At 38.7% G+C, this 288358-nt stretch overlaps 10 protein-coding genes across 16 annotated transcripts in view; 5 read left to right on the forward strand and 5 right to left on the reverse strand.

Moving 5' to 3' along the window:
• The window catches only part of nudt4b (nudix (nucleoside diphosphate linked moiety X)-type motif 4b), a 16479-nt gene extending 14260 nt beyond the window's left edge, over positions 1 to 2219 (forward strand). The window contains exon 5 of the mRNA XM_066668408.1: positions 1500 to 2219. Within this exon, the coding sequence (XP_066524505.1) occupies positions 1500 to 1693 (194 nt within the window). The 3' untranslated portion in view covers positions 1694 to 2219. The remainder of the gene's footprint in view (positions 1 to 1499) is intronic.
• A 10827-nt stretch (positions 2220 to 13046) lies between these two features.
• dnajc2 (DnaJ (Hsp40) homolog, subfamily C, member 2) lies at positions 13047 to 27022 on the forward strand. Its single transcript, XM_066669440.1, has 17 exons — positions 13047 to 13274; positions 14316 to 14506; positions 15252 to 15327; positions 15488 to 15586; positions 15693 to 15834; positions 15922 to 16002; positions 17560 to 17625; positions 18430 to 18521; positions 18619 to 18740; positions 20273 to 20422; positions 20525 to 20613; positions 21409 to 21478; positions 22971 to 23149; positions 23234 to 23334; positions 23436 to 23546; positions 26425 to 26585; positions 26750 to 27022. Exons 1-17 carry the CDS (start codon positions 13211 to 13213, stop codon positions 26816 to 26818), a joined length of 1863 nt encoding a protein of 620 aa, XP_066525537.1. The 5' UTR covers positions 13047 to 13210; the 3' UTR covers positions 26819 to 27022.
• On the reverse strand, positions 26913 to 35471 carry pmpcb (peptidase, mitochondrial processing subunit beta). Its single transcript, XM_066669441.1, has 13 exons — positions 35342 to 35471; positions 32381 to 32506; positions 32201 to 32287; positions 30928 to 31057; positions 30638 to 30836; positions 30275 to 30354; positions 30085 to 30197; positions 29493 to 29636; positions 29240 to 29400; positions 28195 to 28280; positions 27953 to 28041; positions 27763 to 27838; positions 26913 to 27044 (listed from the first exon to the last, which is right to left on the reverse strand). Exons 1-13 carry the CDS (start codon positions 35420 to 35422, stop codon positions 26980 to 26982), a joined length of 1437 nt encoding a protein of 478 aa, XP_066525538.1. The 5' UTR covers positions 35423 to 35471; the 3' UTR covers positions 26913 to 26979.
• Positions 35472 to 37064: 1593 nt separating this feature from the next.
• Positions 37065 to 40016, reverse strand: med21 (mediator complex subunit 21). Its single transcript, XM_066669264.1, has 4 exons — positions 39941 to 40016; positions 39399 to 39513; positions 39121 to 39221; positions 37065 to 38262 (listed from the first exon to the last, which is right to left on the reverse strand). Exons 1-4 carry the CDS (start codon positions 39980 to 39982, stop codon positions 38083 to 38085), a joined length of 438 nt encoding a protein of 145 aa, XP_066525361.1. The 5' UTR covers positions 39983 to 40016; the 3' UTR covers positions 37065 to 38082.
• A 687-nt stretch (positions 40017 to 40703) lies between these two features.
• tm7sf3 (transmembrane 7 superfamily member 3) lies at positions 40704 to 58160 on the forward strand. The gene is made up of 12 exons (XM_066669887.1): positions 40704 to 40989; positions 44235 to 44389; positions 45541 to 45691; positions 45931 to 46051; positions 46275 to 46446; positions 46665 to 46842; positions 47321 to 47407; positions 47957 to 48037; positions 51086 to 51238; positions 53851 to 53948; positions 54156 to 54318; positions 57162 to 58160. Exons 1-12 carry the CDS (start codon positions 40887 to 40889, stop codon positions 57413 to 57415), a joined length of 1716 nt encoding a protein of 571 aa, XP_066525984.1. The 5' UTR covers positions 40704 to 40886; the 3' UTR covers positions 57416 to 58160.
• Positions 58161 to 60258: 2098 nt separating this feature from the next.
• On the reverse strand, positions 60259 to 72670 carry fgfr1op2 (FGFR1 oncogene partner 2). 5 transcript variants are annotated; one of them, XM_066668445.1, is made up of 6 exons: positions 72438 to 72670; positions 66521 to 66657; positions 63845 to 63962; positions 63576 to 63718; positions 62916 to 63029; positions 60259 to 62573 (listed from the first exon to the last, which is right to left on the reverse strand). In XM_066668445.1, the coding sequence occupies exons 1-6, from the start codon at positions 72493 to 72495 to the stop codon at positions 62436 to 62438; spliced, it is 708 nt and encodes a 235-aa protein (XP_066524542.1). In that variant the 5' UTR covers positions 72496 to 72670; the 3' UTR covers positions 60259 to 62435. The 5 variants fall into 5 exon arrangements, with proteins under 5 accessions (XP_066524542.1, XP_066524545.1, XP_066524543.1 ...); XM_066668448.1 differs by lacking the exon at positions 72438 to 72670 and adding an exon at positions 71711 to 71854; XM_066668446.1 differs by lacking the exon at positions 72438 to 72670 and adding an exon at positions 66989 to 67118.
• gas2l3 (growth arrest-specific 2 like 3) lies at positions 72097 to 108384 on the forward strand. Of its 2 annotated transcripts, XM_066668443.1 has the most exons (9): positions 72097 to 72237; positions 80249 to 80312; positions 92169 to 92346; positions 94884 to 95002; positions 95108 to 95246; positions 99668 to 99731; positions 100498 to 100636; positions 104385 to 104492; positions 105842 to 108384. In XM_066668443.1, the coding sequence occupies exons 2-9, from the start codon at positions 80289 to 80291 to the stop codon at positions 107075 to 107077; spliced, it is 2007 nt and encodes a 668-aa protein (XP_066524540.1). In that variant the 5' UTR covers positions 72097 to 72237; positions 80249 to 80288; the 3' UTR covers positions 107078 to 108384. The 2 variants fall into 2 exon arrangements, with proteins under 2 accessions (XP_066524540.1, XP_066524541.1); XM_066668444.1 differs by lacking the exon at positions 80249 to 80312.
• A 16535-nt stretch (positions 108385 to 124919) lies between these two features.
• Positions 124920 to 156380, forward strand: arid2 (AT-rich interactive domain 2). Of its 2 annotated transcripts, none has more exons than XM_066668213.1 (21): positions 124920 to 125657; positions 125819 to 125912; positions 126838 to 126935; positions 133215 to 133348; positions 140368 to 140586; positions 140796 to 140863; positions 141537 to 141606; positions 141698 to 141948; positions 142784 to 142880; positions 143042 to 143251; positions 143485 to 143649; positions 144196 to 144271; positions 145628 to 145762; positions 145876 to 146069; positions 146175 to 148696; positions 151002 to 151165; positions 151339 to 151477; positions 151720 to 151802; positions 153471 to 153597; positions 153959 to 154050; positions 154771 to 156380. In XM_066668213.1, exons 1-21 carry the CDS (start codon positions 125566 to 125568, stop codon positions 154880 to 154882), a joined length of 5142 nt encoding a protein of 1713 aa, XP_066524310.1. In that variant the 5' UTR covers positions 124920 to 125565; the 3' UTR covers positions 154883 to 156380. The 2 variants fall into 2 exon arrangements, with proteins under 2 accessions (XP_066524310.1, XP_066524311.1); XM_066668214.1 differs by having other exon boundaries at positions 151005 to 151165.
• A 9209-nt stretch (positions 156381 to 165589) lies between these two features.
• Positions 165590 to 195937, reverse strand: scaf11 (SR-related CTD-associated factor 11). Its single transcript, XM_066667939.1, has 15 exons — positions 195767 to 195937; positions 191714 to 191775; positions 183317 to 183462; positions 181722 to 181799; positions 181558 to 181631; positions 181366 to 181433; positions 181158 to 181189; positions 180938 to 181038; positions 180656 to 180781; positions 180449 to 180546; positions 177972 to 180299; positions 174903 to 175219; positions 173845 to 174009; positions 173627 to 173746; positions 165590 to 167798 (listed from the first exon to the last, which is right to left on the reverse strand). The coding sequence occupies exons 2-15, from the start codon at positions 191733 to 191735 to the stop codon at positions 167688 to 167690; spliced, it is 3786 nt and encodes a 1261-aa protein (XP_066524036.1). The 5' UTR covers positions 191736 to 191775; positions 195767 to 195937; the 3' UTR covers positions 165590 to 167687.
• Positions 195938 to 281596: 85659 nt separating this feature from the next.
• LOC136695033 (piggyBac transposable element-derived protein 4-like) lies at positions 281597 to 287399 on the reverse strand. The gene is made up of 6 exons (XM_066668849.1): positions 287087 to 287399; positions 284272 to 284287; positions 283979 to 284011; positions 283721 to 283825; positions 283456 to 283560; positions 281597 to 283298 (listed from the first exon to the last, which is right to left on the reverse strand). The coding sequence occupies exons 1-6, from the start codon at positions 287397 to 287399 to the stop codon at positions 281753 to 281755; spliced, it is 2118 nt and encodes a 705-aa protein (XP_066524946.1). The 3' UTR covers positions 281597 to 281752.
• Positions 287400 to 288358: the final 959 nt, after the last annotated feature.

Here is a 288358-nt window from a genome sequence, read left to right on the forward strand (position 1 = left end):
AAAGAAGTGTTATGGCATAAAATGTGAGGAACCTATGTTCCCTCTGTCAAGTTCCTGTTTATTCTGCAAAGTTTTAAACCAACTGTCTTATTCACATTTGTAAGTGATTCAGTAAAAGGATTGAGCAGCCCAAGTGAGAAATAACAAAAGCTTCAGTCAACTTGGCTTTTGCTTTATGCACTCTCTCTAAAATGAAAGAAAAGCCATAGCGACAAAGCACTGTTCGTGGTCGACCCTAAATGGGCCCCTACTGCTCTTACAGCATGGGTCACCTGATTTCTTCAGTGCCCTTCAGAATGCCAGAATAGTTCCCATCTACACACAGATGTGCAAGCAAATACTCACTGAGGCCAGTGCTCTATCGTTCTTCGTCGGCTGAAAATGGAACTTGTCATGGTGCTTTTCATGCATCAAGCTGCAATGTGATACAGACAATCAGTTTATTCTAATTTTACAGTGGTTTCTTTGTAACAAGTGTCCTGATGCAGATTAAAATTAATATTTAGATTTATTATAAGTGTACATACAGAAGAACATCTTTTTCTATTGTGCCATTTTGAACAAGAATTACTAATTTTGATAGTAAATGAATGAGATATATTTTATGGGATGCACCAGTGAGCTGAAAAAATATATAAGCCTGCCTCAATAATTATATTATGGATTTATCTTATAATATATGGATATTTCCTTAATCGTGTTAACTTGCATTTGTTTACGTAAAAATAAATGTCCCCAATATTTTAGCCAGTTGCACTTTTTTGAAAAGTTTTGTTCTCTGATTTTCTCTGGCCATTCTATTCTGGAGCCAATATGTGGATTTGTTTGAAAAAAAAGTGGTTATATTTTTTTGTCTTTTATTTATTTAGGATATTTACTTTTTTATATTCCAATTGCAATGTCTGAATATTCTTAATATATAATAAATATTAAGGCTTTGCTGAAAGGTCACTCCTCCTTAAAGGGGTGTAATCACATTATTATTATATCAGTAGCATAAAATACTTTTAAAATGACATTAATTTTGTTTAGTGCAATTATTTTTAGGACAATTTATCAACCACTATTGAACTTGAGAACTGATATACACACATTGGCATTACTGAGAAACATATTTGTAAAAAGCAACAAATGCAGTAAAATAAATAACATTCATTTTAGCGTAGTAGCCCAGCATATTCTAAACATCCTACATTTTATAAAGTAATACATATGAAATCAGTTCATGTTTTGTTCTAATATTTTATTGTTTTAAGATTTCATCTTTTTGGTATTGTTCCAGGCTTTCTTACATTGTGCATGCCGCATAACATACTGTGTGTAATCTCTGTTTGTAGTACATTGGGCTATTTGTTGACGTTCACCTCTCTTTTTCTTGTTTAACTTGTAGTAAAATGGATACAGCTCCTTTAGTCTTCTTTTAATGACGCTGCCAGTTAGAGTTTATAATAAATGAGTTCAGTGTGACATTCTAAACAGCTCTCTGTCTCCCTCTACAGGTCGTAAGCGAGAGTGGTTCCCAGTGGAAGAAGCCATTAAAATTCTACAAAGCCACAAGCCAGTCCACGCTGAATACTTGAGACGACTTCAGCTGTGTTCTCCAACAAATAACGGCAACATCCTTCTCCCTTCCCCACCCCCAAACGACAACACACCTCGCTACAGCATGACTCCAGTTGCCCCTCGCAGATAGGACTGCTTTCTCTCTGATGCACACACACACTCCCTCTAGGGCCTGATCCTGGGTCTTGAAACACACACACACACACCCACAGGCATGGACGTTTGCCTGGATTTCTGAATCGTCAAGGAGATGACTGTTTCACCTCTTATTGTTTTTTTGGAAAAGTGCTTTTGCTTGGGAATAAATAGGGCTGTACAATATAGGGACTATAATGCTACATATTCATATAGCTGAAATGTATTAAATGTGGCGTTCATGTTTTTAACCAAAATACACTTTTATTTAAATACATTTCAGAAGATGTTTCCTCACAATTTGCTAGCTCTCTAATCTGTGTGCTCAAAAGTGTTACATTGTTTTTACAAAGCCCTAGTGTCTGTAAAAGAATGAAAAAAAAAAAACAAAAAAAAAAAAACAAAGTGCTGTTGTCTGGTATGCTCCAAACGTTCAAAAAGCATGAACCCAGATAAGGATATTGCCCTATTCTTGATTAATATGTGGGTAATACTGATTTTTATTTTATTTTATTTTATTTTATTTTATTTTATTTTATTTTGTTTTGCTGTAGATAGAACCGATTCACAATTTTGGAGAGTGCTAACTGCATGAACGTGAACAACAAAACTAAACTAGATCTGCAAATGAGAAATCTGTGGTATTTCAAACAGTGGATAAAAACTTACAGAAGTTAAGAAGTTTAAGAAGTTAAACTTCAGCCACAAACAAACAAGACTGAGGGTCGTTTTTTCCTTCAAACACACTGTTCCACCTTAAAAGAAGCGGAGAACTGAACATGAACAAAACAGAGAACAACATTTCTTTTCAGCAATTATGGGGATCTGCAGTCTTTTGGTTTGTTTACATTCAGAAGCTCCAGGTCTTTTAAGGGGAAACAGTATATTTGAGGGAAACAATACGACTGTTGTATGCATGTAGTTGAAGTTGAGCTTGTCTGGGTTTTTATTCACTGTTTGAAGTACCACAGAAACTCATATGGGTTATTTAGTTTTGTAGCACTTTCAGTCGGTGTTTACTTTCATGCATATGGCGGTCAGAGTGGTCATAATTACGTTCAGTGATATAATTATTGCTGGTTGTCTATGTGATGTGATTGAGACTTAAGACATAACATTATGTCACTGTGGAGTGTGTCGAATGCTGATGACACATTCATTAAAACCCAACAGAGTGCCACATCTTTCAGGCCAATCAATTACACCACTGTTTTAAAATGTCTGCTATCAAGATGACTCCAAGAAATAGAGTGTCTAAGGCAAGTGCAATCTTAAACAGCAAAAATAAGTAAATATTACCCACATATGAAGCAGGAATAAAGCAATGTTCTCATATCTATTCATGATTTTCAACATTTGAATGTTTCTCTGCCATGAACAGAGAGAGAGGAAGCCTAGCATGTCTGACTGAGACACTTTGTGTTTTTACTTGTTTACTGACACCGGGGCTTTGTAAACTTGTTAGACCAGTTTAAGGAGCATAAAAAGAATGGAGAGCTAGCAAATGTAGATGAAACATCTTCTGAATTTCATAAAAAGTGTTTTTGATTACAATCATAGATGTTGCCTTTAAGACATATCAGTGATTTTTTTTTATGTTTATAGGCCTGCATTATTCAAATCAGTATTGCAGAGGCCAATTTTGTGATAACAATTAACAATGTATTGTGCACCCCTAGACATAACCCAGGCTATGACGATTTGGTTTAAGTATGCCTTAAATATTATTTGGGGATTGTTTTTTAAATGTTTGATCTGTTACTGATCAAACTGATTTGCTGGATTTCGTATAAGATCAATATATTATTTCGATCACCTTGCTCTCATTATGTACAGTTGTACATGAGCGCTTCACAGACTGAATGGATATCAGAATTCAAGTTACCTCAAAGTCCCCGGATTAGCTCTGTAGATTATAAGGTTTAGTGGGACTGTTTAAAAGCTTGCTGCCTATTCCCATCTCATATGGGAGGTGAATGGAAAAGTGATCCGTTACATATGTGTAACGTATGTGCAGTCATGTATGTGGAACCGCACTGTACTGTACCCTTAACTTCACCAGTCCCAGTTTAGGACTGTTCCCTGCTTGACTCTTTTATTTGCACTGTTTCCCTGAACAGAAAATGAACAGAAAGCTCCCTTTAACATTCATATACCCTGTCCAAACCATCCCTTTAATCGCTGCCCCTTTAACACTGCTCATGAGTGTGCCATCAAATATTTTGACTGGCAGGAACATCCACTGTACAGAATCACGTAATCTGAGGGAGGGTTATACCATACATAGGAGTTATCCTCAAGGCTAGTCGCCACTTATGCTAAAACTAAACCATGTTTTGTAAATATTCTGAAGAACTGAAGATAAATTGTGTCAAGGTTTTTAAGTGAAAAGCAACTGTATTAACTTCTGCTGAGATCTTTTCTATTATCTTTTTTCTATACCTATGAATACAACAGAAATAAACTGTGATTAAAAACAGGTTTTGCCAGTATAATCTTAAAAATAAAGGCTCTGAAGTGGTTCTTGGATGTTCAGAATAAAACTTGATGTAGAACCTTTAAATTACGTGGAGACTCTTTTGGTTTTAGTTTTTTTTTTCTTAGTCTGTTTTATTGCTCCAAAGAACCCTTCTTAGCACCTTTATGGTTAAGAGATTTTTGAATCAAGTGTCCAGTACAAATTTCTTAGCTTCCCAGACTCAAATCTTCTGTCATCTCTGAGGAAGTGAGGATGTGTTTGAATGTGAATATGAACAAACTTTTCAGATCAAGATCATGATATACAAGGTCAGTTTGTGGTACTGAAGCTGTGGTAGATAAAATATTTGGCTAGTTTGGGTGTTCCTCCCCAGAATGGGAGCCTAATTCCATGTTTGGGGCAGGAGGCTACTAGGAAGATCCAAAGCAGAACTACACACAGCTAATGAATGCTGCTAAAAAGCAAATTCCACTTGATGAACTGGACACTTGAGCTTTTAAAATGAACATTAAAAATACACTCACATGGACATTTGTATGGGATTTAATTGCTGGGCGCCTAAAGGCCTTCACTGTGCGTCTGTTTGAATGTGTTTGTATGCGTCACATGTATCTACACGGAGAGTAGGAGAGACAGTCTCTCCAGTGCCAAACTTTCAGGGATATGAGAGGTTGGACGTGCAATGCAGAATGACAGAATTATCCACTGGATCAACTGAAGGTATTTAATGGCCTTATGGGTTTCAAATGCCATTTTAAGTATGATCAAATTTTCCAGTCTCTAAATATCCTTCATGTTCTTACACCACAGAAGAATATGTTTTCCAAGCTTGTGTAGTTTGCTGAAAAAGGAACCACCTTCATAAACCGTACTGCTGCACAGCGTTAGTCATCTTCTTTACTCTTCAAAACTACGCTGCTTTCTGATAATACCCATGGTTGTATTTCTTTTCTTAAACCTGTAAAATAAATATCTTACCATATTTTGGTTTTCTTTAAGAACTGGAGTCAGTCAAATGAACAGTCAGCAGTCTGTGTTGCTGTAAATGTTGTTCTGATGGATCTTCTGGTTTACGTTAAAATTATTCTTGTTTCTGATGTGAATATTATTAGGATGTACTGAAGCCCAGGCTATGGCTGAGCAGTCACTCATCTGTTTATTAATGCAGACTGGTTAACAATTTGTTTGTTTAATGCTATTATGTACTGTTAATAAGAGATATTTAAATCTGTCTACAGATTGTATTGTATTCCAAAAGAACTTTCATTAAAAAGGGAAAGAACTCAAATAAAGGACAAAAATGTTTGACCTGAATTTATTCTGTGTCCTGTTCCAATGCACTTAAAAGTTCAATAGTAAATGTAAAACGTTGACTTTTCCATTTAATTTCCAGCTAAAAAGGGCCACAAAATGTGAAATTCACAATTGTAATCAAAAAAACACTTTTTATGAAATGCAGAAGATGTTTCCACATCATTTGCCAGCTCTCCAGTCTGTTTAGATGCTTGAAACCAGTCTAATGAAGCCCCAGTGTCTCTAAGTGGGAAGGAAAATTAAACTGATACGCTAGTTTCTCTCTCTCTCTCTCTCTCTCTCTCTCTCTCTCTCTCTCTCTCTCTCTCTGTCTCTCTCTCTCTCTCTCTCTCTCTCTCATAGGAAAATGAAGATTGCTCTATTCCTGCTTCATAGATGGGTAATATTGACATATTATTTCGCTGTTTCGGATCAGTTAAGGTGGAAAGTCTCCAACACAGGAGACAGCTAACTGCATTAACCAAGTCAAGTTACAGATCAGTTTCTGTGCTAATTTAAACAGTGAATAAAAACTTACAGACAAGTTCAACTTCATCCACGTACAAACAACTAGTTTTTCCCCCTTAAACACATCGTTCCACGTTAAAAAAGTTATAGTTTAGAACTGCATTTTCCCACAATCTCTAATTATTCCAAATATATTTCTATAATAATCCTTATAATAAATAAGCCTTAAAAGCAAAGTATAGCAATATACTTATATTATTTTGTGTGTCTACTCCACCTCCTTGTTTCTATATTCATTGTTCATTCTCTCAGCTCCAATGACCAGACAGGAGCAATTTGTCCGTTCTACAATCACAGACTGTAATCCATCTGTTGCTCTGCATACATTGTTTCCCTCCTTTCAACCTGTTCCACCACAGTACCACCACAGAACAGGTATTATTTGGGTGATGGATCATTCTTAGCGCTGCAGTGACGCTGACGTGGTGGTGGTGTGTTAATGTGCGTTGAACTCGTACATGAATCAGACACAGCAGTCAGTGGATCAGACACAAGATGCCAAACTTCCTCAGCCTTCTCAGGAAGACGTGCTACCCCTTTATTGGAAATGTGGTTCAGACAACATTTCAAACTGCAAGAACACACTGCACCTGGAAAAACAAAGGTGAGGGTGGGTATGTTTCCACCAACAGGATATGGTACATCCCAGTAAACATTTAGACGTTGATTCAACGTTGAAATAACGTAATGACTGCCGTCTAATCAACGTTCTCTTAAGGTTGAAAATGAAAGTTGAAAAGACGTCCAAACACAGACATTGAAAAGACAACTATTAGACGTATTATGGACGTCCATTGACGTTATTAATTGGTCCCTAAATAAATTATTTGTATAAAACGCATTTTGGATGTCCACAGACGTTATCGATTGGTCATCACTTATTAAACTAATAAGTCACAACTAACTTATTAAAATGGATTTTGGACGTCCATCGACGTTTAAAATATGTCCTTGACGGACAGACTACTTTTAGACCTATTTTGAATGTCCAGGGACGTTCCTTGTTTACTGGGATGGAAGTCAGTGGCGATTGCTCTAAGACTGCCAGGGAAGCTCAGCTTCCCCTAAAAAGTCAAAAAATAAATGATAAAATATATCCTGTTTGTGTGTACATGTCATTGAATAAATATGCACTACAACGCGCTCAACTTTTGTTCAGAATCAGCTTCTTATCGCTGGTAAAGATGCGGCTTTCCTCTCAATCATTCCCGCAGTGATTTAAGAGTTTAATAGCAAAGCAGCGAAGTGCAGCGAAACGAGACGAGTCATTGGATAAATGCTGGGCTTTGTCCCGCCCATCGGACGCTCAGCGTCTCTGGGGTCTATGGGGCAGTGGGCTGTCCTCGGCTGGCCCGGACGCTCAGCTTCTGCATGATGATTGGATGATCTGTCTGAGGCTGAATCCCTTTTTGATTGACAGCGAAATGAGCGAATCAGTGATCCTCTGGTGTAGAGATCCGTGAGAGCATTACATTTTCATTCTGTTCTGAGTTGAACCGGAGACTTTCTTAAACCTCTTAGCGGCATTTTCTTTGTTAAAATCGACTAGTGACAAATCGAGCTCCTATTTCTGGTGGGTTTTTTGTAGCTGCTTGTGTTTGGAGACTGACTTCTATCACTCTTTCTGACTTCTATCGCAGTTTCTGTCCAGCGCGTGCTGCTGAGCCCCTCCACCGTCACAAAGCACTCACAGGCGGACACACTTCACATGGGCCAAGGCCGTTTAAGCAGCCTAGTAGTGATGGGAATTTCGGCTCTTTCGGCTCCTAAATGGCTCTTTGTTTTACCACTTATTTCCACTGGTACAGAACAATATTACCTACATTTTACATGACTATATGGACAAAATATTATTGGTTAATATTAAAAACAAATAGTGTTGCAGTGGCAATTGCAATTGCAATTGTTTTTATGGCTGTCACTGATGCACTCACACATTCAATTGTATAAATAACAACTTTAAATTATAAATAACTTTAGATTTTTATTTAAACACCTTAATAAAAAATCACTTGTAAACTCTGAAATATAGCCAATGAAACCCAAAAGGTAGGTATTACAAAATAGCTTATTAGATTAAATAATCGTCCATTTCTGGGTAATAAAATAAACAAATAATCTGCAAAGTGCAAAACAGCAACATTCAACGGTAGTGATTAAAACAACCACAATTGTCAAGAAACATTTAACTGATTTAACATATTCTTAATCTATTTTTTTGGAAGGCAGAAGTGTCCAAGTGTCTCAGCTTGGAGGGTTGGAGCTTGCTTGTTGTTCTCTGATTGGTTGAATGACAAGCCTTCGAAAAAAATGGCTCGGTCTTAGACGGGAACCGGTGTTGTGCCGAATTCAGCACCCCCGCCGCGAGATGCATCCCCGGTATATTTAGTCCTAAGGGAGGTTAATCGGCGTTTTATGACAAAACGGGCAAAATATAATGTTCCTTCAAACATAAAAATAAATCGCCTTTTCCCCAGTAGAAACACTCTAGATGTTGAGATGTTAAAAAAGAAAATGTCACTTGTAAATAATAAAATGATATAATCTAGATGCAACACTGCTTTTTCTCTTTGAACCGGTTCGTTCGCGACCGACACATCACTACAGCCTAGCTCTGCTGGCCATTGAGAGTCCCTGGAAAAGACGCTTTGTTGGTACGACAGGGTCACAGATCATTTTCTTGAAAAGGAACGGAGGGTAGAATTTACATATAAATAAACCGACACATTTTATGGTGTAGGCCGAAATTGAGCTTCCCCTCCTTGAAAGACCAGCATCCGCCACTGATGGAAGTTCAGTAGAACTGTTGTTTGTAAAGTGCAGGTCTTTTTATTTACCAAGAGAAGTAATCATGGCTAGTTATATAGTGTTTATGGTAGCAAATCAATTAAGCCAACACATTTTCAGGACTGTTCTACCCATATTATATGTGGAATTTCCCACAAGGTGTAACAGACTGCGGTTAAGCCAGCCGCCGTTTGAGAAAACCCGGTTAAACTAGCCACACGTCAGATTTTAGTGCGCGTATACTAGTGACAAACCGGTAATACTCAATGCGCGTGAAGACCTGAGCTTATGCCCTTCATTTTAAAGAAAGTAACAGCATTTAACCGGTTTATATATTGGTCATTTCTAGTAAGTAGTCCAAACAATCAACAGATATCAGTTCAGGGTTTACTACACTATGTATCTATGAAATATGAAGTGATTTTACTTTATAGTTTTTGAGTAAATGATATTCAAAATCACAATAATTCTCCATTGTTTTTAATGACGACTCAAGTTTACTGCTTTATAAAATGATCGTTTCTAATAAGTAGTCCACACAAACAACAGATATCAGTTCAGGGTTTACTACACTATGTATCTATGAAGTATGAAGTGATTTTACTGTATAGTTTTTATGTAAATGACATTCAAAATCCCTATAATTGTCCATTGTTTTTAATGTTAACTCAAGTTTGATGTTTTATAAAATTGTAATTTTGAATAAGTAGTCCATACAACCAACAGATATCAGTTCTGTGTTTACTATACTATGTGTCTATGAAATATGAAGTGATTTTACTGTATACTTTTTGAGTAAATGACATTCAAAATAATAATTGTCCAATATTTTTTTTAACCTGAGTCAAGTTCACTGCTTTATAATATGGTTATTTCTAATAAGTAGTCCATACAACCAACAGATATCAGTTCAGGGTGTACCACACTATGTACCTAAAAAATATGAAGTGATTTTACTGTATACTTTTTGAGTAAATGACATTCAAAATAATAATTGTCCAATATTTTTTTTAACCTGAGTCAAGTTCACTGCTTTATAATATGGTTATTTCTAATAAGTAGTCCATACAACCAACAGATATCAGTTCAGGGTGTACCACACTATGTACCTAAAAAATATGAAGTGATTTTACTGTATACTTTGTGAGTAAATGATATTCAAAATCACAATAATTCTCCATTGTTTTTAATGATGACTCAAGTTCACTTCTTTATAATATGGTTATTTCTAATAAGTAGTCCGTACAACCAACAGATATCAGTTCAGGGTGTACCACACTATGTACCTATAAAATATGAAGTGATTTTACTGTATAGTTTTTGAGTAAATGATATTCAAAATCACAATAATTCTCCATTGTTTTTAATGATGACTCAAGTTCACTTCTTTATAATATGGTTATTTCTAATAAGTAGTCCGTACAACCAACAGATATCAGTTCAGGGTGTACCACACTATGTACCTATAAAATATGAAGTGATTTTACTGTATACTTTTTGTGTAAATGATATTCAAAATCACAATAATTCTCCATTGTTTTTAATGACGACTCAAGTTCACTGCTTTATAATATGGTTATTTCTAATAAGTAGTCCATACAACCAACAGATATCAGTTCAGGGTGTACCACACTATGTACCTAAAAAATATGAAGTGATTTTACTGTATACTTTTTGAGTAAATGATATTAAAAATCCCCATAATTGTCCATTGTTTTTAATGATAATTAAAATTCACTGCTTTATAATATAGTCATTTCTAATAAGTAGTCCACACAACCAACAGATATCAGTTCAGAGTGTAAAACATTATGTACCTATTAAATATGAAGTGATTTTACTGTATAGTTTTTGAGTAAATGACATTCAAAATTCCCATAGTTGTCCATTGTTTTGAACATGTGTCAAGTTCACTGCTTTATAAAATGGTCATTTCTAATAAGTAGTCCATACAATCAACAGACATCAGTTCAGGGTGTACCACACTATATACCTATGAAATATGAAGTGATTTTCTAGCATATTTCTTGAGTAAATGATATTCAAAATCCCCATAATCCCCATAATTTTCCATTGTTTTTAATGATGACTCAAGTTTACTGCTTTATAATATGGTCATTTCTAATAAGTAGTATATAAAACCAACAGATATCAGTTCTGTGTCTGCCGTACTATGTACCTGTAAAATGTGAAGTAATTTTACTGTATGGTTTTTGAGCAGATGACATTCAAATTCCCCATAATTGTCCATTGTTTTTAATGACTCAAGTGTACTGCTTTATAATATGGTCATTTCTAATATGTAGTCCATAAAACCAACAGATATCAGTTCAGTGTGTACCACACTATGTACCTATAAATTGTGAAGTGATTTTACTGTATAGTTTTTGAGTAAATGACATTCAAAATTCCCATAATTGTCCATTGTTTTTAACATGAGTCAAGTCCACTGCTTTATATCATCATTAAAAACAATGGAGAATTATTGTGATTTTGAATGTCATTCACTCAAAAACTATACAGTAAAATCACTTCATATGTCATAGGTACATAGTGTGGTACACACTGAACTGATGTCTGTTGGTTTTATGGACTACTTATTAGAAATAACCATATTATAAAGCAGTAAACTTGACTCATGTTAAAAAACAATGGACAATAATAGGGATTTTGAATGTCATTTACTCAAAAACTATACAGTAAAATCACTTCATATTTCATAGGTACATAGTGTGGTACACACTGAACTGATATCTGTTGGTTGTGTGGACTACTTATTAGAAATGACCATTTTATAAAGCAGTAAACTTGAGTCGTCATTAAAAACAATGGAGAATTATTGTGATTTTGAATATAATTTACTCAAAAAGTATACAGTAAAATCACTTCATATTTTATAGGTACATAGTGTGGTACACCCTGAACTGATATCTGTTGGTTGTACGGACTACTTATTAGAAATAACCATATTATAAAGAAGTGAACTTGAGTCATCATTAAAAACAATGGAGAATTATTGTGATTTTGAAAGTCATTTACTCAAAAAGTATACAGTAAAATCACTTCATATTTTATAGGTACACAGTGTGGTATACCCTGAACTGATATATGTTGATTGTATGGACTACTTATTAGAAATGACCATATTATAAAGCAGTAAACTTGACTCATGTTAAAAAACAATGGACAATAATAGGGATTTTGAATATCATTTACTCAAAAACTATACAGTAAAATCACTTCATATTTCATAGGTACATAGTGTGGTACACACAGAACTGATATCTGTTGGTTGTATGGACTACTTATTAGAAATAACCATATTATAAAGCAGTGAACCTGACTCAGGTAAAAAAAAAAACAATGGACAATTATAGGGATTTTGAATGTCACTTACATAAAAACTATACAGTAAAATCATCTCATACTTCATAGATAGATAGTGTAGTAAACCCTGAACTGATATCTGTTGATTGTATGGACTGCTTACTAGAAATATAACCGGTTAAATGCCGTTACTTTTGCTTTAAAATGAAGGGCATAAGCTCAAGTCTTCACGCTCCTTGAGTATTACCGGTTTGTCACTAGTATACGCGCACTAAAATTTGACGTGCGGCTAGTTTAACCGTGTTTTCTCAAACGGCGGCTGGCTTAACCGCAGTTAGAACAGAACTCTAGAAAATGTTTACACCAGTGTTCAGGTTGTTTACGAGGCTGTGCCACACCCTAGTAGGCACAAAATGCCTACTACTGCAGGACTGATATGTAAAATGCCCACTCTAGGGTGTGTTCCTGTGATTCCAGGTAGGCTCCACACCCACTGTGACCCTGAATTGGATAAGCGGGTTCAGACAATGAATTAATTTATAAATGACAGAATGACATGTAATATATATATCCCATTACCACTTACTATGTTTCATGACACTGAAGTGCATGTATCAGATATTAAGTTACTGTAAACATGTCCACACCCTAATTGGTGTCTCATACATAAAAACTGCACTTTACAAAAGCAAGTCAAAATAATACATATTCACTTTCATAAATATAATTGCTGCTTTTTGGAGCTACAATGACTGCTTAGCAGTTCATGGTGGAATTTCTTTTTTCCTTTACATGTAGGTGAATAAGTAGCCGAACTGTTTTATATTTCAAACTAAGCATTTGGTGTACTTATTCACGCCCTTTCATTTTAGTCAACTATTAGCGCTTATTTATGCATGTCCATAAACTACACTGACAGCGTGTGATAGGAAGACTGTGATTCCGTTCTCTCGGAGGAACCACAGTGCTAAACAGTGCTGCCCTCCGGACGGTAAAAGCGCAGGGTTGTGTGTTTGTGTGTCTGTAACGAGTGTGTGCGAGAGCGGCTTGGAGGCCCATGTGGACACAGAGCGGCTGTGGGAGAGAGGGAGAGAGTGAATGAGCAGCATGCTGAAGGAAGCTATAGAGGACCACAACACCGTGGTGTTCACCACCACCAACGGTGAGACAAGCGTGGATAAAATATTTGTACAGCCCCTCCACACTTAAACCTCTCTCTCTCTCTCTCTCTCTCTCTCTCTCTCTCTCTCTCTCACACACACACACACTAGCCTGTTAGCTCAGCCGAAGAGTTGCTTTCTATTCGCCTGTTTCTATTTGCCTTTTTACATTCCACCTTAAGAGCAGCAGCAGTGACATAGCGGCACCGAGTGCATGCTAGAGTTCAGAATTTAAGGTGGAATGGCTGTCTCACATAAGGAGCCGGTTTTAAACTGGTGGTACTTCTAAAACTTGCCCTTTTCGAGTCTGAAAAAAATCTCTTATAATTCACGAGGCGCTCCATCTCCTGTAGGAATGTCCTTTCCGTGTATAAACCAGTATTATTTATGTAAATTTACGTTCTCTTGGTAGCTGCCTACATTTAATTGCTTCCTACGAGGCCAGTGACATTAAAATCACGTCAAAGCAAGTCTTTCAAGGTAACTGCCAAAATGTAATGTATACATACATATAAAGCAGAGCAATCAAAGAAGCTGCTTTTGTGCTGTCCTCCACAGCTATTTAGGAATTCCACATATTTGTCAGAAGTGTCATATTATACAAAGGATGTATTTTAAAAATTAGGCCTAAAATATATTAGTAAAAGCTAGTCATAACGGAGAAATGTGTACAGGTTGAGACAAGAACACTTACAATTATTTTACTCTTATCAGACTATTATTAACTCTTTAAAATTATTTGATTTCAAACTAATTTATTATGCTGACATTTTGGCTCAGTGGGATGGCTTTCTATAGCTCACTTCTAGGTTGTATCATTTTAACTGCTGTGAGATTAATTATTATTATTAATTTTCTTTGGTAGTAATTAATTTGCAGTGTGCTTGCAGTTTCTTACTTATTTTTCATATATGGATTTGTGTTAATATCCTTCACCCTGTCTTTTGTCTTAGAATTCAAGCAACAAAGCAATCTTACAAGCCAAACTTTTTTTGGAAAGCTCATTCATTTTCACTTTTTGTTGTCTCTCCTGTCCATGTCAGAGTCAGTACAATTTCAGGTGGAGCCAGTTGGCAGATGGTTCGAGGCGTTTCTTAAGCGAAGGGTTAGAAATGTGTCCGCCTCGTTCCAGGAGCTGGAGGAGGAAGAGGAGTTGTCAGAAGAGGAGGAAGATGAGGAACTGCAGCTGGAGGAATATCCCATGCTGAAAACACTGGATCCCAAAGACTGGAAGGTGCTGCCAGTAGTGCCTGACAGATAGTATATTGGGGGCAAATATTTCAACATCTTGGTGAAAGTTTATATTTTGGAGATTTAGATTTGACTGTGATTGTTGACTGAGCCCACGTGAAGATGCATGCCATGTACAAATTAGCCCTTTATTCATGATACCTTTCACAGTGTCTTGTGAGCATCTTTACCCATCACAGCAAAGGATCAGTGTTTCTCTGACTGTTTCAATTAATCAGTGTAGAATTTGAAGATTACAACATGAGATGCAATTGCTCGATTTGAAACCATTTTTACTCTTCAGTTCTAAAACACATTTCCTTTAGCTTTGCTCTCACAGGTGAAAACAAAACAAAGGGTTTGAACACACTGTTAGAATTCATGTAGGGTGTGCATTACATAGGTGCCAACATTTTTTAGTTGTTTATATTGTGTTTAAATATGTCCAAATTATTCCACTTCTGTATTAAGTCTAGTTACCTGAGGACTAGAATTTATTAATACTCAATGTACAATAGCTCTTCAAAATTCTGTACTTACCTAAATAGTCTGCTGAACTGTTATTAATTAAACAGAGCTGAGTTAGAGAATTGGCCTCAGATCAGATTCCTTAATGTATATGCAGATTTTGTGGCAGTGAACAATTCAAGATCAGCACTTATGCTTTTTGTATTGTTGGTGAATGTAAACATGTTAAGAATCAGAAGACCGTTCTGTAATATGTTAACGTTTCTCTCTCTCATTTTCAGAATCAGGATCACTATGCTGTCTTGGGTTTAGCTCATATGAGGTACAAGGCAACCCAGAAACAAATCAAAGCTGCCCGTAAGTGCTCCAGTATTGTTCAGACTGAAAAGCCTTGTTTATCTTTGTTTATGTTCTGTAGGGTCCATTATTATTTTGTGGATCATCTTGAAACTAATTTTAGCCGCATAAATGATGTTTGACTCTGTCATACTTTTTAATATGTCTTGCTTCTTGGCAGATAAAGCAATGGTGCTGAAACATCATCCAGATAAAAGGAAAGCAGCAGGCGAGCAGATTGTTAAAGGAGACAACGATTATTTCACATGCATTACTAAAGGTCAGGATTACACAAGCTTGATCATAAGTGATTTGGTGTTATGTTTGACAAGCATGCTCTACATTGTCAGTTTTGATTTGTGAAAGTTTCTTGTTATGTATTTTAGCAATAGAGATTCTGTCAGATCCTGTGAAGCGGAGAGCATTTGACAGTGTGGACCCCACCTTTGATAACACAGTGCCCTCTAAAGCAGAAGGCAAAGAAAATTTCTTTGAAGTATTTGCCCCTGTATTCCAGCGGAATGCAAGGTAGGGGCTGGTCCCATTACTTTTGAGAACAGTTTACAGAAAGAGCGCAGGCTAACTGCAGAACTAATTATTCTGGGCTTCTTACAGATGGTCCACTAAAAAACACATCCCCACCCTTGGATCCATGGGGTCATCATTTGAGGAGGTGGATAATTTCTATTCTTTTTGGTGAGTAACCTATGACTGACTTAAAAAATTTGACTAAAAGTAAATGTAGTTTGTGATTTAAATCATAAAAATTAAGCTGTTAGATAAATAATGTTGAATAATGAATTGTGAAATATTTTGGTATATCATAATTTATAACTTGCATTATGATCAGTGCCATATTTTGTACATTAAAATAGCCTTATAATTATAGCATAATTTTATGTAGTTAACAGCTGAATGTCGAATCAAATTACACTATCAATTACATTTCAATAAATTTATAGTTATAAGATTTATAATTATGTAATTATACATAACAAATATTCTAAATAAAATGTCTTTTTCTGTTTTCAAATTAAATGTACAAATAAAAAAAATGATTTTGAATAAACAAAACTGATTTGCTCTTTATGCTGAAGGGTGGGACTTTATTTGTAAACAGAATCCATGTACAGTGTTATGAAAACAACACATTTGTTCCGAAAGTGTCCCAAAACAGCTTTTTTTATTGGCCCCAGGAGAGCGGTGTCTGGAGGCCTGCCCTGTGTGTGTCACTCATTTGAGTCACAGCACTCATCATAATGCACAGATCTTATTGGCTCATGTGTGATATACAGAAACACCTGCAATTAGTCAGTGAGTTTCCTGGAGTGCTAAACCTGAACCATAATGAGTAGAAGAGTCACACCACTTAAAACAAACACTCTGTTCAAAATGTAACAGCTTGTAATAGTTTATCAGTTACAGGTCCATGTCTGGATAGGACAGTCTGGAATTGGACCATGGTCTGCCTATACATGACCCCTGCTCTAGTACTTTAGACATGTACACTGTACATATAATGTAGATGACATTACACCCAAATACCCCATAAAGAGTATATAAACTATAGTATGCACTTTCTAATCATTTTAACATACAATACACAGTAAACAAACAACCCAAATAAATGACATATATAAGTGTATTTGTGTATGGGAATATATTGTTGTCTGGAGTGGGAGTGCAGGACAATATTATCTATCTAAGGCCCAACAGACTGGAGAGCTAACAAACGTTGAGGAAATATCCTCAGAGTTTTATAGAAATTATATTTTGAACATTGCTTTTAAGAATATCCCCTAAGCCTTTACCCTCAGAATAATTGTGAATCACCAGTTCTCTTTATGTTTTGGCTGGTTAACATACAAAGCTGAGCTGTTAGAATTTTTTTTCCTAGTGTGTTAAGGCTGTGTTTTCTGTGGTGACACACAGAAATATGTGGTCTATAGCTATTCTCAGATATGAACTCTAGAAATTGCCTGTAGAAACACTGGATATTTCCCGAAGTGCTCTTCGTACAGCCAGCGTATAGCCTGAGATTTTCCATTGCAGATGTGTTCTCACTACTTGAAATGAAAATGCATATATTAAATTGTGTGGGTGCATGATCGGTGTAAGGAACAGGGCATGTGGCCATGGGTGGTTGGATTTGTCATAAAGTCATATAAGCTGTCTCATAACAGATCTCAGTAATATGTCGCTATTATTTACTGGTGTATTAGCTATTTATTAACACCTTTATTCATCTACAAGGTACAACTTTGACTCATGGAGGGAATTTTCATACTTGGATGAAGAGGAGAAAGAAAAAGCAGAATGGTAATTGCTTAAAATGTATCGTCTTATTATCTCTGTCTCTCTCTCTCTCTCTGTCTGTCTGTCTGTCTCTCTGTTTTTTTGGAAATATTCACTCATTTTAAATTTGAGGCCTGCAACAAATTCCAAATGAGTTGGGACAGGGGCAAGAAAAGACTGGGAAAGTTGAGGAATGCTCAAAAAACACCTGCTTGGAACATTCCACAGGTGAATTGGAAACAGGTGAGTGTCATGATTGGGTATAAAGGGAGCATCCCCGGAGTCATTCACAAGCAAGGATGGGACAAGATTCACCACTTTGTGAACAACTGCATGAACAAATCGTCCAAAAGTTTAAGAACTTGCACATCTGTGAAGGCATTATTAATGCTGAAAGGTACATACAGGTTTTGGAGCAACATATGCTGCCATCCAAGCAGTGTCTTTTTCAGGGACATCCCTGCTTTTTTCAGCAAGAAAATGCCAAGCCACATTCTGCTCGTGTTACAACAGTGTGTTGTAATTATAAGAAATGTTATTGAGTGTTATTAAAAGTAACACAGTTGTAAACGTGTCCCTGTCCCAACTTTTTTGGAACATGTTGCAGACCTCAAATTCAAAATGAGTGGATATTAGCAAAAAAACAATATAGTTTATCTGTTTGAACATTAAACATATTGTCTTTGTAGTGTATTCAGTTGAAAAGGGTTTGCAAATCATCATATTCTGTTTTTATTTATGTTTTACACAACGTCCCAACTTCATTGGAATTGAGGTTGTATAATAGGTTAACTTTATTTTCTCTGCTGCTTATATTTTCTTAACCAGTCGAGATGAGAGAAGATGGATTGAGAAGCAGAACCGAGCATCTCGAGCCCAGAGGAAGAAGGAGGAGATGAATAGGATACGAACACTTGTGGGTACGAACTCTTCAGCAGTCTGCCTTAACAGCGTAGGTGCTGAAACTGTAATGGGGATTCTAATACTTAAGACCAACTCCCTCCTGATGTGTTGCAGACACAGCTTACAGCTGCGACCCAAGGATAAAGAAATTCAAAGAGGAGGAAAAAGCAAGGAAGGAATCTGAGAAGAAAGCCAGAGCCGAGGCCAGGAAGAAGGAGCAAGAGGAAAAAGATCGGGTGAGTTACACTTGGATACATGAGCTGTGCCTATGCAGATCTTTCTCTTTAGAGTGTTGGACAGGATTTTTAGAAGGCAAAAGGTTCCGTTCACTAGTGGCATTGTTTAGGCACTAATGTTCTGTATTAGTGAAAAGGCTGAGCAGACATATGTGTCTAATATTAACATTCATATCATGACTGTTAATTAGGCATAGATTTAGTTGCTGGTTTGGCCTGGTATTTTTGAAATATTATTACAAATTAAAAAATTTATATTAGTAATAATATTTAAAAAATTAAGTAACTTTGCTTTAGAGTATTCTCATTCTTTCCCAATATTTTCAGAAACAGAATCAATATGTTGTTGCTGTCCAAAGAAAAACATCTCAGAAATGATAACTTTCCATCTGTCAATGGAAGTCATTGTAAAAAGGTTTTGTTCCAAGAAATTTTGGAGCATATTTATTGGTCCACACACACATTGGTCCAATATACAGAATTGTGCAAAAAATCTGAGACACCAAAGATTATTATTATATACAATACCCATCAAAAGATTGGACACATCTCCTCATTAGTCATTGGTGGAAAAGGGCTATTCACGGTATAGAACTGTGTACCAGCCTCTGCACAACCAAAGCTATGGTCTCAAACACACGAAGAAGGCAAGCAGTTCTACTCGTTCTTCTAAATTAACTCTTGATGAGGCCACAGCTATTCACTGAAAACCATTCCTGATGGCAACATCATGGAGCTGATTGAGAGAACGCTGAGTGTGCAAAGCTGTCATCAAAGCAAAAGGTGGCTACTGTGAAGAATCTGTGGCTACTGTTTTGTTTAACTGTTTTTTGGTTACTACATAATTCCATATGTGTTCCTTCATAGTTTTAAAGCCTTCAATATTCATTTACAATGTAGAAACAATGTACTTTTGTACACTGTACGTTAGCAATATGTGGAAAATGGCCCAAAACAAAGGAAACCCTGAGTGAGTGTGTCCAAACCTCTGTGTGTGTGTGTGTGTGTGTGTGTGTGTGTGTGTGTGTGTGTGTGTGTGTGTGTGTGTGTGTGTGTGTGTGTGTGTGTGTGTATATACACACACACACACTATTTTATTTTATATATAAAATAAATAGTATATTATAAAAATAAATACAGTAGTAGATTAGTAGATGTGAGCGAGTGTGAAGAACAAAGTTTTTCCAGAATTTCTCCTTGAGCATATGGATTTGTTACATCAGCAGGAAACTTGATTTAACATAATGACATATTTATTAAACGGTAAAAGTAGATATTGTGTGAAAACAATGAATAAACATGGGCTGCCACAAGTAGAGATTTGAAAAGGTTTAAACCAACACATTCACAAACAGAATATCTGCTTATTGTAATAAAGTTATTTGTTTATAGTCTGATATTAAATTGTTGTAATTTGCAGAGTTTTATATTTGAAATTAGTTAAATAGAAAAACAAACAAAAATGTTATTTAATGGTAAATTATAAAGGTCTGTGGTGAGCATTTGGCGTAATGTGTTTTATTGTGCTACAGGCTAGAAAAGAAGAGCTGGAGGCAGCACGATTGGCTAAAGAGAAGGAGGAAGAAGAGGCCAAACAGGCGGCCCAACTGGCCAAGAAGGAGAAGGAGGCACAAAAGAAAGCCATGAAGAGAGAGAGACAGAAACTCAGGACAATATGCAAAGTAAGAGAGACTTTTTCTATTAGCTGTTAATGCCTGATCCTCAGTGATTTCCCATGAAACATTTAACAACATTTCCTTGGCTTTTTTTCCCCTGTTGTTCAGAACTGTAATTACTTTGTGGACACAGAGGCGGAGAATGTGAAGATGATGGAGGACATTGAGAAGTTGTGTGATCGGTTAGAGCTCATCAGGTATTGAGACAGTAGTTTTTTCTTTTATTGTTTCCGATTCAGATCTTAAGCCCTATTTGAATGGGATTGGTTTTATATAGGGAGCTGGGGTAATGTCATTAAACCAGAGGGCATCAGTAATGTTTATGGTGGATTTGCACTGGATAAGAAATGTTGGTGAAAATAACAGATGGGAGTGGCTGCTTGATTTACGCACTGCAATCACACAGTGTGGATCAGACGCAGCAGTGTTACTGGAATTTTTAGACGGTCACTACTGTTCTGAGAACAGCCCTCCTGACATTAAACTTATAATACTTCACACAGTTATTATAACTGATATTATAAATCGTTTTCTTGGAACTTGATGACTAGGGCACACATTCATAACACATATGTAGCTGCTATTGTGCCCAAAAACTACCTACAGCTTCCAGAAATCTCTCTCCACAGAGTGATCCTTCAGGTCATTTTGTGAATCACTTTGTACTTAAACTGTATATTTCATTATCACTGAACACATTCTCCAGCTCCTCCATTCTTGAGAACACATGCAAAAATTTATTTACCCTGGGATATAACGGAATATTCCCAGATATATCAATTCACACGGGATTAATATGACACAGGGTTATTTTTACTGCTCGTTTTACAGTAGGAAAAAGGCTAAAGAATCTTTTGTGAAACAGGAGCTCAGACTGAAATGGTCTGTTCGGTTATAGTGAGTTGTGAACGGAGAATAAGATCACTGGTGTTTCTATGTTAAAATGGGATGTTTGCATTGTGTGACGAACTTCTTTTTCTTTTTTGTTCTAGCTTACAGAATTTAAATGAGGTTTTAGGATCAGGCACTAAGGAGGAGAGTAGAGCTGCCATAGAAAAGCAGGTAAGCACAAAGCAGTTGGAACAAGTATTGTGTTAGGGCTGTTTTGTTATTTAAGAATACATTTTATAAGCCAGGGGTGCACAACTCTAGTCCTGGAGGGCTGGTATCTGGCAAATTTTGGTGATAACTCTGCTCACACACACCTGATTTAACTAATTTGTTAATTGCCAGGTTTAAGGAGTGTGTTTTAGCAGGGTAATCACCAAAATTTTATGGCCCTCCAGGCCTGGAGTTGTGCACCCCTGTTATAAGCAATCAGCTCTGCTCATGTTTTTGAATAGAGATATAAGGGTCCAGCATATGGTGTAAGCAAACACAATTTTTACACTGTCCGAAAAAATGCTGCACACTCCATTTTATCAAATGTGTTTACCATATACGTACGTGCCCTTTGTAGTTCTACAGTTACAGGCTGAAGCCCATCTGTTGCTCTGCATACAATTTTAAACCCACTTTCACCCTGCTCTTTAATAGTCACATGACACACGACCACCAACGGGCAGGAATGATTTTGTTGGTGGATCATTCTCAACACTACACTGTTGAGAATGATCCACCAACAAAATCATTCCTGCCCGGTGGTGGTCGTGTGTCATGTGACTATTAAAGAGCAGGGTGAAAGTGGGTTTAAAATTGTATGCAGACTATGCACACTGTCCTGGCGGTGTGTTAGTGTGTGTTGTACTGGTCCAAGTGGATCAGACACAGCAGTGCTGCCTATTTTGTTAAAGCCTCAGTGTCACTGCTAGATTGAAAATTGTCTACAAACCATAAATATCCAACCGCGTCCTGTGTCCACTGATGAAGGACTAGAGGACGACCAACACAAACTGCAGTGATGGATGAGCTACTGTCTCTGATTTTACATGTAGAAGGTGGACCAATATAGCAGTTGTGTCTAAAAAAAGGATTATAGAGGAGTGCATGATGTATTTATGAAGCAGATACTTTATTTTGCAAATACAAAAACAAGGAATTCTGATGTTGCCTGAAATTTGTGTAAAGTAAGTCAATGATCGTTCCTTGATATTGTGTGATGCACTATTTAATCATTGTACAAAATGACTAAATATTAAAAATAAGTACTAAAAATGAAAAAATAGATATAATAATGAATGTTATTGGTATAATACACAGGGGGTCTTCTGTTAGTGATTTTTCCACATAGCTCCTGGATCATAGCTCAGGCCACTTTGGTGTGTTCACCCCATGTCTGTGTGGGTTTCCTCCAGGTGCTCTGGTTTCTCCCACAGTTCAAAAACATATTTTCAAAGGTGTGTGTGTGGTGCCCTGTCCAGGGTGTTTTCCTGTCTTTCACCTAGTGATTCCGGGTAGGCTCCGGACACACTGTGACCCTGAACAGGACGAAGTGGTTGCAAATGATGAACGAATGAATTAATGTTTTACCTGATAATTCTAAAACAGAAGATGAATCAGTTCCTTTAGACTGTTATGCGAAATAGCCCTCATGTCCACTACTGTATGTGCACAGGTGCAGGAAGTGAATGAGCAGATGCAGCGCGAGCGAGAGGCCGAAGTGAAGGCCCAGCAAGCGGCTCGCAGTTTAGACCAGAGCAGTGGTGGCTCTGGTGGCAGCAAAGGCTGGAACGAGGAGGAGCTGCAGCTGCTCATCAAAGCAGTCAACCTCTTTCCTGCTGGAACCAACGCCAGGTCAGCACCTTCACACAAACCCCTTCATAGTCCCATAGTCACAGATGCGGACGTTTACAATTTGCTCTGCTCTCTTTCCTGCAGATGGGAAGTGATTGCCAACTACATGAACTTGCACTCAGGCAGTGGCATTAAAAGAACCGCCAAAGACGTTATTAATAAAGCTAAAACTCTACAGAAACTAGGTAAGCTTTGGTCCCATTGTGGTGTGATTCTTTGATGCTTTGCTGCATTGATGACAGTCTGATATAAAAAGAACAATCTGACACTATCCTCCCGGTTGTAGATCCTCACCAAAAGGATGAAGTTAACAAAAAGGCCTTTGAGAAGTTTAAGAAAGAGCACACAGCTGTTCCTTCATCTGTAGACAATGCTGTGCCTTCAGAGCGGTTCGATGGTAAGTCCTTTGAGATCTGTGCAGTCCTTTAGCAAGGCTGCAGATCATAATCTTGCAAACTTGTGCATATTTAAAATCACTGTTTACTCATTTTCATATTTTTCTTTTAACCATTTTTTTGACCAAAGTTTTGGGTATCACTTTAGAATAAGACTACTAAGACTAATAGTTTATAAATGGTTTACAGTCTGTTTAATAATGCTTAAAAATCAAGTTGTAAACTTATTGAAAGTCTTAATAAATAATAAAAAATAATTAGTTATAACACATAGATAGAAAGGGAAACAATAACCTGTAATTTGCCAAATAGTCAACCCACATCCATCTACACCATTAAATGTCAGATCTTGCCAAATACTGACCCAACATCTTCTACATCAGTCGTCATTAACCCTGTCAGCTTCAACATACATTTGTTCTTAAGTTTGCCAACCATTTCACCACCATTTAATCAATAAACCACTGATAGCATGTCTTTTTAGACAATAGCATTCATTCATTCATGGTCTGTAACCACTTATCCAGTTTAGGGTCGCGGTGGGTCCGGAGCCTACCCGGAATCACTGGGCACAAGGCGGGAAACACACCCTGGAGGGGGCGCAAGTCCTTCACAAGGCCACACACACATACATATGGACACTTTTGTGTTGCCAATCCACCTTTGTGTGTTTTTGGACTAGGGTTGGACGATAAGGACAAAAAAATCATATCCTGATATATTTTAGCTGAATGGCGATATATATGCGATACGATATTATATACATTGTGAAAAAATGTTTTATGAACATTTTATAAACAGAACATTCAGTTTTATGTGTTATCTCAACCTCATTTCTCAATATTCAAATGAAAATCAAATGGCCATGTATGTTTAAGACAAAGGTTTTCATTGGGTGTCTTAACTTTTCCCCATAATTGTACACTGAAAAAAATTCAGTTGTAAAGCAAAGCTAAACAAGATGTCAGAAACGTTTTATTTACCAAAGTAAAGACTGGAGAACAGGACAAATGACTTTATTAACTTACAGATCTAAAGAGTCTGTAATAAAGTGCTTTTAAGGACAGTGTAAAGGCTTCGGCTATGTGCTTTCAGTATGGAATTCTGGGAAATAGCTCGTCTGCAGACACGCACTTTTAGTTTCCCAATCTTCAACACTCAAATATGGCTCACAGGTGCGACTTGAGGAAACCGACTTGAGGGAGAACACATCAAACTCCTCACAGACCTTAACATATGAAAAGACTAAATTTTAAATAAACATACTCAGATCATCGCTTATTCTTTACCTCAACATTTTCAGTAAGTTCTCTGACACATTAAGTAATGGACAAAAAAGAGGTCACTGTTGCCCTTTCTGTCTGTGTGTTAAAAATTATTATTAAAGAACTGTAAGGTTTTTACTGTCTAATTATTAAACATGTAATAAGCAGACTTTAAACAATTTATAAACCTTTTGAAATTGTTTTAAAGTGTTACCAAATTTAGCTTAGTTGACATCAAATTTAACAATATGTTTACATCACCTACCTTCCATCTGATTCAGCCTGTACGTCCCTATTGGGATTGGAGTTGTTTAAATGACATTTGGGATGTTTATATTTCAATACCTCTGGGTGCTCTGGTTTCCTCCCATGGTCCAAAAACACATGCTGGTAGGTGAATTGGCTACACAAAAGTGTCCATAGGGGGTGAGTGAAAGTGTGAATCACCCTGTGAAAGCTGACACCCCCTCCATGGTGTGATTCTGCCTTGCGCCCAGGGTCCTCCTGACCAACCCCAATGAATGGATGAATATTGCAATACTTTACATCTCTTACGCCATAAAGCTTTTGTTCCCAGATTGCATTAAAATTACTAGCGAATGTGTGTGTTTCCTGAAGGGGGGACTTTTTAATATAGTTTTTAAATAAAATTAAGCTACACTTTACACTGAACAATCACTGGATTAGGAACATATGCCTTGTATCTTTATTCTCTCTTCATTGTATCAGGAGCACTTTGTAGTTCTACATTTACAGACTGTAGCCCACCTGTTTCTCTACATACTTTTTTATCCCCATTTCACCCTGCTTTTCAGTAGTCAGGACAACCACAGAGCAGGTATGATTTGTGTCATGGATCAATTTCAATGCGTTCAACGCGTTTCATTCAGTGTAAATTCATGTACTGAACACATGAGTAAATGCTTCTGTGGCATGTCTTTTAGAATAACTTCTTATACACTTTTTCAAGCCACTGTCTGATGGTTTTTAATGTCTATTAAGACTCAGGACACAGCTTTTAAAAATGTTTTAATACAGTTTAGCACGTCTTGCTTGATGGTTCAGAATCAGTTCAGCCATTAAATAAAAAAGCTGTGTAGATCTCAGCTTTGGGAATTATGCAAAACTCCAACATTTCAGCTATTTAAACCACCCCTGGGTTGGTTATTTTTCAATACATGCATATGTGGAATTTGGAAAAGAGATCATAATTTTAAGCAAAATCTGATCCTCACAGTAAGGAGAGAAACAGGAAGCTTAGTATATTTCTGAATAGCTACAAATGTATACATTGTGCCTCCACATATGTGACTGATTAAGGAACTTATAATTCATTTTATTTTGTTTTCTCTCTCAGAATTAAATTGGTTGTGACAGATAAAATCTTTTTTAAAGATCATCTGCATCTGTCTGATGCTTTGATTTTGCTGGACACATTTCATGTCAGAAGTGCAACACTGAATAATAATGATCTTTATTTTTGGACTGTTTAATTTTGCTAATAACTGGTATATATTTTGTGTTTAATCCTTTGTTATAGGATTGTTTTTCATTAGTTTGAATAGATCTTTATTATATAATTAGTTCTATAATTCTATTGTTTCCCACACTTCAGGCTCAACAGGTGACTCAAACTCGTCTCCCTGGACGACAGAGGAGCAGAAGCTCCTGGAACAGGCTCTGAAGACCTACCCTGTGAGCACTCCTGAGAGATGGGACAAGATTGCAGCTGTTGTGCCTGGCCGTACAAAGAAAGACTGTATGAAAAGATATAAAGTAAGTGCATCATACCGTTTGGCCTTTAGAACAAGACTGAGGTATTTAAGTTTTATCATTTATCCCCAATTCTGTGATCGTTTTATCAGCACCTGTGACACATGAATCAGTGTGTTGAACTGTGGCCTGTTCTTAAAACTCACGTCTTTGTCTCTGTCCAACAGGAACTTGTGGAGATGATTAAAGCTAAGAAGGCCGCCCAAGAACAAGTTGCTACCAAGAGTAAAAAATGACAGGAATGACAATAAGAAATGAACAATGTGCACACTTGGCTTCATGTTTAATAACATTATTGTGTTGGTCTTTATTTTCTAATAAAATTATGGAAAATGCACAGACTACATAAATATCTTGATGTAAATGTACAGGCAGTGTGAAGTTCCTCTAGACTCTCTCAGGTTCTTAACCAGTACATCCCACTTTTGATCCGGTTGTAGTCTGGAAGATCCTCAATAGGCCCTAAAACAGATTAATTTTGACAGATTACTACAAAATGCTCATGTGATACAAATTTTATTCAGACTGTGACTGTCACTGTTCCACAGTTCTGAAAAGCCCCAAAAATTGTGAGAAGCATCCAGCTTAAACTATTACAGACTGATCCTGATTTCCCCCTGCCCCTCAAATTAAATTAAAAAGGACTAATTATTCTGACATGACTGTTTTCTAATTTTCATAAATCAATGACAAATATTTGGATTCTGAATATATTAATTTGTCAGATTTTATTTTAAATAGGTATCTGAATTCTGTGTTTTTATACTATTTATATAATTAAATATAATTTAAGAATAAACCATTTAAGTTTATCAAATGGCACTAAAACAATTCAAGTCAATATATACAAAATTCAGATTCAAATACTTATTAATTTAGCTCCATAGTTTAATAATTAGGTATATTGAATAGATATATAGGTAATATGTCTATTTGACCATTTTAAATATGATGGTCTTTATATAGTTTTTGAAATTTCATGGGGGGTGGGGGGTGGGGATATTGTTTAAAGTTTTGACTTTTTAAATCCTCATTCATATGAGCTTTTCAGTGACAAAATACATGATCTGTTAAATTAGTACAAATAACTTTATAGTCATAAGTCATATGGACAGCCTTAGCACAATTCTCATCAAGATGCTGCATAAATATGTAGCGGTGAGATTTTGGCAGTACTTACCAACTGCTGCTATTGCTGGAGCTTTGTTGTAGATGTATTTTGCACACACTTCTTTGATGGTATTTGCATTGATGGCCTAGGGGTAGAAGAGTTTGAATATAATTTTGTTCCATTTTCACATTTAGTATTTCTTGACTTGTAAAGCATTACAAGGGAAGGGAACAGTTCAGGGAGGGGAGCTGTCACTCACATCTATTCTGGCCTCCAGCTCATGAAGTGGAATTCTGCGATTGTAGCACAACATCTGCCTCCCAATGTCCTCACAGATTGGGGTGGAACCTAATGAGAGGGCAGGCGTTACTGATAAAACATTTAAATTATTAAAGCACTCTTTAAATGTTCTTCTACCTCACCAATAAAAATAACAATTAGGAGTTTTGCTATTTATACACGAGGGCTGACCTGTATCAGTGAGAATAGTTGCACACTTACCATCCAGGTGAAGTAGCATATTGGTCTTCAGGAGATTCTTGGCTCTTGCCACTTCACTCTCTGTCACACTTGTGCACAGAGACATCCTACAAACACAACACAATTTATTGATATTATTGGCTCAACAACAGCCTAAGATTAAAAAGAAAGTTAGAAAATTTGTTTTTAGACTGTTATAGAACAGTCCATTATAGACATTAAAAAACAATCTCAGTATTTTAATTCTGAAAGAAAGACCCCCTAAGGCCCTGCGACTAACAGAAGCCACACAGTTGTATTGTGTGGCGAATAAGGTCTGGCATTGTCTTGCTGAAATAACCATGACCTTTTTGGCAGCACACCTCTCTAAATTCCCTATACACACACACCATCTGTGGTATTTACAATGACTTATTTATTTTAATTATTTTTTTTTTCTTAAATATAACATCACAAGTATTAATATGTTACTCTCACAATCTGTAACATTGTGAGAGTAACATCATCTTGAAATCATCTAAATCAAAAGTCACAATCTTTTATATACAATATTATCCCCAAGAGCAAAATAAATTGATGCAGGTGCTTTTGATTTTTCACAGATGAAATGAATTATTTTTATTTATTCATTTTTTCCAACTATTTTTTAGGTCCCATGTTAAATAAAATGACAATTGTCATTTTTAATACTATGCAACAGTTACAATTAAAAGACAAATGAGCAGGAGAATGTTTGAATTTTTAATTAAAATTATACATTACGCTTTAAAACTTTTATTTATACACCTAATACAATCAAACTGGTCAGTGAAAACTTTGGAAATATTTCCTTTGTGCATCTGCCAGTTAAAGGTTCAAGAGAACTGGAAAAATTAGATTCTTGCCTTTACTGCATTTAACACTTCCCCAATGTTTATGAAATTAGGTCTTGTTTACTGTATAAATATAATTTATTCACATTTTGAAATGTGAGCCTCATAAAAAAATCCTACAGAATTTTTTATATAAGAAAAAAAAATGTCACTACAGACTGGGACAAAACAAAAATTCTACACGTCTCACTCACCATTCAAGCTGTGTAAAATGCATCATCTCACTGACAGTGCTTGGCTCGCAGACAGTATAAAGCCCCCACAGCCCTGTGTCAGTGTAACAGGTGTTGAAGGACTGGAAGCTGTGGCACAAGTTCCCCTGGCATGCCATCTGAGCTAGTTTACTGGACAGATTCTGAGGGACACAAACCCCACAAGACCATGCTGATACAAAATGATAACTACTGCCTTTTTAAAATCTAAAAAAGCATTGCAACAATGACGTACCACACCGCCGCCCAAGGAGCGATCCCAGTTTCCGATGAGTGTGTTGGCCACCATGAGTGGGATGGTGTCAGGGTGAGACCACCCCACCGCCTCCACGGCAATCGCTATGTGAGCCAGCGGCATCTTGTCATCCCTCACTCGAATCTGAAGATAATCAAACCCAGCAGAATATGGGGTATTTGTTGCATCGTAAATTAGCAAAACAACAATCCTTAAAAAAAAATCCTGATTTCTTTGAGTAAATGACTGGATTCAGCCAAGACATTTGGTGAGGTCAGGTAAAGATGTTAAATGATTAGTTCTGGACCACAAAGCCCACTCCAACTCATTGCAAAGACACTCAGTTACTGAATGGAGGTACACCAGTCCATAGAAAAAAAATTCAAATGTTCCATTGCTCTAAAGCTCTAGCCCATGCTTGGCACTGGACATGGTATCCTTACACTCATATGCAACTGCTCCAGAATGTGCTTTTTAATTTTTTTGCTTTTCTAAGAAAATTATACAAACAGGGTGTCTACAAATAAACCAATCCACAAATAATGCACCTCAAATTTAATCACCTGTATAATGTGTTCATTGCACATTTTACCTCACTTCCCGTGAATCTGCAGGGAGGTAATGCAGGTGCTTCACCCTTGTATCTGGCTGGTAGCTTTCCAAAGTGGTATTTTGCCAGATCAATTAATTCATTATGAGATACACCTGAAATAGAAAATCTTGAATGGGAAAAAAGCACTGCATATCAAAGTAATACTTGGAATAATTGGATAAATCTTTACCTCCAGCTGCAGCGAGCACAATCCTTGGGCCCTTGTAGTGAGTCGTAATATATTCCACCAGATCTGCTCTGTTTATTGTTCTGTACACAAGTTTAATATACATATAAGTCTCCTTGAATCCTTAATACATTGAAACTACATTAAAATAAGACAATACAGTGATTTTGATCATTTTTAAAGGAGAACATACTGACATTTGCGGGTTTCTTTGCTGGTGATTCATAAGGCATTCATAACACTCTGTTTCAAGTGTATCTCTGAAAATTCTTGGTTTCAAATTGTATATAGCCCTAACCCTCTATCTAAAGCACTATTACACTTCTACCCTTTGTGCAGAATATGTCCTATGGCACGCCTACATACCTAATATTCTCTGCAGGCCCAAGTATGGTTCTTCCTAGAGCAGTGTCCTGGTATGCTGTAGCATGCAGGTAGTCAAAAACAACTTCCTGCAGGTTAGTCTCCACTTCCTGCATCTCTCGCAGAATGACTCCGCGCTCACGCTCGATCTCCGCTTCCCCCAGCGTGCTGTTCTGGATTATATCAGCTAGAATCTCCACAGCTGAGAAGACATGGATCAAAGAACGTTTGATGCCTAAATTGTCCTTTTTCTACAAATTCAGAAACATTCTCTATGTACCAAGATCTCATACCTCTGGGGAGGTCTTTTGAAAATGCTTTAGCATAATACACTGTCTGCTCTCTGGATGTATATGCATTCAGGTGGGATCCCATGTTCTCTATCTCCAGTTCTAAGTCCAGCTGAGAACGCTTCTTTGTACCCTGGAAACCACACAAAGAAACAGGCATATTATTGATATTATACATATGAAAAATCTAGTTTTATTTCTTCTGACCACTCACTTCCACAAACCTTTATACCACATCCACTGAAGTCATGTCACTGATATTCTAGAGAACATCTCAATCACAGGATTTCATGCCAGAATATTATGTAATTATTAGATTGATAAAACAAGTCAGTCTACCCAATAGTTTCTAGGTTTAAAAAAAAGACATGATCACAAAAATACTAAATAATAACGGCCATTTCATTTATTTAATGAGAAAATGTAATTACTTTTATACTTCTTCCTTTGTACAGCTTGTGAGGCTTTGTGTGTTTTTTACAAAGTACTACAGAAGTACTCAGTTATCCCATTACAGTTTTAGAACTGCAACTAATAAAAAGTAGTTGATTAGATTTTTTGAAGTAACTACACCAACAATGTTTGTGTGTCTGGAAAAATAATGGAGACTGTTAAAAGACTCAGCATAATATAAATACAAATATTAGGGCTCACTTATAACCAGTGAATTGTCTGAATCTTGCATATTTTCTTCAATGCTTCAAATGATTCAGTTTTTAATTTTGAAAAAGGTTTGACTTCTGATGTTTTATTGCTTGCCATATAAATGTGTCTGTGTAGCACTCTGAGATCAGTTTATTTGCAAAGATATTTTTATAGACATTTCTTTTTCTTGGTGTTTAGAAAAGGTGATCAGTAACAGCTACATAAGCATGAAAATTAGAAGCATGGGGCCTGACGTTATTTAGTGTTATTTTAAATACAGACAACAGATGTTATCATGATGTTTGTGTGAACAATGTACAAATTCCAGAGAATGATTTTAGTCTGTTAAAAGGTCTCATACTGCACAGAGTAAATAATTATATTAGATTATAAAAAGGTAAACATATCTTTATCTCATTTAGTATATAAAATAAGACAGTTCCCAGTTTTGTACATTTATTTCCTTCTTAAGATCATATCTATTATATTTGATTTGAACCCAAGATAAATTTTTCTAAAACTGGATGTTGTAGCTATTTTGATTTCTACTCAAGTTAGGATTTAATTGAAGCAACAAACATTTACTTAAGATGTTTTAGACTGCTCGATCCTCTTCTCATAGTCCTCTTACCTTGAAAGCCATGTGCTCCAGAAAGTGAGCTGTCCCATTGTTCCTTTCGTTCTCATAACGACTCCCAGCATCAATCCACAGACCCACCTGTAAACAGAATGGGATTTACAGACTCATTAGTATTTGCCAATTATATAATAAAAACGAATACGGTCATGTTTCCAAACAGTTGTTTGTTACCGTGCAGGTTGTGAGGCCGGAGTCTTCGGATGCCACTCGAAGCCCATTTGCTAGTGTGGTCACCTTTGTCTCAGGGACATTTAGTGCCACTTCACTTGCTGCTACAGTGGCTCTGTGATGAACAAACTGTGAAAAAGGGTTAGTAAAGGTGTGAAGATGTTGCGTGTATCAATAACTGGCAGAGGTACAGTCACTGCAGAGTAAGTTTATCTTTTTGTTTTATTTGGTGAAATTACCAAAACAAAGAGACAAAAAAAGGAAAAGAAAAAAAAAAAACATCAAAAGAAAACACAAATTTCTTGAGCTATATTGGGTGCAGCCTCTCATCAAGCTGGCCGACTCCAACCCTCCTTTCCTCCTCACACCCCATGCTTAAATACCTTCCCCTCATTAACCCTACCTGGGATATACCATCCATGAAGGTATGGTAAGCCAGGAACATGCAGTTCCTAAAGAAACAACAATCACTTTTTATCACTTTAAAATAACACCAAGCACCCAAATACAACACATTATTCATATTATTGAACTGAGAATTTAAAACATGCACAATGTAAATACCACTGTTACACCCCTCCTTCTAAAACCGACATCTTCCACCCCAGAACCTCCAATAAAGGGCCATTAAGAGCAGCGCGCGTGTTCCAACCCGGTCCCTAATAATGGATGTGGTAGTGGGAAACGCCGGCATCAGTGTGGGTGCAAGTTTTAACAGCGGTATTTTAAAACATGACCATCGTTTAAATGGAGCGTGTGGTAGTGGGTACCTCACTAGCCACACGTCCACCTATCACCATATAGAAAACGGCATTATGAAAAGAAATGGCCACACGCTGAACGGATACCTGATGTTAATGAAAACGCCGATTCATATAACATGGCGAAAACTGAAGCGACCACGAGACCAACGCGCCCCGTGAGGAACAATGTGAGTTTTAGCAGGCACTTACCCAGATATTATTAAACAAAGTGATATTTATATTTGAAATGCGTGTGTGTAAATAGTGTCTCGTCTTTCATAAGCATATGTCCAGGCTCATGGGGCTGTGAGCCAGTGAGAGGGGTTTATTCACCCCTTTCACAAAAGGGGTTACTTTTTTACAGTTTCTTCTCAAAACAGTTACCCAATTCTCTCGCCAATTTAGTCAATGCCAAATTCATTGGCTAAGACCCCATCAGTCATACACAATGCTAACAAACTGGCAGCATTAGACAAAAACATGCTTTCTCCAAGAGGGGTTAAGCCACCCACTGCTTCCTTTTTATCTGCCCATAACACAACAAAACTAGTTTTATGTACTAAGTTCTATGGCAGGAGTCTCCCAGAAAGGGGAGTGGAGAACTCACACTGACACCCATGACCTGCCTCACTGGTGAGGCAACAAGCAAAGGAGAAGTACCCATTGGTTCCCTTCAAAACCTCTGGAAAGTTGGGCTGGTTCTATGGCTAGCACCAAGATTCTAAGAATACTGAATGGAACTAGCTCAGGAACCAGATATCTTTTGCTGGAAAAGTGATAAAGAGAGAGAGGCCATTTCCAATGTAGGAATGCAACCTAAAGCCTCGTTTTTTTTTTATACCAACAAATAAGTACTGGGATGAAACAGGCAGTCCTCTGAAAACCTGATTAGTTTTCTTTAAACCCTTTGTTCATTCTGTGTAAGTGTGCACAGACTGGACACACAATGCAAACACTGCTCCACATTGTAAGAGAGGGAGAAAAGCTGTTAGCTCCAGGTCAGTGCATGTACAAGATCAGCAGTGTAACACTCAAATTGTGTGTGTCAAACTCCAAACAATTGCTTTGTTTGTGCCTATATGACATGCTGAGTCCCTTGAATATAGAAATGTCTTTTCCTCCATCTAGAGGGCTTTGTAAATAGCAAGGAATGTCCAATGATGGCCGAAGAGGATCAGCATTCTTGCCATCAACTTCCTTCCGTCTTGCATATTAATCTCAAAATTTTCCACCTCCCCTACATCACATCCCATCTCAAAAAGCAGCAACACCATAGTGGACTTCCAATGGAGATGTGTCCCCAACTTGGAGATTTCCCCCTGTTGTGAGGTTTTGAGAGACAACTCAGAGGTGACCTTAGCAAACTAGAGTTGTGGGGTGAGGTGGCGGTGACAACACTAAAGCACCTCTCCTCGACAACCACTGGCATTTTATGATTGGTCTGCCATTGATGGTGCCATTAGTGCTTTCAGGGTGGGTGAAACTGAATGAATGTTAAAAGAAAACTGCCCAGATTCCCACATTGGTCAGCATGACTCTGACTGATCTCATCCACCCAGAGAGGATGAGGTCAGTTATGCATTCTCAGAGCCCCACTTTATTACATTTATTATTTATAAATTCCAAAGATAAAAGGTCAAAATAACACATTACAGTTATGAAATGGCAATACCATTGGGACAAATTCTAATATATTAGAAAAAACTTTCAGAAAATGATAAAATGATGTAATGGTTGGTAACAATGGAAGACAGCAGATTTTAAAAAAATAATTATACACACACACACACATACATATATATACACACACATATATATATTTATATACATACTTGAAAGACTTTAATGCAGTTTGACATTTAAAACTAGCTTGGATTGAGAAGCAGAATCGAACGACTCAATATTTGCACTCAAGTAACAACTAAAGTAGATAGTGACATTAATGATTATGGAGTAATCTCCCAAGCTCAACTGTTTTCGAGAAGATATAAAGTCGTATTTCTCTGTAACTTTAGTATAATGTCCCTTTTATATAACCGGAGAATGTTGGGATATAAACTTTAAAATGTACAAGCCTGAAAATAACAATTTATTCTGCTTCTGTGGAGCACGAGTGATTATTTAACGATGACGCAGCTACACTTAAGTTAGAGTGTACACGTGCATGGTCCTAAAAAATGAGTTAATCCAGCTCCTCTCTGCGTGTTTCAGTGTGGTCTACCTTGCTGATGGCTCTCTTTCCCAGTAAACTTTTGATGAAGTGTCCTCCCGCTGCTCCCGCACGGTGCACACACGCCGCCATGTTGTTTACTGATATGTAAACGTCATCGGCCTCCTCGACTCTGATTGGAGCAAACAGAGCAGCTGCGCAGTCACAAGCAGAATGAGTCTATCACGTGATAACTGGGCTCAAGGCAGGAACATACCCTGGAGGGCTTCACACCCACAATCACACCACTGGGTATTCGTACAGCCAGTCTACCTACCAAAATGAAATCATATTAAATGTGTATAACCTTAAAAAAGAGAGGAGAAATCAGAGAGTTGTCAACGTTTCTGCTTGGTAATCTTTAAACATATATAATCACATGTCCAGTGCGAAACGCTGACTAGAGGGATATAAACCCCTAGAGTATTGGGCTGTGGAGCAGCATCTGGAGTGATACACCCAATACCTATGAGTTAGAGCGACATTTGTGATCCAAAACTAATCATTCAATATTAATAACTGTCTGACAAAATGTTTGCAGTTGAATGCAACAATGTTGAGGCAAGTAAGAAAAGTAAATGGCCTGTTATTATTTTAACACTTTATAAAATTCTGAGGATGCTTCCTCACCATTTGCTCACTCTCCAGTCTATTTGTGTGCTGGAACCCCATCTAATGTGTTTACAAATCCCTAGTGAATATAACCAATTAAAAAACAAAGGGTCTCGCCCTGGTATGCTAGGCTTTCTCTCTCTGTACTCACAGCAGAGAAACAGCATCTGGAGTTGTTCAGACAACAGAGAAACTTGAAAAGCATGAAAACAGATGAGGATTATGCTCGTTAGGTGGGTAACATTGACTTATTTTTGTTGTAGTTGCTAATGGTGGAACTGACGCCAAATCCGGGAGACTGCTTACTGCAATAAAGTAAACACAAAAGTGCTACAGAATGAACAACCTGAGTTACAAATGAGATTCTGTGGTAGTTTAAACACCAAATAAAACCTTACAGATAACTTATACTTCAGCCACATACAAACAATTAGTTTTTCCTCACATATACCATAGAGAGATAGAGAGAGAGAGAGAGAGAGAGAGAGAGAGAGAGAGAATTTCATAAAGTTCCATCCATCCATCCATTATCTGTAACCGCTTGTCCAATTTAGGGTCGCGGGGGGTCCAGAGCCTACCTGGAATAATCTGGCGCAAGGCGGGAATACACCCTGGAGGGGACACCAGTCCTTCACAGGGCAACACAGACACACACACATTCACTCACACCTACGGACACTTTCAAGTCGCCAATCCACCTGCAACGTGTGTTTTTGGACTGTGGGAGGAAACCGGAGCACCCGGAGGAAAGCCACGCGGACACGGGGAGAACACACCAACTCCTCACAGACAGTCACCCGGAGCTGGAATCGAACCCACAACCTCCAGGCCCCTGGAGCTGTGTGACTGCGACACTACCTGCCGCAGCAGGTTATACATTGAAAATAAGACTAAATGTCTCCTAAGCACAATGCATAATTATGCTGGGACATAGAGGTACTGGTATAGTAGCAGGAATGTACTATACCTAAGTAATATTTCTCAAAACATTAGAACACATTAGAGCAGCCAAAATAAAATGAATAAACTAGTTGACCCCTAAATAAATATCTGCAAATTCCAAGTACTTTATGATCACAAAATCTTTCTACCACTTGGTTTTCAAAATTAATTTATTGACATATTGAAACATAAAAGCATGATTGACAAAGAAAACAATATTTTCTACCTGCTAAAAAAGTCATCTAAACCATTAAAATATATATTTTTTCAGACCAAATTTAAGGTTACTCTAAACTAAATATATTCCAATGGTTTTCCTGCATTAACACTTCTGTTTAGTAAACAACTTCCTAAACCATGTTACAGAGACCTGCCATAAAGAAAAACACCTATTGTCCATTTAAAACTTGGCTCCATTAGGAGATGCTGCCCTCCATTTAATCATCAGAACTAAAGATCTAACAGATTATGACATAAAGAGTATGACATTTTAAATGCTTGCTAACAGTTTGTACTCAAACCTCAATTTTTTTACATTTAATCTCTTGAGTGTGAAACTCGGCCATAAAATAAATTCAAACAAACATCTTCACATAATTTTGTTTACAAAATGTAAATGTTTTGATCACCTTATTCTAGAATGGGTGTAACCAAAACACAAAACTGATTCCATTTGCGCAGGGGATGAAAAAAATAGTGTTCAACTCTAAATCTGTCTTAAGATCAAAAATAAAGAATATAATAGAGATAAAACAAGTACAGATTTAAATTTTCAAAATCAATGTAACACAAACAAAAAAGGCAGGACTTTTGAAAAATAATAATCTCCAATGATCAGCAATATGTTTGTATTCAGTATATTATAAACAAGTGAACATTAACACTTCAAACTGTAACATGTCTTCCAAGCTGCATAGGAATACGCTATATGGTGAGCATCATAAACAGACAGGACTTTAATTAGCAGATAACCTCTTTAATTGTAGATGTTTTGTAGGCAGGGTGTATTAAGAAAATCCAAGATCCTTTAACATTCAAGTTCCACATGTATTCTTATTGTCTGACACAATTCGCTTGAAGTTGAAGTGTCCATGACTCCTTTCCTCACAGTGGGTAGACTTCATAGATTACATATGAATGAGGGGTATTTAAGTCCCTGTTGTGTCCATGAGTCAATATTTGACCTGAAACAATCAAATTCAGGATTCAGGGGCTGTGGACTGGCTGGCTGTACCACTGCGTGTGCGTAATTGTGATTGGGCAATATCAGCCAGAGCGCTCTGTATCTTCTCTAGTAACAAATCTCCTCTGTACACCACTTCTTCCAGTCGTGCTGCGGCCTCATGGTTCTCCTCTTCCAACTGCCTTAGACTAGCAGCCTGGTTCAATATAGTTAAAAAAAATGTGTTCAGTAATGCACAACAGTATGTATAATACAGGAATTTAGTACTGAAATTGATCATTTTAAGGGTACAGACTGCATTATAGTACTACAGAGTGCCAAATTTTGGTTAAAGCCTAATAAATACTCAGGGCAATGAACTCTTAAGCAGTTTCACTCATGTTTGTGCCCCAACACAGCCACTATCCGCTGTCTCTCAAAAGGGCCCAAATGTCCTGTATGACTAGATACATTTTTTTATGTTAATTGTTGGTCTGAATGTCAGCAATACCCCTACTCCATCATCATTTTTAAGACCTCGACTATTGATGCAAATGGATGATGACATTGAAATTACTGTATTTACAACACAATAACATAACACTGGCCTTGAAAACACCTCTAACAGGAGCAAAATCCTGGTCAAACAAAGTCCCCAGGTGAAAATGTAAGTGAGGAATGTCAGTATCTCCAAGTAATGAAGTTGAGTGTGCATGCCTTCAAAACCCATGTTTTATGTTGCTTTTATGTTACACATTATTCATGTTTACTTAGAACTTTAACACTTTTTGTCTCTCTGAGAAAATCTAATATCGTCATCACTGATTACAAGTGATAATATTCTTTTTATTATTATTACAGAGAGAGAGTAAATTAAACAAGAATGTACAGCTGGGTACTGGTACAAATAGGAATGGTACACAATCCTAATTTATACCATTACACACAATTAATATTTTACATGTGCCCAAACATAACTTCATTAAATTACTAGCTAATTACAGCACTTTGCAAGCATGAATGCTAAATCTGTACTTCTTAATTCTAATCACTATGTAAATTGCAGTAGATGTACCTGTAAAGCAGCCGTAGATTCTTCGCTAGGCAGAGAGTCGATTAACACATCAACATCTTTAGCTGTTCTTGCAATCAGAGCTGCAAAAAGCTGTGCATACTCTGTGGCAAAAAACAAAGAACTAATTAGCTTAAATCCCACGGAGTAACAGCTCCAGTCCTGTAGACTGAACGTTTTCATGCTGATCCTTACTTAACACATAACATTTGTCTGACAGCATGTTAAGCATGTTATACTTAAACTGATCGACAGCTGTGCTATTAAAATAATGGACGTACCTTCTGTGGGGTTTGAGGGCTGATCTTTGTTGATGGCGGTCTGGATGTTGCTGAAGGGCGCAGGCGGTGCACATTGCTGCAGAACTCCAATGGCATTACAGAACTGATCAGCCAACTATATTATATTACAAAAAAATACATTTACAAATGAATTTAAGGTGCTTTGGAGCTGAGAAGAGGAACGAAAAATTATTGTAGCAACTATAGCCACCACCTTTCCTTCTGTCATTTCATATACAAGCACAGGAACACACAACAACATATGTACATCCTTCCACATACAGAATAGCGGATATACAGACAGTGTGAATATGAGCTAGCCATTACTAAAATCTCTAACGTTAGTATCTACTGTTTTGTTTTTAATCAGAAAACACAACAGCGCAAAAGACTGCTGGAGCTCATTATAATACACATAATTACAGTCTTTACATTACTGATAACGCGACTGGCCTTTAGAACTGTTCTAAAAATACAGATCTAATCACAGAACACGACACTTCTAGCAAATAAAATGTTTAAAAACACGAATACTGTCTCACAGAGTTGACTGCGTCCTGAAGCTGTGTGAGTCTGTCCGCCATGATCTCTGAGTGTCGCCCCCACGCCGCCCGGAGGACTGATGGAGCCTCACGTGACACAGCCTTCAGCGAGTCAGAGTAACTGAATCGGCTCAACCAGAAGAGTCGGTTCCAAACTACTCTTAGTTCAGTCGCATTGTTGGTTCACACGATAATTTTTTTTAATGTCATTTAATTATCAATCATTTAATCCCAAGTAAACCACAGTTAAACCAATATACGGATTCACATACCTTCTACATTATCGATTTAAAAAATTGCATCATTATGGTTTATAACAAGTATCAGTTTTATGAAGCACTGCTTTCATGAATCTTTACAATTGAATGCTCGCCCTCTTTTGGAGACTTTTTAGCTTGCAAAATGTAGTTAGTGAGTGGCCAGTGTCATACTTTGCATTAACAGGCAATAAGTCACAGGGAGAATGAATGAATTCATGAATTATTCAAGGGACATCATATGTTTATAAATACTGGCATTAAAATCGGCTCATAAAAGCCTAAAATTAGAAGAATGACCCAAACTTTGTAATACGAAATAAGTCATGGGCCAGATTTTTCAAGACGGATTCAGGAGGGGGCTTGACATTTTTAGCTCCTTAAGATATATAAATATGTCTTCGATCGTGATTTATAGAACAAATTGTTGACCACAGTGCTCACTTAAGAGTCGGTTTGGGAGTCGACTCTTTCGACTCATTAGTGGATTATGTGTGTGTGAATGAGAGAAGAGTGTGAAAATGGGAGTTGGTTTTGTGAGGTGAGGAGTCAGTGGTTGAACCATGCTCCGGAGGAGGCGGGCGTACAGGGAGAGAGCGCGGTCCGAGTTCAGGGCTTGTGTTGTCGTCTGTTAGAGAAGCGGAGCCTCGGGGCCGCGGAGGAGAAGAGAAGGAGAGAGTGGAGGGAAGATGAAGACTCCGAGCAGAGGACAGAGAGGATTAGGAGGAGGAAGAGGTCTACTGTTCGTCGTCGTTTCGTGTTTTCTTCATGTTCTTCAGGCACAGGAGGAGAGTGAGTTTCCTTTTTCTTTTCTCGTCGGTTTTTCACACGTTTAAAAATCTGCGCACACTACCGATTTTTGTCTTTCAACGTTATTTATCATTGTTTAAGGACTGACAATCTGGAGAGACCAGCGTTCAAATGTGGACGACTGTAAATCTGAACAACGCCAAAAAGTGACTGTGCTTTTCTGAGCTGGATTTGCAGCTCTGTTTATTTTGTATATTTTGTCCCTCAATTTTCCTGGTCCCTATGGGCTTATGTTTTTTTTAAAGGGCTTTGAAACCAATTTATACACTTATATAATGACGTGTATATAAAATGAAGTGGTTAAATGTAAAAACGTGATTAAGAATGATTATTAGACTGCGTGATTCCTGAGACAGTGGCTTAAGGTATTTAACGAAAAACTCAGAACCCCCTACAGTAAAACATTTCCCATTTAAAGCACTCAGAACTACTTAGTTTGCATCTATCAGGTGAACAAACAGTGTAGAAGCTGACTGACTGGTATTCAAACATGAAGTCTCACCATTTTGTTTTAAGTGTTAAATACAGGTAGTTTATACATTGTTCCTGATCATGTTAAATGTATTTTATGAAATGTGTTCTGTATCTACTTGTATAGTTTCATTGCACTGTTTTGTGTTTTTCATGTTTTGGTCCATGTCCATATTTGTATGGTCCTCAAGCTTAGTCTCTGTTATGCTGATAGTCTGTGCATATGTATTCTTATATTAAAGTGTTGCATACATTTAAGCTCTACACATATATTTAAGTCTATACAATTTAGTTCTGTGCTGCATGCAGTGCAGTCCTTTTGTTGATGTTGTAAATTGTGTGTAAATATATACTACATCCTGTCTGTGTTATACTAATCTAGGTATGCATGTGTACAAGCATAAACTAAGCTAGAGGAACATAAAATGTAGAGTAGATAACATATAATGAGAATGAATAAATTTAACATTGCAACAAACAAAGGATAAGATCACCTACCTGTCTTTTACATGTAAACAGAGCGTGGTGTGTGTATCATTTAATATTAAATAACACTACTTATATGAACCAGTTCCTAGTGTCAGTGGGTGGGTATTCTAACCCTAAAAAGTCTGGATATCATTTGTTTCGACCTGCCACCCAGTTCAAAATATTTATTGAAATCTTTGGGTTTGACCTTATTAAAACTGGGCTGGTGTTTTCTCACATAAAATGTAACCTGGAAGTATCTGAAAACATGACTGAGGGGAAGGTAATAGCCATATTACAGTGTTCCTGTGGCAGTTTCTACCCCATTTCAATATACAAAAAAACTCATTTATTAATTTATTCCATGTGCAGTCTGATGTATTTCACTTTTATGAAATGTGGAAGTCTTACATTGATTTCGTCAGATGGCCAGTCAGCTATTTTAGTGTTAGGTTTGCCTTATCGTCTTGTACTAGTTTGATATATACATCTATTTACTATGTCCCACTGCATTACTCATTACTTATTACTTATGTTATTATGCTGTCCCTATTTTTGGTATCCCCTTCTTATGTTTGAATTATCTTCATGATCACATGGACTTAAAACTCTCTAGTGTTCTGCACTATAGAGACAGATTGCATAACTGGCAAAGTACAGAGGTGTATGAGGTTTCAGTGTGAACTTCTAACCAGTCACCACACTAGGCTCTATGTAGACTGATCTTCTGCTGACTCTGACAGGAAAGGCACAAGTTCCAATCTGAGACATTCAAACAAGAAACCACAGCACCATTTACTTGTAAATGTTATAAAGTGAAACTCGCTCTGTACGCTTTGCACATTGTCCAGGAGACAACAGTATAGATCTGACTTTCGGCTATGCGTTAAAATTCATATTAGGATTTTCCTCTTTTCATAATGCAAATAGACATAAAAATATATGTATACGTATGTAATGAAAGCACTTGTTATGAATGATGGCAGTTGTTCCATGCTTGAAGAAAAGCAGATCATGTTAAAAGCAGCGTGTTTTTGTGGAGTTGGGAAATAAAGCCTCTATTTACATATAGCTTGCTAACAGAAAGAGAAAGACTGGCAGTCAGCAAATGAAAAACTGTGGAGCATATCCAGATACAAAGAGGAAGTGTAGTATTATTCATTGACCTCTTATGCAGAAGAAAAAGTGAAGACATTTCTAACCGTTATTTTTAAATCTTACCATGCCTCTCTTGTATTTGGCTGTGATGTTATTCCTGTCAGACTGAGAAGATGAAATTTATATGGAAGCAATGTGAGTAGGATTCATTGGCACTGGCATCTTGTTAGATGGCTCTTAATAATTGACCTTTATAAAAGAGTTTTCTCTTTATCCTCTTTTCTCTTTAGTCACAGAAAGGAGTCATGACTTTGGCATTCTCTCTTTTTAAATATTTTGCTATATTTAGAGGAGAAGAGTGCACAGGATGTGTTTTATGTAATCTGGGATATGTTGTCAATGGACAGCTGTCTGTGATAGAGTGAAGTAAAACTCAGGCCTAATATAGTTTAGCTAGTAATATATGTCAGGAATTTTCTATGCCAGCAGAATCATAGTATATGGGAGGAGTGTCTATTAACCCTTTAAATAAAGTGTTCTCATAGTTGTCCTCAGTTTGGGTGGGTTGAACTGTGTATTCTCATAGCAGGCTGTTTCTTGTTTATTTAATTACAGTAAGAATGACTGAATTGTTTTAATCATAACAAACATGCTTCTCTGATCATCTTGTTTATTCTAATATGATTAGATGACATTTCAGTATCATTGTGCATCACTATTGAGCTAGTACTGGCAGAAAATTCTGGAACATATGTATATTTATTTATTTATTATTAGGTTTCTAGTAGGTCATTAGCTGTCACCAATTCCACTCACCTACAACTTCCTAAATCACACAGTGCCACAAACCTGGCAACTAGGAAGGGTGAAGAAAAATTAAATGTGTTGTGTCATTGGACAGCTGTATGTAATTGGAGGAGAACAGGAAGTGGCCAGAGCTGTCATTTCAGCAAACAGTTGCCTGCACTGCACTGAAGAGATTTTTAAAAAATAATATGATTCAACTCTGAAATAGCAGACTCTCGCATTGTGTATTTCTACCTGTGAAAAAACTTAATTAAAATGCCTTTCAAGCTTTTTAAAGGAAGAAAAAATGTCTGATATGAATCAGCTTCTCATTATTGTCCATACTGATATAAAAAAGTCGATGTAAATAATTATAAATATGTATTTCTTTGATTGTGTTCCAGATCATGTGTTTTTCTCTCTGGGAACATTCCAGAACGTGAGTGTACCTGTGAATGTGAGCGTGCAGGTTACCGCATCTCGAATCCCTGCTGAAGTGGCCTTCGTTACGCTGCAGTTTCACACTCAAACCCGCAACGCTACTCTCTCGTACGGAAGTGTAAGGAAACTGAGTCTGTAATTCCAAGACGGATTCTTTTTATTACTCTTTAAAACTGATTTATAACTCACTCTTTTGCCAAAATTTAACATTCTAAAGTTAAATTTAGTTTCTTTGTAACGTGTTTTTGTAAAATGCTATGTGCCATGTTCAGGTTGAAAAAAATATTTTGAAAATATTGTCTTGGCAAGTGATTCGTCTTAAATCTAAGCAAACTAATCTGAAATCTAGAATATGGATATTTACATATCTCTTAACTTATTTCCAGTAATTTTATATTCTGAAATTATCCTGTTTGCAAATCATTTAACTTACTTTTAAGCTTAATGCACATAATTTTGCAGACAATTTCTCGACATGACACAGTTACACAAAACAACTATAAATTCATACACAAATGCTAATAACAGGTACAACTAAGTGTAGAAAAAAGTGAAATGGTCTTGTGATGAAAAAAAGTTCTTTAAGACTATTTATGCCATTTGAACTGAATTTTTTGCACTGGACAAACCTTAAACTGACCATATATATTACAAACACAGATTTTTCATCAGTCATTTACATGCCTCAACACAAATATGTTGCATGTTAGAATATGTTGTAACTTGAATGTCAAAATATGTACATGCACAGAGAGATAAGACATCGGCAGAAACACACATATATATGTATTATATATTATATGTATTACATATGTGTATTTTTTATATATATAATACACACACACCACACACTAACTCAGTGAAGTCACAAACAAGAGTTGTGTGAAGCAACCTGTAGGGTTGTGCACTCGGCCTAGTGTGTCATGTGATGAGTTAATCACAAGGCTTGACTCCAACCCTAGCACAGAACACCCCCCCCCCAACGTGAATTTGTAACAGCCACTGAGCTCAACCCTTTAGGCTCATATTGTAGAACAGCTATTAGATAGAATTCTGTTTAAACTTGTACAGATGGTTTGCAGATGCTTGTGCAAGCCCTGTCAGATAATATCTGATCTCATCTCTTAATTCAGTCATCCAGTCCTTCAGACTCGGGGAGCCATCAGGCATGTTTTAAGATGGCTGTTTTCTGAATAATGGAACTGATATTCATATAGGCTTTTGTGTGTGTGTTTTTGTTTTGTGTGTGCGTGCACGCACCCACTGCAGGTCCCAGTGTATGGTTCCTCACTCACTGCAGTTGATTCTGGACTGCTGTTTCAACTCCTGCCTTCTCAGACGATGCTCTCTGGCTTCCTCCTGGCCCCTGATGCTGATCCTGTTGCCGGCACTGGTGTTTTACTTCCTTACTCAAGCACTGGTATATTAACACATCCTCATTATTTTTCTGCAATATTATACTGTTTTACATTACTGAATGTTAAGAACAAAAATGTAAAAATGTTTACAAATAACATTATAACAATAATATATATATATATATATATATATATATATATATATATATATATATATATATATATACAGGTCTTAAAGTAATTTATGTCTTGGAATGTTGCACATGACATAAGGTCAGAGCTATGTTATTTTTCTGTGCAGATCCTATTCCTGGGGCATGTAACCTAGAGTTCCCACTGGAGAATGATCCAAACATCTACCTGCAATATAACCTTTTTGAAACAATAATTCGCTTTGCTCCTGCTAATATTGGACACGCAAGGTAAATATCTCTGTTAAATTCTGATATTATAAAAAGGGTTGTTGATTAGTATCTGGTATTCTTTCTGAAGATGTACATCGTCTGATTTTAAACAGTTTGGTTTGCTTTGGGCTACGCTGTGGTCAGTGTTGCCTCGCAGCTCACCACTTCCTTCTCAACACTCCCATGTTCTTTCCCTTCTGCTTTTCATTGTATATTTCACTTTCTCCTTCCGTTCATGCAGAGGTGAATCTTCACCAGCCTGTGATGTGGACACCGGCCCTAGCACTCACTGGCGGTTAGAGTATGATGTGTATCAGTACTTCCTTCCTGAGAACGACCTTTCAGACAAGAGTCTGATTAGCGGCATGGAGAGGGTTGCCAGTGTGTCAAGCATGGTGGAAAATGGGAGGCAGGTTAGTAGCATAAAAATTATATATATATATATATATATATATATATATATATATATATATATATATTCTAGCATTTATATATGCTAGAATGACGTCCATGTTAACATTCATTTTTGAGAATATTTAATTTTTATGCTACTAATCTGCCTCCCATTTTTATTTTTTAAATACATGTTTCTGGTACTTGTTACTGATTTTCGCGTCACCTTACCTTCTAGCTCATGACATTATCCTCAAAGGATAAAACGCTAGTGTCCTTTAACTCCATCCCAGGACAGGGAATAATCTACTCCATCATCGTGAGAGACCCCACTACCAACACTTCAGCCTCCTACATTCCGGTTCACACCTATGCTTGCAGCTTTGCTTCTGTTCTGGATGGTTGCAACACTTTGGGTGGGTAGTCATGCAAACATTTTGCAGATTGTCACTGATTTCACATTATTGTTTTCCTGCTGTGAGAGTCAATCTTATTAACTGCTCTGTTTATAACATCAGTTATAGTACCTACTCATAAAATGTTATGACATTAACCCTATCTGCTTTAAAACCTTAAGATAACTTTACAGCAACATTATTTATCTTTGTCTCATTACATAAATCTCTTGTTTTTTAATACATTCTCATTAAGCCTTGTCATTAGTCATGTACCAGAGATGATATAGTTTTATTTAGGGACCTATGTGAAATGTAACTGCAATGACGTTTTTGATTGAGAGGTTTACGTATTTTTCTTCTGGTAATTTTTATGATTAAAAACCTAAAACTAATGGAATCACAAAAGCAAACTCAATGATGGCATGTGAGTGAAATTAAAATTTTGTTGTCTCTGAAGCGTTTGCAAATTCTGAAAGTATTTGTCTTTTTTTCTTAGGGAGAATATCCACCAAAGTCTTTTTCACAATTACAGGGCTTGCAGGGCTCTTTGTATGTTTCTTTGGGCATCGTTTTTTCAAAAGTGGTAGGTGAATCTCTCGAACAATTACTTCTCCTAAACTTCCTTCAGGGCTTCACATATATCTTAACTGAACTGGCAAAGATGAGCAGGGGAGTCCAAAGGTTTTTCTAGGAATGTTGTGTTCTAGTTATTAATAGTGTGGGAATGTCCTTCTTTTTAATAAAAATAGAAACTTAAAGTTACCAACTTCATGACTGGAAAAATAATTAATTAGTTGCAGGATTATTAGGGCATGAGTACAACTAGAGCTATTCAGCAAAATGTTGAACAAATTAAGGGTTATATATATATATATATATATGTGTTATATAATATGATAAATCAGAGCTTTTAACCAAATATGGATTATCAGTTTCCTGTGATTATCAGTTTCCTGTGATTATTTCAACAGAGCTGTTCTGTAGCACATTTATAACTGTTTTTTCCCCTTCCTTTAATACATGAAGCTGTAGAAAATGTGTTTGATGTGGATGGGTTGACTGACCTAGAAAAAGCTCACGTGCTGTTCGCTCATATGTTACTGATGGCTCAAACATCCCTATCTTTCCATAGAACTCTTCTGTATGGGATTTGGCTTTGGAGCATTCTTCTTCTTCGTGCTGATCACAAGAACAACCACACTGGATTATAACAGTAAGTCCAATTTATTGAGTTAGTAACACTGAACCACATTCCACAATCTAGCATACATCTAGCATCATTCAGTTTCCTAATGTGACAGAATTGCTTTCACATTGTATTAGTGAATGAGCCTGTGTTTGGATTAATCAACAAAATAGATAACAGAAGGTCAGTCAAAATTATGTTGAATATCTTGGTCTATGATAAAGGACCAATTGTCAATATCTGGGTTTCCAAATGCATTATACGGCCAACCATTTGAAGACACAAGTCCATCCAATGTTTCTCCTAACGTTATATGAATAGGGAGTTTATCCTTTCTTTGCTCCAGTAAAATCTTCTAGGATTGTTTTACACTAGATGTTGGTGATTTATATATTGAAATATACTCCCTCATTCCATGAACACGGTTCCAATGCTCCATAGTCCAGCACTGCAGGGCATCAAACCTGCAAATAAAAGGCAAATAATTTACAAGTAAAAGGGAAGTTCCCAGAAGATTTCTACCAGATTTCAAAGCGGGCTCTAAAATACAAAAGAATGAATATTGATTATCAACAGTCCCTCTCAGCTAATAAGCATCATTGCTCCCTGCAGAGCTCTGTTTTAAATCCACCTGCAGGGCAAAATCAGCCATTTACATAGGTGAAGATTCCAGTCTTGAAATTAATTAACCAACATTAATTAAATAACAGACTGACCACATGAGATGTATAATAATTTAGTTATAATTTAATTATTTATTATTAAATATGATGTAAATAATTAAATCCATCCATCCATTATCTGTAACCGCTTATCCAATTTAGGGTCGCGGGGGGTCCAGAGCCTACCTGGCATCATTGGGCGCAAGGCGGGAATACACCCTGGAGGGGACGCCAGTCCTTCACAGGGCAACACAGACACACACACACATTCACTCACACACTCACACCTACGGACACTTTCGAGTCGCCAATCCACCTGCAACGTGTGTTTTTGGACTGTGGGAGGAAACCGGAGCACCCGGAGGAAACCCACGCGGACACGGGGAGAACACACCAACTCCTCACAGACATTCACCCGGAGCGGGAATCGAACCCACAACCTCCAGGTTCCTGGAGCTGTGTGACTGCGACACTACCTGCTGCGCCACCGTGCCGCCTTATATATTCATTTTTTAGATAATTTATTTGAATTTAGAATTTATTTTTGTTAAAGTTCAGTCATGTCAAATGACACTTTCAGCATCTTTTGACTTCGCTCACACTTTTATGTGTTTTCAGGGGCAGGTGTAAATCTTGTTCTTACCCATGAATGTTTGGAGACTATGAATTTTTTCATGAATCTGGATATTTTCAAAAAACACGTTTTACGATTTATTTACGTGCAAATTTATTCTGCTCGCGTTTCATGGATAAGGCCCAGTAATTTTCTATGGATAATTTTGTTACACAAACTGGCTGTTCTCACATGTGTTAGTACACTGCACAAATTGTGAAATATCTGTAGGTTAGTCTGGTTATGGAGGATGCTTTTTTTGTTGTCTTTGTTGTAATTCACTCTATTGCATTGCAGTGTCTCGTGCTTCTCTGGTATTCTTTCCTGCTAAGACAGTTAAGCCAGATTTGAAGGTGCATAACAAGTGAGGCCTGCATCACATGGCTGTTTGGGTGATGATAGTGTAGATGGAATGTGGAGCAGCCAGAAATGTTTTGAGTTTCATTTTTTGAGTTGCTGTGGATGATGCAAAATTTCATTTGCTTTTACTGTAGATCTTGAGCAGTGTAAACCTGACAGGAATATGGAGGCTGGGTTTTATGTTGTGGTCTTTTTTAAATAATATGTATGCAGTAAAATTTACATTGAAATGACTATTAAGTTTTACCCTTTTGTTTCTTATGGGTCAACCGGCTGCATGAGTCATGAGTCCGAAGACTCATCTCATAAGGGCAGCTGGGTGGTTTTTGTCATTTGAGAAGACCAAGCCCTGATTTCCTCTCACTCACACCTCACTAAGTTCGTTCGTAGGGCTTACAGTACAGCCCACAGCGTTAGTCTTCGTTTGGTTTATGATGACATTTTTATATACAGGTTGTATTTCAGAAGAGCCAGTGGCTTAAATGATGCTTAGCAAAAATTTGATTTACTTCATTGTAAGACTCTTTAGATTTCTGTAAAGTTCACAGAAGTCTCCAGATTTTCTTGAAGCATTACTTTAATTTACTAACACTGAAATATAGGTTATATTTAATATTCATTCATTCATTCATTCATTCATTAATTTTTTTGTACCCGCTTATCCAGTACAGGGTCACGGTGGGTCCGGAGCCTACTCGGAATCACTAGGCGCAAGGCAGGAACACCCCCTGGAGGGGGCCTCAGTCCTTCACATGGTGACAAACACATACACATTTAGTCACACACTCATACCTATGGACACTTTGAGTCACCATGCCACCTACAAACATGTGCGTTTGGACTGTAGGAGGAAACCGCAGCACCTGGAGGAAACCCACGAAGACACGAGGAGAACACAACAAACTCGTCACAGAAAGCCACCTGGAGCCGGACTCTAAATTAATTAATGTAGGGATGGCACAGTGGTGCAGCAAGTAGTGTCGCAGTCACACAGCTCCAGGGAGCTGGAAGTGGTGGGTTCAAGTCCAGCTCAGAGTGACTGTCTGTGAGGAGTTTGCTGTGTTATACCCGTGTACGCGTGGGTTTCCTCTGGGTGCTTCAATTTGCTCCCACAGTCCAAAAACACACGTTGGTAGGTGGATTGATGACTCAAAGTGTCCAAAGGTATGTGTGAGTGTGTGTCGCTCTGTGAAGGACTGGCACCTTCTGTATTGCCCTGTAAAGAAAAATAAATGAATAATTCATGTAGATGAAATTTGAAGCATTTAATTAAAAATATTTTGATTTGTATGTCTTAATATGAAACGCTTAAAAGAAATTTAAAATCTCACAGATTTTTCACTGCTCCTCTGTCTTCTGCCATATGGCCCCGATCCATAAGAATCACTAACACAGACTGTTGTCTGGTAAATATGATTATTTTCTCTGTTCTCTCTGCAGTTCGACTGACTCTGACAGCAGTAATGGGTGTGGTTTGGGGTGTAATCCTGGTGATGACATGGTGGAGGTTTGGCTCAGTTATGGCCTGTGTTGTAGTTGTTGGACTCATCCTTGGCTTTCTCATCTCATCAATCATTTTTTTCACACCTCTTGGTAAGTTGAGACAAATGAAATCTACCATTGTGATTTAAAGCATGGAGATTTATAAGTTCTTTCAAAGGTAAAATTTAGAATTTTCAAGAAAAAGTCTAAAAATAGTTTCTAAAGATTTCCGCTAGCTGTCAGCAGTTTTTTATGTGTATTAATCTACTGAAATGTAACAAAACGTCAGTACAGATAAAACTGGCACACACTGCCCAAAACAGTAACAACTGGGTTCCAAGACATTTGAATTAAGTATATAATTAGTGGGAAAAACAATGAGTTTGTGCTTTACTCAGCACCACATTGATGCTTTTAATGGTGGGCTTACAGTGGAGTTGATTAGATTATGATTTATTATTATTTAGAATTATGCAACAGCACAAGTGTTTACTTTCTCTTCATGTGCCGCAGCCCCACTTTCTGAAAGCTGCTGACTGTTTGTAGAGCAACTTGTAACTTGTTAATTTCTCTTTATAATGAAATTTCCTAAAAGTTTTTAACAGTTTAATAATTCAACATGTTTTAACTGTATTGAAATTGTGTATTTAAATACAAAATCCAGAGAAGATGGGATATTTTTATTTAAATTCTTTTTAAATTCTCTTAAAATTATTTGTAACAGATGAAAGAAAAAAAATTCCAATGTTTTCGCTGTCCAGTTTGACTGTCTTTTGTAAGTATAAAAAAAATATGTAATCTGATGCCTTCAAGGCACTCCAAAAAAAGCTGACAGAGGCAAAACTAAGTGAAAAGTTTATGGATAATTTATATTTTGAAGGATTACACAATAAGCAGGTTAATGTAAGATCTATAAAATAATAATTCACCAAAGGCTCAATCTTTGCAAGAAGAAAATGCATCTTTGTGTGAAAAGTGATCTTTGTGTTTTCTGTGTGAATGACGAGAAAGGCACCACACAGATCATCATCAACGATAAGTGCAAAAGCCAACACCCTCATATTGGGGGTGAGCATCAGGCTCCAAGGCATGGGTGACTTGCATATGTGAGAAGTTTCCATTAAAAGAGGCCAACGTTGCTCATTTAGAGAGATTTATGCTACCCTCAAGACAGTGTCTTTTCCTGAGAAGACCATTAAGTCAGAAAATTCCAGGCCTCTTTCTGTGTGTGCTACAATAACATGGGTTCATAGACACAGAGTGGGTTTGCTTGGGTTAGGGCATTATGAAAAGGAGAATCAGGTAAAAGAAACTAGAACTGTCTTGTATCAAGCCAGAATGGGCAAAAATCCCACCTCTAAAACGTTAACATTTAATATCCTCAGCTCAAATGATTAAAAAGTGTAAGAGAAGGAAAGGTGATGCAACACAGTGGTAAACATAGCTCTACACCTTTTGTGAAGGTGTTGATTTCTAAATGTGTTTATATTTACAAAATACACAAGTTTTTCAGTGAAAATGTTCCTTTAGCTTTTGTCAGTTAAAAAATGCTTCAAGAAAATGAACTAAACACATGGTTTATAGTGCTTTTTAGAAAATGTCCCAAATCTTTTTAATTTTATCTTTCTTTTAAATTGCAGTACACAGTAGATATAAACTAGAGTTGATGCATCTGTAGAATGTAGATATATATGTGTGGTATGATACATCCCTGTATAATACCAGGCATGTGATGCTAAAAAATTTACTCTCTCACTTATTAATTTCAAGAACACAGTATTGGAACCAAATAAATGTTATCCATCCATCCATCCATTATCTGTAACCGCTTATCCAATTTTAGGGTCGCGGGGGGTCCAGAGCCTACCTGGAATCATTGGGCGCAGGTGGGAATACACCCTGGAGGGGACGCCAGTCCTTCACAGGGCAACACAGACACACACACATTCACTCACACACTCACACCTACGGACACTTTCGAGTCGCCAATCCACCTGCAACGTGTGTTTTTGGCAAATAAATGTTATATTAAAATGAATTAAATTAAGTTTAATATTTTATTTTACTACAAATGTAACCTTTCAAACATTCAGAAGAAGCAACAAAAAGTTTTTAAACAGTAACTTACCAAGATTCTGATTTTGTATAAAAATAAATAATGTAGCATATAAATCTGCCACACAACCAAAGTGTAGAAAATGTAGTGTTCATATAAACCACAATTGTAAACAATTACTTGTTGCTGTGTCTACATGACTGTAAAGAAAGCATGCCATATTAGGAGTAACTGCATGACATCATTATGTACACAAGTGAGAATATCATATCATTCAAAATAATATTGCTACAATGTTTAAAATGATACAAAAAAAAAAAATCAATATTGTGATAAGTTATAGTGTATGTGTGTGTGTATACACACACACACACACACACACACACAGAGAGTATCCCTCAAATGCTGGGACACACTTTCACTCAGGGAGGGTTTCCTTTGGTTTGGGCCATTTTCCACATATTGTGAATGTACAGTACCAGTTAAAATTTTTACCAGTTAAAATCTCATTCAATGGGTTCATGAGCTCGTCACCTGAAATGGTGAACAGCTGTGGTCTGGTCATATATATATAATAATATATATATATATATATATATATATATATATATTTTTTTTTTTTTTTTTCCCGCTCCATTTTAATGTTCTTTTTTGTATTTTCTCTTAGGGGACCTGGCTGTATTCCGTAATGATGTGGTGTTCTGGGTGACGTTCACTTGCATTGTGCTGATTGTGCCTCTCTTCTTCATTCGATGGCCAAGAGAGGTAGTGACTGACTGAGCATAAGTAAAAAGTGTTATTTGAGTAGTTTTATACTGCTGTTAGTTTGGTTTTGTAGAATTGTTTTGCTTTCAAGATGGTCATGTTCTGCAAAAAGGGTTCAGAGGTTATCTTCTTCTGAAAACTAAAATGAAACCTAAGTTCTCAAACAATGAGAAGTCTAATATGTGTGTGTGTCTGTGTGTTTTTCAGGGTAATATAACCACATGTGGAGTAGTGGGGGCATATATGGTCGTGCTGGCAGTTAATGCCTACACCTACACAAGCCTCTCTTACATCACCCTGGATGTCCTTAAACGCCTTCTCAACAGTAACTTCAGCAGAGCCTTTATTTCAGTGCCACTGCAGAACATTGGTGAGATGGGAAACTTTTAACTCTTTAAAAGTTCTCTCTGCTCTAATCTCTAAATGCCATTCCTCGTGGTAATTAAGTTGCAGCCTAATTTAATAGAATTTAAGCCCATCAAATTATATATATATATATATATATGTGTATGTGTGTAGCATAGCATAGCTCTGAATCACATTTTGGAGTAAAAAAAACCGAATCCGTCTGTTTTAGTTAAGGTTCTCTGCATTTGACTGTTCTTGAATTGCAAGCTCTCCTCAAGTGTGCTGAGTCAAAATATATTTTATGTAGTGCTGTCGATCAGTTAAAAAGAAATTACTTACTAATTGCACAATTTTCTGAAATTATCTAAAAAAAAAAAAATCTCATTGTCATTTATTAATACAGAAGCTTTTCATAATGGCTATTTAAATGTAAAATAAAGGGATTAATGTAAGATCAGTGTTCTCCCCATGTCCGTGTGGGTTTCCTCCGGGTGATCCAGTTTCCTCCCACAGTCCAAAAACACACGTTGGTAGGTGGATTGGCGACTCAAAATTGTCCCGTAGGTGTGAGTGAATGTGTGTGTGTGTCTGTGTTGCCCTGTGAAGGAATGGCGCCCCCTCCAGTGTGTATTCCTGCCTTGTGCCCAATAATTCCAGGTAGGCTCTGGACCCACCGCGAACCTGAACTGGATAAGCGGTTACAGATAATGAATGAATGTAAGATCAACACAATTGAATAATATTTTTTAATTATTAATTTTTTAAATATTTTTTAATTATGAAAGACAAATTGGTTTAAGGAAACTGTTTTAACTTTTATAATATTTCAGTGCAGTTTTATTATTACTATATATTAATTTAGAAAGCTTTAATAGATCAAATGTAAGCTACATCGTAGCTCAAACATGGAAATAAGAGCTGTTCACGTGCATGCAAGTGAGAGGGGTGGGGTGGAAGGGCAAGAGAGAGAGAGTTATTTATGAGATTTAATACAGTCATTCATTCATTGTCTGTAACTGCTAATCTAGTTCAGTGTCATAGTGGGTCAGGAGCCTACCCGGAATCACTGGACGCTAGGCGGGAACACACCCTGGAGTGGGCACCATACACAATACAATACACACTCACATATTCACTGACACCTAGGGACACTTTTGAGTCGCCAATCCACCTAACAACGTGTGTTTTTGGACCGTAGGAGGAAACCAGAGCACCCAGAGGAAACCCACGAGAACATGGGGATCAAACTCCTCACAGACAGTTACCCAGAGCGGGACTCAAACTCCAAACCCCAGATCCCTGGCCCTGTGTGACAGCGACACTACCTCGTGCGCCACCGTGCTGAGCGATTTAATACATATTTTGGCATAATAATATGTTAACTACAATCACTAATACATCACTAGACTCTCTAAAAAATTATGGGGGAAGTTGTGGTAAACCGATTAATTTGCATTAAAATAAAATTATGCAAATTATGATAATGCATTAATTTACATTTCCCAAGTCCCAAATTATTAAATATTGGTAATGCTCTTAAACTTAAATAAAATGTACACATTTAAATTTAAAATTGGGCATTGTACGACTTTAAATGGACAGGATTGTGAATTTCATATTTTTCCCCTGGCAGAGTGTCTGTTATAAATTTTCTATTATATCCACCTCTGTTCATCAAGTCCACGGCCCATTCCATTCCCCATAAATGCTGCAGGCAGTGGGCTTTCTAGAGAGTGCAAATCTGCTTGATAATTGTAAGCCCCAACATATCCAATGTGTTTAATATTTTCTTAAAAATGTGTACATTGCCATATTTCCTGTCATTTAGAATGTGAAGAATATTCATGGCGCCACCTGGACAGTTGCCATACATCACAAACATTTTCCTGCACAATAGCCTGCTGCTTTGTGTAGGTGTGTGTTTTGGCATCAAAAAAACTCACTTCACAGCTGAACTTATCAGAACAAAATCACATTTTGGATGCTGGCAGCTGCCAGTTTGGCTAGTGAAACAGTTCATTGTAATATACTGTTAAGATACAGCTCTTGTTCCTGGTCTAAATTAATGGAAGTTGCTCCCAGTAATGCTAGTTTGACAAACATCTTACCAGGGTCTCTGGTTTACTTTTCTCTCACAGCAGCGAGTACAGTAATATGATCAGAGTGACACTAACACGATCGTGACAGCTTGTTAAAGTACGGCAACTTTATTAAATGTGGTGGCACGGTGGCGCAGCAGGTAGTGTCGCAGTCACACAGCTCCAGGGACCTGGAGGTTGTGGGTTCGATTCCCGATCCGAGTGACTGTCTGTGAGGAATTGGTGTGTTCTCCCCGTGTCGGCGTGGGTTTCCTCCCACAGTCCAAAAACACACGCTGGTAGGTGGATTGGCGACTCAAAAGTGTCCATAGGTGTGAATGTGTGTGTGTGTGTGTGTGTGTGTCTGTGTTGCCCTGTGAATGACTGGTGCCCCCTCCAAGGTGTATTCCCGCCTTGCGCCCAATAATTCCAGGTAGGCTCTGGACCCACCACGACACTGAACTGGATAAGCGGTTACAGATAATGAATAAATTAATGAACTTTATTAAATGCATTGATGATATTTTCAAGTGTCCATTATAAATTTTATGTGAATTAAATATTACAGTATACCATATAACGTGGTATACCGCCAGGAACATTTCTGCAGTAATTACAGCTATATTATAATTAATCAACAGTATTTCTAGATGAGTTTTAAAATTCTTCAATTAAATTTGCTTGGTAACAGCAAAAACACCAAACGTATTTCTAGTATAATCGCAAAAATAATTGCAAAGCCAGTTTGTAAAGTAACTGTAAATGTTCTGATGTCTGTCTCATACAGATTTCATCATGATCACTGTGTGGGTGGTCCTGGCGGGCTCGGGCATTGTGGTGCAGCTATATAGGGAGCGCTCAAGGCCCTTCTTCCCTCCTAGTCCATACGTGATGTGGTGTCAAGAGCGTGAGCGGAGGAAAACCAATGTGCTGGACCCAAGCCACCACACTCCTGCTTTCCCTGCACGCCTACTGGCTTGTGTCCGGCAGCTCACACGCCACTCGGAGCCTGCAGGAGAGCGCACACCCCTCCTGCTGTGAACTCCTGACCCTTCACTGATCTCACTGTGGACGGTCTAGAGGCTCCACACATTCTGCTCCTTTTTGAGGATGAACTCAATGTAAAGGGCTGATGACAGGAGCCCTAGAAGGAAGTCCTGCCGGTGTACACATGAAACCTGAGATCACTGGATATGACACATTCAGTGTCTTGCAACAAAGATGATTTTTGACTTGTGCTTTTTCTTGCTAGAGCTCACAACCAAACATCAACAGCAACATTTCCAGGCCATATTTACTCTATGGCTGGTCACCTTGGTATGATTTGGTCAGCGTCTTGGCTGCTACCTCCATGGTGAATCCTGTAGATGTACATGCTGCTTTTACAACAACCCCTGTTGTTTGTGAGCCTGTAAGTGGCAAAGCAGACAAAAGACATCATCTGTAACATACTGACAGACTCTGGAATGGATTATGTTAACATGTAATATGTTGCAAGACTGTGTTGGCTCTAAAAGGAAAGGTTTCTCTAATCTAAATAGACTTTGTATATGTGCTCTATCAAACCACACAGGTGATTTTTTTTTTGCTGATTTTAACCATGTGGAAAAAAAAAGATGCACAGACATGACTAAATATTTAAGAGGCAAAATGATGGTTCTTTTAAAAGCTTGTTTTTTCTCCACTCATTCTAAAAGATTACTATAATCTTTGTGGTCATAGTCTCATCATCCAGTCTTACATTTTAAATATTGTTTCCAGAATAAAAACGACATCTTTTTTGACATTTTAAAGGACATAGTATATTTTTAATTAGAGATGATTCCCAAAAGCACAAAGGTCACTCTAAAAATGTAGAGAATCACCTCAAACACCACATCTTTACATAGTTTAACTTCTTAATTTTTTTTTCATTTGACCCTGCGAATGCTCTTGCTTGAAATATGGATTTTCTTTAAATAAAAAATTAAATAAATTAATAAAGGCAAACAAACCAAAGTCCAGAACCAGTAATATATAGCCTTTCCGAGTGTATATTTAATGTTTTTGATTATGAAACACTGGGCACTAGTCAGATTACCAAACATATGATAATATATATTTTTTTTATATGCCAGATTCACTTTTGCATTTTCAGTACAATTCCTGGAAGGAGATGACCTCAGAGATCCATCAGATAACTGTGTTGGCTGTGGATCTGGGTGGTAAATATTCTTTCAGGACTGGAATGGGTTTAACCCAATCTGTGGTTAAAATCCTTAACCTTTATCATAGTTAAAGGACACTAGGTAGTATTTTTACTTTAAAATTACAGCTTCAAAGTCATTGTGATGCATCCCTGACCTGTAATAGGAATACAACCTGTGTCATTGGTACTCTGGGCTCAGCACTGCAGAAACTGTACTATGCATTTCTAACTTTTGAAGAATGTTAAAAAAACACACACACACACACCCCTATTGATTTCACTACAGTGCTTTAAAAATAATTACACCAGGGGGAGCCCCATATGCAAAAAAAAAAAAAAAAAGCCACCCAAATCTTACTTGGTGCTCCTTTTATAGCAGATTCTACAGTTAACCTATGAATATCCTAATATTTTTCCACGCTTTGCACCTAGCATGGGAGAGGATATTTAACTGTGGACAAAAATGTAGCATATGACTACTGTGTATTTGTAAGTGGGGCTCTTTACGACTGTGGCTGTTGGAATCTGCACCTCCAGGGAGATTCTGGAGATTATCGGCCGCACTATTGATAACACAGTAATTTGCCATAATCCCTATTATGCTTTACTATAAAGCCCCTGCTGAAAGTTTAAAAAGGCACTTGGGGGAGTGCTCAGTGAAGCCTGTGAGAGACTGAAAAGTGGAATTCTAGGAAGTTTAATTATATTTAGTGCTTGTATATTTATTTACAATTGTTTATATGTTCATTTATGGTTTCTCTGTGAAAGTGTCTTAGATTCCACTCAAGCCACATGAGAAGAGTTTAGAGAAGTGGGATTTTAGCACGAAACCCAGAGGGCCAAATCTACATGAGTTTTAAGAGCTTGGGTGCCAAACTCTCCTCATGGTTTTTGCAATAGCACCACTGAATGGTGTGGCCCATTGTCTTCGCTGTCAAACAAACAGTAACTGCAATGTAGCCAATAGAGAATGCTTCAATGCAGTAACCCGACCTGTAAAATGGCATAAAAACAATAGTCATGGTTACATTTTTTTTTAATTTTTTTTGTAAAATATTTAAAAGTATTTTGTAAGATTTGAATGTAATAAAGTTGTTCATGTTTCATAATACTCAAATTATTCCAGTCTGTTCAGCTTGACTTTGTGCACTCTGTACAGGACCAACTGCTAAACATGAATTCAGAGTGATCTAGACCAAATTTCACTATTAAACATTCATTAAAATTCTTTCTTGTCTTAGACAAGAAGGCTTAAATAACTCTGCTTATCCTATTACACTGTCTGAGATATGAACTCTAATCCATCAAAAAATGTTCAGAGATTTAGTATCTTAGATTTTTGCGAAGTTCAAATTATGGGAGATTAAAAAGTAGTAATAATTATTTCAGCTAGTGAACTGCCAAATGAACATATTCCACCAATTGCATTTTACACCTTTTGCATGCCTGAAAACTGTTGCTTGGATAGAAATATTCTCAAATATTTGCACATTGCATCCTCTTAACAAATGCCTGAGTTCAATGAGTTTAAATAATGTGGAACATCTACAACCCTATATAAGTTACCCATTTGTGTCGGATAGATGATTGTACTGCTTGATATTGATAGCATTGGGTATGTTTATTGAGCAGACATGTTATGATTAGTCTCACAGAGTCCATTTGTTGATTAAGAGGATTAGTGTGTACACCAACACCTAAAAAAAATAACTGGTGGTTTTCTACCCAGTCCTTAGAGATTCCCAAACCATATTTGTGGTCCCAAGCCAGAAATACCACTAGTACCCCTAGTCCTGCAAATCTTGATGCTTTTCCTGTTTCCACCACACATATCATGACTAAGCCCTTACTGGGGTGAAGTAGGTATGTTTGAGCAGGAAATTCACTGCACAATTTTTTTTGTATTATCATTTCAAAATACAATTTTAATACATTTCAATAAATCACAGACATTCTCTCATACATAAACACACTCAGAACATCAGAGCATGTGTCAAGGCAGCCCTCTCACAAGCAAAAGTAAAAGTAAATCTGTCCCCTCAATATTTGCCATTTGTCTCCATTTAATCATTAATGAAATATTTACCAAGGTCACACCACGTGATTGTCTATGATAACGAATATAATGAGACTGTGCTAAATACCCCATTTACACCCAATCTACCCCCTCAAATGCCCAAGATAAACACTACCATGGGGTAAGTTCTCAAACTGCTTTTCATTTTTCTACGCCAATTTGTCTGCAAAAATGTCTTGAACAATCCTAAAATATGTGCAATGCAGAATTGCAATTAATCATCTATATTCACTTAAATCATTTCAAGCTCCAACACTAAATGAGAACCAGAATCATCAAGTATCCCTCCTCATACAGTAATATACAAAAATCAGAAACCATACATAAGTATAATAAGTGATGTGAATGGATGAGACACAGCAGCGCTGCTGGAGTTTTTAAAGCCCTCGGTGTCACTGCTGGACTGAGTATAATCCACCTAACAAAAATATCCAACCAACAGCGTCTGGTGTCCACTGATGAAGGGCTAGAGGACGTCCAACAAGTCCACTTTTGTGATCAAAGTGATGAATTTTATTTGGTCATATGTTATTTTCTCTGTCAAACTGGAGTAAGACTGAATGCATTATGAAATTAATTCAGGAGCACGAAGTGTCAAGTCTTTGGAGATGTCTGCTTTCGCAGGAGATGGCCCTTTTATACAGCTACATGACAAAATGAATGCAAATGTTTATCAGAATCTCCTCTGGCAGTGCTGTGTTCATTTCCCAATTAGATGATATTTTATTTACGAGACCACTTCTTTTAATCTGTTAATACTGAATACACTGCCAGCCTAGAGTAATGAAGAATCTCTGGAAGTTGACGAAAGGTGACAAAGCTGTGGCCAAGACACCCACTAGTTAATGAACTGTGAAAGAGAATGCAAGAAATCGAAGCACAGCAGTTTAAGAAACTGATGTCTACTATTTCCATTTAAAGTTATAAAGTTTTTTTTTCCTCCTTCTCCTGTAAAGTTATGGATATACATGTTTTTTTATATATTTATAGAGAGAAAGAACCATCAGATGATGAGTATGTATAGCTAATATTTTTTCTTAAGCTTTAAAAGGGTTTAAGTCCATTATCGTTGAAAAACTGAAAGCAAATCTTCTGAAAACTATGTAAACTGTAAGAGGAGGGTGGGTAACACTTTACAATAAGAGTACATTAATTAACAGTACGCAAGTTTTAACTAATAATTGAAGTCAAAATTAATTATGTACAGACAGAAACAAGAATATATTAGGATTTTATAAAATCCTAGAAGGATGCTAGTTCTTGTTTATTATCATCATTTAATGATTAATTGTGACTTTACCTACCCATTTAGTAAGGCTTATTACTGAATAAAGTGTCATGAATTATGTACTCTTATATTTGAAAATATGCTTCTTTTTTTCCCCTGGCAGTGAAAGATGAACAGCCTGTACGTAATTGCTGTTTTAAATATAGAGATTATATACATGAAGCATAGTCTCTGACTATTGCAAAGCACTGTACATGGTCACACTTTATTGTAATTCCCTGTGTAGTCACATAAGACACTTAAACTGGGCCAGAGTGGCATCATAAATATGATTCTGAAATGGCACCTGCTGCAAAGGCCATGTGACTGATATGTGTGAAAGGACAGGTCCCAGTAAAACACAATAAACCTGCATGAATGCAGGCATGAGGAATTTGGGGTCTCCACTATGCAGAGGAGATTCCAATAGTGCTCTGCAGTGTGTGTGTGTGTGTGTGTGTGTGTACATGTTGCGTTTTGAGTTGACTGAAATCAGTGATATGCAGAGTCTGATGTTTTGCTGAGGACATTAGCTCTTCCTCATGCTCAGGTCAGTGCTTGAAACAAGCGGAGACAGAGAAGTGCTCTCAGATGCCTCTTCTCTCTTTAGCACCAGAAAGGCCTCGCGACTGATCCCCAACAACTCCCTTAGGCCCCTATTCTCCAACTACACAGAGAGAAGAACAGAGAGGGTTAAGTAGGTTTAGGACATGTGTGTATAAAGAAAACATTGGGAACAAAGTCAATGCTTTTGTCGTTGTATTCCACAGTTCCTCACTTTTAAAATGTGTAATCAAATATTTTTCAATTCAAAAGGGGCTCAAATGCACTTTCCCAGCCATGAAGAGCTATATATAAAAATGTATAAAACTGCCACGTAAATATTTTAAAAAGTGCTGTACGTTCTACATGGTAGGACTAAAGTCATCATTAAAATGATGAAGTACAAAAACAAAGATACATATATACATATGTGGTACAATATACAGGACATTTCAACTGCACAAACCTCCAGCTGTTTGATTCGCTCCTCATCTTCGCACACTCTACCTTCGTCCACCTCAATGGCCTTCCTCATTATTGTAGCCATCTCATTTATCTTCTCAATGTGTGCCTGAATCTCCTACAAATCACACACTTAAATGTAACACATAATTTAGAGAAAACACACTTGTTTGAGATTTTTTCTATTTGGTACAATAAATAAATATATATGTTTTGCTAAGGTGTTTAAAAAAAAAAACCCATGAAAAAAAAAATCCAACATATGACACTTCATGTGGTATACATTATTATAAATCAGGTGTGTCAAAACCTTGTTATTTGGGGTCAAAGTGTAATGAACTCGGATTACAAATTGAATTTTTATTCTACAAAATGCAACACTTAAAAATATATATTAATTTATTCATTAATTTTCTGTAATCACTTCATTCTGTATTGGGTCACAGTGTGTCCAGAGCCAACCCGGAATCATTTGGTGCAGGGCAGAAACACATCAAATATATTTTTAAAAGGAAATAAAAATATGGACCATCTGTTGTACAGGGCAGGTCTGTTATTAATATTGCTGTAAATATCCATTATAGGAATGAACAAATAACAATGAATGTTTACAAAAATTCCGTATTTGCCAATAAAATGTGTGTGAAATGTGTGCAGTACTCACGCTAGTGTGCTGTTCTTTGAGCTGTGAGACAATAGTGGGATCATCTCTCTTGCTGGCCATGAGAAGACGGAATACCTGCTCTCTGTATTTACTCATGATCAGCTCCAGAGCAGACTGGTGCTCTTCTAAAGACGTACGTAACTCTGCAAGACAAATTTCCCCCATGTTTTAGTTGCATTTTAAACAGTGTATAGTCAGGTTTAAATTTACAAATATTATTATGTGATTTAGTCCAAACCAGAAGACGTGCGATTTATCCACATGCGCACCTTTGTTTTCCTGCTGAAGTTCCCGGATTTGTCGGTTCTCCTGCTGAATGCTCAGGACTAGAGCTGATCGCGGTCGATGTCTTGCAACTTGGTTCAGTGCTTCAACCTCCTCCTGATACTAGACATAGAAAAACCTCACTCAGATTAGGACAGTGTTTGAACTTCGCTCCTAACTTATAGAGCAGTTTCTTGTTCTTCCTACTTTAACACACTTCAATTAAAAGGGAATTTTACCAATTTATCTAAATAATAACAGATAATTGCTAATGATATTGGCTTGGTACACAATTGTTCCATTACATGAAACATTCACACTACCACAAATTTCCAACAATTTTTGGGAACAAAAATCAGTACTTCTGTGGCATTGCTAAAAGGACTGTGGCGTGCCGCAAGGGAATTAGCATGCGGGGAATTAGCTCTGGCTGACTGGGTGAGCCTTAGTCCAATTTGGGTAGGTCCAGGCCCACCCGTGTCTATTTTGTACTTTTGTTTTGGCATGTTCAGAGCGTCACACAGTAGAATACAATACAGTTGAGCTGATTGCATTTATAGGTGGTTTTTGTTCAATTCTGACACTACTTCAGCATTTTATTCTTTAAATGAAAATTGACATGCATTGTTTTTTTCTGGTAAGAGACAGAGCAATATTAAATCAATGTAATGACTATCTGATTTTCATTTTGGCAAATTTTCTGCACGTCTGTGTTTAAAGGTAATCTCACGTGTACTGCATTACAATAAGATGTTTATTTTTGAAGTACTTTACGATGTAAAACCATGCAGTTGTGTACTGATTACAGGTGACTGTACTCAATTCTGACTCTAATTCAGCATTTAATGTTTAAAAAGCAAAACCTTGCATTGTTTCTCTGTAAAAAAGTCATTCGACGTGAAAATGTAATAGTTGTTTTGCTTTTCATTTTGGCACGTATTCTTCATGTTAGTGTGGAAAAGCAATAACGTGTCAACTGCATTTCAAATCTTCTGCTGTAGTGATTACTTACTCAATCTGGCCCAAATTCCTCTCTATAATTCTGTACATTAAAATACATTACTGTAATACAATGTAGTATACTGTGAGTCTAATAATGTCAATTCAGTGCACAGTAGCATTAGGTTATATTTATCAGTACTCATATTTAGACACTTCACAAAACTCATAATCCAGATTATCCAGTGAGATTCAAGAGAAATTTATATAAAAATGTGGCATATACATGTGCATCTTAATAAATTAGAATACCATTAAAAATTAATTAATTAAAAAAAGTTAAACTTATATTATATAGATCCATTACAAACAGAGTGATCAATTTCAAGAGTTCATTTTTTAAAATGTTGATGATTATGTCTTAGTCTGGTTCAGTAGGCTACACAATCATGGGGAAGACTGCGGATTTTTGACAGATGTCCACAAAGCAGTCACTGACACCCTCCTCCTGTATCCAAGCATGTTAATGGGAAGTTGAGTGGAAGGATACAGTGTGGAAGAAAAAGATGCACAAGCAACAGGGATAACCTCAGCCTTGAAAGGATTGTCAAGAAAAGGCCATTTAAAAAATTTTAGGGGAAATTCACATGGAGTGGATTGCTGCTGGAGTTCAGTGCTTCAGGAACCACCACACACAGACGTGTCCAGGACATGGGCTACAACTGTTGCATTCCTCTCGCGAGCCACTCACCTGGGCCAAGGAGAAAAAGGACTGGACAGTGACTTGGACTTCGCATTTGCATTTCATTTGAAAATCAAGGTCCCAGAGTCTGGAGGAAGAGTGGAGAGGCACACAATCCAGCCTGCTTGAGTCTAATGTTGAGCCTCCACAATCAGTGATGGTTTGGGGAGCCATGTTCAAATCTGCTGGTATTGTTATATCAAGTCCAAAGTGAGTGCAACCATCTACCAGGACATTTTAGAGCACTTCATGCTTCTTTCTGCTAACAAGCTTTATGGAAATGCAGATTTTATTTTTCAGCAGGACTGGGCACTTGTCCACACTGCCAAAAGTACCAGTATCTGGATTAATAACCACAGTATCACTGTGCTTGATTGGCCAGCAAACTCGCCAGATCTAAACCCCATACAGAATCTATGAGTTTCACTTTTTTAATTGAATTACTGAAATAAATTACATTTTTTATGATATTCAAATTTATTTAGATGCACCTGTATATGTCTGCATGACACTACAAAATAATGACAAAAGTTTAGTGGTTTTTAACATCACTGTTTTGCAATGCCTGTCGATTAAACTCATGGGCAGCCCAAATGTCTTATTGCTTTTATATATATACAAAGTTAAGGAGGTAAAATGCGTTTTGATTTCCATTTCAGGTTGACGTTAATGTTGAAAACACATTCTGAAGGAACATATGCGTCTTCTAAATAACATCTTTTTCAGGGACATGTAGCCTAATTATTTTAGCATGATAATGCCAAGGTGTCTTCTGCATAAGTTAAACTGCAATCCAGACCCGTTTCCCACTGAAAACGAATGGCTCTGCTCCAGAAGGCTATTTATAATAGAAAGAAACTGCAAAAACTAAACGCTTCCACATGAAGTTGATCAATGCAATAGATTATCAAAGACTTGTTATGGCACATTATATCGCCGGCCAGTGAATCGTTCATTTCCTCCTGTCTAAAAGTGAGAGAAATCTGGTGGTGGTTCAGACCTGTTTCATAGCTTCCACCCGTTTGTTCAGTAGTGTGGTTTGCTCGATGAGGGTCTCCGCGGCATTGTCGTGGTCCCGGAGCCGCTCCACCAAACACCGAGCGTCCGCCAGTACCTTCTCCAAAGGGCAAGCCATTCCTGAACACACACACACACACACAAACTTTAATAAACACTGAGACTCGCTTAGAACTGATATAATTCTTCAGACATATTCAGAATAACTGACCGCACCAACGGCTTCACACACTATTTATTAACTGCCTTTATTAACGTTCCCCTTCAGCACAGGAGTTGATACTTTTAGACGAGACTGAGAAAGTGAACCAACTAAACAAGTTAGCTAAACACTGCTAGCTCCAGATAAACTGCAGCGAGGTATGTGCTCCACTACAGGACTCTTTAGCCGACACAGACTGTGTACTGTAATACAAAGAACTGGACACCTGTTTATGTCTAAAATACGTACCCTGAATACAGAAATACAGCAATAATTAACGTTGGTTTCTTCTATTTATTTTACACTTCCTGTGACTGCCTCTCTAACATCAGACAGCAAAGAATTCTGGGTTTTGTAGTATGTTTTAATCAGAGGTCCGGTACCACAGTGATCCACATGGGGGAGGTAATGTGTAAATTATCTGTACACTCACAATAGGGCCGAGTCTCAAATGGCTCCACACTTCCTAGTTCACTTTGCAGATCTGAAATGATAGCACCATGCATCTAAAATTTGGATTCTAAACGATCCAACATTACAACACAGAATTCATGCCCGTGTAACTAAACTTAGCACACAAAGAGTAAGGAAATCTGTGTGTGGTAGATTATTTCTTTGTTGTAACAATGCTTCTTGGCAATAAATCTTATATACAGTTGGAAAGCCTGTTATTTCCCCTTTTAAATGGTGCCATATCTGTAAGGAACATGCATTTGTGGAATGAGAAGTTGGGCCTGAGTATGTGGGTTGCGCCCATGAAAAATTTGCCAAATCCTCTCTGCCAATGCCAAAGTTTATTCTGTCATTGACTTGTTTGGTGTGTGGTGGACTGAATGACTGAAGTTTGAAGAAACAAGACATATTGGCAATTTAACAAGTTATTAATTTACCAAACAGGAGCCTCAGTAGCGTGGAAGATCCCTACACAGCCACAACAGCCTGGCACCTCCTCCTCATGCTTGTCACCAGCCTGATCACACACTGCCATGGGCAGTGGCGATTGCTCTAAGACTGCAAGGGAAGCTCAGTTTCCCCAAAAATGTCAAAAAATAAGTGATCAAATATATCCTGTTTGTGTGTACATGTCATTGAATAAATATGCACTACAACGCGCTCAACGTTTGTTCAGAATCAGCTTCTTATCACTGGTAAAGACGCGGCTTTCCTCTCAATCATTAAATCATTAAATCACAGAGTTCAAAAGCGAAGCAGCGAAGTGCAGCGAAACGAGACGAGTCATTGGATAAATGCTGGGCTTTGTCCCGCCCATCGGACGCTCAGCGTCTCTGGGGGTCTATGGGGCAGTGGGCTGTCCTCGGCTGGCCCGGACGCTCAGCTTCTGCATGATGATTGGATGATCTGTCTGAGGCTGAATCCCTTTTTGATTGACAGCGAAATGAGCGAATCAGTGATCCTCTGGTGTAGAGATCCGTGAGAGCATTACATTTTCATTCTGTTCTGAGTTGAACCGGAGACTTTCTTAAACCTCTTAGCGGCATTTTCTTTGTTAAAAACGACTAGCGACAAATCGAGCTCCTATTTCTGGTGGGTTTTTTGTAGCAGCTTGTGTTTGGAGACTGACTTCTATCACTCTTTCTGACTTCTATCGCAGTTTCTGTCCAGCGGGTGCTGCTGAGCCCCTCCACCGTCACAAAGCACTCACAGGCGGACACACTTCACATGGGCCAAGGCCGTTTAAGCAGCCTAGCTCTGCTGGCCATTGAGAGGACACTAGTCAAGTCCCTGGAAAAGACGCCTTGTTGGTACGACAGGGTCACAGGTCATTTTCTTGAAAAGGAACGCAGGGTAGAATTTACGTATAATTAAACCGACATATTTTATGGTGTAAGCCGAAATTGAGCTTCCCCTCCTTGAAAGACCAGCATCCGCCACTGGCCATGGGATGGCATGCCACTCCTCAACTCTTGTCGCAAGTCAGCCAACGTGGTTGTGTTGGTCACAAGTGTTTAATGGGGTTGAGGTCAGGACGCTGGCAGGCCGTTCCATTCTCTCCACTCCCAAATTCTGGAAGTAGTCTCTGATAAACCCCGCTCTATGGGGGCGAGTGTTGTCATCTTGGAGTATAGACTGCATGCAGTCTGTTCTGGATTGTCTGGGCAGAGAGCCGTCAGCCATGTCGTCCTGCAAACATTGACTGCAAATCTGTAGAAGCCAGCATACTGTACCTAAGTGCTGAGAGGGTGAGGTAACGATCTTCCTGGGGTATCGTCTTCTTGGGATGGCAAGTTTATATAACCAATATATAGTACGTTTTACTAGATAGGACATACAACTTTATGGAACAGAGAGGGAAATGGCTCCCCACACCCTATACATAAGACAGTAAAAATGTCTTTTTTTTTATCTGAATGTTTTATTAGAACATGCATACGAGAAATTTAAATACATTTTACACACTAAAAACTCACCTCATTAGAGGGGAGGGGGCCATATACCATTAGCTGCTCTCTACACCCCCACTAATAAACTCTCCACCAGCACACAGGGAGCACATGGGGGGCAGTATGTGGACTGCACTGCACATAGTCCACCGTCCAACATCTGTCCATGACAAACTTCCACCAATGTTCTGGGGCTCATCAGGAATGATCCCACACCGTTGTCTCAGATCTTTCCTTCTCCAAGGCTCCTTTATATACAGACGCACTACTTAAGTAACTCTTCACACTTCACTGAATATTTAGGGTACTGCTATCAGCCCACTCCATCACTTTTGGTCTTCTGTAATCTGTCATAATACTGTGAGTGGCATTGAGCCCCTGGCTGTTGTTATTCATGGAAGGTTACGACTAGCCCCTACGGTCACAAAAAAATATGGCTTCCAAAAGCATAATACATGTTCGGCAGAGAGGCATGCGGCAAATGAAATAATATATTATTTCTTTTTATATTCTTACATGGATGTTGAATCTTTTATTTCTTGACTTATGGACTGCACTATATAAGAGATAGGGAGCATTAGAGATTCAGTATGGTGTCTGTTCAAAATTAGGGCTACTATATTAGTGTGGCCAAAACAATACTCCCTCATTACAAATGCATTAGTTGGCACTCTATGTAAAGTATAAGGAGTTAAACGGAGTTGTAGAAACACAATGTACATTTCTATTACTATGGAAAAAACACTTGTTAAACTTCTCTCCTAAATAACACAATCGACTGCTATAATGAGTTACACAAGGAGAATGCATCACGATTATTCTCCTTCCTTGTCATTTCCTACAATGCTGTAAGGTTTGCTGTTTTTCCACCGCTGTACTCTTCCATCCTTCATCCCTCTTCTGACACCACTGTAATGTATTCAATAAAGGAATTGAGAGACATAGCCATACTGCTCAAGGGTTCTCTGTATTATACCCTCAACAGGGCATAGGGAACAAGGGAACAGGGAAGGAATTTGTACAGTGTGCAGCGAGACCACACACATTCCCATGACACTGAATAAAGCTCACAAACACCACAATGCACACCAAGCACATACTCGCCTCTATTATGTTCAAGGTACTAAGGAGCCCAATACATCATCCCAGTTATGTACATCATTACGGAATATACTTATGTTTACAGTGAAATTTTTTGTGCTTGGGATGTGTGTGACCCTGATCGAGATAAACAAATGCACAAACAAATCCTCACCTAATTATGACACACCTAACCCAGTTAAGTCTCTGTTTTACACTGGGTTACTGTAATCTTCCATTCACTAAGAGGCACAACCATCACCAGAGATACTGGAAGACTCGTGGGATAAACCTACTAGCGGTGCTGATATCATTAAAAAATACGATGATATGATTTCTGTTTCCAGTCATTGTGCATAGTTTGGTATGTAACACTTTACTTGGTGTTATTGGTATTTACTTAAATGGGCCTGTTCCAGAGATTTGGCCAGCTTATGGTATGTGTTAAGCTGCTTTTAATGCACTGCTTTATAGTACGCCACACAATGTACACAGTTCAATTCCTCTAAATGCTTTGAATTAGATGTAGAATCAGAACATTTTTCACCTGAAGGGTGCAGCAACTTCCAGAGAAAGGATGAACTGTTCTGAGGTTCAGTTTTGTGTATCTCTCCTATCTATTATTTTAAACTTTAGACACCCAAGTACTATAGAAACCCAGATGGCTATTAGTGTACTAGCAGTGATTTAATCACTGCAAATAGGTTAAGCAGCTAAAAACATTACAAAGGGCTAAGCAAATATTTCTCCCTCATATTAATCACATGATTTCTTGAGGCCATGATTTCATATCCCAGAGTTAAACTAGGAATATAAGCCCTTTTTAGTTATAATCCCTCAGGTTGTTTATCACTGGATGTTAATTAGGATTTCTACTCTTCAGTCTACATTTCCACAAATAACAAAATCTTTTTGTAGCCACAAGAAAAATATTTATGCCAAAGTATTGTGGGTTTTGTGTGAGTGTGTGTTAAAAGTAACTACGCAAAACTTATGGTAAATTTTAAAAAAAAAAACGTTTCTGGCAAAGTTGCGATATTCATACCACATGCCTAGGTCTTCACATCCATGGCCAAAACCAGCCTTCCAGCTCTTGTCAGCACACTGGTATGACTGTCCAATGTCCCAGGCATTTCTGGGGGCATGGGGCAGTCTTGAGGCCCACCTTGTTAGTCTTGAAATGCTAAAGATAAAGTTGTTTGCATTTCCCATAATGAGATGCTGAATGAATGAGTAAAGTATGCAAGGTAACATAACCCCGGTTCTCTGAATAAGGAAGCGAGGTATCTCACTGTGCAGAAGTGCCCAATTCATGACAACCAACCATGGAAGAGCCTATTCGACAGACCACTTTCTTGATTCGAGAACGCGCATCCCATATATTACCGGGGGCTGCTGTCGTGCCAGTCTTTCCCGAGTATAATCTTCCCCCATGAAATGCGTGGAGATTTTCTGTTTGCACCCCGTTTCCATGACTCCCCGTGTTTACCTTCACACACACCAGTGGTGGTTACTCACTCTCTCCCATGAGCGAGCTCCGCCCACGTGCTCCTCAGTCTGTTGTGTTTTTCCCGCCTGAGCTCCGCCGAGTGATCGAGGCCGGGCTCTGATTGGTCGGTTCGAACAACATCCCCTCTCAACTGAACCTTCTACGCCACGTTATTATTTAAACCCACCTGTATTCCAGAAACCACCGCCTATGTAAGACGCGAATGGCTGTGGTTATCTCGCCGTTTTCGATGACAGCTTGCAATTGGTTTAGATGGATTGACCATTAACCAATCAGAGCGCAGGGGGGGGCGGGATCTGTCAGAAAACAGGTGGTGCGTAAATACAGTTCCTACCCACGGTGGGCTCAGTCAGGATGAGAATTTTTAGGGTTTAAATCAGTGTTGAGCTTATGTTTCCACGCCGAGTTCTCGGAGACACTTTGAAGTGGACATTGCCCGAATTAGGTGGGACTCCGAGTAAATAACTCCACTATACCACTCCCAACCACGTCGATGTTTAACCCTGGTAAGTTCAGCAGTGATTTTATATTACTTCGAGCTGGTTCCGAATCCTAGCTCAGGCACGCTAACTCGGAGAAACCCGAGATCAGGCTATTTTTTTAACAGCGGAGCTCTGATAAACCGTCTTAGATTATTATCCGATTAAATAATGCGAAAAACTAAAAAATGGTTTCCAGGCAAGCATCAGTTCAATGTGATACTTACCCGTGTTGCTGTCTTGCTGCAAACAGGACGTTTGTAAACAGTTCAGCCTCAAAGGCATTTGCTCAGCGAGTAGTTATTTTTTTTTCCACTTGTAGCCTATGCTTAGTTCATTAGCTAACTCGTTTTATTATGTTATACACCCTGTGTGTCCAGTTTCGATTTTTAGATTTGTCTTGATGCGTATCATATGCTGTGTTGCTGCCCTTGGAAGTTCTCCTCAGCATTAAGTTGTGTGCACAGTCCAACACGATTTAAATTATACGGAGCCCTGCGAGTGACACCCCTTTAAAAGAGGAAAGGCGTGGGGAACACTCAATTATGTTGTTCCAACCCATTAAATTTCTAATTCTCATAGAAATAAATCCTCCCACGCCTTAATTTATATTGAAGGTATGTCACCAGCAGAGAAGTTTTCCATCAAATAGTATGGGCTTTTGGATATATATGTGTGTAAATATAATGTATCCAATGTAGACCATAAAGCAGGATTTCTCAAGGTTTCTCAGTGACTTGAGTTTCAAGACACCAAACATCCTAAACACAGGGAATCACAGTGTATTCTACCTTTAATTATCTAAAATGTTCTGCTGTATTTTTCAATTACGTGATTGTTGTTAAGGATATTAAAGCCATCAGTGCTAAGTTTGCAAAAGTAAAGCGGATTAGTTTTTAATAAGTCTTCAGCTTTATACTCCACCTCATTTTTGTAAGTAAAGGTCAGGGCTCCTGAACTCCTGCTTCCTTCTCCACAGCAGGTGTTTCCCTCTACTGGCCCTTCATAGACCTCAGATGAGTTAAAGGTAAAGCATCTGGAATATTTGTAGGCAATGCTGAGAACTCAAGACGTTAAAAAGCACAAACAATGAGGATTGCCCTTCCCCTGCTCTATATGTGTGTAATATTCACTTATTTTTGCTCTTTCGGATCACTTAAGGTGGAAATGTCTCCAAACTGCTTGAGTTTCAAATGAGTTTCTGTGGTATTTCAAACAGTGAATAAATATTTAAAGACATGATTAACTGTGTTACTATAACAAAACAAATAATTGCTATTTTGTCTTGACGTGTTACAATATATTTTTGCCAAATCATACATCCTAATCTAAAACTTAAAACCGTGTTAAAAAGTGACATTTTGGAAAAAATGTATAGATTCATTATAGATTCATGAGTCAGCCTGAGATGTTTGTTCATAAAGCAGCAACAATCTAAAAATTGCCAGCTTAAAGACCATCTGTCAGACAACATCAGACTGTGGACTGGAGAACGTGGGAGAAATGGGGAAAACCCTGATATAAATGAATGAATGGAAGGCTTAAAGTCCTTAAAGCCTCTCCCAGCCATATGTGTAATGATGTCTGCATAGCACACTGGTGGTCATTACCAATCTTGGATTACTGCTTGTTTATTAATGACACACCAGCTGAAGACTTGGCGTGTGGCACTAACAATAGAGACTAAGGAAGTGGTAGTGTATTATATAGGTTATTGTTTTTGGTATAGGCCATTTCTTTTTCATTATGTGACACAAAGCAACAGAGTTTTACCAAGGCAACAGCTACTGTTTGCTTTCTTCCACCATGTGGATTTAGTTCCCAGGTGATAGTGTCCTCCGTTGTCTTTTCTTCTCCGTGATCTGTCTCTGTGGGATTTCACTTGGTAACAGCAACCACAGTATGAGCTCTACTGCCTTCTGCACAACTTCAGCTAAACTATATGCTGTCTTCAATTGACATTGTGCACTTTCATACTGTACCAGATGACACTGTAAAATGTATGCCTTAAAAGTGAAGAAAAACTGTAACCCAGCTAAACCAGTTATTAGCTCCAGGGAATTTTGGGCTCTGGCTCAACCTGGAGCTGTCAGAGAGAGTGTTTTCTGGGGGAGTACTTGTTTTCAGATGGGTTTGTTCTCGCCTCAACCCAGAGCACATTTGTCAATGCTTCTTAAAGGAGCCCTAGGTAGCAATTTCCCCTTAATGTACAGGTTCAAAATCATTGCAGTGTTTGGCTGACATGTAATGGGGAAAATAGAGCCTTTTTTGTTGCTACGTCGGGCTCAGCACTGCAGAAATTGAACTAAATATTTGTGTTTGGACCATTGCTGTCTTTTCTTATATTATCTTTGGTTTCTCTATGCTTTTGTAAAGTATTGTGGGTAATGACATGCTCTTTGAAATGCTCTCCATTAATAAAACCTATGGAAGTCTATCAACAAAAAACACCAAATGCACAAAACATCTTTATGCATGGCTTTTCTGGTCTAAGTAGCTCAGCTGCTGAATATAGATTATCATTACTGAAGGCTCTCTGGGTGGCAGCTGGGTCTTCATCTCTCTAGTCTTAAAGAGGGGCTTCCTTCAGGAAACAGGAGGCAGGGGGGCTACTGAGGGATACTATTGACCATTCTGAGTCTCATGGTCTCTTTTGATTTTGTGTGTGTGTCCGTCTGTGGGGGTAGGGGACCTCCAATGAAAATAACTGACAGGTTAATTAAGCGCACACACAAGATTAATCTATCAACAAAAGAAGACAACAGTGAGAAAGAAGGGGTTTCCCTGCACCGTGGTTAGATGGGGACCCATGTGTGAGCCACTGGTGCATGTACAAACACACACACACACACATATTAACATAGACGCACACGCATGTGCCACGTGCTGGCTCTCGAATGTGGATGATGCGAAGAAGCCCGTCGGGACATGTGTGGGGTGGTGATCCTCTTAGGCGATTACTGAGCCTGCGCTGGACGACCTGCGTGAGGAGCATGTGGACACTTGCCTCCTCTCCTCCCCCTCTATATTTATTCTCCAGGCCACTCACTCGGCTGTCTCCGCATTTAATTAAATCCCAAATGTGGGCAGTAACTCATGCAGACATTCATTATACCAGGATTACAACATTCATGCCCATTGTAGCCCAACTGCCATGTTCTGGGGCCGTGAAAGTCAAGGATGTCTGGCTTTAAAAAATAAAAATTGGGATGCATTATATAAAGTGTACGGTACTATTGCTTTGAGACATGAAAATTTATTGTTGCATTTAGTTGCAATTGTGCTTGTGATGTTAGAGGTGTTTATGAAACTAGACTGTTAAGTATTTCAGGGGTTTGTATTTAGCAGACCAAAACTAAACTGGATTTTCATTAGAGAAAATAAAGTATATTCGGAATTACGATAAAGGTAAACTTTGCCATTTTTGCTACTAGGGTCTCCCTAAAGTGTAATTCACTTTTACAGCGTGGTCCAGAAATCAAAGGCGAGTCAGAGGGGAGGGAGTAATTTTGTAATTTTGATGTTAAAATATTACCTAGTGTTCCTTTTAAAGCTACTTATGATCATTTTGTAGTGGTATGAATGTTAACATTTTCAAGGCAGCTAAGACAAGCCAGTCTAAGTTTATAGACTGTTTAATGTAGTTTAATATAAGAATTGGGAAGAACTTAAAGGTGAGATATTATTTAAAAAAAAAAAAAAACACTTTTCAGTACATGTGCACATTCATTTGGAGACCATACTAACCCACACACTGTGACATAAACAACCGACAGGCTGCCTTATTTAAAAAATGATCAAAAGCTGAGGTATTCAGACTTTGCTATGCTTACTACATCAAGTAGTAACAGTGACTTAAAAATGTTTCTGCCTCCTCGTATCTCCAACCACAGTGCTGAACCCAGAAGGTTAAAAGGAACATAGCAAACAACGGGCACATAGAAACCAGAGTACTGGGCAAAAATGTCTCGCCAAGCAAGCATAGCTGAAAGCAAGCACTTCCATTCACCCATATTAGCTCATTTGCATTTAAATGGGCGGCATAGCTTTTTAAAAATTCCCTTTTTTTTTTTTTTTTTGTGCATTTGTGTGAAATATGAAGTGCAGATAACCAAGTGTACTGATTAAAGGGGACACATTATACCCCTTTAAACAGGTTAGAATATGCCTTTGGGTTATACAGTACATGTTCATGAAGTACTTTGCACAAAATCACTCAGGGTTTCAGTCCCTTTCATGCCCCACACATCCCATGTTTACGCTGAGCATTTAAGGTGGAATAAAAATTTTAAAGAACTCAATATAGCACTTGGAAATAACATTTTTAAAGGTGGTATGAAATAGTAAGCAACTTTTAGACTGTACTTTTAAGTGAAGTTTAAATGAGTAGTAGTTAGCTTCAGAACATCAGTATGTTCACTTTTCAGCTTTAAAGTTTGGTTCATGACACGGTGGCACTTAAGGTAGTGGAGGGCAGCTGCACGCCACATCTACGTATATAAATTCCTGCAGCTGTACTTAGACTATTTAATAACAATCCAACCTCGAGAAGAAAAGTCACAGGTAAACCTCACTGCTGTTTCTGCAGCTCAGTCTTGGGGAGTCTTTTTTCCCCTCTTTTCCTTTCCTGAAGTATAGTTTCTCTTCATCTTCTGATTATACCCAAACTCTCCCTAACTTGAGACGAGGGGGCTTTTTGTTAATGCGGTGCCGAATGCAATGTGCGTAGTGAGCATATAGGGTGGTCCAGCTCTGCCTATACAAACACCTTCATGAATGACAGGGTGGATCTATGCAAATTTCCCTAGTGTTTATGTTATAATAAGGGAGCCACCCAAACAGCTTGTAGAAGCATGTGATTCCTGACACCAAAATCTTCATTCAACTGACTCACAGAAAACAGATGGATGTTATTTTTTTTTTCATGCTTGGAGTGTTTATAGGAGCAGTAGAGACTCAAGTAGAAATACAAAAGCATGCAAAAAGTGAGTCTTAATAGGTGAGGCATAATATGTCACCTTTAAATCTGGCAAAAACAGAGAACAGGGCTGGACAATACATCCATAATTTACATCACAAAATATTTCTTAATTTTATAATTCTGATATTGATATGAACTGTATAAAAATGACTGAAAAACTTCCAAGAACAAATGAGAAACATGACATCACCATAAAACCTCTGGGCTCTGTTAATATAAAAAATTTTAAACTAAATTTTAAATGGATTGCATTGAACTGATGGCTGCGTCCTGTAATGACAGTCAGTCCGTGACAGATGTTGTAAATAATGTATTGAAATATTGAAAATGTTTAAAAATCATATATTTGTCTATAACACTACATATATATGTTGAATTATTGTCTAGCCCTAACAGAGAAAAGAAACCCCTAAAGGTAAATGGCTAAAAGCTACAGCTTTTGCTTCTCACACTTCACTCCTGGGTACTCAGTCTGACCTGAGCTGTGGCTCATTCTCATATTCTCATTTAACAGAACAAACAGGAATTTTTTTCTGTGTTCTGGTGTCCTGACTAGGACTTTTTAAACAGAGGCGAGAATCCAGTGCAAATAATGATCAAAATCATATAAAAACTGAAACATATTGTTACAGTCTTGTAAATCAGTGGGCTATTACCTGCCCTTATTTCTAAGCAGTATTTAGTTCATTGCTCAACTCCTAAAGCTCCTAAAGAAGCAATTTCTAGAGAAACTCCAGGGCCTGTAGATGTCCCGGCTTTAGACGTGGTGAACGGCGCTTGTACAGTGCGTGCAGGAGACTCCGGAATATTACCCGCGCCAGTCTCACATGTGCTGACTCGGATGTTACCCGGACTCGAGGAGGATAAAATCTGGGTAAGATCCGGGACAAATGTTGTGGGTGGTCGAGTTCACACATACAACTTCTCCGGGTAAACACCGGAACATTTTTTGGATTACCGTGCATGTGTGAAAGGGGTATAAATTTGTATTCACTGTCCGAAATACCACATAAACTCATTTGTTACTTTAGATGTTTAGCTTTTGTAGCACTTTTGGTTTGTTTACTTTTATTCAGTTACCCGTCTCCTGGATTTAGAGTCATTTCTACCTTTTAAGTAATCAGAAACAGCAAAAATAAGTCAAGTGCTTACAGACACTAGGGCTTAGTAAAGATATTAGCACGCAAAGGGTGAGGAAATGTCATCTGAATTTTATATATATATTTATATTTATAATTAAAGGCGTAACACGGCCTTTAATGAAAATTTAAATTGGCTTTTTTACCAAAACTCTAATTGTTATGTTCAACAATGTCTCTCTAGTTGTTGAGAAACTGTCTACTGCTCTCAGTGAGAGTTGCCGCATGTAGCAGAAGCTTGTTTTTGGGGTTTTGGCATTTTTCTGTGCTCAAGTCCTGCCCTGCTGACGAGAGAGGAATGCCCTCGCTTTGTATGCAGCAGAGCCCTCTGGAGAATGTGGTCGAGCTCTGCCCAAGCTATCGGGTCATGGCATGGCCTTTACGCTGCCCACTTGGCCATCTGCGACACAGAATGGATTTTTTGTTTTGTCCTCTGCTTTTCCTCTCTCTGCCCCTCCTTTCCTCTGCTTTGTGACATTTAGTGGGCTCAAAACACCAACACAGCAGACTGAAAAGTGGTCTTTGATACATCATTATACTCAACCCCATGCTGTTCTCATAAATCTCTGTCACTCTTGTGCTCTCTCTCTCTCTGCTCTCTCCTTTCTTTTTTCCTTTGTCTATTTTCTTTTTCTTATCACTCCATGTCAAAATATATATTTAATATTTAAAAAAATTTTCCTCTCATTCTGTCTAAGCTCAATTTAACCATTCCTGTGTTGAGGGAAACCCTTTGTCACTGAGACCTCAGGCCCCTGTCTCGTGTGAACCTGCTTGGGGTGTGTGTGTATATGTGTGTTTGTGTGTGTAACAATAGGAGCATTGTAAAAGCCTGGCCCAGACCTGCGGGATTAGGTCCGTGCTCAGCCGAGCCTCTTCATTAGTCAGTCCCCTCTCTCTTTCCCCTCCTTCTCCACGTCCCTCTCTCTTTCTCTCTTCATCCTGTTCACTCTCTGTCCCACTGCGTTTCTCATCCACTCGCTTTGAGGACTGTGACAGGCAGTTGACTTGAAGTTTGAGCTGTTGGCTGAGCTGCTGTCTTTGGACTAAAGCGATATTGATTTACCTCTTAAATAAAAAGTCAGCTGATGTGCTTTTACCTCACTCATTTTTATTTTGAAAATGATCTTTTGTTTGATTCAGCTATTCAGGTGAGCCTCCTTTCAGAATCATTATTATCTTTGCAGAGTTTGCATAGGACAACATAGCATTTAGGCTTCAAAGTGGACTTTGCTTTGAACATTTTTTGGGATTTATTCATTTCCTCTTTATTATAGCACAAGTTGAATGACACGTCTTCCAATAGCCTCTTACTGGTGTGTGTGTATATGTGTGCGCGCACCATGCTTTGTTTCCTCAGCTGTGCTGATGTTGACTGAACTCTCTTAATCCGCAGGGAAGACAACCTCGACTTGTTGTTTTTTGTCTCTGTAATGCCCATGGTTGGTGTCCTGTGAGGTGCTTCAGAGCAAGCCAAGACAATCATAGATGTTTAAGTGTGGATCCGAGTAATTAGCAATTTATTACCACACTTAATCAGCTTGACAATTCATGTCTTCTTGACTTATCTTTTCTTATAGCTTAGTCTGCTTTGATTCCCGGTGGATAAGAGGCATGACATACTTTCAGTAAGACAGGAAACTGGGCTTTGCTTAAACACTGCTGTCTGATTTCTTTGTGTCTGGTGCTGTATGTAAACATATGAAAAAATTTCTGAAAGATAGGGCGCTAAAATCATTGGTCACATACTATTTAGTAAAGACTGTGAAGTATTTATATATGTTTGAGAGAAGCTTACCTGTGGGATGTGAATCCAGAATGTGGTGTGTATGATTTTTTTTTTCTCTCTCTCTCTCACTCTTACTCATATTCTTATTGGCATTTGCTTTTTTTTTTTTTTTTTTTTGCTGTGTCTCAGAATGAATAGTTGAAGAGGCAAAGCTCTCCTAATTGCAGTTATGGCAGTGCAAGCTACACTACAGGTAAGGCACCTTTTACAAGATATTTTGGTGAGTAATATCCAGTCATGGTAATGTGAAAATTAAATATTTAAAGTATTAAAGCAGCACTAGGTAAGATATATGGTATTTTTGCACCTGGACTCCCCCTATAGTTGCAGAGTGTAATTCACTTTTACAGCACTGTCCTGAAATCATGGGAAAGTGGGGAAGGAAGGAGGGGGTTGGTTTCCTACCCTCCTCCAAAAGTTATATAGCACAGTTCCTTTAGTGCTGAGTCTGGAGGAGCAATGACAGAGACTCTGTGCTCCTTGTTACATGTCAGTGAAGCATCACAGTGAGTTTGAAGATGCGATTTTAAGGGAAAATACTACCTAATGTTGCTTTAACAGATACATTTCTGTAAGCGGAAGAGCATTTTGTTTATTTTACTGCATGTGGCAATGACGACGTCAGCCTGGGAAGGGAGAAGCCATAGGCAGGAGACTGTTTTCACTCTGGCCATTTATTAACAAATTTAAAAATAAACCGCTTTTTGGCCTAGACAAATCTTTGTCAGTCTGCCACTGCCTCATCTCCTCAACTCTCTCTTACCCTTTATACCTGCCAGTTAGGGCTCGGTGGTATGACCAAAAACTTATCTCAATATGCCTAAAAGAAATGGCGATATACAATACGATACGATATTATGAAAACCATAACCAAATATAATGTCAAAGTATTAGTGTTTATTTTTAACACCAAATAGAATGTGCTGCATTATCTAACCGTAATTATCAACTGTATGTCTAAGAAATAGTGATGTCCCGGTCAAGTTTTTTTTTTTTTTGTTTGTTTGTTTTTGCTCCTGATTCGAGTCTTTTAATATTGAGTATCTGCCGATACCGAGTCTGAAAAAATTTGATTTTCCTACATAGTATTTTTACACAGTGCACACTTTAAATAATTCAGCCCAGTGTATATGTTTGATACGGAATATCTTGCATTAAGAAACAAACTGCCTGCATTAAGCTACTGCTTAATTTTTTTTTTAATAACAAAGTACACAAATGGTGTCTTCACAAACAGTTCATATAAATAATTTAATCTGATATGAAATGATCTAATGTGATTTTTATGTATAAAGAATTACTTGGATTCTAAAAGTCAATCAGGTTTATTGTCATCACAGAGGTGTTGAGGGAAAAATTAAATGAAGTTTCTTCAAGACACACTTCAAGCAAAGCCACATAACCAACAAACCCCTGTAGGTGGGACTGTGACTCCATTGGATGTAGCACTAAATGATGGACAGCTAAGTCTGGTTGCTGATTGGTTAAATTAAATTGACGACCAATTGCATTATCAGTTTTGGAGCCGTGGAGTATAGTGATCGATCGATATATCGGCCAATATATTAGCGCAAGAGACCGATATTTACACAATGCACATAGGCAATGCTGTGGGCAGCTCCGTCATTCTGCCTGTTAGAGCGCCCCTTGTGTCCATTTTGCCATCTTACAGGCATTATTTTCTCTTCTTCAGCTCTCACTATTTATTATGACTGCTCTCAGAAACGACTGAGTTGATAATTGTAACACTAGAAAGCCAGCGTTATTTAGCCTCTTATTTCACTCATTGGTCAGCGGCGCCTATAAAAAAAAATCACTCATTGTTATATCTGTCAGTATATCTCAAATATTACAAGTCCAAAGTCGACAGTTAATGTACCAAATTAAAGCTTAAAGTCACTGATTTTCATTGATTAAATCATTTTATATATAATCTCATTTGATAAATAAGTATTTTTGCTGTTACTGGAAATTGTTATGAAAAAATATTAGTGACACTACATATTTTTCATGGCGCCATATTTGAGTAATGTGTACATATCATACACCAATCGAACGGTCAGATTCTCAGGATGATGAAGATATACAGTAAAATTTAGGACTAAGGAATTAAAGCCAAAAAAATAATATATTCCAAACTTGCTCATCGATGACAAAACCGCTCCTTCTCGAAGCCTGAAGAGCCCACAAGTGGCTCACACACAAAGATAGCACAGCATCGCTTACCTTAGATAGTCCCCTTCAAAACGAGACTAATCCTCATGTTTGTGTCAAGATTACTGGCCGAAAAAAAAATCCGGAAAAAATAGTACACATTTTCAAAAAATAATTAAAACATGATCCCCGTGGACCCATGTCACACTGCCGCGTAGCTTAGGCGTTCAGCTTTCCAATGTCAATGAAGTCGGTATACCAATCAGGGTCAGAGTTATGACGATGTGCACCCATGGAGGAGGGACAAACAAAAAAAAAAAAAAACATAGAATGTGTAGATATTTGCGATATCCCCCAGCTCTAGCTTGAGTTAAATTCAAGTTCACGCACCTGCATTTGAAAACTCGTGCTTACGTTGCAATAACGCGATATGGCAAAAGTCTTACCGAATCAAAATACATACCGGTTTTATCGTGATCAATATTATATTGCTTACACCTACTGCCAGTGCCGACCCATATTATGGCTTGCTCACTTTGTGCAGCTCGGGGCTTGGTTCTGAACTCCTATGTCTGACCAATGCACTGCAAATAAATGTTACAAATATACTAATCTGAATATTTGGCATCCATCCACACTCTATAAAATATTTTTCATAACAACTGTTTATAAGTTGGGCTAGCACACTTTGATTTAACTAGCTAAACGGCCTAAATAAGAACCTAGGGCATGGATACCAATGTTACAAATTAGTTTATATGTGAAACAAGTGCTGGGCGATATGAGCGCAAATCAATATCATGATTAATTGTACATTTTACCATGATTACGATTAATTAACAATTTTTTTTTATAGTTTTTGGATTTTGACCCTCATAATTCAGGTTTGTACTGGTAATATGCTCCAGTATTAAATATGGGATATATTTCTAATGTTGCTGGGAACTTGTTCCTCTCTTGTTTTGTGAGCACTGTCGTCTTAATTATAGCCAAAACGCAGCACGTCTAAGACGCTTATTCGGGCCTCAGCGTTTAGGTTGCTTCCATGTTGCAGATCGGGGCAGAATCATGTGACTACAGCTTGGTAGCGTGGTTTTAAAGGGACAGTACATGAACACACAATGGGGACATACCAGAATAAAAATAATCGATATAATCTGTATATAGACAAATTATGTCAATTACAAGTTCCGAATGTTGATTAATTTTCAATTAAATGCCCAGCTCTATGTGGAAGGTTACATAGTTAAGGCAGACTTGGTCAAGGTTTTAATGAGTATAGTGATAAGTGATCTGATTGGCTAAAGTGAAAATTAGCAGTGTTTAATCAGTTTAAATAGAAAGTATAGTTAAGTTTAATGACTCTGCAGGCTTTGCAGAGAAAGAATAACAAGGTTTCATCACACTACTGTTATGCCTGGCCCACTCTACAGAAAAATCAGGCCAATTTTGCAACCAATTTCCTTATACCGACAGTCACAAGATGTCTCCCTATTATAGGATGATCGTAAACTATTATTTTCCAAGATTATCCTGTAGTGTGGGGAGTCCAGAATCCAGTCTTTACTCCTCTGATCTTTTCTCAATGCAGTCAGGCCCTGATTGTGAATTGTAAATATGAAGCATGTTCAGTATTTATGACTCAGAATCCTGTAGTGTGGGGTGAACGCAAACTGTCAGGTGTGAAACGTGATGTTAACATCATGCCTGAAAGACCGCAAACCAATAAGAGTCAAATGAGGGTTATGGTTTGTTTACTTCTAGTGTTGTGAGAAAGTCCTGTCTTCTCTCGCGATGTAGCAGTTCAAAAGAAACCTTCATGCAGTTTTGAGGAAAGAAAGTGTCTGGGGGGTGTGGCTTTTTTTAGAGTCGATTGTGTAGTGTGGGGACTTTGATGACCAACAGTAATAAACAAGGGAGGGAATGAATAGTTTATATTTTGTTACATTGATTCATCTCCACGCTAGACACAATGGGCACAATTATCAGAGCCTACAGAAAAGAGTACAACCTTTGGGTTTCTGGGCTTAATTGATCAAATCAAGAAATGACGCTTGATTTGGTTTACATGTGTAAAAGAATGTGAACAGAATAAGGCTTCAGAGGCAAAACATTGAACACTATGGGGAATCAGTTCTTTGACCCATAGCCATCTGAGTGCCACTTCTCTATAGCAGGCAATTTAGCTTTCAAAAAAGAGAGCTTACCTTTGCCCATAACATGGGACATGTTAACATTTTTACTTTGTAATGAAAATGTCTTGTAGAAAGAGGGAGAGTGTGGGTGAGGGTACATGTAATGGGTGGGAGTATTCATGTCTCCAGCACAACCACAGACACTCATCACAATGCAGTTCAACTGCCAAAAACAATACCAAAAAAGGTAAGTGTTAGCTAATACAAAACTTCATTTTGTATATTTTTATTTACAATTTAACCTGCAAACATTTTACATTTAAATCTTTCAATTTGGATCTTCAAATAATCCAAATAATTTGTTCATATTTAATATTTAATTAATAATTAAGCATTCAACCATATTTTTTTTCCAATCACAGCACCCTTTAAACTAAGTTTTAAGTGTCTCCAATCTAAAATGTATTTTCCATATTGCCATTTTTCAAAAAAAGAGTCAATGAACTAAACATCACTGTTCAAACAACTCAATATTCATTTTAGTCTCTGTCATGTCTGTAGGCATATATGGGACGTCATACAAAACGTGTGGCCTGTGCATTATGTAATGTGTACGTGCCGTGTGTGCATGCATGCATATGTAATCACAGTACTGAGAGGATGGGTCTATGAGTCTGCATCTGCCCTGGGCCTCATTTATTTCTGCTGTGTATAAAGGCTTTTAAATTGTTGCATGTAGATGGGAATTTAAAGAGACCTTTTTTTTAATCATTCTGCCTTGCATTTATGAACCTAAACAAGAAATGATTGTTGACAAACAGTCTGTGTTTTACATGGCTAAGCCAAAAGCACTGCTTGGAGATTTATTTATTTTTATGTTATTTTATTTTATTCTTATTTTAAAACTTAGGTTATATATTTAAATAGGTTGTAGTTATTCTGGTTATTTACTTATTTTGAAACTAGTATTATATTATATTTTGAAAATATTACAGTCAGACTTGTGTTGACATTCTGTGTTTGAGTGCGGCTGTTGCACATCTACCAGAATGTGTAGTATAATTTAGCCACAATTCTTAGTGTAAAATAGCCAGTACCCACTTATTTTCAATAAAGCACTTTATTTGATTAATGTTGTTAATAGAGAACTGATTTTTGTCTAATTAAAATTCAACACATTTGGTAGCCCATTAAAGAGCTAATCATTTTATTACTGTCTTTGTTAATAGAAAATACTTAAAATATGCTGTGGTGTTTTATGTGTTTATTAATCTTACACAGTATGGACTTAAAGTGAGATATTAGCCAAAAATGGCCATATGTCATTTTGTTTTCTAAAAAAAATCCTTTGCTGTTGTTTCTAAATCATCATCATAGATTCTACTGTGTGCATTCTTGGTTGATTTGCAACCTCATGTTAAAGCCTGTACTTAAAGACTAATCTCATGTTTTGCCTATAATGACTGCATATATTGTTTATTATAATCAGTGTTCAATCCTAAAGCTCTTCCTGAAACTTTTCCTCAGCAAAAATAATTTTAAAATACAAAGAGATTTTAATAAAGTTAAACAAAAAGAACGGGTTCCTCTAGCCTGTTTGTCATGCAAATCACATATACACATTTATCTCCCTTCCAAAAATACAAGGAAGTTCTAGTATTTTTGTGATTATACATATATTTTTAATTATCAGACAGTACTAATTATATTCCACTTTACTCATCTTGCATTGATTCTTTATTTTACATATAATATATCCATTATTAAAAACATCAGTCTTGCGGCCCGGTCACACTGTGTATTGTCCGCATGTTTTCGTGAGCAAATTTCAATTAATTTCAATGAGATTTGCCACAATGGGCACATTTTGTGTGAGCGACTTCCCAGCGAATACATTTCACCTGCGAATTTCGCGTCGAGTTCAACTATGGTGAACTTTAACCCGCAAATTTGCGTCCCACGACCAATAGCGCTGCTGCTCTGGCTGTGTGACCTGGCTGTGGCCAACATGGAGGAAGCTGATTGTTGCAGTTTCAAAACAGATGCTATGCTAGAGCTGTTCCTCTGTGAAACTGCTGAACCAAAATTAAGGACTATTTACAAAGCTGATTTCTGTCCCCAGCCTTATCCACACATATTTTGTGAGGTGACGCGAAAAGCAAAAACGGTGTGACCAGGCCTTTAGGAATTGTCCATTTAATTAGCTAACATATATATATTTTTTAGTTAGTTTACTGCCCTGATTATTAGGGAATGCAGTTGAAAGGTAAAAGAGACATGACCCTCCACAACACATATCCTTTCTTTTACTTTCTACATTGATGCCTCCTGGCAGGATCCTAACTAGAAGACTCAAATAGAGCAGCTTAATAATAATGTAGACAGGGGCATTGTCAGGTTACAGCCACTCCCTGGTTTTTAGATTTTTTAGAACACAGAGGGAGGGTCTGGGCACAGGGTCTGAATAGGTTTCTTCTCTTTTACAATTGACTGGAGGAAGAAAAAAAAAACAGGTTTTGAGAGTTTCAAGAAAAACTTTTGTTTTGCCTCAATATGTAATAATACTCATTATAATAATACAGTATAATACTGTGGTCTGCACACATACACTTAAACACTTATTGTAGTTAGATTAAAAGAGAATGTGACAAGTGTTGTCTGCATTTTTAGATGTACATTCAGTCCCTGTTCAGGGTGTTCAGGCTACTTGTTTGAGAATTGTTTGGAAGGGATTCTAAGGGAGAGGCTGGATGAACAGTCACATGCATAGTGAGGTTTTTTTTTTTTTTTTTGCCCAGATGTGTAAGATGACTGTTGTGCCTCAGAGTGCTCCGTCTCAAACGTGACTGCAAAATGTGATGGGAAATGGAGCACTTATTCACGTGCTCATGTTAATAATTAAATTTTAGCTTTCCAGTAAAGAGAAACTGCTGAAAGTAGAATATATCAGCCATTCTAATCTTGTTTTGCATGCTGGCTCAGATTAAATTTTGCCAAGTATGTGGCAATGTGAAAAACTAACCCAATTAATGTTCACCTAATGGATCTTTCCTGTGTGTCACCTGCCGATTGATAGTTTTTTCTCTTACACATGAGCCTTAAACAAGCCTTTTCCTTCAAAACTACCAGAGACTGTAGTAGTTTCGAGCAGTGTGCTCATGTTACAGTGAGTGCTCCAGAGCAGATTAGAAGTGGGGGAGTTTAAATGTTCTCTATGAGAATCCATTGTTGGATCAGATGTGAGTTTCCATTGCTGTGTGTTTGTGGTTTACTTTGTTTGAATCTGAAATGCCTGAGCATGAGAGTCTGATTTCTGCTGGACTTTAACAGAATTGTTTGGTATGGGCATGGAGCTGTATCCCATTGTATAAATGTGTGATTTTCTCTAGCAAATTCCAGGTTTATAAGGTTTGTTTGCTACAAGTGATTAATATTAGTCTTAAATTAGATGTCAATGTTGAGGTTAGAGCTTTCTATCTTGATTATGTCCTTAAAGGGAACATCTATGATTGCAGGGAAACAATGTTCTCACTGGTTTGTTTATGTTCAGAAGCTTCTCATCTTTTAAGGTGAAACACTCACTGTTTGAATTGCCCACAAAATTTATTAGGGGTCCAAGCACTGCAAGTGTTGGAGCCCTATTGTTTTTGGTCTGTTTCCTCTTCTTTTTCTCAGATGAAACACAATGGGCAGCTCAAACCCGTCACTGCCTGTATCTCCTACCCTGTGTGGCGTAGAGACGAAATTCAGGTCAGACCCTACAAAAAAGCCTCAAGAACCCATAAGCTCCGCCTACTTAGATTTTGAGCTAATTTGCATAATATGCAAAATTGCACAAATTTTTGAGCACGAACTAGTCCCTGGAAATGTACCCAATATGGACATATGTGGTATCAGCAGAATCCTAAGAACCTGAACTTTAATAATTATCAATGCTCAGCTTCCAGACTCCGCCCAATTACAGAGGTGGAGCTCGCGTTCCAAAAATCAGACAAATACAGCTATAACTCACAAACGCTTTCTTCTAATGTTACGATACTTCACATGCTTGATCCCTATAAGGGCTGGAATACATAAGTACTTGGTTGTACAACTGCAAGCCTAGGGGGCGCTGTAACAACAAAAAATTTGTTACGCTTCACAGGTTTGTCCGATTGACATGCCAATTGGTATTCATGTAGTGGGTGATGTCCTGAATGAGATTCTATGATGATGATGTCATATTTGAAAAAACGTGGGCGCCATCAGTCAATCAAATTTCAGCAGCTGTTTAATGACCTTAACAAGGTCCTATCATCATGAGACTTGCATGGTATGTTCATGGCAGCACTTCCTAAGCCCATAACATTTTTCATAATGATAGCCACTTAGGGGCGCAATTCAAATTTTCAACATGGAAAATATGGAATATCTCAGTGAAAATTAAACATTTTGACAAGCTGTTTGTTTTATTGCATACTCTGCATAGTGTCTTACAACTTTGCAATTACAACTATTGTCAAAAAATGCATAGTTTATGCACAGTAGTCAGGTATGTGAAAATGGAGCTTTTCGAACTCCTCCCTGGAAATTTGTCTTATCAATAAACAACTGGTATTTTTGAAGTCTGTATAGACCGTAGGTAAATAATTATTTTAAAAAGTTTGAACTTTTTACACGCTGTTGCGTCAGTTATTTAACAAATATGCATGGGTGGTGCTTGATGCACTCTTTGAGCTATAACTCAAACAAACTTTGCCCAAATCAAACAAAACTTGGTACACATATGTATGTCATTACTCTGAAGTACTGTGCCAAATGTGACCACATTGCACAGAAGGGGGGCGCTACAATTAGACAGCAACTGGTTGCATAGGTTATTTGATTACACCACCACCTAGAGATGCAGTACCAGCAAGATGAGATTGAAAGGAGCTTGTGCATTTTCATAACTTACGACTAAAGTATTTGTCAGTTACAGCTGTTTATTATGCAATGTTTCAAAGGCAAGCTGCACATCTCTATGTAAGCAGAGGCTGCAGTCACACAGTAATGAAAGTTCCACATTTTTTTGATAATTACTAAAGTTCAGGTTCTTACGATTCTCATGATACCACATATGTCTATATTGGATTTTGATCTAAGGACTAGTTCTTGCTCAAATATATGTCCGTTACATCTCATCTATGCCTGCAGACATGTCTTTGTTATGCAGAATGACCCCTCAGCCCCTCCCTCTCCTCCTCACACACACAGTCACCTCTCCCCCTCCCCTCCCCCCTGCCAGTCAGAGAGGGCCAGAGGGGACACACAATTGAACGCAGATCTAAACAAGTCAACAATAATATTATGACCACCTCCTTATTTTACATTCAGTGTTCATGTTTTCAGCTCCATTGTCCACAGGAGCACTTTGTAGATCTAAAATGACAGAGGGGTCCACCTCTTGCTCTGCATACTTTCATTTCCCCTTTTCACATGTTCTTCAATGGTCAGGACACCCACACAGTAGGTATGCTGAAAATGTATGAGCTATTGCCTCTGCCTTCATTTCTATAATGTGGACCATCAGAGTAGGTGTGTGTAACAGTGTGGACAGTGAGTGGACACAGGTTTTAAAGTCTCCAGCAGCACTGCTGTCTGATCCACTCATAAAAGGACAATACACACTGACTTATCACCACAATGTTAGTGTCAATACAGTGCTGAGAATGTATGAGCAACTGTCTCTGAATTCATATCTATAAGTTGGACCAATAAAATATGTGTATCTGAGTGTGGACAGTGAGTTGACACGTGTTAAAATCTCCATCAGCACTGCTTTGTCTTATCCACTCATAAGAGCGCTACACACACTGCCATATCACCACAATGTCAGTGTCAAATCATATCTGCTTTTTTGGGTCCTGAACATTGGGTCATAATCCAGGGTGAAATTCCAGAAGGAGTTCTGTGCTCTCTGCTGTCTCTGTAACCCAAGCCCAACACTCACCTGTCTGCAGACCAGAAATTCACACACTCATTCACACTCACTCCCTCTTAAAATCCTGCTCTGCTGAGACACCAGAACACCAAGGATCATATTTAAAAGCACTACAAAATCTATCCTAAAGTGTTGCTCCTGTATCAGGAAATGTCATATGCTAACCTTTTAGTCCACAATCAGACACATTCAGCAGACAGTGTCCTGTGTCCACTGATGACGGACTCCAGTACAAGAAACTCCACATCATATCTGCTGTTTGGGGTCCTGAACATTAGGGTGAGAAACCAGGGTGCAACTCCAGAGTGACATCTGTGCTCTATGCTGTCTCTCTCATCCGCTACTCCTCCATCTCATGCTACACCTCCAAAGAGATGCCAGAACAGCATGGAACATCTTACAAACACTACACAAACTTCCCCAAAAGCCCCTACTATCTCAGGACAGCTCATATGCTAGCACATTGTTCTTCTACCAGCGAATACCAGCTTGGACCCCAATAATTGTCGCTTGCGGCTATATTTTGTAATTGGAATTGTTTAGTTACGATCTGTGTTTACTTTCATGCTTGGAACACTCTACTGAATTTGGTGCCAGTTCCAGCTTATGTAATCTAAGGTCAGTATTATGGAGCAGGAATAAAGCAATATCCTCGTCTAAAAATGCTAGATGCTTTTTCTCTGCTGTGAGCAGTAATAGAAAAAGCCTAGTGTACCGGACAGAGACACTTTATTTTTCTATAGCCCTTTATAGATTAGACCAATTTTGAGCACAGAAAACAGACTGGAGAGCTAACAATTAAACATTTAAATAAAATCATGAACGTCGCCTTTAACTGAGTAATAGTATATATATATATATATATATAGGCATAACTGAGCAATTTTACAGAGGCCTTATTAACTAATATTATGAACGGTTTATACTCAGCAGTGAGGGAAATGTGACTCTTTATCATTTAAAGGAGCATGTGTCAAAAACAGCCATTCTGAACATAGCCATTTAGATCTGGTGAAAAGAGTGCTTGTGGCATTTTTTAAAAAAAATATGTCACAGATATGTGGTTTGTAGCTTGTAGAAAAATTGTATAATAAGAAAATAAGATCATTTCTAATTTTGTAAATGTAATAATCAAGTGTAATCAGGTGTTTCTTGCAGCCTTAGTTGAAATATATAAATATGTGAACTTAACTTTCAGGAGAACATTTTGTAGCCCTAGTTTTAAAGAACTCTAAAGCTGAAAAATGGGAAAGCTCTCACTGAAGATAGGGATAGAAAGAGGGTGGTAATTTTCTCTCTGGCTCTTCTTATCAAGTGCTTGGACCAAATGGACATTGACAGGTCATATGGGAAGAGATGTCCCACAGTGCTTAGTCTTGTTCAGCTCTCAGCATCCTGGGAACCCCTGCTTTAAAGCAAAACCTCATACAAACTACGCCAGCCGTTTCCAGCATTCTGTACTCAGAGTCTTTTGGTGGTTTTAGACTAAAAGGAAAATTCAAAACATTTGTAACACACTAACAAAAATACTCCTTATACATAGTGTTACAAAACTATGTAAACAAATGTAAAAAAAAAAATACAAAGCTGTGGGAATTGAGTCATGTGAAGTTTGTTGACTGTTCTAACACTCCTACTAAACCTGACAAAAACTGATGAGTTGAAGCTAATGTTCTAATATAGAATCCCCAAAGTGTGCAAGAATCCAGCTTTCCAGGTTTTCAACCTAGTAGTACAATAATAACAATTATAATAATATATTGATTGTCATTGATTATGTCTGACTTTGTGTCCACAGGCTTGGTTTGGAGAGAAGTTTGAGTCTCCACTGCAAAGCCCTCGCAGCCCCTTGACCCTGCGACATGGCCCTGGCCTGGCAGACGTCTTCCAGTATGACCAGTGGCTTACTGTACGGCATGAAGCTACACTGCTACCCATGCAGGAGGACCTTGCCATCTGGCTCACTGGAATGCTTGGTAAATTTCAACCTCACTGCAATTTTCTTATATTACTATACTTTCAGACAGTTTTTTTAAATGCAGTGTCTAAAATTCTGGAGAACTATTTTTCATCCTCAAATTTTGTTTTATTCATTTCAACATTCATATGTCCATACACACTTGAATTGCCTCCAGATGCTGTCTCTGCCTTGGTCCAGCCAGCAAAGTAGACAGAGAAACCCTGAACCATTTTAGACCAAGACCCTTATACCGAGCTAGGGCTGTGTACAAACACTGGAGTATTTTCCAGCTTTGGATTACATACATCACCTTTAAATGCAGTCCCCAGTTTTACCAGAAACAAAAACACATTACACGGAACATTTTAAATTCTATTTTATCACAGCAAAATCAATGCAGGGGAATATCCGCATTTAGACTGATGAATCAAGACTACTGAATTATTCAAGTCTAGATACTGCCAAGTTAAGAACCTAGTTGGGATTGACAATGTCATTAGTAGCTACTATTATGAATAAAATCTTCTCATTGTGAATTATCTTTCAGTGTTTTTATCAATGTCTATGCTGCTATTCAGGCTTGAACACGTGTAGTGATATATGGTAAAAATTTGCTTGTGTATAAAGTAATTTTAGAATACAGTACACAGCTAATATATCTCTTAAATAACCTAATACTGTAGTGTGGGAACTACACACATCACGCTAAACAATAGGCAAGCAGATCAGATCAGAGCTATCATGGGTAATGTGAGAAAAGTTGAAAATAATAGAGGGAGGTCCTATTTCTGATAATCTCGTTTGCGTGCCTCTCAGCTAATATGCCATACTTTATCAAGGTTAAAACAACCTGTTGCAACTCGATCCCACTGAATGTGAACAGACTTCTGGTTGGAGAATTAGGTCAGATCACATTCTCTCCTGTATTCCTTTTAGTGGATGCTATCACATGAGGTTAATTTCCCTGGCATGAGTCCTAGGATGTAAGGCTCACCTAATTCTACATTGTAATGCTGACTTTTATCCAGTAAAAGCATAAGGCAGGTGATGAAGAAACTGGTGATAAGCAGAACAGCTTATTTGTGAGGTGAAGGGTAAAAAACTGCTGTAAGTATTTAGATTATTGTCGCTCTTTACTTGTAACTTTTTGGAAATGTAATAAAATAGTGATTATGATGTTGATGTGCACTGTTCAGTTTTCTTTAGGAATGTGCATGTCATCAAACTTTTCCTGACTGTTTAGTTTGTCAGGAGCTTGCAAGAGTTAATAGCAAGTTTTTATAGTACCTGAATTTCATATGTGACATTTTCATCTGGTAGTTTGAGGACTGGAGATTATGTCTCATTGCCATACAAGCAGGCCTCAAAACCCAAAAATCGGAATATATAAAGCCAAGACATAACCCAAACATTTAAAGCTGTCATTTAGTATGTTTAAATAAACAGGGCGATCTTAGGAAATAGATCACTGAAGGCAGCAGTATTGATTGAAGTAAGTGTTGTTTTAGTGATAAAGAAAAATATTTGGCCACACTTATAAGACACGCTGTCCAGGATGCGGCGAGATACCATTTTACAATGTAGAACAGCCCCCACCCCCATATTAAATTCCACATAGGATTCCTAGATGAGTTGATTAGCCTGTACTCTACTAGGTTATTTTTGCCACTGGCTAAATTCTGATAAAGTCAGGGTCTGGAAATCTGATTCATGCTCTGATTCATGCCTCACACACACCACACATGTTCTACCTCTCACATCTCATCGCTCTCACTGGCCCTTATTCATTATAGTTATTTTATGGTCAAATTTTATGATATATTGTCAACATTTTTAACTATCGAAAAAATACATTCTTTATGTTGTATACAAGCTGTAAAAATATCTGTATGATTTTTATAATAGCAATAATAAGAAAAAATAAAGCAAAATGTAATAAAGAGTTGTGTAGCTATTCCTTATGTTTAATGACACATTACATTGCTTTTATTTTGTATACTGATACTGTTCCATATATAAATCTACTAGGGCAATTAAATCCACTTAATCTACTACAATAATGCATTGTTTTAATATTTTGTTAAAATAAAACAAAAACCCACCATTCTGCCATCTTAGGCACATCTAAGAAGTTTTGTTTATTTTACACTTTCCACTTATAATTTTAACACTAAGTTTAGTCAGTAGGGGGAACCTTAAACTATGCCTACGATCACAGTAATTTCGCTTACGACCTTCTGAAATTTTTCTTTCTTTGGCTCACTACTGAAACATCTCCATGAAGTACGTTTTTTTCCATGTAAATTTTATGTAAATGAGGCCCTGGCGCTTGATTTCTTGCACTGAAGCTAATTCATTACTCAAATCTCCACTTGTTTGTATATCGTACAACTCGTTACATGAATCCCACTGAGACAGAGTGTGTGTTCCCTCTGAGGACCCTCAACCCCAGATGGCTAACAAGGGAACAAATCTTGCGATGATAAGGCTGATGCTTAGACTTCTTTGATGAATAAACTAATAAATTGTCTCCTCCCCATTTTCCCTCCTTAGGAGAGGATGTAAGAGCTGAACACTTCATGGATGAGCTGGACAATGGGGTAAAGCTATGTCGGCTTGTAGGAATTTTACAAAGCAAAATTCCCCCAGACTGTCTCTCAGACAAGAAACAGGTTAGTTAAAAGCAGAATGATGAGGCTTGAATGTGGAAAGGATACATATCCTATTACTGTATTTATTTTTCTTTTTAATTACTGTTCTCTTTTATTTGACTACAGTTTCCTATGAAGAAAGTGACATTTAAAAAAGTGGCTTCTCCAGGGTCATTTTTTGCACGTGACAACACAGCAAACTTCCTGTCTTGGTGCCGTCAGATTGGAGTAGATGAGACATACATGTTTGAATCAGAGGGCTTGGGTAAGAGATACTTGAAGACTTATGGATAATAAAAAAAATTGCCAACAAAGAGGGGACAAATGGGAGAGTGGAAATGTTTATGTACATAATTGGCTTTTTGCCCAGTTATCTTCTGAGAGTTTTTATTTTTGCCAGTTCCCCCTCGATGACTGGATTCCTGCCCTATTGCACAACTCTGAAACGCATGCTTCTTCTGAGACATGTGAACTGCTACTCATAATACAGCTAAACACCCCGAACAACCATAACATGAGCGCCTCATTGTTTCTACAGTCATTTTCCATTCTCCCAGCCCCATTAACCCTACAGGAGGACTTTGTTGTTCTGCAGGTACAGAATGTAGTCCAGCAGTGGTGCCGTGTTAGTGTGTGTTTTGTTGTTATGAGTGGATCAGACACAGCAGTGCTACTGGATTTTTTAGCAGTGTGTCTACCGATGGACTACAGTTTGTAATTGTAGAACAACAAAGTGCTCCTCTCTGGTCATTTGAGTTGAGAGAATGGACAGTGGGAGTACAAACTAGGAGGTTTTCACGTGTGAGTGAGAGCCCTGTGTCCGAAAGCGGAAATGGACAAGATGCTTACTATTTTACATTCTCTGCTTTGGCTACCTATTTTGGCTATTCACTTCTAAATATTTAGAGTATTTTTGCTGTTCTAGAGCCCCCTAATAAATACAGGATGTTGTTTAATGAGTGTTGATGTCAAACCTAATAGTGTGAGTGACTGATATATAAAGTAGACATGGCCATTACCGTTTGTTTAGAAATAACCCACATATGTACTGTTGCTGTTTGTACCTTGGATTCCCCTTCTTAGCACACTTTTAGTCTAATCTACCGCTGTTTGTGACCCTGTAAGATGGGGCTGTGAACCCATTTCCGCTCTAAAACTAATTCCATTATAGGCTTTTACAAATTATTCTACAACGGTACACATTTTCTTCCCTGTTCATTTACAAAAATGTCAAAAAATCATGGGAAAAAAGACCCTTTTTCCAGATTTCCAGATGATTCTCTCTCCAGTGTGAATGATGAAATAAGACACATCTGGAATATCAATCAGTTGCATAATTATGCAGGTATAATCCAAAACCAACAGAAGAAAGGTTCTTTTTTCCTGTTAAGAATTCCTCACATTCAGTTAGGTTTCACTTAGATTGACTCAGGATTCTGTATGCTATGGTTTTTAATTTCTGGCATCATTTACTACTGGTCAGTACCTGTGAGGTGTTTTGATGTTTTAACTGACTTAAGTACTACATATACAAGTGCATCTCAAAAAATTAAAATAGCACCAAAATTGATTTATTTCAGTAATTAAAATTATGTATAAGACCAATTAAAAAAATTATTTTTAATACAGAAATGTTGGCCTACTGAAAATATGTACAGTATATTCACTCAATACTTGGTCTGGGCTCCTTTTGCAGAAATTACCGCATCAGTGCCGGCGTGACATGGAGATGATCCGCCTGTGGCACTGCTTAGGTGTTGCTTTGATAGTGGCCTTCAGCTTATCTGCGTTGTTGCGTCTGGTGTCTCTCATCTTCCTCTTGATAATACCCCAAAGATACTCTATGGGGTTTAGATCAGGCGAGTCTGCTCTAAAATGTCTTGGTAGACAGCTGCACTGACTTTGGACTTAATATAACACAGTAGATCAACACCAGCAGATGACTTGGCTCCCCAAACCATCACTGATTGTGGAGACTCGACACTATACTCAAACAGCTTGGATTGTGTGCCTCTCCACTCTTCCTCCTACTCGGGCACCTTGATTTCCAAATGAAATGCAAAATTAACTTTCATCTGAAAACAAGACTTTGGACACCAAGCAAGAGTCCAGGCCTTTTTTCTCCTTGGCCCAGGTAAGACACTTCTGGTGTTGTCTCTGGGTCATGAGTGGCTTGACACAAGGAATGTGACAGTTGTGGCCCATGTCCTGGACATGTCTGTGTGTGGTGGCTCCAGAAGCACTGACTCCAGCAGCAGTCCACACCTTGTGAATCTCCCCCAAATTTTGAATGGCCTTTTTTTAACAATCCTTTCAAGGCTGAGGTTATCCCTGTTGCTTGTGCACCGTTTTCTACCACACTTCATCCTTCCACTCAACTTCCCATTAATATGCTTGGATACAGGAGGAGGGTGTCAGTGACTGCTTTCTGGACATCTCTCAAATCAACAGTCTTCCCCATGATTGTGTAGCCTACTGAACCAGACTAAGGAGCCATTTTAAAGGCTTAGGAAACCAGGTGTTTTTTGTTGATTTTTCTAATTTTCTGAGATAATGTCTTTTGGGTTTTCATTGGCTGTAAGCCATAATCATCAACATTTAAAAGAAATAAACTCTTGAAATAGATCACTTTGTTTGTAATGAATCTAGATGAGTTTCACTTTTTGAATGAATGACTGATATAAACTTTCTGATGATATTTTAATTTAAATGTAATGTTATACACAGATAATTCTATTACAGTTGAATATCACTGACCAAAAAAATTCAAATATTAAAGTATTAATTTATGATTAGTATTGGTTTCTCTAAGTATTGAAATGAATTAAATCTTTAAGACACCAATATTACTGCATTATAAATTGGAAATATTAATGAATCATTTATTGCATATATGTGAAAAACATATAAAGGAAATAATTATATATATATATATATATATATATATATATATATATATAATAATTATTATTATTATTATTATTATTTTTAATTATTTATTATTTTTAAACAATGCCCAGTGCCTAATCTACACTGGTTCTGGCTCAGATACAAGTATTGGCCCATTTTCTTTTCTTTCTTTCTTTCTTTCTTTCTCTCTTTCTTTCTCTCTCTCTCTCTCTCTCTCTCTCTCTCTCTTCTTTTACAAGTTAATGGCATGAAGATATGTTTATTTTGAAGCTTATCCGACTGGAACTCCAGAGAGCCAGCACTAAAACCAAAGTAAAAGTCATATTTTAGTATATAATTATGTAAAATGATGTAGAAAAAGGATGTCCTATGCTATATTTGTGGAACTCCTTCAGAAATAAAGGTTTAATATAAGAAAAATGGGAGTGTAAGATTTGGCAGGGTCATTATAGGGTTGGAAATCTAGAAACATTGGAAGGGCTTTTGTTTTGATGGAAGCAAGTTATGTACAGTTAGTTAGTGTGGCCTGAACTGGTTAAAATGTAAATGCATATTTAAAGTCAGACAGATGATTTAATACTTCTGGCAGAATAACAATCACTGCAGGACACACGCCTTCCAGGACCACAATTGAATGCCTCTGTTCTAGCAGTATCTAGAACTCCACCCACATTAATACAGATTATGATTACTGAGGTATTATCTCAAGCCTGTACAGAGATACAAGAACACCGCTGAGCTTTGGTTGTTAGTGAGGGCTATGGTAATTAAATAAGTTGTTTATGTGATATCTTTTTATGTACTATGCATATTGACATCAAAGATGCTGGATATGCATATGCCAGTCAGTACAATTTGGGAGAATAAATCACAGCTATTAAACAGTCTATTATACCAGTTCAATTTGCCTAATGATATCCCACACAATACATTTTTGAAATTTAGATGGGGGGATGTTATTGATCACTGCTATAATTTACAACTGGCTGCTTTTAGTGGTTTAAATCCTCTACAGTTCAACATGAACATATTTTACATAAATCCTAACTGACCTGCTTGCTCTTGTCAGCAGGTTAGACCCTGGACAACATGTCCAGTTAATCACAAACCTCTATCCATTGCCTTTCTTGTCTGAGTAGCCCTGCAATAGATGTGTGTCTCACACTGAGCTCATTATATTGATCTAATGGAAGTAGTAATCGGTTCAAATGGGCAAGGTACATAAGGCTAAGCCCTTGCTCATTTGTGTAAGAGATGGTTACCAACTAAGCCTCCACATGTCCCTAGTACAGTTAAAGCACAGTTCTTAATGACATTGTGGCACATTGTTTATTATTAATTAACCTGAGTATTAAATGGGGTCCAAAACTATGTTGCTGTATTTTAAACAGGCTTCTCTTCTCTGTCAGACTGCAATTATGGATTATGGACTGTAGGTGTCTTGTCCCAGATAGCACGTGATCAAATACTCATTATGTGGATTAGCTAAGGCTGAAATCCATTTCAGATGGATATTAACCCCAGACACAGAACCTGTGTTTTGTAACCTAATGTAATGTAAACTGGGAAATATTTTTGAAAATAGTTTCTAAGTAATAAAAGATCAGTCATGAGATGAAGATATTTTTATGTTTATATATACAATGTAGCATAGTTTATGTAGCTATGTAATAGGTAGCCAAATGTAACTTGTTTATGTACAAGTACAAGACAACAAAATGCTGCAAGCATCAACCAGAATGCATTAACCAGAAAAAAAAATGTTTGTCCTTTCAGTTCTTCACAAGGACCCTCGACAGGTGTGTCTGTGTTTACTGGAGCTTGGACGTATCATCTCTAAGTAAGTCCAAAAAGCTTTAAATAAGTACCATGGTTTAGATGCAGGTAGTTTAAAATATTTGGTTTGGTGAAGCCTGTGGAAATGACCTGGAACTATAGGTCAGTGTTACTTTCATTATGTGATAACTCTTGTGAAACCCATTTTCTGACTGTAAACAAGCCACAACTTTCCTACAGAGTATTCCCTCAGAATTAAATAGGTGTTTTTTATTAAAATTATGAACATCACCTGTGATGCAAATTAAGCTATATTACCCCACTAGAGACTTACAGAATTAAAAATAAGAATAATATACCTGTTTTCAGAGGCAAAAATAGACCCAGATGTTCAACATCATGGACATATCAGGGGCAGCTCTGTTATTTTGCAGTATGTATAAAGGAGGATGTAAAGTCAGTGAATATTTTGAAGCAACCTATGGAGACATAAGTCTATACTGTTACTTGTTCAGTGCATTTGCACATTCATTTGAGGATCTGGAGCACTTAGCAACCCACAAACTGTGAAATGGGTCACCCCAGCTAGTTTTTGTGGTTTGCTTAAGTCAGTAAACATGGGATGATTTGTACTGTGTTTTGATGCTTGTATTTTGAACAAAGCATGTCACAGATGTTTCATTGAGCCACAGGGAGCTGTTTAACTTGTGGAAAAACAGTATAAACTGTCCCCTTCTTTAAAAACAAGTTGAGGAGTAAAATGGATTAAGAGTGTCTTCATACAAATATTTGTTTGTTCATGGTACAATTCTGTGTTGATTTGATATTAGGTATGGCATTGAACCCCCCGTGCTGGTGAAATTGGAGAAGGAGATTGAACTGGAGGAATCCATGCTAATGACCAGTGACCCTGCACCTCCAGTCAAAACCTTCACTGTGTGTTGTCAGCATGGAGGAATCTACCCTACAGTGAGTTCTCCTGTCCCATTGGAGCATGCCACCTAAACCTGTTCTGTCAGAAGACTGGAGAATGTCTCCATATTGTTAACTCTCCATCATGTATACTTAACACAATTTATGTTCATATAATTTAAGACAGGGCGGCACGGTGGTGCAGTAGGTAGTGTCGCAGTCACACAGCTCCAGGGGCCTGGAGGTTGTGGGTTTGAGTCCCGCTCTGGGTGACTGTCTGTGAGGAGTTGATGTGTTCTCCCCGTGTGTGTGTGGGTTTCATCCGGATGCTCCAGGTTTCCTCCCACAGTCCAGAAACACGTTGGTAGGTGGATTGGCGACTCAAAAAAATGTGTGTGCGTGTGTGTTGCCCTGTGAAGGACTGGCGCCCCTCCAGGGTGTGATCTCGCCTTGCGCCCAATGATTCCAGGTAGGCTCTGGACCCACTGCGACCCTGATCTGGATAAGGGTTACAGATAGAATAAATGAATGAATGAATGAATGAATGAATGATTAATTTAAGACACTGATGAGGGGAGGTGCCTACCTGACGACACCTGTGAAGAGCTAGTGAGCTAGTGGGTGGTTTGTGTACTCATGTGATGAGCTCAATGATTAACCTTAGATGTTAAGGGTAGCTGGTTGCTGATCGGATCATAAACAGCCACAGCAATATTAGGGTGGATGTAGGATTGGAACAGTAGAAATTGTGTGGCTGCCGGTAGGAAGAGAGTGTGGTGGGCCCTATATGAAGTTCTAATGGATTAGCATGGGACATTTTACATCTTATCTTGTGTATGATTATAAGAATAATAAAAAGTAACTTTTGGAAATCTTTCATGTTGCAACACAGCAATGAAACAGCAAGAGACCTGGCACACAATTTTTTTGTGCTTGGTCCATTTAAGCTTGTCATATTTGTACTTACTGAGGCCTATCTTAATTTTACAGCAGCATTATGACCCAGTTATTGCATAGCTAAACTGATTTAGTTTGTTTTCATTTCTTGGATAAATAATCCCTCTTTTTTTAAACCGAAACCCCATGTGATGTAGTTTGGTCTTGTGAATGAGAAATACAATGAAAACATTGAGAAACTCTCAGATGCAAACTTAAAAAAGAAAACCACAAAAGATAATATTGCAAATAAAAAAGGTAAAAATAAACAGTACATTGTACATTAGGTACAGCTAGATATTGTATCGAAATGTTGACTCTTTCTGAATGAAAATTTGAGAGCAGTGGGATGGCAGCACAGATGTCTCAGATTAGCACAATTCCCTATGCCCACGAACCCTTAGATCTGCACCTTTTTATCTGAATGGCATATGATGGTGTAAAAAAAATCTAAAAACAAAGCTGATGACTATAATTTGTTTTCCAAAGCTTGGGGGATTTAAATGAAAATTCTCCATGCCCTAAAATACATTTAACAATTCTAAAAAATTTAACACAAAATATATTGTCAGCAAATGTAGATGTTTTATTTTCAATCCCTCCTCATCTAATGCTATGTATAATTGGATCATTAAATGTACCGTTGCCAGAGGTTCTATGACTGTCGTGAGATGAGGCTTGTAATTTTAACAGTCTTGTCTTGTTCCACCCTTTAGATGAAAAAAAAAAATTAAGTTTTCATTTGTAGGTTGTGAAGTTAATGGAGTATAAAAAATATTATCCAGTATATAACTTTATCTCCACATTTTTGCATGGTATAGTTTTAAGCAATAGAAGGACTTTGGGGGAATTACAGCCAGTGGAAAAATAAACAGTTTTATTATTTTAATGTCATGAAGTGTGTCTTTTATAAGTGTGTGAGTTTTATAATTCCCACGAGGTTACTGGGGATGACACTAAGTATTACAGATACAAGCCATCTTCCAGTTAATATAGCAATTATCTTATTATCAGTGTTAAACTTATTTGTAGGATTGGATTTGTAAATGTAGTGGTTTTTAAACAAGACCAGCCAAGCCTTCAACAATGGGAATGTAGCATACAAAATTCTCTGATTAATTTAGCCAAGTTTGAGCTATATTCTAACTTTCTTTATGGCCCACGTAAAATATATACTTTATGTACATGTTTGTCCATCATGTGGACAGACACTGGGGTTTTTAAGGTAAATTTTATTTAATAGTTGGGAGAGCAAGAAGATGGTGAGGTCAGATCCTCTGAATTTTTGAAAATCACCTTTTAATGCACAGAAAATGACTGGTGTTAATATCAGCGAGACTCAGATTAGTTAATATATGTGGAAAGTTAAATCCTGAACATTTTAAAGGACAAACACTGGCATCCTGCAACACTGCTCTTTTCATTAATTCATTTTCTGTAACTTCCTGTTCAGGAATGCGGAGAGTTCAGAGCATAGCCAGAGTCAACAGTGTGCCATTCCATCACAGACTCACTTGGTCACCACCTGCTCACTCACTCATACACACTACAACAACTTTGGACACTTTGAACAGCCAATCCACCTACCGGCATATGTTTCTGGACTGTGGAAGGAAACTAGATCATCCACAGGAAATCCACTCAGACAAAGGGAGGAGTAGATCAAAACAGACTTCTTAAAAATATAAATAAAAAAAAACAATATTCTAGCCAATAGAAAGCATTTGACTTCTCAATGGGGTTTAGGTCTGGCAAGTTGGCTGGCCAGTCAAGCACTGTGATGGCATGGACATCAAACCAGGCTTTGGTGCTTCCGGCGGTATGGGCAGGGGCCAGGACCTGCTGTAAGATGAAATCTGCATCTCCATACAGGTCCTCAGCAGAAGGAATAATGAAGTCCTTTAAAACATTCTGGTAGACTGTTGCGGTGACCTTGGCTTTAAGAAAGCGGAGTTTACCAACACCTGCACCAGACATTGCAATTCAAACCATGACTGACTGTGGATATTTCACACTGGACTTCAAGCAGTTTGGGTTCTCTTCCTCACCTGTCTTCCTCCAAACCCTTGATCTTGATTCCCGAATAAAAGGCACACTACTTTAATAGGAAAAGAGGACATTGGATCTCTGGCCAACAGTCCAGCCCTTCTTCTCCTTTGCCCAGATGAGACTCTTCCTACGTTGGTTCAGAAGTGGCTTGACCCGAGGAACCCTGACAGTTGTAGCCCATCTCCTGGATGCCTCTGAATGTGATGGTTTTTGAAGCTGTGACTTCTGCCTCGTTCCACTCTTTCTGGATTTCTGCCAGATTCTTTAATCTTCCCTTTTTGATAATCTGCTGAAGCCCACGGTCATCTCTTTTTCTGGTGCATCTTCTCCTGCCACATTTTGTCCTTCCACTAGGCTTTCCATTGATATGCTTGGAAACAGCACTATGTGAACAGCCAGCCTCCTTAGCTATGAACTTTTATGGCTTACCCATCCTATGGAGGGTATCAATGATGGTCTTCTGGCCAGTTGTTATGTCTGCAGTCTTCCCCATGTTGAACCAAACTGAAGCAATTTAATGATTTCTCCACAATTCTAATGTTTTGAAATCCTGTTTTGTGGGTTTTATGAGCTGGAAGCCTAAATTATGTGAAAATAAACAAATAAATACTTGAAATCGTTTAAATTGTGGGCCCTGAATTTATAATCTATGAAAGTTTAACTTCTTGAATGGAATTATGGAAATTAATCAATTTTTCCATGATATTCTAATTTTTTGGAATATATATATATATATATATATATATATATATATAATATATATATATATATCATTTCATTATGCATTGTCTTAAATTTTTTTTTAAATATTTTTATACAGGACGAGTCTGACCTGGATGACCCTCCCTGTAACTGCTCACAGAAGTTTTCTATTGAGTATCTGGCAGAAGGAAGATACAGACTGGGGGATAAGATCCTCTTTATTAGGGTGAGTCTTTTTATTAGTCTATTGTGTCTATTTTCTCTTTTGGTTAGAGAGATGCACATTGATGGAAATCAACACCCATCCCTAACATCCCTTTACCTCATCCCCTTTTGTTTTATGACTGCCCTGTTTTTACATACTCCATTATTGTGTGGCTTTAAGTGGTGTGGGAGTGAATAAAAATCCTATAATAAGGTTTTGATGTTGTCTTTTTATTACTGTCTCCATGATATACATAAACACTTTTTACTAATGTCTTTTGGGAAATACGATAAATAGCTTACCTAATGCTGTTTTTACCCTGGGAAAATAATTAAATATCAATATATAATGTGATATAAAATGCTTCAATAATTTTAATATGACTTCTTAAACACATTTCCGATATTTCGATATGCATAATTTACATTGTCACTGACTGATGTTCATTACAGTGCGCTACCATCAGTTGCCATCATGGGAACAGATGTACACTTTGGCAAGTGTGAAATAAAAACAAAAAATGTATATAAGCGACTCAAAGGTGTCTGTCGGTGTGAGTGGGTGGGTGGGTGTGTATGTGTTTGTGTGTGTCGCCCACCTCCAAGGTGTGTTTCTACCTTCTACCTTATGTTGTTGTTTACATGTCACGAATACGTTAATGAGTGTGTGTCAATTTGGTTATGCTTAGAACTTAACTGTATTAAGCACTTAGAGGTCTAGGACCCTATTTTGGCACAAGTATGAATGTATCTTTTCTTGGAACATTGCTGTGTAGATCTCATTCACAACAATTATTCTAATCCAGCGAAGCCTATCTATTTAAGCTCATTTGTTTAAGTGCATTTGCTTAATTTGTCTGAACATGCTTACACACAATGTTAACTAACTACTCAACACGTGTTTTGAGTGTGCATGGGTGATGGGCTGGCTCACATTTTTTTCAGTTCCAATTCGATTCCAATACAGATTCGGATATGAGAGCTTTTTTTTTTTTAACTTAAATATTATTCAAAATATACTTGTCTGTTGTTTTGTTGTTGTTTTTTTTTTGTCCCAAATCATCTTCCCCCACACCAACAGCGTATTTGATATAGGGCGATTATGGCCCTAAAATAATATCACAATATTTCAGGGTATTTTTGCAATAACGATATTCTTGGTGATATGAACACAACATTTAAAAAATACTACTACTACTAAATAATACTAGGAACACACTACTGCAACAAAATAAATGTTATTAATGAGTAATAAATTTTATTAACAATGCTAATAAATGATATTAACAAAATTAATGTCATATTTAAACACTAAACAGAATTTTGATAATGTAATGCTGAATTGACTACTCTCTCCTTTCTGTCCCACAGATGCTACATGGAAAGCATGTGATGGTGCGTGTGGGTGGGGGTTGGGACACACTGAAGGGTTTCTTACTGAAGTATGACCCTGGTCGTGTGCTACAGTTTACCACTCTGGAGCAGAAGATTCTGGCCTATCAGAAGGGCACATCCGTCCCAAGCTCCTCCCTCATCACTCATGTCACCCAGCCACCTCTCATGGACCCTCTATCTGCTGTTAACCTTCTCCCCTCCTCCTCTGCTGCTTCCTCCACTTCTTCTTCTTCTTCTTCTTCTTCTTCTACTTCTTCCTCCTCATCCTCTTCCCTCAGCAATTACAAACCTGGAAATCCTGCCTCTGGCTCTGCCACACCACGAGGCTGTGCACAGTCCCCTATTTGTACCCCTACACTGCCTAGAAAAGCAGCAGCAGCTCTTAAAAAGACGCTTCATATGCCGACCGCATCTCCCAAGTCCTCCCCCCTCTCCTCTCCCACTGCAAAAAGAAGCCCTGTGCCCCAGTCTTTAACAGCAGTCTCTTGTGGACCATCTCAGAGAGCTCCTCTTCCCCCCTCCAGACTAAAGGTGCGACCATGTGAAAATCCTTCACAGCCTCGCAGTCCTGTCTGCCCAGAGCCCACCGGCAAACAACCCAAACCCTCCTCTACGCCATGCCCTTCTGTCCCTCAGAAAGCTCCTCAGAAAGATGGGCGCCTACCTCCTGCCCCTTCACGCTCACGGCTGGCTCAGAGACGACCCCTGTCGCCTGCAGCACGCCACCAGACGGACAACAGAAATACACTGACTGTCTCACCTCGACCAGCAGGCATGACAAAAACCCCCAGCGAACACAAAATGTCACCAGCGCTGGTCAACACTAAAACCCTGATCAGTTCCAAAGCACAGGTCAACTCTAAAGCACAAAGCTCTACGCCCTCATCCAGAGCACCCACACCCTCCTGCAGATCCCCTCATATCTCCAGGAGCAAAGCGGACACAGGGAAGACTGGAGTAGGAATAGGAGCTCCACGCATCGCAACATCTGTATTGAACCCCAGCACCAAATCAGTTCAATCCACAAATACTGAGGACAAGAAACCTCAAAGCAACAATAACGTCCTACTTAAAAAGAACCCTGCTCTGAGTAAAATGGCAAAACCAGGCCCCAGAACTGCAAAGCAGAAACAAGCCCCTCAGCCTGCAGCTTCCAAAACCACAGAGGAGCCCTACTTTGAGATGAACAGTAAGAAGAAACTTAAGGGCTAAAGGTGCTGAGAGTGTTTTTTCTTCTTCCTTCAGTGGGTTTGTTTTCAAATCCTGTGGAAGATTATGGTTTTGACTTGGTGTAGCACTTTTGCTGTTAGGAACAGGAACAAAGCTTCAGTCTCATGCAATGTATGCAGTATGCTTGTAAAATATTGATTTACCAAACAGTCTGTTTGAATTGTACCTGTCTTTTTTTTTTTTTTTTTTTTTTAAATAATTTATTTGTGTTTTTATTTGTGCCATATGAAAAGGGTCAGGGGATAATGTGTCTTTTTATTATAAACATAAACACTAAACAGCCATCTCCTCCCCTGACTGTCCTCTAAAGAACAGCAGAGAGGGGCCTGTATCTTGTTACTCTGTGGGGTTGTTTTTATTTTTTTTGGCAAGCCAGTGTACATTTAAGTAACAATCTCATTGGTGAAGTTAAATTTATACTGTAGGTATTGATTTATGTAGAGTCCGCATTACACTGCTAACATCTTTATAACTGCTTCAGTAAGACAATTAATAATCATTGTATTTTGCTTAATTTATTAATAATAAGAACAGAAATGAATATAGTATTGTCTCATTCTTTTTTTTTTTAATCCATTATTATGCAATAATCATATATGAAACGTGGTTACTTACAGAGTGCATTCAGAGCGACTAACAGATTAACTGTATGATTTACGTAAGCACTATTAATATTCTGTCTCAGCTTGCTAAGTGGCAAATCCCTTTAATGTACAGGACCTGTCTTTGTTTTTCTCTTATGCTGCTATTTTATCCAAAGGCAGATTTTGCCTGGACGTAAAAAGGCAAGGAGCATTCTAGAACCAGAAACATGCATGCTTTATCGGTTTAGTGATGACGTTCAGCATAATTAGTGTTTCTGTGCCTTAACTGTATGAATTAGTAGTTGTTATATTATTTTATTGAAATAGTAAATCCATGTTCTTTATTAACTGAGAGATTTTTGTCATGGTGAGATCTCATTTGATCGAGTGCAGGTTTTGTGGTTAGAAAGCTAGCTGACCATGAAGATAGGACCTACCTCTAGATGCGCACAAAAATTACATTTACTACTGATTGTCCTTTTTGTAATCAACTTTTCTGAGCAATATCAGTATCACAATTATGGTTTTTATTTTCAGTTTTTTTTTTATTTGCAGCTTATGCCAAACTTAAAATCTGTGTTGTTTTTTAAAACTGGCCCTTTATATGGTATTGTGTTGTTGACTATCAAGTTATGAGAAGTAGTTTGATTTATTTTTTTTTTAACAGCACTTTACAAGAATTTGTCTAAATGTAGTCTGTGTCTTCTGAAGTCTTTGTGTTGTGTCAAATAAAACTGTCTGTTTTATTATCTTGATTAAATCATTGGCATTTCCTCCCATTATACCAAAGTAATTTTTTTTGTAATCAATATACAGTGATTATAGTTAAATTTAAATTGCCGTTCAATGTCACATCATGAAATTAATATTCAACTCAGCACCATGTCTTTGTAAGTTGACTGTAATCACAATCAGCCATAGCCTTAAATCCACCTCCTTGTTTCTACCCTTTGAGTCAATTTTGTCAGCTCCACTTCCCATAAAGGTGCACTTTAGTTATACTAAAAAAAACTGATTTATCTGTTGCACTGCACACTTTATTTGTCCCCTGGCACCCTGTGGTAAAGACCACCACAGAACAGGGTTTTTGACTATTTTTAGTGCTGCAATGACGCTGTTGTGGTGGGCATGTGCTGATAGAAGTGAAACAGGCACAGCAGTGCTGTAACAATTACCCTAAACGATATTGTTTGAATGTTTGCTAAAAAAATTATGAGGGGGATACCACATGGGACTGCATGAATGCTACAGTGTTAAATGAAGACAAGGTAGCTGAAATGAGACCTTTTATCTAGTATAATGTTTACTAATTATCTTACTCATAATATTACAACATTAATAACAAGCAAAAAAAATGTATATATTCATATAACATAAACATACAAAAACATATACAAAACCAACTAACCAATTAAACAAACCAAAAGAAAAAACCCATAAACAAATAACTCATCAAAACACAGTCCTTTTATCCTATAGGAGCATGGGCTTAGGTTTGGGTAGATCCTTAATGGAAAAGGAGATAATTAGTCCCACCAATTGAAATGCAGTCCAGAAAGGATAGGGAGCAGGTGGAAGATATAGACTTGAAGGAACTTGAGTACGGCAAAACCTCCAAGCAGTTTCTCAAATCCCAGCCATCCGCACATTAAGAACCTCCTTAATGAGCCTGAAACTTAAAGTTTCTCACAAGGAGGTCTTCCAAGCAGAGAGTACATGTGCCTGTAGGTCAACTCTCTCCTACTCTTACTTGGCTTCCCCTATTTATACCCCTAGACATGTTAACCTCCCTCCTGCCCCCTAGAGGATAGGAGGAGGTATACCATAGTTGGTTACATACCAGGTTGGTTACATACCCCTCCCCCCAAGAGTCGACCCGGCCTGACCATATTACCGCTTGAGGTGTTCTATATGGACGGTGTCGACCTGTTTGGGATTATTAAGGTAAGTTACATGGTAGTTTACTGGATTGAGTTGTTTTACGATTTTGGCTGGACCTTTCCATTTTTCTGCTAGTTTGGCTGAAAACCCAGAACTGGCTCGAGATAAAGGATGGGACCTCACCCAGACCAGATCATCCTCACTGAACTCCTCTTTCTTACGGCGACGGTTGTAATATTTGGCCTGTTTATTCTGAGCTCGTTCCATGTTCGCTCGTACTTGCTGAAACAGTTTTTGTTGCCTTTGGATGACTTTGTAGGCAGCCTGTTCAGGGTCAGGTGGCTGACTCAAAAGTCTTTCCAATGGTCCCTTGAGCTTCCTCCCTAATGCCACCTCAGCTGGAGTGAACCCAGTGCTCTCCTGCCATGCAGTATTAATAGCAAACCGAAACTCAGGGAGCCACTGGTCCCATCGTCGGTGCTTATCCCATACAAAGGATGCGAGCATGGTTTTGAGGGTCTGATTGACTCGCTCAGTCAGGTTGGTTTGGGGGTGATAGGCTGTGGTGAGTTTCTGCACTACACCCCATTGCTGACAGGTGGTATGGAGCAGGTGGGAGGTGAATTGAGCTCCTCGATCGGACACCAGATAGGCAGGTGTACCCCACCGGGTGAAGATCTCATCACTCAAGATTCGGGCGATTTGGGGTGCCTTAGCAACTCGGTTAGGGAACTACTCAACCCATTTGCTACAGTAGTCCACCACAACCAAGAGGTGTTCATTCTGCCGTAGGCTCTTGGGTAGAGGGCCCATGAGATCTACACCCAACATATATCCCGGCTCGACGACAGGAGTGGACTGTAACAATCCGCTAAGCTTGGAGATGCGTGGTTTGTACTTTTGGCAAATCTCGCAACCACAACAATAGGCCCATAACTCCTTCCGAATGGAAGGCCAATATGCTACCTCTAATAGCCGTAGAAGTGTCTTTAGTTGCCCCAAATGTCCACCCAATGGGTTGTCATGGGTGTATTGAAGAAAAGCTCTCCTGAACTTGTTTGGGACCACCACTTGCCAGGTTTGACCCTGATGTTGCTTGGGCACCTCCCTGAATAAAACACCATTCTTAAATACAAAACGGATCCGGTCTTGCCTCCCCTGTGGGTTTTTTGCCTTGTCTCGTAGTGGCTGGAGAGAATCATCTGTTTCTTGTTCCCTAGTGAGGTCTGTCCAATCTACTGGCAAGTCTTCCACCACTGCTCCAGCTACCTGGTAAGTGGCTACCATCCCCTCCACCTGACCAGTGTGGATGCGAGAGAGGGTATCTGGTACCATGTTGCACCTTCCTGTCACGCCTTCGTCCTGTCAGTCTGTTGTCCCCGCCATGTGCTTTATTCGCACATGGCTATGTTTTGTTTATATCCTTGTCTCCGCCCTCGTCCCGCCTCCTCGTCCGTGTCATGTGTCAGCCCGTCCTCGTTATCTGTCCAGGTGTGTCTCGTTTGTGTCTGTATTTAAGCCCTCTTGTGTCACGTCCTGTTTGTCGTACATTTCTCATTTCTCTTTTCTCATGTCTAGTCGGTCGTGTTTTCGAGTCTGTCCGTCTGTCTCTACAGTTTCTCCGTGTCTGTTTCCCTAGTCGTTGTTTCGTGTCGTAGTTTCTTTTCCTCTCTCGTTCCTTCGTTTACTCTTTAGTCTGTCAGTCCCGTTTGCCCTGTTTAGCTTCCCTTGTTTAATTTAGCCTGCCTTGTTTCCCTGTATGTTTTCGTGCTTTGTTTGGTTACCTCCCTTTATTAAAGAACTGTGTTTTAGCGAGTGCGTCCGCCCTCCTTATATCCGCCCCTCGTTCCTGACAGAATGTACGACCCAAAAGAGGACGCAGCTTGCACAGACTTTTCTTTCGAAGAGACGTTCGGGAGAGTCCAGGAGGCGCTAACGGTAAGGGTGGGGGATCAACCTGCTGCCCTGCCGTCCTTTATGGGAGTTCCCTCTGAGTTTGAGGGAACTTCAAACGTTGAGGGTTTCCTGCTGCAGTGCCAATTGTACTTTAATTACCTGACTGTTCCAGCGCCACATGAATTTATTCAGGTAATGTTCATGAGATCCCTTCTTAAAGGGATAGCACTGCAGTGGGCTGATCGCGTGCTGAGAGAAAGAACCCTGCAGATTACAGTAGAGACCTTTAGCGAATTATTGAGAGCCAGGTTTTCCCGATCGGCTCTCGAGGTCAGCTCCGCAGGACCCTCTGCTCCCGAGGACTGTCCCCTCAAGTCCGGGGAAATTTTTGGGGGGGGGTTACGGGTTGGTACTGTTAGCCTTCAGCCTCAGGACGACGGAGGAGAGGCTAACAGTGGCGCACCTCTAGGGGACCTCGAGAGTGCGCCCGTTAAACCCCCTAAGCCCTTTAAAGCCCCAGCGCGAGCCCGGCGAGCAGCAGAGGCTCCCCTCTTCGTGGACGCGGCACAGCCAGCCGCTCCCCTCAGCGTGGACGCGGCACAGCCAGCCGCTCCCCTCAGCGTGGACGCGGCGCAGCCAGCCGCTCCCCTCAGCGTGAAAGCGGCGCAGCCAGCCGCTCCTGTCTTCGTAAGCGCGACACCCGCCTCTCCTGCCTCCGTGGACGACGTCGCTGCAGGTTCCCCTGCCTCCGAGGACGACGTCGCAGGTTCCCCTGCCTCCGAGGAGGACGTCGCAGGTTCCCCTGCCTCCGAGGAGGACGTCGCAGGTTCCCCTGCCTCCGAGGAGGACGTCGCAGGTTCCCCTGCCCCCGTGGACGTTGCTGCGGGGCTTCCTGTGTCGGTGATGGCGGCACCCGCCGCTCCAGTGTCCGTGATGGCGGCACCCGCCGCTCCAGTGTCCGTGATGGCGGCACCCGCCGCTCCAGTCTCCGTGATGGCGGCACCCGCCGCTCCAGTCTCCGTGATGGCGGCACCCGCCGCTCCAGTCTCCGTGATGGCGGCACCCGCCGCTCCAGTCCCCGTGATGGCGGCACCCGCCGCTCCAGTCCCCGTGATGGCGGCGCCCGCCGCTCCAGTGCCCGTGATGGCGGCGCCCGCCGCTCCAGTGCCCGTGATGGCGGCGCCTGCCGCTCCTGTCCCCGTGACTACGGCGGCGCCTGCCGCTCCTGTCCCCGTGACTACGGCGGCGCCTGCCGCTCCTGTCCCCGTGACTACGGCGGCGCCTGCCGCTCCTGTCCCCGTGACTACGGCGGCGCCTGCCGCTCCTGTCCCCGTGACTGTGGCTACGGCCTCTCCTGTCCCCATGACTGTGGCTACGGCCTCCCCTGTCCATGTCCGTAGGTCGGCCCGAAGGACTTCAGGGCCGATCCCCAGAACTGTGCCCAGGCTGGTTCCTCAGACTGCCCCACAGACATTAGCCAGTCCTGGGCACCCCCCTGTTATTTTGGTTCCCTTGTCTGTCCCTGTCATGGTTCCCGTTTCTGTCCTTGTCCCAGTACCCGTGTCAGCCTTTGTCTCTGTCCCTGTACCTGTTACTGTATTCATGTCTGTCCCCGTAAACGTCTTGGTCCCTGTTCCCCTACCAAGTCCAGTCCAGTCTCCTGTCCTGCCTCATGTCCAGTCCCCTGTTAGTCCTGTCCAGTCCCCGTTTCAACCCTCTGTCTTGTCTCATGTCCAGTCCCCTGTCAGCCCTGTCCAGTCTATGTTTCAACCCCTGGTTCAGTCCCCTGTTAGTCATGTCCAGTCTTCGTATCCGTCCAATGTCCAGTCACCCGTCTTGTCTCCGGTCCAGTCTCTGTTTCAAATCCCTGTCCAGTCTCAAGTCCCGTCTCCGGTCCAGTCTCTGTTTCAACCCTCTGTCTTGTCTCCTGTCCAGTCCCCTGTTAGTCCTGTCCAGTCCCCGTTTCAACCCTCTGTCTTGTCTCCTGTCCAGTCCCCTGTTAGTCCTGTCCAGTCCCCGTTTCAACCCTCTGTCTTGTCTCACGTCCAGTTCCCGTATCCGTCCAATGTCCAGTCTCCAGTCCCGTCTCCGTTCCAGTCTAGTGTCATGTCACCTGTCCTGTCTTCTGTCCAGTCACGTACCCCTGTCCAGTCTAACGTTCCTATCCTGTCCAGTGTCTTGTCACCAGTCTCTGCTCCCGTCCAGTCCCAGCACCAAGTCATGTCACCTGTCCTGTCTTCTGTCCAGTCACGTACCCCTGTCCAGTCTAACGTTCCTATCCTGTCCAGTGTCTTGTCACCAGTCTCTGCTCCTGTCCAGTCCCAGCACCAAGTCATGTCACCTGTCCTGTCTTCTGTCCAGTCACGTACCCCTGTCCAGTCTAACATTCCTATCCTGTCCAGTGTCTTGTCACCAGTCTCTGCTCCCGTCCAGTCCCAGCACCAAGTCCTGTCACCTGTCCCGTCTTCTGTCCAGTCCCTGTTTCCATCCAGTGTCATGTCCAATGTCAAAAACCCTGTCAAGTCCCATGTGTCCACTCCTGTCCTGTCCAGTCCGTTCTCGTCTCTTGCTGCCCCCCTTTGTCAGTCTCCTGTCATGTCCCATGTCCCGTCTCGTATATTCGGTCCTGTCGTGTCCCCAGCTCCTGTGTCTGTTCCCGTCCTGTCCTGAGTCCTGTCACCCGTTGGTTTGTTGTCCTGTCTTGTTTTCCGTGCCCTCTCCAGTGCCAGCTCCTGGGGGGTTTAGGAGTACGCGCCCGGGAGTTGCGCGTTCTTGGGGGGGGCATCTGTCACGCCTTCGTCCTGTCAGTCTGTTGTCCCCGCCATGTGCTTTATTCGCACATGGCTATGTTTTGTTTATATCCTTGTCTCCGCCCTCGTCCCGCCTCCTCGTCCGTGTCATGTGTCAGCCCGTCCTCGTTATCTGTCCAGGTGTGTCTCGTTTGTGTCTGTATTTAAGCCCTCTTGTGTCACGTCCTGTTTGTCGTACATTTCTCATTTCTCTTTTCTCATGTTTAGTCGGTCGTGTTTTCGAGTCTGTCCGTCTGTCTCTACAGTTTCTCCGTGTCTGTTTCCCTAGTCGTTGTTTCGTGTCGTAGTTTCTTTTCCTCTCTCGTTCCTTCGTTTACTCTTTAGTCTGTCAGTCCCGTTTGCCCTGTTTAGCTTCCCTTGTTTAATTTAGCCTGCCTTGTTTCCCTGTATGTTTTCGTGCTTTGTTTGGTTACCTCCCTTTATTAAAGAACTGTGTTTTAGCGAGTGCGTCCGCCCTCCTTATATCCGCCCCTCGTTCCTGACACTTCCTTTTCAGTAGCGAACAGTAAAGTCAAAACCTTGCAGACGTATGGCCCACCGGGTCAATCTTGATGATGGTTTAGGGTGGTTAAAAACCCAAGTGAGTGCGGCATGGTCGGTGATCACTTGGAAGTGTCGTCCCTCTAGGTACACCCTCCATTTTTCAACGGCCCACACCACTGCCAGGCATTCCTTCTCTGCAGTGGAGTAATGTCTTTCAGCCCCTCGCAGGAGTCTTGAGGCATAAGCAATGACATGCTCTTGCTCATCTATGTCTTGAGAGAGTACAGCACCAAGTACCTCCTCACTTGCATCCGTCTGAATTTGGAAGGATTTACTGAAGTCTGGGGAGATCAAGACTGGGGCAGTGATCAAGGCTTGCTTGATGTCCTCAAAAGCTCTTGAGCATTCTTCCATCCATATCCAGGTAACATTCTTCTTCTTCAGGGCATTGAGGGCGGCCGCTCTTTCAGCGAAACATGGAATGAACCGGTGGTACCACCCTGCCATCCCCAAAAACCTCTGCACCTCTTTGACAGTTTGAGGTTGGGGAAAATCCTTCACTGCCTCCACCTTGCTGGGTTCTGTACTTATGCCCTCCTTAGAGATCATGTGACCAAGAAAAGTGAGGGAGGTTTGCAGGAGGTTGCACTTCTTCAGGTTTAATGTCAGACCTGCTTGATGGAGACGCTCCAACACTTCTCGAAGATGGTGAAAATGTGCCTTGGTCGAAGAGGAATAGACTACAATATCGTCTATGTAGACAAAACACGTTTTTTCCCCTTCAGGTCTCTTAGAACGATCTCCATCAGGCGTTGAAATGTTGCTGCTGCATTTTTTAGACCAAAGGGAAGAACCAAGAATTCATACAACCCTTCGCATGTGACAAACGCAGATTTCTGGATACTGTCCCTCTCCAGGTTGACCTGCCAGTACCCACTCTTAAGGTCAAGGGTGCTGAAAATGGTTGATCCATGAAGGGACTCCAAAATCTCCAGTACCTGAGACATCGGATAGCCATCAAGGTGGGTTTTGATGTTCAGTCGCCGGTAGTCCACACAGAATCTCGTGCCTCCATCCTTCTTGGGCACAAGGACCACCGGAGCAGCCCATGGGGAAGTGGATGGTCGGATTATGCCTTTTCTTATCATATCTTCTATTTCTCCTTTAATTATCTGTTGTTTCTCCATCGATACTCTGTAAGGCCTTTGGCGGACAGGGAGTTCATCAGTGGTGGTGATACGGTGAAGAACCTCTGACATTCGCCCTAGTTTGGTGGAGCATACTGATGGCCATTGGTGTAACAATTTTTCTAGTTGTTGCTTGAGATCTTCGGAAACGTCAGCCTTCGCTACTAGACTTTCTACTTGCCGTTGTAACTTGGCATCAGGGGCTTCTTTAATGGGCTCAGCGATGTAGAGGTGCCCGCTGGCTATACGTGGTGGTGACATCTGGCTGTCCATGTCTGCCCTGTAGAATCTGGTTGGGAAACCCCCTGGCAAGCAGTACATGGTGTCTTGAAAATTGATGTTGAGGCCGAATGAGTGGAGAAAATCTAAGCCAGCAATAAGTGGAAATGCCAAATCCCCATAACCCATAATGTAAAATGGGTGGTGCTTGCAGTGGGTATGCAACTGACAATCTAATTCTACTAGACCTTTGGCAGCTCTGGCCTGACCATCAGCAAGGAGAAAATTTTTCCCAGTACAAGGTCTCCAAACCTCCTTCTTCTCTTTCAGTACTTCCCACAGAGACTCTTGCATCATAGAATATGTGCTGCCAGTGTCCACTACAGCGGAGAACTCTCAACCTTTGATGAAGAGTGGTAGTGTCAGCATCCCAATGGGAGGTGGAGCAGGTTGGAATACACTCACGTGAGCAGGGTCCGGAGCTGAGCCTTTTCGGCTGGTCTTAGAAGCCTGAAGTCTACTCCCTGCAGTGTCCTGCTGGACCTGATTTCAGTAACTCTTTGCAGCAGACAGGTCCCTCTCCACCAGTGTTCCAATTCTCACTAGATCATCCACCGTCTTGACTGTCCCTCTCAGTAGTGGTGGAGAGGGACCTGTCTGCTGCAAGCCCCTGATGTCCCTCTCAGTAGGCTTGCAAGCCTAGGGTTACAGTTCCTCAGAATAGCCTGGAGTAGGTCCCTCTCAGTCATGTCCTCCCTCCATTTTAAGCATAGAGCTCGGTACTGGAAAGCAAAGTCTCTGATACTCTCATGGGGTCCTTGTCTCCGGTCCCTCAACCGACGCTCCGCCTCTGCTTGATAGTCCTCGGACAAGAATGAGCGAAGAAAGATCGTTTTGAATTGGGTCCAGGTTTTGACCGCCTTCTTTTCTGCCTTCCACCAGTCTTTAGCTGTACCTGATAGAACAGAAGTGAGGGCTGCTAGTATCTCTAGGTCATTCAGGGGTTGGACAGCGAGGAACTCCTCACACTTCTCAATAAAAGCTAATGGGGCTTGCTCTTCATCGAGACCTCCATATCTTGGGAATTCCAGTTTGATGGGGGGGCTCAATGGTGTAGCAGTCAAACTGTCACAAGTGGAGCTTGGTTGGGCCTGTTGATCTCTTATAGTACGTACCCTGTTGTGAGTTGACAGGAAGGGAGTGGAGGTTACAGGCCGTAGAGTTTGAAACCTCTTCTCCAGTTGTTTGTCTCTTCTATTAAAACAGTCCAGCACTGTCTTTCCCAGTTCCATTACTTCAAGGTCTATCACTTCCTTGAGTTTCTCATTTAGTCTCTGCAGTAGGTATGTGAGTCTTTCTTCAATTATTCTGTCATTCTGTTCCAGCTCCTCTTTTACAGTCCTCAGTGCCTCTTTAAGTGTCCTGGCATCACCTAAGCAACTGTGTTGCTCTTGTAGCTTAGTTTCTAGGGAGCAAATCCTCTCCTCCATGATCCGAAGTTGGTCTGCTAGGCTGTCCTCTGGCAGTGGAGGTGGAGGGGGTAGTGGCCAGTCAGGTGCTTCTTCTTGGCCAACTGAACTCCTATCATCTACCTCTTCCTCAGATGCAATGTACAGGTGACTCAAGGTATCAATGATCTCACTGACTGCATCCCGACGTGTGACAAATGGTCCAGCCGTGAAATCTAGTGGGGGTGAGGCTCCAACCTCCATCTCGGTTGGACAGTTGTAACACAAGACACAGTTATGAACACAAATAGCAATAACAGCTAGAATCCTGAAGGTCCCTGTTCGGGCGCCACTATGTAACAATTACCCTAAACGATATTGTTTGAATGTTTGCTACAAAAAATATGAGGGGGATACCACATGGGACTGCATGAATGCTACAGTGTTAAATGAAGACAAGGTAGCTGAAATGAGACCTTTTATCTAGTATAATGTTTACTAATTATCTTACTCATAATATTAGAACATTAATAACAAGCAAAAAAAAATGTATATATTCATATAACATAAACATACAAAAAAACGTATACAAAACCAACTAACCAATTAAACAAACCAAAAGAAAAAACCCATAAACAAATAACTCATCAAAACACAGTCCTTTTATCCTATAGGAGCGTGGGCTTAGGTTTGGGTAGATCCTTAATGGAAAAGGAGATAATTAGTCCCACCAGTTGAAATGCAGTCCAGAAAGGATAGGCAGCAGGTGGAAGATATAGACTTGAAGGAACTTGAGTACGGCAAAACCTCCAAGCAGTTTCTCAATCCCAGCCATCCGCACATTAAGAACCTCCTTAATGAGCCTGAAACTTAAAGTTTCTCACAAGGAGGTCTTCCAAGCAGAGCGTACATGTGCCTGTAGGTCAACTCTCTCCTACTCTTACTTGGCTTCCCCTATTTATACCCCTAGACATGTTAACCTCCCTCCTGCCCCCTAGAGGATAGGAGGAGGTATACCATAGTTAGTGACCAGGTTGGTTACAATGCTGCTGGAGTTTTTAAACACCTCGTTGGTACTACTGCACTGAGAATAGTACTCTAGCACTGTCCTTTGACCACTGATGAAGGCATGTTTTCTCTGACTTTACTAAGTGAACCCACAAAATAAAATGCAATAAAAACAAGCATCTATTAGTTGTTCATTTTCTTGAACCTTTTTAAAGTTAAAGGAACAGTTAAAGGTGTTTTATATGATTAAAATTCAGCAAATGCTTCCTCCTATACTTTGCTAGCTCTCCAGTGTGTCTGCGGTGGAAAATAGCCCAGTGTTTATACCCAGCTCTGGCTCTTCAAATGGGGAAACAAAAACATAATTAAGCTTCTAAAGGAGCACTGCTGACCCCTTTGCAGAGTTCAAACATCAAGAATTATTCCCCCGAATTGTATATAGCACCTTTAACTGACAAAGGTACAAAGAAAAGATTTCTACAGTTTTCACTAGACAACCTGAATTTATTTTTTAATATATAAAGCATTTTGAATATGATACCTGCAATCAACCCCAAAAAGAATTGAATTATGTTGACATCACCTGTCCTCATAATGAAACCTTGATTCTTTAATGATTTAAGGAACAATATAAACACTTGAATCCCAATATACACCTCCATATCAAATGGTACCTTCACACATATGCACCTCCAAAAGTATAACTTTAGACACCTGCTCGTCAAACACTTCAGAAATTAAGTTGATTAACAAACGTTTTTATCATTCATTACTGCAGTAGCATTTTGCTGGTGGGATTTTTTACCTTCTAGCCCATGCTTGACATTGAAAATGGTAAACAAATCTAATTCGTAACTGCTCAGTGAATTGTATTGGTCAGTGGAATTATATTGAGATTGAATTTCCTTCTATCTGATTTCAACAGTTTCCTTATTGGTGTAATGCATAAACAGTTGTTTTTTGAGAACATTTTGATAATTCTACTGAAATATACACATTAACCGATCACTGGATTGGGAACACCTACTTTGTATCTTCATTCCCATGTCTCTTTTATCAGCTCCACCGGCCATACAGGAGCACTTTGTAGTTCTGCAATTACAGACTGCAGTCCTCCTGTTTCTCTGCACACTTTCTTATCCCCATTTCACCCAATTCCTCAAAGGTCAAAACCACCAAAACAGTTATGATTCAGGTGGTGGATCATTCTCAGCGCTGCAGTGTTTGCTAGACCATCAAGGTAGGTGTGTCACACAGTGGACAGTGAGTGATCACAGTGTTTAAAAACTCCAGCATCACTGCGGTGTCTGATCCACTTGTACCAGCTCAATACACACTAACACACCACCACCCTGTCAGCATCACTGCAGTGCTGAGAATGATCCACCACCCAATCCACACCATCCACACCACCACCTGCTCCGTGGTGATCCTCGCTATAAATGGTGTATATATGCAAATACAGTAAAATATTACAAGGAATGAAATATAATTATATATTAATTCCTTATATATAACAAGGAATGAAAAAAAACTAAAGAAAATGAGGCAGACACCTCAGCATCTTGTCTCCAGGCTATGTCATATGACTCCTTAAATATTACTGTGCTAGCCCTGGGCTGTCCCTCATCTGCTCTTTCATACACTTCATTTACAACACAAACATATTTCAACCATAACTTGATGACCACCTCCATGTTTCTACACTCGTTGTCCATTCTTTCAGCTTCATTGTCCCTACAGGATAACTTTGTTGTTCTACAAATAAAAACTGAAGTGCATCTGTTGCTCTGCATATTTGTTTCCCCATTCACCCTGTTTTTTTAAAACAGTGATCCACCATGAAAATCATACCTGCTCTGTGGTGGTTCTCTGGGGCTCATGACCATTAATGAACAGGGTGCAAAGGGGCAAAACAAGGTATGCAAAGAAATAGATGGAATAGTCTGTAAATGTAGAATTACAAAGTGCTCCTCTCTGATCAGTGGAGCTGAGAGAATGGACAGTGAATGTAGAAATAAGGAGGTGGTCATAATATTATGGTCGATAGATCTACACTATACAGTTATATGCAATTTATAAAATGTTCATATTGTGATACTGCACGTTTCACTAAAATTATTAGAATTTGATCGAACTTACATGTGGTTCATATTTGGATCTGTCACATGGCACCACATGCTCACACTTATGAACATTTGTGTATAGCCAGACTGCAGGAGCAACCAGAGGAATCTTACACAGATGCAGGGAGAACACACATAGCTCCTCACAGGGAGTCACATGAAGCTGCACTTGAACCCACAACCCCGGAGACCTGGAGCTGAGTTACTATGACACTACCTGTTGCGCCCTCGTGCTGACCCTATATTGTTATCTTTTATCTCTTAATGGAATCTTAGAGGCAGTTTTGCTGTTTTAATCAAGCATCATCTAATCCTAAATGGTCAGTACAGGTTACACCCAATCCAGCAGAAACAGCCCTCATTCCACTTCGTAAAACCCACTGGGGTTAGTCTCTTTCACTGTTGATTTCCATGAGTTTTACATGTGAGTTTACATACAAGCTTTGCTCCTTTTGGACAGAATGAAAATCTGTCTGATTAAATATTATTTATTATTATTTTATCCTAGATTCTAGATAAGCATTTCCTGAAGGACAAAAATAGTGCTTGAAAAAGCTGAGAATGTCTGTAATATAATATATAATATTATAGTCATATATAATATTCTAATTTTATTATGAATAAAATATACTGTCTTCTTGTGGGTGATGTTGACTTTTAGGATGGAAATTTCAAGTCTAAATTTATATCTGTCCAATATATGTAGATCTAACAGACATTCTTACAGGGAAATGCTTAATTATTAAAGTTATTTACCTAACAGAAACCCTAAGAGTCATTCGCCGTTTGTAAATGATTGCGAAAAGCTGTGAGCAGTAACGCACATCTCAGAACAAGAAAATACATTTAAATTACATTTAAATTAAATAATGCATTAACGGTATTTTACCTTCACGAGACTTTTTGCTTTTGTTTGTTTTCAGTAATTCACCAAGAAGAAACTATTTCATGGAGCTGTTATTTTAGTGTTGTACTGCCACCTAGTGACTTGGTGTAGTCAGTAAAATTACCTTTTTAGAAATATTTTTATCAGTGTTGAGTAATTGCAAAGTTGATTATTATTAGATGCATATAAACATCTGAGAAATATGATTCTTGTAGACTACAAGATACTGGCAAATGTCAATTATCCCTGTGATTTCATCATTGGAGCGACAAAGTCAAGACAGATTTATTGTCAATTCTGCATATGTACAAGACATACAAAGGATCGAAATTACGTTACTCTCCTCTCCAAGATGCAGTAACATTTAACAAAAAATAGACTAAATTCAACTAAGTATATAAATATATGAAAGTGTACAAACAGAAGACAAGTGCAGGACATACGATACCAGCAGCTCACTGATAGACATACATGATACAATCTGATTTGGAAGTAGGTTTATGGATGTACAAGGCTAAATAAGGCAATTAAACCATTTTTTTAAATGATCATATTGTGCATTGCTATCATGAGATGCCTACTTCCATATGTTATACTTCTATGTGGATCTTCTGATCATGGTCTTGTGAGGCCCCCTGCATTCTAAACGTAATGTTACTTTTTTTTTTAAATTGTGTTTCTTCCTCATTTTCTTGAGTCATAAACTGGACATACACTGCAAAACATTCAAATTCATGGCAAAAACTGTTCCAAGAGTAAAACATATAATCCTTGAGTCGCTTGTTAAGATATTTATTCTTCACTTGCTTCATTTATTCAGTTGCGTGTACATATTCAATGACAATTTGTTAACGTAAAATTTACATCTGCGATAGACTGTCCAGAGTATTTCAGCCACCTTGAGCTTTGTCTTGAAATGTGGTCAGCCCCACAGCCAGAAAGCCAATTGTTAAAGACTTATAACAGTCATTTATTACTCTAACAGAGACTGTAATAAATACCAAGAAATACTTTGTATAGCTGACTATTAAAAAAATTACGCATACCAGCATAACCACGGCATGATTCTACATGTTCATATAATGAATTTCTTATTTAAAATGGCTATTAAATATATAGACACTTTTTCTATTAAGGAATGAGTACATTGTATCACATAAAAAACAAAAAACTAAACTAAGATCATCATCATCAGGATTAGTGTAATGATCATTAGACGGTAGCAGACAGTGTTTTGAGTAATGAACTCACTGGAGTGCGGTGCGAGTTATGTGGTGTTGTAAGCGCTAGGGGCACTGTTCACCACAGTTTAAACACTCCCTGGAGAACGATTAAGGCTTATCTGTCCTCCTTACATTTTGTTGTAATCGCTTATGAAGCAGACCTCCAAGAAACATGTTTTTTTTTAACGTTCAGTGTTAGTGCCACTGAAAAACGCGAAATGAATACGCGTTTTGATACACAGCATACAATTCGAGAAAATTTTAAGACACGCAACTGCACTAACAACTGTACTCATTTAATGTGCAATTATAATTATCTGCTTACATATAGAATTAACAGCTGAGCTTGCGTTAAGCTGAAACAAATTATAATGTAAATGAAAAGATATATACCCAAGCGTGTTAGATATTTTGGGAATATAAATCCTATAGGCAGCGTTATTATCGTTAGTCTGGTGGTGCCGGCGGGTCACTGAGTTCACATTTTCCATCTCTTCTCGGGTTACTAACTAGATAAATAAAACCGGCTGTGCTTAACCTACCAGATACTGCAATTATAAGGATGAATAGCGTTGACTAAAATAAAATGACGATTAACGTTCCGAAACTATCACTGGGTTTGAGGTAACACCGCAAGTTTGAAAAGAACATTAAGCTAAGGAAGTTAGCTAAAGCAGTGGACGTTTTTAAAACATGCTAAGCGCTAAAGGTGAGCTAACGAAGGTCGTCAGTTTAAAGGCGGCTTTACCTAAAACCAGTCTAACTCGCTGTTCTTGGTCTTAAACCACACGGAATTGTGCTCACTGATTATTTCTGTTTCACACACAGTCCTGGAGTGTGTACTGACACCGCGGCTTTTCAGCGGGGTTAATTGCCGAGTTAAATCCTGAGGCTGTGCTCTCCGCGGTCAGTGGCGTAGCGGAGGAGCCACGGCAGCTCTCCGCGGCGCGGCGTGCATTTAATCCGCAGTTTATAAGTCCTCTCTCCGAGACAGGTTTTCTCGACGACGAAAATCGTTTTTACTGAAGTGTACCTTCTTGTCAGTGTGACAAAATGGGGTCTTTGGTGTTGAGCTCCGCCATTTTGTGACAGAGCGCTCCCCGCTCAAAGAGGAGCGTGTAATGGTTGAATGTAGTAAAGCCGTCAACTAGAGATACACGCCTGGAGAGAAGAGAGGAAGAAGGGATCAGCACCAATTTACACCAAACCACAGCTCTCCAGCGCTTTGCACTCAACACACCGAGCTCAAGAAGTGCGCGGTCAGGGCCAACGTTCAAAGACCACAATACGACTCTTTAAATGACATACACTTTAAAAAGATTTTCTCTTTAAAAGCGTACTGACAACACAATTAGTCGCATCTCGCCACAGAACCACATGTACTGTACGTGTTTATCTTTGTCCTGTTTCTCCTGTTTACTCAGTTGTCACAAGTTAATTGTGACAAAATGGGGTGAAGTAAAATGTTTTGAAGATTTAAAAAAAAATTCAGCGTCAGCTTTCTTAACCTTTAGTGAATAGAACATGAACTTAATCTTTAAAAAGATTGCTGCCATATTTTGAGTTTAACAGTTCCAACGTTTATATTAATCTTCGATATCCTCAAGTATTCAGCATTGCCTTTTATGCTCCACAAGCACCCTGAACTTCATTTCCCTGTGTGAAAGGCTGCTAATTACAACCTAAACTATATTTATATTATTACATATAATTATATATAATAATAATTATTATTAATAATACAATTACATTGCAGTGTATAACTTTAAACACATTCATGCCTTTAGAAATGCCCAGGTATAGTTTTAATTCATTTAAATATGCATGCTGATATAATGAGTGTATATGTTCAGGCGGAGAATGTCCATTTGCCCTCAGTCAAGTGTTTACAGTGTGTTTACACAATGGCTCTTGAACAGCGCCATTATAACCACATGTCAGATATATTTTGTTCATTGAGTGAATGAAATGTGTCCCCCCTCCCCCCACCAACGCTCGTCACTTTGTTCTGTTTTAACGGATCTCGGAAGTTTCAGATGAGCCCTAAACAGAGAGTGAGAGAAGGAGAGAGAGAAAAAAAACAGAACGCTGTGTCTATTGTTCGGCGGCTCCGGCTCCGGGGCCGGGGTTGTAGTGAGAGTGTTGGCGGCGCGGGGGCGCTCCTGAGCGGCCAGGCCCGCGGCCTCGCTCGCCTCTTTTTGTCTGAGAACTGGAGCCCGTTTCACACTGTGTGTGTTTGAGTGAGTGTGTGTGTATGAGAGAGAGAGAGAGAGAGAGAGAGAGAGAGAGAGAGTGAGTGAGAGAGAGAGAGAGTGTGTGTGTGTGTGTATATGAGTGTGTGTGTATGTCGCCGCGTCTGTAGCACACTGTCAAAACCACTCCAAAAAACAAGAGCCAGCACGGGCTTCATATTTTAAATTCCGTGCCATGGCAACGCTGGTGAGCGGCTGAAGGCGAACGGTTATTCCGATGTTTTGGCCGAAGTTAGAGCGGGCTCGGATCGGGTTTGTTTTCTGTGTGCTGCTGCTGCTGGTGGTGTTGGTGGCTTCTCTCAACAGTTCTCATTAGCGCTCTGAGCTCTCTCGCTCCTGCTCTCGTTTCTTTAACTTTTTTAAACACTCACGCCTCGCGAATGACTGAGCGCCGCCGGAGCATGGGATCCCCGGCGGCTTAAGGAGCGAAGCAGCCCGCGTTTTGACCGCTTTGAGGAGCCCAAACCATGGCAAATTCGACGGCAAAAAACCTGCCCGAGCAGCGGAGGAAAGGACTAGCTTTCCTGGACGAGCTGCGGCAATTTCACCAAAGCAGAGGGTAAGAATACAACGAGCAGATTCCTTGTATTTGGACAAATAAAACAACTTATAACTACAAAAGTCCTTCACGCGCGCGCCGGAGATTTCAAGTCCGGCTCCCGTGCTTTAACCGTGTGTTTTTCCTCTATTTTATCTGCCCCTCTTTCTCTCTTTCTGCAGATCGCCGTTTAAAAAGATCCCCGTGGTTGGAGGAAAGGAGCTGGATCTGGGCGCTCTCTACTCTAGAGTGGTCTCTTTAGGTGGATTCGCTAAGGTGAGTTTGCGACCAAAAGTGGCCACAAAATTGAGAAGCTAGAAGTTGGCTCCTTGTTCCAATTGTCCGTTCCACCTTAAATGGTGCAGCAGTTACATTCTGGCGCCCATAGGGCGCTCCAGTGTAATTGCTGCACCATTTAAGGTGGAACGGAAAATTGGAATAAGAAGCTGAGCGAATAAGGAGCCAACTTCAGTTTCATCCATACATTTCTCTCTCCGGAGCTGTTCGCCGGTGTTGTCTGAAGCCGATGCTCGGATCCGTACAGAGAGTGCTGTTCAATTTAGCCGAATTTTGAACGATAAAATGGCCCTGTGTGGTAGAGCCTGTGTTGGAGACAGAGAGAGAGAGGGGGAGAGAGATAAAGAGAGCGGGGCTATGAATTGAAAGTCCGGCTCGGCTGCTGAGCCGCGGAGTTTGAGAGCGGCTCGGAAGCGGCGGTCAGGGCTAAACATCGATCGCCGGCACCGGGGCTCGTATCTCGGCCTCGGCTCATCCGCCGCGCTCGCCCCGAGAAAGCCAGCCCCACGCCAAAGCCCGTTTTCGGCTTCGTGGTTCAAAACTAAAGCGTAGGCCTCGCGACAGGCCTGTTTTATTCAACACTGTAAATACTACATCAGACGATCCCAAATATCCCCCGCCGTCGCGGCTCCCGTCCGTTGGGCTCTGTGTGTCCCCCACAGCCTCACTATAGTGGCGTGGGGGGAATTTCTATTTTAAAAAGTGATGTTAGCCCTACTGCTAATGGTTGTTAGCAGGGCTGCCTGATTCAAACTGTTGTTGTTGACCGGGCGGCCAGGAACATCAGCTCGCATGTGCTTGTCACTTCGAAGAAATTGCCGACTTTCTCACAAGCTATTCGAGCCCTGAGTTTTCCACAGGCTCACTGAATGTTTTCCTCTTTGCTTTTCTGCTTCTTTTGTAGGTTTCTGATAAAAACCAGTGGTCAGAACTTGGCGAAGAGTTCAATTTCCCGAGGAGTTGCTCCAATGCTGCTTTTGTTTTAAAACAGTACTACCTTCGGTAAGTCTCTGTCTGTATTTTCCTCCTCAGCCATGTGCCGCTGTAACGAACTGTCAGCGCTCCACAACTTCACACCTCGGCTGGTACTCGCTCATAAGTTTTTCGTTTTTGGCACCAGGAAAGTTTGTTTTATACTTCTAAGGCTTCTTTAGTTCAGCTCTTTGCTACTCAACACTGTAATATAGCTGAGGATGTTAGGATGTTTTGGTGGTGCCTGAACATTTTAGGGAATTGCTTATTTAGGCTGTATATCAGAACTCTTATTATAGCAACATCGTGTGTTCTGGTTTGGCCTATAGATATCTACACATTTTTCACACACTGTTTTCTGCAGAATGTTAATTTAACGCCTGAGGATACTTCAATACTCAAAGGTTTTGTAATGTTACCATCTAACCAGGGGAGTCCTTCAAGTACAAATAAAAGTCTGAATGATTGGTGAAAATCTTCCTTTACATAAATTATGCACCCATTCTTTTTTTGTTATCGTAACAAGACTGTTATTACTGTAGCAAAAAGACTCACAGGTTTACACTTATTCCACAAGTATTATGGAGAATTTGAAAGGCTGCTACATGTGGGGAACCTTTTCTGTTGTCCCTTAATTGTTTTGTTAACATCTCTAAAATTATTTGTCCTGGAAAACCGTTCATGGTCTATATAAGTGCACTGATGTGAAATGAATGTTAAGTTATTTCCATAATGTTCATGGAATAAGTCTGAGGAAAGAAAATAATGGCTATTCATCACTCGACTCCTGCTGTGTTTTCAGATGTGCAAGTGTTAGTACTGAATTTGCAGCAGATCACAGGAGCATAAATTGTTAAAGCATGGCAAGTGCCAATCCTGAGGTTGTGTCAGTGGTTACTACTGTGAGGCTTGCGGTTGTCCTTTCTGCCTTGCAGCGCTCTCCAGTTTAGTAGGTTACGAGCGAGAAGGGCTTGGCAGGGGAAGGCTGAAAGTGTGCCGGCAGAGCAGGAGTTGTGCTACACCTGCCATGCAGCGGGTTAGAATATAATTACCCTTCAGCACACAACAGGCTCTGTTCCTCTGTCTGCGATTGTGTTCCACATGATTCAGAAAAAGCTCTGTCAGAGATGGGAGTGAAAATTGCGTGCGCTGAAAAGGCAAGAAAATTGTGGGATGCACAGCCACAGAGAACATGAATCTATTCATAAATAAAGAGCTTATAGACTAAAGAAGTAGGAGATATTCCATCTTATCCTCATCTTATTAGAGCAAATTGTGACGAAAGAAAAAGAGCCAGTAACTCAAAGTGCCATCAGAGTGTTTATATGCTTAATCATGTCAAGAACTCAGGCCAGAATCAATTACAGCATTCTGTCACACTTTAGTCACACTGGGTATACACTTTCAGATTTATCTTTGTGATCAGAATACTCTGGTTCTGTGAAATTGTGAACCATTTTTACATAACAAAAATCTGGATTGTTATAAGACTGGCATGTCAAGTTACTGCTCATTTAGTGGGATAGTACGATTCAGCAGAGTTGTGGTGGAAACTCCTAGAGACTAAGAACAGGCTTAAAGCTATTAAGAGTCGGTGGGCAGGGAGTCTCAGAGGAAATCAAATGTCAGTGTCTGTGCCCTGTCATTTTTGATGTATAAAAGAAAGGAGACCTGTGGACAAACTCCAAGCTGTTATGTCTGCAATAGCGATGATGAAACAAGTGCACATACTTGGTGCAAAAAGTGCAATAATACTTCAACAGTGGTATAAAAATGTTAGACTTTATATTTTACCATTCACAGAGCAGTGACTGAACAACATGTTAAAAAGTGTAACTGCTACTATCTTATTTTGGGACTTTTGGTGGAATGCACTTAAAGCAGGATAACTGCCTTTATTTACAATGATGCACATGGCCATGACACTGCTGAATAACATGGATATAATCACAGACCTTGTAAATGCTTAGTTTATTTAAAAAAAATTGCAGGAGATTGTTTGGCAGATCTGTGGAAAAAAAGATAGATATTAAGAGTTTGCTGTTTAAAAACCTGTTTTTAAAAAAAAATATATATATATATGTTTAGCGTGAGGGTATCCCATATTAGCTTGACAGTGTAACCACCCAGATTAAGACTGGCTACTTGGGAAGACTTACATTAATTTGTAGAGTGCAAATCTAAGTTTTAATTCTATTTAGTGTTATTATGTGTGATGGCTCTACCTGCCTGAAATGAAAATTTAACCACAATTATTAGTGCAAGCTTACTTTCATCAGTAATTTGGTTATCCAAATGTGATCTACCTGTTTGAAGAGTCATATACTAAAGTGGTTCTCTTTGTGCTACATTAAGTTCATACTTAATTTGTCGGTCACACCACAAACAGTTAAAATATCATTAAATTTGGACTGTTAACTATATACATGTCACTAATTCTTGAAGCTCTGTGAAGTTACTTTTGAGAGTATGAAGTGAAAACCGGAAATCGTTAAACCTCCTTCTCCTCCTCAAACATCCACAGTGACCGCTGCAGTGTGATGTGTGGTAGCGGTAGGACTTACAGATACAATCATAATTTGACACTTTATCGTCCTGGCCATCTTTTAGGGAGAAATTGCAGCTGCTCCTGCGTTTCTCACTCTTCAGCAGATTTAGAGTTGCAGGTTAAGTTCCAGGATATTCCCTAGGTTGCGGAAAACATTTAAGGATATGACTTGGTTTACTGTTCACTGTGGGATGTGGGATGTTTTTCTGAAGTTTTGTAGCTGGATGTCATTGATATTCTTTTGCCCCTACTCATTTTGTGGGGGTACCAAGGAGGACACGTGTCTCATGGACACATGGGCCTGGAACAAATTTGTGTTTTACTGAATGCTATGCAGCTAAGTCATGGGACGAATTTATATAATATAATTAAATGCATTCATACAGGGACCTTAATCTTAAGGATTCAGATGAGAGAGACAAGGAGACATTAAGGGTGACACTTTACAATATTATCTTGTTTTGAAATATTTATTAAAAATGAAAGAATCTGCAGTCTTGTTAGGCTGATTTTTGCCTTAGCAGTTTGTAAATGGTTATATTTAATGGAGGTGAGAGATTATGACCTATGACTAGTCTTTCCTCTGATTATTTTATGTCATAAATGTTTCGGAACATGGCTGTTGGTTCCAATATACTTGAGCTCTTTGCAGCCAGGCAGTTAAAAATGAGAATTTTCAGTGTCATTGGGTCATTCACATGTTCAGGAAAGGCAAACTCGGTCAGGGTCCAGAAGGGGGCAGTATGTGTGCTGTTATTTTAGTGCCTTAGGAGAGAATGTAAGTTAATTTGTAAAGGGGCTGTGTCTGGTAATGACATTCTGATGTTCTAAGGGGCAGTTACTTTGAGCAGTGGTTAACTCGCATCAGTCATGGCCTCAATGCTCTTATAGTCTTTGTACAAGATCTGCACTACTGCTGACAGGGTGAATTTGACAGCTTAATATCGTTGTGTTTTTGAATGTTCATTTGTGAAAATCTTTCTTCAATATATGCTGCTCAGCAAACTTTGGATGTTCCACCATATTGGAGCTATGTGATTTACATGCATTGCTCTCATCAGCCTATAGATGCATGGCAGTCTTATATATCAGACTGGAGCCCTAGGGGCAGACATTTATTTGGTTAAGACTGATAGATGATATTGGTAATGAATCTTAGGGCTCTAATAAGAGATGGAGCTGTCCCGATACTAGGTATTGGTATCGAGCTGATAAATCAGCAGAAAATGCTGTGTTGGACACTGGATGGGCAAAAATGAATCCAGTCCAATTCAATAAGAAATCTAGCTGGAAATGGTGCAAACACAATGCGTGGTCTCATGTTTTTAACTGTGTATTTTGTCCTGTGAGGCAGCAGTGGTGAGTAGTTTAAAATCGATGGCCAACTTTTAGATGTTCTAAAGATCTAAGGTAAAGTCTTTTAATTACAAATGTTTCACTACACTTATTCCATACTGTTATTACTCCTCCAAATAACGTAATTATAATTTTGTGTAATTTGTTACAAATAACGAAACATTTGAAACTGTGTATTTGAATATTTCACACAACATGAGATGCATAACTATTTCTGGTGCGTATTCAATACAGGAAAGTTTTTATTTTTCAAATTCCAATTAAAACCTATTAACTATATAAATTCCAGCACTGGAAAGTTTGAAAGAAAAGTTGCTTACTTTAAAATTTAATTTCTTTAATAATTATCTTTATTTGATTCAGCCAGTATTGTATGTCTGTACTGCATCAAGACATTGTGTTTTTCTGAAGAGGCCTTTTGGACATGAATCCCACCCGATAAACTGATGTGCCGATGTGTGTGAGATCACTCATAGCACAATGTGATTTGTAAAAAGCAAAGCTAGAGTGCACTAGGTTCTAACCTTGTGAACTGCATATGATTGTGTATGAGTGTGAAGCTAGGGTAATATTTATAGTGAGATGATATTGTTGAGTGTGTGAAAGATGAATGGTATTTATAGTAGCTGTATGTTTGTGTGTGGTGGATTACCTCAGCTGCACAGATGAGGAGGTCTTCATTTAGGATAAAGACTCACTCACACACATTCCTAATGTTATTTGGGCTTGTCTATGGGGGGATCCTCTAACCCAGTGAACATGCCCTTGTTTAGGTATTTAACATGTCTCTAACAGACAGTTCTTTAATAGATTGGAAAGAAATGCAGGGTGAGCTGAAATAAACATTTTGCTTCTTTGTACCAAAGACCAAAGATTTATATCACCAACAGAGCAACAAATGCTGCAAGGCATGAAAGCTACCTAGTGATCTGGGGAACATTTTCACTGAAGTTTTGATACTAACTAGAGTTCTTAGTCACCTCGGGTTGTTTCTTTATTAGAGCTGTGACCTGAACTTGAACTCAGGCTGATGATGTAATCAACGCTAGTCGTACAGTTACTCCTCAGGAATTCCTTGAGCTTACCGCTCACTCCCTTCGTGTTCTCACTCTAGACTTCTCTGAATGAGCTCTGTGCAAAAGTTTAAACGATGTGGCTTTGCTGCACAGGATCCAGTTGCTTTAGGGTGATATCAACAAATCAGGATAAGCACAGAGTTGGGGTTGCCTATTAGGAAGGTTACTTTGCCAGTTAGACAAGCTAGACTTCTTAATTTGTAAGTCGATGTCTTTGTCCAATATTTTTGTTTATATTTATTTGTTGATGCAGATGCATAAATATTTATACAATATCTGGAATAACTTTGCAGAAAAATAAAATTTTCTCACTCTCAGAAGAAAACATTTCATATCCATTTTGGACACCCCCCCCCCTTATTACTTTTTTTTTTAAACACTCCAGTTGTCCTTTTATAGTGTGTTTAGCACACTATAAAGCGTTTCTGGCCCACAATATAGAAATAATTGGATACAACTTATTGTCTTTCAAATGTAATCATGTCTACAACTCCAGTATTTTCCTTTAAAAAAAATCAATTTGAATATGTGGTAATGACGATTTCATTGTGGTATCATTACACATGCCTAGTTCACATTCCTTGCTGCATAAAGTGCATTTGCAAATACTCAAACCCATTCAGTACTTAAGTTGGAGTCCTTGCAGCTTAAGAGGGAGAAGGAGAACATTTGTTTGCTAAAAGAAATATGCATTTCAAGTGGGGAGGCCCTGTTTTGAATGGTCTTTTAAAAGAATATCTCACTAAACAGTCTAGCGGTGCTGGCAGGTGCTGCTGAGAAGTGCACTCCAAATTAACCACACGTTTACACCATCTGCTGATCATGTGAAAGTGCTCAATGCAAATGTGTGAGCCATGCCTTCCAGTCAGAGCCTAAAGGAAGTCTGCTTCTCTTCCACTCAGATATCAATACATTACACAACCTGAATATAACTCACTATCTATCCCAGGCTTAAGCGCAATAGGATGTTGTGAACGTTGAGCATAAGGCTGCTACAGGCCTGTTACCAGTGACAGACTGCTGGCAGCATTTCTCTCGCTCGCTCGCTCTCTCTCTCTCTCTCTCTCTCTCTCTCTCTCCTACAGTTGTGCATCTGATAACAGAAACAGACATGCTGTCATAAATCATGGTGATTTTTCAACTGCATACATCAGTGACAACTGAACTGTAGAGGTATTGCAGTCAGGACTGTTGCCATATAAACTTTGCTTGTTTGTTTTTGGGTTTTTTCCTCATGAGTGAATAAAATGTTAAAATCGCCTATCGCCTATTTCTAGTAGATTTTTTACTGATGTACAAGTGTACTCATGCTTTTTCTTTTCCTTTCAGATATTTAGAAAAGTATGAAAAAGTCTATCATTTTGGAGAAGATGATGATGAGGTGCAGCCTGGAAATCCCAAACCTTTGCTTCCAATTGGTGCAATACCCTGCTCGTACAACTACCAGCAACACATTGTATCAGGTAATATAGTTTTTTGGTATATAAGTAAGGTTGGGTACCATTCGCATTTTAACCAATACCTGGAATTCAGTATCATTACCCAGCTGTGCTATTTATGGTACTTTACTCTCTCTGTAATAAAAAGAAATGTAATTTCTGTTGTAAACAGTGATGACATCGTGAGATTTACTTGGAGACACAAAATGAAATTGCCAGATCAAATTAAACACAGTGTGCAATGAGTGAAAACAAGATATAATAGCAGAATGTGTTTAAAAGAGCACATATTTTTAGGTGTCTTTCCAAACTGGATTATTCAGAGATACTTACCTGATGATGTCAAAGTTGTAAATTCCTCCCTTAAACTTGGAGTGGGATTTCAGGCTAAAGGCCACCACACACTGGACTTGCTGCATAGCGCCAGGCAGTTAATCATCAAATTGAGAGCACCAATGAAGACTGTACATTGACTGTGAATTCCTGTTTAAGTTCAAACTGACTTGAGATGAAGAGAGGTAGAGAAGATCATATTTTAATGCCGAACATTAGGGCTGCAACAACTAATCGATTAAAATCGAGTGTTAAAATAGTTTGCAACTAATTTAATAATCGATTAGTTGGGTCTAAGTTGTTATACACATAGGTACAGTTACTACACGTGACAAACTCTGGAAGAAGGGTTTGAAAAATGGCATAGGCGGTCACAGCAGAGGATAATGTTAGCACAAGCAGAGAGAAAAATGTACGACCCAATTCATCAAAAGTATGGGAACACTACATTAACGCCTTCAAGGAACAGCGTTAGGTGCAAAATGTGCACAGCTGATCTCACATGGCACAGCAGCACAACATCACTGCATGAGCATCTGAAAAGGAAGCCTGTTGGAGCTATGTACGAAAGAGATTAAGTATAGTAAGTTAATTCTACTTTTTCTTCTCACTCAATGTTACTAGAGCCTGCTAGAGTAGTTAAGCAACATTTGTTTTTCTTAGTACATTGATATTACACTCGCGTTTAGCCAACACGCCTTAGCATCCCCCGAGTTTTCTCTTCCACCTTAAATGTGTCAGCTCGACTAGCAGTTCCAAAACAAGCCGTAGTTTTAGTCAAGCTAACGTTAGCGACATTAGTTTTTCTCTCACTCAATGTCACTAGAGCCTGCTAGAGTAGTTAAACAAGATGTCTCATTTTTAGTAAATTTACATCACTCTTGTATTTAGCAAGTTTTCCGTTCCACCTTAAATGTGGTGGCAGTTACGTTCAGAGTTAAAAATAAATAAATAAATAAATCCAAACATTTTTTTACATGATATATTTAAAGCCTTTTTCAAGGTCTTTCCTGACTGGCATTGCGTGTTAGTGTTTGAGTATCACAGCCAAGTGTATATCACATTACATACACTGTGTTAAATTTTGATAAATATAAAATCAATTTAACGGTTGGGTTAATTCTTCATGTAAACGCTAATTTTTAATAATGGTAGGTTGTGTGTTCCTTACACAATTACAAAATTAGTTTTCTAAAATCTTAAATATCTTAACCATATCTGATCATTTGTGTTAGATGAATTTCCCTTTTATTCTCAGCACATGGCAGCATCACCCAATATCCATGTATGTAATTTCAATTTGCCTGCTTAAAAAAGATGTATGTTCATATCTACACTTTCTCTCTCACCTCAGATAAAAAAACAGCCCAGCATTGCTGTAGATCTGCAGTAACAGACAGGAAACCAAATTTGGCTTATCTTCCTTTTTATCTGATTAATCGAAAAAATAATCGACAGATTAATCGATTATCAAAATAATCATTAGTTGCAGCCCTAGTAGTGATGGTGAAATATATTGTGATATGTTGAGGGATCGATGCACATTGCCAGCGCTCAGGTTCTTATCTCTATTTAAAACGTGTTTTCAGCTTTTAAGTTGGTTTTGTGTTTAGCCACAAGTTTTGCTCCCGTTAGAAGTGAAGTCTTTGTATTACATCATTACACATACATACGTGTCCTTCCGATCAACATTTCTGTGTGTGAAAGTTTGTGGTCTAAAAGGAACACTATAAAGTAGGGCAGGGCATTATAACAATAATACCATATACCGCAATATCTCAATGTAAGGGCTTTTGTCATTTGCGGTGTGTCAAATTTCTGTTCCGTGTCTTTAAAAGTCAGCTAAAATATTGATGTGCATTTAAGAGAGCCACAGGGAGGGGGCGCTATGGGAGATCAATGACTGCTGATGGCACGGTCTGAAAACGAGTGGAGAAAAACACAAGCACAGTAACTCACCGCAGTTGTTGTAATTTATCGCTGTGTTTGGGTTAAGAGAGGGAGAGAGAAAGCTGTGAACAGACAAAATTCTCAGAAAATCCTTCACTCAACATTGTGCTCACGGGTGTATGGCTTTAACCTCTACATGTGTGTTTTGAGCCGCAGTTCGCTGATAAATCTGCTGTTGTGTGCTAAACCAGAAGTGCCTGTTAGCGCCAGCTGTGCTTCTGAACAGTATACACTCTAATTTCACTTATTTTCGAACGTTTTTGTTCCTTCAGCACCAGTTGCTGAGATTTGCTCTCCCAGAAACAGGTTTTTATTGTCAACATGTGTGTTGCTAAATTCACTTGATCTTTGTGCTCACAGATATAAGGCTCAGTGCAGCCGGTCAAAGCACCCACTCCCCACGGTAATACCATATACAGCGATAATATTTTGAGACAGTATGATGGTATGCAAAAGGTGGATACTGCCTATCCCTACTATGAAGTATTTTACATCTTCAAATACGGTGTGATTCTCTACTGACCTCTAGTAGGAAGTGTATAGTGTTTGTTGTTGCTACTCTGGACTCACCACTGCAGAAACTGCACTATGTAACTTTTGAAGCAGGGTAGGATAAAGGTACAACACATTTGAGACCGCTTTAGGCGTGCTATTGCCTGACTGTGTGTTAGGCTTAAAGTGAAATTTAGCACTGATTTGATTTGAAGTTAATTAGAACTGGCTTCAACAACCAACACTATATATGAGAAAAGGCTTTTTTCTCAAAAACCTGTGTGCATCATAGTTAAGAAATTTAAAATTTAAGTAGTGAAGATAGGGAGGGGTTCACCATTCTGACTGCACAGGCCAATAATGGAACAATACAGGAATTTGAGAATGTTTCTCAAATTAAAGTAGAAAACAGTCTGAATTTCTTCATCTCTGCATAATATAATTTATAGGTTACAGAAAAACTGCAGAAAAAAGGCACAAGACCCAAAATCAATGCTCGTACAAAGAAAAAGCTATATAAACAGTATTCAGAAACACTGCCACATTCTCTGGGCTCATTTAATATGGAATGAGAAGAAACTTGTCCTGTGGTCCAATGAATCAAAATGTGAAATTCTTTTTGGAAATTATGCATGTTGCATCCATCCTGAGCGAAAGAGGAGAGGGCACCCATGCAGCCTATACAAGTCCACGGTTCAAAATGCTGCATCCGTGATGGTATGGGGTGTGTTTGTGCACAATGGTGGAGGGACATGCACATCTGTGAAAGCACCGTTAAATCTGATTTTATATACACACACACACACATATATATATTACTATGTATGTATGTGTTTTAAAGCAACATGCTGCCACCCAGGCATCTCTTTCTTGGAAGGCCATGCTTGTTTTAGCAAGACAGTGCCAATTCACATTCTGCATGGATTCCAACAGCATTGTCCCAAAAAAAAATTAAAATAGTGCTAAACAGTCAGACACATTTAATACATTTGAGACTTTATGAAACATTGGACAGTCTCAACAACAATTTTTTCCAGGCATCAAATCTAAAATGGCAAATATTTCCAATATTTAAAATAGTGTTTTTGTACTATTTTCAAAAAGGAGGATTTAAATGATAAGAATATCGTTGCATTGTTTTATTTACATTTAGCACAGTGTGCCAACTTTTCTGGAAAGAAATGGGATTTATAATTTATACTAAATTATAATAAATAAAGGTGGTGGTGGTGGTGGTGGGGGGGGCGCTATATTTTAAGCAGGAGCTGTTGCTTTTAAGTTTTTCTTGAAGTCTTCATCTGGAAGTCTATTAATATCTGTTATATGAAAGAAATCAATTGCTGCATGTTCACAGATCTCTCCAAGAAATGGCTGAAAATTTTCACCTTATTCAGTAAGCACATTTGGGCTTATGTTAAACATTCTGTGTTTGAGCTTGATTAATGGGCTAAATTCCAGATTTACATAAATACTTTTAGGGTATACTAAACCATACTATACCAATTTCATATTTTTTTATAAATCCTTCAAGTCTTCAAAAAATTTTGATTGAACATTATATATCATGGGCGGCACGGTGGCGCAGCAGGTAGTGTCGCAGTCACACAGCTCCAGGGGCCTGGAGGTTGTGGGTTCGATTCCCGCTCCGGGTGACTGTCTGTGAGGAGTTGGTGTGTTCTCCCCGTGTCCGCGTGGGTTTCCTCCGGGTGCTCCGGTTTCCTCCCACAGTCCAAAAACACACATTGCAGGTGGATTGGCGACTTGAAAGTGTCCGTAGGTGTGACTGTGTGAGTGAATGTATGTGTGTCTGTGTTGCCCTGTGAAGGACTGGCGCCCCCTCCAGGGTGTATTCCCGCCTTGCGCCCGATGATTCCAGGTAGGCTCTGGACCCCCCGCGACCCTAAATTGGATAAGCGGTTACAGATAATGGATGGATGGATGGATTATATATCATAATCCTTTTTTCCACATGGGCTTTTGTCTCATGTGAACATGCTGTTTGTTCGGGTAAAGTTAACTGAGATACAGGTATTTGCCAGATGTGTAAGCCTTAATAGCAGACTCAAACATTCCAAGAATGTAGTTCAGTAAGAGAACAAATGGTTAAAGATAACTAAGCCTGTCTGGTCTCATGGATGAACCAGCAGCTGTTTTTGTGCTGTTGCACATGTAAAACTTACTTTTAGATACAAGGTTTTGAGATTCCTCTGAATTCACCACTAGTGTTTAGTACTGTTTAGTATCTTATGAAACAATGATTGTTGCTTAAAACAAACAAAAAAAACCCCACACATTTGTGTCTGAACTTTGCCAGAATCCACTTTATTTGCCAAGAATGTTCACATACGCAAGGAATTTGTTGCCGGTTGCTTTTGGCTCTCCAAACACGCATGAATATGTATGAAAGCGTATAGTTGAGATGTAGTTTAAAGTACAACACACAAGGTGCATAGTGTCATGTATTAACCAGCAGCAGGTGAACAACCACAAACAGCAGCAGCAGGAGGAATGACCATATGTAAATTTATAGCAGATGTACCTTGTCAATACATTGTCATGTGTGAGACAGATCTAATCCAGCTCAGGACACGGGGTGGGCCTGTACCTTTCTTTCATGCAAATAAAGTTCTTCAAATTTAGTTAAAAAATTATTTTTTTTAAAGAAAATGCTGCTATCAGTATACTGTACTAGAAAACTCACCTAATCCTCTATACATATACAGGCATCATAAAACACAGATTTCTGGGTTACTGTTTTAAAAAAAAAAAAAAAAACACACACACTGAAGATAACAGAAGCTACCATGTTATCTGCTGGGTATCTTATTTGCTAGCTGCTTAAGACTGTTTTGAAGCAATTGAATGATATATATGTATACAATCATTGTATTATTAGTAAACAGTGGTTGAAAGTGTTGGCACCCCTGAAATATTTCCAGAAAATGAAGCATTTCTTATTATTATTGCAATTACATATGTTTATTTCCTTTGTGTGTATTGGATCAGCACACAAAAAAATATTGACATCCTCAACATAATATTTGGTTGCACACCCTTTGGAAAAAATAACAGAAATAAATTGCTTCCTATAGCCATCAACAAGCTTCTTACACCCCTCAACTGGAATTTTGGAACACTCTTTTGCAAACTGCTCCAGGTCTCTCATATTTGAAGGGTGCCTTCTCCCAACAGCAATTTTAAGATCTCTCCACAGGTGTTCAATTGGATTTAGATCCGGACTCATTGCTGGCCACGTCAGAACTCTCCAGCACTTTGTTTCCATCCATTTCTGGGTGTTTGTTGAAGTATGTTTGTGGTCTTTGTCCTGCTGGAAGACCCATGACCTAGGACGCAAACCCAGCTGACACTGGGCCCTACATTGTGTCCCTTTTTCCCTAGAAGGATTTTGATTTACTCGCATACATTTTGGCAAACCGCAGTCTAGTGTTTTTTATGTCTCTGTGTCAGCAATGGGATCCACCTGGGTCTCCTCCCAGCATTTCAATTTCATTCAAATGTTGACCGATAGTTCGCGCTGACACTGATGCACCCTGAGCCTGTAGAGGACAGCTTGAATTTCTTTGGAACTTGATTGGGGCTGCTTATCCACTATCCAGACTATCCTGTATTGCAAGCTTTCATCAATTTTTCTCTTCTGCCCTATTAGCTACAGTGCCATGTAATGCTGGGCATTATGAGCACATATCAATATCACAATTAATTGTACATTTTACCATTTTTCAACATGTTGTACAATTGTACACTTTACATTTGACTTCTTTTTATGGGGTGTCGTCTTTATTAAAGTCAAAGTAAAATACTTCCAAACCATAGATGCTGTGTTATTCTTTGGTACGAGCTGCTCGAGTCGCTTGGTTGGCCTTGGCATTTAGGTTGCTTCCATGTTGCAGACGGGCAGAGTCATGTGACTACAGCTTGGTAGCGTGGTTTTAAAGTAATAGTACATTAACACACAGTGTGGACTTGATTATTATGTGCACCATTATGCGGAACATCAGGATCTCTGGAGATGGACTTCTAACCCTGAGATTTGTTTCCCCCACAATTTTGGTTTGCAAGTCCTCATCTTACTAAAGTCAGGATTCTCGCAGCATGATAAAAATGGCCATGTACTTTCTCTCTTAAATTATTAATTTGATGGACCTAATGTTGTTAAAATGACGTGGCAATAATTGATATTAATGTTGTGGTAAAGTTTGATGACTTGTATTTCTTCACTTGATTTTATTTATTTATTGGATTGACAGACTATCTCCGCCAAAGCTATGGGCTGTCGACGGATTTTGTCCCTCCATGCGACTACAACAAATTGGTGCTGTCCCTGCTGTCGGGGCTTCCTAATGAGGTGGACTTCGCCATCAATGTGTGTACGCTGCTCTCCAATGAGAGCAAGCACACCATGCAGCTGGAGAAGGAGCCTACACTCATCACACTGCTGCTGGCACATTCAGGAGTCTTTGATGACTGTATGTATAAATCTAAGTGCATTTACTGTTTTGTTTTGTTTTTTTTACTGTCATAATAATGTTACAATAAAATGTGGCATTCCTTTCTATTTTTAGATGCTTGTTGTATGTAAAGTAATTCAAATACAGTGTATTTTACCATCTTTAATTATAAAAACTTCTGAAAATTGAGAAACTTGGCTTTTGTCTGTGTGTTGCTGTTTCTACAGCATTAGGTAGCTTTTCTGCTGTATTTGGCATGGACTGGAGGGAGAAAACATGCAGAGATTTTGCGAAGGTAAGAGTGGGACTTTAAAGGTGCACTATTCAAGATTTTGCCTTCAGGGGTCAGTCATAGTGCCTCAGAGTCAAACATAAGCAATTATTCAGTGACGCACTTCCCTTTAGCCTCGCCCTCGCTGTGATTTGTCACTTAACTAAGAAAGTGATTATTAGGACAATAACTGAGTTCAGAGTCCTGTTAGAGCCTTTCAGCAGAACTTGCTCAGAGAAGTCAGTCCAACATTGATTCTTGTCTTGTCTCACTCTGTGCGAGTGGCTGTTTTTATGGAAGAACTGTTTGTGTGAATTATGTTGTCCTGATGTTTGGTAGTGAAATCTGCCATATTGCATACAGAAAGCTTTGTGGGCGGAGCTGGTCACCTGAGGAGGGCAAAACAAATTAGGGGAGGGCTTAGGTTTCCAGAGGTTTAGGGCTATCTGCTGTCCCAAGGGTGAAAACAAGGCCTTGAGAACAGCAAAACACAGCAATGTGTGGCTCCTTTCTCTGCTCAGGACACCTCGACTCTGCTAAAGCTTTTTGTTGAAATGCATCATTTCATACTATAATACATATAAATGTGTAAAATCTCGGGTAGGGCACCTTTTTAAGTACCATTACATCATTTCAGCGACTGCATGTCGTTGTTTAAAGTCATTTCATGGTCATAATTACTGCCTTGTGTTCATAGTTTTGGAAAGATGTTGTTGAAGACAACGAAGTAAAAGATCTCATCTCAGACAAGAGCTGCACACCACAAGGTGGGTGGTCATTACACATTTACTCTTTTTGTTATGGTGACATATAATTTATTTATTTTTCCTCATTATGCTTTCTTCTTTTTCCCTTCAGATGTGTGCGAGCATAGTGAGGTGAGAGCATCCCTGTTCCACCCACCACGCAACATGGGGATTGATGATGTGGAGGGGCAGCGTGTGTTACAGGTGGCCATCATTTTAAGGAACCTCTCATTCGAAGAGGCCAACGTCAAACTGCTGGCAGCTAACCGCACCTGTCTACGCTTCCTCCTCCTCTGTGCACACTGCACATTCATCTCACTACGGCAACTGGGCCTCGACACGCTGGGCAATGTAGCAGGGGAGGTGAGAACATGGCTTTACAGCTGGAAAAATCAGTGCCATCATTATTTGGAACCGTGTTGAAAACCTTGCTTTGGCAATGTCTTATTGTGATACAACATCTGCAAAACGGATGGCTGTTTTGACAATTACAAATTTACTTTTACACAACTTGTGCACGTGTGATGGAAACTAATTCAGGTCTGAGACTGTGATGTTATTTTTATGTCCAGCATGTGGCAAACATGGGTCAGTACTTACTTTTCTGCCTTTATTTAATACTTGTTTAAAGGTTTAGATGTAATGTATTTTTGATGTTACATTTGAGTTTGGCACCTATGGTAAACCGGGTTTTTTTGTCTGTGTTGTTTTATTTTTTTCCTCCTCTCCTTCCACACTACTAAACTGTGTTTTGACAAAGAAAGTAGACTCCCCCTCCCTCTTCCACATGCTCTGGTGGGCACCTGGGTGAACCACTTAAATACAGTCCATAAATTAAGCTTTAAAGAAGTAATAACAAATACATAAACTATTTGTTTTAAACAGTGTATTAAATGAAAATTTCCCAAATATTTATCCATTTTTATAAATGTAGTTTTTTGAAATCTAATTTTGAAATGAATGTTTAACATTATCTGCTGTCACTGTAGCCAGCTTCCATCAGTACCTGTGCTGTGTGTTGATTTGGTTTTTCTCTGCTTTGTGTGCATTTTGCATTTGTAGTTTGAATGCACTTCTTGCTGAAGCTATGGTCATGACCCTTTTTTTAGATGCATTTAAAGTTTTGCCTTTTTTTTTGGGTGCCAATTTTCCTAGCTGAAATCCTAATGATTTTATTACATTTTGTCCTATTTAACAGCTTCAGTTAGATCCGGTGGATTTTCGAACAACTCACCTAATGTTTCACACAATTACCACATGTCTGATGTCAAGGGACCGCTTTCTAAAAATGAGGGGTAAGACAAACACTTTCTTTGCAGTATGTGTTTTTATTTATTTATTTATTATTATTATTATTTTTTTTAAAGGAGTTCAAGTGTAATTGCCCTACAAAGACATGTTTAAGATTTACAACTTAATTCAGTCAGAAGTTATATTGACTCTCTCTTGTTAATAGCCATGGAGATCCTGGGCAACCTGAGCAAGGCAGAGGATAATGGAGTTTTGATCTGCGAGTATGTGGACCAGGAGTCGTACCGGGAAGTGATCGCTCTGCTCACGTTGCCAGACATCATGCTTGTTATCTCTTCTCTAGAGGTGCTTTATCAGCTGACTGAGCTTGGCGAGATCACTTGCTCCAAAATTGCCTCTGTGGACAGGAGCATAGGTACGTCGTCGTCTTCTAAAGAGGGGTGTGACATGTGAAATAGTCAGTTGGAGATTGTGATGTAGTTCCCTGTTATTCCTAGTTTATTTTTAATTTCTCAGATTAGCTTGTAAGATGCTGTAAATGTTCTTTTGAAATTAGGTTTAGTTAATAAACTCTGCAAATTATCTGTATTTTTTGCCTTATATTTTTAAGAAACCAAACCCCTCAAACATTTTTGTGTTTGCGTATAGACCTGCTGGTGCGGTTAGTATCTGTGGACTTGCACACATTTGGGCCTGAGGCTTTGACCGCCATTAAGTTGATTGAACACCAGAGTGCAAGTAGCCAGGTTGCAGAAGTACGACCGCAGCTTGTAGAGCACGTACCTCCTCCCATGCAAGGCACACCCGTGCCAGGTAAGACCTACTTTGTACATGTACATGTGGGGGCTCTGTGTATGTAATTATTTTGCTTTATAAAGAGTAGTCAAATTAGTAGAAAATATAGAAGTAATATATATATAATAAAAATTACTATTGGCTGGCCCTCTGCTTACTTGTCAGTGTTAAGGAACATGGAAGCTCTAGAAAAGAAGCTGCTTTTCAAGCTGTGCACACAGGCAAAAGGGGTTCATCTTAGTTTTCCATCTGCAGTGTGATGCTAAGCTATGGGCAGTACTTCGCTTGTACTTCATCAGTATTTCAGAGCACGTGCGCCTTACTCCCTGATCAGACAGGAAATAATTAGTAGCAGTAATGTGTGTGCTGTGTTTACATATTATGGCTCAATACTGCCCTCTAATGTTCAGTATGTGCTATGGCGGATACTTTGCTTAATCGCTGAAGACTTTGCATTCAAGTTAGAACATAAGACGAGCTATGCAAACTATGGTCTAGCTTTTGTTGAACTGTAGTAGAACTGAAATGTAGTTCTAAATTTGAGTTATATGCTTTGTTCTTTAGTGACGAGAGTTCCTGTTCAGTCTACCCCTCCACCAGGCATTGTGGAGGTAGACGGAGAGAAGTTTACATCACAGTGGTAAGTATTATTATTATTATTATTACTATTATTGTTACTGCTACTACAACTTTTCTATTTTTTGGCTAAAATGCGGCATACAAAGTTTTACAGCATGAAGCTTTCCGAAAATATTGCAGAAGATTTTCATTCACTGAGTGAATATTTCATTAAATATACAATTAAGTCATATAAGCTCTGTAGTAACTGGAATTTGTGTATGGGCAGAAAAAATACCAGATTACACTTGTTGCGACACACAGCCAATGGTATAGCAAAACCTTCAGAAATCCAACTGCAGCATGTAGGCCCAGAATTCTTAACAGGCTCATGTCCATATTTGTTTGTTGTGTTGCCAGTATTGTGACACTTGCCCTAGCAGGTTCTTGTGTTAGATTTGCCAAATTCTGAAACTTCTTTCAGGATCAGTCCTATATATGTAATATATATTGTTTGTATACAGGAGTAGAGCTTCTTAAATATTAATCTTATGTGATACAGTCTAGGTAGTTATGAAGAAAACAAAAACCTGAAATTTTGTGTTTCATTAAATATGAATAACAAACAATACAATTGCACATGAATACATGTGTATAGGTTGTATGTAAGGTTTTAAAACATGTTTTAAGAAGGTGTGGGTGGACAATAATTGCTGTCTATGCATTTTCTCCCAGGTAACAATATGCATGTATTGTCATCGTGCTTGTAGGGGGCACTAGAAAATGCATTCCTCCTACTGTAGTGTGCTGAAGGATATTCTGCAGAATTAGGCAGTTTTTAAACTATTATATACCACAGTATCATTTAAATAATGCCTTTGGATCAAGAATAAGTAAATTAAATAAAACACAAAATTTGTGTTTTACCCTTTAACAAAACAGTACAGGGAAAATTGGGCGGAACAATGTGGAGAAAATAGTCTGGTATTCTACATTCAGTGCTCAAAATATCACCACTTATTTTTGTTGTCGTACAAAGCCTACAAAGTATGTGTGTTGTTGCTCGTGACTGGTCAAATTCTGTTATGTAAAACCTTATATGAAACTTGATAGGATGCTGTATATGATAATGTAGGCTACAAGTAAAATGGCAGCTCCTGCGTTATGAAAATTGCAATCTTTAAACTGAAGGAATCTGACATTATTTTGTTTTGACTAATGCAAGTTTACTATGGTTTTAAAAGCACTTTATTAGGTTTCAATGATAAGCTATTACTTTTGGCAGTCATTATAATATAACCAATCCAGTTAAGTCATTGGCAACCTCAAAAAGTGATAATTGAGGGTTTAATTAGTTAAAATGAAATGGTGTTTTTTTTTGATTTATAAGTACCACGGGTTATCCTGGCTATGTGATAAACCTTCTGTCTCTCTTTAGGCTGAATGCTCATTATGAAGTGCATGCAGAAGGCTCTGTCTCTCGTGCCGAAATGTACTCTGAATATTTGGTGACTTGCAGCAAGATGGCACGTGGTGGTGTCCAAACCTCCAATGGTTTTTACAAAAGCCTGAGGTTTGTTTTTATACACTACAATCCTGACATACTATCTTCCCGTTAACAAACTATGAAAAACATGCTTAAATTACAATTACTGATTTTTTTTTTCTCTCTCTCTATAATATTAGGACATTATACCCTAATCATACAGTGAAGCGTGCGGAAGACTCTAGGGTGAATGGGCAGGCTCAGATTCACATAGTTGGCATACGAAAGAGGGCAATTCCTCTCCCCGTTCAGATGTATTACCAGCAGCAACAGGCTAGTCCTGTACCAGGTCCTAAACATGAGGCTCCAACAGAGCCTCCACACGCCCACTCAGGTAGGTCTTTGGCTTTTGTACTGTTCAAGCTCTGTATTCCGTATGTAGAGTAGCAGTTCCTATTTAGTTCATGGTTTCCTAATTTCCATCTCCACTCTTTGCCAGGCTTACCCTCTAGCGTAGGTGGGCAGTTTCTTCGGGCACCAGCACCAAGCCTTACTGCCAGCCAGGCAGCACCACCACCACCGATTGCCTTCAACATGCATGGAGCACTACAACCTCATTCTCACCAGGTTCCCAACGCTCCTGTGTCATCCCATGCTGGTCCACGGCTCCCAGTGAATCCACCAGTACAAGCTCCACCACCTCCGTGTCCAGAAGCGCCACCATCCTCATGTCCAGCTGCTTCCCCCATGCCCCCTCGATCTAATGATATCCTAAAGACAGCCATGATGCAGAGCTCCATCCCCACAGCCCCAGCTGCCCCCATTGGACCCAACCACAGCACTGTCCCTACAGCTCCTATGCCTCAGCAGCCCCTCCTTCACCATGCTCCAGTTACATTGATCCAGCAGGGGGTGCCGCAGGGACATATATTCACTGGCAGAGTACAGGGAGCATGCCCTCCCTTGGGTCAACAACGCCTTCCTGCCCCACAAGGCCAGTTAGGTGCCAATCCGCAAGAAACTGTCGTGCTTGCCCCTCCTCAATATGCCAGTGCTCCTTGCACGTCGTTGGTCGCGGGAGGACAGGTTTTCACTGTAGCAGGTGTACAGAGTGCCCAAGGACCTCGTGTAACCTTCCAGAACATTGCTCCCAAACCTGCCCCACAGACTCAGCCACCCCTGCAACATCCACAGCACCAACAGACACAGCCGCAGCAGCAACAGAGCTTGGTCATTGTGAGTCCTAATTCACAACCTACCCCAACATTTGCCCCAGCAATTCACCAAATTGTGCTTGCTAATCCCTCAGGCATGCAAAACGCACAGACTATTCAGCTGTCAGGGCAGCCCACTGCTTCCCCTCAACCCGCTTCTTCACCTGGCCAGTCCGCCTCATGTACCAGTCCTCCAGGGCTGGCTTCACCCTCAAATCCTCCCCAAAGTCAGGGGCCACCACCCACTGTTGGTCAGATGCTATCTGTGAAACGGCAGCAGCAGCAGTTTCAGATTCATCCCTCTCCTCCACCACCACCCCTTCCTACCTCCCCTCCCCAGACATCTCCCACAGAGTCAAGTCTGATCAAACAGTTACTACTTCCAAAGCGTGGCCCTACCACGCCTGGAGGAAAGCTTATTCTCCCAGCCCCCCAGGTTCCTCCCCCAGCCAGCACACGGGCACCCAGCCCACAGGTTGTGTACCAGGTAACAAACAGTAGTCAAGGAGCTCCACAAACACCACAACTAAGTGTACAGCTTGTGCAGAGCTCTTTGCCTGGTGCAGGTGCTGTACAGACTGTTCCTATCTCTATCCTTCCGGGGCAGATCCTCTCCACCTCTAACCCTGCCACAATCTTACAAGCTTCTCCCAGTAACCAGGTCACCTTCACAGTAGTGCCAAACTCCACCTTTCCCAATGTGGCTGCTAGCAGCCAGGGGGCATCATCATCTCTTGTTCCTCAGACCGGTCTGACCATCAGTGCGTCACCCCCAGCACTTGGTCTGCAGCTGACACCGCCCATACCGTCTGCGGTAGCTACCTGCACAACACTTGTGCCTCCTTTTAGAGGTGACAAAATTATTTGCCAAAAGGAGGAGGAGGCAAAGGATGTCACAGGACTTCACATCCATGAACGGAAAATCGAGGTGATGGAAAACTCCATGGTAACTGAAGGCTCCACCAAAGCCAGCAATGGGCAGCCCGTGAAAGTTGATGAACCTGGGGCCAAGCTGGTCAATGGGAGGAAGTTTGACTCAAGTCTACCTCCATACCACTCAGGGAACAGCCAGCCAGAGGTCCTGCAGGGCATGCAAGCGCTCAACGGCCCCACCGCACAGGGCAGCGAAGGCACGACTAAGCAGACTTCAGGAGGCCCACCCTCCGAATCCAGAAAGCTTTTGGTAAATGGTGTCTGTGACTTTGAACGAGATGCCACAGCTGGTGCCCATTTGAGCAAAAACATTCCAAATCATAAAGCTTCCAAACATATGGGCAATGGGGAGGTGCTGTTGCCTCAGAAAATACTTGGGACTTCACCCCTCACAGACTCTCTCCCACCCCAGCAGAGCACTGCCAAAGCAGAGCAGCCAGAACGCCTGGCCAATGGCCCAAAAAGCTCTATCCACATTGCTGAGATTTCCAATGGTCCCTCGGTCCAGAACTCTGACACACCGGCCATGAGGCAGCAGCACCCACCTCACAACCACTCCTCACCACCCGCTGCAGCTACACCCAGCACTCAAAATGCCCCTGGAGCAGAGCTGCCCACCAATGGCATGTCCGAGACCAGAACCCTGAAGAGGCCAGCAGAAGACTGGGATAGAGGCGCAGCAGCCTCTGGAATTCCCAACAAGATGGGGGTACGAATAGTAACCATTAGTGACCCCAACAATGCTGGCAACAGTGCTACAATGGTGGCGGTCCCGGCAGGTGCAGACCCAAGCACAGTAGCAAAAGTAGCAATAGAAAATGCATCGCAGCAAAGGCCCCTTGTGCCCAGCACGCTTTCTGAAACTACCACTCCGGTAAGACTTCTTCACATTTACAATGGAATAAATTGCTGGAGGCTAAACGGTGGCATATTTTTCCTGTAGTCTGGAATGAACCAAACCTCAAATGGTCTTGTCTGCCGGCAGTCCTTTGAGTAGGATCTTATGGTGCTTTCTCACTGCATGGTACCTACATAGCTAGGCTTTTTTTTTTTTTTTTTTTTTTTTTTTTTTTTTTTTTGTAGTTGGTTCTGGAAACGGGTACGTTTTTTAGTTCCAAGAGAGGAGATTAGGGACAAAATCTGACGTGAAAAACTTTGCAGAGCACTGACTGGCCAGAGAAATGTGGCAAACACAACGTCTAGTGTAATCTTGGCCATAGTAAAATCTTCATGTAGTGTAGAGTAGTGATATAAATTTTTTTTATTCAACTTGTAACAGCAGCTCCTTAAATCACACTGTGGTCTTTTGATGGGATACATACAATTTTTAGATTGGTGGCCAACCAAAGACTCCAGCAATTGTCCTAGCTGTGCAGCAAAGAACAAAAAAATTAGGCACAGAGCTGTGTTCAGTTCCAAAACACAACGCTCTCTGATTAGGTGCTGGTTTTTTGTGTTTTCGTTTGTATGTTTGCTCGGAAATATTGTAAAAAAAAAAATAAAAAATGCATGTTTCTACTGTTTTTGTTGTTTAAGCACTTTAAGGATTGCTGCTCAATTTTGTTGTACCTGTGCAATGACAAAGGCTATCGATCTATCTAAACAAGATGAGTAAACACAGCCAGTGTTGTTGTGGTTCCCAAAACTCCCATAGTTGAGGGGGCTGCTAGTGAAAAAGCTGCCAAGGGACAAACAGCACATAGAGTCGAATAAATTAGGTACCATGCAGTGATAAAGCACCATAAGAATGTTTGGGAAGGCTGTACAATGGTTTTAATTTATAGGAAATTGTTGGGGCTCTCTGCCTCCTAAAATGGGATGTATTCTTTAACATAATATTAGACTGCATTATGTACCATTTCTTTATTGAACAAATTGTTCAAACTGATTTTCCCTGCTAGAAAAGATTCTCTTGAAGTGTTTTGCTCCAATTTGCCATTAAAAAATAACACATGATAGAACAAGGGGACTTCCAAAGAGAAATTCTCTACAGGTTTTAGGTTTTTAAATGAAAAATAATGTGTTGCTTGTTTGGAGTGTTTGTGTTCTATAGTGATCTGTGAACAAGCATGCTGTAGAATCTTAATGCAAACATTGTCATACCACTGGATCTAAATCAGACATATTCCAAATGTTTTTTGTTTAAAGGCCCACTTGGCAGTCTTTTGAGAACTTGGGAACTGATCTGTCGGTATAATGTCTTTCCTTAGTGGAAATATATGAAGATATTTTGACAGATTCATAATTTTAACTAATTTGGTTTTGTTTGACAAAGTGAACAATCTCTAAGTATCAGCAGATATGTCTAAGACTGTCTGCACACTTTGGGCAAAATTAATAGTATGAGGTCAATTTTTTAAATTTCATTTAACCACAAGAAAATTACTGTAGTTATGTTGGGTGTTTGTTTGTGTGTTGTGACTGCTTATCTAAAATGCCTTTCCATCACACTCAATAATATTCATGGTTAGCCCCTCCCCAAAGTCTACTTCTGTCTACTTCATCCACATTCTACTGTCCGTCATTTTCTGTAGAGATTATTCTGATGTCTGTATACAGTATGAGATTATATGATGGTGACTACCAGTTATAGTAATGACAGTTGACTACATGCAGCAGATTAATATTTACACCAATATTTGTCATTTTGGGTAAATAATAAAGTAATATGCTCTTTACTGACATTGACACAAAAAGGGCAGAGTATACACTAGTACCCAGAACTTCGAAGGCCATTTTCCAAGGGGAAATAAAATCATATTCTCTACAGAGAGTACACAATTTCACATTTTATAAAATTGTTCCAAAATGTGGCCTTATTAAAAATTGCAAGACATTTGTTCCCTCTTGAAGATATTCCCTCTTAACTTGTATAATTTTGAGAATGTAATTTGACAAGTTAATAGTTAAAAAAAAAAGCTAATAGTTGACAGTGTTAATGAACAGTAAATACACAATGATGGCAAAAGTGAAATTCTTCACACAAATTAATCCAGCAGTATATTTTTTTTTTCTTCTTCACTGACTCAAAATTGACTCAAATTTTATTTGTTTTAATCTAATCTTTTTTTTTTTTTTTTTTTTTTTTTTTTTTTTTTTTTTTTTTTTTTAAATGATGTTTTACTTTGATGTGCTTACCTAAACTTGGTGCTTACAGAGCTCATCTTTTCTTTCTGCAGCAGCCTGTGTCAACACAATCTCCACCTCCAGTGGTATCATCTGCACAGGGAGCTAACCAGGGTTCAGCAACTCCAGCTGAAGGCACTCAAGCTGCATTGCTCCCGCCAGAACAAACTCGAAAACCTGGGCAGAATTTCAAGTGTCTGTGGCAGGCTTGTAAACGGTAATGACGTTCCATTATCTTAAATTTTATCCTTTTATCAAATGTCCAGAAAAATAACATCCAAAGCAAAAGCGATACTTTGTTTGTAAGCTGCTGTTTTGGTTTTGTATTTATCTTGTACATTTCCTTGAATGCCTGCCTTTTTGGTTTTTCACTTATCTTTGATTTTTCAGGTGGTTTGAGACGCCTTCGCAGGTATTTTATCATGCGGCTACGCAGCACGGCAGCAAAGAAGGGTACCCTGGACAATGCCAGTGGGAAGGCTGTGAACCCTTTCCAAGGCAGAGACTTTCCTTCATCACACATCTACAGGCAAGATGCTATCTTATTGCCTTAATGTCTTATTGCCCCAATTACCGTGCTGAGCAAAATTTAGATGTTGAACGCATTGTAATATCCTTCACCTAACGTCTGCATTACACACTGATCTGAAAATGTTAAGGAGTATACTGAGGTTCTGTGATAACTGATATATGTTCATACATTAATTTTTTTGTGTTAGGTTTTATGCTCGACTCTGATAGTCTAAAATTGTAGGATGTTTGATTCTGCAGGACAAGCACTGCTCGAGGGATTCCCTTCTAGCGGCACTCAAGTTTGAGGAACAAACCCAAGGCAGCAATCCCAATATGTCTAAGTGTGTACTCACTTTAAATTAATCTTTCTTTTTTTCTGCTGTTCGTTGAACAAACACATTTAATTTTTTTTAAATGTTTTTTTACTTTTTCTGTCTTTTTCTGCTCACTTTCCCCCCTTCTTGAACACAACTGATTAAATTCATGCAGGACTTGATATTGGATTATTTAGAGTTGGCACATGTATTCTTATGCTGGCAGCTCTGCCATTTTATAGTCTGTATTTAAGAGTTGTACTAAATTATTAATTATATTCAGCTGTCCCTCACACTTCCTGGGTTTGACACGAAGAGGTGTATTGGACCAATACTTAATCAGTATGAAAACCTGAACAGATCATTTTTTTGCACTAGTGTTTATAAATAACCGTATGTTTATGAATGTTATGGAATGATACTGGTTCATGTGTTCTGAATTGAACAATTTAACTGATATAAAATTTGTATCTTGTTGCACTGCCATGTCTTTGGCACATAGACTGACTCTTAGTGTCAATCCCATTTCACTCTATGGCCCTACCACTTAACCTCCTTGTCGGGGAAAAAGGGGTAGGGCCAAGGAGGAGGGTTATATACCACTCGAAACTGAAAATTTTCAGGGGCAAACTTCAAACAAAGGGCCTGTATGAAAGTATGGTAACCATTGTATTATCTTAGTTTAATGTAGTTTCAGTGCATCATGTCTCTACTTCATAACAAGCATAAACCTTCGCTAATACAGTGGAACCTCTACCTGCGAACTTGATCCATTCCGTGACCCAGTTCGTAAGTAGAAAAGTTCATTTCTCGAGTCAATTTTCCCCCTTTTTAAAATAATGGAAAAGCAATTAATGCGTTCCAGCCCACCCTGAAAGTCACCCTTTTTGCACTGATATGTTTACAAAACTCTTAAATTAGTAAAAAAAAATACATGTAGCATTACTAAAAGTAAAAAAGAAATAAGGTTTTAAGTGGAGGAGTATCACAGGCACTGGCTGTATGACGGGAGGTGGGGGGTGGGTGGAATAACAGAGTAGGCGGGTGAATGTGGGGAGACGAAGCGTAGATTCGTTGGTGAAGACAAAAAATATTCAAATGCTCAGTTTGTGTCTTGGAAAGTTTGTTAGTATAGGCGTTCGTTAGTAGAGCTTCCACTGTAGTTTGCTTATTCCTTGGAATTTCCAATTCCATGTTAAATGGCCTGTGGCTATCGGAGCAATTATGGTGGAACTGGAAGTTTTGAACAAAAACATAGCAGCTGAACTCAACTTCATATCATGGAGAGTTAAGTGATAGTTTAGGGCATCATTCCTTTGAAATTGTTCAAAAATCATCCCTATGTTAAAATACATATATGATATTGCTGTAACAGGCTCCTGAAGAGCTTAAGATTTTAAGATGAAGATTTTAAACCCTACGTTGTTCCAACCCTAAGTTGGTTCCAATTGGCATGATAACACTCAAAAACAATGGTTAGGGGTAAAATTAAGTAACGGGATTTACCCTTACTTGTATTGTAATACTGGGCTTTTTTTTTTGTAGTTTTATTGTGTCTTACACCACATTGTGAGGTTTTAATGAAGAAATCATGAGCAGGTAGCTCTGAGCTGCTAAATAGGAACCCACTTGGTTATTTTGAGGTCCTTCATTCTTTTTACAATGCAGCTTCATTGTATTCATACCTGTGTTTAGGTCTCCTCCACTGGCAGCCAGTAATCCAGCTCCCCCCAGGCCGCAGAAAGCTATTGTCAATCACCCCAGTGCGGCTCTGATGGCCCTGAGACGTGGTTCACGCAACCTGGTGTTCAGGGACTTTACAGTGAGTAACTCCCTACGCAGTAACTCTTGTTCATTTACAGCTCTGCACAAAGAAAATGACATGTGAAGTTATTTATCTGGACATTAAACACTAACAGACTAAGTCTTGTTAATTGTAAAACACTTGTTAATTTTATGTTAATAACACCTAAAGCATTTCTTGGGGAAGCCCTGTAATTAAAGTTAATATGCAACCCTCAAGTGTAGTGCTTGGGTAATCAAACAAATATATGCAATTGCTTAAGTGTTTTATGTTTATTGAATGGTGGAAATGGTTTATCTATGGCTCTGGTAAAGAACCTGTAGTTCAGCAATTATGCACAGATGGAATAAATGTTTCATGTTTTCCTTTCTTTTCATAGGATGATAAAGAGGGACCAATGACCAAACATATTAGATTAACTGCTGCCTTAACATTAAAGAACATCGCCAAGTATTCGGACTGCGGACGAATGTAAGTACAGCTCTTTTTGCCAATTAACAAAACGGTTCCCAAAATTGTTTCCCAACTAGAGCCAACTATTAGTTCTTTTTTTCAGCACAAACGATGACAACATTGAAAGCAGACGTTTTCTGATTTGAAAATAGAAAAGGAAATCACAAGAAAATAAACAGGAAAATAAACTATATTTCTGGGCTTTTCATTTATATCAAGCCACTGTAAACAAGACTTTTTCTGATCTGTTTATGGCTCTGGTACTGTCCTGGTTAGTGCAGACAGGATAACACAGTTCAAGATCCAGAGTAAATTTGGTTAAAAAGTGCTATAACTGATTAACCTTAATGAACCATTTTAAAAGAACCATTTTAGAACACAGTTTTTTTTGTTTGTTATACAATAAATTATTCCAAACAATGCTCAAGCATTACTCCTCCACAAGCAACTATACAAATAGTAGTAAGCAAAATTTGGGATGGCACAAATACGCCATCTTTCAGAAAGGAGGCTGAAGGCTGAACAGATTTTGATCCAAAATGTAATTTATGTAAAACACAGACTGCATTGATAATATGACATAACACAGTATTTTTTATGTCACAAGACTGAATTATTATATTATATATTTATAACTGTATAATAATTTGACCCAAAGAAAAAGTATATTGGTGTGGTGTTTGACAGCTTTAGAGCAAATTCATGAACCCAAGCAAACAAGTTTGTTTTATTTTGCAGGCTGGTGAAGCGGCATGAGAGCCATCTCTCTGTGTTGGCACTCAGCAGTATGGAGGTTTCCACCACACTCGCTAAATGCCTTTACGAACTCTCGCGTTCTCTGCAAGCTTGAGCCCAGCTGAACCCAAAACTTTCAGAATGAAAATTTTGTTTTTCATGGTTTATCAGCACGCATGGTGCCAATATTGGCGGCCGTGGGCGACGCCTCTCCTCCCTCTTGCCACTCCCTCCATTCCATTCTCTGCGCGTTGGGATCTGCACCTCTACACCACCACCACCCCCATCACTTATAAACTGCCACGGGTCTTCCACCAGCCACTCAGATACCAGCGCACGCTCAACTCTTTGGAAATGAGCCACCTCCCCGTCCCCAACCCCGAAACAAGCCGCCACCTCTCCACTCCCAACTGAACGAGCACATTTTTTTCTGGTCCTGGAGGAACGGTGGTTAGGGGCAGGGGTCCAGATTGGGTGGAGGAGATGTATGAAGCGTCAGGGGGTGGAGCAGGGGCAATCGAGGTGTGGCTAGATTTTATTATTTTTTTTTTTTCCCCTCTTCGTTTAGAACTTGATAGCTTTGGTTTTCTTACTTGAGCCGATTATATTTTCACTTATTTATTATTGAAATAAATACCAATATGATTAAATGATTTAAAAAAAAAACTTGTAAATATTTGTGAATAAATATAAAGTAAAAAAAAAGACAAAAAAAAATCATCTTTCATGCCGCTGCAGCCACTGGAGAGTTCACTCTGTGGAGTATCAGAAGCATTATCTTTGTAGTTTCAATTTTTTTTTTCCCCTCCCTTTTCTTTTTCCCTTCTTTTTTTAATTTCCTCCCACTTGTTTTGAATTTCTGGTTACTTGTATGAGATGTGATTCTATACTCAGCAGTGGATGAATGTACGTAAACTTGTAAATATTCTACAAAGGTACTGATGCTGTAAAGTTTAGGGAAGGGGTGTTTTTTTTTTTGGAACTGTGGGTTTTAATTTTTTTTTTTTTTTCCCCTCCCTTTCTTGCTTTCCCATTTTTGTACTGTTATAACCTGTAGAACTCATTTTGCTGGCTGAAAGAGTATGGAATAATATATCTCATGTTATTTTGTAGAAGAACAAAAAAACACCAAAAGAAAAAAAAACATACACAAAAAAACACAAATATTGAAGGTATTTCCCCCTCCAACGTGTATCCACTATATGCGTCACTGTACGAGCCCTCTGCCCGTACCGAATTCTTTTTGTATTTGTAAATTGGTTTAAATACATGGAGTTTTATACAGGTTTTCTCCTGTGTTATTTGCTTTCTGTGCATATGATATTTTCCTCCCTACCTTTTTTTCTATCTTAATATAGTGTGGAATTTTATCGTACTATTTTTTCATTCTTAATACCATGCCACATTCCGGCTCCCTGCTTCCCAGGCTGTCCTCCCTACAGTGTGTCGTGTAACATTTATAACTGCCTGTTGTGTTAGCATCCGAGCAGGGGCTCTCCCCTTCACCATTTCTGCAGTGTCAGTAGGGTGTGCGATATATACATATACCTAACAGTCTGTTCTAGGTTGGCTTAATTTACATGGGTGACTGTTTATAGTTTTTAAATAAAAGACTGAACATTTTTGCCATTGTTTATATGACTGTTTCCTCTCTCTCTGTGTGTGTGTGTGTGTTTCGAAATGTGCATTTCTTGTTGCCCCTCAACATTTATTTATTTATTTTCTGTTTACTTAATTAAAAAAACTTTATAAAAAGATATAAGGGCACAATTTGGGCTTCACTGGTCCGAATTCAGTGTGCAACTTTACATGCAGCAGTAACATTAATCAACAATCACTGTCACTCTGCTGGAACATTTGGTTCTATAACTTTTCTGTCTGAACAAAACGTTGTTTCTCTCTTTTTGTTTTTTGATGTTTTTACACTTAATACAGGGTGAGTTAAAAGTTGCATGGCTCACTTTTCTCTGAATACCCCAGCAAATAATGGGTGAGGGAATCTCTTAGGCTATGACCAGAGCATTTTGTCCATCATATTTGATCAAGGGCAAGTTTTTCCAATCGGAAAATGGTCATATAGAATATCAATTAAATAAAAGGGTGTCCTGTGACTTGACTGAATAAGAAATGCTAAGTATTTCAGTGAATATTTGAATGATAAATGAACCAATAAAAATCATTCAAATTAATGTGGGTGGGGGTGGGGGATCTGTCACAAACTTAATTTTGGTAAAAATATTTTCTGAGATGTTGCTGTTGTGGCAATAGTTCTGACAGCAAAAATACACAGTAAAGTGTCCATAACCTCGGTCACTAGAACTGCGCCTGGTGACCCACAGGAATGACCACACAGTATACTGAACGGTGACTGGATCAGGAATACCTACTTGTATCTATACTTACTGTCCGTTATATCATGACCACTTGGTAGTTCTACAGTTAGACTGTAGTTCATACATTCTTATCCCTATTTCACCCTACTCTTTAATGGTCAGTACCACCACAGAGCTGTTATGATGTGATGGTGGTGTGTAGTGCTGGTACGAGTGGATCAGACACAGCAGTACCAAACCTGCTGTTAGAGCTGAAAAGTAGCAATGCCTGTGGATTTAGAACGGGATATCATAAAAGCTTGTGTAGGTGTCGCAGTCCTTTTGCCCATGTAGTGTATCTCCTTATGGGAAACGGCCTCTGAATTATTGACCATCGGAGCACCAAAGGCACAATGCTTCGCAGGATAATCAGTTGCAGTCAGTGAGTGCTTGCCCCCTATATGTACCAAGGCAGCTCCATGCACTTTCCCTGTGAAATGGAGTGTGAGGAAAGTGTGGTTAGATACCGTTCTCATGATTCAGAAAACTTTCTTTAACCTGAGTGAAATTATGGGAACGCTATATCCTCCTAAAAACTATACATACAAAGAATGACATAAAAAGACAAAAACAATGGACCTCTGGCTAAGGCTATGGGACAGCCCATGAAGGGAGCCCTGGAAATCCACTGCAAGACCAAAGGTCTGTAGATAGGCGCTGTTCAAAGAGGCATGCTGAGCAAGTGGCCACCAGGCAGTAAGCGCTGTCCTGATAGGGGTGCTGAAAAAAGTAGCAATGGTCTGAAACAGCATGTCTCTACACAGAGAGAGTGGCCACGGGTCCCCTGACAGGAGTTGGACTTTTTCCGTTGTCCAGAATCTCCAGCATGGAGAAACGGCTCCCCAATCTGTCTTGCTACAGACAATACAGCAAGAAAGGTTGATTTAAAGAGAACGTGTACAATTGTGGGGAACTGCATTTCTCTCTGGTTTGTTTATATTCATAAGCACAGTATCTTTTTTACAGTATGTTAAAGGAGAAAAAACAACTGTTGTTTTATGTGAAGTTTAATATTTAGATGTCTGTAGATTTTTAAAATCTGTTTTAATTAATACAGGTTGGCACAGTGGTGCAACAGGTAGTGTCAATGTCAGACAGCTCCAGGGTCCTGGGGTTGTGGGTTCGAGCCCCATTCTGGGTGACTGTGAGGAGTTTTGTGTGTTTTCCCCGTGTCTGCGTGGGTTTTCTCCGGGTGCACCAGTTTCTTCCCACAGTCCAAAAACACAAGTTGGTAGATGCATTGGTGACTCAAAAGTGTACATAGGTGTGAGTGTGTGAAAATGAATGTGTGTGAGTGTGTCACCCTGCAAAGGACTGGCATCACTCCAGTGTGTGTTCCTACCTTGCACCCAGTGACTCCAGGTAGGCTTCAGACCCTGAACTGGATAAGCGGTTACATACACAGAAATGAATGTATTAATCTATTACCACAGAAAGTCATTTGTAACTTGAGCTGTTTGGTTTTGTAGCATTTTCATGCTTTTAGCTTTTTCCAGAATTTAGAGTGGGTTCCTACCTAAATAATCTGAAACAGCAAAAAAAATATGTCCACCTATGGAACAGGAATAAAGCAATATCCTCATCCCTTCTCATGATTTTTAGCATTTGCCCTTTGAGTAGAGACAGAGACAGAGAGAAAGAGAAGAACCCTACAGATCGAAAGTCCTAGTAAATGGCGAGGAAATGTAATCTGTATTTTATAATACATAAAAAGTGTTTTTTTTTTTTTTTTTTTAATTACAATCGTGAATGTCCCCTTTAAGTACAAACCCCATTTCAGGTAAAGTTGGGATTTGTTTGTTTAGCTCCCAGAGGAGAGCCTATGTCAAGAGTCACTGAGTCTTTCTAACATTTCAGAGCAAACACTCAGTGATTAAATGTCAAGGGTGGCAGAGAGGACACAAACCCTGACCTGAACACCCCTCATCTTTAATAGGTCAAAAGGGGAACCACAAATGCTATCAGGTCCATAAAATGGAAAACGATCAAGTGCCCTCTGTAGAATAGAGACAGACCTGTGTACCTCAGAGCAGATAATTTTCAAAATCTGAAATCTCCAGAAAGGTAAATTTTTGTGAGCTGGGAGAATGCCTGCATGAAAATAAGCTTTCTGTCAGTGTACAGACGTCAACCAGTCTCAAAGACAAATGGGGTGACATAGGGTCTGTGTAGTTAACATTCTGAATTTCTTTTATGTTTATTTCAAGAAATAAATACAGAATAGTGTGGCATGGTGGCGCAGCAGGTAGTGTCACAGCTCCATGGACCTGAAGGTTCTGGGTTCGATTCCTGCTCTGGGTGACTATCTGTGAGGGGGTGTTCTCCCCGTGTCTGCGTGGGTTTCCTCTGGGTGCTCCGATTTCCTCCCACAGTCCAAAAACACACATTGGTAGGTGGATTGGCGACTCAAAAGTGTTCGTAGGTGTGTGTGTGTTGCCCTGTGATGGACTGGGGCCCCCTCCAGGGTGTATTCCCGCCTTGTGCCCAATGATTCCATGTAGGCTCTGGACCCACAGTGACCCTGAACTGGATAAGCGGTTACAGATAATGAATGAAAATACAGAATGATGATACTCCCATCCTTCTTTGGAATGAAGTACTGCAAGTAAATCTGCTTTGGTTTATCTTCAGTAGGCCTTTCTGTAATTGCCACTTTTGCGGAGGGAGAGAGGAGAATCCCCTCCTGCCACTGAAGCTGTAGCAAATCACATCAAATCAAATCAAATTGATTTGTATAGTGCTTTTTACAACTGATGTTGTCACAAAGCAGCTTCACAGAATTCCGGTAAGACAAAGTTGTGACATGAAATGTAAAAATGTAAAGAATGGTGAGCAGCAAAGCACAACAGTGGCAAGGAGACTCCCTCAACTCCCTCAGAGCTGAGGAAGAAACCAAGGCTCACAAGGGGGGGACCTATCTTCCTCTTGTCAATCTACTGGTCATAATAGTTTGAAGTCCATGAAAGCTTCAGTGGGTATCTCCAAGGCAATTGATGGTGGCTGGAGCATGTGCAGCTAGTCTGAAGTGTGGTGAAGGAGCTCGACAGTCATTCATCAGCGTCCAGAAGGACAGGTGGGCAGTCGTTTACTCGGAAAAAGGTAAGGGGATGGAATTAGTTTTGAACTGTTTGGTGTTTGTAAAGCAGAAAATGTGAACATTTCCAGAGTGTGGCTAATGACTCCTGCAGATCTGACTATGACAGCTTTAACTAAAAATCTCTCCGCTCCACCGTCAACAAACCTAAGCGATCGTGTGAAGCAGTGGGACCACAGCACCAGTGTCTCAGAGGCAAGAAGATCATTTGTTATCTTGACTAGAGCTGTCTCAGTGCTATGATGTGGCCTGAATCCAGATTGGAATTATTCATATATATTTGATTCTTATGTAGATATGAACTAAGTGGGCCACAGCTTTTTCTAAGGTCTTGGATAGAAATGGCAGATTAGAAATAGGCCTCTAATTAGACAATATGCTACCATCAAGATTTGGTTTCTTGATCATGGGTTTAATAACTGCTAGTTTAAAAGCTTTGCGTACATGGCCCAGGCTAAGGGATGGGTTTACTATAGTTAAAAAGAGGAGTGATAAAAGCTGGTAGTACTTCTTTGAGTAATTCTGTGGGAATTGCATCAAGTGTGCAAGTTGTACAGTTTGCAGAAGTGATAATCTTCTATAGTTCCATCTGTCGGAGTGGGTAAACGGTTTCAAGTGTTTCTTTTACAGTTACGTTATGTAGGATTATTTTTATTATTGTAGATCAGTGAAGCCAGATATGCTGAGCGAGCTTTAGTGAGAGCCTATACCCTATAAGGCTGTCCTTCCAGGCAGAGTGGAACACTTCTAGCTTGGCTGATCGCCATTTCCGCTCTAGTTTCGATGCTGTTTGTTTTAAGGTACGGGTTTTGTCATTATACCATGGGGCAAGCTTTTTCTGTCTCATAACGTTTCTTTTAAGTGTCGCCACATTTTCTAAAGTAGATCGACAGGTATTTTCTAAGTAGTCAATTAGTTCATCTAGCTCCATTGAGTCTGATGGAGTAGGAACTGGGGTTGATTGTTCTGAGAGGTTTTCTATAAATTGTAGGATGGTAGATGTTTTTATTATACGCTTTGTAGAATAGCAAGGGAACGTACATATATCATGGCTAACATGTAGCTCATAGGAAATTAGGTAATGGTCAATTATTGCAGAGGTTTGCAGTAAGATATTAAGTTTGTCTTAACTAAGTTCGTTGACCTAGTGTCAAAACTAAAACTAAAGAGTGACTACAGTAGTGTGTAGGCCCTGTTATATTTTGGGTAATACCAACAGAGTCTAGAATTGAAGTAAATGCCTCTTATAGTGATCACTTGTAATAACATTTACGATAACTGCTTTTGAATTTAGTGGTCTTATATTGAGTAAACCAAATTTTAGATCTTCTACGTTTACGTTTAATTCGGGGCAAAGACACTATCTCAATACAGTTGAACCTGGGTGATGCCTCAAGGCAGTTCGCAGATGATCGGTTTAACCCCTGGCTCTGGATGGTCAGCAGCTCTTTACACTACTCTGCTGCAAGATGCTGCAAGCAATGCTGCAAGAAAGTAAGGCAGCACCTTCCCACGTGGGGTGAATACCATCCCTACCTATAAGACCAGGATTCCCCTGGAAATGTAACCAATTGTCTATAAAGCCCACTTGATTTTCAGAACACCACATCGTCTAGGCCAGTTTAATCACCTCTTTAATATTACCCTTAGTTACCTCAGACTGCCACAGACGAATATCATTGGCCCCTACATGAATGACTATCATTGAATATCTCCTATTAGCTAACAGTCTAAGGTTGCCACTAATGTCCGGCACTATGGTTCCCGGTAAACAGCTAACTGTTACTGCTGGCACCCCTAAAGGAGTAGCTAGTTTCACGTGTCGAACGATAGAGTCTCCTAAAACCAGACCACTCTTATTAGGCTCGTCAGCGGTTGCTTCTCTGAGTGGGGCAAACCTGTTTGGCACTCGAAGCGAGGAGCATGGTGTCCCAGAGTCGAGGGGGTGCTGACACTCCCTAAGGCACCCGGAGTTGCTTGTAATGAGTCTTGCTGTTTATCCCTTAATAAAAATAAGCCCTGGACGCGCACGTCTAGTTGGCCCACTTTATCCCCCAGAGAGCTAACTAGCTGGTACATAGTTAGGGTGACCAGATGTCCTCTTTTACCCGGACATGTCCTCTTTACTAATATGTAAATATCAGAGTAGGGGAGGGCAGGACTAGTTTGTGAACGAAATGCTTCTCTAAATTCTGTGTAAACTCTAGAAAAACAAATTCCTGGACGTTTGTGAAATTCCGCCCGGACATTTTTTTAAGTCTAAAACTTAACTACTCTGATTGGTTCGCTTGAGTGAGAAGGGGGAGTGGTGAAGTAGCCTAAAATCTTCTGATTGGATGGTCTGACTGTAGCGCTAACGTTATTGGTCGATAACCTTCTCTGTAAGTCATCCCCCCGGGAGACGTGTCCTCTTTTTCACCATCTCAGATCTGGTCACCCTAACTTAGCACAAACACAACCACTATCATTAACGCTAGAAGTGGAAAAGGGGGTTAAACCAAATATGTCACACTCTGAGCGGGCAAAACAGCCAGCAATAGCCATGGTTTCGCAGGTACTTATCGCTTTTGGTTGGTTTAGGAACTTTCAACAGAAACGTTGCTGCAGGAGCAGGTGGCAGTATTAGTAATAGTCCTGTGGAGATCATCTATAAAATAAATCTATCGATGGTTAGTAAGTAGTAAGAGCTGAAATAACAAGAAACAGAAATAACATGAAAACAAGGGCGATCAAAACTACGAAGCCCCTAAGATCACATGGTGGGTTTATTTAGCAAGTCGTGGCCACTATGTAGTATTTCGAGGCTACACAATAATATATTGAGACCATGAAATAATATTTTGGGGCAACTAAATAATATACTGAGGCCACAAAATAATATATTGAGGCATCGAAATGATATTTTGAGGCAACTAAACAATATATTGAGACCATGAAATAATATTTTGAAGCTTGGACCAAGGGACCTGCATTTGCAACAGACAAGTTTGTTTGGCATAGCAGCTGAACAACTACACAGATAACCTTTGAGATTAAGTCTAACACCGGATTGCAGTTGGTTAACATTAATGCATGTTGCCTTGAGGTTCATGGACGACATGAACGTGAATTAGAGAATTTTCTCTGGGATATATGAAGGTATATGAAGGAGAATCACATAGCAAAAATGGTGGAAGACAAGGTAGGTTTGTGCAAGTTTTGTCAGGGTGCACAGTCATTTTGTGGCCTCAATATATTATTTAATGGCCTCAAAATACTATATAGTGGCCACAACTTGTTAATAAACGCACCGTGTTACCTGAGGGGGACAAAACAGCTTCTAAAACTCGGTTACAGAAACAGCCAAATGGTAGCACCCCAAACACAGGCAGCTGCATGTCAAACTTAAGTCTATACCCTTTCATGACCACTGTTTTGATAAAAGGAAGATGTATGGTTTAAACTACAGAGCTTTGACCCTTCTCAATCACACTTCCCCATCCCCCAAGTTGAGTTCTGTAAGTATGGAAGTGAGTCAATTTTCTGAACAAGCAGTGTGTGTGAGATGAAGTATTTAGTAATGCCATGACAAAGTGCAGAAAGTGGGAAGGGCACAGTTTCGTAACATAGAAGGGAAAATGCTTGGGTAGATTGGGAGCCAAACCAAGATCACAGAGGTATTGGTCATGCTCTCAACTCAGTCCTGAGACTTCCTTGCTGGCTTTTTTGGGGCAGAAAACAGATTTACTTAGACAGCGTATCTGCAGGTATGGGGAAATTCAATTTATGACCTTATTAATACCACTTAGAGACTAAATTACTTTTGCAATAGCAAAATGGCAAAAAGCACACCAGCAATGATATATTTATCAACTTTACTGTGATTCCTGTATTTTCTTATGAACAAATATTAAAATAATAATAATAATAATAATAATAATAATGCCATTGGTTCAGCTTAGTTCAGTCTGCAGTACAAAATCTGGATATAATGCAATGTGCAAAAATAAAATAAGTCAAATAGTATTTACTGTCCATGGCTTTTATTTATTTATTTATTTTTTTTAAGTCTTTTAGGAGGTGGTTTTAAAGACCAGTTGACAGCTCAGCCTCTCTCTTAACCCTAGTGTCCAAAACATATGGCCTCAGATCAGAAGACACGACCACAAGGTCGATCATTGACCTTTGGCCCAAGGTGCTCTGGTACGAAGTACACTTATGTGCAACCTTGTGTTCAAACATGGTGTTCGTTATGGACAAACCGTGACTAGCACAGAAGTCTAATAACATTACACCCCTCGAGTTCTGATCAAGCACTCCTTTCCAGGTTTCCCAGTCAGTGCCAACATGAGCATTGAAGTCCCTCTCTAGAACTCCACTCACTACCTCAAAGAAGGCAGAATACTCTGAGCTGCTGTTTTGTTCATATGCACACACAACAAAGTTTTTCTCTTTGCGAGCCAAAGCCACATTAAGGCAACCTTCTTGCTTACCGGGACAAACTCCCAAAGTACCATCAGCAGCCGGGGACTTATCCCCACACCCGCCCTGCACTTCTAACCCTGTGCAGCTCCTGAGTAGAAGAGTGACCAACCTCGTTCGAGGAGTTTGGTTCCATATATCTATTTCTATAATATATCTATAATATATCCAGCTCCTTGCCCCACCAGAGCTTGGCAGTGGAAACTGGTTCTAGGCATGTGGAATGTAACCTCACTGGGGGGAAGTGCAATATATATTTAGCTTTTAATTTTTACAATGCAATATGCTGCAGATGTGACAATATGAAAATGAAAAGTGGATAAATAAGTCAATGTGACAGTTTAAGATTGTTTCCAGCCCTGAACACATCTAGTACCAAAATAAAAAGGTTACTTTGAAATATCTGAATTTATTAATTATACAGTGACTACTCAGTCGGTCATATAATGTATTTCATGTGTTCTTTGATTCAACACATTTTACACCTACAGTGTCAGCCGATGAGCCTTTGAGGCAGTATTCATTCATGATTGGAGTGCGTTCCTTGAGTTATTTGAGTTAATTACGTTATTTAAAAAAAGTGCTACATTTGTAAGGGTTTGCTAAATACAACATCAATACATAATGTTTAAAAACTAGTGTTCCACACAGTTGTAATTTCCAAATATATATATAAATATATATATATTTTTTTTGTGTGTGTGCGCATAAACATAATGGCACATTTGCACTCTTCTGCTTTGCACACATGGTATAGTATTAATATACATTGTCACTATCATTGTCCAACGAAAAACATGTATCGCCAAAAATAGCAACTTCATTTGAGAATGGAAAAAAATTCAATGGAAGTCAATGTAAAAAAGATTTTTATTTCAAGTAAATTTGAAGCATTTCTATTGGTCTAATCATGAAAAACACATTGAGAAGGACAGCTGCTGTGTTCAAATGAAGCAGAAAGCTAAAAATCAAGAAAAGAGAAAGAGGAGTGGTTTTTCCATCGGAGAGAAACGACATATCCTAGATATATTACACATGCACGTTTACACTTCTGTTTGCAACATTTGTGCTGTTTTGCATTTCTGGTAGAAGCTAACTGCATTTCATTGTCTTGTACTGAGCAATGACAAAAGTGAATTCTCTCTAAAAAGTTAGTGTACAGTGATTAGAGTTCACTAAGAAGGAAATAATTCATGCTTTGTGAAATGCCTTTGTAGTTTACTCTACAATCTTATGTAGACTCAGGTGTAAATGCAAGGACACTGAAAAAATAAAACCAGCAATAAACAGTTTTTACATTCTAACCTTAAACTTTAGCTCTATCATGTGTGTTCTACATTGTTCAGCTTTCTAAACAGAATAATTATTAAACAATAGTGGACACCTCTTCCAACATTTCTTATGGCACACAGGGTATTAATATATAGTATGTCCCTATTTGCTGCAATAGCACTCAATAATCATAGGTTTACTCTATAGATTGAGAAACTGTTTTCAGTATGAGATTACTTTCAGCCACACAAAAGCAAGCAAGATGAATCACTGATGTTGAATGATTAGTTTAGTTTCTGCTGGCCAGCGCTCATGGGCTTTATTTTCCTCCAGCTGAAACCTGGCATTGAGCACAGTGACCATATGCCCTTGTGCTACTGATTTAGAGAATCCCATTCTTTGTTTTTAATATCCACATCAGGTGCATATCAAATATAATTCAACTAATAAGTATAGGATGTAGTGGAAATTTTTTTGAGCTCCATTAGAAAATAAGCAGAGAAGTTTATTTTTAAATATACAATACCCATTACCCTTTAAAACATTAATGAAATTTTCACTAAATTTTTAAAAAACTATTTAATGTTTAAAATATATTTTATTCTTGCACATATCAATAAGAAGGGGCAAGTTCAAATCCTACACTTTAGGACAGTGCTAAACAGTACATGCCAAACACTAACAAGTATTCATAAATGTACAGTTTATACATACCAGTAGACATGGACAACCATGATTCAGACCCCACACAGAATTAAGCTCTAAATACAGTGTCTCAAACATAAGGAAACGCAAAATGACGACGCACCCATTTATAAGTTGAGATCCAATTTTAAAAGCTGTGGGGGAAGGGGGGAACCTGTTAGGCCATAGTTCCCACTTGGATCATTGTGTTTTTTATATAGGCATTTCCTTACTTTTGAAACACCCTAGTTGGAAAGCTTTAAATCCAAACTTTCTCCTAGGGGGGGGGGGGGTGATAAAGCTGTTTTTAAAGCAAAACAAATATGAACAGGTAACTGACAGCTTGTTTATTTTGTTGCTGTGGGGTAAATAAATACATTGGTTGTGCAGTACAGCAGTATGGGAATTTCACCTGCATTTACACCAATAGCTCATCTCCTATTCCACTGACTGTCCAAATCCTCCCAATACCTAAATGTTCATGATTCTCTCTCTCTCTCACACACACACACACACCTCACTGGATCTCCAGCCACAATGCCAGGAAGACCAGAGCCAATGCACATTTATTCAAGACTTCAAAGACTCTGATGCATAAAAAACATGAAGATGAACTTTAATGCCGTAACTTCATTAAGGTCCATGGGACAAAAATACAGACAGAGCATGAAAGACAGATCCAGAAGTACCACTCTGTTCATTTGATTAACCAATTTCAGCTACTCCACAGACTGAAAAAAAATGCCAGTATTGTAATCAAACACGGCTAGAGATCGTCAAGAGTGACCCCGTTCTACCTCTCAAGTACACATTTGTTCAGGTTTACAGCAGTCCCCACAACCCCCACCCACCTTGAAAGAAAAAGCAATTAAAGGGCAGTTGCACTATATGAAATCCAAATTAAACAAAATATGCAATCTATAGAAAATCTTCATTATTGTCTGCAAATATGAAAGAAGCTCCAGTCATATCAGCCTGTGTGGCACAGGCCATTTTGTGGAGAAATTGCACTTGTGCGGGTGCCAGAGCAGTCTCCCTCAGTTTTTGTCCGTTTTACTCTTGCGAACGTGCTTGTATTTGTCAACATAAGCTTTGACGAGGTTGGCCACTTTATCAGCATTAACCTCTCCACTCTTGCTGTGGCAGACCTGCAAAATAAATAAATAAAAATATAAATAAAATAATCAGTAAGGATGTGTTACAATGACGTACATTGCACTGTTGCATTTCCACTATTCAAAAACTGCACAGCGCAACCTGGGGATCTGGAGACCTCTGTGGTGGAAATGCGTACCTACACAACAGTCTGAAGAAAGCTCGAACTTGAAGGACTTGCGCTACATTCACATTACCAAGCTGATTTGACTTTTCTAAATCAGATTTGAGTAACTTTTATACATGGTCCTAGATCAATATCCGATTCATGAGCATGCAACGTGAATGTGAGCGGCCAGTTTGGATTTCATGTGTCTTTTAGTCTGTATACATATGCGTACAGATTTCACCTTCGCCAAAACCAGCAACACGGCACAACAATTGTGTAGTAGCTTGAGCCATATAGCGCTTTTCAAAGACTATAAAACTAAATCTGTTACTAAAACAGAGCACCAATTTGACTGGAAGATGTGAAACTCATGACCAATTGTAGTTTTGTAATTTGATGTATACCACATTAGTGCATAACCTGTTATTTTCTGACTGTATGCACTACAAATAGTGTAGGGAAGCATTTGGAATTGAGCGGCTCTCTCAGCGCAGCACTAAAAGCCAGAGGGCTTTTCCCCCTACTCCTAAGCATGAAGTCAATTAGCTGTCCTCCTGAGTAAATGGGATACAGTTTTCCTGTTTTAAAATGAATAGTCTCACAAATAATGTTGCTGTTGTTGGTGAAGGAGCCGAAGTGAAAAAGCATATTGGTGTGTGCATGCGTGCCATTTCAGAGACTGTTCCATTCACATTACAGACAGATAAAGGACACTTACATTTATGAATGTGAACTGTCAAGACCGCCAAATCTGATCTAAGCATAGAGATCAGAAGTGTTGAATGAGACTTGTAATGTGAACATACCCTTATAATATACCATGCACTTATCCTTAGAAAGAAAGTTAATTACTGTGCAGGAATGCTGTTATATACACAAAGGGTTGCACTGTGCAGTTTTATGGAATTTGGGGAGAAAAAATTATTTTACCAATTTTATTATCCTTTTACTATTCCAAATGTAAATACCATCCAAAATGTGGCAAAATAACTTATAATTACGGGAAATGAAGGCTCTAGTGCAAATACATGTCTACCGAATTGTACTGTAAATGTTTTTCAGAGAACTACTCCTAGTTTGTACATAAACACTGCTCAGCAATGTTCAGTTTCTGTGTTCTATTCCTTTTAAGCACATAAAAGACTCAACCTTAAAAAGTGGCACATACATCATCACTGGTTAATAAGTCTACTTAGATTATAGGGCTATAAGAAAGTGGACTCTTGAACATCAGCATTCATACAAGTTTGAAGAGTTTGTTCCAAAACCAGGTAAATTAAAATGGCAATAAACCTTAAGCAGAGGTGAGGAAGTTTTATTCATAACTAAGAATAACTTGTTTTCACTGAGTGTAATGACAGTGTGCTTTACAGCCATCTATCCATGAAGCTCCTGACAAAAATATCTTGCACTCTCCGTGCCTCCAGACATTGTTTGAAACTGAGGACAGACATTTGTTTTATGTGCTTCAGCAATTCTGTCCCATACTATGAGCAGGAGCTTGAACTGACTTGTTGGAAACATTTTCTGACAGCAGCATTCTAAACAGTGAAAGTGATGACAGTGATTTTTCATACAGAGACTGCATGGCATCCAATATTATGCACCAAACAGATAGGTAGGCCTGTCACAATAATTAAATTTAATAATAAAGCTTATCAAACAATACATTTACATATCCTCATTTTTGTTGACCTTAATACTGCCCACTGTGTTAACTAGCATGGTGCTCTGTTCTGTGGTCTCTCTATTCAGAGGCTGTTGTAAATATGTTTGAAAACAGTAATATTATTTTACTTATATTTTATTTGCCTTTCAGTCAGTGATATGTATTGGTAGACCAAATGATCAGTTGGCCGATTTTCTCAGAATGGCATTAATCTGCATCGGCCGATGCCTCCACTCATGAGAACGATTACAGGAATTCTGTAAGGCTGCTTTGTGACAATATCAGTTGTAAAAAGCGCTATGAAAATAAATTTGATTTGATCTAAAAATTCCTTCAGGCACAGCCACAGGAAGCCCCGTCAATCGGGCTGCTGTGGGGCGATGTTAGAGCTCTCCCTTGTGTACATTTCACCGTTCTACATGCAGACATTAGTGGATGACGTGAAAGGTGCCTGGACATAATGGGCCTCATTCATGAAACCTTTGTGGGAAAAAAAATTAAAAATAAATAAATAATAATAAACAAATAAATAAAAACCCCAATGAGTAAACTGCATGTAACGTACGAAGAAATCGACATTCCTGAGAATTTAGCGCCAGATTAATGAACGCTGCGTAAACAACTGATTTTTTTGTAGAAAGCGTTTATGTTAGTGAATACAAAATGTTAGCAAATTGGGAAGACGCACACATTTATTTGCAATTACCATTTAATTACCATAATCTATGAATTTCACATGATCGCCTTATAAGGAAGCGCTCGGACTGAGGATCCGCAGCAAAATGCCTTAAAAATATATACACAAAACAGTACAAATGTTCTGACCGGAAATACATTTTATTTACTTTTCAAATCTGTACTTTTTAGTTCAATGTATGTTTTTTACTCACTTATGGGAGAATATAGCAAAGCATTAGATGGATTATGTTGTCGAATTAAGCTGAGTTACATAGTTCTGTACAAATGTTTTTAGGCACCTGAGAAAATGATATTTAAATAAGAGATTATTTGCTCAAATAAATATTTAAACAAATAATAATTAGTAATATTTTGTGCCAATGTATTGGTTTAACCTTTAACATCTCTCCTTGTGGCAGTTCAGTTTTATTTGAGGTTATCATTATGCTAAATAAAGTGTGCTGTTTGTTTCACAAATTTATACGACCAAAATCATCTGAAATTTTTTTCTTCGCAGTCGCTCACAAAACATTCTTTTAGAAAATTATATCCCATTTTATATTTATAATTATACATAATTTCATACCATTACCTCTCTTATTTAGAAGACAGCCTATTATTTGAAATGATCATTTTAAGGGTCTAAGGCATTTGCACACTACTGCACACATTCTGCTAAAGTTGGGGGAAACTGCACGGAAGCTAAATGTGTTTTATTCTTGACATGAGTTCTTTCTGAGTTTTGGCCCATTTGACATTATCTGTGGCCTCTCAGAGGAATAAATGCCAGTGGATTTGTTCCTGATTTGCAAGGGTTCCTTTAAATGGGTTTGTTTTTATGACGCATGTTAAAAAAATCATTGGAGGTGCACGACAGGACGCAGAGTAAACGCACACGACTCAAACACTGTGATTGTATTATTTTGTCACGCACACCCTCATGCCAGTTACAAAGCGTCAAATATGACCTAGCTTAGAACTTCTGAGATGATGCTTGGATGATTGAGAGCATAAAAATTTGTGTTTTAAACTTTCCAGTGTCCAAGGAGCCAAACAAGGACAACTCCTGCACAGGTTCGGGAACAGTACGGGGTTCTAAAACGTTGCAGTGTTGGATCTCGACAGTGAAATAATCAGAGAGACATCAATCAGCTAATAAACCATATATCTGTATAATCACCAAAGAAGTTAAAGGTCTCGCAACGCGACATCGCCGGATTACACAGGTTACAGACGTTAAACTCTTACATTGCAATAATCCATATTAAGTAACTGTCTGACTACACGAGTAACAAAATAATTCAGCAAGAAATTGCCCTTTAGCTACTGGAAGTTGCTCTGAATATCAGGCTGTTTTGTGAAATTTGGTTTGATTATTAATTCATTTATTGTTTATTTATTTAATTTGTGCATTTTAATTATTTTTATTTATTTTTATTTAAAGTTCAGCCAGACCAGATGATACTTTCCTTGTATTTCAGAAATTATGCACACTTTACGTGTTTTCAGTACAGAGTGTATATTTCTTCATACCTACAAACATTTTGAAAAAGTGATTTACGAATGACTTGTATTGTACTAATTGTAGTGTTAGCAAGCCTCAAGCCATCAACTTACAGGGCTTAAAAATCTATTGTTCTTGTCTCAACTCAACACTCTGCTAACAAGTGATTGATCTGATACCCAACGTTATTTACATTAGGTTGCCTTTGCTAATTGGAGATTTCAGTTGTTGCCTTACCATAAAGAAAACTTGCTTTAAAACAATCAACTTGCAAACAGAACTTTGGGGAAATGAACATTATGTTACATTCTACATACAGTTCCTGTATTTTGTGCATTTGTGTGTGCATTCACATGCTTGCCTTTCTCCCGCTCCATGTACACCAGCATGGTTAGCGAGATGCTGCGACAACTTTCAGTGAGGGTGGGGCCAATTAGAAGAGGACTGAAAACTTTGTTTGCTGCATTACAATTTGCTGGTTTTAACGAGGACTGTGATTAAAAACCACACTGTTGCTACCATGTACCCTTCCCTTACACGTCTTTAAAAAAATGTTGTTTTCTCAGAATCAAGGAGATTCTGTGCACTAAAACATTTTTTATTCTTAGAAGTTTTTCTACAGAGATTAGTTTTTTGATTACTTATCTAATTAAGCAGAGACAATACATCTTTTTGCTATTCTCAAAAATATTTTTCCTTTGTTGAAGATACATAATATATTAGTGTTAAAAAAATTTTCATTGAGACTAAAAATAAAGAGATGCGGCTGGGTGCTACCATGTTGTTGTTGTATACTGTTTTTATTTATTTAAGTTTACAAATGTTCTCTCAGAAACAAAGAGGGTTCTATCTGCTTGTAAACACTGAGACTTTATTTTTCCATTCATGTTTTTAATACAAAGTTGGTTTTTATTGCCTATGGAAATTAATTTAGTTAATAGGCTGTTTTTATTTAAAATAAGTACACTGCAGAGTGCAAACAACAGAGACATTGAAGACAAAAACAGAGCTAAATAAATGTTCATTTAAGTTCAGCAATGTTGTAATAAAAATAAATAAATAAAAACTAATAAACAAAAAAAAATATATATGAAATCAGCATTATGTCAGCAATTGGTTGCCCTGCTCTTTCCAAATCACCATTGGCAATTAAAACTCTTATCAGTCAACCACTAGTCGTATGGGCTGAACTGTGCATCTAGTAAAACACCTGTTAAACACAGTTGTTTAAGTGATTTAAGATTAAAGTGGGCCTTACACTGCCATGGAAGTGACATGGAAACAAATGTAACTAAAAAGATATTTGAAATTGATAATTTGGTTTGTGTGCTGCTACCTTGCACTTCCTGATTTAATATCACATTGTCTAGAACTGAACAATTCATAAATGACAGTTTTTAAAATGAACATTCTCCTGAGAAGTTTTTTTTAGGGGTCTTTTCCATTATTTTCTGAGGGCAGGGAATGTCTGACTGTTTGCTTCAGTGGTGTAATTTGTATTTTTGCTGGGTTATAGGGTCATAAGCGTCTATAAGCAAAATATATAGCTATGAGCCATCATTACCTGTCTGTTACGTGGGTGACTTTCTTTTTAAAATTTAGTAATGTCCATTAGTCTCTGCAGAAAAACCTAAATTTGCTCTGTTTGCTGTTCAAGTTTCTGAAAAGGCATTGTGCAATTATGGGAAATGTAGTGTTTGTAATGGGTTGTCTTTGCAATGGGTGTCCTGTAGCTCTGTTCAGCAATCCTGGATACAACAGACTTTTTACCGTCGCAAATTTAGTGGGACATGGCAACATTTTACTGCAGCATGTGCCCCAGTAAACTGGGTCTAATGATGCCCCTGAACTGCACACTTACTTTTTCTACGGCTTTGCGTACAATCTCCTTGTATTCCTCCTTGGTGATATCTTTCTTCTGATAGTATGGCTTGATTGCTGCTTTCACTTCACTAATGGCTCTTTCCTGAATCTGTAATTTCTGCAATATAATTGAATGTCAACTTGAAAGAATAACACATACTGGTTAAATGTTAAAAGCAGGTCTTTGGGTTTACAAGCTAAACATAAGCCACTGACCTTCTCTTTCTTGGAGCTGTCAGCATGGGCTTTGCTGTGAGAGGGAGGTTGGGTAGTGGAAGATGGCTGGGCTACACTCGGTGTGCTGGTGGGGTGAGTTTGCAAAGGTGCTGCCTTGTTGAGGGTTGCTTTTACAGGGACTTTTGCTGGCACATGGAAACTGACCTGGTGGTGAAAGACATGCACTTTCAAACCATGTACAGTAGACATTATATTAGGATGAAGCGGAGTCAGAATGTCATGTTATAGTTTTAAAAGTAGAGTGTATATAAAAAGGAAAATTCTCCAGCCCCTATATGCTACAAAGTACAAAAATGCTTTTACAAAAAGCTGCATGCTTTTACAGTGCTAACATTTAAAGGATGCATAAACCCTTTGTATTAATTGAGTTCAAACCTTATTCAGACAGAGATGGTGTGATCTAGTGATCCCCATCCCCCCCGCCCAACAAAAACTGAATGATGTTTATAAACTGATTTTTAATACTCAAATGCCGGTTTGTACTGGAGCTCTATTGTGTGGTGATTGACAGGTCTCTCTGGCCAATTAGCCCTCTGCAGGATTTACGCATCATAATTTAATACCTACTTGACTTGGTTGGAACCGTAAGCGAGCAAGGACAGATTTGCTGGACACATGTTCGCGGTAAGGAATGGTGAAAATCATTTGGCACAAGGCAGGAATACACCCTGGAGGGGGCGCCAGTCCTTCACAGGGCACAACACACACATTCACACCTACGGACACTTTTGAGTAACCAATCCACCTAGCATCATGTGCTTTTGGACCATGGGAGCAAACTGGAGAACCTGGAGGAAATCCACGTGGACACTTGGAAAACACACCAAACTCCTCACAGATAGTCACCTGGAGCGGGACTTGAACCCACGATCTCCAGGTCCCTAGAGCTGTGTGACTACCTGATGTGTCACTGTGCCGCAACCGCCCTATATATACACACACAAAAAGTCACTGCCCATGTTGGCCACATTTAAATCCCTCTCCAAAATGCAGGCATTATATAATGTAAATGAAAAAAATTTCACTGAGTTACCAACCTGAGGCAGACTTTCAGCTGGAAGGACAGTGATGCAGCCCTGCTGAACAGGAGGTGGTGGTGGAGGCGGTGGTGGCAGACTCTGGACAGAAATGGAAGGTATTGGGATAGGAGGTCCTGGTGGATGCAGATGTACAGGTATCTGAGGGGGAATAGCAAATGGAGTGGGCTGCATGACGACAGAAGGTGCTCGCAGTCCCACAGGCCCCAGTGGGTATCGTAGAACCCCCAGTACATTGACCTGGTGGGGTATTACAGCAGGTGGGGCTGGTACTGCTTCATTAGGTAGATGAGTACTTGGCTCACTCTGTGGGGGATCTGCAGTAAAAAAAAAAATTAAATGATGTGGACAAAGTGTAACTAGACAATTATGGACAACAAAAATAATGCAGCATGTCTAAATATGGTACCATGGACTTTTGGAGGATTAGAAATATTGACTGAAAAGTTCGAATTTAAATTGTTTTAAATCCTCATTTTTTTAACAAGCAGGAATATATGGACACTGCATAGTCCTAACATGGGACTGTGTGGCACAGGTGCACCCAAGTTAGTAGGAGTTAGGGTTGTGACTATATGGATTTTCTTGCTGTGGTGAAAAACAGATATAATTTGGCAGATATAATTCCTCTCCTACAACCCCTCAACCTACCAAATAAATAAGCAAGCAAGCAAACACAAAGGTATTTTTCAAAACAGCACACTACAATATCAAATCTATAATTATACTACTGCTACTAAAGCTGTATCATGCATTTAAATGCTGGCTTCCCAACAGAACTAAATGGCCCCAATTCTTCAACCATATATAGAGTTAGACCACCACTAGCCATTGACTGCTAGTCCACTGATATTTTGCTGCTTTCACAAAGGCTTCATCATCTTCTCCCAAACTTTGCTGATGTTAATTTCCAATTGTCTGTTTATTGTGTTTATATATTGAACTGAATATTTTCTGTATTTAAGCCTAGAAATATTTATTGATAACCATAAACAAACAAGACAAACACAACATATGTTCAATGGATTGTGACTCCCACCCCACAAGTGAAGCTGAAGTGACCAGCAACTGACAATTCTTTCTCCAAAATCCCTTGATCACATTATGGAATACAAGTCAACGAAGATAAATCGATGCCAGCTGTCTATATATATTCTCAGCCTATACGCAATCTTGTAATTTAACCAAGCTTTAAAATAAATAAATAAATAAATAAATAAATAAATAAATAAATAAATAAATAAAAATAAAAAAGCTTGGTTAAGTTACAAGTGGTTAAGTTTGACTGCTGCTCTTGTTCTCTCCTTCATTCATTTTCTGCAACCGCTTGTCCAGTTCAGGGTCATGGTGGGTCTGGAGCCTACCCGGAATCAGCGGGCGAAAGGTTGGAACACACCCTTGAGGGGGCACCAGTCCTTCACAGGGTGACACACTTACACCTATGATTGGCAATCCTCCTACCAACGTGTTTTTGGACCCAGAGGAAACCCATGTGGACACAGGGAGAACACGCCAAACTCCTCACAGACTGTCACCCAGAAAGAGACTTGAACCTACAACCTCCAAGTCCCTGGAGCTGTGTGACTGCAACACTACCTGCTGAGCCACCATGCCGCTCCATTCATTTATTTACATTTTTCCTATTTATTACAGCTGGAGGTGAAAGTGTTTTATTTTAGTGGATTTCAGTGAAAATATTTCATAAATAAATAACTCAATTTGAAACAGATACAGCTTTTTGATTGAATGTTAATCCTGCTGCATTTACCTTTAACACCTTTGTAGCTCTTTATGCTTTTTTTTGGGTTATTTTCTATAGTGATAATCAGTGCACCCTTTCATTTTATTTATCCACAAAAACCCTATGATGACGTAGCTACTGGAGTAGTTTATTGAATTCATTAATTAAACAAAAATTCTCTCTCTGCTCCTCGTCTTTCTATTTTCTCCGGTGTGCTATCCTCACAGTAGTTGTAACACAAAATGCACATAATGGTAATATTTAAAACAAACAGCGATCAGTCAGTGATTGTGGAAAATGGAAAGGCAATATTAGTAACCACAACAGCTTTGTGATATGAACAGAGAGCAATAGCACTCCCCTATAAACCATATTTTACAAAAACAATCGCTATGTGTTCTGCTTCAGTTCCATTCACTGTGTATTTACCTCGGACCAGTGCAGTTTATCACCGCGGGAGGTAAACGAGAGATAAAAGGGTTCATTTATAGATAAACACTACATTTCCTCACAGTTTAATAAACTGCTCCTTCAACAAAGAAAACAGCCGAGTACATTTCAAAGAATATTTGTATCACTCATTATTTGATTTTAAAGTACAGCCTGTTTAAAACCCTGTTCACTTCTCTGCCGACTTCACAATATTCTGAAATCGCCCCCAGCATGCAATGAACCATGGGATATCTTGGCAGGTGAAGGATAGTCTTGTTGGATCCTACATTACTCACGAAAATATGAAGGAGCCTCGGAAATGGGACAGTCTAATTTGCTTACAAATGCGTCCTTCGAGGATGCAGTCCCTGAATTGAGACGCATATTTGCTGTTTGGTGATGCGTTCGCGTAGACAACAGTTCACATACTTGCCTGTGTGCTACACTTTTACCTGGAGGCTTCCACTAGAGGGCAGACCAGAGAAAGATTCAGGTATTTGCAGACTTAGCATAGTGTTTATTTTCTTAGAATGTACACAACCGACGCATAAATATAAATGTAAGGTATGTGAGGAAGCCATGATGCTTAATATAAAATTTGTATGATCATGTTGAATTAAAACTACCAACGAAATATATTAATCCAAAACCCTTCAATGTGAAACCATGGTTTATAAAAGCATCTGTGACCTTATTTTTCAAATGACAAAAATGTATTCTGGAAGGGCTTGTGTTCTTCTTTCAATTTTTTGTGAACAATTAATACAAAAAATTCACAGAAAACACACTGAACGCACAAAATTCTCTGCTAAATATACTTATCTATTAATACAGATTGACACTTAACATCTTACTACTGCACATCTTACTATAAACACATTCTAGCAAATACACACCTGTTGGTTTGGAGAAACCAGCTGCAGGTTGGTCTTCTTCTTGTCTGTTCCAGATGCTGCCACCTGGCCCAGGACCTCGCTCCCTTCGTGAATAGTAGTTCTGTACATCAGCAGGCAGGGTTCGGCGCACCGCCCAGCTGGAGGCAGGAGACCAACCCGACCGGTCCAGTGGTGTATCAGAGGTCTCAGGCTCCCTCCTTTTACCCCCAGGTCTGTTCTCATTAAAGCGGTTGTAAGAGTCACTTCCTGTGTTATTGGTATTCCCTGAGAAAGAGTTACGCTGCTGTCTCCAGTTGTCAGTCGACTCAACCTGTAAGCCACATGGCCGCTGACCTGGTCGACCACGTCCACCACCACGTCCTTGTTCAGAGTTCCAGCCTCCTCGAGACCAAGAGTCTGTAGGAGTGTCCCCAGAATTCTCCTCAAATTGCTGCTCGCGCTCCCGACTCTCAGCATTCCCCCATGACCTTTCTTTCACCCATGGTGGATTTTCTGATTTACCTCGGTCTGGCGACATCTCATGGAGGCTCCCATTGCCCGAAGAGTTAAACTCTCTGGCTGAGAACTGATTCTGTCTCTCAGGATTGTTCCTCCAATTGGAGTTGCGGAAGTTACGTGCACCCCGCCAGCCTTCACCTCCCCAAGAGTCCCTCTTCCGTGGTGATTGTGCCCTTTGATCATTACGTTCTGGAGACAGACTTCTCCGGTTTGGCCTGTTTCTAGACCTTGAGCGTGATCTCGACCGACTTCTAGAACGACTGCGAGAGCGCCTCCTGCTTCGTCTCTCTCTGCTGCGATTCCGTCTGGAGCTGCCTCTGTCATCGTCATGTTCACGTCCTCTACTCCTAGGTGATGAGCCTGCATTGCGACTGCGATCCCGATCTCTTGACCGTGACCTCCGTGATCCTTCCCCTCTAGACTCCCTTTTAGGAGACCAGGTAGTTGTGGGTGAATGGAAACGAGACCTGCGCTGACGTCCATCTTTTCTGTCTGAGCCTTTCTCGTCTTTGGAAGGCTCAGACTTGGAAGTCTGTGCATGGTTGTTCTGCCCTATGTCCTGATTAGGGATCTGGTCAGCAGAAGATATCTGGGGGCCAGGAGCTAAACTACTACTTTCAGACACCTCAGGAAGAACAGAGGTGTGGTCTGAGCCAGGTGAATCACAATCCATAGGGATGGAATCAGTGTTATCTTGATGACTTATATCAAGAGTGTCATCTTTTGCATCGGGAGACACTAACATTTCTTTCATTACCTGAGCTGTATGCTCAGGTAAGCAGGTTCCAGACACTGACTCAAGTTTGCCAACCTCATTTGTTACACTTTCGCACTCACTCGGCTGTAACAGAGTTTCCGATACTGGTTTCTGATCAATAATCCTGTGGGAAGAGCCAACTGTAGGCAAATTATCCTGTGGTTGGACAATTAAACTGCCACAGGTGTCACTAGATTCCACTTCCTTTATCTGATCTGTACTGGGAGCAGAGAGCTCATCATCTCTTTCAACTGAAAGGTCTCTCTTATGTGCTGCTAATATTTGCTCATGTGTTGCTGGTTCTCTCTCAGGTGTGACTTGTTCTGGCTCTCTGGCAGATGAAACTAGCTCTGATTCCCTCTCTGGCATGGCGAGCTCTATCTCGGGTGTGACTAGCTCTCCCTCGGGTGTCTCGTCTTCAAAGCAATCCAGCTTCTCTTGAGGTGACGACTGATTGTCCTTTGGGTTGTCCACATTCTCGGTTTTGAATTCTTCATCATGCTGTTCAATACCAGCTGAAATTATTTCACTCTCTGCTGGATCCACAAGATCCTCAATGTCCACTTTTGACTTGTATGCATCATGATCTACAGAGTCTGAATCCACATCAACATTAGCATCTCCTTGGTGGGGATTTCTACATGCTTTTGCCTCCTCATTGTTCTCCAATTCCTGCAAGGGATCCATATTCACAGCCATTTGCTCTTCACTCCCCTGGCCAGTTTCTTGTTCTTTCTCTGTGTCCTCTTCTTCAGTTTCAACCACTGCTTGAGTTATCTTCTTTTTTGTGCCCCCTTTCCTTTTTGCAGGCTTCTGTTTTCCAGCCTGTTTTTCTTTGCTTGTGGAAGCATGCATGTCACTAGATGCACTGCCAGTAGGAGAAGAGGCGTCTGAATCCGACTGCTGAGACTGAGTAGATAAAGACTCCTCGTTCACACTTTTTCTCCGTCTCGAAGAGCGTCGAGATGCAGCATTCTGTTCTTGATTGGCAGCGCTTTTTGATCCAGATCCCCTTGTGCTCTTTCTTCCCTCACCCTTGGGACAGGTGACTGCACAAACCTTTCCATAAAAAACTGCAAGGAGATGCAAAATGTGTAATGAATTACCTCATAGTTTATTAGAATTAATATTACAACATATAATACCACCTTTTAGTCTGGTATGATTTTTGGCAGGGATAAAAATGGGCATCATGATATAAGGGAAGTTTGATCATACTCACTTGAAACTCCAGATCTGAGTGGACATGGGAAGGTAGAGGGTATAAATTGGGGGTGCTGAGGAAAGTCATGAGAACGGGGGCAGCGTCTGGAAAAAATGCTGGTGCCAGAAAATAAAGCATAGGTGATTAATTTCACGTTAATCTGACACACCTGGTTGGTTATGATCGGTAATTGTGTAAACGGGGGGTGGTGGAGCATTTATTTACCTTGTCAGGTATGCAGGGGCATTAGGAACAGGGATGGGTAGCCATTGATGCTCTGAAACATTTCTCTGCAAAAGTTTCCTTTCTTCATGTAATGGTTCCTCCTCTGACACCACTTCAGACCCCGTTCTACACAGCAACAACAATAGCTGAGTTTTACAAGCAATTGTCATCACACCTTTTGCAATGTCAGAAAAACTAAAAATAGTTATATATCCGAATGGTTTCCTTGTCTGTGTTAATCATAACATTTATTTGCTGAAAAATTACATGTAGTTTACTTACACAATTTGTGTCAGCATACTAAGTGTCTCTCCGTGCTGAGCTGAAAGTCCAGGCTGAACATTTTGAGTAAGCAGCTGAGAGAGGCATCTCTCTTTTCTCATCTGTACAGGGAATTATATGGACTATTTTGCAACTTACATTTTTAAAAAGTGAAATTCATTTAAGCTGGTATTATAAATCAAAATGTATTTATGAAAATGTGAGACAGAGCAAAACAAACCTTTTTCTTCTTTGGAGCACAATAAACATCATCTGTTGGCAATCAAGTAGTACAAATAATTGAACATTAGAAAGCACAGTCTTATTGAAATAAAAATATACTTGACAAAGTAGAGGGATCTTAGTGTCATACAATTCACTGACCTGTTTCATTTACCATATTTTTATAACAGCAAAAATTGAAATCACAGCATTTGATTAAAACATACTTATTTGACATTTCAGCTTGGCATGGCCTCTTTTTCCTTCCTTCCCTCCCACATTTGTGGCCTCTTCTCTATAGTAAACAACACCGATTAGCTAAAATGTACACTTGTAGATTTTTAATCTGTGTGAATTTATTAGCACACAAATATATGAAGGTGAAACAGGAAAAAAGAAAAAGAAAAAAAAAGACCTACTTTGAAAAGTAAGTAAAGAAAACTTGTTCAACATTTTCATGGTTATTTGATATGCTTCGTGTTTTGACAGGAATCTGTTAATACAGACAGGCCCATTAGATCACAACATACAGAATTACAAAAACATATGACATACAAAGGTACAGAAAAGACTTTTTTCTGACCTTGACATAACCCAGCACAGGGTCCAGTCTACAGATTATGCTAAACGGCCTCCGGTCCACTGGGCAGATTTGCACTATCTACAACAAAATATAAAACACAACAAAAGCAAAATAGTAATCATAATAATTAGTCTGAAATAAAGAATGCAGACTTTTCAAACAACCTTCATTTTCAATCAAGTTGAGATATTTTGTAAAATGCGAGAGGGTGTATTTTATTAACTGTTTTGAACTTCATGTAACTTAAAATAATAAAAGCTTTCTAATGTTGTCACTGACTAACAATTATATTTTATTTTATACTACTCTCTAAAAAAGTTAAGACAGATGCGTTTACTAATGTGCTACATTATGTTCCTTAATTACGCTTTTTAGTTTGGGAACTAAGGATACCAACTGCTGCAGTTTTACTTATGAAATCAGCAATCTTGTCCTTCCTTGCTTGATACAATCTTGTCCTTCACATGCTCAGCAGTCTTTGGTTACCATTGACCAGTTCTCTTCCCCATGATGTGTCATACACTTTCAACAGGAAATAGATCTGAACTGCAGGCAGGCCAGGCAATACCCGTGTTTCTCAAAAAATTTGAATAACCTCTATGTTCATAATTTAATTAAAAAATAAATAAATTCCAGTTTATTAACTATATCTAATGTGATATTTTTCCAGCCTTCATTGTTTAAAATTTTTGTATGACTTATAGCTCATGAAAAATCCAATCTAACAAATAAGAATATTCCACTTCGAGTTTGAGGACATTACGTTTAGCAGAGTTCACACAGTACATATCTGCGTTTATTTCAGCACATGTAACTACAATCATGGGAAAGACTGTGAACTTGACAGTTGTCCAGATGACCACCTACATTTTCCACAAGGAGAGTAAACCATACAAAGTCATTGCTAAAAAGGCTGGATGTATAAATATGATTTATACAGATTGCTGTATAAAATCATATTAACTGATAACTGACAGGCAGGGGATAATGTGTTAGGAACCTTTCCATAAGCAAAAAGGATGCCCTCAACCTTAAGAGGATTGCCAAGAAGAGGCTATTCAAGAGCTTGGGTGAAATTTACAAGGACTGGACTGAGGATGGTGTCAGCGCATGCAGTCTCTTAGCAGTATTTTAAAACAGCATAACCTGAATATTTTGTTAAAGTGATCCTTATTTTGCCCTGTCCCTACTTGGAGTGTGTTGTAGGCATCAAATTCAGTCTGTTCATATTTAAGAAATACAGTTGGTCAGTGACAATATTAAAAAGGTCATTCTCTTGTGATTTTATCAGTTAAACAGATCTTCAAAAAATTCTTATTGTGTTTTACAAAATATCCCAACTTCACCAGAAATGAGGCTTATTGCATTATATTACAGTTCTAATGCACTGTAGAAGATACTGATCAAACTAAACCAGATAAAGACTACACAATGTGTATGCTGCCTGCATTTGAACCATTTTGTAATTTTGTTATAGTGGTGTAGTGCAACAAAATTTGAGCTGATGATGTAATTGAGGATAGGTTGTATTATGGAAACTGTATCTGTGTGTAACTGATGAGAAGATAGAGGCTGTATGTACGAATGAGACAGACCTGGGCCCAGCGCAAAATGCAGCTGAAACAATAGCGGTGGCTGCAGCTCTCAGGTACAGCACAATCTGAAGGTCTGGGGTTGTTCAGACAAATTGGACAGCGCTGATTTTCCTCATCCTCCGATCCATCCTCTGCACCCTGAACACCTAATATTGTAGAGCACAGTATTTTAAAAGCTACCTTGAAATATTTAAATTTTATAATTAATAAAAACATTTAATAATTTGTTAACCTACCCTAAAAAATAAATAAACAAAAATTATTAAAAATAAATTAAACACACCCTTTTTTTTTAATACTGTTAAAAAAGTAAACTAAATCAAACTCCATTAGCTAGCTAAAATAATTTGTGAATGTCTAACAAGAAAAATAGCCAAGGGACATTCTAAAATATATTCCTAATGTAGTTCTTATTTGATGGCCACTTGCTGGTTATTAAACTCACATTATATAAACAATGTTTTATTTAAACATGACAACAACAACAACAATCTATGGAAATACTAATTCTGCTGTACAATTATGCAATAATACACGAGAGGGAGTGCTATAACATGAGATATTGGCACTGCTGAAGATCAGTACACCAGTATATCTCTCATTATAGCATGAACCTCAAGTGTATTATTGCGACTCTAACACAGTTTGTTATTTCTGTTTATTATTAGGTTTTAAGATAAAGAGGAATTTGTTTGTTTATCAAACTTCCACGAGGAAAGCAGAGATTAAAGCATCAAGTCAATGAAATGTCATGGTTCAACCATTGTTTACAGCGGATTCAGATTGTAGTGATATACACTAAACGATGCCAAGTTCCCTCTGCTTAAGTTAAAAGTGAATATTTAAGAGTATTGCTCCAAAGCCGTCCTGCCGAGCTGGCGAACGAGATCAGTGGAGAAAAAAGACGCTCCTTGACTTGAGGTAAACGCAATCACATAAACCACAGAAGTAGCATTTTACTTTTTTTTTTTTTTTTTTTTGTATTACTTATTTCTGTTTTCAAATCAGAAAGCGGAGTCCACTGCGCCATAATTCTACTCTGGTTGAAATAAGGTCCACGAACGGAAAATGAACCTGTTCCTTGTGTTCCTTTGCGGAGTGATACCTGAAGAGCTCCGGTCAGTGTACAATTATCGTGTAATATTGGCACTCCTGGAACGTCTCTCAGCCAATCACATCACAGGGTCAGAACTATCTGTGGTATAATTATTGTATTTTATAGTTATCGTGAGATCTCTCTGACACACAAAAAAAATAATAACAATAAAAAAAAAAAACAAAGTGTGCAACAATAACAAACAAAAGAATTCAATAACACCTCCACGCAAGCTCATATATAAGTTGAATATCTGTTATTTTAAGAGGAGCTCCCATAAAGTGTGCATGTGTGGATCAGCTTGCTGAATAAAAGACCAAAGACCATGGGAAAGGAGCTTTTGCATTTTCATAACATATGACTAACGCATTTGTGAGTTATAGCTGTTTCTTATGCAGTGTTTCAAAGGCAAGCTGCACAGCTCTATTTAAGCAGAGGCTGCAATCACACAGTAATGAAAGTTCAACATTTTGTTGATAATTATTCAAATTCAATTTCTTATGAATCTCGTGATACCACATATGTCCATATTGGCTTTTGATCCAAGCACTAGTTCATGATCAAATATATGTCTGTTACATCTCATCCTGCAGATTCTCTCTATGCAGAATCCCCCCTAAGCCCCTCCTTCTCCTCCTCACACACAGACTGTGACCTGTCCCCCTCCCCTCCCTCCCCCCTGCCAGTCAGAGAGGGCCAGAGGACACAGACAATTGAAAGCAGTTTTAAACAAATCAACAGTAACATAATGACCACCTCCTTATTTTAGTTTCAGTATGCATGTTTTCAGCTCCATTGTCCAAAGGAGCACTTTGTAGATCTAACATTACAGAGAGGGGTGCACCTCTTGCTCTGCATACTTTCATTGCTCCCTTTCACATGTTCTTCAATGGTTAGGACACCTACACAGCAGATATACTGAAAATGTATGACCTACTGTCTCTGCCTTTTTTATGTATAATGTGGACCAACAGAGTATGTGTGTGTAACAGTGTAGACAGTGAGTGGACACAGGTTTTAAAATCTCCAGCAGCACTGCTCTTTCTGATCCACTCATAAGTGCACTATACAAACTGACATAGCACCGCAATGTCAGTGTCACTACAGTGCTGAGAATGTATGAGCAACTGTCTCTGAATTCATATCTATAAGTTGGACCAATAAAATATGTGTATCTCAGTGTGGACAGTGAGTTGACACAGTTGTTAAACTCCCCAGCAGCACTGCTGTGTCTTATCCACTCATAAGAGCACTACACACACTGCCATATCACCACAATGTCAGTATCACTGCTGTGCTGAGAATGATCCACTACTCAAATCATATCTGCTTTGAGGGGGTCCTGAACACTGGGTCTCAATGCTTGATGAAATTCCAGATTGACTTCTGTGCTGTCTCTAAAACCCAAGCCACACGTTGACCTGTCTGCAGACCAGAAATTCACCCACTCATCCACTACCCATTCTTCTTACAATCCAACTCTGCTGAGACACCACGACACCAAGGATCACATTTAAAAGCACTATAAAATCTATATTAAAGTGTGGCTCCTGTATCAGGAAATGTCATATGCTACCTTCTTGCTCTGCAAAGACTGCTCGCTTTCACCCTGCTCTTCAATGGTCTGGACACCCATACAGCAGGTATGACACAGGTGTTGGAGTTTTACATCCCTCAGCATCACTGCTGGACTGAGAATACTCCACAACCAAACACTGCCAGCAGACAGTGTCCTGTGTCCACTGATGACGGACTCAAGTACAAGCTACTCCACATCATATCTGCTGTTTGGGGGTCCTGAACATTAGGGTGAGAAACCAGAGTGTAACTCTGCAACTCTGAGTGCAGAGGGATTTGATCCAAGGACTAGTTCTTGATCAAATATATGTCGGCTACATCTCATGTATGCCTGCAGACTCTGTTTGGCAGATTCCCCCCTCGGCCCGTCCTTCTCCCTCCCCCCTGCCAGTCAGAGAAGGCCAGAGAACACAGACACAGAAATGCAGATCTACAGCAATAAACACTAAAATTATGACCACCTCCATATTTCTACATTCAATGTTCTTGTTATCAGCTCCACTGTCCACAGGAGCACTTTGTAGCTTTAAAATTACAAAGAGGGGTCCACCTCTTCCTGTGCATACTTTCATTGCTCCTTTTCACATGTTCTTCAATGGTCAGGACAGACACACAGCAGGTATGCTGAAAATATATGAGCTACTGTCTCTGCCTTTATTTCTATGATGTGGACCAACAGAGTAGGTGTGTAATACTGTCGACAATGAGTGGACAAAGGTTTTAAAATCTCCAGCAGCACTGCTCTGTCTGATTCACTCAAGAGCAGTACTTACGCTGACCTATCACCAAAATGTCAGTGTCACTGCAGTTCTCAGAATGATCTACTAGATTGATCTACTACCTAAATCATCTCTGCTTTGTGGGGCTCCTGAACATTGGGTCAGAATCCAGGGTGAAACTCCAGAGTGAGTTCTGTGCCCTTTGCTGTCTCTGTACCCCAAGCCCAACCCTCACCTGTCTGCAGACCAGAAATTCACCCACTCATTCACTACCACTCCCTCTTAAAATCCTGCTCTGCTGATACACCAGAACACCAAGGATCATATGTAAAAGCACTACAAAGTCTATCCTAAAGTGTGGTTCCTGTATCAGGAAATGTCATATGCTAACCTCTTGCTCTGCAATAGATTTCTCACTTTCACCCTGGTCTTCAATGGTCAGGACACCCATACAGCAGGTATGATTCGGGTGTTGGAGATATAAATCCCTCAGCATCACTGCTGGACTGGGAGTAGTCCACAATCAAACACATCCTGCTGACAGTGTCCTGTGTCCACTGATGACGGACTCAAGTACAAGCTACTCCACATCATATCTGCTGTTTGGGGGTCCTGAACATTAGGGTGAGAAACCAGGGTGCAACTCCCGAGTGACATCTGTGCTCTATGCTGTCTCTGTCATCTGCTACTCCTCCATCTCACGCTACATCTCCAAAGAGATGCCAGAACAGCAAGGACCACCTTACAAACACTACACAAACTTCCCCAAAAATCCCCTTCTATCTCAGAACAGCTCGTATGCTAGTGCTTTCTTATTCTACTAGTGAATACAGACTGTCACCTCCCCCCCTCCCCTCCCCTCCCCCCTGCCAGTCAGAGAAGGCCACAGAACACAAACAAAGAAATGCAGATATTCAGCAATAAACCCTAACCACCTCCTCATTTCTACATTTAATGTCCATGTTATCAGCTCCACTGTCCACAGCAGCACTTTGTAGATCTAAATTTACAGAGAGGTGTCCACCTCTTCCTGTGCATACTTTCATTGGTCCTTTTCACATGCTCTACTATAGTCAGTACACACACAGCAGGTATACTGAAAATATATGAGCTACTGTCTCATTTCTATGACGTGGACCAACAGTGTAGGTGTGTGTAACACTGTGGACAGTGAGTGGACAAAGGTTTTAAAACTTCCAGCAGCACTGCTCTGTGTGATTCACTCATAAGAGCGCTACAGACACAGACATATAACCACAATGCCAGTGTCAGTAGAGTTCTGAGAATGTATGAGCTACAGTCTCTATATCTATAAGTTTTAATCTATAAGTTTGATCAATAAAATATGTGTATCTACAAGCGTGGACAGTGAGTGGAAACTGGTGTTAAAATCTCCAGCAGCATTGCTGTCTTATTTACTCATAAGAGGGCTACACACGCTGAGCTATCACCAAAATGGCAGTGTCACTGCAGTTCTCAGAATAATCTACTACTTAAATCATCTCTACTTTGTGGGGCTCCTGAACATTGACAGTGAGAGTTCTGTGCTCTCTGCTGTCTCTGTACCCCAAGCCCAACCCTCACCTGTCTGCAGACCAGAAATTCACCCACTCATTCACTACCACTCCCTCTTAAATTCCTGCTCTGTTGAGAGACCAGAACACCAAGGATCATATTTTAAAGCACTACAAAATCTTAGTGTGGCTCCTGTATCAGGAAATGTCATATGCTACCTTCTTGCTCTGCAAATACTGCTTGCTTTCATCCTGCTCTTCAATGGTTTGGACACGCATACAGCAGGTATGACTCAGTTGTGGGACAAAAACGTTATATCTCTGTCCATCAGCATCACTGCTGGACAGAGAATAGTCCACAACCAAACACAGCCAGCAGACAGTGTCCTGTGTCCACTAATGACAGACTCGAGTACAAGCATCTCCACATCATATCTGCTGTTTGTGGGTCCTGAACATTAGGGTGAGAAACTAGGGTGCAACTCCAGAGTGACTTCTGTGCGCTATGCTGTCTCTGTCATCCCCTACTCCTCCAGCTCATACTACACCTCCAAGGAGATGCCAGGACAGCATGGAACACCTTACAAACACTACTCAAACTTCCTCAAAAAGCCCCTACTATCTCAGGACAGCTCATATGCTAGTGCATTGTTCTTCTACCAGTGAATACCAGCTTGGACCCCGGGAATTCTGATTTTTATTATTATTCTTATTATTATTATTAGGGGGCCACTCTTGCTATTGTTTTTGTTCTGATTTTTAGGGGTTCGAGCACGAAGTTGGAATTTGGCTCTATTCCAAAACAGTTGACTTTGTTGGAGTCTGTAGGTAAATAATTATCAAAAAAAAATTTCAACATTTGGACAAACTGTTGAAACAATACATCAATTAGTCGAAGCGTGCTGAGTTTTTACATTCTTTCAGCTGTAACTCAAACAAATGAAGCCCAATTAAGACCAAAATTGACAATCCTATATAGGGCCTTACTATGAAAAAGCGTATACAATATGACTCAAATCCACCAAAAGGGGGCGCTACAATTGGACAATAACTGATTATAAATGGGCTTTTTTGTGTTATAGCGCCATCTAGGATTGCAGGGGCACCACAATTTAATCATGTCATCTGATCCTCATACTGATCAAGCATGTGCAGTTTTGAAATTTTTGGGGAAAGCGTTTTTGAGTTATAGGTGCATTTGTGATTTCTAGAATTCATGCTGGATCTCTATTATTGGGAGGGGCCTGTAAGCCACATAGTGATGAAAGTTCAACATTTTATTGATAAATATTATAGGTCAGGTCTTTAGGATTTGGCTGATACCAAATATGTTCATGTTAGGAAGTACCATAGAGTAGTACTCCCTTAAATAGTTCTGTAGGTGCATTTATACTATAACTGCTTAGCAACACTATGCTACAGTAGTAAATTCTTTCACCACCAGATAGAACTAAAAAACTAAATATTGTTTTGTTTATCTATATGGAGGTTAAGATCCTTTTCACCTGCACACGTCAATGGTCATACCATATGAATATTAATATTTATCATAATTAAAAATTATAAAGTCACCTATACCTCTTCAAGTGGCCATTTACCCTCACAGTACATCAGAATAAAAAACATAACAAAAGGTATTTCCTGATTAGTTATAATCATCAAATTAAAAGAAATAAACACTTGAGATACATCAGTCTGTGTGTAATAAATGAGTATAATATACAAGTTTAACTCTTTGAATGGAATTACTGAAATAAATAAACTTTTTCATGATATTCTAATTTTATGACCAGCACCTGTAATATACAAGTTTATAGTACATAATGTATATAATAATATACGATATTACTATTGTGTCTGTCCGATTTTAAAAGCACTGCTCACAAATTACATACATCACACAAAGGCCCTCTGACATCACACATCACACAGAAACAAACGCACCTCAGAGACTGTAGAATGCATGTCACAAACACAAGCACCTATTACAAATAATCTGACACTGCACATACCTACTTGGCTCTATGTCTAACAATTTTGCCATAGCCACAAATGTCAATACATCCTCTCCCGATCAATTCATAGTACAGGAGTTGTCAGATTTAACTTGACTGCCATATTAAGCCAGTTAGTGCTTGAACCCGCAGATAGCCGCTAGCGGCTCTAGTTTAATTTTTCTAGTCCTATTCAGACAATCTGTTTTACTTAGGGATGTCCCAGTTAAGATTATTTTGCAACAATGTCTTCATAAACTGCTCATATTCCTATTGCAGGACTGCAGAAGTAAAACTTGATCACTCAATATGCATAGTATAATACCAATACCACTTTGAAGTGCTGTTGGACTGGATTCGTTTTTCAGTTCAAAATATTTCCACAGTTCAGACATTTTAGCCACATCCTGACAAATTGCACTCTGTTTACAACACCTGTGTGACCGCTGACAAAGGATTAGACTAAAATTTCTAAGATACACTAATAATAACATTACCCCTTTCCTGCAGGAAAAAAAACAGGGTTGTGCTGATCTAATCATAAGGACCACTATCAGTGTTGATCAACTGATGTGTTGATTTTATTGAGCATCAACTCAAGCCTCATTCAAAAACACCATTTCATACATAGTTCCAGAGTGACATATGGATGAATAGTCCACCATATCCCATAGTAAAGGAATGTTTCTGTGGGTTTTCACAAGAATGGTGGTACTGGAAAAGCAATTTAGTGAAGTAACAGCATTTAGTAGAGTATGGCACAAATCAGATAGGTCGTAAAGTATGTGGCTAAACTTAAGTGTTGAACAACACATCACTTGGACACCCACAAGTTGGTTATGTACCATTTGTTCAGACATTCTCTGAAAGGATTATTCGCCGCAAAAAAGATGAGAAATTTTCAACCCTTGTCCAGTTTAGTGGGCTTTTTACTGCCCACACAAGGTAGCACCATGTTTTCTTCTCAGAATCAGTAGAAACAACGTATCACACGTGTGCATGTGGTGTGGTATAATAGCAATGCATAAATCGAACAGCCACTCCCATCTGATATTCACACCAAGATTTCTCATCCAGAAAAAATACAACATAAATATACTGATGTCCTGTGGTAAAATTACATTACCACAGCTCTCCACATAAAATAATCCCATCTGAATAGGGCTTAAGTAATGCAACCAATGTGCATTAGACAATGTGCATTGGACAATTTTGAGTTATATTACTTTGCATTCCTCTGAAATAGCATTCAGCATTTTAATACATTAATAGTGCTTTTAAGAATATAAGAAAAATAAATACATAAATAAATATACACAGACATATTTATAATATATATATATATATATATATATATATATAACATTACACCTGATCTTTTACGACCTACAGAACACAACCTCATAACCATGATCTGTCAGAACAGATAATATATGCATAAAAAAAATATTAAAAATAGATGTGTAATTGTCTGCTGACTTTTTTTTCACACCCACCTTTTCCAGACTCTATGGGCATATTTGATTCAGTGTATCTTTGCTCCCAGGCTCGGTTTGCTCTGTAATGAGACCAAAAGAAACATTACTGGATCAATATGAACAGGTTTAGAGAATTCAGGCTATATCAAGTTTGTATTGTAGTTTCTCTGTTTGATTTTGTTAGTTCCTTGTTAATTCCAGCTAAATTAAAAAGGACTTTAGAACTTTAAATAGACATTTCTTTACATTTATATATACATTTGGTTATCTGTAATGCTCACTAAACCACAAAATGGGAAATAAGACAGCCTAGTCCATTTTGTGTGCTGCATAAGTTGGAAACCATGGGTTTTACTGAGCTGTTCTGTGTCTGCTACCCTTCTGACATAAGATATATCATTATAGCATTCCCTTACTGTATCTCCAATCATGTAACCGCTTATCCAGTTCAGGGTCTATCTGGGATCACTGGGCGTACATCGGGGACACACCAGTCCTTCACAGGGCAACACACACCCAGGATCCTACAATTGTGTGACTGTGACACTACATGCTGTGCTGCCACAATCATGTTGATGTTAGAGCATAAAGACTAGGGTAAACTAAGTAAAATATACACAGTGTGTTGAGAGGTATAAAAAATATTTAGAGAAAAAAAAAAGGAAGAATATCTTGAGAAACTGCATTTCACCTCTCTCTACTGGTGTGAAAGAGATCTGGCTTATTACCATTATTTTATACAAAACAAGTTAGTCAGATGCACAATGCAAAATTTCATTTTCTACCTTAAATAGGTCACTGAATATGGAAAAATTCTACACTTGCTTCTAAATGATCTATAAACTTTACAACACAAAGACTAAGCAGGATATATATTCTCTGGATCTCAAAAACATGTTGTATGTGGGGATGTATATTTTAAAAATAATAATACTGTATACTACAAAGGATAAATCATCTCTCCCAATCAGATAATGATCATTTAATCAGTGTTTCTGCTATGAAGATGCTTCACAGTTTTTTGAAATATCACAAAATCTCAATTACAAAATTCTTCAGAGGGCATTTAATTTGAAACAAAGGATGCAAGGGGAGGAGAGAAGAGAGAATGGCAGATTCAAGTATCTAACCTTAAGCCAGTTCTTACAGTTGCAAAGGGCATTTGCAAAATATCATAACACCCACTGAACTGCATCGTGTCCAAACATTCAAAACTGGCATTGGCACCACGTCTCAATGCATCCAAGGGCATTTGGGCACATAAGAAAAAGTAAAGTAAATTTTTTGTAGACTGTTTGGATAAACTTCAGAACGGCACTGTAATTGTATGGATATGTTTGGGTATATTTTTGTGTTTTTAAGGAAATCTGTCTGTCCACATTATCAGTGAATTAAACACATTTGCTGCAGCTGTGGAAATACATTTATTTTTAAACTTATCTAATATAATTGTTACGGGGGAGAAAGAGAAGGAAAAAAAGCACATATACAAATTTTACACATCCATACCAAATAAGTTATTTCTTTCCAACTCAGCTAGTCTGAAGTAGCTGCTGCCACTTATGTTTTGTCTTCAATCTGAGCTATTTATTAGCACTAATATTTGATATATGCTGTGAGCAATGTCAGCACATGGTGATTGTTTAGTCAACTTCTGCTCACCATTGCAGCTTAGATAATCCAAACCCAAGCTAGTCCTATCAATGAAAACTGTATGCAAACCAAAATGTGTATCATTACCTCAACCCTAGTCTGAGGAAAATAAATTAATAAAAAAAAATAAAATAGTAATTTTCATATCATAACACCAAAAGGAATAAATCATCCCTGTCCAATAAAAAATATGCATTGCCATTTTTGTTCATTTTTAGTCTACTAATTCATTTGAACCCAGCAACTGCCTTTCACATTGAGTGAAAAATTAATGACAAATTAACCAATAGAAATGCTCCAAAATTACTCAGAATACATTTTTTTACATTGATTTCCATTTCATTAAAGGTGTTTTTTTCCTTCTCTTGTAAAATTTTTGGAGATGCATGTTTTTCTTTGGACAGCAACATTATATTGCATGTCCTCAAATTTTAATGATATTATGCACTATACAGACACATTACGGTGATCAAATGCATTATAGAGAAAAGTTCAAAATCAATTACTGAGGAACATAGTCCTTGAATAGATTCATAATTCTGTTTATTATAAGGCTATGTGTTTCCTTGATGTCCTTTATTCTTTGATGTTTTTTATATCAAAGTATGATTGTATGACCTTCTAATAAGATGCACATCACACCACTCCTTGCGCCATATAACGTTTTTGTCATGTGTGGCAGCTAATAATTTAAGAATGAGCAGATATTAACAGTTGCTATACACAAAACAACTTTATACTGTTTTGTTTCAACACAGTTCTTATTCATGAATCACTGCCTTCTGCCACTACCTTTACCTGCAGTTTAATGTTAGGTAAATTAAGGGTTATTTCATATACACATACCATTTATTTTTTTAAATTGAGGTTGTAGATATCAGAATTGTTTTACTACAAATCATAGGTAAAATGATCTAATATTTGACAAAGTAGATCTTACTATTGAAATGTTATATAGTTTATTATAATAAAATGCATCACAACAAATTTAACATAACTTTGGCTTAAAAGGCTATACTGAGCATTGCACTTCAGAGAAATAAATATATAATTCATGTACCGTTATTTCACTTTAGAGCAAACCACGTACTGGGGGGCTATGTTTCTTATTTACACGGGTATTACTACGTTATTCAGAGCCAGAGTATATTATATATGTCACGCTCTTAGACAAAATACAACATTGACATAATTTACCATCTGCTTACATAAAAAAAAAATCATTAAAAACACAGAGGCTGATGTAATCATATACGGGTGCTCCAGAGTCTTTAAGTGGCGAGAGTGGTCAACAAGACTCTCCACGAGTGAAATGTTTCCAGGTATAAAATATTGTCCAAGTCTACACCGTGGAGGACGGTGTTAACTTATCAAACAGGATTAACAATAACTGTGTGGTTATTAGAGGATATGGAACGTCTGCCAATGGTCAAATACCATTTTTGAATTCCTCCAAATCCCATAGCTTTTATGCACTCTAAAGTTGTCACAATTCAGAGATATAAACAAACTCCTGTCTCCACGCAGACACCAGTGTGTTTAGCTAACGTTAATAGCTAACTGCCTCGGCTAGTCTTTCAGGATAACATTGTTTACTGGGACAGTTAGCTAGCAGTTTATGGAACAATAACAAACGAACTTGGACCATCGGTGGAAAAAGACTGGCCGTGCTGCTCCAGTTTGTTGTAGAGGGTTTAAACTTTGCTCTGCCTGCCACATATCAACATGACCTTTTACCTCCACCACTAGGCCCCGAGCGCACTGCTGTGGCTAAAGCTAAACCGGGGACCGTTGGTACAGTGTTAGCTCCTACAAAGTAAATGGTGACAGCCTAAAACGGTCTCTACACAGTTTAAACCTACTGAAGGTTGGAGACTTTTATATATTAAAGTTTCCACGTCGAGACCAGACTGGGGGCTCACGCTAAGTCTGCTAATAACTTCAGCCTCGTTGCTCGTTTGAGGCTGAAGTTGGCTCATTCTTTGAATCATCCGTTCCACCTTAAACGGTGTAGCAGTTCCATGTCTTATTGCCCCGTTCCGACTTAAGTTGTGTCCCATTTCCTGTCCTTATTTGACTATTTGTTTCTATTAAATTCCATACCACTTTAAATAATGTTTTCGCGCCCGAGTTTAACTGCTACACCATTTAAGGTGGACCGGAAAATTCAAAGGAGCCAACTTCAGCCTCACGTTCACGTTAAGTTTGACATTGAGCGAATATTTGGTTGTCTAACCACTCGTATTTAGGCTCACTAACCTCGAATTTATCAACCGATAGGGAAATCTGTAGCTGCTGCTCCTAGCGAGCATTTAGAGCGTTAAATTAAAGTAGACTAACTCTCTAAAGAGAGTGTTGTTTTCTGTGTTGGCTCTGCTCTCAGTACCCGCAGCTATTCTCTGAACTAGTGTCTCTTACCGAGGATTCCCCTGTTTTCAGCCGCGGATAAAGGCTCTTTCTCCGTTGTGTTAGTACTAATACAGCAACATGAGCTCGGTTTCCACAGCGCAGCGGAGTCGGGCTGAACGCATGGAGCCGCGGCTCGAAGCTCCACTTTAAAACCTGCTACATGTGGGTCACAGCGCTGCGGGAGCGAGCCGCACGGTGGCGCTGCAGGATCCGGCGCCACAGCACGACGCTTCTGCTCAGAGACCCCCCCCCCCAGTTTTGCATCATTCTCAGAATTATTCCGAGATTGTTTTCAAAATGATTCCGAGATTATTCTCACAATTCTTACTTTATTCTCGGAATTTATTTATTTATTATTATTTTTTTCAATGCCGTGGCCCTAAAACTCCGTCGTACCCCATTGGAGGATATTTCTGTTAGTCATTGTCAAGGACCGTGGTTATTGTAGTTCTGCGCATTAGCCAATACTGTAAGACTACAATGTATCGTAATGTCAGAGAACGCAAGCCTAAAGAAAACAACGCTGAGCCTCCTGAACTGTAAACATGAAAGTCATGGATAACACTCGGAATGTAAGTATAGAATTTGAATACATTTATAAACAGTCTGGGGTTTTAATTAAACAGCAAATATAAATACAAAAAAGTGTTATAGCTTAACGTTACTAGTCTACTACTTTATTTAAAACTTACTCTACATGTTTTCTGTTTGCTTATGACATCGTGTTTTAAAACGATTTGGCTCAGCCCAACAAGGAATTATTGCATTATTTAATAGTTACAATAATGATTTGTACCTTAATTCTAAAGATGATAAAATGATATAACGTGCCTGTTATAATGCTTCAGGTGCTGACCAGAAGGAAATGTTCATACAAAGCACTTTCGTTTTTTTAAATGAAGGAATGGGACAGGACTGGTGTTTTACTGCAGCACTGTGTCATAAAACCTCCATTTCATTCCAGATGAGTTCTATGTTAAGAACAGAGTATCAATTAAAGATTCTATATAATGTTAAAACGTGAACTGATATTCCTTTCACTCTAAGTGCAAATTTTCCGGGTTTCTCACGAACACGAGACTCAAAAGAGAAGAGGGCCACAGACATAATAAGTTTAATATTCATTCATTATCTGTAACCGCTTATCCAATTCAGGGTCGCGGTGGGTCCAGAGCCTACCTGGAAACACTGGACGCAAGGCAGGAATACATCCTGGAGGGGGCGCCAGTCCTTCACAGGGCAACACAGACACACACACACACGGACACGGACACTTTTGGGTCGCCAATCCACCTGCAACGTGTGTTTTTGGACTGTGGGAGGAAACCGGAGCACCCGGAGGAAACCCACGCGGACACAGGGAGAACACACCAACTCCTCACAGACAGTCACCCTGGAGCGGGAATCGAACCCACAACCTCCAGGCCCCTGGAGCTGTGTGACTGCGACACTACCTGCTGCGCCACCATGCCGCCCATGAATAAAACAATGGAAATGAAAAACAGTGTTACAAGAATGAACAATAAAGTTAATTACTTGAAAAAGTCTGAGAGCAGAAGGTACAAATTACACACTAAACCGTTTGGTTTTAATTGACCTTTGCAGCAACCTACTGTGGAAATAGTAGCTGAGTTGAAACCTGCTATGTAAGGGGTGGGTGAGTGACATCTGGCTGCATCTAATAATTTTGCTTGCTATAATCATATAATCTTGTTAGCGCATATTCCCAAATATGCAGGACTGTAGGACTGTTCTGTTAAACAATTTTAAAAATAATACAGTCCACCTGAAAAAAGTTAAGCTTGCATAAAAAGAACATCCACTGTAATTTATTTACCTTAGACATAGTGCATACCTCAAATTTAAGTTGGTCATCAATTTCAATACCTAGATATTTGAAGCTATTAACTCTTTTAGTTGGTGTGTCATTAATAATGCTGTTAGGGATCTCACTTTTATGGTGTCTAAGAAACTATCACTAACATTGCATTAACAGCCAGAAAAGTATCTTATCTATAATATCTGCTTTGATTCAGCAGTTCTTTCACTTCTGAAGTAACCCATGGCTTATTGTTTGGGTAAAGTTTGATTGTCTTTTTAGGGATTAAATAACTCCTCACAAAACTTTATGCATCCTGTTACCGCAGACGCAGCATCATTTATATCCTGCGAGGTGTCCATGATCATATCCCAGTTGGTGCTATCCAGGCATTCATACAGAGCTGCTATTGAGTCAGCAGACCAGCATTTAACCTCAGCTGGACCTTTTCCCGGCGTAGCAGGGACTTGATATGTTGGTATGAGCCGAATCATATTATGGTCTGACTTTCCTAACCTTGGCAGGGCCTTGGCATAGTATGTTTTTCTATGTTAACATAGCACAAATCAAGGTAAGCCTCATTCCAAGTGGGGCATGACACATACTAATTGTAAACTGGTAAAAATTCAACTAGACTGCAGAGGTTAAAGTCTCCCAGGATGAACTTTGCTGCATCAGGGGATTTTTGACTCACTGTGCCACTAGGTCATTTATGATTTTGCCTGCCTCCTCTGTGTCCGCAGTGTAGACAATAAAAATACAGACCTGGTTTATCTCATGGGGAAGGTAGTATGGTCTAAGGTTCACTGCTAAAAGTTCAATATCCTTGGTGCAAAGCCTGTTTCTAACGGTCACCTGTAAATGGGTTGAAATACTTGTTATTTATAAACATGCACAGCCCCCCTCCCTTGTTTTGCCGGAGCTCACATTGTGGTCCACCTGAACTACAGAGCAACCATCCAAGTCAATAGCAGATTCAGGATCTGTCTCAGTGAGTCAGGTTTCCAACAGACAGATCAGACATGACTTATGATAATCCGACAGATACTTCACATTCGCCCAAAGTTAATCAATTTTGTTCCGTATACCTAGCAAAATAAATGGTAGTTGTTATCAAAAGGGCTTCGTCTTAAAACACATCTGCACACCACCTCTCCTACTGTGTTTCCTCATCTTAGTAGTTTCCTCGTCTTCTGTTTTTGGGAGACAGCTGTAGATGAAAAAAGTTATTTTGGGATGCATGGTGAATTTCGCTTGAGGCTGAAGCTGAGCAATGCTTCTCGTGTGTATATAATCCTACATTGTGGTAGCCCAGCTGATCCAGATGCTATGTAAACAAACCAACTGATAATTAAAACCAAAAGTAAAATGTCTAAGCCTGTCTTCATTGTACTGAAGTTGTTTATAGTACTGCTACTGGACCTAAACAACTTTAAACAACAAACAAACAAAAAACACATGACAACAACACTTGACCATGTTACTGCACCGAGCATGTGCCATCCTCCCTCCACCATCCCAATTCCAACAATCACCACTACCAGCAACCCAGTTCCAACAACCACCACCACTACCCTAGCTCCAATAAGCACCACTACCATCCCAGCAGGTGGATGCAGTCACAAGGAACTGAGCAACATTTTTTGGTACTTTGATGTTTTGATTTTCTCATCAATACAGACAGATTCACATGGACCTTTGTTAGGAATATCAACAAACTTACCATTTTACTATGCAGCTCATTTATTGTTTCTTTATCTGTAATGTACATATTTAATGTAACTGAAACAATCAATTCCCACATACAATTTGTTCCTGTAACTTCATTTGCCCATATGGTGTGCTCTTGGAAGCCTTCCAAATGGATTCCTCATAGACCCTCTACCCAGGTGCCTGTCCACCTTGACTGATGAAAAGCAGGATACACTTTTTGCCCATCAACTCACTACTTGATAGAACAAAACACCTAAATTTCAAGGATGAAGTGCACCTTTCCAAAGGTAGGCCTAATCATGTAAGGTATTTAATCCTGCTCATGCACTACTCAATAAAACAGTATAATCTACTGTGGTGCTACATTATTACAGACCCATGTGTAATGGCTTGCTGTTCTATGTTCTATTTTGCAATAATGGTATATTTCAATATGTATTGTTAAAAATGTTCCCTTTTCCTTTGGTGGGCCATCACATATGCCCTGGCTGTGATTAAAAATGTCTCCTTGGAGCAGGCTGAGCCGGTCTTCCTCCGTGGTCCTGTTTATCATCACAGGTAAGAGTGGAGAACATAAGTGTTTTTACGTAATGCAGTAAAACATTTATTAAATTATTACTATTGTGTAGTGGAAGTAGTATGCACACATTGCTGTGGCATTTGCACTACATAGCGGAGTCAATGATAATTCATTATTATTTAATTAATAATTAATTATTTAATTCATTTTGCTAAGCTCCATGTTTGGGAGCCATTAACTAATATGTAGTGTCCTTACCTGTCTTAATTTTAACTTAGACAAATAGGTCATCTTCACATATTATACAGCAAAAGTAGCTAGAATTAACTATTATTAATGAATTATGCTTATTGGCCCGCCGTAGGTTCTTGACTCTGAAATGGAATCTGAACTAGAAGTTAAAATTCCATACAAGAAAGGTGCACACACAAACAAATAACCAAGGATTGGTTTTATCACACAACTGGTTTATTAATAATAATATATTAATAATGAATATTGATTAGACATTCATATAATAAAATGGATTAACGCGATATATGAGGGAACAGGGAGATTAATATATGAGGGAATTTCTCTATGATAATTATTGTCCTAAGTTCTAAGAAAGGCTATTGTTTATCCCAGCAAACTTCCAGTACCAACCCATGAGCCATGAGAGACATGAAACCATGTGACCTTACGTATCCGGAGAGATGAACGGGGAGCATGACGCTGACGGTGCCTTCCGGCACGACTTCCTGGAGAATTGCAGACGCGGGCCTTGTAGGTTGCAACCGCGGGCGTTCATTTTCTCCCGAGGCTTTCAGACGCAGCCGTCGGAGCTGGTGGTGTTCTGAAGGTCTCTGTAGGGATTCTTCGTCGTCGCTGATCTGCTGCCTTGTGTGAGACAGAGAGAGGCACGTCCATGCAGGTCTCTCCTGTGCAGGTTTCCACATCTCAGAAGGTCATTCTGAGGGTGCGTGCAGCAGTCCTCTTCGTGGCGTTGTCGTCGTTTGGAGGGTCAGAGGTCTAAGGTTGCCTTCATGCTCTGGGTGTGGCGTTGAAATTTTGCTAGCATTAAACTATAGCTCTTCTTAATCTGTAGTTTCTATCTGGACCACGCTTTAAAGGTCCAAGACTGTTTAAGAAAGCCATGAGTCTGACGCCTGCAGAGTCATTTCCAAAACTCAGGTCATTTTACTCTTTTAGACTTGAAAAAGCTAAAAGAGACAACGCCCCAAGTGTCTGGAGCCTTCAAGTGAAGAGTCGAACATCGGAGAAAAAGGGGCAGAAGCCCAAAAAGTTCGAAAAACCTTACAAAGCTCAAAAGCTGGAAAAAGCTTGTGTCATTTGGCGTCACAGGTTTTTAACTAGAGTTTAGAAAACCCGCCCCAAATACCTGATTCGTCCTCAATGAGGGAGAATTGGAGCTTTTCTTGCTCCTGATTGGCTGTTTCCTGTACCTTGGGAGTGGCATCACATAGAATTTATGACACTTGACAAGACAAAGACTTGACCATCCCTGAGTGAATACTTTGCAATATAAAAGATTATATGTTAACACAAAGTAATATAATTAAGAAAAAGATAACCATGTTTCTTTATAATTATTAACCAACTAAACACATAGTATGTGACTACCTTGGTTCTACATAAATTCATATAAACAAAAATGACTTTAAACACATGTAAATTAATTCCACCTATTTTGATTGTCAAAACGGGATTAATTTCAAACAGTTGTGCCCATATACAACTTGTTTTCCATGTAAGAACTTTGGGATGTTTGAGTCTTTTAGAGTTAACAGTCTTTAAAAAGGTGTCCTTTAAAGAGGGCATTGTGGGTTTCAATCAAGATTGAGTCTCTGTGTCTCTCTGCATTCTTTCCTTGACCCTGGGGGTCCTTAAGTCATAAAAAGGGTCTTTGGAGGGGGTTTTACGGGCCTGCTCTGGAGGTTTATCTCACCTTACGATCTTGGTTAGAGATGTCTCTGAAATGAGCTAAAGTTTGGGTATATCAAATCACATCTTCAGAAAGTCACAATTTCGTATTAGAAATTAATACACATTCATCATATCCACTACATATCCCCCCTTTCAGATCATGCTTTCTTTCGAGAAGCATTGAGCTGATAATGCAGAGATGAATGTGTACAGCAAGGTCAGGAATCATTCATTCATACACTCAGGGTTGATACCTTTCTGGGATCATTTAATATGAGAATAAACCTTTATTGGACTTGATCCAATATGCTGGTAAGGTGTTCCCCTTACTTTAAAAGTGTCTGTTAACTAGGAAATATTAATTTTATCAAAGGAAATGTTCAAGAGTAGTTATTCATGCAAATATTTAAAAAATATCTTTGCCTTAGTGATAATTACTGGATAAGCAGGGTGTTCCTCTATAGTTAAGCTAACTACTAAGAACTCTGATTTAACATGGATAGTGGGCATAGGCCTGTTAGGCATTGGATGTGAGCGTTATCACCTTAGATTGCTGAAGAAACAAAGAAAAATAAGTTTTCCAGAGGAAGAAAATAATTTTTTTTTTGTTAAACAGTACTGTGTGCTGACTGCGTCACCCCCCTTTTGAATAGTTTGTCGTGGCTTAATGATTAAGCTGTGCATAGTGACGGACAGCGATACACAAGTTAGAATGGATTACAATGCTTGAAGTAGAAATTAGAATTTTTATTTCTAGATTTATATACCACAGATTACTTTATCAGGCGGACACAACCTAAGTACAGATGAAAGTTTGTTTGTTTGTTTTTTATATATATTCGGTTGTGGAAGTTGACGATTAATACCATTAAAGGTCTTCTGGGTGTCTGCTGCTCTTTTTATGACTTAACAAGGGTGTTGTTGTTCCCTACAAGTCTCATGGTGATTTAGTGAGGTTCCATCTGGTTGTGAGGAACCCATTTGAAGTCAGCACTTTGCTGATCTTTATTCACATTCCTGAACAGAGGATGACTGGTTGGGGAAAGATTTAGGACCTTGTGTGGGTCTGACTTATTAGCCTGTTTCTCACTTTTCATGAACTTTTGGGCTGGTTTAACTGAGTTGTACTTTTGCAACTTGTCCCCCCTTTTCAGCCTTTCACGGAACACATTTTGGTCATAACCATTTTTGCATCCCCCTTTTGCTCTTTTCCAGTCTCTGCTGGCTGACTGCAAATGCGGCTCTGAGGAGTTTTGCAAGCTGCCCTTATCTTGTTGTGTGTTGTATGTATTTTGCTGGACTATGTGATGTTTCACTTTAATCTCTTTTTGTCCTGCACTTGAGAATTGAATGGAATCAACATCACATGGGATGTTTTTGTGGTTACCCTGGTTTGTCAGGTCTTTTAATTTATCTCTTTCTGGAGGCCATTTGGGATCCAAATGGGTCTTAGCAAAAGGGACTGTTATTGTGTGGACAGTCATTTGTTCATCATGAGCTGAGATTCTCTGGCTCATGGCATCCTTTGTCATTGTTGGAGTGTGAAAGGTGTTAGTAGTCTCTGTAGACCTGGTGTTTAGGTGACAGGAGTGAGCTTCAAGGTGATGTGAGTGTGAGATGGGCAGGGGTTTGTGAACCTGGGCCCAGATCTTCAAACACTTGAAGTCAATCAGTGGCTCAAGCCTGTTGAGCAGGTCCTTGCCAATAAGGAAGGGAATGTTTTCAATAGAAGACACATATACAGGGTGAACCAGACTTATGGGTCCTATTGTTATGAGCACTCTTGCCACATACCTTATGCTGATACCAGTGTATGAATAAGGCACAATTTGGAGGGAACAGTTTTGTAACTGTAATCTCCGTGGGGCATGGTCTGCTGCAGCCCACACTTCATCAAAGAGTGTGGATGACATCAGAGTGATGTCTGATGCAGTGTCCAAGAGAGCTTCTTGTACAAGCTTCTTTTCCAGGACTGTGGTCAGGTTTAATCTACGAGCACCCCCCTTTTCTGTTAAATGGCCAAGGAACTGTGGTGCAGGTGGATCACCTTGAACAAGCGTGACATTAAGAGGTGTCTGATTTTCACCTCCCTTAGTAAACTGGTCAGATGTGCAAGTCTGAATTGCAGGGGTCCTTGGGACATGCTCAGTTTCACCTGAGGTGTCTGAGAAGAAGTCAGCTGTCTGATGCTCCTCTTTACACAGGTGCGAAAACACCGGTTCAGCGGTTACTGGAATTTCTGTGCTAATTCCAGATACTTCAGACTCATTCGTATCATCTGAGCTTTCACACTGGTGCCAGTTCTCATCCCTGTTCTCGTTAGTCGAGTTAGGAAAGGGGCTTTTGTCTAGGGGTTTGTCACGTGTGTGAGAGTTTTGGGACCATCCGTGGTCCAAAATATTTTCCTTGGGTGCTGGACTCTCATGCCTATTGGCGGGGAATTTATTCTGAGGGTGCCCTGACATTAACTGATTAACGTAGGGGTTTGAGTAATGTTGAGTTTCACCTGACCAGTGAGGACTGGAATGAGGAGAACTCCTATTGGATTGTAAAGGGTTATTATTCCCCTGATTTTCTGTAAGCCTGTGAGATGGAGCGGGTTTTGGATACCATGATTCAGCCCTAGTGGCTTCGTCTAGCTTCATGGGGGAAGGCTGAGTGTAACAGCTAAAATTTTGTGGCACTTCTGGCCATTGATTTAAAGTTTGTTGGTCTTTTAAAAAGCCTTTGAGTGCTAAGTCACGCAGCTGTTTGCTAGACAAGGTGCGTGGACATGCTGCAACCCCTAGATAATAACTAGTGTTGGGATGGAGATTTAGGACAAACAGTGTTTTGAAATCCAACTCTTCTTCCATTCCCGGTTCATTTCGGGGCCCGAAATAAGCTTGTCTAAGGCGGTGATAGTACTGATGGGGTGACTCCTGCCTTTGTTGTTTAACTTGCAGTGCTGTCATCAGTCCTGCCTGTGACAGCTGATTGGAGAACTCCTTCTCCAAAGCGTCACAGAGCACATCATATTGTCTCCTGACATAGTTAGGTTGCCGTTCAATGAAACTGCTGACTTCCCTGCTGGATGTCATTCTGATCAGGTAGATTCTGTCATCTACCGTGGCTCCGGGGAACCTTTGCAAAAAGAAATCTATGTCTTTTAGGTACGAATAGATTTCATTTGAGCCATCCGGCTTTGGCTCGAAGCGCGTTATGTGGTGCGCGATTCTGTCCAGGTCCCTGTAGGAGGGAATCTGGTAATGTGCTGGGGGCACATAGCTAACCTGAGAGAACCTATGTTCACCTGTGTTTGGGAGGACTCCGTTAGCCTCCAGTGGTGGAGCTGGTGTAGGGGCTGTTGGTGCTGGGAAAGGTGACTCAGGGATACCTTTGGACTTTGGATTCTGCAGCTCCCTATGAATGTGAGTGGTTCTCTGTTGGTTGCTAAATAGCTGTGAGCGTACCTTCTCTAGCTCTGCTTTAGCAATGTTTAGCTTGCTTTCTGTCTCTGACTGCAGGTGCTGAGACAATTGGAGTTCATCTTTGACTGCAGCAAGTTCTGCTGTTTTTGCATGCAGTGCCATTAAATGATCAGGCTCTTTGCGAGCATTTCTGATGTTCTCCATTTCTGGGCTCATCATTTGTGTTTTCACTGCTTCTAAGTCTATGTCCTGGACAGTGTGTTTAAGTTTTTCTATTGCTAGTGTAGCCATATGGCTGGCTACCTTCATTAAGGCCTCGCCTTTAGGTTTCTCCATTAAATGGAGGGCCATTAATTGTGACATCAGATTTGCCATGTGAGAGGGCTCAACGATGTGGATCATGGCTGTATATTCTGACACTGTGGCTCCTGTTGAGCTTGCTAATTACAAATACACATCAGTCAGGGGACTTACCACTGATGCTTGGTGACTGGGTAGTGTGTCAGATTTAATACTAACTAATGTTTAATTATTGCAGTTTTATTTTATTTCACCTCAACCAATATAGATTTTATAATCAGTAATTGGTTACTTCCACTTATGGAAGTATGAGTAAAGGATAGAAGCAGTACAACAAATATAACTTACAATTTACATGTGAATTTACTGTACTATATGAAAGACAACTGCTTTTAATTAACTTGCACTTACACAAGAGTGTCATCCACAAGAGTGCACCAGAGAAACTTTAAATGCAGTAACACAAGTCATGCGAAAGGGGGCACTATAAATTGACTTCAGTTGCAATAGCACAAGTTATACACAAGGGTGCACCAGAGAAATGTTACATGCAGTAGCGCAAATCATACGAAAGGGGCACCATAAATTGACTTTCAGTTGCAATAGCACAAGTCAGCCACAGGGCTCCTGGTGTTTCCAGGGCTGGGTCAGTGGCGACACCTTATTTACTTAACTCCTCCCCCTGGGGTAGGTTCACTGGTTTGGCATAATTTAAACCATTAGAGTTCGGAAACTGAAGGGAAAACACACCATTGCCAGTCTTAAACAAAACAGGGACCTTTGTTTGGGCCGCTTTAGAGCGAGTTCACTATTCACATTGTTTTACAAATTCAAGGCACGAGATTCTGCGTGCAATTATGAGCGCGGGATTCGCGGTCTCACTACTTATGGGTTGACACAAACAATTCCTGCATTTATGAACGTATTTTAACAAGCCGTATATCAGAGGTACAAAATTTGCCGATCAAAAGCTGGAATTCGCAGACTTTTGGGCGATTCAGAACGTACACATACACGGAGATTCGCGCGTAGTGATTAATTTAACCTCTCACGGGTGTGTCATACGCTTTTCATGCAGGTGATTAAACAGTGACGCAACACAGCTGACAAACCCACAGTATTACTTCACAATTAGGCGCACGGCGGCAGCCTAATAATTTCACGAATGAAAAGCGTGTTCACACTAATCATTAAATCAAAACAACAGTGAAATGACAATCATCGCTCACATTCAAGGCTTAATTTAGGAACAGGTCCTAGTTATGAATTCGAGGTGGGAGGAACCAGTTGTGAGGCCCGTATCTCTTAAACGCTCTTATCGCTGAAGCACAAGGCTGCGCTTAACTTATTGGTGTGCAATTTTTTCTTGCACAGGAATCATAACTTCCGATCACGACTATTAATCAGAGCCCCACGTTGGGCGCCAAAATTAAATAATATATATATATATGTAGTGGAAGTAGTATGCACACATTGCTGTGGCATTTGCACTACATAGCGGAGTCAATGATAATTCATTATTATTTAATTAATAATTAATTATTTAATTCATTTTGCTAAGCTCCATGTTTGGGAGCCATTAACTAATATGTAGTGTCCTTACCTGTCTTAATTTTAACTTAGACAAATAGGTCATCTTCACATATTATACAGCAAAAGTAGCTAGAATTAACTATTATTAATGAATTATGCTTATTGGCCCGCCGTGGGTTCTTGACTCTGAAATGGAATCTGAACTAGAAGTTAAAATTCCATACAAGAAAGGTGCACACACAAACAAATAACCAAGGATTGGTTTTATCACACAACTGGTTTATTAATAATAATATCAAATAATGAATATTGATTAGACATTCATATAATAAAATGGATTACCGCAATATATGAGGGAACAGGGAGATTAATATATGAGGGAATTTCTCTATGATAATTATTGTCCTAAGTTCTAAGAAAGGCTATTGTTTATCCCAGCAAACTTTCAGTACCAACCCATGAGCCATGAGAGACATGAAACCATGTGACCTTACGTATCCGGAGATGAACGGGGAGCATGACGCTGACGGTGCCTTCCGGCACGACTTCCTGGAGAATTGCAGACGCGGGCCTTGTAGGTTGCAACCGCGGGCGTTCATTTTCTCCCGAGGCTTTCAGATGCAGCCGTCGGAGCTGGTGGTGTTCTGAAGGTCTCTGTAGGGATTCTTCGTCGTCGCTGATCTGCTGCCTTGTGTGAGAGAGAGAGAGGCACGTCCATGCAGGTCTCTCCTGTGCAGGTTTCCACATCTCAGAAGGTCATTCTGAGGGTGCGTGCAGCAGTCCTCTTCGTGGCGTTGTCGTCATTTGGAGGGTCAGAGGTCTAAGGTTGCCTTCATGCTCTGGGTGTGGCGTTGAAATTTTGCTAGCGTTAAACTATAGCTCTTCTTAATCTGTAGTTTCTATCTGGACCACGCTTTAAAGGTCCAAGACTGTTTAAGAAAGCCATGAGTCTGACGCCTGCAGAGTCATTTCCAAAACTCAGGTCATTTTACTCTTTTAGCCTTGAAAAAGCTAAAAGAGACAACACCCCAAGTGTCTGGAGCCTTCAAGTGAAGAGTCGAACATCGGAGAAAAAGGGGCAGAAGCCCAAAAAGTTCGAAAAACCTTACAAAGCTCAAAAGCTGGAAAAAGCTTGTGTCATTTGGCGCCACAGGTTTTTAACTAGAGTTTAGAAAACCCGCCCCGAATACCTGATTCGTCCTCAATGAGGGAGAATTGGAGCTTTTCTTGCTCCTGATTGGCTGTTTCCTGTACCTTGGGAGTGGCATCACATAGAATTTATGACACTTGACAAGACAAAGACTTGACCATCCCTGAGTGAATACTTTGCAATATAAAAGATTATATGTTAACACAAAGTAATATAATTAAGAAAAAGATAACCATGTTTCTTTATAATTATTAACCAACTAAACACATAGTATGTGACTACCTTGGTTCTACATAAATTCATATAAACAAAAATGACTTTAAACACATGTAAATTAATTCCACCTATTTTGATTGTCAAAACGGGATTAATTTCAAACAGTTGTGCCCATATACAACTTGTTTTCCATGTAAGAACTTTTGGATGTTTGAGTCTTTTAGAGTTAACAGTCTTTAAAAAGGTGTCCTTTAAAGAGGGCATTGTGGGTTTCAATCAAGATTGAGTCTCTGTGTCTCTCTGCATTCTTTCCTTGACCCTGGGGGTCCTTAAGTCATAAAAAGGGTCTTTGGAGGGGGTTTTACGGGCCTACTCTGGAGGTTTATCTCACCTTATGATCTTGGTTAGAGATGTCTCTGAAACGAGCTAAAGTTTGGGTATATCAAATCACATCTTCAGAAAGTCACAATTTCGTATTAGAAATTAATACACATTCATCATATCCACTACAATTGATATGATTACCTTTAATTAAAAAGTAGCAATGTCAATTTATGATCCTTCTTTGAGTATCATCTGTATTTCTGTTAAAAGAGCAGTGATGTCTCATTGTTATTTCAGTGAAGTGGAAGAATTTAACAGGATGATAAATAAAGAGCTGCATAAAGAATGGAGGCCATCATACCAGTAGATAATGCTGTAACCTACTTTACAGTGCAGGTTTTGAACATTGAATTTTATAATGCATATGTCAATAACATTTGGTTTTCATTCAGGTTCTGTCCTCGATACTGGTAAGCACAATTGAAGACCAGACTTGTCATTGTGGCTCACAATGCGATGGGGAACATACCATGCCTCCTCTTCCTTTTCCAGTACATGGGGGCTCAGCTTGATTACTGATCCTGCCTGATTCAGCTGATCCATCTCAGCTTTATAGGCTTTAGCCTATGTAGTGGCATTGGGTAGACCTTGTTTTCTTATATTATCTTTGGATCCATGCAAAACTGTGACAGACCATTTCCCCCAGACCCTTCTTTGTTGCTTTAGTAGGCAGTTGAGCATCAAAGTCTTGACACCAAGCCTCATACTTAAGCCAGTCTGCAAGGTCAACAAGAGGGTAGCTGGTGCCAGAACAGTGAAACATGCAGCAATGATAATCTGCCCTCTGCTCTGGAGGTAGCTTACTGAGATGATGTGCGACATGTGAACCATACTGCCCAAAAACCTTTCAAAAGCAGCAATATGTCCATATCTTATATTTGTGCTTCAAAGCTAACTGGTGTGGCTGACCAAACTTATCATTCAGTGCGACCAAGGTGCCTGAATATGGTGTCAGGGAATCATGATTAGTAAAGTTGGATCACAACTAATAAAGTTCTCCATAGGGGTGAAGTTACTACGAAGTAGCTGCCCTGGGTGAGGTGACTCCGGTTGGGGTGTGCCTGATCGTCACTGCTATACAACTACTGGTTGGCCAATCTGAGGATGGCTGTTGGGCGAGCCCCCATAAAGTTTATAGGGTGCTGAAGTCTGATTCAACATTTCTGGAGGAGCATAAGGAGTCCCAGTGGCACAGTACTTTCTATGAGACACCTCCGGAGCTGCAATTGTAGTAGGTACCTATCTGTGGCGATTGCTCTAAGACTGCAAGGGAAGCTCAGCTTCCCCTAAAATGTAAAAAAATAAGTGATCAAATATATACTGTGTGTACGTGTCATTGAATAAATATGCACTACAATGCGATTAACTTTTGTTCAGAATCAGCTTCTTATCACTGGTAAAGACGCGGCTTTCCTCTCAGGCATTCGCGCAGATTCACAGTGATTTAAACGGTGCGGACGCTGAGCGTCCACAGAGTTCAATGGAGAAGCAGCGAAGTGCAGGGAAACGAGACGAGTCGGACGCTCAGCGTCTCTGGGGGTCTATGGGGCAGTGGGCTGGCCTCGGCTGGCCCGGATGCTCAGCTTCTGCATGATGATTGGATGATCTGTCTGAGGCTGAATCCCTTTTTGATTGACAGCGAAATGAGCGAATCAGCGATCCTTTGGTGTAAAGATCCGAGGGAGCATTACATTTTCATTCTGTTCTTCGTTGAACCAGACTTTCTTAATTCTCTTAGCGGCATTTTCTTTGTTAAAAACGACTAGCGACAAATTGAGCTTCTATTTCTGGTGGGTTTTTTGTAGCTGCTTGTGTTTGGAGACTGACTTCTATCACTTTTTCTGACTTCTATCGCAGTTTCTGTCCAGCGGGTGCTGCTGAGCCCCTCCATCATCACAAAGCACTCACAGGCGGACACACTTCACATGGGCCAAGGCCGTTTAAGCAGCCTAGCTCTGCTGGCCATTGAGAGGACACTAGTCAAGTCCCTGGAAAAGACGCCTTGTTCTTACGACAGGGTCACAGATCATTTTCTTGAAAAGGAACGGAGGGTAGAATTTACGTATAAATAAACCGACACATTTTATGATGTAGGCCGAAATTGAGCTTCCACTCCTTGAAAGATCAGCATCCGCCACTGGTACCTGTATATCTGGCCTATGGCTGGCCTCATAGACAGGCGGGTAACATTATTTAAGCATTCATAGACAGAACTGCATTTATGCAATTTATGCAAATTCCTATGGGTGCTCTGGTTTCACCTCACGGTCCAAAAACACACGCAGGTAGGTGGATTGGCGCCTCAAAAATGTCTGTAGATGTGAGTGAATGTGTGTGTTGCCCTGTGAAGGACTGGCGCCCCCTCCAGGGTGTATTCCTGCCTTGCGTCCAATGATTCCAGGTAGGCTCTGGACCAACTGCGACCCTGAACTGGATAAGCGCTTACAGATAATGAATGAATGAACAATATAATTAAAGGCTTCTTTTTTTCCTAACATAATAACATGGTTTATTGTACATGTAATATTTTGTAACCAAACCACCTGCACAAATTTCTCCCCTATTTTTAGAGCAATTTCCTCTGTCTTAGAGTCACTTTCCAGCTTACGTCACTGTGGCTAAATGACTCATGTATAGAACATATGGCATATTAATGTTTAAATGTATCTCACTGACTGCAGTTGAAAAGGATTGACAGGTTCTCCACCTACTGGTTCCTACAAATTGTGCACTGGCTTGCAGTCATACATGCTTGTGGTAAATGGAGACTTCCTGTGTATGAGTGCTAGAGTCATAAATGCAAATCTCAGTGATTAATGTCCTCCTGATCCTCAGAAACCAGTCCCAAATGGAGCCCTAAGTCCTGAGGTCCACCCTGAAGTCTAAACCATATTGGCATCTACAACATGCAGACCTATAGGGCAATATAGAGTGTTTGGTTTAAACTGCTGCATTTAGGGCTTTCTTTTGTGATTTGTAAGCTTTACAAGTGCCTGGTTGTACTTTCGTTTTTAAATGAGCTAATTTTCTATGAGGGCGGCACGGTGTCGCAGTCACACAGCTCCAGGGGCCTGGAGGTTGTGGGTTCGATTCCCGCTCCAGGTGACTGTCTGTGAGGAGTTGGTGTGTTCTCCTAGTGTCCGCGTGGGTTTCCTCCGGGTGCTCCGGTTTCCTCCCACAGTCCAAAAACACACGTTGGTAGGTGGATTGGCGACTCAAAAGTATCCGTAGGTGTGTGTGAATGTGTGTGTGTGTGTGTTGCCCTGTGAAGGACTGGCGTCCCCTCCAGGGTGTATTCCCGCCTTGCGCCCAATGATTCCAGGTAGGCTGGATACTTCATTACAGATAATGAATGAATGAATAATTTTCTATGCTCTTTTATATTGACCAAATGAGGATGCGTTCCCCATTTTGAGTCTTGGTCTCTTTTTCTTTCTCCTTGCTCCTATTACCCATAGCCTGCTCAAAGAAGGCTTGGACCTGGATCTTTTTAAAACTGCTTTGTGATGATATTCATTGAGAACATTGCTATATAAATAAATACGTAAAATAAAATAGAAGGCCAGACAGCTGTAAGCAGAACTGTCCATTCTGACTTTCCCTCACCTGTATCGGCCAATATTTTGTGTAGTATGCCTCCGCTGAGAACACTTCATTGTGGTTCTGACTGAAAGCTGCAGTAAAGGCACATTTCAAAATAAGATAATGTTCTCAAAACGTTTCTTGTTGGGTCAGAGGTCACATCTGAGATATTATAAAACCCAGGAAAAGAGTCATACTGAGACAGAGAATAAACAGAATATAGTCAGTAAAACTAAAAATATTGGGATAAAATTAGGATTTAAATTAGTGATAGCCTCCAGCTACATTGGACTTTCTCTTCATGTCAAACCAACTAAGATAATATAAAATCTTTATTCATTTGTCAGTCTTGTTTAAATCAGTTTAAACCAGATGGGATTTGAATCATTCTAAACACTGCAGCTAATATACGGTGGTGCAGCAGGTAGTGTCGCAGTCACACAGCTCCAGAGACCTGGAGTTTGTGGGTTCGATTCCTGCTCTGGGTGACTGTCTGTGAGGACTTAGTGTGTTCTCCCCGTGTCCACGTGGGTTTCCTATGGGTGCTCTGGTTTCACCTCACGGTCCAAAAACACACGTTGGTAGGTGGATTGGCGCCTCAAAAATGTCTGTAGATGTGAGTGAATGTGTGTGTTGCCCTGTGAAGGACTGGCACCCCCTCCAGGGTGTATTCCTGCCTTACGTCCAATGATTCCAGGTAGGCTCTGGACCAACTGTGACCCTGAACTGGATAAGCGCTTACAGATAATGAATGAATGAACAATATAATTAAAGGCTTCTTTTTTTCCTAACATAATAACATGGTTTATTGTACATGTGATATTTTGTAACCAAACCACCTGCACAAATCTCTCCCCTATTTTTAGAGCAATTTCCTCTGTCTTAGAGTCACTTTCCATCTTACGTCACTGTGGCTAAATGACTCATGTATAGAACATATGGCATATTAATGTTTAAGTGCATGATGTCGTTAGACGCTCAGGCCCAGAGAATTCAATATAATAGAATTAATGTATTTTGTACTCTGTGCATATAATTCCGGGTTGCGTTTTTTAATAATAATAATATATCGTCAGTTTTATATAGCGCTTTTCATACAACTCAAAGACGCTTTACCTAAAAATAAAACACATTAAAAAAACAACAAAAAAAAAAAAAAAAAACAACAACAGAAAAGAGGGATGATAGTGGAGGCTGAAAGCTTGCTTGAAGAGAAACGTATTTAATTGTTTTTAAATGTTTGTAGTGAGTCTGAAGCACCGATGTGTGAAGGGAGAGAATTCCAGAGGATGGGCGTGGCTATGGCAAAGGCCCTGTCCCTGGAGGTACGGTGGCTGTGTTAATTACACTTTTATATACGTGGATATTAGCAAATGGCCTGAGGGTGAAACTGCCTCCAGAGTCCTCCTTCACAGGTTGAAGAGTTTCTTGCCACAGTGGTACTGATTTCAAGGCCAGGATGCTGGCACAGCAATAAGGGCACCACGATAGACCCAGTTATCCATCACCTCTTAGCCTCAGAAGGAGAGAGCCGGCAACTGCTCCAGTGGATAATGGTATTGGACAGTCACTTGTCACTTTCCAAAATGTAAAAAACTCCCTTTATTTATAAAGTTATTTTCAGACCACAGAGTGAACTGCAAACACTGAAAAGCACAAACAGAAATGAGGATCACTCGGTAATACTGAGTTGTTTACAGATCCCTTAAGGTGGAAATATCTCCAAATTTACATTCTATTTACAGGGGTTCGACAATGAAACTGAAACACCTGGTTTTATACAACAATAATTTATTAGTATGGTGTAGGGCCTCCTTTTACAGCCAATACAGCATCAATTCGTCTTGTGAATGACATATACAAGTCCTGCACAGTGGTCAGAGGGATTTTAAGCCATTCTTCTTGCAGGATAGTGGCCAGGTCACTACGTGATGCTGGTGGAGAAAAATGTTTCCTGTCTCGCTCCTCCAAAACACCCCAAAGTTGCTCAATAATATTTAGATCTGGTGACTGTGCAGGCCATGGGAGATGTTCAACTTCACTTTCATGTTCATCAAACCAATCTTTCACCAGTCTTGCTGTGTGTATTGGTGCATAGTCATCCTGATACACGGCACCGCCTTCAGGATACAATGTTTGAACCATTGGATGCACATGGTCTTACTGGTGCAATGTGCAATTAATGAAGATTGGCCACCAGGCTGGTCCAATTTAGCCATGAAACCCCCTACACTAAAATGACAGGTGTTTCAGTTTCATTGTCTAACCCCTGTACATTTTGCATTGCATCCCAGCGTTTTGTAAATGGATTGACAGGAATTTAATCTTGAGCAATATTTTGCACATTTAGTCTCTATAATGAAACTATTAAATACAATCACATTTTCAGACGGATTTGGTGCATAAACCTCTTAAATTTCTGTTACACATGTGAGATTGTCCAAAATCGCCAGCAGAGGGCTCTTATGTTCAAGCTAAGGAAGAGCAAGTCTGACTCACTGACTAGAAACTATATACAGGGGTTGTGTGTAGGCTTCATGAATTTAAACAGCTTGTCAGAATTTGAAAATGTATCTGACCTTTGTTTGCTGAAAAGAAACAAATAAACTCGTCTGTTTTATTTATAAAATATTTTAATTTAATAGTGATGTTATAGAGGACACTTGTTATTTAACGAGTCACATTCATTAAAATGTGTAATGTTTGTACCTTTTTTCAAATATTGTAACTTTTGCTGTTTATTCTAGCCTTTTTTTTGCTGTAATTATGCTAATGTTATTGTCAAAATGTATTTTATTACATATTTTAAGGAGCCAGTAAACATAATTACATATTGTCTTTTTCTGTCTACATTAACTTTCATTAGCACATTAATACCTGCATTAATATATATGAATAATAATATCTGCAGTTAAAACATGACATTAATTTATAGCAACATGTTTCCAATTGTTGAAAAGTTAATTTAGATGACTTATAAAAATACAACATATCATATTATACTGAGCTGTCAATGTTATTATATCTACAGACTGTCAGTAGCAAACAGTCATAAATGGAAATAGCATGCATTTCTTCCATGTTCCTGACTGCATCAGAGGCCTGTTAGGCAAGTACTTTGGGGATCTCAACCTATGCTGTTCCCACCAGGAATTAGCTACAGGCTGGCACCAGCTAGAGGTTGGCATTCCTATGGGATTTTCAATCTCCGCCATCCTGTTTGTGGTGGCATTCAAGATCATTCTCTTAGGGGCAGATGGTTGGAAGTGGTTGGAGGAGTGAAATTAACATCAGGCCAAAGACTACCACCAGTGAGAGGGTTGGGGTCACCAGCATTCTCCAGACTGTGGCTTGCACAGCAAGACTTCTCAAGAGGTTAGACAAGCTTGTGTGATAGGCAAGGATGAGGGTCAAACCATTCAAGTCCAGGAGCCTATTGCTCCAGAAAGGTGTCAGATACAACAACACCATCTTTTTCGCAGATGGCAAAAAGATCCCACTGCTATCAACTCGGCCTGTCTGTAGCCTGGGGAGAGTGTATACTGCAGAGCTCTCGAATCGATCAGAGCTAGGGCGGCACGGTGGCGCAGCAGGTAGTGTCGCAGTCACACAGCTCCAGGGGCCTGGAGGTTATGGGTTCGATTCCTGCTCTGGGTGACTGTCTGTGAGGAGTTGGTGTGTTCTCCCCATATCCGTGTGGGTTTCCTCCGGGTGCTCCGGTTTACTCCCACAGTCCAAAAACACACGTTGGTAGGTGGATGGGCGACTCAAATAAAAAAAGTGCCCGTAGGTGTGAATGTGTGTGTGTCTGTGTTGCCCTGTGAAGGACTGGCGCCCCCTCCAGGGTGTATCCCCGCCTTGCGCTCAATGATTCCAGGTAGGCTCTGGACCCACCGCGACCCTGAATTGGATAAGCGGTTACAGATAATGAATGAATGATCAGAGCTAGCTCCCCGGTAGGCACAAGCTGTGGTGCTACCACTTTACCCTTTATCAAAGAGTTATGTGGCCTCTGAAGATGAGCGAAGACCCCCTATCAATGGCACACAAGATGAATGTGTTAGCAAACTCTTATATCAGGAAGTGGCTGGGGTTGCAGAGATGCTTCTATGACATAGGTCTCTTTGGTAGGAACATGCTTCAGCCTGGGATACAAGAAGGAGAAGGCAAGTCCTGGAGCTGCGGGAATCCCCTGACCATCTCATAAGAGCAGTGGGCAGCCAGGTGCCATTGGAAAGCCCATGAGCGGGTTGACCAAGAAATCAGCAGACTGCGGCACCAGTAGGTAGGAATCCAGGAGGGCCCAGCAGGTCTTGGAAAGGGGGCGAGACACACCCTCTTCTGGTCAAAAGTTTCCAAAGTAGAGAGAAAAACCATGGTGGTGGCAGAAGTGGCAAGATCTGAGCAGGAACACCTGAACAGATAAAAAAAAAATCATTCTCTCTCTGTGTTATTATTTTCTGTAAGTTTACACTTCACAACTTTTAATTGGGGCAGATTATACACAGACTGGGTATCTCACGCTAAACAACCATTTTGTGGTGATTTTTATAAACACGCGACTTGCGTATCCTAGGATACACACATAAGCATGGATCTGCAACTCTGTTTGCGCTGCTATTTGTGTAGATCCAAAACAGAAAAATACGTAAAAAATGTTTTACAGTGGACCATTGTGCTTTCCCAATGGCATTAAACGCATCATCTGAAAATTTAATACTGACAGCAAATTTAATTTAAGACAATTTAAGATCTTAATTACTCAGATTTTAATTTAAGACATTTTAAGACTTTTTAAGGACTGACAGGAACCTGTAATAGGCATTAAGAAAAAAAATGCACCAAGAAACTAAGTACGCAAAGGATAATATTAGAACCTTGCCTTTTTATCAATATTGGCGTAAAACCACCCAGTGATGACAAACTTAGGATGCGTACACACAGCAGATAAAAGTGGCTCAAATCTGATTTTTATTGTTCTGCTGTTCACACTACCTATATAATGTGATCAATCTGATATCAGTCTGAACAGATCTGAGTATTAATTAAAGACTGTAAAAAATATTAAAACCGGAAAAGCATTTACGTTTGCTTTTTTTCTTCTATTCCATCTTCATTCATTCATTATCTGTAACTGCTTATCCAATTCAGGGTCACGGTGGGTCCAGAGCCTACCTGGAATCATTGGGCGCAAGGCGGGGATACACCCTGGAGGGGGCGCCAGTCCTTCACAGGGCAACACACACACACAATCACACCTACAGACACTTTTTGAGTCGCCAATCCACCTACCAACATGTGTTTTTGGACTGTGGGAGGAAACCCGAGCACCCGGAGGAAACCCACGCGGACACGGGGAGAACACACCAACTCCTCACAGCTATTCCATCTTAAGAATCACAATAAAACAAATGCTGACTTGGATGCTGGAGAGCTGATTACAATGTTAATTATGTTAAAACTGTTTATTACTATATTGGTTTTTGAATAAATATTGTTTGTTTGCACTTTTTTTTCTGCATATGCTTGTTTATACTTAAGCCAAAAAAGGAGGGAGAAGACTAGTGGAAAGTCAGGTGCAACAGTCAAAAAATGGCTCTGATTGTCATCACATCTGTAGTGTCATTTCCCACATTTGTGTTCCATTAAAATAATATGTAGCATATTTACCTGTCCCATTTTAGCTTGGACAAGGAGGCCATCATGTTGGGCGACATTACACATAATATAGTGGAATTAGCTATAATGAATTATTATGCTTATTGATCTACTGAAGGGTTCTTGGCTTTGAAACTGAATCTGACCAGAAAGTTTGAATTCCATACAAGAATAGTGCACACACAAATAAATCAGCAAAAATAAGGTTTAACATCACAACTGGTTTATTAACTGTAATATCAAATATTGGATACTGATTATACATTAATAAAATGAAATTGACTGCAGTGATATGAGGGAGGAGGGAGATTAATACATGAGGGAACTCTTCTATGATAACTACCCTAAAGTATAAAAGGGAACTATAACTTATCCCAGAAATGCACCCAACACCCACCTCTGAGTTATGAATAAACCACATTACCTTACTTTCCCTGTAGATGAGTGAAGACGATGCAAGCAGAGGACAAAGATGCCGGGGCTTTCTGGAGCTTCTTGTAGGCATGGACCTCGTTGCAACACAATCATTCTTCTTCTTCCCTTTTCATCTCTCTTCTCTACATTTTTTCTCTGAGTAACTGCACCCATTCTCCCATCCTTGCTGCACTTTGGATTTGCACTTGGAACAGAGGTCCTTTTAGACTAGAATCTCCCAAAAGTGGTGACATTACATATAATTTACATTTGACAAGACAAAGGAATGAATTCTAGAATCTGTTTAATCTCTGAATCCTGCTTTTGCAATTATGAGCAAACAATATTCTTACATAATCTTTTTATACATGAGTTTCTCACATGAGCATAGTTATTTCAAGATAGCCTCAAGCAAGTTGGTTATATTTCAGAGAGCTTAATTAGGATGGAATATGTAAAGATTATATGTTAATACAAAATAATAATATTCAGACAAAACTATGTTTTATAAAATTCTTAACCAAATGACACACATAATATCTAGCAGATAGATAGTAGCTATGTGAAGATTCTGGTGGTTCATCATTAGAAAATTCATTTTAAACATGTCCTTATTTTTGATTGTCCAACTGGAATTATTTTTTTTACAGTATTGAAATTTGTGAAAAATAGAAATCAAATCAATTCATCCAAGTGTTTCCTCAAGACCTCCATTTTTAGCAATGGTGGCTGGCACCTAACTTAATTAAAAAGCAAAGAAGTATACATACACTACACAATAAATTTAACACTATTTATTTTCATAAATTCAGTGTCATATACTTTAGCCTGGCTTAGAGCACATAATTTTCTGTGATTTTGTTTTAAAACAAAGAACTCCATGGCTCTATCATAGGGAAACACTGCCAGAGTATATTGCGAGAATATTCTGTGATAAATTACAAGCTAAAACACTAGTAATTCTTTGTATGGGGAGGAATAAAACACGTGTAAGTTAGCGTAATTGTCACGCCCTTGTCCTGTCTTCCCCGCAATGTGCTCTTGCACATGGCTCTGTTTGTTATTGTTTATGTCTCCGCCCTAGTCCCACCATTGTTCCTCCTCCTCGTCCGTGTCTCATTTGTAATCCTGCCCCCTCATTATCTGTTTCAGGTGTCCCTTGTCTATATTGTATATTTAAGTTCCTTTCCCAGCTGGCCACCAACGTCAAAAGACGTTGATATGTGGTTGAATGTTGGTCGTGACGTCGGATGACCAAAATTTTACGTCAGGGTAACGTCTAATACCAATGTTAAACTGACGTAAGAAACTGACGACATATGACACTGATATTTTGTTAGTTTTAAGTCATGATATTATGCAACCACAATCCAACGTCTAATAAACGTCATATCCTCATGTCAAATAGACGTAAAATGCCAACATTTAGTTGTAAGGTTTGGTGACCAAATACCAACGTCTGATAAACGTCTGGATTTTAACGTCAGTTCAACCTGCCATTCTAACATCAATAGACGTTGATAATTTGTTGGTTTTAAGTAGTGATGTTATGCAACCAAAATCCAACATCTTCCAAACGTCACATCCTGATGTCAAATTTACATAAATTACCAACATTAAGCTGTAAAGTATGGTGACCAAATCCCAACGTCTGATTAACGTCTGAATTTTAACGTCAGTTCAACTTGCCATTCTAACATCAATAGACGTTGATAATTTATTGGTTATAAGTAGTGATGTTATGTAACCAAAATCCAACATCGTCCAAACATCACATCCTGATGTCAAATTGACGTAAATTACCAACATTAAGCTGTAAGGTATGGTGACCAAATCCCAACGTCTGATAAACGTCTGAATTTTTACGTCAGTTCAACCTGCCATTCTAACATCAATAGACGTTGATAATTTGTTGGTTTTAAGTAGTGATGTTATGTAACCAAAATCCAACATCTTCCAAACATCACATCCTGATGTCAAATTGACGTAAATTACCAACATTAAGCTGTAAGGTATGGTGACCAAATCCCAACGTCTGATAAACGTCTGAATTTTAACGTCAGTTCAACCTGCCATTCTAACATCAATAGACGTTGATAATTTGTTGGTTTTAAGTAGTGATGTTATGTAACCAAAATCCAACATCTTCCAAACATCACATCCTGATGTCAAATTGACGTAAATTACCAACATTAAGCTGCAAGGTATGGTGACCAAATCCCAACGTCTGATAAACGTCTGGATTTTAACGTCAGTTCAACCTGCCATTCTAACATCAATAGACGTTGATAATTTGTTGGTTTTAAGTAGTGATGATATGTAACCAAAATCTAACATCTTCCAAACGTCACATCCTGATGTCAAATTGACGTAAATTACCAACATTAAGCTGTAAGGTATGGTGACCAAATCCCAACGTCTGATAAACATCTGAATTTTAACATCAGTTCAACCTGCCATTCTAACATCAATAGACGTTGATAATTTGTTGGTTTTAAGTAGTGATGTTATGTAACCAAAATCCAACATCTTCCAAACGTCACATCCTGATGTCAAATTGACGTAAATTACCAACATTAAGCTGTAAGGTATGGTGACCAAATCCCAACGTCTGAATTTTAACGTCAGTTCAACTTGCCATTTTAACATCAATAGACATTAATAATTTGTTGGTTTTAAGTAGTGATGTTATGCTACCAAAATCCAACATCTTCCAAACATCACATCCTGATGTCAAATTGACGTAAATTACCAACATTAAGCTGTAAGGTATGGTGACCAAATCCCAACGTCTGATAAACGTCTGAATTTTAACGTCAGTTCAACCTGCCATTCTAACATCAATAGACGTTGATAATTTGTTGGTTTTAAGTAGTGATGTTATGTAACCAAAATCCAACATCTTCCAAACGTCACACCCTGATGTCAAATTGACGTAAATTACCAACATTAAGCTGTAAGGTATGGTGACCAAATCCCAACGTCTGAATTTTAACGTCAGTTCAACTTGCCATTTTAACATCAATAGACGTTGATAATTTGTTGGTTTTAAGTAGTGATGTTATGCAACCAAAATCCAACATCTTCCAAACATCACATCCTGATGTCAAATTGACGTAAATTACCAACATTAAGCTGTAAGGTATGGTGACCAAATCCCAACGTCTGAATTTTAACGTCAGTTCAACCTGCCATTCTAACATCAATAGACGTTGATAATTTGTTGGTTTTAAGTAGTGATGTTATGTAACCAAAATCCAACATCTTCCAAACGTCACATCCTGATGTCAAATTGACGTAAATTACCAACATTAAGCTGTAAGGTACGGTGACCAAATCCCAACGTCTGATTAACGTCTGAATTTTAACGTCAGTTCAACTTGCCATTCTAACATCAATAGACATTGATAATTTGTTGGTTTTAAGTAGTGATGTTATGTAACCAAAATCCAACATCTTCCAAACATCACATCCTGATGTCAAATTGACGTAAATTACCAACATTAAGCTGTAAGGTATGGTGACCAAATCCCAACGTCTGAATGTTAACGTCAGTTCAACTTGCCATTTTAACATCAATAGACGTTGATAATTTGTTGGTTTTAAGTAGTGATGTTATGCAACCAAAATCCAACATCTTCCAAACATCACATCCTGATGTCAAATTGACGTAAATTACCAACATTAAGCTGTAAGGTATGGTGACCAAATCCCAACGTCTGATAAACGTCTGAATTTTAACGTCAGTTCAACCTGCCATTCTAACATCAATAGTAGTTGATAATTTGTTGGTTTTAAGTAGTGATGTTATGTAACCAAAATCCAACATCTTCCAAACGTCACACCTTGATGTCAAATTGACGTAAATTACCAACATTAAGCTGTAAGGTATGGTGACCAAATCCCAACGTCTGAATGTTAACGTCAGTTCAACTTGCCATTTTAACATCAATAGACGTTGATAATTTGTTGGTTTTAAGTAGTGATGTTATGCAACCAAAATCCAACATCTTCCAAACATCACATCCTGATGTCAAATTGACGTAAATTACCAACATTAAGCTGTAAGGTATGGTGACCAAATCCCAACGTCTGAATTTTAACGTCAGTTCAACCTGCCATTCTAACATCAATAGACGTTGATAATTTGTTGGTTTTAAGTAGTGATGTTATGTAACCAAAATCCAACATCTTCCAAACATCACATCCTGATGTCAAATTGACGTAAATTACCAACATTAAGCTGTAAGGTATGGTGACCAAATCCCAACGTCTGATAAACGTCTGAATTTTAACGTCAGTTCAACCTGCCATTCTAACATCAATAGACGTTGATAATTTGTTGGTTTTAAGTAGTGATGTTATGTAACCAAAATCCAACATCTTCCAAACATCACATCCTGATGTCAAATTGACGTAAATTACCAACATTAAGCTGTAAGGTATGGTGACCAAATCCCAACGTCTGAATTTTAACGTCAGTTCAACTTGCCATTTTAACATCAATAGACGTTGATAATTTGTTGGTTTTAAGTAGTGATGTTATGCAACCAAAATCCAACATCTTCCAAACATCACATCCTGATGTCAAATTGACGTAATTACCAACATTAAGCTGTAAGGTATGGTGACCAAATCCCAACGTCTGAATTTTAACGTCAGTTCAACCTGCCATTCTAACATCAATAGACGTTGATAATTTGTTGGTTTTAAGTAGTGATGTTATGTAACCAAAATCCAACATCTTCCAAACGTCACACCTTGATGTCAAATTGACGTAAATTACCAACATTAAGCTGTAAGGTATGGTGACCAAATCCCAACGTCTGAATGTTAACGTCAGTTCAACTTGCCATTTTAACATCAATAGACGTTGATAATTTGTTGGTTTTAAGTAGTGATGTTATGCAACCAAAATCCAACATCTTCCAAACATCACATCCTGATGTCAAATTGACGTAAATTACCAACATTAAGCTGTAAGGTATGGTGACCAAATCCCAACGTCTGAATTTTAACGTCAGTTCAACCTGCCATTCTAACATCAATAGACGTTGATAATTTGTTGGTTTTAAGTAGTGATGTTATGTAACCAAAATCCAACATCTTCCAAACGTCACATCCTGATGTCAAATTGACGTAAATTACCAACATTAAGCTGTAAGGTATGGTGACCAAATCCCAACGTCTGATTAACGTCTGAATTTTAACGTCAGTTCAACTTGCCATTCTAACATCAATAGACGTTGATAATTTGTTGGTTTTAAGTAGTGATGTTATGTAACCAAAATCCAACATCTTCCAAATATCACATCCTGATGTCAAATTGACGTAAATTACCAACATTAAGCTGTAAGGTATGGTGACCAAATCCCAACGTCTGATAAACGTCTGAATTTTAACGTCAGTTCAACCTGCCATTCTAACATCAATAGACGTTGATAATTTGTTGGTTTTAAGTAGTGATGTTATGTAACCAAAATCCAACATCTTCCAAACGTCACACCCTGATGTCAAATTGACGTAAATTACCAACATTAAGCTGTAAGGTATGGTGACCAAATCCCAACGTCTGAATTTTAACGTCAGTTCAACTTGCCATTTTAACATCAATAGACGTTGATAATTTGTTGGTTTTAAGTAGTGATGTTATGCAACCAAAATCCAACATCTTCCAAACATCACATCCTGATGTCAAATTGACGTAAATTACCAACATTAAGCTGTAAGGTATGGTGACCAAATCCCAACGTCTGAATTTTAACGTCAGTTCAACCTGCCATTCTAACATCAATAGACGTTGATAATTTGTTGGTTTTAAGTAGTGATGTTATGTAACCAAAATCCAACATCTTCCAAACGTCACATCCTGATGTCAAATTGACGTAAATTACCAACATTAAGCTGTAAGGTACGGTGACCAAATCCCAACGTCTGATTAACGTCTGAATTTTAACGTCAGTTCAACTTGCCATTCTAACATCAATAGACATTGATAATTTGTTGGTTTTAAGTAGTGATGTTATGTAACCAAAATCCAACATCTTCCAAACATCACATCCTGATGTCAAATTGACGTAAATTACCAACATTAAGCTGTAAGGTATGGTGACCAAATCCCAACGTCTGAATGTTAACGTCAGTTCAACTTGCCATTTTAACATCAATAGACGTTGATAATTTGTTGGTTTTAAGTAGTGATGTTATGCAACCAAAATCCAACATCTTCCAAACATCACATCCTGATGTCAAATTGACGTAAATTACCAACATTAAGCTGTAAGGTATGGTGACCAAATCCCAACGTCTGATAAACGTCTGAATTTTAACGTCAGTTCAACCTGCCATTCTAACATCAATAGTAGTTGATAATTTGTTGGTTTTAAGTAGTGATGTTATGTAACCAAAATCCAACATCTTCCAAACGTCACACCTTGATGTCAAATTGACGTAAATTACCAACATTAAGCTGTAAGGTATGGTGACCAAATCCCAACGTCTGAATGTTAACGTCAGTTCAACTTGCCATTTTAACATCAATAGACGTTGATAATTTGTTGGTTTTAAGTAGTGATGTTATGCAACCAAAATCCAACATCTTCCAAACATCACATCCTGATGTCAAATTGACGTAAATTACCAACATTAAGCTGTAAGGTATGGTGACCAAATCCCAACGTCTGAATTTTAACGTCAGTTCAACCTGCCATTCTAACATCAATAGACGTTGATAATTTGTTGGTTTTAAGTAGTGATGTTATGTAACCAAAATCCAACATCTTCCAAACATCACATCCTGATGTCAAATTGACGTAAATTACCAACATTAAGCTGTAAGGTATGGTGACCAAATCCCAACGTCTGATAAACGTCTGAATTTTAACGTCAGTTCAACCTGCCATTCTAACATCAATAGACGTTGATAATTTGTTGGTTTTAAGTAGTGATGTTATGTAACCAAAATCCAACATCTTCCAAACATCACATCCTGATGTCAAATTGACGTAAATTACCAACATTAAGCTGTAAGGTATGGTGACCAAATCCCAACGTCTGAATTTTAACGTCAGTTCAACTTGCCATTTTAACATCAATAGACGTTGATAATTTGTTGGTTTTAAGTAGTGATGTTATGCAACCAAAATCCAACATCTTCCAAACATCACATCCTGATGTCAAATTGACGTAATTACCAACATTAAGCTGTAAGGTATGGTGACCAAATCCCAACGTCTGAATTTTAACGTCAGTTCAACCTGCCATTCTAACATCAATAGACGTTGATAATTTGTTGGTTTTAAGTAGTGATGTTATGTAACCAAAATCCAACATCTTCCAAACGTCACACCTTGATGTCAAATTGACGTAAATTACCAACATTAAGCTGTAAGGTATGGTGACCAAATCCCAACGTCTGAATGTTAACGTCAGTTCAACTTGCCATTTTAACATCAATAGACGTTGATAATTTGTTGGTTTTAAGTAGTGATGTTATGCAACCAAAATCCAACATCTTCCAAACATCACATCCTGATGTCAAATTGACGTAAATTACCAACATTAAGCTGTAAGGTATGGTGACCAAATCCCAACGTCTGAATTTTAACGTCAGTTCAACCTGCCATTCTAACATCAATAGACGTTGATAATTTGTTGGTTTTAAGTAGTGATGTTATGTAACCAAAATCCAACATCTTCCAAACGTCACATCCTGATGTCAAATTGACGTAAATTACCAACATTAAGCTGTAAGGTATGGTGACCAAATCCCAACGTCTGATTAACGTCTGAATTTTAACGTCAGTTCAACTTGCCATTCTAACATCAATAGACGTTGATAATTTGTTGGTTTTAAGTAGTGATGTTATGTAACCAAAATCCAACATCTTCCAAACATCACATCCTGATGTCAAATTGACGTAAATTACCAACATTAAGCTGTAAGGTATGGTGACCAAATCCCAACGTCTGAATTTCAACGTCAGTTCAACTTGCCATTTTAACATCAATAGACGTTGATAATTTGTTGGTTTTAAGTAGTGATGTTATGCAACCAAAATCCAACATCTTCCAAACGTCACATCCTGATGTCAAATTGACGTAAATTACCAACATTAAGCTGTAAGGTATGGTGACCAAATCCCAACGTCTGATAAACGTCTGAATTTTAACGTCAGTTCAACCTGCCATTCTAACATCAATAGACGTTGATAATTTGTTGGTTTTAAGTAGTGATGTTATGTAACCAAAATCCAACATCTTCCAAACGTCACACCCTGATGTCAAATTGACGTAAATTACCAACATTAAGCTGTAAGGTATGGTGACCAAATCCCAACGTCTGAATGTTAACGTCAGTTCAACTTGCCATTTTAACATCAATAGACGTTGATAATTTGTTGGTTTTAAGTAGTGATGTTATGCAACCAAAATCCAACATCTTCCAAACATCACATCCTGATGTCAAATTGACGTAAATTACCAACATTAAGCTGTAAGGTATGGTGACCAAATCCCAACGTCTGAATTTTAACGTCAGTTCAACCTGCCATTCTAACATCAATAGACGTTGATAATTTGTTGGTTTTAAGTAGTGATGTTATGTAACCAAAATCCAACATCTTCCAAACATCACATCCTGATGTCAAATTGACGTAAATTACCAACATTAAGCTGTAAGGTATGGTGACCAAATCCCAACGTCTGATAAACGTCTGAATTTTAACGTCAGTTCAACCTGCCATTCTAACATCAATAGACGTTGATAATTTGTTGGTTTTAAGTAGTGATGTTATGTAACCAAAATCCAACATCTTCCAAACATCACATCCTGATGTCAAATTGACGTAAATTACCAACATTAAGCTGTAAGGTATGGTGACCAAATCCCAACGTCTGAATTTTAACGTCAGTTCAACTTGCCATTCTAACATCAATAGACGTTGATAATTTATTGGTTATAAGTAGTGATGTTATGTAACCAAAATCCAACATCGTCCAAACATCACATCCTGATGTCAAATTGACGTAAATTACCAACATTAAGCTGTAAGGTATGGTGACCAAATCCCAACGTCTGATAAACGTCTGAATTTTTACGTCAGTTCAACCTGCCATTCTAACATCAATAGACGTTGATAATTTGTTGGTTTTAAGTAGTGATGTTATGTAACCAAAATCCAACATCTTCCAAACATCACATCCTGATGTCAAATTGACGTAAATTACCAACATTAAGCTGTAAGGTATGGTGACCAAATCCCAACGTCTGATAAACGTCTGAATTTTAACGTCAGTTCAACCTGCCATTCTAACATCAATAGACGTTGATAATTTGTTGGTTTTAAGTAGTGATGTTATGTAACCAAAATCCAACATCTTCCAAACATCACATCCTGATGTCAAATTGACGTAAATTACCAACATTAAGCTGCAAGGTATGGTGACCAAATCCCAACGTCTGATAAACGTCTGGATTTTAACGTCAGTTCAACCTGCCATTCTAACATCAATAGACGTTGATAATTTGTTGGTTTTAAGTAGTGATGATATGTAACCAAAATCTAACATCTTCCAAACGTCACATCCTGATGTCAAATTGACGTAAATTACCAACATTAAGCTGTAAGGTATGGTGACCAAATCCCAACGTCTGATAAACATCTGAATTTTAACATCAGTTCAACCTGCCATTCTAACATCAATAGACGTTGATAATTTGTTGGTTTTAAGTAGTGATGTTATGTAACCAAAATCCAACATCTTCCAAACGTCACATCCTGATGTCAAATTGACGTAAATTACCAACATTAAGCTGTAAGGTATGGTGACCAAATCCCAACGTCTGAATTTTAACGTCAGTTCAACTTGCCATTTTAACATCAATAGACATTAATAATTTGTTGGTTTTAAGTAGTGATGTTATGCTACCAAAATCCAACATCTTCCAAACATCACATCCTGATGTCAAATTGACGTAAATTACCAACATTAAGCTGTAAGGTATGGTGACCAAATCCCAACGTCTGATAAACGTCTGAATTTTAACGTCAGTTCAACCTGCCATTCTAACATCAATAGACGTTGATAATTTGTTGGTTTTAAGTAGTGATGTTATGTAACCAAAATCCAACATCTTCCAAACGTCACACCCTGATGTCAAATTGACGTAAATTACCAACATTAAGCTGTAAGGTATGGTGACCAAATCCCAACGTCTGAATTTTAACGTCAGTTCAACTTGCCATTTTAACATCAATAGACGTTGATAATTTGTTGGTTTTAAGTAGTGATGTTATGCAACCAAAATCCAACATCTTCCAAACATCACATCCTGATGTCAAATTGACGTAAATTACCAACATTAAGCTGTAAGGTATGGTGACCAAATCCCAACGTCTGAATTTTAACGTCAGTTCAACCTGCCATTCTAACATCAATAGACGTTGATAATTTGTTGGTTTTAAGTAGTGATGATATGTAACCAAAATCTAACATCTTCCAAACGTCACATCCTGATGTCAAATTGACGTAAATTACCAACATTAAGCTGTAAGGTATGGTGACCAAATCCCAACGTCTGATAAACATCTGAATTTTAACATCAGTTCAACCTGCCATTCTAACATCAATAGACGTTGATAATTTGTTGGTTTTAAGAAGTGATGTTATGTAACCAAAATCCAACATCTTCCAAACGTCACATCCTGATGTCAAATTGACGTAAATTACCAACATTAAGCTGTAAGGTATGGTGACCAAATCCCAACGTCTGATTAACGTCTGAATTTTAACGTCAGTTCAACTTGCCATTCTAACATCAATAGACGTTGATAATTTGTTGGTTTTAAGTAGTGATGTTATGTAACCAAAATCCAACATCTTCCAAACATCACATCCTGATGTCAAATTGACGTAAATTACCAACATTAAGCTGTAAGGTATGGTGACCAAATCCCAACGTCTGATAAACGTCTGAATTTTAACGTCAGTTCAACCTGCCATTCTAACATCAATAGACGTTGATAATTTGTTGGTTTTAAGTAGTGATGTTATGTAACCAAAATCCAACATCTTCCAAACGTCACACCCTGATGTCAAATTGACGTAAATTACCAACATTAAGCTGTAAGGTATGGTGACCAAATCCCAACGTCTGAATTTTAACGTCAGTTCAACTTGCCATTTTAACATCAATAGACGTTGATAATTTGTTGGTTTTAAGTAGTGATGTTATGCAACCAAAATCCAACATCTTCCAAACATCACATCCTGATGTCAAATTGACGTAAATTACCAACATTAAGCTGTAAGGTATGGTGACCAAATCCCAACGTCTGAATTTTAACGTCAGTTCAACCTGCCATTCTAACATCAATAGACGTTGATAATTTGTTGGTTTTAAGTAGTGATGTTATGTAACCAAAATCCAACATCTTCCAAACGTCACATCCTGATGTCAAATTGACGTAAATTACCAACATTAAGCTGTAAGGTACGGTGACCAAATCCCAACGTCTGATTAACGTCTGAATTTTAACGTCAGTTCAACTTGCCATTCTAACATCAATAGACATTGATAATTTGTTGGTTTTAAGTAGTGATGTTATGTAACCAAAATCCAACATCTTCCAAACATCACATCCTGATGTCAAATTGACGTAAATTACCAACATTAAGCTGTAAGGTATGGTGACCAAATCCCAACGTCTGAATGTTAACGTCAGTTCAACTTGCCATTTTAACATCAATAGACGTTGATAATTTGTTGGTTTTAAGTAGTGATGTTATGCAACCAAAATCCAACATCTTCCAAACATCACATCCTGATGTCAAATTGACGTAAATTACCAACATTAAGCTGTAAGGTATGGTGACCAAATCCCAACGTCTGATAAACGTCTGAATTTTAACGTCAGTTCAACCTGCCATTCTAACATCAATAGACGTTGATAATTTGTTGGTTTTAAGTAGTGATGTTATGTAACCAAAATCCAACATCTTCCAAACGTCACACCTTGATGTCAAATTGACGTAAATTACCAACATTAAGCTGTAAGGTATGGTGACCAAATCCCAACGTCTGAATGTTAACGTCAGTTCAACTTGCCATTTTAACATCAATAGACGTTGATAATTTGTTGGTTTTAAGTAGTGATGTTATGCAACCAAAATCCAACATCTTCCAAACATCACATCCTGATGTCAAATTGACGTAAATTACCAACATTAAGCTGTAAGGTATGGTGACCAAATCCCAACGTCTGAATTTTAACGTCAGTTCAACCTGCCATTCTAACATCAATAGACGTTGATAATTTGTTGGTTTTAAGTAGTGATGTTATGTAACCAAAATCCAACATCTTCCAAACATCACATCCTGATGTCAAATTGACGTAAATTACCAACATTAAGCTGTAAGGTATGGTGACCAAATCCCAACGTCTGATAAACGTCTGAATTTTAACGTCAGTTCAACCTGCCATTCTAACATCAATAGACGTTGATAATTTGTTGGTTTTAAGTAGTGATGTTATGTAACCAAAATCCAACATCTTCCAAACATCACATCCTGATGTCAAATTGACGTAAATTACCAACATTAAGCTGTAAGGTATGGTGACCAAATCCCAACGTCTGAATTTTAACGTCAGTTCAACTTGCCATTTTAACATCAATAGACGTTGATAATTTGTTGGTTTTAAGTAGTGATGTTATGCAACCAAAATCCAACATCTTCCAAACATCACATCCTGATGTCAAATTGACGTAATTACCAACATTAAGCTGTAAGGTATGGTGACCAAATCCCAACGTCTGAATTTTAACGTCAGTTCAACCTGCCATTCTAACATCAATAGACGTTGATAATTTGTTGGTTTTAAGTAGTGATGTTATGTAACCAAAATCCAACATCTTCCAAACGTCACACCTTGATGTCAAATTGACGTAAATTACCAACATTAAGCTGTAAGGTATGGTGACCAAATCCCAACGTCTGAATGTTAACGTCAGTTCAACTTGCCATTTTAACATCAATAGACGTTGATAATTTGTTGGTTTTAAGTAGTGATGTTATGCAACCAAAATCCAACATCTTCCAAACATCACATCCTGATGTCAAATTGACGTAAATTACCAACATTAAGCTGTAAGGTATGGTGACCAAATCCCAACGTCTGAATTTTAACGTCAGTTCAACTTGCCATTTTAACATCAATAGACGTTGATAATTTGTTGGTTTTAAGTAGTGATGTTATGCAACCAAAATCCAACATCTTCCAAACGTCACATCCTGATGTCAAATTGACGTAAATTACCAACATTAAGCTGTAAGGTATGGTGACCAAATCCCAACGTCTGATAAACGTCTGAATTTTAACGTCAGTTCAACCTGCCATTCTAACATCAATAGACGTTGATAATTTGTTGGTTTTAAGTAGTGATGTTATGTAACCAAAATCCAACATCTTCCAAACGTCACACCCTGATGTCAAATTGACGTAAATTACCAACATTAAGCTGTAAGGTATGGTGACCAAATCCCAACGTCTGAATGTTAACGTCAGTTCAACTTGCCATTTTAACATCAATAGACGTTGATAATTTGTTGGTTTTAAGTAGTGATGTTATGCAACCAAAATCCAACATCTTCCAAACATCACATCCTGATGTCAAATTGACGTAAATTACCAACATTAAGCTGTAAGGTATGGTGACCAAATCCCAACGTCTGAATTTTAACGTCAGTTCAACCTGCCATTCTAACATCAATAGACGTTGATAATTTGTTGGTTTTAAGTAGTGATGTTATGTAACCAAAATCCAACATCTTCCAAACATCACATCCTGATGTCAAATTGACGTAAATTACCAACATTAAGCTGTAAGGTATGGTGACCAAATCCCAACGTCTGATAAACGTCTGAATTTTAACGTCAGTTCAACCTGCCATTCTAACATCAATAGACGTTGATAATTTGTTGGTTTTAAGTAGTGATGTTATGTAACCAAAATCCAACATCTTCCAAACATCACATCCTGATGTCAAATTGACGTAAATTACCAACATTAAGCTGTAAGGTATGGTGACCAAATCCCAACGTCTGAATTTTAACGTCAGTTCAACTTGCCATTTTAACATCAATAGACGTTGATAATTTGTTGGTTTTAAGTAGTGATGTTATGCAACCAAAATCCAACATCTTCCAAACATCACATCCTGATGTCAAATTGACGTAATTACCAACATTAAGCTGTAAGGTATGGTGACCAAATCCCAACGTCTGAATTTTAACGTCAGTTCAACCTGCCTTTCTAACATCAATAGACGTTGATAATTTGTTGGTTTTAAGTAGTGATGTTATGTAACCAAAATCCAACATCTTCCAAACGTCACACCTTGATGTCAAATTGACGTAAATTACCAACATTAAGCTGTAAGGTATGGTGACCAAATCCCAACGTCTGAATGTTAACGTCAGTTCAACTTGCCATTTTAACATCAATAGACGTTGATAATTTGTTGGTTTTAAGTAGTGATGTTATGCAACCAAAATCCAACATCTTCCAAACATCACATCCTGATGTCAAATTGACGTAAATTACCAACATTAAGCTGTAAGGTATGGTGACCAAATCCCAACGTCTGAATTTTAACGTCAGTTCAACCTGCCATTCTAACATCAATAGACGTTGATAATTTGTTGGTTTTAAGTAGTGATGTTATGTAACCAAAATCCAACATCTTCCAAACGTCACATCCTGATGTCAAATTGACGTAAATTACCAACATTAAGCTGTAAGGTATGGTGACCAAATCCCAACGTCTGATTAACGTCTGAATTTTAATGTCAGTTCAACTTGCCATTCTAACATCAATAGACGTTGATAATTTGTTGGTTTTAAGTAGTGATGTTATGTAACCAAAATCCAACATCTTCCAAACATCACATCCTGATGTCAAATTGACGTAAATTACCAACATTAAGCTGTAAGGTATGGTGACCAAATCCCAACGTCTGAATTTTAACGTCAGTTCAACTTGCCATTTTAACATCAATAGACGTTGATAATTTGTTGGTTTTAAGTAGTGATGTTATGCAACCAAAATCCAACATCTTCCAAACGTCACATCCTGATGTCAAATTGACGTAAATTACCAACATTAAGCTGTAAGGTATGGTGACCAAATCCCAACGTCTGATAAACGTCTGAATTTTAACGTCAGTTCAACCTGCCATTCTAACATCAATAGACGTTGATAATTTGTTGGTTTTAAGTAGTGATGTTATGTAACCAAAATCCAACATCTTCCAAACGTCACACCCTGATGTCAAATTGACGTAAATTACCAACATTAAGCTGTAAGGTATGGTGACCAAATCCCAACGTCTGAATTTTAACGTCAGTTCAACTTGCCATTTTAACATCAATAGACGTTGATAATTTGTTGGTTTTAAGTAGTGATGTTATGCAACCAAAATCCAACATCTTCCAAACATCACATCCTGATGTCAAATTGACGTAAATTACCAACATTAAGCTGTAAGGTATGGTGACCAAATCCCAACGTCTGAATTTTAACGTCAGTTCAACCTGCCATTCTAACATCAATAGACGTTGATAATTTGTTGGTTTTAAGTAGTGATGTTATGTAACCAAAATCCAACATCTTCCAAACGTCACATCCTGATGTCAAATTGACGTAAATTACCAACATTAAGCTGTAAGGTACGGTGACCAAATCCCAACGTCTGATTAACGTCTGAATTTTAACGTCAGTTCAACTTGCCATTCTAACATCAATAGACATTGATAATTTGTTGGTTTTAAGTAGTGATGTTATGTAACCAAAATCCAACATCTTCCAAACATCACATCCTGATGTCAAATTGACGTAAATTACCAACATTAAGCTGTAAGGTATGGTGACCAAATCCCAACGTCTGAATGTTAACGTCAGTTCAACTTGCCATTTTAACATCAATAGACGTTGATAATTTGTTGGTTTTAAGTAGTGATGTTATGCAACCAAAATCCAACATCTTCCAAACATCACATCCTGATGTCAAATTGACGTAAATTACCAACATTAAGCTGTAAGGTATGGTGACCAAATCCCAACGTCTGATAAACGTCTGAATTTTAACGTCAGTTCAACCTGCCATTCTAACATCAATAGACGTTGATAATTTGTTGGTTTTAAGTAGTGATGTTATGTAACCAAAATCCAACATCTTCCAAACGTCACACCTTGATGTCAAATTGACGTAAATTACCAACATTAAGCTGTAAGGTATGGTGACCAAATCCCAACGTCTGAATGTTAACGTCAGTTCAACTTGCCATTTTAACATCAATAGACGTTGATAATTTGTTGGTTTTAAGTAGTGATGTTATGCAACCAAAATCCAACATCTTCCAAACATCACATCCTGATGTCAAATTGACGTAAATTACCAACATTAAGCTGTAAGGTATGGTGACCAAATCCCAACGTCTGAATTTTAACGTCAGTTCAACCTGCCATTCTAACATCAATAGACGTTGATAATTTGTTGGTTTTAAGTAGTGATGTTATGTAACCAAAATCCAACATCTTCCAAACATCACATCCTGATGTCAAATTGACGTAAATTACCAACATTAAGCTGTAAGGTATGGTGACCAAATCCCAACGTCTGATAAACGTCTGAATTTTAACGTCAGTTCAACCTGCCATTCTAACATCAATAGACGTTGATAATTTGTTGGTTTTAAGTAGTGATGTTATGTAACCAAAATCCAACATCTTCCAAACATCACATCCTGATGTCAAATTGACGTAAATTACCAACATTAAGCTGTAAGGTATGGTGACCAAATCCCAACGTCTGAATTTTAACGTCAGTTCAACTTGCCATTTTAACATCAATAGACGTTGATAATTTGTTGGTTTTAAGTAGTGATGTTATGCAACCAAAATCCAACATCTTCCAAACATCACATCCTGATGTCAAATTGACGTAATTACCAACATTAAGCTGTAAGGTATGGTGACCAAATCCCAACGTCTGAATTTTAACGTCAGTTCAACCTGCCATTCTAACATCAATAGACGTTGATAATTTGTTGGTTTTAAGTAGTGATGTTATGTAACCAAAATCCAACATCTTCCAAACGTCACACCTTGATGTCAAATTGACGTAAATTACCAACATTAAGCTGTAAGGTATGGTGACCAAATCCCAACGTCTGAATGTTAACGTCAGTTCAACTTGCCATTTTAACATCAATAGACGTTGATAATTTGTTGGTTTTAAGTAGTGATGTTATGCAACCAAAATCCAACATCTTCCAAACATCACATCCTGATGTCAAATTGACGTAAATTACCAACATTAAGCTGTAAGGTATGGTGACCAAATCCCAACGTCTGAATTTTAACGTCAGTTCAACTTGCCATTTTAACATCAATAGACGTTGATAATTTGTTGGTTTTAAGTAGTGATGTTATGCAACCAAAATCCAACATCTTCCAAACGTCACATCCTGATGTCAAATTGACGTAAATTACCAACATTAAGCTGTAAGGTATGGTGACCAAATCCCAACGTCTGATAAACGTCTGAATTTTAACGTCAGTTCAACCTGCCATTCTAACATCAATAGACGTTGATAATTTGTTGGTTTTAAGTAGTGATGTTATGTAACCAAAATCCAACATCTTCCAAACGTCACACCCTGATGTCAAATTGACGTAAATTACCAACATTAAGCTGTAAGGTATGGTGACCAAATCCCAACGTCTGAATGTTAACGTCAGTTCAACTTGCCATTTTAACATCAATAGACGTTGATAATTTGTTGGTTTTAAGTAGTGATGTTATGCAACCAAAATCCAACATCTTCCAAACATCACATCCTGATGTCAAATTGACGTAAATTACCAACATTAAGCTGTAAGGTATGGTGACCAAATCCCAACGTCTGAATTTTAACGTCAGTTCAACCTGCCATTCTAACATCAATAGACGTTGATAATTTGTTGGTTTTAAGTAGTGATGTTATGTAACCAAAATCCAACATCTTCCAAACATCACATCCTGATGTCAAATTGACGTAAATTACCAACATTAAGCTGTAAGGTATGGTGACCAAATCCCAACGTCTGATAAACGTCTGAATTTTAACGTCAGTTCAACCTGCCATTCTAACATCAATAGACGTTGATAATTTGTTGGTTTTAAGTAGTGATGTTATGTAACCAAAATCCAACATCTTCCAAACATCACATCCTGATGTCAAATTGACGTAAATTACCAACATTAAGCTGTAAGGTATGGTGACCAAATCCCAACGTCTGAATTTTAACGTCAGTTCAACTTGCCATTTTAACATCAATAGACGTTGATAATTTGTTGGTTTTAAGTAGTGATGTTATGCAACCAAAATCCAACATCTTCCAAACATCACATCCTGATGTCAAATTGACGTAATTACCAACATTAAGCTGTAAGGTATGGTGACCAAATCCCAACGTCTGAATTTTAACGTCAGTTCAACCTGCCTTTCTAACATCAATAGACGTTGATAATTTGTTGGTTTTAAGTAGTGATGTTATGTAACCAAAATCCAACATCTTCCAAACGTCACACCTTGATGTCAAATTGACGTAAATTACCAACATTAAGCTGTAAGGTATGGTGACCAAATCCCAACGTCTGAATGTTAACGTCAGTTCAACTTGCCATTTTAACATCAATAGACGTTGATAATTTGTTGGTTTTAAGTAGTGATGTTATGCAACCAAAATCCAACATCTTCCAAACATCACATCCTGATGTCAAATTGACGTAAATTACCAACATTAAGCTGTAAGGTATGGTGACCAAATCCCAACGTCTGAATTTTAACGTCAGTTCAACCTGCCATTCTAACATCAATAGACGTTGATAATTTGTTGGTTTTAAGTAGTGATGTTATGTAACCAAAATCCAACATCTTCCAAACGTCACATCCTGATGTCAAATTGACGTAAATTACCAACATTAAGCTGTAAGGTATGGTGACCAAATCCCAACGTCTGATTAACGTCTGAATTTTAATGTCAGTTCAACTTGCCATTCTAACATCAATAGACGTTGATAATTTGTTGGTTTTAAGTAGTGATGTTATGTAACCAAAATCCAACATCTTCCAAACATCACATCCTGATGTCAAATTGACGTAAATTACCAACATTAAGCTGTAAGGTATGGTGACCAAATCCCAACGTCTGAATTTTAACGTCAGTTCAACTTGCCATTTTAACATCAATAGACGTTGATAATTTGTTGGTTTTAAGTAGTGATGTTATGCAACCAAAATCCAACATCTTCCAAACGTCACATCCTGATGTCAAATTGACGTAAATTACCAACATTAAGCTGTAAGGTATGGTGACCAAATCCCAACGTCTGATAAACGTCTGAATTTTAACGTCAGTTCAACCTGCCATTCTAACATCAATAGACGTTGATAATTTGTTGGTTTTAAGTAGTGATGTTATGCAACCAAAATCCAACATCTTCCAAACATCACATCCTGATGTCAAATTGACGTAAATTACCAACATTAAGCTGTAAGGTATGGTGACCAAATCCCAACGTCTGAATTTTAACGTCAGTTCAACTTGCCATTTTAACATCAATAGACGTTGATAATTTGTTGGTTTTAAGTAGTGATGTTATGCAACCAAAATCCAACATCTTCCAAACGTCACATCCTGATGTCAAATTGACGTAAATTACCAACATTAAGCTGTAAGGTATGGTGACCAAATCCCAACGTCTGATAAACGTCTGAATTTTAACGTCAGTTCAACCTGCCATTCTAACATCAATAGACGTTGATAATTTGTTGGTTTTAAGTAGTGATGTTATGTAACCAAAATCCAACATCTTCCAAACGTCACACCCTGATGTCAAATTGACGTAAATTACCAACATTAAGCTGTAAGGTATGGTGACCAAATCCCAACGTCTGAATGTTAACGTCAGTTCAACTTGCCATTTTAACATCAATAGACGTTGATAATTTGTTGGTTTTAAGTAGTGATGTTATGCAACCAAAATCCAACATCTTCCAAACATCACATCCTGATGTCAAATTGACGTAAATTACCAACATTAAGCTGTAAGGTATGGTGACCAAATCCCAACGTCTGAATTTTAACGTCAGTTCAACCTGCCATTCTAACATCAATAGACGTTGATAATTTGTTGGTTTTAAGTAGTGATGTTATGTAACCAAAATCCAACATCTTCCAAACATCACATCCTGATGTCAAATTGACGTAAATTACCAACATTAAGCTGTAAGGTATGGTGACCAAATCCCAACGTCTGATAAACGTCTGAATTTTAACGTCAGTTCAACCTGCCATTCTAACATCAATAGACGTTGATAATTTGTTGGTTTTAAGTAGTGATGTTATGTAACCAAAATCCAACATCTTCCAAACATCACATCCTGATGTCAAATTGACGTAAATTACCAACATTAAGCTGTAAGGTATGGTGACCAAATCCCAACGTCTGAATTTTAACGTCAGTTCAACTTGCCATTTTAACATCAATAGACGTTGATAATTTGTTGGTTTTAAGTAGTGATGTTATGCAACCAAAATCCAACATCTTCCAAACATCACATCCTGATGTCAAATTGACGTAATTACCAACATTAAGCTGTAAGGTATGGTGACCAAATCCCAACGTCTGAATTTTAACGTCAGTTCAACCTGCCTTTCTAACATCAATAGACGTTGATAATTTGTTGGTTTTAAGTAGTGATGTTATGTAACCAAAATCCAACATCTTCCAAACGTCACACCTTGATGTCAAATTGACGTAAATTACCAACATTAAGCTGTAAGGTATGGTGACCAAATCCCAACGTCTGAATGTTAACGTCAGTTCAACTTGCCATTTTAACATCAATAGACGTTGATAATTTGTTGGTTTTAAGTAGTGATGTTATGCAACCAAAATCCAACATCTTCCAAACATCACATCCTGATGTCAAATTGACGTAAATTACCAACATTAAGCTGTAAGGTATGGTGACCAAATCCCAACGTCTGAATTTTAACGTCAGTTCAACCTGCCATTCTAACATCAATAGACGTTGATAATTTGTTGGTTTTAAGTAGTGATGTTATGTAACCAAAATCCAACATCTTCCAAACGTCACATCCTGATGTCAAATTGACGTAAATTACCAACATTAAGCTGTAAGGTATGGTGACCAAATCCCAACGTCTGATTAACGTCTGAATTTTAATGTCAGTTCAACTTGCCATTCTAACATCAATAGACGTTGATAATTTGTTGGTTTTAAGTAGTGATGTTATGTAACCAAAATCCAACATCTTCCAAACATCACATCCTGATGTCAAATTGACGTAAATTACCAACATTAAGCTGTAAGGTATGGTGACCAAATCCCAACGTCTGAATTTTAACGTCAGTTCAACTTGCCATTTTAACATCAATAGACGTTGATAATTTGTTGGTTTTAAGTAGTGATGTTATGCAACCAAAATCCAACATCTTCCAAACGTCACATCCTGATGTCAAATTGACGTAAATTACCAACATTAAGCTGTAAGGTATGGTGACCAAATCCCAACGTCTGATAAACGTCTGAATTTTAACGTCAGTTCAACCTGCCATTCTAACATCAATAGACGTTGATAATTTGTTGGTTTTAAGTAGTGATGTTATGTAACCAAAATCCAACATCTTCCAAACGTCACACCCTGATGTCAAATTGACGTAAATTACCAACATTAAGCTGTAAGGTATGGTGACCAAATCCCAACGTCTGAATTTTAACGTCAGTTCAACTTGCCATTTTAACATCAATAGACGTTGATAATTTGTTGGTTTTAAGTAGTGATGTTATGCAACCAAAATCCAACATCTTCCAAACATCACATCCTGATGTCAAATTGACGTAAATTACCAACATTAAGCTGTAAGGTATGGTGACCAAATCCCAACGTCTGAATTTTAACGTCAGTTCAACCTGCCATTCTAACATCAATAGACGTTGATAATTTGTTGGTTTTAAGTAGTGATGTTATGTAACCAAAATCCAACATCTTCCAAACGTCACATCCTGATGTCAAATTGACGTAAATTACCAACATTAAGCTGTAAGGTACGGTGACCAAATCCCAACGTCTGATTAACGTCTGAATTTTAACGTCAGTTCAACTTGCCATTCTAACATCAATAGACATTGATAATTTGTTGGTTTTAAGTAGTGATGTTATGTAACCAAAATCCAACATCTTCCAAACATCACATCCTGATGTCAAATTGACGTAAATTACCAACTTTAAGCTGTAAGGTATGGTGACCAAATCCCAACGTCTGATAAACGTCTGAATTTTAACGTCAGTTCAACCTGCCATTCTAACATCAATAGACGTTGATAATTTGTTGGTTTTAAGTAGTGATGTTATGTAACCAAAATCCAACATCTTCCAAACGTCACACCTTGATGTCAAATTGACGTAAATTACCAACATTAAGCTGTAAGGTATGGTGACCAAATCCCAACGTCTGAATGTTAACGTCAGTTCAACTTGCCATTTTAACATCAATAGACGTTGATAATTTGTTGGTTTTAAGTAGTGATGTTATGCAACCAAAATCCAACATCTTCCAAACATCACATCCTGATGTCAAATTGACGTAAATTACCAACATTAAGCTGTAAGGTATGGTGACCAAATCCCAACGTCTGAATTTTAACGTCAGTTCAACCTGCCATTCTAACATCAATAGACGTTGATAATTTGTTGGTTTTAAGTAGTGATGTTATGTAACCAAAATCCAACATATTCCAAACGTCACATCCTGATGTCAAATTGACGTAAATTACCAACATTAAGCTGTAAGGTATGGTGACCAAATCCCAACGTCTGATTAACGTCTGAATTTTAACGTCAGTTCAACTTGCCATTCTAACATCAATAGACGTTGATAATTTGTTGGTTTTAAGTAGTGATGTTATGTAACCAAAATCCAACATCTTCCAAACATCACATCCTGATGTCAAATTGACGTAAATTACCAACATTAAGCTGTAAGGTATGGTGACCAAATCCCAACGTCTGAATTTTAACGTCAGTTAAACTTGCCATTTTAACATCAATAGACGTTGATAATTTGTTGGTTTTAAGTAGTGATGTTATGCAACCAAAATCCAACATCTTCCAAACATCACATCCTGATGTCAAATTGACGTAAATTACCAACATTAAGCTGTAAGGTATGGTGACCAAATCCCAACGTCTGAATTTTAACGTCAGTTCAACCTGCCATTCTAACATCAATAGACATTGATAATTTGTTGGTTTTAAGTAGTGATGTTATGTAACCAAAATCCAACATCTTCCAAACGTCACACCCTGATGTCAAATTGACGTAAATTACCAACATTAAGCTGTAAGGTATGGTGACCAAATCCCAACGTCTGAATTTTAACGTCAGTTCAACTTGCCATTTTAACATCAATAGACGTTGATAATTTGTTGGTTTTAAGTAGTGATGTTATGCAACCAAAATCCAACATCTTCCAAACATCACATCCTGATGTCAAATTGACGTAAATTACCAACATTAAGCTGTAAGGTATGGTGACCAAATCCCAACGTCTGAATTTTAACGTCAGTTCAACCTGCCATTCTAACATCAATAGACGTTGATAATTTGTTGGTTTTAAGTAGTGATGTTATGTAACCAAAATCCAACATATTCCAAACGTCACATCCTGATGTCAAATTGACGTAAATTACCAACATTAAGCTGTAAGGTACGGTGACCAAATCCCAACGTCTGATTAACGTCTGAATTTTAACGTCAGTTCAACTTGCCATTCTAACATCAATAGACATTGATAATTTGTTGGTTTTAAGTAGTGATGTTATGTAACCAAAATCCAACATCTTCCAAACATCACATCCTGATTTCAAATTGACGTAAATTACCAACATTAAGCTGTAAGGTATGGTGACCAAATCCCAACGTCTGAATGTTAACGTCAGTTCAACTTGCCATTTTAACATCAATAGACGTTGATAATTTGTTGGTTTTAAGTAGTGATGTTATGTAACCAAAATCCAACATCTTCCAAACATCACATCCTGATGTCAAATTGACGTAAATTACCAACATTAAGCTGTAAGGTATGGTGACCAAATCCCAACGTCTGATAAACGTCTGAATTTTAACGTCAGTTCAACCTGCCATTCTAACATCAATAGACGTTGATAATTTGTTGGTTTTAAGTAGTGATGTTATGTAACCAAAATCCAACATCTTCCAAACGTCACACCTTGATGTCAAATTGACGTAAATTACCAACATTAAGCTGTAAGGTATGGTGACCAAATCCCAACGTCTGAATGTTAACGTCAGTTCAACTTGCCATTTTAACATCAATAGACGTTGATAATTTGTTGGTTTTAAGTAGTGATGTTATGTAACCAAAATCCAACATCTTCCAAACATCACATCCTGATGTCAAATTGACGTAAATTACCAACATTAAGCTGTAAGGTATGGTGACCAAATCCCAACGTCTGATAAACGTCTGAATTTTAACGTCAGTTCAACCTGCCATTCTAACATCAATAGACGTTGATAATTTGTTGGTTTTAAGTAGTGATGTTATGTAACCAAAATCCAACATCTTCCAAACATCACATCCTGATGTCAAATTGACGTAAATTACCAACATTAAGCTGTAAGGTATGGTGACCAAATCCCAACGTCTTATAAACGTCTGGATTTTAACGTCAGTTCAACCTGCCATTCTAACATCAATAGACGTTGATAATTTGTTGGTTTTAAGTAGTGATGTTATGTAACCAAAATCCAACATCTTCCAAACGTCACATCCTGATGTCAAATTGACGTAAATTACCAACATTAAGCTGTAAGGTATGGTGACCAAATCCCAACGTCTGAATTTTAACGTCAGTTCAACTTGCCATTTTAACATCAATAGACGTTGATAATTTGTTGGTTTTAAGTAGTGATGTTATGCAACCAAAATCCAACATCTTCCAAACATCACATCCTGATGTCAAATTGACGTAAATTACCAACATTAAGCTGTAAGGTATGGTGACCAAATCCCAACGTCTGATAAACGTCTGAATTTTAACGTCAGTTCAACCTGCCATTCTAACATCAATAGACGTTGATAATTTGTTGGTTTTAAGTAGTGATGTTATGTAACCAAAATCCAACATCTTCCAAACGTCACACCTTGATGTCAAATTGACGTAAATTACCAACATTAAGCTGTAAGGTATGGTGACCAAATCCCAACGTCTGAATTTTAACGTCAGTTCAACCTGCCTTTCTAACATCAATAGACGTTGATAATTTGTTGGTTTTAAGTAGTGATGTTATGTAACCAAAATCCAACATCTTCCAAACATCACATCCTGATGTCAAATTGACGTAAATTACCAACATTAAGCTGTAAGGTATGGTGACCAAATCCCAACGTCTGAATTTTAACGTCAGTTCAACTTGCCATTTTAACATCAATAGACGTTGATAATTTGTTGGTTTTAAGTAGTGATGTTATGCAACCAAAATCCAACATCTTCCAAACGTCACATCCTGATGTCAAATTGACGTAAATTACCAACATTAAGCTGTAAGGTATGGTGACCAAATCCCAACGTCTGATAAACGTCTGAATTTTAACGTCAGTTCAACCTGCCATTCTAACATCAATAGACATTGATAATTTGTTGGTTTTAAGTAGTGATGTTATGTAACCAAAATCCAACATCTTCCAAACGTCACATCCTGATGTCAAATTGACGTAAATTACCAACATTAAGCTGTAAGGTATGGTGACCAAATCCCAACGTCTGATTAACGTCTGAATTTTAATGTCAGTTCAACTTGCCATTCTAACATCAATAGACGTTGATAATTTGTTGGTTTTAAGTAGTGATGTTATGTAACCAAAATCCAACATCTTCCAAACATCACATCCTGATGTCAAATTGACGTAAATTACCAACATTAAGCTGTAAGGTATGGTGACCAAATCCCAACGTCTGAATTTTAACGTCAGTTCAACTTGCCATTTTAACATCAATAGACGTTGATAATTTGTTGGTTTTAAGTAGTGATGTTATGCAACCAAAATCCAACATCTTCCAAACGTCACATCCTGATGTCAAATTGACGTAAATTACCAACATTAAGCTGTAAGGTACGGTGACCAAATCCCAACGTCTGATTAACGTCTGAATTTTAACGTCAGTTCAACTTGCCATTCTAACATCAATAGACATTGATAATTTGTTGGTTTTAAGTAGTGATGTTATGTAACCAAAATCCAACATCTTCCAAACATCACATCCTGATTTCAAATTGACGTAAATTACCAACATTAAGCTGTAAGGTATGGTGACCAAATCCCAACGTCTGAATGTTAACGTCAGTTCAACTTGCCATTTTAACATCAATAGACGTTGATAATTTGTTGGTTTTAAGTAGTGATGTTATGCAACCAAAATCCAACATCTTCCAAACATCACATCCTGATGTCAAATTGACGTAAATTACCAACATTAAGCTGTAAGGTATGGTGACCAAATCCCAACGTCTGATAAACGTCTGAATTTTAACGTCAGTTCAACCTGCCATTCTAACATCAATAGACGTTGATAATTTGTTGGTTTTAAGTAGTGATGTTATGTAACCAAAATCCAACATCTTCCAAACATCACATCCTGATGTCAAATTGACGTAAATTACCAACATTAAGCTGTAAGGTATGGTGACCAAATCCCAACGTCTTATAAACGTCTGGATTTTAACGTCAGTTCAACCTGCCATTCTAACATCAATAGACGTTGATAATTTGTTGGTTTTAAGTAGTGATGTTATGTAACCAAAATCCAACATCTTCCAAACGTCACATCCTGATGTCAAATTGACGTAAATTACCAACATTAAGCTGTAAGGTATGGTGACCAAATCCCAACGTCTGAATTTTAACGTCAGTTCAACTTGCCATTTTAACATCAATAGACGTTGATAATTTGTTGGTTTTAAGTAGTGATGTTATGCAACCAAAATCCAACATCTTCCAAACGTCACATCCTGATGTCAAATTGACGTAAATTACCAACATTAAGCTGTAAGGTATGGTGACCAAATCCCAACGTCTGATAAACGTCTGAATTTTAACGTCAGTTCAACTTGCCATTCTAACATCAATAGACGTTGATAATTTGTTGGTTTTAAGTAGTGATGTTATGTAACCAAAATCCAACATCTTCCAAACGTCACACCTTGATGTCAAATTGACGTAAATTACCAACATTAAGCTGTAAGGTATGGTGACCAAATCCCAACGTCTGAATGTTAACGTCAGTTCAACTTGCCATTTTAACATCAATAGACGTTGATAATTTGTTGGTTTTAAGTAGTGATGTTATGCAACCAAAATCCAACATCTTCCAAACATCACATCCTGATGTCAAATTGACGTAAATTACCAACATTAAGCTGTAAGGTATGGTGACCAAATCCCAACGTCTGATAAACGTCTGAATTTTAACGTCAGTTCAACCTGCCATTCTAACATCAATAGACGTTGATAATTTGTTGGTTTTAAGTAGTGATGTTATGTAACCAAAATCCAACATCTTCCAAACGTCACACCTTGATGTCAAATTGACGTAAATTACCAACATTAAGCTGTAAGGTATGGTGACCAAATCCCAACGTCTGATAAACGTCTGAATTTTAACGTCAGTTCAACCTGCCATTCTAACATCAATAGACGTTGATAATTTGTTGGTTTTAAGTAGTGATGTTATGTAACCAAAATCCAACATCTTCCAAACGTCACACCTTGATGTCAAATTGACGTAAATTACCAACATTAAGCTGTAAGGTATGGTGACCAAATCCCAACGTCTGAATTTTAACGTCAGTTCAACCTGCCTTTCTAACATCAATAGACGTTGATAATTTGTTGGTTTTAAGTAGTGATGTTATGTAACCAAAATCCAACATCTTCCAAACATCACATCCTGATGTCAAATTGACGTAAATTACCAACATTAAGCTGTAAGGTATGGTGACCAAATCCCAACGTCTGAATTTTAACGTCAGTTCAACTTGCCATTTTAACATCAATAGACGTTGATAATTTGTTGGTTTTAAGTAGTGATGTTATGCAACCAAAATCCAACATCTTCCAAACGTCACATCCTGATGTCAAATTGACGTAAATTACCAACATTAAGCTGTAAGGTATGGTGACCAAATCCCAACGTCTGATAAACGTCTGAATTTTAACGTCAGTTCAACCTGCCATTCTAACATCAATAGACATTGATAATTTGTTGGTTTTAAGTAGTGATGTTATGTAACCAAAATCCAACATCTTCCAAACGTCACATCCTGATGTCAAATTGACGTAAATTACCAACATTAAGCTGTAAGGTATGGTGACCAAATCCCAACGTCTGATTAACGTCTGAATTTTAATGTCAGTTCAACTTGCCATTCTAACATCAATAGACGTTGATAATTTGTTGGTTTTAAGTAGTGATGTTATGTAACCAAAATCCAACATCTTCCAAACATCACATCCTGATGTCAAATTGACGTAAATTACCAACATTAAGCTGTAAGGTATGGTGACCAAATCCCAACGTCTGAATTTTAACGTCAGTTCAACTTGCCATTTTAACATCAATAGACGTTGATAATTTGTTGGTTTTAAGTAGTGATGTTATGCAACCAAAATCCAACATCTTCCAAACGTCACATCCTGATGTCAAATTGACGTAAATTACCAACATTAAGCTGTAAGGTACGGTGACCAAATCCCAACGTCTGATTAACGTCTGAATTTTAACGTCAGTTCAACTTGCCATTCTAACATCAATAGACATTGATAATTTGTTGGTTTTAAGTAGTGATGTTATGTAACCAAAATCCAACATCTTCCAAACATCACATCCTGATTTCAAATTGACGTAAATTACCAACATTAAGCTGTAAGGTATGGTGACCAAATCCCAACGTCTGAATGTTAACGTCAGTTCAACTTGCCATTTTAACATCAATAGACGTTGATAATTTGTTGGTTTTAAGTAGTGATGTTATGCAACCAAAATCCAACATCTTCCAAACATCACATCCTGATGTCAAATTGACGTAAATTACCAACATTAAGCTGTAAGGTATGGTGACCAAATCCCAACGTCTGATAAACGTCTGAATTTTAACGTCAGTTCAACCTGCCATTCTAACATCAATAGACGTTGATAATTTGTTGGTTTTAAGTAGTGATGTTATGTAACCAAAATCCAACATCTTCCAAACGTCACACCTTGATGTCAAATTGACGTAAATTACCAACATTAAGCTGTAAGGTATGGTGACCAAATCCCAACGTCTGAATGTTAACGTCAGTTCAACTTGCCATTTTAACATCAATAGACGTTGATAATTTGTTGGTTTTAAGTAGTGATGTTATGCAACCAAAATCCAACATCTTCCAAACATCACATCCTGATGTCAAATTGACGTAAATTACCAACATTAAGCTGTAAGGTATGGTGACCAAATCCCAACGTCTGATAAACGTCTGAATTTTAACGTCAGTTCAACCTGCCATTCTAACATCAATAGACGTTGATAATTTGTTGGTTTTAAGTAGTGATGTTATGTAACCAAAATCCAACATCTTCCAAACGTCACACCTTGATGTCAAATTGACGTAAATTACCAACATTAAGCTGTAAGGTATGGTGACCAAATCCCAACGTCTGAATGTTAACGTCAGTTCAACTTGCCATTTTAACATCAATAGACGTTGATAATTTGTTGGTTTTAAGTAGTGATGTTATGTAACCAAAATCCAACATCTTCCAAACATCACATCCTGATGTCAAATTGACGTAAATTACCAACATTAAGCTGTAAGGTATGGTGACCAAATCCCAACGTCTTATAAACGTCTGGATTTTAACGTCAGTTCAACCTGCCATTCTAACATCAATAGACGTTGATAATTTGTTGGTTTTAAGTAGTGATGTTATGTAACCAAAATCCAACATCTTCCAAACGTCACATCCTGATGTCAAATTGACGTAAATTACCAACATTAAGCTGTAAGGTATGGTGACCAAATCCCGACGTCTGAATTTTAACGTCAGTTCAACTTGCCATTTTAACATCAATAGACGTTGATAATTTGTTGGTTTTAAGTAGTGATGTTATGCAACCAAAATCCAACATCTTCCAAACGTCACATCCTGATGTCAAATTGACGTAAATTACCAACATTAAGCTGTAAGGTATGGTGACCAAATCCCAACGTCTGATAAACGTCTGAATTTTAACGTCAGTTCAACCTGCCATTCTAACATCAATAGACGTTGATAATTTGTTGGTTTTAAGTAGTGATGTTATGTAACCAAAATCCAACATCTTCCAAACGTCACACCTTGATGTCAAATTGACGTAAATTACCAACATTAAGCTGTAAGGTATGGTGACCAAATCCCAACGTCTGAATGTTAACGTCAGTTCAACTTGCCATTTTAACATCAATAGACGTTGATAATTTGTTGGTTTTAAGTAGTGATGTTATGCAACCAAAATCCAACATCTTCCAAACATCACATCCTGATGTCAAATTGACGTAAATTACCAACATTAAGCTGTAAGGTATGGTGACCAAATCCCAACGTCTGAATTTTAACGTCAGTTCAACCTGCCATTCTAACATCAATAGACGTTGATAATTTGTTGGTTTTAAGTAGTGATGTTATGTAACCAAAATCCAACATATTCCAAACGTCACATCCTGATGTCAAATTGACGTAAATTACCAACATTAAGCTGTAAGGTATGGTGACCAAATCCCAACGTCTGATTAACGTCTGAATTTTAACGTCAGTTCAACTTGCCATTCTAACATCAATAGACGTTGATAATTTGTTGGTTTTAAGTAGTGATGTTATGTAACCAAAATCCAACATCTTCCAAACATCACATCCTGATGTCAAATTGACGTAAATTACCAACATTAAGCTGTAAGGTATGGTGACCAAATCCCAACGTCTGAATTTTAACGTCAGTTCAACTTGCCATTTTAACATCAATAGACGTTGATAATTTGTTGGTTTTAAGTAGTGATGTTATGCAACCAAAATCCAACATCTTCCAAACGTCACATCCTGATGTCAAATTGACGTAAATTACCAACATTAAGCTGTAAGGTATGGTGACCAAATCCCAACGTCTGAATTTTAACGTCAGTTCAACTTGCCATTTTAACATCAATAGACGTTGATAATTTGTTGGTTTTAAGTAGTGATGTTATGCAACCAAAATCCAACATCTTCCAAACATCACATCCTGATGTCAAATTGACGTAAATTACCAACATTAAGCTGTAAGGTATGGTGACCAAATCCCAACGTCTGATAAACGTCTGAATTTTAACGTCAGTTCAACCTGCCATTCTAACATCAATAGACATTGATAATTTGTTGGTTTTAAGTAGTGATGTTATGTAACCAAAATCCAACATCTTCCAAACGTCACATCCTGATGTCAAATTGACGTAAATTACCAACATTAAGCTGTAAGGTATGGTGACCAAATCCCAACGTCTGATTAACGTCTGAATTTTAATGTCAGTTCAACTTGCCATTCTAACATCAATAGACGTTGATAATTTGTTGGTTTTAAGTAGTGATGTTATGTAACCAAAATCCAACATCTTCCAAACATCACATCCTGATGTCAAATTGACGTAAATTACCAACATTAAGCTGTAAGGTATGGTGACCAAATCCCAACGTCTGAATTTTAACGTCAGTTCAACTTGCCATTTTAACATCAATAGACGTTGATAATTTGTTGGTTTTAAGTAGTGATGTTATGCAACCAAAATCCAACATCTTCCAAACGTCACATCCTGATGTCAAATTGACGTAAATTACCAACATTAAGCTGTAAGGTATGGTGACCAAATCCCAACGTCTGATAAACGTCTGAATTTTAACGTCAGTTCAACCTGCCATTCTAACATCAATAGACGTTGATAATTTGTTGGTTTTAAGTAGTGATGTTATGTAACCAAAATCCAACATCTTCCAAACGTCACACCCTGATGTCAAATTGACGTAAATTACCAACATTAAGCTGTAAGGTATGGTGACCAAATCCCAACGTCTGAATGTTAACGTCAGTTCAACTTGCCATTTTAACATCAATAGACGTTGATAATTTGTTGGTTTTAAGTAGTGATGTTATGCAACCAAAATCCAACATCTTCCAAACATCACATCCTGATGTCAAATTGACGTAAATTACCAACATTAAGCTGTAAGGTATGGTGACCAAATCCCAACGTCTGAATTTTAACGTCAGTTCAACCTGCCATTCTAACATCAATAGACGTTGATAATTTGTTGGTTTTAAGTAGTGATGTTATGTAACCAAAATCCAACATCTTCCAAACATCACATCCTGATGTCAAATTGACGTAAATTACCAACATTAAGCTGTAAGGTATGGTGACCAAATCCCAACGTCTGATAAACGTCTGAATTTTAACGTCAGTTCAACCTGCCATTCTAACATCAATAGACGTTGATAATTTGTTGGTTTTAAGTAGTGATGTTATGTAACCAAAATCCAACATCTTCCAAACATCACATCCTGATGTCAAATTGACGTAAATTACCAACATTAAGCTGTAAGGTATGGTGACCAAATCCCAACGTCTGAATTTTAACGTCAGTTCAACTTGCCATTTTAACATCAATAGACGTTGATAATTTGTTGGTTTTAAGTAGTGATGTTATGCAACCAAAATCCAACATCTTCCAAACATCACATCCTGATGTCAAATTGACGTAATTACCAACATTAAGCTGTAAGGTATGGTGACCAAATCCCAACGTCTGAATTTTAACGTCAGTTCAACCTGCCTTTCTAACATCAATAGACGTTGATAATTTGTTGGTTTTAAGTAGTGATGTTATGTAACCAAAATCCAACATCTTCCAAACGTCACACCTTGATGTCAAATTGACGTAAATTACCAACATTAAGCTGTAAGGTATGGTGACCAAATCCCAACGTCTGAATGTTAACGTCAGTTCAACTTGCCATTTTAACATCAATAGACGTTGATAATTTGTTGGTTTTAAGTAGTGATGTTATGCAACCAAAATCCAACATCTTCCAAACATCACATCCTGATGTCAAATTGACGTAAATTACCAACATTAAGCTGTAAGGTATGGTGACCAAATCCCAACGTCTGAATTTTAACGTCAGTTCAACCTGCCATTCTAACATCAATAGACGTTGATAATTTGTTGGTTTTAAGTAGTGATGTTATGTAACCAAAATCCAACATCTTCCAAACGTCACATCCTGATGTCAAATTGACGTAAATTACCAACATTAAGCTGTAAGGTATGGTGACCAAATCCCAACGTCTGATTAACGTCTGAATTTTAATGTCAGTTCAACTTGCCATTCTAACATCAATAGACGTTGATAATTTGTTGGTTTTAAGTAGTGATGTTATGTAACCAAAATCCAACATCTTCCAAACATCACATCCTGATGTCAAATTGACGTAAATTACCAACATTAAGCTGTAAGGTATGGTGACCAAATCCCAACGTCTGAATTTTAACGTCAGTTCAACTTGCCATTTTAACATCAATAGACGTTGATAATTTGTTGGTTTTAAGTAGTGATGTTATGCAACCAAAATCCAACATCTTCCAAACGTCACATCCTGATGTCAAATTGACGTAAATTACCAACATTAAGCTGTAAGGTATGGTGACCAAATCCCAACGTCTGATAAACGTCTGAATTTTAACGTCAGTTCAACCTGCCATTCTAACATCAATAGACGTTGATAATTTGTTGGTTTTAAGTAGTGATGTTATGCAACCAAAATCCAACATCTTCCAAACATCACATCCTGATGTCAAATTGACGTAAATTACCAACATTAAGCTGTAAGGTATGGTGACCAAATCCCAACGTCTGAATTTTAACGTCAGTTCAACTTGCCATTTTAACATCAATAGACGTTGATAATTTGTTGGTTTTAAGTAGTGATGTTATGCAACCAAAATCCAACATCTTCCAAACGTCACATCCTGATGTCAAATTGACGTAAATTACCAACATTAAGCTGTAAGGTATGGTGACCAAATCCCAACGTCTGATAAACGTCTGAATTTTAACGTCAGTTCAACCTGCCATTCTAACATCAATAGACGTTGATAATTTGTTGGTTTTAAGTAGTGATGTTATGTAACCAAAATCCAACATCTTCCAAACGTCACACCCTGATGTCAAATTGACGTAAATTACCAACATTAAGCTGTAAGGTATGGTGACCAAATCCCAACGTCTGAATGTTAACGTCAGTTCAACTTGCCATTTTAACATCAATAGACGTTGATAATTTGTTGGTTTTAAGTAGTGATGTTATGCAACCAAAATCCAACATCTTCCAAACATCACATCCTGATGTCAAATTGACGTAAATTACCAACATTAAGCTGTAAGGTATGGTGACCAAATCCCAACGTCTGAATTTTAACGTCAGTTCAACCTGCCATTCTAACATCAATAGACGTTGATAATTTGTTGGTTTTAAGTAGTGATGTTATGTAACCAAAATCCAACATCTTCCAAACATCACATCCTGATGTCAAATTGACGTAAATTACCAACATTAAGCTGTAAGGTATGGTGACCAAATCCCAACGTCTGATAAACGTCTGAATTTTAACGTCAGTTCAACCTGCCATTCTAACATCAATAGACGTTGATAATTTGTTGGTTTTAAGTAGTGATGTTATGTAACCAAAATCCAACATCTTCCAAACATCACATCCTGATGTCAAATTGACGTAAATTACCAACATTAAGCTGTAAGGTATGGTGACCAAATCCCAACGTCTGAATTTTAACGTCAGTTCAACTTGCCATTTTAACATCAATAGACGTTGATAATTTGTTGGTTTTAAGTAGTGATGTTATGCAACCAAAATCCAACATCTTCCAAACATCACATCCTGATGTCAAATTGACGTAATTACCAACATTAAGCTGTAAGGTATGGTGACCAAATCCCAACGTCTGAATTTTAACGTCAGTTCAACCTGCCTTTCTAACATCAATAGACGTTGATAATTTGTTGGTTTTAAGTAGTGATGTTATGTAACCAAAATCCAACATCTTCCAAACGTCACACCTTGATGTCAAATTGACGTAAATTACCAACATTAAGCTGTAAGGTATGGTGACCAAATCCCAACGTCTGAATGTTAACGTCAGTTCAACTTGCCATTTTAACATCAATAGACGTTGATAATTTGTTGGTTTTAAGTAGTGATGTTATGCAACCAAAATCCAACATCTTCCAAACATCACATCCTGATGTCAAATTGACGTAAATTACCAACATTAAGCTGTAAGGTATGGTGACCAAATCCCAACGTCTGAATTTTAACGTCAGTTCAACCTGCCATTCTAACATCAATAGACGTTGATAATTTGTTGGTTTTAAGTAGTGATGTTATGTAACCAAAATCCAACATCTTCCAAACGTCACATCCTGATGTCAAATTGACGTAAATTACCAACATTAAGCTGTAAGGTATGGTGACCAAATCCCAACGTCTGATTAACGTCTGAATTTTAATGTCAGTTCAACTTGCCATTCTAACATCAATAGACGTTGATAATTTGTTGGTTTTAAGTAGTGATGTTATGTAACCAAAATCCAACATCTTCCAAACATCACATCCTGATGTCAAATTGACGTAAATTACCAACATTAAGCTGTAAGGTATGGTGACCAAATCCCAACGTCTGAATTTTAACGTCAGTTCAACTTGCCATTTTAACATCAATAGACGTTGATAATTTGTTGGTTTTAAGTAGTGATGTTATGCAACCAAAATCCAACATCTTCCAAACGTCACATCCTGATGTCAAATTGACGTAAATTACCAACATTAAGCTGTAAGGTATGGTGACCAAATCCCAACGTCTGATAAACGTCTGAATTTTAACGTCAGTTCAACCTGCCATTCTAACATCAATAGACGTTGATAATTTGTTGGTTTTAAGTAGTGATGTTATGTAACCAAAATCCAACATCTTCCAAACGTCACACCCTGATGTCAAATTGACGTAAATTACCAACATTAAGCTGTAAGGTATGGTGACCAAATCCCAACGTCTGAATTTTAACGTCAGTTCAACTTGCCATTTTAACATCAATAGACGTTGATAATTTGTTGGTTTTAAGTAGTGATGTTATGCAACCAAAATCCAACATCTTCCAAACATCACATCCTGATGTCAAATTGACGTAAATTACCAACATTAAGCTGTAAGGTATGGTGACCAAATCCCAACGTCTGAATTTTAACGTCAGTTCAACCTGCCATTCTAACATCAATAGACGTTGATAATTTGTTGGTTTTAAGTAGTGATGTTATGTAACCAAAATCCAACATCTTCCAAACGTCACATCCTGATGTCAAATTGACGTAAATTACCAACATTAAGCTGTAAGGTACGGTGACCAAATCCCAACGTCTGATTAACGTCTGAATTTTAACGTCAGTTCAACTTGCCATTCTAACATCAATAGACATTGATAATTTGTTGGTTTTAAGTAGTGATGTTATGTAACCAAAATCCAACATCTTCCAAACATCACATCCTGATGTCAAATTGACGTAAATTACCAACTTTAAGCTGTAAGGTATGGTGACCAAATCCCAACGTCTGATAAACGTCTGAATTTTAACGTCAGTTCAACCTGCCATTCTAACATCAATAGACGTTGATAATTTGTTGGTTTTAAGTAGTGATGTTATGTAACCAAAATCCAACATCTTCCAAACGTCACACCTTGATGTCAAATTGACGTAAATTACCAACATTAAGCTGTAAGGTATGGTGACCAAATCCCAACGTCTGAATGTTAACGTCAGTTCAACTTGCCATTTTAACATCAATAGACGTTGATAATTTGTTGGTTTTAAGTAGTGATGTTATGCAACCAAAATCCAACATCTTCCAAACATCACATCCTGATGTCAAATTGACGTAAATTACCAACATTAAGCTGTAAGGTATGGTGACCAAATCCCAACGTCTGAATTTTAACGTCAGTTCAACCTGCCATTCTAACATCAATAGACGTTGATAATTTGTTGGTTTTAAGTAGTGATGTTATGTAACCAAAATCCAACATATTCCAAACGTCACATCCTGATGTCAAATTGACGTAAATTACCAACATTAAGCTGTAAGGTATGGTGACCAAATCCCAACGTCTGATTAACGTCTGAATTTTAACGTCAGTTCAACTTGCCATTCTAACATCAATAGACGTTGATAATTTGTTGGTTTTAAGTAGTGATGTTATGTAACCAAAATCCAACATCTTCCAAACATCACATCCTGATGTCAAATTGACGTAAATTACCAACATTAAGCTGTAAGGTATGGTGACCAAATCCCAACGTCTGAATTTTAACGTCAGTTAAACTTGCCATTTTAACATCAATAGACGTTGATAATTTGTTGGTTTTAAGTAGTGATGTTATGCAACCAAAATCCAACATCTTCCAAACATCACATCCTGATGTCAAATTGACGTAAATTACCAACATTAAGCTGTAAGGTATGGTGACCAAATCCCAACGTCTGAATTTTAACGTCAGTTCAACCTGCCATTCTAACATCAATAGACATTGATAATTTGTTGGTTTTAAGTAGTGATGTTATGTAACCAAAATCCAACATCTTCCAAACGTCACACCCTGATGTCAAATTGACGTAAATTACCAACATTAAGCTGTAAGGTATGGTGACCAAATCCCAACGTCTGAATTTTAACGTCAGTTCAACTTGCCATTTTAACATCAATAGACGTTGATAATTTGTTGGTTTTAAGTAGTGATGTTATGCAACCAAAATCCAACATCTTCCAAACATCACATCCTGATGTCAAATTGACGTAAATTACCAACATTAAGCTGTAAGGTATGGTGACCAAATCCCAACGTCTGAATTTTAACGTCAGTTCAACCTGCCATTCTAACATCAATAGACGTTGATAATTTGTTGGTTTTAAGTAGTGATGTTATGTAACCAAAATCCAACATATTCCAAACGTCACATCCTGATGTCAAATTGACGTAAATTACCAACATTAAGCTGTAAGGTACGGTGACCAAATCCCAACGTCTGATTAACGTCTGAATTTTAACGTCAGTTCAACTTGCCATTCTAACATCAATAGACATTGATAATTTGTTGGTTTTAAGTAGTGATGTTATGTAACCAAAATCCAACATCTTCCAAACATCACATCCTGATTTCAAATTGACGTAAATTACCAACATTAAGCTGTAAGGTATGGTGACCAAATCCCAACGTCTGAATGTTAACGTCAGTTCAACTTGCCATTTTAACATCAATAGACGTTGATAATTTGTTGGTTTTAAGTAGTGATGTTATGTAACCAAAATCCAACATCTTCCAAACATCACATCCTGATGTCAAATTGACGTAAATTACCAACATTAAGCTGTAAGGTATGGTGACCAAATCCCAACGTCTGATAAACGTCTGAATTTTAACGTCAGTTCAACCTGCCATTCTAACATCAATAGACGTTGATAATTTGTTGGTTTTAAGTAGTGATGTTATGTAACCAAAATCCAACATCTTCCAAACGTCACACCTTGATGTCAAATTGACGTAAATTACCAACATTAAGCTGTAAGGTATGGTGACCAAATCCCAACGTCTGAATGTTAACGTCAGTTCAACTTGCCATTTTAACATCAATAGACGTTGATAATTTGTTGGTTTTAAGTAGTGATGTTATGTAACCAAAATCCAACATCTTCCAAACATCACATCCTGATGTCAAATTGACGTAAATTACCAACATTAAGCTGTAAGGTATGGTGACCAAATCCCAACGTCTGATAAACGTCTGAATTTTAACGTCAGTTCAACCTGCCATTCTAACATCAATAGACGTTGATAATTTGTTGGTTTTAAGTAGTGATGTTATGTAACCAAAATCCAACATCTTCCAAACATCACATCCTGATGTCAAATTGACGTAAATTACCAACATTAAGCTGTAAGGTATGGTGACCAAATCCCAACGTCTTATAAACGTCTGGATTTTAACGTCAGTTCAACCTGCCATTCTAACATCAATAGACGTTGATAATTTGTTGGTTTTAAGTAGTGATGTTATGTAACCAAAATCCAACATCTTCCAAACGTCACATCCTGATGTCAAATTGACGTAAATTACCAACATTAAGCTGTAAGGTATGGTGACCAAATCCCAACGTCTGAATTTTAACGTCAGTTCAACTTGCCATTTTAACATCAATAGACGTTGATAATTTGTTGGTTTTAAGTAGTGATGTTATGCAACCAAAATCCAACATCTTCCAAACATCACATCCTGATGTCAAATTGACGTAAATTACCAACATTAAGCTGTAAGGTATGGTGACCAAATCCCAACGTCTGATAAACGTCTGAATTTTAACGTCAGTTCAACCTGCCATTCTAACATCAATAGACGTTGATAATTTGTTGGTTTTAAGTAGTGATGTTATGTAACCAAAATCCAACATCTTCCAAACGTCACACCTTGATGTCAAATTGACGTAAATTACCAACATTAAGCTGTAAGGTATGGTGACCAAATCCCAACGTCTGAATTTTAACGTCAGTTCAACCTGCCTTTCTAACATCAATAGACGTTGATAATTTGTTGGTTTTAAGTAGTGATGTTATGTAACCAAAATCCAACATCTTCCAAACATCACATCCTGATGTCAAATTGACGTAAATTACCAACATTAAGCTGTAAGGTATGGTGACCAAATCCCAACGTCTGAATTTTAACGTCAGTTCAACTTGCCATTTTAACATCAATAGACGTTGATAATTTGTTGGTTTTAAGTAGTGATGTTATGCAACCAAAATCCAACATCTTCCAAACGTCACATCCTGATGTCAAATTGACGTAAATTACCAACATTAAGCTGTAAGGTATGGTGACCAAATCCCAACGTCTGATAAACGTCTGAATTTTAACGTCAGTTCAACCTGCCATTCTAACATCAATAGACATTGATAATTTGTTGGTTTTAAGTAGTGATGTTATGTAACCAAAATCCAACATCTTCCAAACGTCACATCCTGATGTCAAATTGACGTAAATTACCAACATTAAGCTGTAAGGTATGGTGACCAAATCCCAACGTCTGATTAACGTCTGAATTTTAATGTCAGTTCAACTTGCCATTCTAACATCAATAGACGTTGATAATTTGTTGGTTTTAAGTAGTGATGTTATGTAACCAAAATCCAACATCTTCCAAACATCACATCCTGATGTCAAATTGACGTAAATTACCAACATTAAGCTGTAAGGTATGGTGACCAAATCCCAACGTCTGAATTTTAACGTCAGTTCAACTTGCCATTTTAACATCAATAGACGTTGATAATTTGTTGGTTTTAAGTAGTGATGTTATGCAACCAAAATCCAACATCTTCCAAACGTCACATCCTGATGTCAAATTGACGTAAATTACCAACATTAAGCTGTAAGGTACGGTGACCAAATCCCAACGTCTGATTAACGTCTGAATTTTAACGTCAGTTCAACTTGCCATTCTAACATCAATAGACATTGATAATTTGTTGGTTTTAAGTAGTGATGTTATGTAACCAAAATCCAACATCTTCCAAACATCACATCCTGATTTCAAATTGACGTAAATTACCAACATTAAGCTGTAAGGTATGGTGACCAAATCCCAACGTCTGAATGTTAACGTCAGTTCAACTTGCCATTTTAACATCAATAGACGTTGATAATTTGTTGGTTTTAAGTAGTGATGTTATGCAACCAAAATCCAACATCTTCCAAACATCACATCCTGATGTCAAATTGACGTAAATTACCAACATTAAGCTGTAAGGTATGGTGACCAAATCCCAACGTCTGATAAACGTCTGAATTTTAACGTCAGTTCAACCTGCCATTCTAACATCAATAGACGTTGATAATTTGTTGGTTTTAAGTAGTGATGTTATGTAACCAAAATCCAACATCTTCCAAACATCACATCCTGATGTCAAATTGACGTAAATTACCAACATTAAGCTGTAAGGTATGGTGACCAAATCCCAACGTCTTATAAACGTCTGGATTTTAACGTCAGTTCAACCTGCCATTCTAACATCAATAGACGTTGATAATTTGTTGGTTTTAAGTAGTGATGTTATGTAACCAAAATCCAACATCTTCCAAACGTCACATCCTGATGTCAAATTGACGTAAATTACCAACATTAAGCTGTAAGGTATGGTGACCAAATCCCAACGTCTGAATTTTAACGTCAGTTCAACTTGCCATTTTAACATCAATAGACGTTGATAATTTGTTGGTTTTAAGTAGTGATGTTATGCAACCAAAATCCAACATCTTCCAAACGTCACATCCTGATGTCAAATTGACGTAAATTACCAACATTAAGCTGTAAGGTATGGTGACCAAATCCCAACGTCTGATAAACGTCTGAATTTTAACGTCAGTTCAACTTGCCATTCTAACATCAATAGACGTTGATAATTTGTTGGTTTTAAGTAGTGATGTTATGTAACCAAAATCCAACATCTTCCAAACGTCACACCTTGATGTCAAATTGACGTAAATTACCAACATTAAGCTGTAAGGTATGGTGACCAAATCCCAACGTCTGAATGTTAACGTCAGTTCAACTTGCCATTTTAACATCAATAGACGTTGATAATTTGTTGGTTTTAAGTAGTGATGTTATGCAACCAAAATCCAACATCTTCCAAACATCACATCCTGATGTCAAATTGACGTAAATTACCAACATTAAGCTGTAAGGTATGGTGACCAAATCCCAACGTCTGATAAACGTCTGAATTTTAACGTCAGTTCAACCTGCCATTCTAACATCAATAGACGTTGATAATTTGTTGGTTTTAAGTAGTGATGTTATGTAACCAAAATCCAACATCTTCCAAACGTCACACCTTGATGTCAAATTGACGTAAATTACCAACATTAAGCTGTAAGGTATGGTGACCAAATCCCAACGTCTGATAAACGTCTGAATTTTAACGTCAGTTCAACCTGCCATTCTAACATCAATAGACGTTGATAATTTGTTGGTTTTAAGTAGTGATGTTATGTAACCAAAATCCAACATCTTCCAAACGTCACACCTTGATGTCAAATTGACGTAAATTACCAACATTAAGCTGTAAGGTATGGTGACCAAATCCCAACGTCTGAATTTTAACGTCAGTTCAACCTGCCTTTCTAACATCAATAGACGTTGATAATTTGTTGGTTTTAAGTAGTGATGTTATGTAACCAAAATCCAACATCTTCCAAACATCACATCCTGATGTCAAATTGACGTAAATTACCAACATTAAGCTGTAAGGTATGGTGACCAAATCCCAACGTCTGAATTTTAACGTCAGTTCAACTTGCCATTTTAACATCAATAGACGTTGATAATTTGTTGGTTTTAAGTAGTGATGTTATGCAACCAAAATCCAACATCTTCCAAACGTCACATCCTGATGTCAAATTGACGTAAATTACCAACATTAAGCTGTAAGGTATGGTGACCAAATCCCAACGTCTGATAAACGTCTGAATTTTAACGTCAGTTCAACCTGCCATTCTAACATCAATAGACATTGATAATTTGTTGGTTTTAAGTAGTGATGTTATGTAACCAAAATCCAACATCTTCCAAACGTCACATCCTGATGTCAAATTGACGTAAATTACCAACATTAAGCTGTAAGGTATGGTGACCAAATCCCAACGTCTGATTAACGTCTGAATTTTAATGTCAGTTCAACTTGCCATTCTAACATCAATAGACGTTGATAATTTGTTGGTTTTAAGTAGTGATGTTATGTAACCAAAATCCAACATCTTCCAAACATCACATCCTGATGTCAAATTGACGTAAATTACCAACATTAAGCTGTAAGGTATGGTGACCAAATCCCAACGTCTGAATTTTAACGTCAGTTCAACTTGCCATTTTAACATCAATAGACGTTGATAATTTGTTGGTTTTAAGTAGTGATGTTATGCAACCAAAATCCAACATCTTCCAAACGTCACATCCTGATGTCAAATTGACGTAAATTACCAACATTAAGCTGTAAGGTACGGTGACCAAATCCCAACGTCTGATTAACGTCTGAATTTTAACGTCAGTTCAACTTGCCATTCTAACATCAATAGACATTGATAATTTGTTGGTTTTAAGTAGTGATGTTATGTAACCAAAATCCAACATCTTCCAAACATCACATCCTGATTTCAAATTGACGTAAATTACCAACATTAAGCTGTAAGGTATGGTGACCAAATCCCAACGTCTGAATGTTAACGTCAGTTCAACTTGCCATTTTAACATCAATAGACGTTGATAATTTGTTGGTTTTAAGTAGTGATGTTATGCAACCAAAATCCAACATCTTCCAAACATCACATCCTGATGTCAAATTGACGTAAATTACCAACATTAAGCTGTAAGGTATGGTGACCAAATCCCAACGTCTGATAAACGTCTGAATTTTAACGTCAGTTCAACCTGCCATTCTAACATCAATAGACGTTGATAATTTGTTGGTTTTAAGTAGTGATGTTATGTAACCAAAATCCAACATCTTCCAAACGTCACACCTTGATGTCAAATTGACGTAAATTACCAACATTAAGCTGTAAGGTATGGTGACCAAATCCCAACGTCTGAATGTTAACGTCAGTTCAACTTGCCATTTTAACATCAATAGACGTTGATAATTTGTTGGTTTTAAGTAGTGATGTTATGCAACCAAAATCCAACATCTTCCAAACATCACATCCTGATGTCAAATTGACGTAAATTACCAACATTAAGCTGTAAGGTATGGTGACCAAATCCCAACGTCTGATAAACGTCTGAATTTTAACGTCAGTTCAACCTGCCATTCTAACATCAATAGACGTTGATAATTTGTTGGTTTTAAGTAGTGATGTTATGTAACCAAAATCCAACATCTTCCAAACGTCACACCTTGATGTCAAATTGACGTAAATTACCAACATTAAGCTGTAAGGTATGGTGACCAAATCCCAACGTCTGAATGTTAACGTCAGTTCAACTTGCCATTTTAACATCAATAGACGTTGATAATTTGTTGGTTTTAAGTAGTGATGTTATGTAACCAAAATCCAACATCTTCCAAACATCACATCCTGATGTCAAATTGACGTAAATTACCAACATTAAGCTGTAAGGTATGGTGACCAAATCCCAACGTCTTATAAACGTCTGGATTTTAACGTCAGTTCAACCTGCCATTCTAACATCAATAGACGTTGATAATTTGTTGGTTTTAAGTAGTGATGTTATGTAACCAAAATCCAACATCTTCCAAACGTCACATCCTGATGTCAAATTGACGTAAATTACCAACATTAAGCTGTAAGGTATGGTGACCAAATCCCGACGTCTGAATTTTAACGTCAGTTCAACTTGCCATTTTAACATCAATAGACGTTGATAATTTGTTGGTTTTAAGTAGTGATGTTATGCAACCAAAATCCAACATCTTCCAAACGTCACATCCTGATGTCAAATTGACGTAAATTACCAACATTAAGCTGTAAGGTATGGTGACCAAATCCCAACGTCTGATAAACGTCTGAATTTTAACGTCAGTTCAACCTGCCATTCTAACATCAATAGACGTTGATAATTTGTTGGTTTTAAGTAGTGATGTTATGTAACCAAAATCCAACATCTTCCAAACGTCACACCTTGATGTCAAATTGACGTAAATTACCAACATTAAGCTGTAAGGTATGGTGACCAAATCCCAACGTCTGAATGTTAACGTCAGTTCAACTTGCCATTTTAACATCAATAGACGTTGATAATTTGTTGGTTTTAAGTAGTGATGTTATGCAACCAAAATCCAACATCTTCCAAACATCACATCCTGATGTCAAATTGACGTAAATTACCAACATTAAGCTGTAAGGTATGGTGACCAAATCCCAACGTCTGAATTTTAACGTCAGTTCAACCTGCCATTCTAACATCAATAGACGTTGATAATTTGTTGGTTTTAAGTAGTGATGTTATGTAACCAAAATCCAACATATTCCAAACGTCACATCCTGATGTCAAATTGACGTAAATTACCAACATTAAGCTGTAAGGTATGGTGACCAAATCCCAACGTCTGATTAACGTCTGAATTTTAACGTCAGTTCAACTTGCCATTCTAACATCAATAGACGTTGATAATTTGTTGGTTTTAAGTAGTGATGTTATGTAACCAAAATCCAACATCTTCCAAACATCACATCCTGATGTCAAATTGACGTAAATTACCAACATTAAGCTGTAAGGTATGGTGACCAAATCCCAACGTCTGAATTTTAACGTCAGTTCAACTTGCCATTTTAACATCAATAGACGTTGATAATTTGTTGGTTTTAAGTAGTGATGTTATGCAACCAAAATCCAACATCTTCCAAACGTCACATCCTGATGTCAAATTGACGTAAATTACCAACATTAAGCTGTAAGGTATGGTGACCAAATCCCAACGTCTGAATTTTAACGTCAGTTCAACTTGCCATTTTAACATCAATAGACGTTGATAATTTGTTGGTTTTAAGTAGTGATGTTATGCAACCAAAATCCAACATCTTCCAAACATCACATCCTGATGTCAAATTGACGTAAATTACCAACATTAAGCTGTAAGGTATGGTGACCAAATCCCAACGTCTGATAAACGTCTGAATTTTAACGTCAGTTCAACCTGCCATTCTAACATCAATAGACATTGATAATTTGTTGGTTTTAAGTAGTGATGTTATGTAACCAAAATCCAACATCTTCCAAACGTCACATCCTGATGTCAAATTGACGTAAATTACCAACATTAAGCTGTAAGGTATGGTGACCAAATCCCAACGTCTGATTAACGTCTGAATTTTAATGTCAGTTCAACTTGCCATTCTAACATCAATAGACGTTGATAATTTGTTGGTTTTAAGTAGTGATGTTATGTAACCAAAATCCAACATCTTCCAAACATCACATCCTGATGTCAAATTGACGTAAATTACCAACATTAAGCTGTAAGGTATGGTGACCAAATCCCAACGTCTGAATTTTAACGTCAGTTCAACTTGCCATTTTAACATCAATAGACGTTGATAATTTGTTGGTTTTAAGTAGTGATGTTATGCAACCAAAATCCAACATCTTCCAAACGTCACATCCTGATGTCAAATTGACGTAAATTACCAACATTAAGCTGTAAGGTATGGTGACCAAATCCCAACGTCTGATAAACGTCTGAATTTTAACGTCAGTTCAACCTGCCATTCTAACATCAATAGACGTTGATAATTTGTTGGTTTTAAGTAGTGATGTTATGTAACCAAAATCCAACATCTTCCAAACGTCACACCCTGATGTCAAATTGACGTAAATTACCAACATTAAGCTGTAAGGTATGGTGACCAAATCCCAACGTCTGAATTTTAACGTCAGTTCAACTTGCCATTTTAACATCAATAGACGTTGATAATTTGTTGGTTTTAAGTAGTGATGTTATGCAACCAAAATCCAACATCTTCCAAACATCACAACCTGATGTCAAATTGACGTAAATTACCAACATTAAGCTGTAAGGTATGGTGACCAAATCCCAACGTCTGAATTTTAACGTCAGTTCAACCTGCCATTCTAACATCAATAGACGTTGATAATTTGTTGGTTTTAAGTAGTGATGTTATGTAACCAAAATCCAACATCTTCCAAACGTCACATCCTGATGTCAAATTGACGTAAATTACCAACATTAAGCTGTAAGGTACGGTGACCAAATCCCAACGTCTGATTAACGTCTGAATTTTAACGTCAGTTCAACTTGCCATTCTAACATCAATAGACATTGATAATTTGTTGGTTTTAAGTAGTGATGTTATGTAACCAAAATCCAACATCTTCCAAACATCACATCCTGATGTCAAATTGACGTAAATTACCAACATTAAGCTGTAAGGTATGGTGACCAAATCCCAACGTCTGATAAACGTCTGAATTTTAACGTCAGTTCAACCTGCCATTCTAACATCAATAGACGTTGATAATTTGTTGGTTTTAAGTAGTGATGTTATGTAACCAAAATCCAACATCTTCCAAACGTCACACCTTGATGTCAAATTGACGTAAATTACCAACATTAAGCTGTAAGGTATGGTGACCAAATCCCAACGTCTGAATGTTAACGTCAGTTCAACTTGCCATTTTAACATCAATAGACGTTGATAATTTGTTGGTTTTAAGTAGTGATGTTATGCAACCAAAATCCAACATCTTCCAAACATCACATCCTGATGTCAAATTGACGTAAATTACCAACATTAAGCTGTAAGGTATGGTGACCAAATCCCAACGTCTGATAAACGTCTGAATTTTAACGTCAGTTCAACCTGCCATTCTAACATCAATAAACGTTGATAATTTGTTGGTTTTAAGTAGTGATGTTATGTAACCAAAATCCAACATCTTCCAAACGTCACACCTTGATGTCAAATTGACGTAAATTACCAACATTAAGCTGTAAGGTATGGTGACCAAATCCCAACGTCTGAATGTTAACGTCAGTTCAACTTGCCATTTTAACATCAATAGACGTTGATAATTTGTTGGTTTTAAGTAGTGATGTTATGTAACCAAAATCCAACATCTTCCAAACATCACATCCTGATGTCAAATTGACGTAAATTACCAACATTAAGCTGTAAGGTATGGTGACCAAATCCCAACGTCTGATAAACGTCTGAATTTTAACGTCAGTTCAACCTGCCATTCTAACATCAATAGACGTTGATAATTTGTTGGTTTTAAGTAGTGATGTTATGTAACCAAAATCCAACATCTTCCAAACATCACATCCTGATGTCAAATTGACGTAAATTACCAACATTAAGCTGTAAGGTATGGTGACCAAATCCCAACGTCTTATAAACGTCTGGATTTTAACGTCAGTTCAACCTGCCATTCTAACATCAATAGACGTTGATAATTTGTTGGTTTTAAGTAGTGATGTTATGTAACCAAAATCCAACATCTTCCAAACGTCACATCCTGATGTCAAATTGACGTAAATTACCAACATTAAGCTGTAAGGTATGGTGACCAAATCCCAACGTCTGATTAACGTCTGAATTTTAATGTCAGTTCAACTTGCCATTCTAACATCAATAGACGTTGATAATTTGTTGGTTTTAAGTAGTGATGTTATGTAACCAAAATCCAACATCTTCCAAACATCACATCCTGATGTCAAATTGACGTAAATTACCAACATTAAGCTGTAAGGTATGGTGACCAAATCCCAACGTCTGAATTTTAACGTCAGTTCAACTTGCCATTTTAACATCAATAGACGTTGATAATTTGTTGGTTTTAAGTAGTGATGTTATGCAACCAAAATCCAACATCTTCCAAACGTCACATCCTGATGTCAAATTGACGTAAATTACCAACATTAAGCTGTAAGGTATGGTGACCAAATCCCAACGTCTGATAAACGTCTGAATTTTAACGTCAGTTCAACCTGCCATTCTAACATCAATAGACGTTGATAATTTGTTGGTTTTAAGTAGTGATGTTATGTAACCAAAATCCAACATCTTCCAAACGTCACACCTTGATGTCAAATTGACGTAAATTACCAACATTAAGCTGTAAGGTATGGTGACCAAATCCCAACGTCTGAATGTTAACGTCAGTTCAACTTGCCATTTTAACATCAATAGACGTTGATAATTTGTTGGTTTTAAGTAGTGATGTTATGCAACCAAAATCCAACATCTTCCAAACATCACATCCTGATGTCAAATTGACGTAAATTACCAACATTAAGCTGTAAGGTATGGTGACCAAATCCCAACGTCTGAATTTTAACGTCAGTTCAACCTGCCATTCTAACATCAATAGACGTTGATAATTTGTTGGTTTTAAGTAGTGATGTTATGTAACCAAAATCCAACATATTCCAAACGTCACATCCTGATGTCAAATTGACGTAAATTACCAACATTAAGCTGTAAGGTATGGTGACCAAATCCCAACGTCTGATTAACGTCTGAATTTTAACGTCAGTTCAACTTGCCATTCTAACATCAATAGACGTTGATAATTTGTTGGTTTTAAGTAGTGATGTTATGTAACCAAAATCCAACATCTTCCAAACATCACATCCTGATGTCAAATTGACGTAAATTACCAACATTAAGCTGTAAGGTATGGTGACCAAATCCCAACGTCTGAATTTTAACGTCAGTTCAACTTGCCATTTTAACATCAATAGACGTTGATAATTTGTTGGTTTTAAGTAGTGATGTTATGCAACCAAAATCCAACATCTTCCAAACGTCACATCCTGATGTCAAATTGACGTAAATTACCAACATTAAGCTGTAAGGTATGGTGACCAAATCCCAACGTCTGAATTTTAACGTCAGTTCAACTTGCCATTTTAACATCAATAGACGTTGATAATTTGTTGGTTTTAAGTAGTGATGTTATGTAACCAAAATCCAACATCTTCCAAACATCACATCCTGATGTCAAATTGACGTAAATTACCAACATTAAGCTGTAAGGTATGGTGACCAAATCCCAACGTCTGAATTTTAACGTCAGTTCAACTTGCCATTTTAACATCAATAGACGTTGATAATTTGTTGGTTTTAAGTAGTGATGTTATGCAACCAAAATCCAACATCTTCCAAACGTCACATCCTGATGTCAAATTGACGTAAATTACCAACATTAAGCTGTAAGGTATGGTGACCAAATCCCAACGTCTGATAAACGTCTGAATTTTAACGTCAGTTCAACCTGCCATTCTAACATCAATAGACGTTGATAATTTGTTGGTTTTAAGTAGTGATGTTATGTAACCAAAATCCAACATCTTCCAAACGTCACACCCTGATGTCAAATTGACGTAAATTACCAACATTAAGCTGTAAGGTATGGTGACCAAATCCCAACGTCTGAATTTTAACGTCAGTTCAACTTGCCATTTTAACATCAATAGACGTTGATAATTTGTTGGTTTTAAGTAGTGATGTTATGCAACCAAAATCCAACATCTTCCAAACATCACAACCTGATGTCAAATTGACGTAAATTACCAACATTAAGCTGTAAGGTATGGTGACCAAATCCCAACGTCTGAATTTTAACGTCAGTTCAACCTGCCATTCTAACATCAATAGACGTTGATAATTTGTTGGTTTTAAGTAGTGATGTTATGTAACCAAAATCCAACATCTTCCAAACGTCACATCCTGATGTCAAATTGACGTAAATTACCAACATTAAGCTGTAAGGTACGGTGACCAAATCCCAACGTCTGATTAACGTCTGAATTTTAACGTCAGTTCAACTTGCCATTCTAACATCAATAGACATTGATAATTTGTTGGTTTTAAGTAGTGATGTTATGTAACCAAAATCCAACATCTTCCAAACATCACATCCTGATGTCAAATTGACGTAAATTACCAACATTAAGCTGTAAGGTATGGTGACCAAATCCCAACGTCTGATAAACGTCTGAATTTTAACGTCAGTTCAACCTGCCATTCTAACATCAATAGACGTTGATAATTTGTTGGTTTTAAGTAGTGATGTTATGTAACCAAAATCCAACATCTTCCAAACGTCACACCTTGATGTCAAATTGACGTAAATTACCAACATTAAGCTGTAAGGTATGGTGACCAAATCCCAACGTCTGAATGTTAACGTCAGTTCAACTTGCCATTTTAACATCAATAGACGTTGATAATTTGTTGGTTTTAAGTAGTGATGTTATGCAACCAAAATCCAACATCTTCCAAACATCACATCCTGATGTCAAATTGACGTAAATTACCAACATTAAGCTGTAAGGTATGGTGACCAAATCCCAACGTCTGATAAACGTCTGAATTTTAACGTCAGTTCAACCTGCCATTCTAACATCAATAAACGTTGATAATTTGTTGGTTTTAAGTAGTGATGTTATGTAACCAAAATCCAACATCTTCCAAACGTCACACCTTGATGTCAAATTGACGTAAATTACCAACATTAAGCTGTAAGGTATGGTGACCAAATCCCAACGTCTGAATGTTAACGTCAGTTCAACTTGCCATTTTAACATCAATAGACGTTGATAATTTGTTGGTTTTAAGTAGTGATGTTATGTAACCAAAATCCAACATCTTCCAAACATCACATCCTGATGTCAAATTGACGTAAATTACCAACATTAAGCTGTAAGGTATGGTGACCAAATCCCAACGTCTGATAAACGTCTGAATTTTAACGTCAGTTCAACCTGCCATTCTAACATCAATAGACGTTGATAATTTGTTGGTTTTAAGTAGTGATGTTATGTAACCAAAATCCAACATCTTCCAAACATCACATCCTGATGTCAAATTGACGTAAATTACCAACATTAAGCTGTAAGGTATGGTGACCAAATCCCAACGTCTTATAAACGTCTGGATTTTAACGTCAGTTCAACCTGCCATTCTAACATCAATAGACGTTGATAATTTGTTGGTTTTAAGTAGTGATGTTATGTAACCAAAATCCAACATCTTCCAAACGTCACATCCTGATGTCAAATTGACGTAAATTACCAACATTAAGCTGTAAGGTATGGTGACCAAATCCCAACGTCTGAATTTTAACGTCAGTTCAACTTGCCATTTTAACATCAATAGACGTTGATAATTTGTTGGTTTTAAGTAGTGATGTTATGCAACCAAAATCCAACATCTTCCAAACGTCACATCCTGATGTCAAATTGACGTAAATTACCAACATTAAGCTGTAAGGTATGGTGACCAAATCCCAACGTCTGAATTTTAACGTCAGTTCAACTTGCCATTTTAACATCAATAGACGTTGATAATTTGTTGGTTTTAAGTAGTGATGTTATGCAACCAAAATCCAACATCTTCCAAACATCACATCCTGATGTCAAATTGACGTAAATTACCAACATTAAGCTGTAAGGTATGGTGACCAAATCCCAACGTCTGATAAACGTCTGAATTTTAACGTCAGTTCAACCTGCCATTCTAACATCAATAGACATTGATAATTTGTTGGTTTTAAGTAGTGATGTTATGTAACCAAAATCCAACATCTTCCAAACGTCACATCCTGATGTCAAATTGACGTAAATTACCAACATTAAGCTGTAAGGTATGGTGACCAAATCCCAACGTCTGATTAACGTCTGAATTTTAATGTCAGTTCAACTTGCCATTCTAACATCAATAGACGTTGATAATTTGTTGGTTTTAAGTAGTGATGTTATGTAACCAAAATCCAACATCTTCCAAACATCACATCCTGATGTCAAATTGACGTAAATTACCAACATTAAGCTGTAAGGTATGGTGACCAAATCCCAACGTCTGAATTTTAACGTCAGTTCAACTTGCCATTTTAACATCAATAGACGTTGATAATTTGTTGGTTTTAAGTAGTGATGTTATGCAACCAAAATCCAACATCTTCCAAACGTCACATCCTGATGTCAAATTGACGTAAATTACCAACATTAAGCTGTAAGGTATGGTGACCAAATCCCAACGTCTGATAAACGTCTGAATTTTAACGTCAGTTCAACCTGCCATTCTAACATCAATAGACGTTGATAATTTGTTGGTTTTAAGTAGTGATGTTATGTAACCAAAATCCAACATCTTCCAAACGTCACACCCTGATGTCAAATTGACGTAAATTACCAACATTAAGCTGTAAGGTATGGTGACCAAATCCCAACGTCTGAATTTTAACGTCAGTTCAACTTGCCATTTTAACATCAATAGACGTTGATAATTTGTTGGTTTTAAGTAGTGATGTTATGCAACCAAAATCCAACATCTTCCAAACATCACATCCTGATGTCAAATTGACGTAAATTACCAACATTAAGCTGTAAGGTATGGTGACCAAATCCCAACGTCTGAATTTTAACGTCAGTTCAACCTGCCATTCTAACATCAATAGACGTTGATAATTTGTTGGTTTTAAGTAGTGATGTTATGTAACCAAAATCCAACATCTTCCAAACGTCACATCCTGATGTCAAATTGACGTAAATTACCAACATTAAGCTGTAAGGTACGGTGACCAAATCCCAACGTCTGATTAACGTCTGAATTTTAACGTCAGTTCAACTTGCCATTCTAACATCAATAGACATTGATAATTTGTTGGTTTTAAGTAGTGATGTTATGTAACCAAAATCCAACATCTTCCAAACATCACATCCTGATTTCAAATTGACGTAAATTACCAACATTAAGCTGTAAGGTATGGTGACCAAATCCCAACGTCTGATAAACGTCTGAATTTTAACGTCAGTTCAACCTGCCATTCTAACATCAATAGACGTTGATAATTTGTTGGTTTTAAGTAGTGATGTTATGTAACCAAAATCCAACATCTTCCAAACGTCACACCTTGATGTCAAATTGACGTAAATTACCAACATTAAGCTGTAAGGTATGGTGACCAAATCCCAACGTCTGAATGTTAACGTCAGTTCAACTTGCCATTTTAACATCAATAGACGTTGATAATTTGTTGGTTTTAAGTAGTGATGTTATGCAACCAAAATCCAACATCTTCCAAACATCACATCCTGATGTCAAATTGACGTAAATTACCAACATTAAGCTGTAAGGTATGGTGACCAAATCCCAACGTCTGATAAACGTCTGAATTTTAACGTCAGTTCAACCTGCCATTCTAACATCAATAGACATTGATAATTTGTTGGTTTTAAGTAGTGATGTTATGTAACCAAAATCCAACATCTTCCAAACGTCACATCCTGATGTCAAATTGACGTAAATTACCAACATTAAGCTGTAAGGTATGGTGACCAAATCCCAACGTCTGATTAACGTCTGAATTTTAATGTCAGTTCAACTTGCCATTCTAACATCAATAGACGTTGATAATTTGTTGGTTTTAAGTAGTGATGTTATGTAACCAAAATCCAACATCTTCCAAACATCACATCCTGATGTCAAATTGACGTAAATTACCAACATTAAGCTGTAAGGTATGGTGACCAAATCCCAACGTCTGAATTTTAACGTCAGTTCAACTTGCCATTTTAACATCAATAGACGTTGATAATTTGTTGGTTTTAAGTAGTGATGTTATGCAACCAAAATCCAACATCTTCCAAACGTCACATCCTGATGTCAAATTGACGTAAATTACCAACATTAAGCTGTAAGGTATGGTGACCAAATCCCAACGTCTGATAAACGTCTGAATTTTAACGTCAGTTCAACCTGCCATTCTAACATCAATAGACGTTGATAATTTGTTGGTTTTAAGTAGTGATGTTATGTAACCAAAATCCAACATCTTCCAAACGTCACACCCTGATGTCAAATTGACGTAAATTACCAACATTAAGCTGTAAGGTATGGTGACCAAATCCCAACGTCTGAATTTTAACGTCAGTTCAACCTGCCATTCTAACATCAATAGACGTTGATAATTTGTTGGTTTTAAGTAGTGATGTTATGCAACCAAAATCCAACATCTTCCAAACGTCACACCTTGATGTCAAATTGACGTAAATTACCAACATTAAGCTGTAAGGTATGGTGACCAAATCCCAACGTCTGAATGTTAACGTCAGTTCAACTTGCCATTTTAACATCAATAGACGTTGATAATTTGTTGGTTTTAAGTAGTGATGTTATGCAACCAAAATCCAACATCTTCCAAACATCACATCCTGATGTCAAATTGACGTAAATTACCAACATTAAGCTGTAAGGTATGGTGACCAAATCCCAACGTCTGATAAACGTCTGAATTTTAACGTCAGTTCAACCTGCCATTCTAACATCAATAGACATTGATAATTTGTTGGTTTTAAGTAGTGATGTTATGTAACCAAAATCCAACATCTTCCAAACGTCACATCCTGATGTCAAATTGACGTAAATTACCAACATTAAGCTGTAAGGTATGGTGACCAAATCCCAACGTCTGATTAACGTCTGAATTTTAATGTCAGTTCAACTTGCCATTCTAACATCAATAGACGTTGATAATTTGTTGGTTTTAAGTAGTGATGTTATGTAACCAAAATCCAACATCTTCCAAACATCACATCCTGATGTCAAATTGACGTAAATTACCAACATTAAGCTGTAAGGTATGGTGACCAAATCCCAACGTCTGAATTTTAACGTCAGTTCAACTTGCCATTTTAACATCAATAGACGTTGATAATTTGTTGGTTTTAAGTAGTGATGTTATGCAACCAAAATCCAACATCTTCCAAACGTCACATCCTGATGTCAAATTGACGTAAATTACCAACATTAAGCTGTAAGGTATGGTGACCAAATCCCAACGTCTGATAAACGTCTGAATTTTAACGTCAGTTCAACCTGCCATTCTAACATCAATAGACGTTGATAATTTGTTGGTTTTAAGTAGTGATGTTATGTAACCAAAATCCAACATCTTCCAAACGTCACACCCTGATGTCAAATTGACGTAAATTACCAACATTAAGCTGTAAGGTATGGTGACCAAATCCCAACGTCTGAATTTTAACGTCAGTTCAACTTGCCATTTTAACATCAATAGACGTTGATAATTTGTTGGTTTTAAGTAGTGATGTTATGCAACCAAAATCCAACATCTTCCAAACATCACAACCTGATGTCAAATTGACGTAAATTACCAACATTAAGCTGTAAGGTATGGTGACCAAATCCCAACGTCTGAATTTTAACGTCAGTTCAACCTGCCATTCTAACATTAATAGACGTTGATAATTTGTTGGTTTTAAGTAGTGATGTTATGTAACCAAAATCCAACATCTTCCAAACGTCACATCCTGATGTCAAATTGACGTAAATTACCAACATTAAGCTGTAAGGTACGGTGACCAAATCCCAACGTCTGATTAACGTCTGAATTTTAACGTCAGTTCAACTTGCCATTCTAACATCAATAGACATTGATAATTTGTTGGTTTTAAGTAGTGATGTTATGTAACCAAAATCCAACATCTTCCAAACATCACATCCTGATGTCAAATTGACGTAAATTACCAACATTAAGCTGTAAGGTATGGTGACCAAATCCCAACGTCTGATAAACGTCTGAATTTTAACGTCAGTTCAACCTGCCATTCTAACATCAATAGACGTTGATAATTTGTTGGTTTTAAGTAGTGATGTTATGTAACCAAAATCCAACATCTTCCAAACGTCACACCTTGATGTCAAATTGACGTAAATTACCAACATTAAGCTGTAAGGTATGGTGACCAAATCCCAACGTCTGAATGTTAACGTCAGTTCAACTTGCCATTTTAACATCAATAGACGTTGATAATTTGTTGGTTTTAAGTAGTGATGTTATGCAACCAAAATCCAACATCTTCCAAACATCACATCCTGATGTCAAATTGACGTAAATTACCAACATTAAGCTGTAAGGTATGGTGACCAAATCCCAACGTCTGATAAACGTCTGAATTTTAACGTCAGTTCAACCTGCCATTCTAACATCAATAGACGTTGATAATTTGTTGGTTTTAAGTAGTGATGTTATGTAACCAAAATCCAACATCTTCCAAACGTCACACCTTGATGTCAAATTGACGTAAATTACCAACATTAAGCTGTAAGGTATGGTGACCAAATCCCAACGTCTGAATGTTAACGTCAGTTCAACTTGCCATTTTAACATCAATAGACGTTGATAATTTGTTGGTTTTAAGTAGTGATGTTATGTAACCAAAATCCAACATCTTCCAAACATCACATCCTGATGTCAAATTGACGTAAATTACCAACATTAAGCTGTAAGGTATGGTGACCAAATCCCAACGTCTGATAAACGTCTGAATTTTAACGTCAGTTCAACCTGCCATTCTAACATCAATAGACGTTGATAATTTGTTGGTTTTAAGTAGTGATGTTATGTAACCAAAATCCAACATCTTCCAAACATCACATCCTGATGTCAAATTGACGTAAATTACCAACATTAAGCTGTAAGGTATGGTGACCAAATCCCAACGTCTTATAAACGTCTGGATTTTAACGTCAGTTCAACCTGCCATTCTAACATCAATAGACGTTGATAATTTGTTGGTTTTAAGTAGTGATGTTATGTAACCAAAATCCAACATCTTCCAAACGTCACATCCTGATGTCAAATTGACGTAAATTACCAACATTAAGCTGTAAGGTATGGTGACCAAATCCCAACGTCTGAATTTTAACGTCAGTTCAACTTGCCATTTTAACATCAATAGACGTTGATAATTTGTTGGTTTTAAGTAGTGATGTTATGCAACCAAAATCCAACATCTTCCAAACGTCACATCCTGATGTCAAATTGACGTAAATTACCAACATTAAGCTGTAAGGTATGGTGACCAAATCCCAACGTCTGATAAACGTCTGAATTTTAACGTCAGTTCAACCTGCCATTCTAACATCAATAGACGTTGATAATTTGTTGGTTTTAAGTAGTGATGTTATGTAACCAAAATCCAACATCTTCCAAACGTCACACCTTGATGTCAAATTGACGTAAATTACCAACATTAAGCTGTAAGGTATGGTGACCAAATCCCAACGTCTGAATGTTAACGTCAGTTCAACTTGCCATTTTAACATCAATAGACGTTGATAATTTGTTGGTTTTAAGTAGTGATGTTATGCAACCAAAATCCAACATCTTCCAAACATCACATCCTGATGTCAAATTGACGTAAATTACCAACATTAAGCTGTAAGGTATGGTGACCAAATCCCAACGTCTGAATTTTAACGTCAGTTCAACCTGCCATTCTAACATCAATAGACGTTGATAATTTGTTGGTTTTAAGTAGTGATGTTATGTAACCAAAATCCAACATATTCCAAACGTCACATCCTGATGTCAAATTGACGTAAATTACCAACATTAAGCTGTAAGGTATGGTGACCAAATCCCAACGTCTGATTAACGTCTGAATTTTAACGTCAGTTCAACTTGCCATTCTAACATCAATAGACGTTGATAATTTGTTGGTTTTAAGTAGTGATGTTATGTAACCAAAATCCAACATCTTCCAAACATCACATCCTGATGTCAAATTGACGTAAATTACCAACATTAAGCTGTAAGGTATGGTGACCAAATCCCAACGTCTGAATTTTAACGTCAGTTCAACTTGCCATTTTAACATCAATAGACGTTGATAATTTGTTGGTTTTAAGTAGTGATGTTATGCAACCAAAATCCAACATCTTCCAAACGTCACATCCTGATGTCAAATTGACGTAAATTACCAACATTAAGCTGTAAGGTATGGTGACCAAATCCCAACGTCTGAATTTTAACGTCAGTTCAACTTGCCATTTTAACATCAATAGACGTTGATAATTTGTTGGTTTTAAGTAGTGATGTTATGCAACCAAAATCCAACATCTTCCAAACATCACATCCTGATGTCAAATTGACGTAAATTACCAACATTAAGCTGTAAGGTATGGTGACCAAATCCCAACGTCTGATAAACGTCTGAATTTTAACGTCAGTTCAACCTGCCATTCTAACATCAATAGACATTGATAATTTGTTGGTTTTAAGTAGTGATGTTATGTAACCAAAATCCAACATCTTCCAAACGTCACATCCTGATGTCAAATTGACGTAAATTACCAACATTAAGCTGTAAGGTATGGTGACCAAATCCCAACGTCTGATTAACGTCTGAATTTTAATGTCAGTTCAACTTGCCATTCTAACATCAATAGACGTTGATAATTTGTTGGTTTTAAGTAGTGATGTTATGTAACCAAAATCCAACATCTTCCAAACATCACATCCTGATGTCAAATTGACGTAAATTACCAACATTAAGCTGTAAGGTATGGTGACCAAATCCCAACGTCTGAATTTTAACGTCAGTTCAACTTGCCATTTTAACATCAATAGACGTTGATAATTTGTTGGTTTTAAGTAGTGATGTTATGCAACCAAAATCCAACATCTTCCAAACGTCACATCCTGATGTCAAATTGACGTAAATTACCAACATTAAGCTGTAAGGTATGGTGACCAAATCCCAACGTCTGATAAACGTCTGAATTTTAACGTCAGTTCAACCTGCCATTCTAACATCAATAGACGTTGATAATTTGTTGGTTTTAAGTAGTGATGTTATGTAACCAAAATCCAACATCTTCCAAACGTCACACCCTGATGTCAAATTGACGTAAATTACCAACATTAAGCTGTAAGGTATGGTGACCAAATCCCAACGTCTGAATTTTAACGTCAGTTCAACTTGCCATTTTAACATCAATAGACGTTGATAATTTGTTGGTTTTAAGTAGTGATGTTATGCAACCAAAATCCAACATCTTCCAAACATCACATCCTGATGTCAAATTGACGTAAATTACCAACATTAAGCTGTAAGGTATGGTGACCAAATCCCAACGTCTGAATTTTAACGTCAGTTCAACCTGCCATTCTAACATCAATAGACGTTGATAATTTGTTGGTTTTAAGTAGTGATGTTATGTAACCAAAATCCAACATCTTCCAAACGTCACATCCTGATGTCAAATTGACGTAAATTACCAACATTAAGCTGTAAGGTACGGTGACCAAATCCCAACGTCTGATTAACGTCTGAATTTTAACGTCAGTTCAACTTGCCATTCTAACATCAATAGACATTGATAATTTGTTGGTTTTAAGTAGTGATGTTATGTAACCAAAATCCAACATCTTCCAAACATCACATCCTGATTTCAAATTGACGTAAATTACCAACATTAAGCTGTAAGGTATGGTGACCAAATCCCAACGTCTGATAAACGTCTGAATTTTAACGTCAGTTCAACCTGCCATTCTAACATCAATAGACGTTGATAATTTGTTGGTTTTAAGTAGTGATGTTATGTAACCAAAATCCAACATCTTCCAAACGTCACACCTTGATGTCAAATTGACGTAAATTACCAACATTAAGCTGTAAGGTATGGTGACCAAATCCCAACGTCTGAATGTTAACGTCAGTTCAACTTGCCATTTTAACATCAATAGACGTTGATAATTTGTTGGTTTTAAGTAGTGATGTTATGCAACCAAAATCCAACATCTTCCAAACATCACATCCTGATGTCAAATTGACGTAAATTACCAACATTAAGCTGTAAGGTATGGTGACCAAATCCCAACGTCTGAATTTTAACGTCAGTTCAACCTGCCATTCTAACATCAATAGACGTTGATAATTTGTTGGTTTTAAGTAGTGATGTTATGTAACCAAAATCCAACATATTCCAAACGTCACATCCTGATGTCAAATTGACGTAAATTACCAACATTAAGCTGTAAGGTATGGTGACCAAATCCCAACGTCTGATTAACGTCTGAATTTTAACGTCAGTTCAACTTGCCATTCTAACATCAATAGACGTTGATAATTTGTTGGTTTTAAGTAGTGATGTTATGTAACCAAAATCCAACATCTTCCAAACATCACATCCTGATGTCAAATTGACGTAAATTACCAACATTAAGCTGTAAGGTATGGTGACCAAATCCCAACGTCTGAATTTTAACGTCAGTTCAACTTGCCATTTTAACATCAATAGACGTTGATAATTTGTTGGTTTTAAGTAGTGATGTTATGCAACCAAAATCCAACATCTTCCAAACATCACATCCTGATGTCAAATTGACGTAAATTACCAACATTAAGCTGTAAGGTATGGTGACCAAATCCCAACGTCTGAATTTTAACGTCAGTTCAACCTGCCATTCTAACATCAATAGACGTTGATAATTTGTTGGTTTTAAGTAGTGATGTTATGTAACCAAAATCCAACATCTTCCAAACATCACATCCTGATGTCATATTGACGTAAATTACCAACATTAAGCTGTAAGGTATGGTGACCAAATCCCAACGTCTGATAAACGTCTGAATTTTAACGTCAGTTCAACCTGCCATTCTAACATCAATAGACGTTGATAATTTGTTGGTTTTAAGTAGTGATGTTATGTAACCAAAATCCAACATCTTCCAAACATCACATCCTGATGTCAAATTGACGTAAATTACCAACATTAAGCTGTAAGGTATGGTGACCAAATCCCAACGTCTGAATTTTAACGTCAGTTCAACTTGCCATTTTAACATCAATAGACGTTGATAATTTGTTGGTTTTAAGTAGTGATGTTATGCAACCAAAATCCAACATCTTCCAAACATCACATCCTGATTTCAAATTGACGTAATTACCAACATTAAGCTGTAAGGTATGGTGACCAAATCCCAACGTCTGAATTTTAACGTCAGTTCAACCTGCCATTCTAACATCAATAGACGTTGATAATTTGTTGGTTTTAAGTAGTGATGTTATGTAACCAAAATCCAACATCTTCCAAACGTCACACCTTGATGTCAAATTGACGTAAATTACCAACATTAAGCTGTAAGGTATGGTGACCAAATCCCAACGTCTGAATGTTAACGTCAGTTCAACTTGCCATTTTAATATCAATAGACGTTGATAATTTGTTGGTTTTAAGTAGTGATGTTATGCAACCAAAATCCAACATCTTCCAAACATCACATCCTGATGTCAAATTGACGTAAATTACCAACATTAAGCTGTAAGGTATGGTGACCAAATCCCAACGTCTGAATTTTAACGTCAGTTCAACCTGCCATTCTAACATCAATAGACGTTGATAATTTGTTGGTTTTAAGTAGTGATGTTATGTAACCAAAATCCAACATCTTCCAAACGTCACATCCTGATGTCAAATTGACGTAAATTACCAACATTAAGCTGTAAGGTATGGTGACCAAATCCCAACGTCTGATTAACGTCTGAATTTTAATGTCAGTTCAACTTGCCATTCTAACATCAATAGACGTTGATAATTTGTTGGTTTTAAGTAGTGATGTTATGTAACCAAAATCCAACATCTTCCAAACATCACATCCTGATGTCAAATTGACGTAAATTACCAACATTAAGCTGTAAGGTATGGTGACCAAATCCCAACGTCTGAATTTTAACGTCAGTTCAACTTGCCATTTTAACATCAATAGACGTTGATAATTTGTTGGTTTTAAGTAGTGATGTTATGCAACCAAAATCCAACATCTTCCAAACGTCACATCCTGATGTCAAATTGACGTAAATTACCAACATTAAGCTGTAAGGTATGGCGACCAAATCCCAACGTCTGATAAACGTCTGAATTTTAACGTCAGTTCAACCTGCCATTCTAACATCAATAGACGTTGATAATTTGTTGGTTTTAACCCCCTGGAGTCTGAGGGGTTTTCAGACACTCTGGTGTAGTCTGACATGCCTTGATTGTTTTACAAATTGTACGCATCTGAAATTATTTTTTCTCAAAGTGTTACACATGCATTTTTCAGAACTATCTCTGCAACAACAATGTTGAATCAGTAAGAGTGTCATACATCTATATTTTGATTAAATTTACTCTAAACTTAGACTTTCCAAAAACCTGTTTTCAGAAGTGCTGATATACTGTGAAAAAACACCTTCTAAACATTTCTCACCGGGACCTTTGAGGTCAAAACTTTGTGAACACGGGTCTTGGCAACACACTGCTGATTCTACTTTTCATAAATTGTATGTAATTTTATACTTAGGACATAACAAATGTGAGGTGACACTCTGTTTTTCTCAGTCACTGGCTCCTACATTGCATATGTATGAAGATAGGTGCGAAAACCGAGGTGCGAGGTCCCCACCCCACTGCCTAATGAATGGCCCATTAGCTGTCACCGCCACAGCTGTCAAAAGAGAAGAGACCAGAGGCAGATAGTCACAGTTTATCACAGTTTATTGCAAAAAAAAAGAACTAAACAAGCAATAAAAATAAAAAAATAAATAACTGGCAAAATAAATGTAAAGATAGTGATAATATACTAAATATAGTCATACTGATAGATAGATACATATCCTTGTGTGTGTATATATGTATGAATCAGTTCAACAAAAGATGCCAGTCTCTAAAACAGTTTCTGTCTGGCTGCATGCAAAGGTAGACATCACACTGTTCACACTTCCATGGAGTTTTTGTTTGCTTTTCCCTGTGCTTCCTGCAGTATGCACAGGTCTTTCGGCCAGCAGTAGCTTTCATACTTTGGCTAGTGACATCACTCCCAGGAATCGGCAAATGATGACCACTGGCTGGTTTTGCAGGGGGCTCATTTTCCATACCACACAGCTGTTCAACAAGCTCTTCCATGAATGCCTTGTGGGTCAGGCTGTCCTGCTGCATAAGTTGTTTGTGGAGAATGTAGGCATTGGTAGCAGCAATGTCCAAGAAGTGAAGAAACAGTTTTCTGTACCACTTCAAAGTTTTGTGCTGAGTTGTGTAATACTGGATCAGCTGGTCTGACAAATCCACACCTCCCATGAACTTGTTGTATTCAATCAATGGTGTTGGGCATGGAAAGAACTCTGTGGTCCAGATTCCCAGTTTGGATTTTACTCTCCTTTGAACTGTATCCCCTTTGAAAACTGTGTGGATGGTAGAGCAAATTGCTACCTCTCGCGTGTCCATCCACTTCACAAAGAGAAGAGGACCATCTCTTATCCAGCGGAAAGTTCCTCTTGGTGACTTCTTTGTTAGGGCATTGACAGTAGTACGAGGGCAGTCTTTCCTGGACTCTCTGTATGTTCCACAAGCACCAAACTTACAGGCATACAAGTCTTTAAAAAGCTTTGGGCTTGTATAGAAATTATCCATGTACACATGGTACCCAGACCCCAAAAAACTCTTGTCAACCAAGGACATGACAGAGTCATAAGAGAGTCCCTGGCCAGTGGGGAAGTTGTTCTTTCCAGTGTACACAGAGAAGTCCACAGTGTAACCATTGCTGGAGTCTGCAAGAACAAACAACTTGAAACCCCACTTTGTAGGTTTGTCCTTCATGTACTGTGTCATGCTGTTGTGTCCTCTGCAAGGCACCATGCGTTCATCCACAGCAAGATTCCTGTGTGGATGGTAGAATGACTTACAGGCATTCTGTACTGTGTTCATCAGAGGTTTGCAACGGAACAGTCTGTCATGCTCTGATGTTCCCCTCTTGGCATCATTTAGTCTGTCCTCATCTGGATCACTCATGTGTACGTTCCAGGATATTGACCGGTACCTGTCCCTTGACATCACTGTTGATGGGAAATGGATGGAGAAGATATTGCTTTTACGCCAGAAGTCAGAGATGTGCTTCAAATTGACCATGGACATGTAGATTATGAGTCCAATGTACTTGTAAAATTCAGCAACGTCAACGTCCAGCCATCTGTATTTTGCACCTCTTGCAATATTCTTTGCAGCTTGCTTGTTTGTGTTCCGGCAGAGGACTTCCACAGCATCCTTTGGAAAGAACAACTTGAAGAGGGATAGGGGTGTGTAGCAGTCCCCTTTCCTCAGTTGAACACCAGGCTCCCTTGCAGGAAGAAAGCGCAGTGGTGGTGGACAGACATCCTCAACTACTTCATTTTCCCATGATGGTGGCTGTACACTGAAAAACAATAAATGTGAAATGTGAGTAGTTGCCCTGTGAGCAGTAACAAAGATTTACATATTGGTATAAATTCCAGCAGCTCCTACAAATATTTACTAATATTTCAAATACAGTATTTACACATGACCTATGTATAGCAAAATGCTAAACTTACAGTGCAGATGTGGAAGGACCATGTGTTTCCGCCCTACATGTTTGTGGTTGCAGACTGGGCCGACGGCGTTGTCTTTTGCATGGAGGTGGAATATTTTCCACATTTCTGAAAAATAATAAGAAATGTGAGCAATTGTGTTCTGAGCAGTTACAAATATTACATAGCAATATACATATATACATGCCAACAGTCACTACAAATACTTACTAATATTTCAAATACAGTATTTACCGATGACCTATGTATAGCAAAATGCTAAACTTACAGTGCAGATGTGGAAGGACCATGTGCTCCTGCCCTACATGTTGGTGGTTGCAGACTGGGCCGACGGGGTTGTCTTTTGCCTGGAGGTGGAGTATTTTCCACATTTCTGAAAAATAATAAGAAATGTGAGTAGTTGCCCTGTGAGCAGTAACAAAGATTTACATATCAGTATAAATTCCAGCAGCTCCTACAAATATTTACTAATATTTCAAATACAGTATTTACACATGACCTATGTATAGCAAAATGCTAAACTTACAGTGCAGATGTGGAAGGACCATGTGCTCCTCCCCTATGTCAGGAGCGAGGGGCGGATAGAAGGAGGGCGGACGCACTCGCTAAAACACAGTTTTTTAATAAAGGGAAATAACAAAACAAAGAACGAAAACATACAGGGAAACAAGGCAGGCTAAATTAAACTAGGGAAACTAAACAGGGCAAACCGGACTGACAGACTAAAGAGTTCACAAAATAACGATAGGAAAGGAAACTGCGACATGAAACAACGACTAAGAAAACAAACACGGAGAAACTGGAGACAGACGGACAGACCAGGAAACACGACCGACTAGACATGAGAAATGTGAAATGAGAAATGTACGACAAACAGGACGTGACACAATAGGGCTTAAATACTCACACAAACGAGACACACCTGGACAGATAACGAGGACGGGTAACACATGACATGGACGAGGAGGCGGAACAAAGGCGGAGACTCGAACATAAACAAAACAGAGCCATGTGCAAATAAAGCACATGGCGGGGACAACAGACTGACAGGACGAAGGCGTGACAGATGCCCCCCCCAAGAACGCGCAACTCCCGGGCGCGTACTCCTAAACCCCCCAGGAGCTGGCGCAGGAGAGGGCACGAAAAACATGACAGGACAACAAACCAACAGGTGACAGGACTCAGGACAGGACGGGAACAGACACAGGAGCTGGGGACACGACAGGACCGAATATACGAGACGGGACATGGGACATGACAGGAGACTGACAAAGGGGGGCAGCAAGAGACGAGAACGGACTGGACAGGACAGGAGTGGACACATGGGACTTGACAGGGTTTTTGACATTGGACATGACACTGGATGGAAACAGGGACTGGACAGAAGACGGGACAGGTGACAGAACTTGGTGCTGGGACTGGACGGGAGCAGAGACTGGTGACAAGACACTGGACAGGATAGGAACGTTAGACTGGACAGGGGTACGTGACTGGACAGAAGACAGGACAGGTGACATGACTTGGTGCTGGGACTGGACGGGAGCAGAGACTGGTGACAAGACACTGGACAGGATAGGAACGTTAGACTGGACAGGGGTACGTGACTGGACAGAAGACAGGACAGGTGACATGACACTAGACTGGAACGGAGACGGGACTGGAGACTGGACAGGGGATTGGAAGGGAAACTGGACCGGAGACAAGACAGGTGACTGGACATTGGACGGATACGGGAACTGGACGTGAGACAAGACAGAGGGTTGAAACGGGGACTGGACAGGACTAACAGGGGACTGGACAGGAGACAAGACAGAGGGTTGAAACGGGGACTGGACAGGACTAACAGGGGACTGGACAGGAGACAAGACAGAGGGTTGAAACAGAGACTGGACCGGAGACGGGACTTGAGACTGGACAGGGATTTGAAACAGAGACTGGACCGGAGACAAGACGGGTGACTGGACATTGGACGGATACGAAGACTGGACATGACTAACAGGGGACTGAACCGGGGGTTGAAACATAGACTGGACAGGGCTGACAGGGGACTGGACATGAGACAAGACAGAGGGTTGAAACGGGGACTGGACAGGACTAACAGGGGACTGGACATGAGGCAGGACAGGAGACTGGACTGGACTTGGTAGGGGAACAGGGACCAAGACGTTTACGGGGACAGACATGAATACAGTAACAGGTACAGGGACAGAGACAAAGGCTGACACGGGTACTGGGACAAGGACAGAAACGGGAACCATGACAGGGACAGACAAGGGAACCAAAATAACAGGGGGGTGCCCAGGACTGGCTAATGTCTGTGGGGCAGTCTGAGGAACCAGCCTGGGCACAGTTCTGGGGATCGGCCCTGAAGTCCTTCGGGCCGACCTACGGACATGGACAGGGGAGGCCGTAGCCACAGTCACGGGGACAGGAGAGGCCGTAGCCACAGTCACGGGGACAGGAGAGGCCGTAGCCACAGTCACGGGGACAGGAGCGGCAGGCGCCGCCGTAGTCACGGGGACAGGAGCGGCAGGCGCCGCCGTAGTCACGGGGACAGGAGCGGCAGGCGCCGCTATCACGGGCACTGGAGCGGCGGGTGCCGCCATCACGGGGACTGGAGCGGCGGGTGCCGCCATCACGGGGACTGGAGCGGCGGGTGCCGCCATCACGGGGACTGGAGCGGCGGGTGCCGCCATCACGGGGACTGGAGCGGCGGGTGCCGCCATCACGGGGACTGGAGCGGCGGGTGCCGCCATCACGGGGACTGGAGCGGCGGGTGCCGCCATCACGGGGACTGGAGCGGCGGGTGCCGCCATCACGGACACTGGAGCGGCGGGTGCCGCTATCACGGGGACTGGAGCGGCGGGTGCCGCCATCACGGGGACTGGAGCGGCGGGTGCCGCCATCACGGGGACTGGAGTGGCGGGTGCCGCCATCACGGGGACTGGAGCGGCGGGTGCCGCCATCACGGGGACTGGAGCGGCGGGTGCCGCCATCACGGGGACTGGAGCGGCGGGTGCCGCCATCACCGACACTGGAGCGGCGGGTGCCGCCATCACGGGGACTGGAGCGGCGGGTGCCGCCATCACCGACACTGGAGCGGCGGGTGCCGCCATCACCGACACTGGAGCGGCGGGTGCCGCCATCACCGACACAGGAGCGGCGGGTGCCGCCATCACCGACACAGGAAGCCCCGCAGCAACGTCCACGGGGGCAGGGGAACCTGCGACGTCCTCCTCGGAGGCAGGGGAACCTACGACGTCCTCCTCGGAGGCAGGGGAACCTGCGACGTCCTCCTCGGAGGCAGGGGAACCTGCGACGTCCTCCTCGGAGGCAGGGGAACCTGCGACGTCGTCCTCGGAGGCAGGGGAACCTGCGACGTCGTCCTCGGAGGCAGGGGAACCTGCAGCGACGTCGTCCTCGGAGGCAGGGGAACCTGCAGCGACGTCGTCCACGGAGGCAGGGGAACCTGCAGCGACGTCGTCCACGGAGGCAGGGGAACCTGCAGCGACGTCGTCCACGGAGGCAGGGGAACCTGCAGCGACGTCGTCCACGGAGGCAGGGGAACCTGCAGCGACGTCGTCCACGGAGGCAGGGGAACCTGCAGCGACGTCGTCCACGGAGGCAGGGGAACCTGCAGCGACGACGTCCACGGAGGCAGGGGAACCTGCAGCGACGTCGTCCACGGAGGCAGGAGAGGCGGGTGTCGCGATTACGAAGACAGGAGAGGCGCGCGTCGCGCTCACGAAGACAGGAGAACGTGCGACGTCGTCCACGGAGGCAGATGAATCTGCGACGTCGTCCACGAAGACTGGAGAGGCGCGCGCCGCGCTCTCGAGGACAGGCGCGGCTGAAGGCGCCGCGTTAACTAAGACAGGAGTCTGTGCTGCTCGCCGGGCTCGCGCTGGAGCTGTAAAGGGTTTAGGGGGTTTCACAGGCGCACCCATTAGATCACCTCGAGGTGCGCCCCTGTTAGCCTCAGACCTCATAGCTCCGGAGGTGAGGCTAACAGCCCCTACCCTTAACGCCCCCCCAAAAATTTCCCCGGACCTGAGGGGGTAATCCTCCAGCGAGGGGGGAACTCCAGCACGGTTCTTCCGCCGACTCTTTCGACTCCTGCTGGCGCAACTACTCGATTCCCGAGTCGACTCCTCCGCTAAAGGATCCGGAACAGCGCCAGGCAGGAGCTGGAGCCGGCGACTCCATTCCGAAGCCGCTTTCAAAGCCTCCCCCACAGGATCTTTGGGGCCTGTGCGGAATGGAGTCCGGCGAACGGCACACCCCTTAAGGTAATAGTCCGTGCTAGCTGCGTCCTGGTGGTCGTACATTTCCCCTTTATCCTGTGTTTTGTTGGTCACGGTATTTAGTCTGTCCGTCTGTCTCTAGAGTTTCCCCGTTTCTTCTCCTTTTTCGTCGTGTCGTTTTTCGTCCGTCTGTCCTGTTTTCCCTGTCCAGTTTCCTTTGTTTTATTTAGCTTGTTTGGCTCCTTGTTTGTTTATTTCCTGTTTTAGTATCGTTGTTTTGTTTATATTAAATTCCCGTGTTTTAGCGAATGCGTCCGCCTCCCTCAATCCGCCCCTCACTCCTGACACCCTACATGTTGGTGGTTGCAGACTGGGCCGACGGCGTTTTCTTTTGCCTGGAGATGGAGTATTTTCCACATTTCTGAAAGAAAAATAATAATAAATGTGAGCAACTCTCTTTTGAGCAGTTACAAAGATGATCTATACATGCCAACAGTCACTACAACTAATTACTTGTATTTCAAATAAAGTACTTACATATGACCTATGTATAGCATAGTAATTGTCTTCTGAGCAGTTACAAAGATTTACATATCAGTACATAGCATAACAAGCTACATAGGATGATACTATCACATTCACACAGGCCATTTACACATTAC

The sequence above is a fragment of the Hoplias malabaricus genome, chromosome 4 (genome assembly GCF_029633855.1).
Source record: "Hoplias malabaricus isolate fHopMal1 chromosome 4, fHopMal1.hap1, whole genome shotgun sequence".
NCBI classification, from domain to species: Eukaryota; Metazoa; Chordata; class Actinopteri; order Characiformes; family Erythrinidae; genus Hoplias; species Hoplias malabaricus.

Excerpts from the sequence above, each read along its gene's own strand:
- pmpcb (XM_066669441.1), bottom strand. The coding sequence starts at position 35,422 with ATGGCGGCGTGTGTGCACCGTGCGGGAGCAGCGGGAGGACACTTCATC. Across the intron at positions 32,288-32,380 it reads CCGGCCTCACAACCTGCACG|GTGGGTCTGTGGATTGATGC; the intron begins GTAACAAACAAC and ends TTCTGTTTACAG. Across the intron at positions 30,198-30,274 it reads TGTGCTCGCTGCAGCTGGAG|GTGTATCTCATAATGAATTA; the intron begins GTAAAGATTTAT and ends TTTCTATTTCAG.
- gas2l3 (XM_066668443.1), top strand. The coding sequence starts at position 80,289 with ATGGCAGTGCAAGCTACACTACAG. Across the intron at positions 80,313-92,168 it reads CAGTGCAAGCTACACTACAG|GCTTGGTTTGGAGAGAAGTT; the intron begins GTAAGGCACCTT and ends TTGTGTCCACAG. Across the intron at positions 92,347-94,883 it reads CTGGCTCACTGGAATGCTTG|GAGAGGATGTAAGAGCTGAA; the intron begins GTAAATTTCAAC and ends TTCCCTCCTTAG.
- LOC136695033 (XM_066668849.1), bottom strand. The coding sequence starts at position 287,399 with ATGGGTGCGCCTGTGAAACCCCCTAAACCCTTTACAGCTCCAGCGCGA. Across the intron at positions 283,826-283,978 it reads GGTCCTTCCACATCTGCACT|AAATGTGGAAAATACTCCAC; the intron begins GTAAGTTTAGCA and ends ATTATTTTTCAG. Across the intron at positions 283,561-283,720 it reads GGTCCTTCCACATCTGCACT|AAATGTGGAAAATATTCCAC; the intron begins GTAAGTTTAGCA and ends ATTATTTTTCAG.
- fgfr1op2 (XM_066668445.1), bottom strand. The coding sequence starts at position 72,495 with ATGCCTTTGAGGCTGAACTGTTTACAAACGTCCTGTTTGCAGCAAGAC. Across the intron at positions 66,658-72,437 it reads GCAGCAAGACAGCAACACGG|GAATGGCTTGCCCTTTGGAG; the intron begins GTAAGTATCACA and ends GTGTGTGTTCAG. Across the intron at positions 63,963-66,520 it reads GGGTGGAAGCTATGAAACAG|TATCAGGAGGAGGTTGAAGC; the intron begins GTCTGAACCACC and ends TTCTATGTCTAG.
- scaf11 (XM_066667939.1), bottom strand. The coding sequence starts at position 191,735 with ATGCCCATAGAGTCTGGAAAAG. Across the intron at positions 175,220-177,971 it reads TGGTTTCTCCAAACCAACAG|ATCCCCCACAGAGTGAGCCA; the intron begins GTGTGTATTTGC and ends TTTTTACTGCAG. Across the intron at positions 173,747-173,844 it reads ACAGCTCCAAGAAAGAGAAG|AAATTACAGATTCAGGAAAG; the intron begins GTCAGTGGCTTA and ends ATTATATTGCAG.
- tm7sf3 (XM_066669887.1), top strand. The coding sequence starts at position 40,887 with ATGAAGACTCCGAGCAGAGGACAGAGAGGATTAGGAGGAGGAAGAGGT. Across the intron at positions 45,692-45,930 it reads ACTTCCTTACTCAAGCACTG|ATCCTATTCCTGGGGCATGT; the intron begins GTATATTAACAC and ends TTTTCTGTGCAG. Across the intron at positions 51,239-53,850 it reads CATTTTTTTCACACCTCTTG|GGGACCTGGCTGTATTCCGT; the intron begins GTAAGTTGAGAC and ends ATTTTCTCTTAG.
- med21 (XM_066669264.1), bottom strand. The coding sequence starts at position 39,982 with ATGGCGGACAGACTCACACAGCTTCAGGACGCAGTCAACTCT. Across the intron at positions 39,222-39,398 it reads GCCCTCAAACCCCACAGAAG|AGTATGCACAGCTTTTTGCA; the intron begins GTACGTCCATTA and ends TTTTTGCCACAG. Across the intron at positions 38,263-39,120 it reads AATCTACGGCTGCTTTACAG|GCTGCTAGTCTAAGGCAGTT; the intron begins GTACATCTACTG and ends ATATTGAACCAG.
- dnajc2 (XM_066669440.1), top strand. The coding sequence starts at position 13,211 with ATGAGCAGCATGCTGAAGGAAGCTATAGAGGACCACAACACCGTGGTG. Across the intron at positions 13,275-14,315 it reads GGTGTTCACCACCACCAACG|AGTCAGTACAATTTCAGGTG; the intron begins GTGAGACAAGCG and ends TGTCCATGTCAG. Across the intron at positions 18,741-20,272 it reads AGCAAGAGGAAAAAGATCGG|GCTAGAAAAGAAGAGCTGGA; the intron begins GTGAGTTACACT and ends ATTGTGCTACAG.
- arid2 (XM_066668213.1), top strand. The coding sequence starts at position 125,566 with ATGGCAAATTCGACGGCAAAAAACCTGCCCGAGCAGCGGAGGAAAGGA. Across the intron at positions 126,936-133,214 it reads TTAAAACAGTACTACCTTCG|ATATTTAGAAAAGTATGAAA; the intron begins GTAAGTCTCTGT and ends TTTTCCTTTCAG. Across the intron at positions 142,881-143,041 it reads CCGCTTTCTAAAAATGAGGG|CCATGGAGATCCTGGGCAAC; the intron begins GTAAGACAAACA and ends TCTTGTTAATAG.